Genomic DNA, 285,398 nt, shown 5'->3' with positions numbered 1-285,398 from the left:
AGTGCTGTATGAATTTTTAGTACAGAAGTGATTTTTAGATTCTACATTCTCCAATTCATTTTGCAGAGTTGATAATCTGTTGTCAAACTAATCTAATGCAATAATGCATTATTATGCATAATGCATGTGAAATGAAAAATCATGGTTCTCAGATGCTACCGAATTTTGTTTGAGGTCCATGAATGGAATGGACCATGATAAAATGTTTCGACCGTGGACCCCCCTAGAAGTCCCACTCATGCATCTAGTGCGTCTATTTGCTGCGACAATGGGCAGATGATAGTGGAGAAAGCTCAATTTGAAATTTTAATTAATTAATTGGAACAACCCGGTTTCATGCCGTTTTTCTTCAGAGAAAAATAAATGATTTAGTTCAAAATAAGAAGTCTTCGGACTTGTTTGTTTCACATTTTAGTTTAGTTTTAATTTTAATTTTTTAATTATTATTCTATTTTTCTTTTTAATTATTATTCTATTTCTTTAATTATTACTTTCGTTTATCTCTCTATCTCTTTTCACTCATTACCCATCTCTCCAATCATTACCCTATTTATCTCTTCACCATTACCAAAACTAAAATACCCAAAAATGCAAAACAAACAAAGCCTTTCTTTCGCAAAATTCACTTTTTGATATTCCTATCATTGTCAGATCAAGTTTATTTTTTGCATGGATACAGTATTACATGGAGTCTACAAGATGAACTGTTTAGATCAACAATAAATACATGGTAGGAGCAAAAAAAGGCGGTGGTAGAAGAGTAGAGTTTTCCACCGGTGGTGGAAAGAATTTAATCTCTTTACATGTTATCTCTGATTTAGTTCTGCGCCACCCTGAGGCGACTTAGTGCCTAAGTTTCTAACAACCATTGTTTGCCGAATGTTTTTGTCTGTGTGGATAGAGTTTTGAGGTTCGCGTTTAGGATTTAAACATAAGTTCATCTCTTCGTATTTATTGGATATCGTTAGTGTTTCGGATTTGGTTGTAGCCCCTTTTCTCTGTTATTGGATGAAATTTGTGAGTGCCGGATGGCTTTACTAAATGCAATTTGTGCTGATGTTCAAGAAAATAAATCAAACAGCATTTATTCGTCAGCTCAGGAAAACAACAGCATTTATTCGTAAAGTTTAACGTGGAAGGCAATAGACATGATGTAATAGCTCCAACAGATTGGTTGGGAGTTGGGACCACCAAATATTAAGAAGGCTGGGTGAGGCTAGAGAGTTTTTTTTTTTCAGATTTTGAATTATGGATTACTATAAAATTAATACAGTATAATTTTGTTTTTGATGATAATAAGAATTTGTTGGATGATTGTGCTGGAATACATTTTTCAAAAGAGTCTGTATGAATTTATATTGAGAAATCCAAAAAATTCTTGCAGAAGTGATTTTTAGATTCTACATTCTCGAATTCATTTAGCTGAGTTTGATAATCTGTTGTCAAACTAATCTAATGCAATAATACATAGTGTGAAATGGAAAATCATGGTTCCCAAGTACTCCAAAATTTTGTTTACCGTCCATAATATTCTCTCCGTCCCGATTTATTTGTCCCTTTGTTTGTCTCCTTAATAAATTAAAAATTCAGAATTGGACAAACAAATCGAAACGGAGAGAGTAAAATGTTTCGACCGTGAACCCCCTAGAAGTCCACTCATGCATGATGCATCTAGTGCGTCTATTTGCTGCGACAATGTGCAGATGATAGTGGAGAAAGTTCAATTTGAAATTATAATTGGAACCACGTGGTTTCATGACGTTTTTTTTAGAAAAATAAAGGAGAAATAAATGATTTAGTTCAAAATTGGAAGGCTTCAGTTTTCTTTTGCAAATAAAGATAATAAAATTATGACTAATCTACTTTCTTTAATTCTTATAAAATCGAATTTTAGGGTCCGTTTGATTAGCAAGAAAAATATAATGGAAAGTGAAGTGAAGTGAAAGAAAAGAAAAAGAAAATACAATTTTTTTCTCACATCCGTTTGATTAGGATGAAAATTTTGCAAGAAAATAATAGAGAAAATAAAATATCATTGTTTGAAAAGGAAGAAAGTTGTCCAAATTAAAACAAAAGAAGGTGGAGGGAAGAGGGTAAAGAGGGAAGTTAGATTAATTATTGTTGATTTTCCAAGAAAATAAAATTTCTTTGCACATTTTATGAGAAAAAAAAGAGGCAAACTCTCAAGCTTTAGAGGATTGTATGTGAAAGTTCACTTTCTACCATTTTCTAGAATATTTTTTTTAAGGAAACACAAAAAAAGTATTTTTTTTCTATTTCTTGCATTTCCTATCATTATCTTGCTAATCAAACAAACTCATAGATAAGTTCTTTAAAAAGAATTATCCACTTTGTTCTATTCTTATAAGATACTTCATCCGTCCCTTATTTAATGTCCAGTATTCCATTTTAGACTGTCCCTTAATAAGTGTCCATTTTGTAAAGTTAGGAGGATAAAAGTTGGTACATTGTCTATTTTGTCCCTAAAAGTATATTTCATTTTGAAAAGTTAGTGGGTAAAAGTATAATGATGATGGGTAAGTAGAAAAAATAGAGGAAAAAATTGATGTGAAAAGTGTAATAATGATGTCTTTTTAATAAGTTGAAGTTACGAAATAAGACACTTGAAAAGAGATGAAGGGAGTACAAAAAATCTTAATATCGTCTCCGCAAAATCTCATGAGATGAAATTGGGACATGGAACGGAGATATTATCACTCTAGTGACTATATTCTTTTTTTTTCTTTTTACGACATTGGTTTATTATAACACGCCACATACCTACAACCATTAGTATATCAGGTGCCACATAATTGAAACTAGCATCAAACAATTGAGTGCACCGCATCATATGATACAAAAATAAAAAATAAAAGAGAGGGCAAACTATTGTCATTTAACCTTTTACCATCAGATGTCTGCAAACTGATCCGGACAACAGATATTCAATTATAAAAAAAAAAACTTTAAAAGAGAATGGTTAAACGGCAACAGTAAACTGATCATAGATTTACATCACTACATCTAGCTAAGCGTAAAGCCACAAACCCAAGGTCTAAAAGCAAAAGAGAGAACAATAATAACGTATGAAAAGGAGAGAAAGGGAATGGATGCATTTGCTTTTTGCTCTTATTCTCGGCAGGGAAAAGAAAGAGTGGAAGGCTAGGATGGGATTGTGATCAGAGAGAGAGAGAGCGTTCAAGTTCCAACTTCTGAAATGCTCTGCAAGGCTGGCTTCCATTGCCCACCACCACCACCAACTTGATGATGCCTCCCAATACCAATGCCAATACCTCTGCCACTGCCACTGCTGCTGCTTCCCAGTCGGTAAACCTGGCTCTCCATCTGAACAAGAAAAAGGGTACAAAGAATTTAGTCATGCGGGGAAGAAGACAATGAACACAAAGACAAAGATCCGTGAAATATCTTTTAGTCACTAGTCTGTTGTACGAGGGGATATCAGGACCCAATAAAGGGGGTTCCAGTTTGTTAAAAAAAAAAACTTTTAGAAAAGAAAGGTAATTTCAAACTCAAAAATCACGTGTTTACACAAATAATTTTCCTACCAATATGGATCTTATTTGATAGATTTCATTGAGATTTTTTAAACGGTGCAAAAAAAAATTTGAAGTATTATTTTTCATTCCGTTATATTTGAGTTTGAAATTACATTCTTTTTGAAAAAAAAGATTTATAAAGAAAGCTGAACGGGGCCTAAGTCGCAGACTCACAAGGGTCTGCGAGTACGAGCGTGAAAGCGACTTTAAAATACATCATAAAGTACTAAAATCCGCGAAAGCGAAGATTAAGAGCACAATCGCAATGTGAGAATTGAGAGCGAGAGCACATGACTTTTTGGATGACTAAGATTAGGACTACCCTATAAGAACGAAGATGATTTTGCAATTGTGTATTTCCTCTAACCTCCTCTCACCAACATTAAATTGTGTATGGACTGAAATTATGTTAAAGGTTCAATGTAGAGGCTATAGTGAGGGATATTCATACATGGGCAAAGGACAGGAATTGGTCCTTCGTGTGGTGCAAAAGAGAGTATAACAAGGCGGCACACTGGATGGCTTCTTGTAGTTAGGATAGGAAGTTTTCATCATTTACGGGTTGTATTTCGCCTGACGTAATAGAAAAAAAAAAAACATCTGGGTAGCTTCAAGCAAGCAAATACATTTCCAAACAAATATAGGAGAAATTTAATTGTGTCTAGAAACAAAACAGTAGCACAATTAAATTGTGTTTGATGAGTTGTACGTAGCATTCTGTTCAAAAAGAGAGAGGATGAGTTGTAGCATCACACAGATGGTGGGACACTCCGTTTGCGTTCAAGGGCCCACAAAAGCTCGTGAGAGTGGTTACACAATTGACCAGTGGTAGACACCGACAATTAGAAATTAGACACAACGAATTACATGCATTAGGAATCGTTTGATGCACGCAAGTCATATAATACATTCAAGGGATCCAAGCACATGTCGCTCATATAGTACGGCTACAGAAGCATTTGACGTCTTAACGTACACATAGCATTGTCGTTGCGTGAGCCACAATCATGAATATTTTGATTTGATATAAAAGTACCGCATTAGTGAGCTACAATCATGACTAGTTTGATTGGAGATAAAAGTACTGCATTATTGATTTCTTCTATATTAAATCTTCGCGACCGGACGATTATTAGTGAGTTGAGCGATTGTTCTTGCCGGACGATTATTAGTGAGTTGAGCGATTGTTCTTGCCGGATCGAATCGAAGACACACACACATATATTTGTATGTATGTAGCTTTAAATCATAAACAAAAATTGAGATTTGATTCCGAGCGAAGATATATGGATTTATTTTCAATTCACAGATCACGCAGATCTTTCCCTGTTGCTTTTATATTCAAATCTTCACCTTTTCGGATCATAAAAGAGGTTTTTTTTTTTTTCCGAAAGGAAGATACCCCCTTCCACTCAGCTGAAGAATAATGGCAGACGCGAAAGTTCAATTGAAAAAGAAACTGATTGGGACTCAAATTGCAGGAAATTCGAATCGAAAATGGACTGGGGCATCTAGTTTTGTCTTGTTTTAGTTGGGCTCTTCCCGAGCTCATTTACGTGATCGAAACCGTTTGATCTTTTAATTTATCTTGATAGAAATGAATCTCATAGACAGAGAAATTTTATTCGAGATAATGTTCCTTAATCGTACTAAAGGATTGACGCGATGGATTATTTTGGCAAAGTTTAAAATGCATGTGATACTTGTGAATTGTGATCATTAAGATGATCCGAAAAAGATTCGTTAGTAGACAAACTGGACGGTCCAATACTAGAGAGGATTCGTCTCCAAATTGTGTTTTTTTTTTTTTTAAATGCAAAGAAGGATTTCATTCATCACGAGGATAAAAAAAATTTGAAATCAGCACAAGAAGAAAACTGATTTACCTTGACGGGAGTGCAGTTCTCCGATTGACTCGACCCGCCGGGAAGTTTCTTCTTATTATCCAGAGCAACGCCTCCTTTTTCCAATAGCTTCCCAAGCTTCACGCACTTCTTTGCAGCGAACTCCTTCAACACATCTGCAGCAGCACATTACACATACACAAATCAATCAGAACCCATGGCTATCCTTGGCGTTAAGATAGTACGTAGAACATTTTAAGATTGCAGAAATCAAATGCAATTTATATAATTTCAGGAATTTTTACTTTTAGGAGAACCTTTTTTTGTCTTCTTTTTATTAGTAAAATACAGGATGTCCCAGACCAGCTTGCGCGCACCTCAGACTAATCTCTAACGTCCCTCCCATAGCCATTTCATACGCTTATGCAGTGTGTCACGTATTTTTTTTTTTTTTTAGCTTCGCATGAACCTTATATTTTTAGTTCATGCGTTACATTTTTTCATAGGATTCGTTAAATATTATTCTGATTAATTACCAACAAAAAAAGTGCCACACACGAAACAAACAATTTTTACTACTTGCGAAATAAGTATGTCGTTTCCAACGACATATTAGGTAAAGAGTGTTGCTATATGTACCGATTTGGGGGAGGGATTTCGTACCGACGGCCGCCGGTGGGCCTTCTCTGGCCACCGGACGGCCGATCCAAGCCGTCCAAAAATTTTAAAAAACAAAACCGAGGGGCCTTACGCGGGAATCAACGGCATCCGAGGTGTGTAGGGTGCTTGATCCGAGCATCCATTTTTCGTGTATATACATGTATATACATATACACACGAAAAGGGGTACTCGGATCAAGCACCTACACACTTCGGATGCCATTGATTCTCGCGTAGGGGCCCCTCGGTTTTTTTTTTATAGAATTTTTGGACGGATCGGATCGGCCGTCCGGTGGCCGTCGGTACGAAATCCCTCCCCCAAATCGGTACCTCTATCATTTCTCTTAGGTAAATCATCAGAAAAAATTGGCCAAACTTATACGGAGTATTATAGACTTCTCCCTACTTTTATTTTTTTGGTAAAAATCATTGGTAAGAAAATAAAAATTTTCTACAAGCTATCAAATCTGAAATCATGCTCCCAACCCAAGAGCCCTTTTAGTTGGCCCTATACTTGGGCCTAGTTTCGAAAAAAAATTATTTTTTTGTCCTAATGCAAAAGAAATTCGCTTTTATTAATTAGCATCAAATTTTTGTTTTTGTTTTTTTGAAAAACTAGGCTTTATTTTCTTAGAAACAATTAGCAAGAGAACGAATAAGCGAATTTGTTGTAAAATGATACTCCATCCGTCCCATTTTGTTTGTCTCATTTTTTACTTTGGAGCGTCCCAAATTGTTTGTCTGGTTTGACAAATCAAATGAAAAATCCTATGAGATTCATACTTTACCCTTCTTTTAATTGAATTGATGTGACAAGTTCAATTTTACTTGAAGGGCATTTTTTGAAAAGTTTAAGTTCAAAAAGTATAATAATTATACTTCTTTAATAAGTTAGATTTGCCGGAAAAAAAAGTTAGATCTTTTAAAATAAACAAATAAATCGGGACAGAGGGTAAAAAAAATCTATAAACACAAATTTTGAAACAATATTGGGCAAAATTTGTATCTGAAGCCATTTGATACATTTAGACTCATATACATTAGACGGCTTCAGACGCAATTTTTGTCCGGAATTGTACTTTAAAATTGTGTTCGAGAAAATTTTAAATGCTAACGGTTATTGTAGCGCATCTCTCAGGGACCTACACAAACTGGAACCCACACAGAGGGGCGTTGCAAATAAGTTGCATTGAAAAAAATTCCCTACGAACAGAGCTTGCATCCATAACCATAAGTCTCCATGACCATTAGATAATTACCTTCAAAGCTAATTAGCCTGTAAACCTGTCCGATCACCAACGTATCATCAGGCCGAAGAAGCTTCAGCTGCTTCACCATCGTCCCATTCCCCGCCGCCGCTGCCGCCGTCATCGTCGCCGAAGCGACAGGAACCACGAGCGCCACGTAATGGCCGGGGTTCGACGCCATCACCTCGTGCGCGCTCACCGACCAGTAAATCCTCTCCACCTTGTTCCCCCCGTGTTGGATCACCACCGTCGCCGCCTCCGCCGCCTGACAGTTCCCCATCGATGATGCGGATCCGATTCAAAACCAACGCCTCTGTTTTTTTTATTTTTTGGGGTGATGAATTCGAAGAAGTTTTTTCTGGTGACAGAGAGAAAACGTTTTCTCGTGGATTGAGAGCTAGAGGTGTTGTTGTTTGTGGTACCGTGCTCCCGAGGGGAAGTGATTGGGTCCCTGTAATTAGGGGAGGTACGCGTCAGGAACTAAAGTGTGACGATTTTTTACGATCATCGACGTACGGCGGGAATCCAGAGATGTGACCTGTATATCGGTCACCGAAGATCGAGAAACCTACAGTATATATATTCTCTCTCTCTGTATTACTGTATACTCCTATATTCTCTCTCTCTCTCTCTCTCTCTCTCTCTAGTGTATATCTATATGTACTTGGGAGGTTGCAGAGCAATGAAGGAGGAGGGGAGAAAATGTATGGGAGAGATGTGGGGTGTGGTGTGATTATATCAGGGTGGTTGTAGTGCAGAAGGAATTAATGGGGGTATGATGTGTGTTATATAATTCTCCTTCTCAAAATCTTTGATCTTTTTCAATATTTGCGTTGTTTTTTTATTCTTATATCTTTCAATTTATAATTTTTTTTATTTTAAAAATTTTGTAATATGAATCTAATCAATAACTAATCAAATAAGATCTATATTGCATAATTTTAAAAATTCATATTGAAAATATAAGAATTCAACAAAAACGACACAAATATCAAAAAAGTCTAAAAATTTTGAGACAAAAAAAGTATAACTATAACCCTAAGGGATTTGCCTAGTAGTCAACTGGGACTCAGGCATTTGCTATTTTTGAAGATTTTAGGTTCGAAATCTCTTTAGTGCTATCAATTCTTTTGGAATCATTACAGAATTGTTCTAGGTTTAATGGGAATTCTCGCAACTAAATGATGGAATTACCTTTCAGAATTAATAATTAATTGACGTGCACGTAAACTGATCGAAAAGCTGAGTTCTAGTTAAAAACAAGAAGAAAACGTGTGTCATAAATAAAGTGGACGCATTTACTGTTACAGCGGAGACGTGAAGTATTGGATCTGCCTGAGAGAGGCAGGTAGTGGTTTGTGACTTTGCGTTTGGAGAGAGAGAGAGTGTGTGATGAAGAGAGAGAGAGAGATGGTAAGCGGGGGTTGTGGTTGGTGTGGGGCCTATGTTTTGATTAGTGTTGAATTCAACTCCAACTGATAGTAGGTCGTCTGGATAAAAAAAAATTAAAAAAATAGTAGGTCGTCAATCTGTGGTCAAAATGCAGTTGGGTGCACAAACACTCGTCAATCTTTACACGATGACATCAATCGCCTAGGAGGAGACCCGCGGAGTAAAAAAACAGTAAAGATTGCGGTACAGCAAAATGTTGTACAGCAGCGTGTACAAATGGGTTTTGCGTCTGTCTCAGATCTCACAAAGATGATCGGAGCTGTTCATTTTGTTCAAAACATATTGTTTACGGTCTTTGTAAAAAATCATCCAACTTTGCTTCAAAATTTAGGTGATTTTTTGAAGCAAAATTGGATGATTCGTAAATGCCTTTACCGATATCGGATTGAGATGATTTTTTATAAGGACCATAAACAATATGTTTTGAACAAAATGAGCGGCTTCGATTATCTTTGCGGGATTCGAGACGGACGCAAAATCCATCTATATACGCTGCTGTACAACATTTTGCTGTACCATTAGCGCTACTGTAAAATCAAAGCATCAGTTTTTTTATACTCAAACCAGCTATCGAAGTCAGTTTTTGCGCTCATTGATTAATTTTTTTGTTCTCAATTAAAATCGAAACAAAATTTTTTATGAATTAATCTCAAAAGGGTTGAATTCAATTTATAGCAACTGTTTCAAACCTGAAATTCTTAAAAAAAAAAAAAAAAATTACGAAATCCCAAGTCTTAACTACGAGACCAGTGGGAGTTAAAATCAAAGCAATTGGGGGATGGTAGTGTGTGCAGCATTGTACAGCGCATCTGCGAGCTGTCGGATCGTGCATCTAAAGGCTCAGATTTCATCTCGACAATGAACGGCTCTCAATCGTTGGTTGCTAAGATGACATCTGAGCCGTCGGATATACGATCCGACGGCTTGGAGGTGCGTAGCATGGCACACAGCACCAATCCGAAGTCCAAAGCAAAGCATAGTTTCGCATGAAGTGACCTTATAAAAATTGATAGCAAAGCTCCAGGCCTCCCAATAATCAAAGGGAAGCGATTTTCGCACTCCCCAAATTGTTAACCGCATTCCTAAGGGGAGTGCGAAAATCAACTCCATATTAGTTCTTAATCCTAAGGATGAAGATCCTCTGTTGCAAAGATCTTTAATATATGACCACTCAGAGCATTTCCAATCCAACATCCTCCAAATATTCATTCTAAAAGACCAAAATATTATTTAATAATCAAAAAGCAAACTTAGAGGATTTTACTATTCATAACAACTCCAACATAAATACTCTATTTCTTCCTCTATGCGTTAAAAAACTCACTCTAAATCTCAAATTTCATCATTTTCCCTCCAAAATTCAAGTTATCATATTTTTATAAATAAATACTCAAAATTGGTCGTATTTTATATATAATGTAAATATCTTTTAATTAGTATCAATTTTACAAAAGATAAATGTACCAAAACCAATTTGATGATTAAAATGAGATATGAAAAGGATGAATAGTAAAATGGAGGAGATCCTTCATAAATTTTTGGTACTCCAAATATGGAGGATGAAAATCAATCCTCCAAAATGGAGGTAAGTATAGAGGATGGGTTTGAATGCATAATTCCTCCAAAATGGAGGAATGGAGAAAAATTTGGAGTTATGGAATATGAGTTGGAGATGTTCCCACTCATATTGAAATCCTTTTATAGTTCTATTGATCAATGAAAGCCACTTAATTTTGTACGTTCGGATGTGGATATCTTCTTTCATACAACAAATTAAAGAAGCTCGAACATCGATCTATACATACTTCAACGAACGAGAATTTTTTTTTTATCTTAAAAGCATTGGTTGGTATTTTTTAAATTATTCATAACATTAATATGCTTCGATCAAGCCTTCATCGGTATTTGAAAATCCTGAATTTTTGCATAAATAATTTAAACTTTGTGTTAATCGTTCAGATCATCAAATAAAACTTTGATAATTTTTAATTTCAGTCACACGAGAGATTACAAGAGAGAATTCTTTTTTTTTTTTAATAAACAAATGTTTGGGCCTGCTCACGTGCACTTCATCTAATTTAGGTGGTCTTAAAGTTAATGACTAGAGAAACTTTCACCAACTCCAATATTTGAAATCTTTGGCTTTCATTAGATTTGAACTCGCCTCTTTTTGAATTTGATTGCAAATCCCTCATTGCCTACATTAATGAAACTGAAGCTCGGTGTCCCTTGGAAGTAGAAGCAATGGTCAAAGACATCAAAGAATGGGCAAAAGCAAGGAATTGGTCTTTCAATTGGTGCAGAAGGGTTCAAAACAGAGCAGCTCATTGGATTGCATCAAAATGTCGTAGTAAAGATTTGTTACTCTTTTCGGGTTGTATTTCGCCCGGTCTAAATTCTATTCTATGTAATGACTTATCTTGAGCTATGGAATATATTGACATCTTCAAAAAAAAAAAACCTTGCGTCTTTTTGGGACAAGCCTTTTAATTGCTATTTCATATTTACTTGGCCCAACCCTTGAGTTCACAAGAGAGCGTTGTTTGGTCCCGCCATCTTATATTATTGATCATAACCCCTTATCCTTAGACCCCCATTTCCGCTAAAAATTTTGCACTACAACTTATTGACTTTGGTAGTTACTTTGGTAGTGCTGGTCCGGGCGGTGATGTCTCCAGTGTTTTGTGCGGCGGTGGTTAGGAAGTGTAGTTAGGCTTGTGTGTTGGATTTGCCAGGCAGGTCCTTTTTGGGCCCGTTTCTTTTTATTTGGGCTTATATGTATATTTGGATTTTGGGCTGTGCTTGCTTGTTTATTTTTAGGGCTCTCGTGTTAGACCTCAGGCATTTGTGCTTCTACTCATTTGGTTTATTATCCAACTTTCAGTTGGATTCCCTCTCCCCGTTTCTAATTAAAAAATTTGCCGATAAAAAAAAAAAAAAACTGTTGCTGAGAAGTGCTTTATGCATGCCAGTAGTTGGGTAATCCACCATGCATGCTATTGCTAGCTAGTGTGGTTTATCTCCTAGTAGTAATTAATTTTAAAAGGTATATATGTACATGTGTTGCTCTTTCATGGTGTTACATAACATGTGTTTTTGGCGAACCAAGTTTAGTGGATTGGTGACCCAACATTTACAGAATATTTTCTAGGCCGGCTCCAATACAAGATTAATCTAATTATTAGTGGGCTAATTAATAGTACTTTGAAAATTCATGCGGTGAATGGAATCAAGGCGTCATCTGTCCTCATCCATGTGCATGAAAAAGAAGATTTATTAGAAGAAGAAAATGGGATTCACATTCTCGATATATCTCTTTCATGTTGACACATAAATGGAGTGAGTTAATTGGTGTTTGGATGACAATTAAAGACCTGGAAATTTATCCAAATTGTTTCTAAGTTCAATTCTCCACCAATGAAAGACGGCTCGAGAGGACTTGGCCGGGTCCCTGTAGTGCAAGGGTGCAGTACTACAGGAGTGTAATGACGCGTGATTCGAGTTGTCTGTCTTGATAATTAAATTAATGGTTAATTCAGATGTATCCAAAACAATGAAAAAAAAATCCTTCCCAACTAAATTAGAATTTTTTTTTTCTACTGTCATAAAGCTTTCTCACATGATGTGTTTAAAAGTCCATAAACCTAACTTTAAGGATAGGATCCTCTCTACTCACCAGAGGTTCTGCTGGGCTTTTGTGAGCTTTATCCCAGTTCGTTTTTATAATCAGAATCACTCATACTTTAAAACTTGTTGAAACATTAACTATACAGACAATCTTTTTATATCGAATACCGATTGATATGTTTGAGGAACACATATTAATCTGTTTGAGGTCCAAAAAAGTGAGTGGTTCCTTCATTAAAATGGGTAAGAAAGAGTCCAAAAAAAGTCCCAATTGGACAATCTAGTCTCTTCTTAAGGAGAAATTATTCGTTGCCCCAAGGGCAATGACAGGTGTTGCCGTTGCCTCCCACCTTTGTTTTTTTTTTTATCCGCAGGTGTCTCCCACTTAAATATTTATTGACATGCGTTTTCTTTTTTCCTGTCCCACTAGACACAGTCTTTTCTCTAAAATTAAGTGTTTCAAATTTCAATCCGTTTAAATGGGTGAGAAGATTTTATTTTTTTATCATTTAATTATAAAGGGTCATAATTAAATTTTGACTATAGGGTTCTCCTTGATTAACCCTAAGAAAGTCGTAGAATCAAATATCTCTTAGGACTAACCAACGAGAGCCCTAGAGTCAAAATTTAATTATGACCCTTTATAATTAAATGATCAGATAAATAAAATCTTCTCACCCATTCAAACGGATTGAAATTTGGAACACTTAATTTTTCAACCTTCAGTTTATATATATTAAAAAATATGGTTAAAAAATTAAGTGCTTCAAATTTCAATCCGTTTGAATGGGTGAGAAGATTTTATTTATCTGATCATTTAATTATAAAGGGTCATAATTAAATTTTGACTATAGGGCTCTTGTTGATTAACCCTAAGAAAGTCGTAGAATCAAATATCTCTTAGGACTAACCAACGAGAGCTATAGAGTCAAAATTTAATTATGACCCTTTATAATTAAATGATCAGATAAATAAAATCTTCTCACCCATTCAAACGGATTGAAATTTGAAGCACTTATTTTTTTAACCATATTTTTTAATATATAAACTGAATGTTGAAAAATTAAGTGTTCCAAATTTCAATCCGTTTGAATGGGTGAGAAGATTTTATTTATCTGATCATTTAATTCTAAAGGGTCATAATTAAATTTTGACTCTAGGGCTCTCGTTAGTTAGTCCTAAAAGATATTTGATTCTACGACTTTCTTAGGGTTAATCAATGAGAGCCCTATAGTCAAAATTTAATTATGACCCTTTAGAATTAAATGATAAAAAAATAAAATCTTCTCACCTATTTAAACGGATTGAAATTTGAAACACTTAATTTTAGAGAAAAGGCCGTGTCTAGTGGGACAGGGGAGAAGAAAACGCGTGTGAGTAGATATTTAAGTGGGAGACACCTGCGGATAAAAAAAAAAAAAACAAAGGTGGGAGGCAACACCTGTCATTGCCCTTGGGGCATCGAATAATTTCTCCTTCTTAAGGATTGCAGAGAAGCTGGATCACAACAACAAAAAGGAAAAAAAGAAAAAAGAGAGGATCTGGATCATAGTGCTACAATTATTAGTGGTCAACTTTTTAATAACCAATAATGTTTATACCAAAAACGTGATTTTTTTGGCCATCTACGAATATGGTCAAACGTGGTTTTTGGCCCTATCTATAAGAATTTGGTGAAATGTGATTTTCGGGCCATCTAAGAATTTGGTCAATAGTGATTTTCCACCAAACTCGTGCTCTTCCTTATCGTGTAGAGCAATTTTCTTCCCCAATGTGGAAATAATTAAAGTGCGATTGCTTTCCAAAGTTGAATTATACTTTCGTTTTGTGCCTAACTGACGAGTCTTTGTATACTTCTATTTTTCTTTTCTTTTCTCAATCCGTAGTTCTATTTTTCTTAAATGGGAAAATTCGTTTTCTTTCTTTGGTTCAGTGAAAATTAACCTAATTGGAGTCTGGACCGCTCGATCTTTTCCCATGTTTTGCATGGCTCTTATAATAATATACTCCAGTATTTTTTTTTTATGACCGAATGTCTGAGCTTTGTCAAACTATATAGCTCTGCTCTCCCTCCAGAGATATAGCCCACCCCCTCCATTTTAAAAAAAAAAAAAAATGAAGTAACCGCTTTAATATTTTTCGAGCTATGAAACAACTGGGTAGTAAAATTGGTTTTAACGAGGTTTAATTACAATCCTTTTAAACAAAATAAGGACAACAACAACAATTACTTAAAGCTATGAGCTAAAGTAAAATAAAAGAGTAAATAATGGACTTGCACGCACCTCATTTATTTCTAAAGTCTTAAAGTTAAACGACGAACTATCTCATGACCCTTGGGACGGCTGTTACAATATTTTTGAGTTCAAACTTTGAAACCGTATTTTCTCGCTCCTATTTGGCGCCAATTGGCAACCACGGGAATTTTGACAAGAGAAGGACTCAATGCTCAGAGATAAAAAAGTTATTGAGATTTTCAAGGGGCTAAACACAAGAGTATTGTTTTGCAGGGGCTAAAATGCTAAAGATATACATCTAATAATGCCAAAACTGTTTTTGTTAGTGCCAAAATTCTAATGCACAAAAGGCTTGTATCATGTGCAATGTATAAGACTTTTATGCATTGAAGTTTTGATACCAATAATAATAGTTTTGGCATTACCACCACCCCTAAATAATACTTCATCCGTCCCATTTTCGTTGTACGTGTCAATCTTTAAACGCTTATATCTCACAGTCTATAATGTTTTTTATAATTTCAAAAACTTTGTATTATAGACCTAATCGAGTACTATCAAACAAGATCTATATTGCATATTTTTAGAGATTCATATTAGAAGATATAAACAATGCTAGGCTCCACCCCTTTATGAGTGTAAGTATTTATGTGTGATTGTAAAATTATTGTTATTTTATTTGGCAGTACTTCGAAAAGGAAAAAGGAATACCCAATCAGCTATTTGAATTTGTGGCATGGGGTCTGTTACTCCCTAGTGGTTTGATGACCAGGAGAACATAAGTCCAACTTTCTTAATTGGGCGGCGTATCGAGACATTTGTGCCTGAGAGTGTTCCACTAACCCTTTATTTAATAAAAGTTTTTTTTCTTCAATTTTTAAACTTAAATATAATAAAAATGAAAAATAATTTTTTGATTTTTTTTACCGTATAAAAGATTTCAATGAAATCTATCAAATAAGATCTATATTGGTAGAAAAATTATTTGCGTAAATACATAATTTTTGGATTTGAAATCTACCTTCCTTTTCAAAAACTAACTTTTTGAAAAAATGGAACACTCTCTGATAAACTTAACTCATCAACTTTATTTTTTTTTGGTAAGGTCACATCAACTTCTTGCCACTACGCGCTACGTGGATCTGAATTTAAGTTATGAATCAACCCCGTCTCGAGGCGCGCTTACAAATTTCCCTCTTGCGGCCTCCCCCCGTTGCCAAGGTCTCAGCTAGGCCCCTTTCGTCTGGTTCTCTACCAGATAAAGACTCATTCAGTCACGTCGAAGAAGAGTACATCCCTCCCTACTTTTCTGTAGACTAATGAGAGTAACATATATAGTAGTAGAAAAGTTTGCTGTAGTGCTTGCAGTGGATAAGAACGTACATGCTGCTTATTTCTCAACACCACACAAAGTCTGTCAAAACCCCCAACCCTAAAGGAGAATCGGTTTCATGCGTTTAATCAGAAAATTCAGAAGTAATAATGCTACGGCAGGTTTGTTAGTCGATAAATTTTGTAAGGGTACGATCGAATAATACTACAATCGAAGGAGATATGTAAAATGATAAATCATTATATAGACGAGATCAATTATATATAATTAGTTAAGTAGCGGAAAATCAAATATGGATAAGGGGACTATTTATGACAGGTGGCAATGGCCAAATTTTTAATCCAAATTGTAATATCCAGACGTGAAAATGCAACCAAACGCCAAATAAGAGTGTAACAGTTGCCATATCGGTGCCCATATTATATTGCCATATCGGCTGTCAATAAAAAATATTATTCTTTTTAGTTTTAACCCTAAAAAAAATGGATGTAAAAGAGGCACGTCATTTTCTCGGAAACATTTGAATTTTTATGAATTGGCTGTGTAACTAGTATTATAGTTTTTTTTTGGAAGACAGCTGACATTTTAGATTGAGTATGAACTATTCAGATCCTGTTTTATTTGTGTACATAATGAAGAATAACTCTCAGGTGCTATCAAATTTTTTAAAGCCAGTTTATAGCTTTGCTTTAGCTTCAATTGAGATTCTCACAAGTGGACAGTTTATTTTTTCCATAGAAACAAGGAGTTTTGTTAGAGCAAGTTTACCAGTCAAGGTAAAAAAGCTTTTTATCTATTTTAGCTTGTCAAAATAAGAGAAGTGCTTTGCACCAGAGTAGCAAAACACAAAGGTAAAACAGCTCTCGGTGGTTTGGCTCGGTATTAATTCCTTAGAACTATCCATGAGTTATCCCATTAAACAATAATTGTTTCTCTCTCTTCCTCTCTCTCCCTCTCCCCAATGGAACTCTAGTACTGGATGAATAGTAAAGTTTTATAGTATTTTATAAGGATGGAGATGGTAATAGAGATTATTGGTGTAGAGTTGAGAGAAATTTGAGTAGGTAAAATGAAAAAAATGGACTGTTGAGTAGCTAAAATACACAATTATTGGTGTACATGCTCTTAGGAAGGTATTGACAGGCCTGGGGCCTAATTAACATCCATATGGGCGAGATCGGATAGTCATTGGGGACAGTTCCCCCTCCCGCAAGTAGACAGTAGGATTGGATTCCAGGATTAGTCGATCTACGCTTAAGTTGACCTGGACAGAGTTATATGTAATGTAGAAGAATTACTAGTTTCTGTAGTGTACTTGCCTCCACACACACTACTCCCTTTGGTTTTCTTGATCAATCTATAAACCAAGACCCTAACCTTCATTTTCCCCAACCCTATGGTCTGAGGGAACCCACTACCTGAGTACCTCCTACAGTAAATGATCCTCCAGTTGACAAACATCCCTGGGTTTTCTATCATCCCAAGTACAACTGTACAAACAAACTCCATAAAATGGGTTTGCAGAAGAGAAAATCTAATTCACAAAAGAGCCTTGAATAAGATTTATATGATCCGAATTAAAAATAATCTATTAATGGTAATAGATGGGTTTGCATAAGAGAAAATCTTATTCACGGAGAAGTCATGAATAAGGTATACAGTGCTCAATCTTGACCGTTCAAACGTGTTTTGGACGATCCGGATTAAAAACAATCTATTAACGGTAACAGAACATTAACCGTTAATAGATTGTTTTTAATCTGGATCGTCCAAAACACTTTTGGACTGCCGAGATTGCGCGGAGCCGTGAATAAGTTTCTCTCTTAGTAAAATCCTTCTCCACATGTCAGCAATAACTCAAATATTGGAACCGCCCCTAAACCCAGGTAACACGGCTACCATTATTGTCCCAATCAATAATGCGAAAAAATATCAAAGAAGTACCTTCACAATGTGAAACAGGAATGATGGCATTGCGACTTCCAAATTTGACACAAACAAGGGAACAACAAGCTAGGCAAGACTTTCTTGACAAGGTTGTTTCCCACTTCAATTCTTGAAGTAATAATCGATTCAGCGTGTTAGAATTTTCATGGATGTGGAAAGTACAATCACAGGAAGTACTACATCATGGAAGACTATAAGTCCAGTAACTGCCCTGCTGAAGTTAAAAAACCAAAAACAAACACTTGGGGAAAACCCAATTGTCCCCATCGAATTTGGATGTTCTCCGGCGGAAGCTTCATGCCGAGTCTCCATAATCATCCCACCCATGTCTAGCCACACAGCCTCAGAAAACAAATTTAGGGGACCCAATGTGTTCCTTACCATCAGAATGGAAACAGTAACAGCAATAATTCTGTGGTCACATGAACAACAAAACCTATGAATAGTTCCTCCGAGAATCCATACAAGATGATAATTGGTATCTGATAGGTTCCAGCATCCACAATGTCGGTATCCCCTGATCACATTGCTCTTAACTTGTATTGCGGTGAGTCTGCTAGCGAGGTGGTCTCCTCGGATATAAGAATAAATTGCCACTGCATTCTGCGAGCAGCTCTCGATTTCCCAATCAATGAAGAGAACTACATTGCCCACATGTTTGATTCCGAAAATGACCAAATGCAGGGACATGAGTTTCTCCGGGGATTACTAGACTCTGATGAGGTTGTCACCGCAAGGTGCAATGCCATCAACTGGATGCTGAAGGTATATTTTTATACTTACTGTCTGAGTTAGATACAATTGGTATGGATTCTCTGTTCCCAAAAAAAATCCTTATCCCCTTGTCACAATGCACTCCCAAATGTATATTTGAAAGGGGCTAGCTGAGAGTATATTTGATGGGGGCAAACCAATATGAGTTTCTACATGTTTCATAATATGGTTCCGTTTTCAGGTGCACGCGTACCATAATTTGAGACAAGAAACGGCATACCTCTCCGTAAACTATCTGGACTGCTTCATATGCTCACGTACTCTGCCGGTAATTCCAAACTCAGCCTCATTTAGTAATGCAAAAGATTAGGCTCAAGTATACGAACCTTATACAGATAGGGGGATATAAAGCGAAACAATGCAGGCGACTTGTAAGAGCATCCGCATACAATGTAATAATCAAAATCAAAAGATTATTAAAGTTAATAATATTTGCTCAAAAAAGTGCTCATAATAATCAAACTTAGCAACCTCTTAGAGCATCCGCAATGGTAATAATCAAAATCAATAACCAAAATGTGTTACGCTAACATTTGATTATCCATTTAGTTCATAATCAAACTTAACATCTACCTCCATATTGGTTATTTTTGCATCTCTAACAAAAAAAAACTCCACAATACATAATGAACATTTGTCCAATCGCAAACAAGTTCCAATCACGCATCCGACCACACTAAATTATTCGTCTCGATGAGACATTCTAATGTGGGGTGTTTTTTAGTTATTGAGTTTTGAGTTTGATTATTGAATTTTGGTTATTGGTAAAAGTTGTTAAGTTTGGTTATAGAATCGGTGGAATTTGGTTATTTGCTAAAAAACTTGTAATTTTGCTTATTACAATGTGAGGTGTTTTATGAACATTGTTATTAAATTTGCTTATCCACACCCATTTACTTATTACAATGGGAATGCTCTTAGCAAAACATGGAAAGTGCGTACATATATCTCAGGCCTAGGTGAGTTTTTATAGTGATTATCCTCTCTTTTTTTAATAAGAAAAAAGGGTGGATAGGGCGACCAGCGTAGCAACCCCTTTGGGCATGACCATAGGAGCTCCCTACCCGCTGTGGAATATCCGGTTCGAGCCATAGCTACTGTCTAAGAGGATAGACTGTCACCACAGCACCATCTAAGTATAAGTGGACATAAATGTTTACCCTCACACCCCCTTGCCACTGGCAAGACTCAAAACCGAATCTCACCTAGGGATGAAGGACACTCTACCCACTAGGGTATAGTGATTATCCTCACTTCTAACTTTTCACCCACCGACGTGGGACTAAAACATCTAGCACTTCTACTCTTTCCCTTCTTCAGAGGGCTGCAAAATTGCAAATGGCCATGACACATGGCAACTACATTGTACAACATTGAACAATGTTATAAAATTACATTTTGAAAACTACAACGTGAAAAATAAATTAGAATGATGAATAGTTATGCGCATATTTAATAGTTATGTGTATTTTTATGTACACATATGGCGTGACGGTTCAATTCCGGTTTAACCGCGGTTGAACCGGTGATCCATCCGCCCGATCCCTTCTCCGGTTCGTTTACCGATCCGGTTTTCAAAACATTTACTACCACTTGAATGGATTAACAAACAAGGTTTCCTCGCAGGAGGGAAAACGATGGCAGTGGCAGCTGCTATCTGTGGCCTGCTTGTCTCTGGCAGCCAAATTAATGGAGGAAACAAGGGTCCCTCTAGCAGACTTACAAGTATTGGAACAACCGGAATTCATGTTCAAGCCTAAAACAGTTCAGAGAATGGAGCTCTTGGTCATGGCTAATCTAACGTGGCGGTTGCGCATCGTCACCCCATTTGATTTTGTGGATTATTTCATTCGAAAGGTTCAGCGTCCTGATGCACATGTCGATCAACTCTGCTGCGTTTCTGCAGCGGTCTCGGATCTTATTCTCAGAACATGTCAAGGTAAAAAAATCTTCAACTAGTGTTATTTAACCTAACAATTGGCTTGAAACTCTATGCTAGGGTGGACCCATACTACCGACCACTCATTGCTTTGCACGGACTCAAGCCAATTGTTTCCATGCAGATTATATTGTTTGTTTCGCCCTTCAAATTCTGCTTACTATACCATTGCATCTTGTTTGTCTATATGGTAGTGATTGATTTCCAGGATCATAGACCATCGGCAATTGCAGCAGCAGCTGTGCTATGCGCAATTGGTCGGAATTCCAGTGATCCGAATATTGTCATAGTCCATGAGAGAGTGAGCGAAGTAAGTCTCTATCGGTAGCTTGTTCTATAATGTTGGACCTGTTGAAGAATTAATTAAAGAAAAACAGAAAGGAAGGAAAAATATGTTTGAAAAAATTAATGACGGAAATCGTACTTTTGGATTTGTATGCACAGGACGCGGTGAAAAGATGCCACCTTCTTTTTGAAGAGATTCTGACGATCAAATGCGACAAAATTTATGATACACAGAAGTATTTGCTCCGGACTCCAAGCCAAACAGAGACCGAGCTTCCAACCAAGCAGTGAAATATTGTTTTCTCTCATAACCAACAAAGATGCGGAAAAAGCCAAGCGCCAAAAATGTGCAATATTTTCCTTCTGTTTGTTGTGATGGAAGAAGCACTCAAGGCTAATGAGAATTAAAATATGCAAGTGTTTTCATCTCCCTTTGTTGTGATATATATGCAAATAAAAATAAAAATACCAAAAACATGTAAGAACTGACGTTTGCAAATCACCTAAATTCTTCTATTACATCTCTACATATGCATCATCTTCGTTGGTACGTTTTTAAAAAAATCTTTCTGCATTTTGGCTTGATTTTGTTGTGGGATTTTGAGAGATTTATGGTTGGAATTGGGTTGAATATGGTATTTTGAATCATATGTATCCACAAGTATAATTACTTAATTTCGTATACAAATGTATATATAGTATGTATAAATCTATAGTGAAAGAATTTAGTTATCTAAAATAAAAAGAAGCTCTCTCCTTAACTCTCTCTCTCTCTCTCTCTCTCTCTCTCTCTCTCTCTCTCTCTCTCTCTCTCTCTCTCTCTCTCTCTCTCTCTCTCTCTCTCTCTCGAAATTTTATCATTTTATCATTTTCTCATCTTTTTATTCATTCTTCAAGATGCTTTACTGAATGGGAAAACGATGAGTGGCGTGATTCTGGAGTCAGATGTGTGAATTGTGTAATTTGAGAGTTGTGAATTGTGCAGATCGAGTGAGAATTCTGGATTTTGGGTTGTGAATTTTGTAAATATGTGTGAATTGTGTATGTGAATTCTGCAAATATGTGTGAATTGTCTTTTTTTCAAAGATGTGAATTCTGAGCATGTGAAAGTGCAAAGAGGTGTGAATTATGAGGGTGTAAATTCTGCAAATGGGTGTGAATCCTGCAGAGGGAAGTGAATTCGAGGGAGTGTGAATTCTTGCATAGGGGTGTGAATTCTGCAAAAGGATGTGAATTCTTGAGATATGAAAAGTGATAGGTGCAAAATAATAAAAGCATCTTTAAAAAGAGTATGAATAGGATAGCACTTTAAAAAAAGATTTGCATGAAACTTATATAAAATTTGGAACCAGCCAGAAATTTCCGGTGGCCGATGTTTTTTTCGTGTCCCCATGCAGTCCTATTCAATTCACTAGAATTAGAGCAATTCAAAGCACTTCAACACCAATCACAGAAAATTCCTGATAATGTACAATCTCAATGATCATAAAATAGAATCTATTAGGAATCATTATAATTTGTTACATTTTCAGAAGAGAAAAAACAGAGAGAAAAGAAACGAGAAAATGGAAATATTACCAAAAGTCAGATGTCGAAACTATCGACCACATACGGGCCACCGAGGTAGTTACAATCCTACATTGGCCTTCTGGTTGTCGTCTCCAGTCTCGGTTTCCTTTAGCGGTATGGCCAAGGATTGGAGCGATTCCTGAAGCATAAAATAATTTCTTCTAGTATTGGGCCGTTACATTTAGAGATGGCAACTGTACGGTTCGTTGCCCAATTTCAGCTTAAAAATGGGCCAGGTGTGCATTTTTCTTCACCAAATAGACGTAAATGAGTGCTGCTATAGGGACCGACGGGTACGGCACCGAAATCATACCGACGGCCGCGCTCGGCCGTCTCCGGCCACCGGAGGGCTGATCCAAGCTGTCCAAAAATTAAAAAAAAAAAAACCGAGTGGGCTTACGCGGGAATCAACGGCATCCGACATACGTAGGTGCTCAATCCAAACACCCCATTTTTTCATATATACACGAAAAATAGGGTGTTTGGATTAAGAACCCTACACACATCGGATGCCGTTGATTCCCACATTAGCCCCCTCGTTTTTTTTTTTTTTAGAATTTTTGGACGGCTCGGATCGACCGTTCGGTGGCCAAAGACGGCCTGGTGCGGCCGTCAATATGATTTCGGTCCCGGACTCGTCGGTCCCTATAGGCTTTTTGGACGTAAATAGGACTCAGGTGCCCAATTTCATAACGGCGGTTAACTTCAGGTTTTTCTAAAAAAAAATCAAATAGTTCAGGTGTTTATGAGATAGAGTTTTTTTCGTTTATATCCCTTCAACTATTCACCATCTTTCTACTTAGTCCTCCAAATATCAAAAACGTTTACTTAGTCTTCCAACTATTCAATTGCAATCTATGTTGTTCTCCTTGCTAACGTCTGTTAACTTTCTAACGGAAAAACTAAGTCCACCAGCAATCCAAGTGCAGAAATGTCTTTCCCCTCACTCCTATCCATTTTGGGTTATATACACACACACACATACATACATACACTCCATCCTCCCTCTTCAAACAAAAAAATAGAGAGCACCACGACCACCACGAGTGAGGTCTCTCCATCCCTTCTTCGATTCCTCACAATGCCTACTACTTATTTGATCCCTCCGTAATCCCATGTTATGTGTCCCATTTCCAAAAACAAACCAAAAAACCCAAAAAAAAAAATATATATATGATAGCATCTCCTCTGTGTCATCATCTTCTCCTCCAATTCCTCTCCATTATCATCCTCCCCCCACTCTACTCCCATGCCTATTCAGACCTTGAAACCCTCTTGAAGCTCAAGTCTTCAATGATCGGACCAAACGGGTCCGGACTCACCGACTAGGTCCACTCGCCCCAATCTTCTCCTCCCTCCCACTGGCCACTACTCCTTCTTCGACATCACATGCGACGCCAACTCACGAGCCATCTCCCTCAACGTCTTCGTCACCCTTCTACACAGCATCATCCCACTCGACATCGGTTGCCTGGACAAGCTCATGAACTTCACCCTCACCGCCAACAATCTCACTGACTTTCTCCCCTCTGTACTGTTGAATCTGACACGATTAGGTTCCTCAACTTGTCCAACAACTGGAATTGTGAGCTTACAGTTTGGGGTATGCTCTTCTCCTTGCTTCAATCGTTCGTCCATTGCAGCCAACTCCTCCCCTTAAGACTTCATCGATCAAGATTCTGGGTTTGCGTGCTGTTTACATCCTAAAATATGCCACCCAATAAGAAAATTACATGTGGCACCAAATAGTGTAAGGTCCAATCAAAACACATAGTAATTAAGCCTGAGACACAGAAGATCAAGGGTTTAATGATAACGTTATTTTAGTATTATACAACATCGTTTAGATTGGAAACGACCACGTTTGGTTAGCAAATAATAGATTTTAAGATGATAATTAAGCATAACCGTTGATTAATTCTTAAAACCATCGAATGGTGTCATTAAGGACCGTTTCATAAGAGAAATCAATTATGTTTGTATCGAATCAGCTGAATAAACCATATTGAAGCACTAATCCATGTTGCATGAAAATAGTGATTCCCCGTGCCTACGGCACCATGCACCCTGGTTGGAATTGAAATTATCTTTTGAATCTTGATAGTGGCTCAAAACATTATTTCAATTTTTAGGTAGTTACAAATTGCTAGAAATTAACCTATTTTTCTTGAATGGCAAAGATTTTTTTTTTTTGATATAAAAATAGGATTATCCCGCGATAATCATTTGCAACTCAGCACAGATTTGATAAAATAAAAAAGGAACATTACAAAGCAAAAAAGGAAAAGAGTTTTCAGATCACAACCTTACATAAGATGTGCATAAACCAAAATCAGTATTGATCCAAGCTACCAGGGTATTGTCCATAAGCCATAGCAAGCAAACATTTTGGTATTGAATCATGTAAACATCAGGTGTCCCTAGAGATGGTACAACGGGAAGGGAAAAAAATAAAATGGAGGTACAAAATGAAGGTGAAGTAGAAACCGAGTCTTCCATCAGAGTTCCTTATACAATCCTTGAGTAAAGAGTGTGTGGAAGGATCCAAATTCAGTTCCTGCAAAGTTTTTCGAGTTAATAGTTTGAAAAGTGAGAATCAAGAATATCAAATATTAGATAGAAATATGAGGAAACATGAACTAACTACGATAAATTGGATATTAGTCCACAAAATTTAACCCGCTTCGAACCTAACCGCCTACCTAATGTACGCGTGTTTAGCCCGCTTATGGAGGAGAGTATGGCTACACGTGTGTTGAAGGTATAAATAAAGGGACAACAATTCAGGATGATCATGACAAAAGAACACAATAAACTGAATTTATGGGATCGAATAGCAAAATTTTTTTTCCTCCTCGTCTAACTTTAGTCTTCAAGATATTTAAATGTGTGCATGAATAAATTTAAACTTGCACCTGGATAAATAAAAGCTGTACCATTTACTATAGCAAAACCTCGGGATACACAATGTTTGTCGTGGTACGGGATGTATCATTGGAGAGGACACTTGTACGATCACCAGATGTGCATCTAGATAACGCTACATATAGTTGTCCATGACTAAAAACTGGAGTACGCAAATCAATTCCAACAAAATTGACAGACTGTCCTTGAGATTTATTAATAGTCATTGCATATGCCAATCTGATTGGAAATTGACGCATTGTCATCTCAAAAGGCATTTCAGAAGAAGAAGGTGTCAAGGATATCCTTGGAATAAAGACCAAATCGCCAAATTTATCTCCAGTTAAAATTTGAGCTTCGATTATGCGATTTGCACATTTGACAATCATTAATCGAGTGCCATTACGTAACCCAGCCTTTGGAGCGATGTTTCTCAATAACATTATTGGGCAACCAACTTTCAAGTCCAATTTAAAAGGAGGCAAACCGGAAGGATTCAATGAGTTCAAGTACTCATTAGGATACCGATTTGTGATAGTACGATCATGTGCATCATCAAAGGACATTTTGTTTGCTGCAAAATAAGTGGTAGTATCCCCTAGAAAAACATTCAATGCTGCAAGATTGATGTCACTAACATCATTATTTCAGGTAGAAAGAATTGTGCGTTCATTAAGGAAGGTCGGTGTTACGGTACCCACTACGGCCAGCTGCGGATACACAGTAAATAATAACTCACTAACAGATCTGCACTTTTGTATTATTGACGGAAGCTCTACTATTTCTTCTGGATTGGTTTCAATCTAAAAGTATAATATAGATAGTCAAGACGATGAAGCAATAACGAAATGAAAAGTACTTTTGATTTTCTTAAAAAAATAAAAGGAGTACATTTTTCAAGAATTTTGCAAAATTTGAATTCGCAAGGTCCATGTTAATTAAGCGCATGTTCAAATTCAATGTCAAAATGTGCATACAATTCTATAGTACAGAACGTCTCAACGATGCTCCCACAATTTGCTCGCGAACTCCTTTTGGTATGACAGGTAGAATTTGTCGAAAGTCTCCCCCGAGAACAACAGTGATACCCCCAAATGGCTTATTATTATCGCAAATGTCTTGGAGTGTGTGATCAACTGTTTCGACACAATATCTATGTTGCATAGGGACTTCATCCCATATAATCAACGTTGTTTTTCTAAACAATCCTGCTAAACGAACAAAATGAGTCTTCCAATACATCCAATGGAATGGAAAATGTTGAATGTGCAGTGCGACCTCCTACCAATAATAATGAAGCGATACCAGATGAAGCAACGCTGACTACGACGTGTCCAAAGCTACGACATTTCGTGGCAACAGTATTGTACAAAAAGGTCTTTCCAATTCCAGCACCCCCATTTAGAAAGAAAGTCGTTCCTTTATTCTCAAACACCGAGGTGGGGATTGCAGTGTAAGCGGCATGTTGTTCTTCATTAAGACTTTCAAAATTGATATTCGCATCTGAACGCTGGGCATCAGAAATGAGTTGTTGATGCTCCAATATCAATCTGTTGCCCACTACTATACTCCAAGTCATAATAGGCAATGGCATGGGAGGAAAGTCTTTTAAATTTTTACCCGATTCCTGAAGTAATTCATCCAAGAGATATAAACCATAATCTTCAATTTGTGTTGTAGTTCGATTTGGAATGGAAAATAATGCTTGGATTTTAAACGCTAGATCATCACAAATATGCATTGCAAATTTTTCCCATAATGCAGCCGGTTGCGATGGAGAACGTTGGGTGAGAATAACACAAAACAACCTACGCAACTGGTATCCAGTTTTCATAATTGCAGCTTCTTCAAGACATTGCACCCATTCTTCGTTATCTTCCAGGAGTCCTCTTGTAATACATGCTGATTTGAATGTGTCATGCAAAATATTATTGACTGTGCATAAACATTCATATGATTCTGGTCCTCTAACAACACTCAGTAGTAGGGCTGTCCAAAAAACCCACCCGATCGACCACCCGACCTGACCCGACCCGAAAATTCAACCTTGGACGGTTTAAACTGAGACAGTCGGTCAGGTTCGGGTTGGCTTAGTTAGACCCGACAGTTTTTCGGTCGGGTTTCGGGTTGCATATATTAAGTTTTGGGTCACCCGACCCGACCGAATTTAACAAAGTATAAAAGAAAAAAAATCCTCTTTCATTTTAGGGTTCTCACTTCTCACTCAGTCTCCTCTCCTCTCACTCTCCGCCGATTTCCACCCCACCCCACCCCACTCACACCCAGCCCCACCACGGACGGCCCCCACCCCACTCTCTCAGTCTCTCTGACCGGCGACCAAATCTCCGGCCAGTCCTCTCCGCTCGAACCTCTCCTGCTCTCCAGTCTCCACATCCGCTCTCCTCTCGATCTCGCAGCGACACAGCCGATCGAGTCGATCGACAACGGTCAACGGCTAACTCTGCCACTACCGTGGTACGTCTCTCTCTGTCTCTCTCTCTCTCTCTTTTGCTCACGTCAGTCTCCGATCTCCGATTCTCCATAGTTTTGATGATTTCATTATGATTTAATTTTTTAACTTTTAGTTTTGAATTTCTAGATCTCCAGATTCTGTGGACCACTCTCTCGTTCTCGTTCGTAGCCGATTGCAGCCGATCGTCACCTAAATCTAGTACTTCTCTCTCTCTCTCAGTCTCTCTGTCTCTGGAAGTGAGTCCGGCGGCGGCGGCGGTGGACTGGTGGTTGATGTTTACAGTGAAAGGCTTTACAAAAATATTTTGATCTGATGTGATTTTGATCTGATGAATTGATACTTGATAAAGTATTTGATTGGGATGGATAGGGCTTGAATAGTTGAATCGATCAAACCGAAAAACCCCCTTGTTTAATTTTTTTTCCCCCTTTTCGGCTATAAGATCAGTCATCAATGAGCTGGTTTTTTCTGACTGGTGTAGATAAATTTTTGATTGATAAAAACGTAAAGCAAAAAAAAAAAAACAGTTTTTGATTCTATTTTGATTTTCGACTAGTGTAGCACTTAATTTTTCCCCCTTTTTGGCTGTAGATTAGTGAGTTTTTGGCTGATTTTTTCCGAGTGGTGTAGGCTGTGTAGCTAGCTAATTTTTCGACTGATAAAGGCATAAAGCAAAAAAAAAAAAAAAACAGTCTGTGCTTCTATTTTCAACTGGTGTAGGCTGTAGGCCTGTAGCACTAAAACTAATTTTATGATTCTATTTCATTTTCGACTGGTAAAGCAAAAGAAAACAGTAAAGCTAATTTTTTCTCTTATTTCGACTGGTTAGCACTATATCTATATGCATTGGCAGCATTGCAGTTTATTGATCTTGATTACACTTGTTTGTAGGTGATGGATTCAAGCAATTTTGATTTCACGCTTGGTAGGGAACTTGAGGATGATGTTGTAGATGTTGAAGAAGTTGAAGAAGTTGAACTTGGAGGTAATTCTAATCCTCCTGTGTCTACGAATGCCGATGTTATTGATGTTCAAGATGATACAGTAGTTGAAGTTGGACAAAATACTGACAATAGACTCAAAAGAAAGGTTCCACCATGAGTGCCTAAACCTAAAAAAGAGCCTGGAAAAAGATATAGATCTCCTTATTGGGATCACTTCAATGATATTAAAGAGGAGGGGGTAACCAAATGGGCTGAGTGTAAGTATTGTAATAAACGATACGCGACTGAAAGTAAAAAACACAGCGTTAGTAATTTGAAAGCTCACATCCCCGCTTGCCCACTATATCCTAATAGAGACCAACATGGACAACAAAACCTTTCATTTCGACCCACAGACGGGGGCAGTGTTGACGTTGTGCCGCATGTCTTTTCTTTTGACGATTGTAAGAGAGCTCTTGCCGAAATGGTCATCATTGATGTACTACCTTTTAGGTTCGTTGAGGGGATTGGGTTTAGAAAATTTTGTAAGGTCATGCAACCTAAGTTCTCATCGGTTTCTCACCAAACGATAACTAGAGAGGTTGGTGCAATTCATAAAAATGAGAGGGGAAAACTGAAAAAATTCTTGAAGGGTCGTAGGATTTGCCTCACGATTGATACATGGACATCAATTCAAAATCTTAACTACATGTGTCTCACTGCACACTTCATTGATGATGATTGGAAGTTACAAAAGAGAATCTTAAACTTTTGTCAAATTGAAGATCATAAGGGAGTTACCTTAGGCAAGAAAATTGAGTCATTGTTGCTGGAATGGAATGTTGATGGTATTTTTACTTTGACGGTAGATAATGCAAGTTCAAACGCCACGGCTATTGAGTACTTGAAACGGAAAACAATGGATTGGAAAAGGATTGTCTTGGAGCATGAGTATATACATATGCGATGTTGTGCACATATTTTGAATCTTATTGTTGTTGAGGGGTTGAAAGATACTAGTAAGTCTATTCTCTGTGTTCGTGATGTTGTGAGGTATGTAAGATCTTCTCCACAAAGAATGGAGACATTTAATAAGTGTGTGGAGAAGGAGAAAATTAAGTCGAAACAAACTGTGTGTCTTGATGTGTGTACTCGGTGGAATTCCACTTACTTAATGTTAGAAGTAGCCATCAAGTTTGAGAAGGCATTCCAAAGAATGGGGGAGGAAGATAGTAGTTTCATAAAATTTTTTGGCATAAAGGAAGGCGATGAGGATTTCTCATTGAAGTTGGAGGGCCAAGGTGGGAGCCATATGATTAGTGTCCCAACTCCAAGATAACCAACTATCCCAAACAAGCTTGATTGGAAGAAGTGTGGGTTGTTTGTTACATTCTTAAAACCTTTTTATGATGCAACCAAGAAATTTTCGGCTTCTCTATTTGTCACATTCAATATGTTCTTTAATGAGTTGTATGAGGTTCAAGTGAAGATAGATGAATTAATCGCCAACCGAGATCCTTAAATGTCTTCAATGGCAATTGAAATGAAAAGAAAATTTGAGAGGTATTGGGGGGATCAAGAGAAATTCAATCCCCTACTTTATGTGGCAGTGGCAATGGATCCCCGGTTTAAGTTAAGGTTGGTGAAGTTTTGCTATACAAAATCCAAAGGGAAGGCGGAGGGTGAGAAAATGGAGAAAAAAGTGAAGGATGTTTTGAACCGATTGTATGATTCTTATGCAAAAGAGGGTGAAGTTAGACAACATGTGTCTAGTGCAAGTCCAATGCCGAGAGTGGAGAATGAGGATTGTGATTCTCGCTTGAATTTAGCTATGGAATTTGACACTTACTTGGAGGAGGAGTATTCTAGTGATTGTTCCACGGAGGTAGACAAGTACTTGGGGGATTTGTGTGAACGTAGGGACAATTCGGATTTTGATATCTTGGTGTGGTGGAAGAACAATTCCAACAAGTATCCAATCTTGTCTAAAATAGCGTGTGATGTATTAGCTATGCCCGTGTCTACCGTTGCTTCTGAGTCGGCTTTTAGTACGGGTGGTCGTGTACTTGATCCATTTCGGAGTTCACTCTCACCGTCAATGGTCGAGACTCTTGTATGCACCCAAAATTGGCTTTTAAGCACGGTTCCAATCTCTCTTCAACAGGCTATGGATAAAGTTGAAGATCTTGAACGAGGTAATTTTATTTAATTGATCTGGACCATTTGGTCTACAATTTAATTGATTTGGTCTATTCAGTCAACATTTTCTAGTATTGTATTGAATTAAGTTTTTTTTTTTTTTCAGAACTCTTACAAACTGATGATGCTTCTTAGGGATTGATGGGGCTTTGGACCTTAGTAAAACATAACAACAGATGTTATTTGATGATCTTTGAAGTTTTAACTTATCAAAAAAAATAAAAAATCTATTAAGTTTTTAATTGTCTTCTAATTTTTCTTTCTATGTAACAGGTTTGAACTTTGAACGGACATGAGAAATATGGGGTTGGGACTTGGGAGCAGCAACACTATGGAGTATTGGCTAATTTAAATTATTATGGACTTCTTTTAATCATTTTAGACTTGTTTAGTTGTTTTGGTGGTCGTTTGAACTTGTAATATGGTGGTGGAAAACTGAAAATATTTTGACTTGTTGATTGGTTGTGTTTTTGTATGGTTGCTGAAAAAACAGGAGAGTGGAGACTACTAGACTAGAGAGTTGGCTGGTCTCTGTAATTTTTTTTTTGGTGTGTTTTTGCTGTGTGGTGGAGATGGAAACTAGAAACTGAAAATGTGCTGAGAAAACAGGGGAGGAGACTTGAGAGTGCTGAGAGCTGGCTGCTCTAGTGCTCTCTGGAAACTGGAAAACATTTCCAGCTAAAATGTTGGCTTTATTTTTTGTTTTGTGGTTGTGCTTTTGTGCTTTTATGTTTGGAATTTGGATTGAGAAATGTGGAAACTCGAAAACAGGGCTTGGACCCTTGGATTGAGCTATGGGGCATGGCCCAAAATATTTATATTAATTTTTGGGCCATTTGGCCTACTGAAATGGTGGAAAACTAGCCCAAAATAACCAAAGAATTTTATAAAAAACTGGCCCAGAAAAATAAAACTGGCCCAAATAATGGCCCAACAAAACTGGCCCAATCCGATTATCCGACCGAACCCGACCAACTCAATCCGACAACAGTTCGGTCGGAACACTGTCCACGGTCGGGTTCGGGTGGCAAGTACTCAATCCGACATTATTCGGGTTGGGTCCAACCCGACCCGAATCTGAAAAAAATCCAACCGTGGCCAGCCCTACTCAGTAGGAGACGTAAATAAAATATTTCACCAGCATTAGGGCTAATAAAGTACATTCTTCCAATTGCAAAACCCCTTTCTATTGGTTTCTACCTCTTTTCTGATTTTATCCAAACAAAATGTTGTGGAAATTCTTGATAGGTGAATACACGAGCATCTACATTTGCTTGACAATATGCAAAAAAACAAGTTAATGTTGTAATATCTTGCTCAGCCTTGGCAACAATGTCTTGCATTGATTCTTCAGTGTTAATAGGCAATTATATTTTTCAGGTAAATGAAGTGCCAAACGTACCACTGTTAGAATCTCTTCATGCATAGAATGACCGAATAGCCGCCAAGCTGCTTCTACTGGACCAATATACCTTGCATCGAGATATTCCTTAATCTCATATAGTAGTCCCAACACCATTGTTGCACGATCATTACCTTTGTAGATGTACTTATGGATATATTTGACACATCTCATTCCCGCGCAGACTTCCACATTGATATGGCAATTGAATAGTCTAGAAAGGTAAGCGTTGTACGGAACAACATCCCTGTTATTAACCGATTGACCACTAACAATATACACCTGACCATCATTACGACGTTGATAGATTGGATATCCATCTTGGTCCAGTCTAGTTGTTTTCGAAAAGGCTTTGGGATATTTCTTTGTGCATTTTCCATTTTCCATACATGCTGCTTGAGGATTTCGAGCACCACATGGTCCATGTACCATGCAATCGTTAACAATATTAAAAAAAAAATCATAGTTAGGACATAGAAAAGACCAACAAAAAAAATAAAAAGATGTTCTTATTTGTTTGTTCATACCTTAACAGTATCAAAAAGTGAAAGGTCTTCTATAGGATCTGGCAATTCAGCACATACTACTTTGTCGACCTGAGTACTTGTATGTATTTTGTTTGAACCTAGAAGAAATAAAAGTAAATGCATATGTGGTAGCCCCCGTTTTTGGTACTCAATTGTATAGACATATCCAACAATTTTGCTAAACACTTGCTTCTTTTTTATCTCACTCATCAAACATTTTTGCTTCAACTCAAAAACACGTGCAACCAAATTTGGACAATCAACAGCTTTCTGATGTGGTAGCAAAGCCTCAGAAATTTCAGGGCAATTGGGATTGGCAGTCATTGTTAGGAAAATGTCTGGATGTTGATTGTGCCGTGTGATAGCCATTGAATCTTGAAATATTTGGAACATATATCTGGGACATCAAGGGAACGAAGATGGCAAAATAATTCGTTTACCAACTTGACCAGGCCCTAACCCATTAGGACCAATATCTGCGAGATCCTGGTAAAGTTCGGATCGAATTTTCCCTTGGTTCAGCCTATGAAGTTCAGTCGATTTTGCTCAGTTGCTGCCCAAGCATCTACGATAAACTCCTGGAATAGTTTCTCAGCTCGTAAAATGGTTGAGTACTCTGAGTCTCGTTGAAACAAACAAAAGCTATAAAATTCCATTTGAGTCAGTCTTTTATTTGTGTATTGTTTGGTTCGTACATCCCAATGTCTCATCTCAGGTTTCTATCCAATCTCACCACGGGGAAACAATAGAACATAATGCAATGGTAAATAAGCCGGGTGGCATTCATTAACTCGCATTAGCCTATTATTTCCTCTCAAATGCAACACAATATCTCTCATTCCACTTTTCTCGGTTCCATTGCCAGGTAGAATTATTGCAATCTCATCTGCTGTTGGGAGATTATACCTCCGACGATTGGTTGATGAACTGTAATGAAGATAAGCAAGTAAATTTTGTCCCACTGATTCAGATTGATTCAAAATCTCAAAAGCTCGAAGAAATTTAACAGGAAACAGATTAAATGCCAACAAACTATCTTGAATTGTCTCGAGGACATCTCTTCTCCAGTGTAGATTTCTGTGATTGCGAGCATTTAGAGCAGACTCAGGGTCGTATATGTACAGCTGAGAATAAATTGCTTCATTCCCTGGCTGTGGCAGCAATAATCCTGTTTGATGACGTAATTCACCATGGATAATGAACGATAAAGGCCCTCTTCCGTTAAGCACTCTTGTATCTAATTTAGCACCAAAGACTTGTAAAAGCATTAGTTGCATTATACTCTCGACTATGATGACAAAATGATTTTGATCGCACATCATTGCCATCGTATAACTCTTGTAGCGCCAACGGTGGTGCAATAAGGGATGGTAGCTTAATCTTTCCTTGCAGGCAGCAAATTCCAAAAAGTGGATGTATTAAAGATGAATTGGTCAATCTTTCACCCATCCAATGCAAGGCTTTACAATGAAGACATGATACATCCATCCTCCCGAGATAATGACGATTGAGATATCTATTAGTTTGAGGATCAACCCCTACGTTTGTAGATTCATCCTCCTCTAACTCATCATCAATAGATTGATTTCCAGGAGGTAGCCTACATATACATGCTAATACATATGTGAAGTAAAAAAAAAGGTATAGAAATTGAAACATATCAAAGACAAATGAAAAAATAGATTGATTTCTAGGAGGTAGCCTACATATACATGTTAACACAAACATGAAGTAAAAACAGACAAAAAAAGGTATAGAAATAGAAACATATCAAAGACAAATGTTGAAAAAAATTTACCGATGAATTGGAGCTAAAGATGTGTCCGGCATAGGTAGAAGTTCTTCGTCAATATTCCGTGGAGGAGTTGCCACGGCTAGAAACTCTTCTTCGAGATTCCGAGGAGGCATTGAAGGATGACACATTTCAGAATCAGATTCTTCGATAATGCTCGGCATAGCTACAGATTCTTCGATATTCAATACCTCATGTTGGTGTGGCTAGGCTTCATGATGACATAGCATACTATCCACAGTTATTGCAGAATAGTCCCTCAAATTTGGTGTTTTAGGAAGCACCACAACTGATGATGACTGAAAGGCATGTGAAAGCATTGCTCGCTTTGGTGCTGGAATTTCTATAGATGTAGAAGTCAATTGATTGATATTTGTTGCCATCATGCCACGTTCTAAGCATGCACGTCGACGACGACTTGGTGTTAAGGACGAAAAGAATGTGGGCCGCCTCGGTTGAATGCATTCTCCTGCTCTCTCTCGTTCATGTCGTAAGCATTGGGCCTTTGATATTACATTATCATTAGGTGCCTACGTGGTGGATGAATTAACTTTAGAATCTTGATATAGAAAAGACAATAAAAATTATTGGTCCCAAAAAAAAGAGAGAGAACTTGAAGGAATGTGTACAAAATCATACCACTTTAGGTGCAACATTTTCTTTACCTCCACAAATTGCTATTGCCTTTGCTTTTTCCTTAAGAAAAGAATAAGATTAACAGTATTTCAGAATATATGTACTAACAAACATCCTGATGTAATTATAGACATACCCCATGCATACAAATCTGATTCAATTCTTGCTCATCACGGATCACTACGCCAACATTCTTTTCTCAAAGAAACCTAACCTATACAATAGAAAATGAAGAACAGTAATCAATAGAAAATGAAAAATGAAGAACAGTGATCAATAGAAAATAAAAAATGAAGAGTTAAAGTTTATCTTACAGTTTTTTCCAAATCACCATCCAGCAGAGATTTCTTTCCCTTGGATACACAGATGGCCTTCCCTTTCCCTTTAGAAAGTTCCATTGCTCCTGGAACACAAAGCGACAGTTAGGATCAAAGAGTTTTCACTGGAACACAAAGCCTAAAAACTTGGAAAAAAATAAACTCATAGAGATGAGAATATCGAGATGCTTCAAGGGTTGAAGGATGCTAGCTCTAACTTAGCTGTGATCATCATAATGTTTGCCGATTGCAAAAAAAAACCCTCTATGAATCCCACACTGCCAAGGTCCCCTAAAACTAAAAAGTCCACCGAAGTGCCCTAAAACTAATCAGTCACCCCTACAAATTAATTTTAGACCATATTGGAGTGTTATTGGAGAAAGAGCGATCTTCGGCGAGGAAAGAAAGAGTGATTGGTCAAAAGCAGAAAGATCAAAAAAGCTAAAAAAGCGTACCACTCCCACAGCAAGCTTCCAATCTTGATGATGATGAAAGTATTAAAGGGCGATTAAACTCTTGCCCCTATCCCATACAATTACCTGGAAAGAGAAAAAAATGAATTAGCATCAACAACGATTGTAAAATGAAAGGTTAAACCCCCGAAGCCACTATTTCCTAGCAAAAGATGAGAGAGAAAAAAAATTTAGAGCCCCATAAAAGATGAGGAAAAAACCCAATTTTCTACCGTGATCGAGTGTTTGTCCGTGAGAATAAAAAATGAGAGAATGAAAAATGAAATTGATTGCCAACATTGGGAAAGATGGTTATGGAAAAGTCGGGTACAAAAAGGTCACCAAAAGGCTATAATGATGGGTAACTTCAGCTTTGCAATTTGGATAGATCATTTCCTCTGACTGGGGCTCCTCATTTTGTTGGTTTTTTCTGCCTATTATGGGTTTTTTCATGCAATCAATGGTCCACGTTGATGCACTTATCATGGAACCCAATTGTAGCTACTTCAAAGAGTTAGGTTTAGCATTCGGATTTTGAAAAGTGACATACATATTGGGGCATTACAAAATGGAAAAGAGGAGCAACCCAATGGTTTCCCAAGAGCCCAAAAAAGCCCCTTGGGTGGAGGAGCAGAAAAACGACTCCAATCTCTAATTATTCAACTAAACCCAGTCACATGCTTTTTCACAAACAGGTTGTAGGCATTTTCACAAACACGTAGCACAATCAAAGCACACAAAACCCAGTCACATGCAACACTAATTATTCAACAAACACGTTGTAGGAAACGTAGCACAATCAAAGCACACAAAACCCAGTCACATGCAATTTCACAAACACATTGTAGGCATTCTCTTGAACATGCATTTAATTTAGGAATTCTCCTAAACAAAGAGGGAAACGTTTGTGGGGTTGGTCAAGAGGGGTTTTTCGTGGACAAACATACCTTCTCAAAAGCAGAGAGGGAAGAGGGCCAAGAGGGGTTTTTCGTGGGGTTGCTGTGTCCGGGCGCGTTCCATTGCTAGGCGAGGCAGGGGGCCAGCGGGGGTGCATCCGTGAGTCGGAGTCGGAGCTGCTTGGGTTTGAAACGTTCGTTTGTGGAAAAGACGAAGTATGGCAGTTGTGTAATAAAATTGTGGGCTCTTTAATGAGATGAGGAGAATGCCTCTCAGCCCTTGGATCAAATCAATCCTAGCCATTCCAACAACTTGTCTCCACACTCTTCTATTTTATAATATGGATAGATATATATATATATATATATATATATATATATATAGTTAGGTTCCGGTGAGGGATCTCTCATTTTATTAAAATACGGGACTCCCCTTCCTGATTGAATTTCGATAATCCGAGCCGCTCAAAGTGATCAGAACGTGATTTTAAGGGTCCTCGCGAGAAATCAACAAAAAAAATGACCGAGAAGGGCTTCATCCAAGCAATTTTTTTGAACCGATCAGCAAAAAAAATGACCGAGAAGGGCTTCATCCGAGCAGTTTTCATTGAACGGTTCAAAAAAAACTGTTCGGATGACGCCATTCCCGGTCATTTTTTTTGCTGATTTCTCACATGAACCCTTAAAATTATGTTCTGCACACATTGAATGGTTCGAATTTTCAAAATTTGATCGGAAAATAAAAGTTCCTCATTTTAACAAGATGAGGGATCCCTCACTTGAAAATTCCTCTATATATATATATATATATATATATATTAAATAAATAAATAAACCTCCTATGAGATACTCCTGCGTATTGAGGTGAAGTTCAGGTGCAAATTTGAAAATTTTCCAAATATCTACGTCATCGCTTCCTATTTTTCATGAAGTCGTTGTCCTAGAGTCTTAACCGTGCCAAATCCTCAACCTAAAACGAACAATCACCCTCTTCGTGTGGTCTCCGAACCTACCTCTCTCTCTCTCTCTCTCTCTCTCTCTCTCTCCTTCTTGCCACTTCTTTGTATTCCATCATCATTCGAAACCCTCCTCCAAAGCAATCATTCGAAATCCTCTCCCTTCTCTCTCATACTCATCCACCTGAGTGTATTCTTCAGCTCTTGTCAATTATACAAAAGAATCTCCTTGTGGGTCTTCTCCGCCGGCGCACTTCTTCCATTACTGGTATATATATTTGTATATGTGGGTGTATGCGTATGCAGTTATTGATGACAATTCTTTGACTACCTATTCAGTGATTATTATTTTCTACCATGGCAAGCCAATTGATGTCTTTATAAGCGAATTTACGTTAATATCCTTAATTTCCGCTTGAACTTGGTGTGAACAGAAGATGGGTAAGAATCCAAAAGCTTGTGAGGATTCTAGGGTTTGTTCCGAACCGAATGACGATGGGCTCGATCGTTCTTTGAAAAAAGATGGGAAGGGGAAGAGATTGTGGAAGAAGGTGAAATACCAGCTGGTGGAGTACCACTCGTTGCCTGCGTATTTGAAGGACAATGAGTACATTATCGGGCATTATCGATCCGAATGGCCGTTAAAGCAGATTTTGCTAAGCATTTTCACCATTCATAACGAGACCCTCAATGTCTGGACGTAAGATTTTCGCCAAACTCCCCCTTTTTTATTGTCAGATTGTTGTGGGTTTTTTTCCATAATGCTCCAATGGGAATAGAATACTTTGATGCTCATTATCTTTTTTTCATCTTTTCGATGTAATAAATTTAGGCCCCATTTGATTGATCTGACTATTAGTGGCGGATATATGCTCGTATGGATCCCACCGGAAAAAGGGTGGGGGAATTTTCCCTAACACGCCATAAGGTATTGCGTATCCCAATGTTTTGTGGTATTAGTTGTCAAATGGATAGTATAACTTTAGTCCCTCCACCAAGTGTTGCGTTCAACCGCTTGAAACTTGGTTTCATGGTACATGTGATCTAATCTCATGTCTAATCCAGCCAATCAAACAAGTTCTTGACGTCAGTCCCTCCACAACTTGTTGCGTTCAACTGCTGGAACGCAGTTTCATGGTTCATGTAGTCTAATCTCATGTCTAATCCAGCCAATTAGACATTAGTTTCTTCTATTCTCTAGTTAGTGAATTATGGGGACATATAGTGACCGCTTTATTAAACTTTTATACCGGATGAAGGGAAGGGTGCAAAAATCAAAAGACAGTTATGAAGGGAAGGTGGAATCAAATGTAGTTTGGCAAGGACAAAAAGAGTTGGCTGTAATAATTGGTAATAATTACAATAGAAAAAAGGTGGCTGTAATTATTATAACTATGACTTGGATTTGTGTTGCTAACCCACTTAGCCAACTAGGAACAAAAGAATGATAGTTGAGATATTACTGACAACTTTATTTACCAGATTAAAAGGTGGTTTTTTTTTTCCCCTCTCAATGAGGGTTGGTGCCATTAATAGTTGTGTTGGTTATGTGAAGATATCGAGGGCCTTATGTAACAAGAGAATGGAGGTATAGTTCTTTAAGGTGTAAGTGCGTAATAAGAGCAAACCTTGCGGCTAACTTGCCGACTTAAAGAGTATTTGCTGTAGTGCCAGGATCCATATAAATTGTCTTGACTTGTTGGTATGCCACCTATGAGGCATGCCCTGACTGGTCTGTTTCACCTGCACCTAAGCAATTGACCTTGAGCTTTTCTCCATCATGTCATAGCAGGACACCTTCGTGGCATTAAATTATTATGGTTTATTTTATTGCTAACTTGCCTGATTTATATTAAACCTCACTCCTATCATCCTGTAAAAAAAATTTAAGCTTGGCTATTGCATAGATTTTGAGGTAGGGTTCTTCAAATGTTACATAAAGGAACTTGCCATAGAAGAGAAGCTGAAAAAGATACATTTTAGAGGAGATAAAATCCAATAAAGCATTAAAAAAGAGAAAGGAAAGCCGTTCAAAAAGAAATGAGAGAGGAAAATTAAGAAATACGAGCTAATGAGACAAATTATCATCAACATAAGAACCCTGTGTGCATGCCTCTCTTTGGCCAAGTCTTCCTCCATGGAATCAGTTAGGGGATGCATCATCCAACCAAAGCTTTCATCTTGTGCTCAACATTCAAGATCTCCCTACATTACTAATTGCATCTCCATGGGCTGTCCTCTCTCCTCTTAGATATGACTAGAAGCTTGGAACAATTCTTCAATCTTGGCGTTTCAAGAGACGTATTTAGTTACCCTCCTGAGGCAAAAAGCGAAGTGAAACCAATTTAGGTTGAGAGAAGTTACTTAACTGAGTCTTCGAGAACCGTCTTTTACTTTGCATGGTGAATCAGTAGATAAACCCTTGGTCTGGTCTGAAGTGAAGAGAAGAAAACTGATGGTAACACTTTTATCGACTCTTCCTAGAGGGGTAGTCAAAGTCCTTGGAAAATGATAGTAGCATTCTATAAACAACTTTAATTTTACCCAAAGTTTTATCAGCATCATTTTTCGAGGATGATAGGGGGTTTACGCCTTATGCCTTGGTTTTGGTCCCAATGAATGTCTTATCCTCTTTGCCTACCACCTACTGAACTAAAGAAAAATGATACCGTGCAACGTTTCTTTTTGTTGTCCAGTTTGAAGAATGCATGGGAATTAAGCCGAATGATGGGAGTAATAATGCCACATAACACTGCACATTGTTACTTTTCCATTTTTTGCAAATGCTCACTCTCTATGTTGTCAGCTTTACAAGCTTGCCTTAACCAAAAAAGAGTAATAAAGTAAAGGTCCTCTAAAATGACTGTGGATTCTGTGCTGATAATAGACTTTTGAGCTATTACAGCCTTACAGGGGTTGGTTATTTTCCTGCACAATTTGATCAACCCTTTCGTAGGTTGCACTATTTTGGGCTATGATGATGGAGAATAGTAATACAATGTCGAAACTTAATTTTTTTGTTCTTTTGTTGTGAGTTTAACTTCATAACTTTCTTTTTCGGGTGAACTCAACTGCATAACTTTGTTTATGGGGAACACAGTGACTCTTGGGACAAAGGAGGTTCTTATTTGTTTTCAGATCTTTTCAATTAAGCGTAGCTGAGATGGGCATGAGAAAATTATGTTCATCTGCAAAATTTGCATGGGTGTTGTGACTTGTGAGCACACAAACATGTTCTGCTAGTTATATGCCCTGTTAGTTTTGTTTGTTGAGGTTGTGCCCTTGGGCTTTTTGTTTCCTTGGATTTATAATTACCATTTACCACCATTGAGACTCTCAAAACAAGGTTTGTTGTCTTGCTAGTTGCTACTGTTGGTTCTGTGTCACTACTGTATTGGTAAATGCCTGCAATATGTTGTTCCGTGAAATGGCTATGGTTAGGATATATGTAACTCGCCATTTAACTTTGTAAGCTCAAGTCTACATTAACATGCCTTGAAGTTTAATTTCATTTTGCTACAGGCATTTGATTGGCTTCTTCCTTTTTCTTGCCTTGACAATATACACTGCGATGAAGGTTCCAAAGGTTGTGGATTTCCACGGTCTGCAACATATCCCTGATGTGCTGAAGAGAGCTGATCTCCACAAACTGCATGCAGAACTTTTGGCTTGCCTGCCTTCTTTACCCAACATGCCTGATTTGCACAGACTTCGTGAGGAGCTAACAAAGTCGTTGCCTTCGATGGGTTTGCTGCCATCACCATCGACTTGGCATGTCGTAGATCTCCTCACAAAGTGTTTGCCTGGGAGGCTATTTCATGTGAACCACACAGATGTTGGTGTTCTGGTAAGGTCCTCATTGGTTTTGTGGTTGCTAATAAAATCTCCTCCCGTCTAATAGTTATGTGCAAATGCTGCAAATCTGTAGCCCTTCTTCATAGGTTGGCTTGAGATCTTGGAACATTTTCCCCTTCTGAATCATACTTTGGGCATTATCCTATACGTTCCATGTCAATACAAGTGGTTAATTGTTTCCAGGTTAGGCCAAATAGTTGCATGCATATCATGATACCTTTGGTATCGTATTGTCAGGCTATCAGCACATGCTATTGGAATATTTGTCACTGTTTTTTCCTTCAGCAAATTTTTAACACCTGTTTACGAGTCTGTTGCAATTTAGTTGAACTTCCTCCCTCTTTAGCTTCATCTTTGAGCTCTGTTTTTTTTGTTCGATCTTCTACCATCCAAGGAACCAAGTAGACAGTCGAACTCTTCAAAATTGTAATGTGGGGAAAAACCTTTTTTAATGGTGTCCACAGCGAAACATTAATCATTTTTTGCGATTTGGGAACTGTAGTCTTGAGCCTTTAATCTTAGTTTACCTAGTTATGAGGGAGGACTCCAACCTTTCAAAGGCCATTTGCTTGAGATTTCTCATACAATAGTGATTCACCACCTATACTTTGTGCCAGATACGTGGATCTTGATATTGGAGGCTGAGAAATTTGTCCAAACTGAACCAAAGTTATTGTAACATCTTTTGGTTAAATCTGTGGCACTTTTATTTTAGTCTGTGGGGAATATGATTTTGTGACAACTTCTCCATGTCACTTTGAGCTTCTAGTTTAAGACACCTTATCTATGAGTGGCAAATCTTTCTGTGTTTGTGACATCCTTGTTTGAGTGAGGGCCTGCACAAAGGCATTCCGAGCTTCTAAAGTTGTGTACTTGAATAGTTTATCCGCTAGACATAGTAAGTAAGAAATGTGAATAAATTTCTATCAAATGTGGTATCGTTCTATAATTAGTTCTAAAATTTGAGTCTGAATATCAAACATGGTTTAAATTTTGGTAATCAATACATTATGCTTAGACTACAGCTGTTCTCATCACTACTACTACTTAGTGCTTAATGCCATTGTCATGTTAATACAATCTTCTTTGCTTCGATGTGGTTTCAAGAGGAACTTCACAGTTCTTGTAGATGAAACGAATTTGAGGAGAAAATTTATGTGAAATAGCAGTTGATAGCACTGTCACTTTCTACTCCAACTATCTGCTAATTGGATCCCCAGAATATAGATGATAGGGATGACGACAAAATTTGATGATATGTAATGCCTTGAAGACGACAATTTTTTGTTTCCCTGAAACGTTTAAAGTTCTTAATTCTTTTATTTGCTCAAAATGCAGTGGACTGCGAAAGAAGACCTGGCAAATGCGATTGCACCCCTGATGTTCCGTCCAATCACGCGGTGGCCATTCTTTGCCTTCTTGGGTGGGGCCATGTTCTGCTTGCTCGCCAGCAGCACGTGCCACCTACTCGCGTGCCATTCCCCGCGGCTTTCATACATCATGCTTCGGCTCGACTACGCTGGAATCTCAGCTCTCATCTCAACCTCCTTCTACCCTCCCGTCTACTACTCCTTCATGTGCTACCCCTTCTTCTGCAACCTCTACCTCGGATTCATCACCCTTTTGGGAATCGCCACGATGTTGGCTTCTCTCCTTCCGGTCTTCCAGAAACCAGAATACCGTCACATTCGTGCGTCCCTATTTTTCGGGATGGGCGTGTCCGGGATAGCTCCAATCCTGCACAAGCTTATCTTGTTCCGGAACCGCCCAGAGGCAATTTATACTACTGGGTACGAAGTTTTGATGGGATTATTCTACGGAATAGGGGCTTTGATTTATACCATGAGGATTCCAGAGCGGTGGATGCCCGGTAAGTTTGACATTGCGGGCCAAAGTCACCATATTTTTCACGTGTTGGTGGTGGCAGGGGCGTTCACGCATTACCGTGCGGGGTTACTTTACCTCCGGTGGCGCGATATGGAGGGGTGTTGACAAGGTTTCTTGGAGAATCCGATGCACTGGTGGGTTCGATGTTTGTTGCGTTGGTTGTGGTGTATTAGTAGGTCATAAGTTGTGCATAGTAATACAGTGGGCGAGGAGCTTGATATTTATGGTCTAAGCTTCTTAATCAATGAAGGATCAGTATCATACACATATAGGCCTTACATAGTTTCATACGTTGAGACGCCTTCTTTTTCTATCTTCCACCATTGATAAGATGATAAATTTTCCATGTTCCTGTATGATATGCAAGTTGGGAGTATTGGACAGGCACATAGTCTATGAACACAACATGCACAACATTTTGTACGACATGCTAAGGTGGAAGCGTCTCCTTAGTAGTTGAAAAATAACGAATTATTATGTTACCAATGAGACGCTGCCATATAAACAAGTTGTGCCGAATATTGTGCATGTTGTGTGCCTGGGCCGGCTCGTTGGATTGGTATATGTGATTCCTTTTCCTGTAGTTAGCTGATGTTTGCAATTTTTTTTTTTTGGGTTTCCCTGTTCTGGTAGTTTAGCCTCAGAGGCATGTGTAGCTAAAGGACCCTGGGGTTCAAATGGCACTAGAGAGCCTGGGAGAGAAGAGAAAAGGGTGATTTGATACCATTGTCGTGTTAAATCTGAGCCGTCCGTGCGGAAATGGACGGTCAGATTGGCAACACTACACGCTGTAGAGTACGGTGGGTGCCCTACAGCATCTCCAAATCCAATTGTCATGGCTTAAGATTCAGGTATTACACAACAGCCACAAGAAGGCAACGGTCTTCAACCGAAAGAAAGACAGCAACTGTCTGCACTCGGCTCTACCAGTGCACATGGAAGTACAGAAGGAGAATGTACGTGATCTATTGAGGGAAAATTTGTAATTTATCTCGTCCTTTCTTATTTTTTCGTACTTTTTTAGAGAATCTTAGAGGAATCCATCTTCACTTTTAGAGATTTGGTCTCCAAATTTATTTTTGTGTATCCAAATATAAAGACTATACTTTTATTTTGGAGACTAAATTTCTAAAAATGATAGCGGATTCTTCCTACTTATCCCAAAAAGTACGAAAAAATGAAGAAAAGTGAAGATAAATTAAAGGAATTAATATCTGCTTGAATCTGTGCCAGTAGATGGCATGTCCCTTTAGATGGAGAAATTTTTCAGTGCCCGAGCGGGCATGGGTCACATGGTGCCGAGCACGCATCTCGGCCGTCCAAACATGTTTTGGATGGTCCAGATCTATTTGGGCTTGAGGGGGGTGTTCTGGTAATTTTATACTTAAAAATTATCCAAACAGATCTGGACCGTCCAAAAAACGTTTGGACGGCCGAGATGGTGCTCGGCACCACGTGGCCGGTGCCCACCCGGCACTGAAAAACTTCTCCTTTAGACGAGCCGCAGCAAACTTTGACCATTTTCTTTGAAGTGGTCCAACACTCGAAAGCTTTTCTAAGCTGTATTTTATTAATAATGGGGTGTTTGAGAGTCAATTACAGTATTATTTAAATTTTGATTGCCTAATTATAGATCTTCAAATATTGAATTATAATTAGAATCAATAAAAATGTTTGGATAGTAATTTAAAAAATTGTAGATTTTACAGAAGGTTAGCGGGTGAATTTATGTTGAGAATCTAAAAGTTATCCGAAAAGTAATTTTTAGATGGATTCTGCACTATTCAGTTCATCTTTAAAACGGAGTACTGTAGTACATTTTGCCACAAGTCATTTTAGATTCAAGGGGTGGCGAACCCCCCCCCTGAACTAGCCACAAATATTTCGGGATTTATTCGCGTAAAAAACTAAGCAACATCAAAATTCAACTCTAATTCCTCCATTATACTAGTTGGCTCACCTAATGCGCTCATCGTTTTTCTTTATCGGCACAAAATAAGAATCTGAAAATAGGTTTTTCTAGTTCACAAGATGCTAATTCTGCCAAACTTGAATAAAAGAGAGCGTGCGTTTATGTATGTTTCAAAATTGATATAACTTCACAAATCATGAACAAATAAATTGAAAACTTGTGAAAAACAATCTTGGCTGATCTCATTATGAAAATGTAAATCTTTGACTATCTCATTATAATTTTGTGGTGTTGTCATTTCCATGTAGGGATGGAGCGAGGTTTTATCTTGGTGGGAGTGAAAATTATACTTTACTAAAAAAATTAAAAAGATGAACCACAATATGCATATTTGTTGACTTTAGAAAAAATTAAAATAATATAATAATAGCTATTATAAGTGATGTTTGTCATATGCATGTATGGTACCAAAAAAGAGTAATTTCAATTTAATTTATTTACAAAAGTGAGGCATCTTGAATTGTGACGTTTTTCATGTCGTTAAAAACATCGATAATATAATAGGCATCAAAACTTCTAACAATGTCTTTTTCAATATATGTGTCCTCCTCGACTTTGAAGAAGGTTTCTTCGCAAATCTCGATGCCGCTCACACCATAGTGGATAGGTTGCTTTTATTCTCTCTGTCTGCTTATAGTTTTTCTTTACCTTTTGTTTTTTCCCACAAAGTTTGCTTAAAACCCCAATTTGAAGTTTAATTTTTTTTTAATTTTAGACCTCATGTTTCATAATATTTCACTTGAACCATTTAATTTGGTTTCGAACTATTTATTTGCCCTCCTTTCTTGAAAAAAAAAAAACTAGACCATTGAACAATTTCCTTATAACAAAAAATAGTTAAAATATTTGAGTACTGCTATTGGTACCGATGGTACCGTATAGAAAATGCACTGATGGCCACCGGACGGCCGATCCGAGCCGTCCAAAAATTTTAAAAAATAAAACCGAGTGGGCCTTCGTGAGAATCAATGGCATCCAAGGTGTGTAGGGTACTTGATCCGAGCACCCTTTTTTAATTTGTCCTTCAAACCCCTCCTCATCCAAGGTGTGTAGGAAAAAATGGAGGGGGGGAAAAAAAATCTTCAATGGTTGATTAGATATTCCATTCTTGCGTGGAAAAGGAAAAGACTGGGTCTGAAAACGGAAAAACTGCTCTCGTTGAGAGTTGAACTCAAGACCTCCCGCTTACTAAACGGGTGCTCTAACCAACTGAGCTACGAGAGCATCTTGTATGATACGTCTCGTATTATGTATTAATTATAAAAATTGAATAAACAAAAGTAGTAAGTTGCAGCGGTCTTTTTCAATAGTACAGAGAGAAATCCATCAAACCGGGCCACCAGTGTCAGGCCGTCACGTGGACCGACCCCTTTGCTTCTTGAACCGTCACTGCGGTTTCTTCCTCTCTGTCTTTCTTTCTAGTAAAACAAGACACGTTTGGTCTACCATTATGGTTCGTTTGGATGCGGGAAAAGAATTTTGGGTATTAGTTAATACGGGAGATAAGATAGTAAGGGGGTATTAGTTAAAAGTAATTCTACCTCCACACACATATACACACCCACACACATACATTGTGTAGGTGTGTATATGAGTGTGGTCCTAGAATAATTGATTAGTTAATAAGGAATGAACCACATTGATGTGATGTTTATAAAGAGAAGATTAAATAGTAGGTTGTTTGGATGAGGTATTAGAAAATGAAGATTAAATAATATTTTGTTTGGATAGAGGATTAATAGGGGGGTATAAGGAATGTTGGATGATATAAAAAACTATCAAATGACCATTTTACCCTTGTGCAGTCCCTAAATTAATTATGTATTACGTTTTATATGTAATTGCAAATTTAATTATTCTTTCACAAGTATTCTACTAACAAATTAAAGAATTTAGTATTATTATTTAACAAATTTTATTTATAAAATTCAATTTTTAAAAAATAATTAAAGTGTTCCAAATTTCAATTCGTTTGAACGGGTGGAAATATTTTTGTTTTCCGATCATTTTATCTTAAATGGCCATAATTAAATTTTGACTCTATGGCTCTCGTTGATTAGTCCTAAAAGATATTTGATTCTACGACTTTTCTAGGGCTAATCAACGAGAGCTCTAGAGTCAAAATTTAATTATGATCATTTAAGATAAAATGATCAGAAAACTAAAATCTTTCTACCGGTTCAAACGGATTGAAATTTGAAATACTTAATTTTTTAACCATATTTTTTAATATATAAACTGTCTAAAGAGATTGAAAAATTAAGTGTTCTAAATTTCAATCCGTTTGAACGGATGGAGAGATTTTAGTTTTCTGATCATTTTATTCTAAATGACCATAATTAAATTTTAACTCTATGGCTCTCGTTGATTAGGCTTAAGTGATATTAGATTCTATGACTTTCTCAGGGCTAATCAACGAGAGTCCTCGAGTCAAAATTTAATTATGAATATTTATGATAAAATGATCAGAAAACTAAAATCTTTGCACCAGTTCAAACGAATTAAAATTTGGAACACTTAATTTTTTAATTATATTTTTTAAAAATTTGGAACACTTCATCTTTTCTCTCTCCGATTTTCTATTCTTCTTCTTCCTTTTGTTTTCCTGCTAAATCAAAAAACCCAGCAAAGGGGTTGGGGAAGGGGATAAGAAGGGGTGAAATTGTCTAATTTCAAGGGGGATCGAGGGTATAACTTAATAACACCTCAAACCACATCCATAACTAATACCCCGCAAGCCCCCTTGGCAGGTATTGCAAAAAGTGGCGACTAAGGCTCCGTTCCAGAAACCTTCTTAAAAAATAAGCAGCTTATTTTACATTTTCAAACTAAAAAATAATGTAAATAAAAAATAATTTTTTAATTTTTTTTGCATCGTATTAAAAATTTTGATGAGATCTATTAAACAAGATCCATATTCGTAAAAAAATTATTTGCGTAAACATATTATTTTTGAGCTTGAAATTGCCTTCTTAAAAAATAAGTACTTATTTTACGTTCCGGAACGGGGCCTAAATAATACCGGCAGCCATTTGGCTTCCCAAACAAGGGCTTAGCCCTAGGCCCACGTCCTTATAAGGGGCATAACTAATGCCCCTTGCTAATACTCTATCCAAACGATCCCTTACAATCATCGGACCTGGAGATGCTGCCAAACGGGTGCAGAGGCTAAGTAGAGTGGTCGATCGGGGTGTTTATCTCGGCACAGATTGTTCAGATCAAATCTGAGCGCATACAAATTGCGTACAAATTTGAACCGTTTATTACTTGGTTTGAGCCGTCAACTACAGAGATGAGCGGCCGATTCTGTACTGCTCTACCGGGTGATGCTTGGCAGCAATTAAAATCACGAGTGTTCTGATTTTAAAATCACAATTCACACGTAATATTGGGTCTATTTTATTTTTTTTCATTTTTGTTTTCCAGTGGGCTGATTTGTTTTTATTGTGCCAGAGTAGTCTAACTTTCTAATAACTCCCGCTAATTATAAAATATGAAGAATATTTTTTTTATTTAAATACTTGTACATGTTTTTTGCTTTTTCGATCTGACTTGTACATGTACGTGGTACTAGCAAAATTGTGCTTGGGGTAAAGACCGATAATGGATAGAGAATGGGGAAACCATTTTCCCAGCCTCCAAACAAAAAAAAACACAGCAGACAAGTGTCAGGTGCATGCCATGTGCAAAATCCCAACAGAAAGTCTATCCCACCGCTCTGTTTCACTGCTCTCCTATCGTTCTTAATTTAACCGTTCAAAAATGTTTTGGACAGTCTAGATTTTAAAAAACTTTTCTAGGAAAAAGGAAGAGAAAGAGTTGCCTCAATAGGCGAGTTACTAGCGAATGGGGTTTTACTGAGAAGAAGCGAGGTTGTTGGGTGGAGCTTTTGAGGCGTTTTTCTCGGGGACGAAGCTAAAAGGAGGAAGAGTGGAGGCAATTGGAAATGCTCTTAGGGGAACTGAATAAATTTTCCCCATTTTACGCTCCCTTGTGTGCTAAGGTACGTAGTGTGATTGATCTATTCACGTTTAGTTGTGTGCTCCAGATAGAAATGAGACATATTGGCCTCAAAGCTTGCCTCGAATACACGTACAATTAAACACAAATAGATCGGTGACACTATGTCAACGTGCTGTGTGCATTTCATAAAAACAGTACTTTTTCCACCTTAAGACACCAGCTTCTACGCTGCGCCCTCTCCTCTAATCACTCCAACATTTATCACTCTGACCTTTCGTCACGAAAAATCGCAGTCCCAAATTCCGCAATTCCTCTACATAGGTCCCACATGAAAATAAAAATTGGTATATATTACGTGACATATTATTTACATTACATTTTAAAACACCAACATCGAAATCACGTATTTTGCCAGCTGACCCTCCTTTTGTCCGTTTAGATTTAGACCTCCTTAACTTGGGGAACTGGATTACAGAATACCTTATCCAGGCTAGCTAAGGATCAAAAACAAAAACAAAAAAAATCCAGACTAGCTTTTCAAGCGGTGGACCGGTAAAATCTAACATAGGCCCAGAAACAACAAAGGATAATGTTTTCCGAATACTGCTATTGGTACCGGCCGCGTCCGGCCGTTTCTGACCACCGGACGGCCGATCCGATCCGTCCAATAATTTTTTTAAAAAATCGAGTGGGTCTGCACGGGAATCAATGACATCCGACGTGCGTAGGTGCTCGATCCAAACACCCATTAATTCCGGCATAGACCCACTCGATTTTTTAAAAAAAAATTATTGGACGGATCGAATTGACCGTCCGATGGCCGAGAATGACCTGGTGCGACCGTCGGTGTATTTTCCCTACGGTACCCGTCGGTACCAATATCATTTCTGATGTTTTCCCAGCCCCCCAAACAGAAATCCAAAATACTACTGCTCACAAGTGTCGGTGCATGCCCAATGTGTGATATCCCAAACGTGTTTCTCACTTTTCCTGAATCTACTTCTAGCCCGCCACTTGTAAAGAAAACGAATTTATGAAACGGTGACACCATATGACACGCTAATACGCTAATGCATTATCATCGATCAATTCTTGTTCGGCCGAATGCGTTTGAAATAGGTCTCGTGGCCGACTCTCAATACTGTTGAATCAGTCTCGAGACCTACTTCGGGCACATGGATTGAGGCCATTCAATACTGATGATGTATATTCAGGATCGGTTGCATGCGGTCGAGACGGTTCGAGGCCGAGTTAGCCGACCACTCAAAAACTATCAGCTCGGTCTCAACACGAGTAATCATTCCATGCTCTTATACATTACGTGGTAGTGCTCCAACAAATTTTTTTTTTATAGCACATTTGTGTAGCAGAGAAAGATTTTTGGGCACCATATAACCGTGCCGCAAGATCATTATATTTTTCCAAACAAACACAAAACCAAATATAAATAGATGGGTGGCACCACGTCAATGCGCCGAGAAGTAGTATTTCATTAACTACTTTGTCCACCTTAAGACAACCAGCATTTAAGCTGCCCCCGCTCCTCCTCCGTCCACTCCCCTAATCACTCCAACATTTATCACTCTCACCTGTCGTCACGAAATCACTAAATCACGAAAACCCACTAAATTACAGCCCCAAATCTCGCAGTGGCAGCATATCCATCAGAGCAAGAAAAATGGACTTCTCACTCTCTGTCCACCAATGGCGTTGAATTCCTTACTACTACACGAAACCCACATATTACTACTACCGACAACCACCGCCTCCAAAACCCCCTTCAAAAATGGTCTCCCCTGACCTCTCTCGCTCTCACCTCCAACCACCACCGCTTACCATGGCAAATAAACCCACCAGAGCCAAACCGACGTCGTCCCTCCCCTTCCTCGGCGGCGCCTTGGTCGCTCTCCTCATGGTCTACGCCCTATGGTCCTTCGTATCCACAAACCCTGGCTTCTCAAATCCCTTCAACGAGCAGAAGAAAGCGAACGCGGACCCCGTTAACCTGCGCCACGACCCGCCTGACCCGACCTTCTACGACGACCCGAGGCTCAGCTACTCCATCGACCGACCGATTCGGAACTGGGATGACAAGCGTCGGGAGTGGATGAAGCACCACCAGTCGTTCTCGGCCGGGGTCAGGGCAGGGGGAGGGGAGAGGATTGTGGTGGTGACGGGGTCGCAGGCGACGCCGTGTAAGAATCCGATTGGAGATCATTTGCTGCTGAGGTTTTTCAAGAACAAGGTGGATTATTGCAGGATACATGGGTACGATGTGTTTTACAACAACGTGTTGCTGCACCCGGAGATGCACTCGTACTGGGCGAAGATACCGGCGGTAAGGGCGGCGATGGTGGCGCACCCCGAGGCCGAGTGGATCTGGTGGGTCGATTCGGACGCGGCGTTCACTGACATGGATTTCAAGCTCCCTTTAGAAAGGTAGTAGTAATAGTAGTACGGAAGTTTGTACTACGAGAATTAATTGAATTGAGTGCTGTTGGATCTGCTGCTCTCGTTTCGTTTTCCTAATTGTTACTACAGTAGTATATTAGGAATCTAGGATGTGTTTGGTTTAGTGGAAGTCTTACTAGGCTAATAACAGGCTAGTAAGACTACAGGAACGTGATTAGGTGCAAAATTGCAAATTATTTGCCAAAGTAATCCACGAGCCTGTTTGTTTAGCTAGATTAATGGGGAAAGGGATATATAATTGCCAAGATTTTTATTTTTTTTATGATTTTAGCTGTCTGGGCCAGCTTACGTGCACTTTGACTTATCTTGGTACCAATCTCACTGCTACTTGCGGGGCCCCAATTGAAGTAAGAGCTTAACTGGCTCCGAAGGAGTTAATTAGTTCCAAGTCTTGATCCCTAGGTCAGCCCCTTGGGGTTCTATAATTGCCAAGATGCCTGTAGCCTGACGGCATCACGATGCACTTAGGTATCGCGAGAAAAGAGGTCAGGAGTTCAACTTGTCTCCCAATCTTCTAATCTAACTATTCTAACATTACTTACTCTCGCCAATTGAAAAAAAATGTATAGTTCGACTAGAATATAATCTCACCATTTTTTATGGTGATTAGATTAATGATGTCATATATGGCTTATCCATATTTTGTGAGATTATATATCCTAAGCAGATTTAATGTCGACCAAATACATATTTTACCCAAATGCCAATATTCAGTCAACTTGTAAATAGTTTAGTGTGATGTTCATATTCGGCCGAACAAACGGCCCTAAAAATCTTATGCATGGTTGGTGCCTTTCATATGATTTCCCACACTTTTATTCTTCCCGCCGTCTACAAGTTTTTGTTCATTTTGAGTAGTCGTGTTTACTTTTGAGTAAAAAAAACGCAGTACTTTCGTGAAGAACATTTATTTCAAAATTCTTACACTGTCTAAAAGGTCTGAAAGATCTCAATTAGATTTTTTGAATGGTATCAAACAATTGCAGACAAATTCACTAACGTTAGTTTTTATACTAATGTGAACACAGTTACTTAAATGGACCAACAATTAGGTCCTGAGGGACTATTTTAATGCACTTTTCGAATCTTAACCACGCAGTGTGCTTAATAGGCAACTTCATATGTTTTTGTAGCTTGTGTATTGCTCCTTTTGAAGCCCTTACATCTTTCAACTTGGTTTTAAGCGTTGATGTAATCCTATGTGTTTACGGGCAATAAACTTACCTTTTATCTGGGAAAATTAATAAACAGGTACAAAAACCACAATCTGGTAGTCCATGGCTGGAAGAACATGATCTACGAGGAGAAGAGTTGGGTGGCCATCAACGCCGGTGTTTTCTTGATCCGGAATTGCCAGTGGTCGTTGGAATTCATGGAGGTTTGGGCAAGCATGGGCCCACAAAGCCCGAACTATGACAAATGGGGCAAAATCCAAAAAGCAACGTTCCAGGACAAGGTCTTCCCAGAATCCGACGATCAGTCGGGCCTGGTTTACCTCCTCCTTAAAGAGAAGGAGAAATGGGGGGACAAGATTTACGTAGAGGGGGAGTATTACTTTGAAGGGTATTGGTTAGAAATTGTGGGGACACTAGACAATATAACGGAGAAGTATGTGGGGATTGAGAAGGAGGTGCCGAGATTAAGGCGGCGGCATGCGGAGAAGGTGAACGAAGGGTATGCGGAGATGATGGAACCGTATCTTAAGGAGGCGGGGTATGGGCGGTGGAGCTGGCGGCGGCCGTTTATTACACATTTTACCGGGTGTCAGCCTTGTAGTGGGAAGCATAATAAGATGTACTCCGGCAAGAGTTGCTGGGATGGAATGCAGAGGGCTTTGAATTTTGCGGATAATCAGGTGCTTCGTAGTTTTGGTTTCGTGCACCCAGATTTACTGGATTCCTCCTCAGTGTCGCCTCTGCCATTTGATTTCCCGGCATGAAAGGTCGTGATAAGAGGTGCATTTTGTTTTCTTGCTACTAGTTTATAAATCTACTTTGTGCAGTTTTGCTTCAGTACAAATCAAATTTGGTTTATCTATTTGTCCTAAACTACCTTCTTTACTTTTGTTCTTTTTGTTTAGTTTAGTTTTGTTTGCTTTTGGTTTTTGCAACTGTCAAAAGTTTAGACTGTATAATTTGAGAGATGTCGTACTACAAAAGTTGATAATGACATTCAGGCCATGTTTGATTGGTCGGATTGGTAATTAAGGGATGTCCTAGTTTTAAGTGCAGATGATGTCAATAAAAGTTCAAACTTCAATGCATGTTTTTTACAGTTTTATAGTATTTTTTTCTCATCATTCTACACACGTCACACGTTTTGACTGTGGTAAGATATATGTCTTAGCTCAGAAGATCCAGCATTGATAATTAAAGACATTTGTAGAGTTTCGAATATTCCGCACTCAATTTTTGCCTTTTTCTTTTTTGCTGGTGTCATTGAGATTCTTACAACATCTTATCATGTTTTCAAGGCAACTAATTTGTAGTTTCTGCGGGGAGTGGTGTTGATAAAATGCTATAACAAATTTCTGTAGTGTATTGTTTCAGGGCTAGATGAACATAAATTATTGCGTCATTAGCTTAGTACAGGTCTCTGTAAGCCTAAGTTAAAGCGACAGTTGTCCGATATAGTTAAACTAATGGCAAGTGAACCCAACCAACAATTTGCATCATTTTTTTTATCACTGCAAACATTTTTTAATAGCAAAGAAACATAAATAGGTATAAACATAAATCACGAGACTTGAATCCAACTAGAGCTCTGATACTATAACCACGCGATTGTTCCACATGGGTTAACTCATCAAGAAGGAAACATCTCAATAATGCATACCATGCTACTGCTCAATAGTCTAGTCTTTGCTAGAGTTGACAGTCACTTCGAAGAGTCACCATTTTGGTATTGTGGTGTTTGGGTGTTTTGTGTGAAATCCTAATTAAATTACTGTTTATAGCATTTTATTCTCTGTAATTAGTTCTTTTGCTTTATCTTTTTCTCCTTTGTCGCTTTACGTGTAAAAGCAACTCAGTGAGTTTTACTCTTTTGTGGCTTAGTTGATGCATGATTGAAGGCTAATTTCCCCTCTTTTATGGGTATCATTTTTTATGCACGGCTGATGCTTCATGTTGTTGAGTGGATGCCTTTTGTGTAAGATTCGTAAGCATTGTCGATAAATGGCAATGCTGGCACTTGACTCATCTCGACTCAATCATGGTGTGCTCTTCGTCCTAAAAAGTTACTACCTTGCTTTTGTTCAAGGTGGAATCATAACTTGGTGGTCCACTGGTCCCCTTCTAGCCTAGTGGTTGGGCATCTAAACAGACGATATGATCATAATGTGTATATTTATGTCCATGACATATATCGGTACATCTAAATATATACATACACGTGCGGGTATGTATATATTTGTATATTTTGGGGGTGGGGGGTAATCAAAAAGAAAAGAAGGAAAACAGAGGTATATGTTGGGAGTGTTTTGGGCTTATCTTATGTTACCTTCATTACTTTTTAAAGTCCCCTTAAGCTACAGAGAAGTTGAAAACTAACACTTGGATGGAACCTAATAGGTGGTACCAATAAGAACAGAAGCTTCCTAACTTGTGTTTTTGGGCGACTTCATGCATAAAGTTTGTATTTGCTGTTCCTCTGCAACTTTGGGAGTTGGTTACGTCAGTTTCCGGCGTGTTCTATATGTATTCAACGACAGAGATAAGTTAGAGGAATGGACCCTCAAATGATGCTTCAGCGTTGATAATTGACTGTTACTATCTCCATCCTAGATTTTTGGAAGGGAACAAGGACATACATTTTATCCAACCTAATATCCGGTTCTAGAAAGTGAGATTTATTGGCCAGGTCTAGTTTGTGGGTGTGAATAAGTTTAACTAGCTATCTAAGTAGTCGGTCTCTTTTGTATCGTCGTAATGAGTATCTCCTGCATTTGAGCCCGATTGAATTTAGGTCTGAACGCAAACTTTCGATAGTTCAGCCTGTGATTATCGTCTTACTTTTGACTGAAGTTGGCATTATGCACAGATATTTGATGCTTCTGGTGTCGCTGTATTTGGCATTGTGCAGATATTTTATTTATTTATTTATTTATTTTGGTGTGTGTGTGTGTGTGTTGTGGGGGGGGGGGGGGGGGGGGGGGGGGGTGTGTGTGTGTGTGTTCTTACACAGATATTTTATGCTTCTGGTGTTGCTGTAAATGGATTTCCTGCGTTGGCTTAGGGTGTTCTTGTACTTCGATACCTACATATAGGTTTGTAAGAAAGCCTAGGTTTGCTGGCGCAAGCAAGGTTAGAACTAAAATAGTGAGATTTTACGCAATTTACCCAATAGTAGCGGCTATGGTGGGGTTTTAAGACCATGTCCGGTTTAGATTGTGCGAGATTTTTAAGAATAATGAGTGGAGAGAGAATTTATTAAGGACCGTACGAAGGGTTTTAAAACTCCCAAACAAACAAGCTATAAATGTCCCCACTCAGAGATGGAGACGGTATAATTTTCTAATCCCACCCCCCAATACCCATACCTGTCCCAAACCCCCTTTAACTACACAAATAACTTTAATGTTGTATATTTACGTATGTAATGTATGCAAAAAACTTCAATATTATTGATTTTGCAAATATTTTCGGAATTGATTCACTTATTTTTTTATATGCACAATCTATTTTTTGTCTTTTAGCAAAAAAAGTCCATACACTTTCAACCCTAAAAACACAAAAAAACGGAGTGGATATCAAAAAGGGGATTGTGAAATCACTTTCCGTATTTTCGTACTCTGAAAACGTATAATAGTATTTACTTGCGGTGATGTTTTGGAACTTCGGTGGACAGCGTCTCGGATCATTTGTGAGGGCCAGAGTGACGGTTTGTTGGCGGTCATCAATGAGCACTGTCCACTTGCTAGGGTTTACCGTGGCGCGTGCCGTCAGTGCTTCTCTGTTTTGTGGTTGTTGCCGGCTGAGTGGTGTTGATCGGGGTGTGGTGTGGGTGGCTGCGGCTGAAACTGAGTAGTTTTAGGTTGGGGTTAGGTTTAGGGCTTTCTTGGGTTGGGCTTGGCCCATTTTTTTTTTTTTTGGGGCTGAGCTTTTTGTATTTCTTGGGCTGTATACAATTTATGGCCCTTATGTGTTCGGGCTTGACCCATTTTTTGGAGTTCGGCCTTTGGCCCTCCGGGGTGTTTGGGTTTTGTCTCTCTTGGTCTTTTTTATCAACTGCGCATTGATTTTCCCTCCCCACTCTCCTCACTTGATGTGCCCATTATAAAGTTTTCCTAATACTAATATGTTGCCATTTCAAAAAAAAATACTATTGTAGAATAGTTAGAAAAAGATTAGGTCAAAGTGCACTTTGACCCTCGTGGTTTGGGGCTATGTGGATACACCTCCTATGATTCAAAAGTGGGTACATAACCACCCTGTAGTTTGCTGAAATATGCAGATGTACTTCATTCCGTCCATAATATCTTACCTCTTACCTTCAAATTATTTCTTATATTATAGAATACATGTAAAAATTTTCTCACTTTATGAACGTGCAAAAAGTTTTTTGTGCGTCATCTTTGTTGGATGCTACTGTTTTTTTTTTTTTTTGTTGGTTACGATGTCTTGCTTGCACTTTGATTTCATTCATTCTTCTTTTCTTTTTTTTTTTTTTGTGTGGATAAGCTACATTCTTCTTTTATTCTGTGAATCGGGTATAATTTTGTGTGGGTGATTTGTTCAGTATCGACATTGGCTTTTCGGTGGGGACAATTGAGAATCCCCGAAATTGATAGGAATGGGTGGAATATGGTCTCCCGATCCATTCCTTTTCTCTTTGCCATCTCTAGCCTTTTTTTTTAGGCTCCCCCAATTGAGAGGAACATGTCAAGATATAGTCCCCCGATCCTTATCCTTCCCTTTGCCATCTCTAGCCTTTTTGGCTAACCGTTGGATTAGGCCAAGTGAAAGGCCAATTTGTGTGATCTTCAACCAGTTGAGGGAACTTGGTTGTTGCTCTTTTTCAAAGTTACCTGAACATAGGAGTAGTTGTAAAGCAGACTTCTTTATGCCTAGACAGATTCTTCCCCACATGAGATCACTGATTGGAAACTCTGGGACGCCAAGAATAGCATAAAGTAACGATGCTACTTAGTACTAGATTACACTCGTATAGTCCCTCTCCTTGCATTTTGTTCTTTTTATACATGCGCTCCATGATTTTTATTTAAATTGTTGCTATTCACCTTTACCGTAGACCTGGAAATACAGTAGTTAAGAGAGCGGATTGGATAACTTTAGGTAGCAACGCTATGGGGAGGGGAAGACCTAAATTGACAATAGATGTTGTGTGAAAAGATATGAGTCTAATGAGTTTGAGTGAACAAGTGGTCCTTGACAGAGCTCAATGGAGAAAAAAGATTCATGTAGCTGACCTCAAATTGATTGGGACATAAGGCTCGATTTGGTTTGGTTTGGTTACTTGACAGGTCCGGTTGATAATGAATCTAGGGAATTCAGACGGAAAACCCAACTTCCTCTCCATTTCATATTTTTTAATCTTTTCTTCTTTCTAAAATAATTTTAAAATATTTTTTTATTCTTAAACAAGCATATCTTACAACATTAGACAAGCATAACAGATTCTTACCCACATGAGATCACTGATTAGAAACTCCGCGTAGGGACGCAAAGAAGAACAAAAAGTAACGATGCTACTTTACTCCATTAGATTAGACTTGTTAGTCCCTATCCTTGCATTTTCTCCTTTTTATACATACGCTCCATGATTTTTAAATTGTTGCTATTCACCTCTTAACATCATTATTTTTTTCTCCTAGTAGATCCATTTGGTAACGAATCTGGGGAATTTGGAGGGAAAACCGACTTCCTCTCCGATCATCTTTTTTATATTTCCTTCTTTCTTACACGATAAAAAAAAATGTTTCTTGTCCTTATCATCTTCTGAGCACAAAACGTAAACAAGTTTCTCCTCCTCCTTGTTGTCTCAAAATTTATACTCTCCCAAGTGTATCGTCATCTGATTAAAATTCAACTTGATTATTTATTATAGTCTGTCCTTGATTTGAAACACATTACATGAGAGGATTGGTTCTGGATTCCTTTGTGAATAATAAAAAGCCGACATATGAGATGCTTAATTGAACTCTGTTTGGTTTGATTAAAGTAATGCTGACTTTAGTCGAGGGAAAAAAAATGCTATGCTCGTGGAACATATTCGGATTTCGCAAGAAGACAAAGTTCGAAGGGGGTGTGAATCGCACGACGTCTTGATCGCCGTACCACCTGGGGGTAAGCCATGAATCCCGCATGCCAATTGGATCCAGTGCAATTTTTTTTCCCCGTTCCCAGATGAACATGTGAAACCCAGTTGCAAATGTCCCTCCAGCTTAGAAAGAAGCGAAAATAACCAAAACAAATACTAGTAGATAAAAAACTTGAGACAAAAAAAAAAAAAAAGAAAGATAAAAAACTTGGTGATAAAAAAATGATTTAAAAAATAATTCTTTTGTCAAAGGATAGGATGTTAATGAGTTAATTTATTACACAAGACCGACCGCTACTCTATCATTTCGAATCTATAATCTCACCCTCAAAACTCAAATCCGACCGCTACTTCATCGGCTCGAATATGTAAGCTCGCCCTCGAGACTCAAACCAAGGGCAAAGACCATTAGCGAAAGCCCAAGGTCTTGAATCTCATGATAAAAAAACTTAAAAGCAACGAATTCCAAAAAATCACATGTGTCCATTAGCACAATCTACGGAGTTCTAGTCAACCCCACTTACCTTGCACATTCCTCCAAGCCTTTTTGTTTTGTTTACTCACACATCATTATCCCACTGGGAATTGTTTTTCCTTCTCTTCCTCTTTTCGGAAAATTTATTCGGTAGTCTTGGAGTACCGTTACGTATTGTCCAGATTCTCTTATCCACTGCACCACCTTGTGTTGGGAGAGAATGAGATGATGATATTTGAAGACTTTGAAGTGTATCTAAATACACTATCGTTAGAACGTAATATGCCCCTACTTGGTAGAGTTTGTTGTTGGGTTCAGACAAACCCGTTTCCAGAATGCAACAAAACCTTTGAGTGAAGAATTGCAACTAACAAAATTGAAAAACTTTCAAGAAATCTTTTTATCTACCGTAAACTATATGTGAGAGAGAGATGAATCAGTGTAGTAAAAATGTTGGGTACATGAGCTTTATATAGATACATAAGTGCCCTTTTGAAAGGCACATCCCTTGAAAAAACTCACATCACTAGGAAGAGAGAGATCACACCCTTTCATTTAAGCAACACCCCCTCTGTTTGAAAAAACACACCCGAGACTTATTAGTTCTCTTCACACCCATTCACTTGTAAGACATCTATACGTTCAATTAAAATCAGACCGTTGTTCTAAATTCAACAATATCAGACCGTTGATTTCTTAATGAACCGAAACCACGCGGTGGGTGCGAAGTGCATAATCAAACATGAGACAAAATGTCTCAACACATTGCTCCCAGGTCCAGTGAGTGTATAGATTCATGAAAATGTGTGATTGATAAAGATGTAAAAACATTACGTAACGTGCCCTGAGACCACACGATGATTTTTCCCTCTTTTTCATGGGAATTGATTTTGTCATTCATTTTTTGTTAATGTCATTTTCATTCTCTCACAAAATAAATTATATAATCAAGACTAGGGGTGTAAACGAGCTGAGCCGAACTGAGCTCGGTTCGAGCTTTAACGAACCGAGCTTTTAACGAGCCAAACTTAGTCATTTACTAAACGAGTCTCTTTAATCCAGTCGAATCTCCTTTAACGAGCCGTGTTTTTTTCGAACGAGCCGGCTAGTTCATTAAACGAGCCGAAAACTTGAGCTCGAACTCGACTCGTTTATTAAATGAGCCTAGCCTTAACAAGTCAAACCGAGCCGAGCTCGCAGACTGCTCGCTTTATTTACAATCCTGAATTCAAGACACGACGGGAAATGGTATTAACAAAAATGAGAGCGCCAAAATCACCCCTTTTTCATTCCTAGCAGTAGTATGATAGTATCTATCTGAGGGAGATTTTTGTGTTTTACAGTTGTACATCTGATAAAAAGTATCAACTGATACCGCAATCACAGCACTAGCCCCTCTCTCTCTCTCTCCCCCCTACTGATTCTTATTCCTGTTCTGTCTCTCTCTCTCTCTCTCTCTCTGTTCTGCCATCAATCACTTAGTCCAAGAATATCTTATTCCTAAGATAATTTGTCTTGGCCTGTCTGTTTTCAATGACTTTGTACAATTGAGCCCCAGAATCCTCCGTGATTCATTTCAGAACTAGGGTATAGGCAGAGTAGTTGCAAGAGTTGCGAAAATGGTGAAAACCGCAGGCCGGAGCAAACCCATTTTCATAGGCGGAGCAGGGGTGGCCCTGCTGATGCTCTGGACTTTTTCGCCTTTCCCTAGCTTACCAACCACCTTAAGCGTAAGGAGGATGGCCATATCACCGGAACAAGACGGGGCGGCGGCCATGCCGGACTGCGCCGGCGTGGACGATCACGGCGTTAACATGGGCCACGACCCGGCCGACCACACGTTCTACGACGACCCGGACCTGACTTACACGGTGGGGAGTCCGGTCAAGAACTGGGACGAGAAGAGAAAGGAGTGGCTGAAGCACCACCCGTCGTTCGCCGCGGGGGCAGAGAACCGGCTCTTCATGCTCACCGCGTCGCAGCCTTGGCCGTGCAAGAACCCCATCGGCGATCACCTGAACTTGAGGCTGTTCAAGAACAAGGTGGATTACTGTCGGATCCACGGCTACGATATCTTCTACAACAACGCGTTGCTTCACCCGAAAATGAAGAGCTATTGGGCAAAAATACCCGTAGTCCGGGCTACGATGGTTGCCCACCCGGAGGCTGAGTGGATCTTTTGGATTGACTCGGATGCAATGATTACTGATATGGATTTTAAGCCGCCGTTTGAGAAGTATAAAGACCATAATCTCGTGGTGGACGGGTGGCCCAACTTGATCTATGAGAAGAAGAGTTGGGTCGGGTTGAACGCCGGGGTGTTTTTCCTGCGAAACTGTCAATGGTCGATGGAGTTTTTGGAGGCGTGGGCCGAGATGGGCCCACAGACTCCGAACTACGAGAACTGGGCTAAGATCCAGATGGAAACGCTGAGCGACAAGACGTACCCGGTATCAGACGATCAATCGGGTCTGATTTATTTGCTGTTGAAAGAGAAAGAGAAGTGGGGGGATAAGATTTACATAGAGAATCAGTACACGTTAAGCGGGTATTGGGGGGGAATCGTCGACTCGTTCGATAAGATCATCGACAACTACGCGAGGATAGAGAAAAAGGTGGTGGAGCTGCGGAGGCGACACGCCGAAAAGGTGAGCGAGCACTACGCGGAGGTGATGGCGGAGGCGTTCCGCAAGGAGGGAGGAGGCGATCGGGCACGGATGCGGCCGTTCATAACGCACTTTACGGGGTGTCAGCCGTGCAGTGGGGAACACCCGGGGTACTCGGACGACGCATGCTGGATCGGGATGGAAAAGGCTTTGAATTTTGCCGATAATCAGGTGCTTCGCAACTACGGTTTCGTGCGGCCGAACCTGCAGAATTCCTCCTCCCTCTGCCCTCTCCCTTTTGGTTTTTCGTCTTACAAAAAGGAGAAATAGAAAAGTGCCCTGTTGTTGTGATCATTCATTTTAAGTATGATGATATGATGATCAGAAAAAATGTTCTTTTGACTGTTTAGTTTGAAATTCTGTCTCTGGTTTCTCGAATTTTCATAAACTAGCATGATTCATTTGAAGGTTTACTGCATTCCTAGATGCTTTCTTTACTTTCTTTGGCCTAACTTTTTTACTACTTTGAATTGTTTCTGCTGCTCCAAATTTTTGCTTCAACTTTTATCTTTAATGAGAGAAATCTAAAAAGTAGTATAACAATAATGACTGAGAAATTGAGAAAGTAGTTCACTAAAAACAAGAATAATTCAATTTGAACCAATTTTCTAAATTATTTTGTCTTGTCTAATTTTGTTGCGAGTTGATTCGTACTTGTACAGTTTCTAATTTTTCTCAAAGAGACGAATTCTATAAGTTCAAGAATTCCAAAAAAAAAAAAAGAAAAGTACACAAACAACGGAAATAATAATTAAATAAGCAAATTATGTACCCATTCCGTTCGAATTTAATAATTTTTTTTGAAATTCGTATTATTTTTCAATCAATCAATTTATAATATTTTATATAATTTTAAAAATATTATCTTATTGAAGTAATTAAAATTTATCAAACAAGATCTATATTGGATTAAAATTTATTACCAATTTAAATATATAATGTATTTTTTATTTAGTTAGAATTGAATGGTTGACTATTAAATTCGGACGGAGAGAGTAAGTTTCACGTAGGTAAATTACACTGTACCTTCCTTATTCTCCTGTACCACGTTGCGCTCCTCTATCCAGTCTTATGCTAAGCATCCCCGCCGGGCAGGCACCGAGTAGCATTCGGCCGTTTATTTCGGATTGAATCTGAGCGCATACAAATCTGAATTATCCATTACTCGGTCAAAATTCGAGTCGTCAATTGTCGAGATGAACGGTCAGATCAATCGATTGGCACCCACTTGACAGAGGGATGCTGCGACTCATTGCTAGTTCTGTATGTATTTTTATTTGGTTAATTAACGACCGCTCATTCATTGCGAGTTCCGCTGATGTATGTATTTTTATTTGGTTAATTAACGACCGCCCATTCATTGCAAGTTCTGCAGATGTATGTATTTTTATTTGGTTAATTAACGACCGTTAACGGAGGGTATAAGGTGCCATCACTGGTATTTCAGTTAGTAGAGGGGGTGTCTATATAATCATACTTAATTTATTTTAAATGGTCCAAAAGCTAAAGCTAATACTCTCACCCCACTTTCGATAAAGGAATTTTTTTGAACGCTCTTATTGAGCCGGATGTCTACATTTGTGGGGGCAAAAGCCGACCACGGAAAGCCCTTGAAATTTTCTAGGATAAGTTACCGACATTAGGATATTATCTACTCCCGTTTCTCATATAAAATATCTGAGATTATCAGGGGTTAGGACGAATTTGTGAAGGAAAAATATGTACCTATAAAAAAGGGAAAGAGAGGTTCCTAAAATTTGAATCATGTACTACTGGAGTATTAGATAGCAAAATTAAGCTTTTCGCTTGGATAACTATCTCATTTGCTGTCGAAGCACTAAATTATATATACATAATTGCTTTTGTTTATCTAAGGCCCTAATTTTGAGGAAAATTTGGAAGTTTAAGCATGCAGCTTTGTCCGCCTTAGCTCTGGGCGGCCCTGCTCATATAGGTTACGTCATGAGTTCAAAAATGTTACCTAATGGGGTGTTTCAGGTAGTGAAAAATTTATAAATTTTTATTTGTGATTGAAAAATTGTTAAGTATTTCGCGTAGTGAATAAATTGTTGAAAAATGTTAAATTGTTTCCGGTAGTAAATAAATTGTTGATAGGTTTGTGAGTAGAGTTACTGAAGCAAAAAAAAATTTTGTTGACAACTTTTTTGTTAGTGAAAACAAGATGATAAAATACTAAAAAAAATTTACTAGTATAAGCGAAATGATAAAATGCATTAGATTTTTAGTGTCTTTTTTCGTTAATGGAAACACTCCCGGTCATTCAATTTGTTCATTGTGTCAAGTCAAGTGTATGTGCATCATGGACGCAAAACATAACAATTATCGGATATAAAAGAGTCACATGATTTTAGACTACATGCTTGTCTTGAAATTTTATTCTGAAAAGTCAATACTGCTTTAAATGTTATTGGGCGAAAGTACTTGGGTTCTTTATTAGTGGCCGATCAGTTTGATTTTTCTTAAATGCGACCAAAAAAACTCTGACTGGTAGAAAAAATTCACTTCTTTGGACCCCACCAAATGAGACCACCCAATTAAAAAGAAAGGCGCATGTATAGCCGAGTCCCGAGTCTCGTCGCTGGTAGAGTACTCTACTACGAGTCTCGTCATTTTATTCTTTTGATCACATAGCTACAAACATTTTCAAAAGATACCCCTATGTAGCTATTAGGCTCCGTTCCGCAATTCAAAATAAATATTTTTTTTAAAAAAAATAATTTCAAATTCAAAAATAATCTGTTTACGCAAATAATTTTTCTATTAATATGGATCTTGTTTGATAGATCTCATCAGAATATTTTATACGGTGCAAAAAAAAATTATTTTTCATTTACATTATTTTTGAGTTTGAAAATGTGAAATAAACTGCTTATTTTTAAGAAAATTTCGGGAATGGGGCCTTAGTACTATTTTGTTTGTTAGACTTGTTTTTGTAAAAATTGACGACAAATGTGTTTGTGGTACCAATGCTGCTATGCTTGGAACTTGTAGAAAGTGAGCCAAGCAAAAGAGAAAATAATTACAGTAAAAAGAAAATGCGAGAAAAGAAAGGAGGGAATTTTATTATTCATAGAATACAATTTTGCCATTTTTTCTTCTCTTCTCTCTCAAACAAAACAAAAGAAAGGAATTTTTTTTAAAACTTCGAACCAATGTTTTGAAAACCGGGCCGGTAAGCGAACTGGAAAAGGGACCAGGTGGATAGATCACCTGTCCAACCGCGGTCAAACCGGAGTTAAACTGTGACATCATAATTTTATAAAACTAAGTAAAATAAAAATGTATAAACGCACAAGGTAATATCAAAAGTATTTGAAATGTACATGTCCCTCACTATTTTGAAATGAAAGATGAGGAATAAGGCCCCGTTTCAGAACATTTTCTTAAAAAATAAGTATTTATTTTACATTTTTAAATTCAAAAATAATGTCAATGACAAATATTTTTTTAATTTTTTTTGCACCGTATTAAAGATCTCAATGAGATCTATCAAACAAGATCTATATTGATAAATTTTTTTTGTATAAACACATAATTTTTAAATTTAAATTATCTTTTTTTTTTTTAAATATTTATTTCCCTTTAGAGAGGGAAATGGCCTAAGTTCAATCAACAGCTCTGCTATGAGCATGGACACTCCGCGGAATAATTCGTAGGGACAAACACGTTTGGTCCCATTTGGATTCCGAAAAAATCTAAAAAAATATCCATAAATTTTTGAATATTATTTTATGAGGCCCTATAAAAAATCAGCTCCAGTAGATATCGGTAAGTATTACTTTTGGATATCTATTGGAGCTGATTTTTTACAAAATCCCATAAAATAATATTAAAAAATTTATGAATATTTTTTTAGATTTTTTCGGGATCCAAATGGAACCAAACGCGTTTGTCCCTTCGGATTGTCTCTGCTCATAGTTTTTTTGTTCAAGAAAGTTGCATTGAACAATGACAAGAGGTAGTCCAAACGTGTATTAAAGTTTAGCAAAGCCTAGAGGAAGGAAAGTCTGTACAGTGGACAGCTGGCTCGCATGGGTCAGAGCTGGCAGAAAAGAGCTAGCGAACAAGTCAGTTCAAAGTTTGAAATACTGGCTTCGGATCACCTGCCCGACTTCTTCTGTCCCAGTCCCCTGTCCCATCTCTTTCCATCCGTCACGTATTCACTCCTTGCTCCCCTTTTACAGTGTTACTTCCCTATTTCCTAAGGCTTCGTTCCGAAACACCTTTTTAAAAAATAAATATTTATTTTATATTTTTAAACTCAAAAATAATGTAAATGAAAAATAATTTTTCAATTTTTTTTACACCGTATTAAAGATCTCAATGAGATCTATCAAACAAGATCCATATTGATACGAAAATAATTTGCGTAAACACATTATTTTTGAGCTTGAAATTGTCTTCTTAAAAAATAAGAACTTATTTTCCTTTCCGGAACGGGCCTAACTCCTTTCCTATTTCCTTTTACGGTGTGATTTTTTTGAAGCACTGAGATTACATGGAAATTTTTTCCTACAGAATGACTTCGGTGTCTCTGGTCATTTTGGAGACACCGTAACTTTTGGCAAAACAAAATCATTATGAGCATAACCAAAATTTATTACAAGCATAACAGAACTATAACAAGGCGTGTTTGTTATGTCTTGGTTGGATTTGGTTACACCTTGATTGATTTTTTGGATATTCCTTAGTTATGTTTTGTTTGGGTTCTGTTATGCTTGTAATGGATTTTAGTTATACTCATAATGATGAAGTTATGCCAAAAATTACGGTGTCCTCAAAATGACCAGCGACACCATGGTATCATCTTTTTCTCTATGGTTCTCTTAGGATTCTTATTGAAAGTTTTAGAGTTAAAAATTAATTATGAACATTTAGAATAAATTGATTAGAAAAATAAAATCTTCGTACCAGTTAAAACGGATTGAAAATTAGAACACTTAATTTTTTTAAACTCTTATATAGTATTAAAAAATATGATTAAAAAATTAAATGTTCCAATTTTAAGTACGTTTGGACCAGTGCGAAGATTTTTTATTTTTGGTAATTTTATTCGGAAGGATTATAATTAATTTTTTACTTTAAAATTTTTAATAAGAGCCGTAAGAGAATCATAGGATGAAGAGCAAATATTTAATTATTAAAGTTTTAGAGACAAATACTAATAAGGACAAAACTCAAACACAAAAAGCTAAAAAAAAGCTTAGTGGAATTACTCCACCTAAAAAATTTGAATAAGTGTATTATAATCGGTAAATGTGTCTTATATAAGTAGATGTGATAAGGATTTTAAAATTTAATTTCTTTGAATAGTACCGACAAGTGATGACTTAAAAATATTTAGATGGGTATTAAAAAATTACTTAACTTCTATTATCTCTCACAACAAATGAACAAAGAATCTCCTAGATTTGCATCAACCGTGTGACCAAAAGATATATATTTAAAAAAAATTTGTATTCCTTTAGTTTTAAACTATGAATGGCATCACATACATACATACAAGGTTTTTTTAATAAATAATAATACATAAAAAAAAAAATATTTCATCTAAGATTTGGAAGATTACTCTTTATGTATTTTATTCAATAAATTTTTTCGACCGCAACGTCAATTTCAAAATTGGACTGTGTTGGCTCCTGGGCGTTCAATTACAGTATAAGTTACCTTTGAGTTTTTGCTAAGTCATAATATGTTTAGTTGGGCATTCGGTTAATGACTAAAAAGCAAATGTTCTTATCAAATGTTCTTAACTTGTTCTTGACGAGTATTAATTTCAAAACACGTTCTTATCAAATGTTTTTAACTTGTACAGTTGGAGGTGTTTTGGGCCTTTTCAACATTAACAAATGTTCTTAACTTATCTTTAACGGATATTAATTATCAAAACACGTCATAAACCATCATTTTCCCTTTACACATTTAGTGTTTGTCTAAAAGAACCTGAGAGAGAGAGAGAGGGGGGGTGGGGGGTGGGGGGGTGTGTTTGGGGATTAGGTATCACAAGTACAACTAACAAATTTAAGCGCAAGAGATAGACTGAATAGAACAACTTGGTTGAAGGCCGGGGATAAAAACACAACTTTTTTCCATGCCCAAACTATTCAAAGGCGTAATCAGAATCGGTTGCTTGGTCTTGAGGATGCTTCTGGGGCTTGGAGAGATGGGAGTAATGCAATAGCTGAGGTTGCGATTGACTATTTTCAGAACATTTTTACTTCGGAAGGGGTGAATAATGTGGAATCAGTTCTGGGGTGTGTGGACCAGCGAGTTTCGGCGAAGATGAACAGGTTTCTGATCCAACCTATTTCTTATAATGAAGTGAAGAGTGCAATGTTTGATATGCCTTCTGGTAAGGCTCTGGGACCGGATGGCATGGGTGCGGGGTTTTTTCAAAAATAATGGCAAGTTGTTGGACCGACCATTGTGGATGCTGTTCGTAGCTTTTGCCATTCGGGTCATCTTCTTCGTAGTATAAATCATACACACATTGTTATGATCCCCAAAGTTCAGTGTCCTATGAATATGGGGCAATTGCGTCCTAATTCGGTGTACAAGGTGTTGGCTAAAGTCTTGGTTAATAGGCTTCAGCGTTTCTTGCCGGAGATTATTAGTAACAGTCAGAGTGCTTTTGTAGGTGGGCGGATGATTTCAGATAACATTTTTCTTGTTCAAGAAGCGCTACACTACATGAAGAACCAAAGATATGGGGGTAACCGATCTATTGCAATGAAATTGGACATGAGCAAGGCTTATGATAGAGTTGAGTGGGGCTTTGTGGAAGCCATTATGCATAAGATGGGGTTCTCTGAAGTTTGGATTGGTTGGATTATGGGGTGTATATCGTCACTGAGCTACTCTCTTTTGCTTAATGGGCAGACTTTTGGTTTTGTACAACCGCAAAGGGGACTTCGTCAAGGGGATCCTTTATCTCCGTATTTGTTCCTGTTATGTGCTGAAGGATTGTTAGAGATGCTTCGGAAGGCGGAACTCAGGAAAATGATTCATGGGATCAGAATTTGTCGTGGGAGTCCTCCGATCAGCCATCTTCTTTTTGCTGATGATACAATTGTGTTTTGTAAAGCGAACCAAAGGGAAGTGCAGACCATTGATTCCATTTTGACAGATTATAAGAAAGCGTCGGGGCAGCTTATTAACTATAAAAAATCCTCGCTCTTTTTTAGCAAGAATACAAGACAAGAGATGAGGGTGGAGCTCATTAATGTCATATCTATTCCAGTGGCAGACCTTGGCAAGTATTTAGGTCTTTCGGCTGAAATTGGTAAGTCAAAGACTGAGCTTTTCGGCTATATCAAGGATAGAGTATTGCAAAAATTGGCGGGTTGGAAGGAGAGGTTGATTACGCTAGCTGGGAAGGAGGTATTATTGATGTCTGTAGCCCTTGTTCTTTCTACTTATGCTATGTCTTGTTTCAAGTTGCCGGAAGGATTGTGTCATTAGATTGAAGCAGCAATGGGTAGATTTTGGTGGGGTCAGATTGGAAATGAACGAAAAATTCATTGGATGAAATGGAGTCGATTGTGCAAAGAGAAATTCAAAGGTGGACTTGGGTTTCGAAGTCTTACTGCATACAATTTGGCTCTCCTTGCGAAGCAAGGGTGGCGGATCATGAGGGCTCCCCATTGCCTCATGGCTAGGGTACTTAAAAGTAAATATTTTAAGAATTGCAGTTTTTTGGAAGCTGGTTTGGGGTCTAATCCATCATATGTCTGGAGGAGTATTTGGGAAGGGAGGATAGTTCTAGCAGCGGGGATGCGTTGGGTGATTGGAAATGATACATCGGTTCGGGTGGATGATGATCCTTGGATTCCTAAAGCAGCAGATTTCATGGCTAGGAGGGTGGTAGTAGTTGATGATAGTATAGAGACAGTGGATCAACTCATTGATCCGGTGTCAAGAACTTGGAAGGTGAGTGAAGTTCAGAGGCTGTTTGATAGTGAGCAGGCGCAATGCATCTTGAGCATTCCAGTATCATACTGATGTAGGACAAAAATGGAAAGTTTTTGTATTTTATTTTCTTTGTTTTAGAATAAGATTTTGGTTAGGAATATTTCCGTTTAGGTTAGAATTATTAACTTTCCGTATTCGGTTTAATTTTGATTTTTGCCTTTATTAGAATTCTTGGTCTACAAGAATTAAGATTTTATTTTAATTAATTAGGAAATATGTTTTATTTAATGCCGCTTGTTTTGGCATGATTTATTATTTCTTTTACAGTAGGATTTCTAGGGTTAGGGTCTTATAAAAAGGGCTGTAACCTATTCAATTATGAAACTTTTATAACTTTTATCAATAATATTACAGAGATTCTCTCTCTTTTTCTTGTGCGCAAGATTTGCTCGTTGCGACGAGTTGTTTATCTCGTTTGGACTAGTACGCTAACTAGTCTCTCGTGAATTCCGCTGCATCAAGTGGTATCAGAGCCCTTTTTATAAGACCCTAACCCTAGAAATCCTACTGTAAAAGAAATAATAAATCATGCCAAAACAAGCGGCATTAAATAAAACATATTTCCTAATTAATTAAAATAAAATCTTAATTCTTGTAGACCAAGAATTCTAATAAAGGCAAAAATCAAAATTAAACCGAATACGGAAAGTTAATAATTCTAACCTAAACGGAAATATTCCTAACCAAAATCTTATTCTAAAACAAAGAAAATAAAATACAAAAACTCTCCATTTTTGTCCTACATCACATGCACAAATGCTCTCGACTCTTTGGTATGGCATTTCTCCTCTTCGGGAACTTATAATGTCCGCTCGGGTTACATGACGGCATTGGAGCTTAGTGACCAAGGCTCGACGGCAAGTGGAGATGGCGAAAATTCTACTTCTACTGCCTTTTCAGAGAATCGATGGCGACATCTGTGGAAACTCAAAATTCCGAAGAAGATTTTGCACTTTATTTGGAAGTGTCTTCATGAGATTTTGCCGACTAAAGCAAATCTTTTTCGGAAAAAAGTTGTTGAGGAGTCAAGTTGCCCAGTTTGTGGGGTGGAAGTGGAAACAATTCTGCACCTTTTCTGCACATGCTCTTTAGCGCAACAGGTCTGGTCTTTGTTCCCTTTCAATACGGGCTTGGTTGGTGCTAGTTATAATTCATTTGTTGATTTGTGGGATGCTTTTGAGGCTCATTGGCAGAATGTTTCGAATAAGTACTGGCGTTGTTCTCTTATAGCAGTTGGGATGTGGTATATTTGGAAAAATCGGAATGGTGCTGTGTTTGAACAAAAAAATTTGCTGCCTTAAGTTGTTAGTTCTAGGGCAGCAGGTTGCTTGGATGAATACTTAGCAGCAAACCGATCAGGGGGAGAAATTCGGGGTAATAGGGAGAAGGATTCTAGCGTTGCTTGGCAGCGGCCGAGTACTGGTTTTGTTAAAATTAATGTGGATGGAGGATGGGCAAAGTTTTCTGGGAAAGGTGCATACAGTGTGGTTATCAGAGATGCGAATGGAATGTTCATGGTTGCTGCATCTGGATGCTTGTCTTGGTGTAGAAGCCCAGAACTCGCAGAGGCCATGGCGGTTCGTCGTGGAGTCCAAGTGGGGCTTCAACTAGGACTAAATACAGTCATGGTGGAAAGTGATTTTAAGGCCTTCATTGACATGATAAATGGGCATACAGTAGTCAGCCAAAGCATGAATTCTATCATCCATGATGTTAAGGTTTTGAACAATGATTTTCAAAGTTGTATGTTTTTGTTTGCTCGCCGATCTTCTAATTCGGTTATGCATACTTTGGCTAGTAAAGGTTTAGGTGGGTTGGATTGTAGTCTTTGGACTGAATCCCCTTCTATTTGGCTTCTTGATTCCTTGTCTAGGGATGGAGATTCCTCATGATGTATTTGGTTTGCGGTTTATAATATCATCTGTTATCGTCTTGACAAAAAAAAAAGATAGACTGAAATAGTAGGATATTGCAATAGAATTGAGCAGACTCAAAAATAGTAATCAACCCAGTACTGAACATACGGAGAAAGCTCGAAATAGAATAGATGGTGCAGAGAACTAATAAACAGATTTGTTGACAATAGTACTCCCTCTGTCCCTTTATTAGTGTCCTTTTATTAGAGTCCAGTATTTTATTTCAGATTGTTCTTTAATAAGTGTCCATTTTGTAAAAGTTAATGGAAAAAAATAAGTACTTTTTTCATATACTAAAAATTATGTTAATCTTTAAGGAAGTGGGGAATGGCTTTTCAATTACTGTTTATTATTTATACTGACCTAGTGGCGGAAAACATCTGTTCTTGTTATGTTTGGTCGTGGTTCTTGAGATTTTCGGGTTGTTACATTGGCGCTAGTCACACATAACCGAAATAATATTTCTACCCAAAAATCACTCACTAAAACAGGCTTCAAAATTTTGGAACAAGTGTGTAAAATCTCTTTTACAATGAAGTTAAAAGATAATAGTAACACTCGAACTAGTATAAGATCGATATTCAAGATGAAAATATATAGTTGATTGATAGATTGCAAGTAATAGCTGACTGAATTTTTCTTCAAGAGATGTGTGTTGTTGTCTTCCTTCTTGTGTTGTATTTATTCTTCAAGAGCCAATATGAATGTTGGAATTTTTTTCAGCCGTTGGAATCATTTGGCTCCACAATCTTGACTTTTTTGCTCCTCTCCATCTTCATCTTGATTTGTTCTTCAGCCAAGCTTCTTTTTCCTTAAAGCATCCGCAATGGTAATAATCAAAATTAATAATCAAAATGTGTCAGGTTAGCATTTGATTATCTATTTAGTCCATAATCAAACTTAATAACATCTATCTTCACATTAGTTATTTTTGCATTCCTAACCAAAAAACCCCCTACAATACACAATGCACATTTTTTTAATCGCAAACGAGTTCCAATCACGCATCTTGTAACAACCTTGATTTTTGGAAAATAAATTTTTTTGTTAAATATTGAATTTTTTTAATTACTTGGAAATTTCTTTTAAAATTCCCTTTTAATTTCTAATAATCCGTCATAATTAGATTTTGGACTTATAAAATTATATATTTTCGTCCCGGACAATTTAGTTCTTTTCTAAAGACAAGTATGCTTGTAGAAGCACTTGTATATTTTTCTAACAAGTTAAATAAAATCTTTAAGTTATATTTCTTGGTTAGAAATCCTACTTGGCAAGTAAAATTTGTTTCCAACCATTTAGTTAGTGAAACCTAACTACCATTTCCACTTAGTTACATTCTCTTAATTCCTAGATGAACCTTTCCACTCACCCTTGAACCTAATGAACCTTTTTATACCTTAGTTGAATCTTTTCAACCCTAGACTAAGAAATTATTTCACTTTCATGACTAGTCATTTTAAGACTTTATTACTCATCAGTACTTTTTTTAAGAATATCTTTTCTTATCATTACCTCTTTACCCATTGAATAATAATTTATAGGGTAATTTTTATCTTTTGAGTAATAGAAATAAGACTTCTTATTGTCTAGAAAATAGTACTACCATAGACTTGTCTAATCAAGACTAAGACCAAGTTTGTTCTTCCAAGCAACCATGATTATGTATTGTCACATCAAGAAGGCCATGATTCATCATCATATCTTTTCTTCTATAAGTAATAGCCTTGAACCTATTATTGACCTATAAATAGCCTTTCCTAGATTTTTCTTTCTAGGAAAGCCTTAACCATTGGACAATAGATTACACTTGAAAGCCTACCTTTAATCATTACCCATCTCTCCTAGGCCTAATACTAATAGGACCAATTAGCACCTAATTATGTATAGTTGCATATATATATATATATATATATATATATATATATAGGGGGAGAGAGAGAGAGAGAGAGAGAGAGAGAGAGAGAGAGAGAGATAGAGAGAGAGAGAGAGAGAGAGAGAGAGTTGCATATATACTTTCTAGGGGAAGTATTGACCATTGGGTATTGTCTAGCACTTGAAAGTCTTGACTATCATCATTACTCTCCCTTAGACTCAAAAAACTACTTTGACCTACACATGATTAGTCTTACATACATATATATAACTATATATACATATATACATACATAGTAAAAGAGAGAGAGAGAGAGAGAGAGAGAGAGAGAGAGAGAGAGAGAGAGAGAGAGAGAGAGAAGTGTGTGTGTGTGCATGTGCCTATTTTCTCCTAGAAAGCTATGCTTTCTTACACCATCTTTAGCCCATTCTTACACACAACCTAGCACTACTTGACAACCCATTTCTAGTCTACTTTAAGCATAAAATTCTAGCCTTAATCATCCTAGATTTACTTCCAACCTAGCATTTAATAAACCTAGAAATTGACTTACAAGCTAAGCCTAGGATTGACTAAACATGGAAGGCTATTCCTTAGCCTAATCAACCATATCTTTAGACTTGTAAGACTTGCTTAGCTAGGGTATAATTACCTAGGATTTTACCTAAAAAGCCTTAAGGTCCTACTTGACTTTATAGCCTTATGCCTAAAATTGGAAAAGACAAGTCATGGCATGCTTGAAAGGCTTGATTGGACAACACAATGGAGCAAATCCATGAGAGAAATGGAGAGAGAGAGGGCCGACCAATAGAGGGGAGAGAGAGAGCCAAGGTTTTTGCTATAAATAGGACCCCCCCTCGTGCCATTCAACTCACACCTTGAAACCTTGAAACTTCTCTCTCTAGAATTCTTGAGTCTGTCCTTTGTTCTTGAGATGTTCTTGAGTTCTTCTTGAAGTTCTTCAAGAAACTCATCTAAGACCGCCACCAAACCACCACTCGACCATCCCTCGATCCAAAAAAGTTTAGTAGTTTAGTCAAGAATTGGTTTCGAGAGAAAGCCCTTATCTTTCGAAACTATCAAAAGCTTACCATATGAAGTCACTTTGTCCGATAGTCGACTTACTTCTTTTTAGCCGCCCTACCGCCAAGAAGAACGGTAGATTTTCCCTTACTCATTAATCCTAAATATAAAAAATTTGTATGATCATGTAGAGTCCTGTACACGCTATCTTTAAGTATAAAAGTAAAATTATACATTGCTTGTATTGTTTAAAATGCATGACAACTAGTAAAGTGTTTTACTAAAGGTTCGAAGAAATATATGAATATGTTGAATAACTCGACTTCAATTTTTGGAAAAACATATGTTGTTTTGAACTTTTCAAAAATGGGGAAAGAACGGATTTTGAAATATAAGAAACGATCGTTTGCTTGGTAGTATTCGTATTTTGATCTTAGGATGGTTATGAGCATGCATACGTGATTATTAGGATTACTTGCCTTGATGTGTGATGAAGCATATTGGTTTTCCACTCCAGAGGTGTCCGTCTATGTGATACTATGCTTTAAGTTGTGTAGATATACTTCGTGAACTTAGGGATAATATGAGCATGAAAAAGTACCATAGAGTTGAATGATCTTGCTAGTTTAGTTTCAAGATTACAATGAATGATTTATGTTATAGTGTACTTGTGTGAAAAGTCCTGCCGCAGAATCTTTGCATGAAAACGAGATACAGAAATCAAGAAGGTAGAAACATGACACTTAGGGTGTTGCTAATGAAAGGTGTGTTTTAAAAAATAAAATATTTTGAAAACCGCAATGTGGCCGGACGTGGTAGCCCATTGTGTGGTGTGTGACTTGGTTATCCACGGAGAGGAGTCAATGCTAATTTTTGTGTGCCAATGGAAATCCGGGACAGCGGAACCATTGTGAGGATACTCAAAAAATTGGAATGGCGGAACTGAGGTTGTGTGTGTAAAACGATTTTCGAAAACCCAATGGGAACCTGGGACGGCGGAACCATTGTGGGGATATATTGGAACCCGGAATGGCGGAACCGAGGTTGAATTGTAGTTTGGTTATCTATGGAGAGAAGCCAATGCAATTGTTTTTGTGTGCCAATGGTAACCCGGAACGGTGGAACCATTGTGAGGATACTCGGGAGCCCGGGACAGCGGAACCGAGGTTGAGTGTGTTAAAAATGTTATTTTGGTTAAAGTTAAAATGTGACACGGTCTACAATGAGTCGAGTAGGAGAAACATAGATATTACCGACACCAACGTTAGATTAGGAAATGTGGATGTGTCATTGTCATTGTTATATTGAATATGCATGAGTTGTGTGAAAATCATGAGTTTGTGTACTATATCTATGACCTGCTATGTGTAAGTTATAGGTTAGTGGGTATGGATTATTCTATTGAACTCCTGTGGCTCATGGTGTTACCTTTGGTGACCCTGACATATTATAATAGGGCAACGCTGGTATAATGTGTCAGACTTTGTAGATGATCAGGATGAGCTGTACGCCTTGGAGGCTTTCGGAGCCGAAAAGCTGGCAAGAATGGAGGAGCAGGTGGAGCTGTAGTTAGGAACCTTAGTTTCCTTTCCCTTGTGTAATAAAAGTACTCTCATGGGAGTTATGATGTAATAATGAGCCAGATTCTATTTTGATGTTTCCAATAAAATTGTCTATTTAACGTACCCAAAATTAGGGGCATTACACATCTGACCACACCAAATTATTCGTCACAATTAGACGATTCCAATGTGAGGTATTTTTTAGTTATTGAGTTTGGTTATTGGTAAAAGTTATTAAATTTGGTTATGTAATGGGTGGAATTTGGTTATTTGTTAAAAGACTTGTAACTTTGCTTATTACAATATGAAATATTTTTTTAGCATTGTTATTAAATTTATTTATTCACACTCATTTGCTTATTACAATGGGGATGCTTTAGGGGACTTTTCTTGCCGTTCGAAATTGAGAGAATAGAATTCCCAAATCAAGAGCTGGTACTCCATATTTCCAGAATCTCCACTTGAGAGATCTTTGACTAATGGAGATAATGGTCATCTTTTTCCCACACAGAAGGTCATTTTTCATGGAAGAAAACATATTTTGTTATAAAATCTAGACAAATATAAAAGAAACTTGCATAAAATTAAAACAAATATTGAACACAACATGTATATAAACTATTTCTTCTAGAACTATTGAATCAATCTTCCACGCTGATCAGATATATTCTCATTACGTATCTATTAGTTTCTTTTCTTTCCTTTCTCTTATTTTCTTTCTTTCTTTTTTTATTGGCAAAATTGAAATTTATTAAAAAGAGAGAAAGGGGAAGGGGATCCAATAAAAAGTTGGACAAAACACCACAAGGGCAGAGCTTAGAACACCCAAAGGTCTACAAGGGTCCAAAAAGATAAGCAATAAAGCCCAACCCTAAACCCAAATAAGAAATAATAACAGCTCAAAACACCCAAATCCGGTCCAAACCATGGACAGGCCCTCCCAAACCAAACCCTAATTAACTGAAATGCCCCACCGCTGCACAAACCATCGGAGCCCAACCTCACGGTTAAGCCGATCGGCCACTCCTAGATGTAGAGACCGGCAGTGGAAACCAGCCTACGGAAATGAACACCAAAGCAACAAGGGTAGAGAGGAACCCACCACCCCCACCACCACATCAAGCCCCAGCACAGATCCTAGGAACAACGATCTCAACCAGCAACAGTAGACCCAAAAGTGACGGGTAGCTTTTGCGTATTACTCTCTTCATTGAGAAGTGGACCTGGCCCCTAGCAATAGGGGTATCCATCATCGACTTGGGTCTTATAGCTTCGCACGCCGTTATTTAAATAAGGATCGTGTGCACAGCTCCGGTTAGTAAGGGCAATTTTGTGTCTGTGACGTTGGATTTTATTAAGTCCTATTATTTTTGGCACAATTTATGTATATTTGTCTCTTATTTCGTAGTTCTTTATAAAAAGAAAAGAAAGAAAAAAAAAAGATATTTGAAAAAAATTAGCATCATGGTCTTGTATAGCTACATGTTCCTTGCCACCGGCAAGGGATGGGGAGAAAAGTATGATACGTTGATTGCGTAAAGATTTGGTGGAGTTATTTTCTTTTTATTTTTGTTTTGGGAGCCCGGATACCACGAACCGGGCGGTACTAATGTCTTGTGCAGGGTGTGGTGATTTGCCTGACAGCACGGTAACAGAAAATTCCTCGAACATTGGCCAAGGTCATAGTGGTTGGCTGCCACCCGTAGGTCCATTTCTTCTCCCTTTTGTTTTTCTTTTGCTGTGTCTCCATACTTTGGGGACATAGCATGCTTTTAGTTGGGGGGAGAGGTGTACTTTGTACACGTTCTCATGGCTTTGCTAGGGGTACATTTTTAATTTTTAAATTGTTGGGGATACATGTATTATGCTTGATTGTATGATTACGCGAGTATGTTAGAATTAGCCCAATTTTTGTGCCTGTTTAACTTAGATTCATGCATATATTTGGCGCTTTCGTGAACATGTTTGTGCTGTCATTAACATTGAGTAGGTGTCCCCATGTGGTTAATTTTCCATCCTGAGAAACATTCTCATATTCTTTGTTTTTCCTTTCTCGCATTTGCGTAAAATAGTAGGCGTTTATTTCATAATTGAATAGCTTAATATTTTGCATGCATTTATGAGAGTTGGTAACTTGCAGAGGGGATGAAACAAGACATTCTTGTATGATTAGACCACATATGTGTCCCTTTGACCAATTTAGAACCAGTCCGAGTCAATTCCTGAGTCTAACCTAGGAAACAGGTGAGTGGGTTGGATTCAAGTTGGGGGGGTCTAGCTTTGCATCATGGGTGTTTTGTTTGGAGCATCGTTATCATTGGAAGTGTAATTGAAGAACTTTTGTTGGGTGTTATGTGAGTGAAACCTTTAACCACCAAAAACCTTTCACCCAAAAAAAAAAAAAAAAACATCGTCGGCCAAAATTGAACAGTTTGAACAGTATTGATATAGCCTCCAGCTGTATTGATACCGAAGCCCTCTCGGTTTAAAAAAAAAAATCAAAAAAAAAGGTAAAAAGGCAAAGGGCCGGCGGAAATCCCTATTTCCTCTCCTCTCCTTTTCATCTTCATCTCCCATTCTCTCTCTCTACAACTCCATAACCAAAACCTCCACCGTTGTTAACCAAAAATCCACTTTTCTCCACCAAAATTCATAAAAACTTCCCTTTTTTCCCATCTCTACTACATACTCTTCTCTAAACTCCACCAAAAATCCAAATCTCTTCCTACCCAAACCCTAACTTTTAACCTTTTACTAAACCCATCATCACATGGCACCCAAAAAGAGACTAACGGAGGCAGAGAAAGGAAAGGGAGTGGGTTCTTTCGGTCATGCAGACCACCCGGATTCGGTGCAAGAACCCGCTCCGGTGGAGAGCCTGGCTCGTCTGCGGAGGAGGAACCGGGACCAAATCGCCAAGGATGAGCAGGTGGCGTGGGAGGCCTCATGCAAAGGCCGGGGAATCAAGGCGGAGAGGTACATTGTCAGGGATAGCTTCCCATCGAATGACATTGTCATCTAGGTGATTGTCAGACAAGGTTTGTCCTTCTAGTTCGAACCCAATCCTGGATGTAATATTGAGTTAGTAGAGGAATTTTATAAGCATATGTCGTTGCCTGAGGCCGGGACTGACTTGCATCCCAAGGCCTATATTACCTCTAGGATTGGAAAGGTGCATGTGCAAGTAACCCCTGATATCATTGCGGCCAGTTTGTCGTATGTTCGACCCATGGGGGAGACGAACTACCCGGTGCCTAATTTAGATTTTCTGCAAGATGTGGTGTTTGATGTGCTGTATGAGGAAAGAAAAAACGGTATGGTTCCCCATCGGCCTGGCAAGTTTAGACTGTCGTTTCGATTTGTTAATCAGTTAGTTTGCTATAACCTGGACCCTCGGCCAGCAGAGAATAAGCCTTCGGAGACTACGGGGAACATGTTGGTGGCATTCATGGAGGAGGATACGGTGTGTGACTAGGCCCAATATATCTTTATAAAAATCATAGAGTTCAGAGATGCGACAACCAACACTCGGATGCCATTCCCGTGTCTGATTTCCTCTATCTGTAGGGCCACTGAGGGGCTAGCGGCGAAATATTTTAAGAATGATGAGGCTAAGTTGGGTGATGTTGATAGCTCTATTCTTCGAAAGAGTGTGGCCCATTCTAGAGGTTGGCGGGGGGCATTGTTGACTGAGCCCCCGGCGAATGCCAGCGTTAGCACTTGGTTGAAGAAATTTTTTGGTCTTGAGGTGGCTATGGTTAAAGGCCAGCAGAAGTTAAAGAGAGAGGTGCGTCAAGTTGAGAGGACTCAGTGACAGTTGGTGCATCAGAATAAATGGTTGCACGGGCATGTTGTGGGACAGTCTTCGGAACCATATCAGGAGCTTGAGCTTCCGGAGCTGGAGGTTAGTGACGATTTCGCTGGGATATCCATGATGCATAAGGCTAGGTGGTTGTGTCATTTTATGTATTTATTTCATGTTTTTCAGTGTCGGTGGACTGTTTTTGATTTTCTAATATTTGGGTCTGTAATAATTTTTTTTTTTTTTTGATAATCGGTCTATAATAATTTAGTATGGATGTTTAATTTTCTTGTTGGACTTGGTTTGTTTGGCACCAATGGGTGCATGCTGGTAGCTAAAGGTAAGGTGGCGGCCCATCTGGGTAGTATATCTTGCACTACTGACTTCAAAGGAAAAGCTATGGAAAGAAAAGCGAACGTCTAAAAGCTGCAACAATAAAATCCAAACCCTAAAAACGAAGTACGGAGGGGTATTTATAATGAAAAACTTTTATCCGGAATTAAAGAAAAACGACGAAACAAAATTTTCTCGTTAAGACCCTCGGTATTGGTACTGAACATGAGAGTATCGATACCCATCTCTCTGTTCGCCTTCTGGATCACTCTTGAACCACTTTGTATCTGTTACCCAGACAGCAACCTAGGGGGGGGGGGGGGTGAATACGGTTGCTAATTAAAAAAATTACCAGTTAAAATCTACAAGGCAAATAACTAATTAGCAAATATATATAAAGAGAGTTAAGAAGTGCAAAACCAGTTTATAGTGGTTCGGTCTGAATTTGTCCATGGTCCAGCCTACTCCACTTCTCTCCAAGACAATCGCTTGAAGGTTCCACTAATAAAAATGGAATTACACCAGTAAGCCTTGCGGGTGCTTACAATTACCGACGCTCCTAGCTTTCCGGAGAAGCTAGACAACCGCAAGGATTTAAAGTACAAAATCCTTAAACAAAAAAACCACCCCTTCCAAAAACAAAAACCCCTGTGTTTGGAATTACAGAACCAGTGTTTGATTTCTCAAACACTTGATCGCTCAAAAGATAATAGAATTTGTAGCTCACAATTACAACAATCCTCAAAGAGTAGATATAACAATTTTGCTCACAAATCTCTCAAAGTAATTAAAAAAAAAATGAAGTGTATGAGAAGATTGCTCTAAGTATTTTCTCTGATGAAGCTTTTTTTGTTGTTTTTTTCTGGTGCAGAAGCCTTTCTTTTATAAGGAAGAAAATATGAACGTTGTGTTCTTTCCGTTGAGTCGAAATCTTTTTTTCTACAACAATTGATCTTCATTAAATGCACCTTATGAACGTTGAGCCGAAATCTTCGGAAAATTTTGATCTGCAACGATCTTGAGGCTTAAATGCACAACTCCAAAGTCAACAATGGTGAACTGAACCAAAACTGCCGAAATCTTCGGAAAATTTTGATCTGCAACGATCTTGAGGCTTAAATGCACAACTCCAAAGTCAACAATGGTGAACTGAACCAAAACTGCAGAAACTACTGGTTGTCCACTTGTCTCTACTTTGCAAAAGAGAGTTTCTAAGTCTTCTAACTTTTTCTTTTATTTGACAAAATAGGATGCCTATAAATAGCCAAAACCAGTAAGGACCAAAGTCATTAAATAGGTGGGCCAAGATTTAATAAAGGGTTCCTTTATTTGTCATGCTAAAGACAAGTATGAGCCAGGGGACTTTCCTTTCCTAGAAAAGATTTGTACACAAATTGATCATGTATATTGGTTTGTTCAAGTCAATAGAGATTTTAATAACTGCAATTTTAACATTGCTTTTTAAGAAATCAATTATGCCAAAAATATAATCAAAATCAATTATTTTTAACAATCTCCCCCTTTTTGATGATGACACAAAATACAATTTTTAAAAGCAATGTTAAGTAAAAAAAAAACAAATGCTCCCCCTACATATATGCTCCCCTTAATATATGCACCAAAGCAGTTATCTATGATCAACGAGTAATAGCAATAATCAACAGATCATAGCCAGCAATTTTTAATCAACAGATTTAATCAACAGATCATAGCAAGCAATTTTTTAAATTAGCCCACAACAGTTAAAAATATTAAAAATAGCAAGATAGATCAAATAAAACTTCTCTTTTTCTCCCCCTGTGACATCATCAAAAAAAAAAAAGCTCAAAAGAGAAAAACAATATGGCCATGGTTCCAGCACCATGCCTCTCTTGCCCTGTAGCACTCTATCTTCTTTCATCGAAAGCTTGGCGTCTTTGATTTTCGTATGCTCGAATAATGGCTGCTACAGCGGCAGCTACAATGCCAATCCAATACCACAGAGTATCCACATTTACATTCCACCCGAACCATGGTGGTATTCTCATTGTAAGTAACGCACACAGCAGAATGAAAATAAAGAGTTGCATCCAAATGGTTTGGATAAACAACCTGAACTCTGCTCGTTCGGCATCTCTTTCGTAAAACTCAAACGGTAACCCTTGCGGTAAGTTTGCCATTGCTCGATTTGGAAGGATAGAGATTTGGAGAGATTTAGGCCGAGAGAGAAGGAGAGATAGATAGATGAAGAGATAGAGATTGTGTTGTTGAATTTATAGAGTATGAGAGAAGTGTTGAGAAAGAAAAAAAATTTGAAATTTGAAATTTGAAATTGAGGATAGGGGTTGCCGCGCCGAATAAGACAAAAATAGGGGAAGAAAATTGTGTTCGGGTGTTTATTGTTGTGTCCCCTTAATGTCGCATAGAATTGAGTGTCATATGTTCGGAGTGATTTATTAAACATTATGATGGTAAGTACTCCAAAAAAAATGATTAGACAAGTAATACTAAAAAATCTCAAAAAAAATATTTAGAATGGATTAGACATCCCGAGTTCTCTTCTGATAAAACAAAATTGTTCTTCAATAAGGGGTTTTGTAAAAATATCCGCCAATTGCTTGTCGGTACTGACAAAGTCAAGAACGATGTCCCCTTTTTGAACATGATCACGTATAAAATGATGTCTAATTTCAATATGTTTTGTTCGAGAATGTTGAATGGGATTTTTTGTTAAATTGATTGCACTTGTATTATCACATTTAATTGGAATATGATCATAATGTAGATTAAAATCCTCCATTTGCTGTTTGATCCATAATAATTGAACACAACAACTACCAGCAGCTATATACTCAGCTTCGGCAGTCGATAAAGCAACTGAATTTTGCTTTTTACTAAACCAAGATACTAATGAGTTTCCAAGAAATTGACATGTACCACTAGTGCTCTTACGATCAGTTTTACTACCGGCATAATCAGCATCAGAAAAACCAATTAAGTCGAAAGAAGTATTTCTAGGAAAAAATAACCCCAAATTAGGAGTTCCTGCAAGATATCTAAAAATACGTTTTACAGCTACTAAATGTGACTCTTTTGGGTTAGATTGAAAACGAGCACATAAGCAAACACTAAATATGATGTCAGGTCTACTAGCAGTAAGATAAAGAAGTGAACCGATCATACCTCGATACATTTTAGTGTCTACTGATTTACCATTTTCATCTTTGTCGAGTTTAGTGGTTGGGCTCATTGGAGTCTTCATGATTTTGGAATCTTCCATGTTGAATCTTTTGAGAAGTTCTTTCGTATACTTTGCTTGATTTATAAAGATTCCATCTTTTGATTGCTTGATTTGGAGTCCAAGAAAAAAATTGAGTTCTCCCATCATACTCATTTCAAACTCCCCTTGCATACACTTAGCGAACTCTTTGCATAATTTTTCATTAGTAGCACCGAAAATAATATCATCAACATAAATTTGAATAATAAGCATATCATGATTTTCGGTTTTTATGAAAAGAGTCGTATCTAATTTTCCTCTAGAAAAACCATTTTCTAGTAAGAAAGAACTAAGTCTATCATACCATGCACGTGGAGCTTGTTTTAGACCATACAAAGCTTTTGAAAGCTTATAAACATGATCAGGATATGAATGATTTTCAAAACCAGGTGGTTGTTTAACATAAACTTCTTCATTAATAAAGCCATTTAAAAATGCACTTTTCACATCCATTTGAAAAAGTTTAAAATCTTTGAAACATGCAAATGCAAGTAGCATCCGAATAGCTTCTAGTCTAGCAACAGGTGCAAATGTCTCGTCAAAATCAATGCCTTCTTCTTGATTATAGCCTTGTGCAACTAATCTAGCTTTATTTCTAATAATGTTTCCTGATTCATCCAATTTATTTCTAAAAACCCATTTAGTGCCAATGATGGTGTGATCGTGAGGTCTAGGTACTAAATTCCAAACTTTATTTCTCTCAAATTGACTCAGTTCTTCTTGCATAGCTAAAATCCAGTTTTCATCATTTTCAGCTTCAAAAAAAATTTTAGGCTCAATTTGAGAGACAAAAGCTAAATTACCACAAATATTTTTAAGGGATGAGCGAGTAGATATACCTTTTGAAACATCTCCAAGAATCAAATCTTTTGGATGATTTTGCACAAATCTCCATTCTTTAGGTAGATCTTGATTGCTGATAGGATCTTGTGATTGATCAAGAGCCACATCATCCTTTGCTTTAGTGCTCTCTTGTTGTCTTTCACTATTTTCTTTGCTAATAGTTAAGTCTTGCACTTCTTTTATGATATCTATCTCATCATCATCAATAATAATCTTGGCAGTAGATGGATTAGATTCATCAAAAGAAACATGAACAGATTCTTCTACAAGTAAAGTGCGTTTGTTGTACACTCTATATGCTTTACTTGAAGTTGAATAACCAATAAAAATTCCTTCATCAGATTTTGAATCAAATTTTTCCAAATGATCTTTTCTATTGTTTAAGACAAAACATTTACAACCAAAAGCATGAAAGTAACCAATATTGGGTTTTCTATCGTTCCATAGCTCATATGGTGTCTTTTTGAGGATAGGTCTAATCAAGACTCGATTTAGAACATAACAAGCAGTGTTAACGGCTTATGCCCAAAAGTATTTAGGTAGAGAGTTTTCACACAGCATTGTTCTAGCCATTTCTTCAAGAGTTCTATTTTTCCTCTCAACTACCCCATTCTGTTGAGGTGTGCGAGGTGCAGAAAAGTTGTGATCTATACCATGATCATCACAATATTTTTCAAATAAAGAATTTTCAAGTTCTCTACCATGATCGGTTCGAATATTTGAAATAACAAATCCTTTTTCATTTTGAACTTTTCTACATAGTTTTGTAAAAGAAGGAAAAGCCTCATCCTTAGTAGTTAGGAACATAACCCATGTAAATCTAGAGAAATCATCCACAACAACAAGACAATAGTATTTGCCGCCAAGACTTGCTGTTCTAGTAGGGCCAAATAAATCCATGTGTAATAATTGTAATGGCCTTGCAGTTGAAATAACATTTTTAGATTTGAAAGAAACTTTTGTTTGTTTACCTTGTTGGCATGCATCACACAATCTATCTTTTTCAAATTTGATTTTTGGAAGACCAACAACTAATTCTTTTCTAGAAAGTTTTGAAATTGCATCCATGTGTGCATGTCCAAGGCGTCTATGCCATAACCAACTATTATCACTCATTGCAGAAAAACATTTTACACCTTGTTTGCTCAAATCATTTAAGTTGACAATATCAACATTTTCAAGTCTTTGGCCAACAAATAATGTTTTGTGTTCTTTGATACTCTCAATGATGCAACTAGATTTTTCAAAAATAACTTTGTTACCCTTATCGCATAATTGGCTAATGCTAATAAGATTGTGTTTAAGACCATCAACAAATAAGACATCTTCTATAACAGGAGAAGGAGATATACCGATATTACCTATACCGATGATTTTTCCTTTGCTATTGTCACCAAAAGTTACGAATCCTCCATCTTTTGGAGTTAGAGAATTGAAAGCCTTTTCATCTCCTGTCATATGCCTTGAGCATCCACTATCAAGGTACCATTTACCCTTAGTTGATATGGATTTGAGACATACCTACAATAACATATCAAAACTTGATTTTTGGTACCCATATCATCTTGGGTCCATGTTGGTTAGCTTGAATAGGGTATGTTTGGTTCTTTTGAACCCAAGTCTTGTTAACATGAACAGATGAAAGTCTCTTCATAGAGCATGAAGGTGAAATATGTCCTACTATACCACAATAATGACAAGTAATTTTAGGACGAATAGGTGAAGTGCTTTTATTAAAAAGATTTTTGTAAAGATTTTTATGTTCGTCAGGATTATAACCAATTCCAGCTTTATGAAAAGAACATCTTTGTTTTCCAAGAAGTAAGTCTAAGGCTTCTTTACCCATCGTTAATTTTTCAAGAGATTTAGTTAAATCATCAATTTGTTTATGCAAAAAATCAACATTTGAAGCTTTTCTCAAATTCTCATTTTCTTCTTCCAGAGCATTTCTCTCTGTAATTAAATCTTTAATTTTTTTATCAAGAAGATCAGTGTTAGAACTATTTTTCAAAATTTCATTTTCTTCTTCTAAAGCATTTTTCTCGTCAATCAAATTATTCATTTCATTTGAAAGTTCTTTGGCGAGTTTCTTAAAAGCTTTATTCTTTGATTTTACTTTTTCAAAATCAACTTGCAAACTTCTAAAAGCTTTTTGTAATTCATCAAATGAAAGAGATGAGGAGTCATGATATACCTTATTTTCTTCTAGTGCCATTAAACAGAGGTTTGCCACTTCAGCTTCCTCGTCACTTTCTGAGCTGCTGTCCTCACTGTTGTCCCAAGCTGCTACCATTGCTTTCTTTTTGTCCTTTTTGCTGAACCTTTTGAACTGAGGACAATCAACTTTCATATGCCCTGGTTTTCTGCATTTGTAACAGATCATCTCATCACGTTTGCCATCATCTTCTTTGTTCTCATTCTTTTTGAGAAATTTCCTTCCTTTCCATCCATTCTTTTTCTTGAGAAATTTCTTGAAATTCTTTGTGATTAAGGCCATCTCTTCATCATCATCGCTTTCATTACTTGCTTCCTCGGTGTTCTTTGATTTACTGGTAGTACTTTTTAGAGCGATATCTTTCCTCTTTGTATCGACTTCCTCATTTAGCTTGCGATGTATCTCTTCTGTCATGAGAGTGCCCATAAGTTCATCCATAGTACATTTGGAGAAGTCCATGGTTTGCAAGATGATTGATGCCTTAGTATCCCAAGACTTTGTCATGGACCTGAGAATCTTTCTTGCCATTTCTGAGTTAGTATAAGATTTACCAAGAGATTTTAAACCATTAACGATATCAGTAAATCTAGTGAACATATCAGAAATAGATTCTTCAGGTTTCATTTTGAATAGTTCATAATTGTGTACTAGAATATCTATTTTTGATTCCTTTACTTGACTATTTCCTTCATGAGTAGCTATCAATTTATCCCAAATTTCTTTAGCAGTTTCACAGATAGAGATTCTATTATATTCAGCAGAATCTAGAGCACAATATAAAATATTCATAGCCTTGGAGTTTGATTCTATATTACGCATATCTGCATCATTCCATTCAGCCTCAGGCTTGACCACAGAGGTCTCTTCTACAGTTTTCATGGGGATGTTGGGTCCGATCGAGATAATTTTCCATAAACTATAATCTATGGACTGGATATAAATTCTCATCCTATTTTTCCAGTAGGCAAAGTTTGTTCCATTGAACAAAGGTGGTCTGTTGGTTGATAGACCCTCGATGTGTGAGGATGTGGTTGCCATAATCACTCTTAGACTGTAAAGTCTTTAGACAAGAGTCCAAGCTCTGATACCAATTGTTACCCAGACAGCAACCTAGAGGGGGGGGGGTGAATACGGTTGCTAATTAAAAAAATTACCAGTTAAAATCTACAAGGCAAATAACTAATTAGCAAATATATATAGAGAGAGTTAAGAAGTGCAAAACCAGTTTATAGTGGTTCGGTCTGAATTTGTCCATGGTCCAGCCTACTCCACTTCTCTCCAAGACAATCACTTGAAGGTTCCACTAATAAAAATGGAATTACACCAGTAAGCCTTGCGGGTGCTTACAATTACCGACGCTCCTAGCTTTCCGGAGAAGCTAGACAACCGCAAGGATTTAAAGTACAAAATCCTTAAACAAAAAAACCACCCCTTCCAACCAAAAACAAAAACCCCTGTTTTTGGAATTACAGAACCAGTGTTTGATTTCTCAAACACTTGATCGCTCAAAAGATAATAGAATTTGTAGCTCACAATTACAACAATCCTCAAAGAGTAGATATAACAATTTTGCTCACAAATCTCTCAAAGTAATTAAAAAAAAATGAAGTGTATGAGAAGATTGCTCTAAGTATTTTCTCTGATGAAGCTTTTTTTGTTGTTTTTTTCTGGTGCAGAAGCCTTTCTTTTATAAGGAAGAAAATATGAACGTTGTGTTCTTTCCGTTGAGTCTAAATCTTTTTTTCTACAACAATTGATCTTCATTAAATGCACCTTATGAACGTTGAGCCGAAATCTTCGGAAAATTTTGATCTGCAACGATCTTGAGGCTTAAATGCACAACTCCAAAGTCAACAATGGTGAACTGAACCAAAACTGCCGAAATCTTCGGAAAATTTTGATCTGCAACGATCTTGAGGCTTAAATGCACAACTCCAAAGTCAACAATGGTGAACTGAACCAAAACTGCAGAAACTACTGGTTGTCCACTTGTCTCTACTTTGCAAAAGAGAGTTTCTAAGTCTTCTAACTTTTTCTTTTATTTGACAAAATAGGATGCCTATAAATAGCCAAAACCAGTAAGGACCAAAGTCATTAAATAAGTGGGCCAAGATTTAATAAAGGGTTCCTTTATTTGTCATGCTAAAGACAAGTACGAGCCAGGGGACTTTCCTTTCCTAGAAAATATTTGTACACAAATTGATCATGTATATTGGTTTGTTCAAGTCAATAGAGATTTTAATAACTGCAATTTTAACAATGCTTTTTAAGAAATCAATTATGCCAAAAATATAATCAAAATCAATTATTTCTAACAGTATCGATACATGCATCAGCAGTATCGATACCGCTTGTCTTAGTGGTCAACTCAAGAGCTTTGCATGGAATTTGGCCACCCCATGTTTCAATGACGTCACCCGACGACATACGCCTTCGCTTTGACTCCCTGGCGACGTTCAAGCCGACCTCAGGGCAACGCATTCCAACCTTTGTACTAAATCCGCCTTATTGCCTACAAAAATAACCAAAAACACAAAACACGGAAAAGCACGGCATCAAGTAGTAAATGGAATAAAATGCACCTCTAAAGCGCTAATTCACCCTACTTAGGCGCTCATATCCATGATATCATGCGCCTATCACCCAACCTCACCATTAAGCCGACCAACCTCTCCTAGATGTAGAGATCGGCAGTGGAGACAAGCCTACGGAAATGAACACCAAAGCAACCAAGGTAGAGAGGAACCCACCACCACCACATCAAGCCCCAGCACAGATCCCAGGAATAACGATCTCAACCAGCAACAATAGACCCATAAGCGACGAGCTGCTGACCCCTCACTCGACTGAGCACTTGGAATGGCCATCGACCGTACTTCGGCACATAAAGCGACCTGAGCAGAACAGCCATGGGAGCCACATCCACCTCATCACCACCGAAAACAGCAATCGCCGATCAACACCGCAACTTTATCGATTGTTTTTTGAAATAAGAGAAACCTGCAAAACAAAAGTTAAAGAAAACAGAGAACATCCCCCAACACCGCCACACCACCACCCACCACCAAAACCACAACCACCACTAGATCGCCGCCACTGCCACCTGTGCACCTTCGAAAGCACATCGAACCACCCAACACCGCTAGGCTCCCGGAGGGACCAAGGACCCTTCGACCGGAGGCGGAAAGAACCGCCACACCCTCCCACACCAGGGAGGGCGGAGGAAACGAGGCAGAGAGAAAACAAAGGGACAATGGGACAACGATCTGAGGGAGGAGGGAAAGGTAGAGAGCGAAGAGGGAAGTGAGGAAGAGGGAAGCCCGGGGAGGAGGGAAGGAAGAGCACCTCTCCCCCCCAGGAGGCAGCATTTCTCCGTGCTCAATTGCCTGCGTAATTTCTTACAATCCAAATGATTCTTATATAGACAAAATAATGTGTTTAATATAAACACTATGCTAACACTATGCGAACCACAGTGGCGGACCTAAGATTTACCTCATGTGGGGGCACATTATACTAACAATCTTAGAGCCTGCTTGGATGGAGCCAAAAAGGGTGGGGAAAAATAAGAAGGGGTATATGGGAGGGCCCCATCCCTTTTCCCCCCGTTTGGTATCCAAATTAATTCCCTGATAACTTTTTACCCGCTCCACGTTTTCCCCTCTTCTCCGGTTTATCAGGTATTATATTTGGGCTCCTCCTGGGGTCCCTAAAAATAATCAGGTTGTGGAGGGTGTTTTGTGGACGAAAATACCCCTCGTTATCCCCTTTCTCCATTCACCATTTAACCAACTTTTACTCTCCATTCTACCCAAAATCATACTTTCCATTCAAAAATATCCTAAGACTCTTTATTTGGAGTACTTAATTTTTTAATTATATTTTTTAATATATAGACGGCGTAAAGAGGTTAAAAAATAAGTGTTCCAAATTTTAATCCGTTTAAACCGGTGCGAAGATCTTAGTTTTCTGATCATTTTATCCTAAATGATCATAATTAAATTTTGACTCTAGGACATTCGTTAATTAACCCTAAGAGATATTTGATTCAACAACTTTCTTAGGGCTAATCAACGAGAGCCCTAGAGTTAAAATTTAACTATGACCACTTAGGATAAAATGATCAGAAAATTAAGATTTTCGCACCGGTTCAAACAGATTGAAATTTGGAACACTTAATTTTTTAATCTTTTTAGACAGTTTATATATTAAAAAATATGGTTAAAAAATTAAGTATTTCAAATTTCAATCCGTTTGAACCGGTGGAAAGATTTTAGTTTTCTAATCATTTTATCCTAAATGGTCATAATTAAATTTTGACTCTATGACTCTCATTGATTAGCTCTAAGAGATATTTGATTCTATGACTTTCTTAGGGTTAATCAACGAGAGCCTTAGAGTCAAAATTTAATTGTGATTATTTAGGATAAAATGATCAGAAAACTAAAATCTTTCCACCGGTTCAAACGGATTGAAATTTGGAACACTTAATTTTTTTTTTAAAACCAAATTTTATAAAAAAATGTTTAATAATAATATGAAATTCGTTAATTTGTTAATAGAAATAAATATTACGACTTAAATTGTGAAAGAATAATTAAATTTGCAATTACATATAAAACGTAATACATAATTAATTTAGGAACTGCACAAAGGCAAAAATGTCATTTGACAGCTTAATCCCTCTTCTCTAGTATCTCATCCAAACAACCTACTATTTAATCCCCCCTCCATAAACATCACATCAATGTGGGTCATCCCTTGTTAACTAATACCCCATACTATCTTATCCCCTCTTATTAACTAATACCCCCAATTTTTCCCCCGCATCCAAACGGGCCCTTAAGCGAAAATCGAAATTAAGCTCAAATGCACAAACTATGGAAAATTGAATTGCAAATTTCATTCATTGGGTAAAAACAAAGTAAAGAAATGAAGGCCTAATTTTTCTAAACAATCAAGACATATATTACGAACCTTAAAGAATAAAAAGTTCTAAATTATGTAGCCCCAAATTAAAAGTCTTTTCAATAAAATGTTACTTTTGGCGTATAGTCCCAAATTTAATTGATTTTTGGTGAGAAAAACGGTGAGGTGATGGGCAATGACCATTGAGACGAGCAACTGGCAACGACAAAGTAAATCATGCGTCGTGCGAGTTCTCCCCGTCGAGTTTTCTGTGTGGGTTTCTTGTTTTCCCACTCATTTTTTTTCGAAAAAAACTCATTTTTGCATAAAAATAAACTATAAATTAAAAAAAAGGATGGGGTGGGGTGGGGGCACGTGAACCTATGTGCCCCTTACTCGGTCCGCCCCTGGCCAACCACATCTTGTCTTCAAAGTCTTCCAACTTGATTATCCATAAGTTATTCATAACATTCCCCCTAAGATGATATGCCTTATTCAAAACCTTGTAAAAAAAAATTCAGTGGAAAAAATCTTGACGACGGAAAAAGAGTATAGTGTTTTTTCGTCCTTGGAATGACTTTAGATTGCCTCATTGAGCCCTATTTTAACGGAAGAAGGCAGGGAGTTGTTATCTCCATTCGACACTGGTCAATATTCACTCCTTCGTTAATTACAGTAGGCACGAGACAAATACTTCAATATACGTAGCTTATCAAAGTAGATCTGACAATCCTAGCTCACTTTTTTTTTCCAATCGAAAATGGTATTATTAATTACTGCATAACAGAAACATCAAAGGAAGCTTTCCTCTGAACCCAACTTGAAAAGTCCCGTTGCCAAGTTAAAGGGGCCTCTAAAGATCTACGTAGCTTATCAAAGTAGATCTGACAATCTTAGCTCACTTCTCTCTCTACAATTGTGCTCATTCTTTTCTCCAATATTCCCCCCATAATCAAAAAAGGATAACCAAAAGTTGACACATCAGCTTTTGATTATTCACTTAAGAGGTTGTTAAGCTTAACAATGTTGAGCTTCACAATAATCACTTCTAGTCTATAACCAAAATAATGGTCCACTACAATTTCACTCTCACTCCCTCTCTCCCTCTGTTTTCTGTCATTCACTTCTCTCCATTTACGTTTTTTTTTTGACAAAAATATATCGATTCTCTCTCTTAATTTTGGAAAAAAATCGGTAACTTTCTTCCCTTCTATTATGCATTTTTTTTGGGAAAAAAAAATAGAAACGGGAAAGAAGAGTGAAATACCCTAATCCGGCGATGATGGGTTGAATTATAGATGATCGAAAAATATGAGCTTCACTTTTTGAGGGAAAGAAAGAGAAATAGTTTATGGGTGAAGTGAAGAAGGTATAGAGTAGGCGAAAAAGTGTAGAAACAAATATCAATTGAAACACGCGTGTATACAAATTTTGGAACTAGTTAACTTATGTGGTGTGGAGTCTACAAATTTTAATTACTGAAAAAAGTTGCTAGTTTTGGTTATCCAAAACTCAAAATTTGATTATTTCTAAGGATGTTGCTAAGTTTGATTATACTATTGTGAGTCATCTTTTGTACTAACATTGTTAACTTTAAAAATAATTGGCTTTTGATTATACCACTATGGATGGCCTAATAGAAACATCAAAGGAAGCTTCCCTCTGAACCAAACTCGAAAAGTACCGTTGCCAAGTTAAAGGGCCCTCTAAAGATCTACGTAACTTATCAAAGTAGATCTGACAATCTTAGCTCACTTCTCTCTCTACAATTGTGCTCATTCTTTTCTCTCTACATGAGCTTTTGATTATTCACTTAAGAGGTTGCTAAACTTAACAATGTTGAGCTTCACAATAATCACTTTTAGTCCATAACCAAAATAAGGGTCCACTACAATTTCACTCACTCACTCTCTCCCTCTGTTTCTTGTCATTCGCTTCTCTCCATTTACGTTTTTTTTTTTTACAAAAATATATCGATTCCCTCTCTTAATTTTGGGAAAAAATCAGTGACTTTCTTCCTTTCTATTATAAATTTTTTTTGGGGAAAAAAATAGAAACGAAAAAGAAGAGTGAAATACCTTAATCCGACGATGATGGGTTGAATTATAGATGATCGAGAAATATGAGCTTCACTTTTTGAGAGAAAGAAAGAGAAATAGTTTGTAGGTGAAGTGAAGAAGATATAAAGTAGGCGAAGAAGAGAAGAAAAAAATATCAATTGAAACACGCGTGTATACAAATTTTGGAACTAGTTAACTTATGTGGAGTGGAGTTCACAAATTTTAATTATTGAAAAAAATTGCTAATTTTGATTATCCAAAATCCAAAATTTGATTATTTTTAAAAATGTTGCTAAGTTTGATTATACCATTGTAAGCCATCTTTTGCACTAATATTTTAATTTTAAAAATAATTGACTTTTAATTATACTACTATAGATAACTTAACAGAAACATCAAAAGAAGCTTCCCTCTTAATCCAACTCAAAAGTGCATTTGCCAAGTTAAAGGGCCTCTAAATATGTACGTAGCTTATCAAACGGGATCTGACAATCCTAGCTCACTTCTCTCTCTACAATTGTGCTACACCTTTTCTGACAATCCTAGCTCACTTCTCTCTCTACAATTGTGCTACACCTTTTCTCAAATATTTCCCCCACCCCCCAACAATTTTCCTTCTCTCACCCCCCCCCCCCCGTCCCGTTTCTTCTTTCTCTGTTTTGCCTTCTCCTTTTCTCTTTGAGAATGAATTCTGTTCGACGCCAGCAGGCAATGGGGTTTTTTGCCGCCCTCAATGTGGGCCCCCACCGCACATTTTTTTTGGTAATTCGAACCGTGCATCTTGCAGGGCATACAAAATAATGTATCAACGCAAAAAATTAGCATGTTTGGACATCGATAAGTGTGTCAAATGTTGAGTTTTAGACAGAAATATGGATAGCATGAATCTGTCGACTGTTTTCTAAGTTAAACTGTCCACGGTCGTCCATTTTTTCGTCTTAAACTCAACTTTTGACATACTTATTGATGTTTGGACAAGCTGATTTTTCGCTTGAATACATTATTTTACGGATCCTATATAATAAAAGGTTCTAATTACCCAAAAATGAATCACGAAAGAGGCCCACGGGATGGCCGAAAACCCCCTCTTCCTCCTCCGACTCCAAAAAGAATGTTTTCTCTTTCTCTTTTATAAAACCCCAGAATTGTGCTTCATGCTCATCCAAGGTGCTGCCATGTGTCCCATGTCCACGTACACTTTTCCCGTTGGTGGCTTTTGGCAGTTACTTCTAGTCGTGGAGTCACGGGCCGTTCGGTTAAATAAGCAAAGTGGTTTATTTTTTTGTTTTTATTCAAATTTTTTTCGCATTTGTTAGTTTTTTGCCAATTTTTTGAAAATTATTGTTTCTTCATGACAAGAAGAATCTAAAAAGTAAAAAATTACGATCGAAATCAAATTTTTTTTGAATAAAGACCAAAAAATTGGCTTATCGGCATATTTTTGTCTTTATTCAAAAAAATTAGATTTCGAGCTTAATTTTTTACTTTTTAGATCCCTTTCGTTATGATGAAGAAATAATCCCCAAAAAATTGACGAAAAACTAACAAATGCGAATTTTTTTGAGTAAAAACAAAAAAATAAGCCACATGGGTTTACCACCTTAAACCATGGAGAAAATAGGATAATGGGGCCATTAATTAAATAACGGTTCAGCTAATAAGTGCTCTCAGGCAATACTTTAGGTGTAATAAATATATCTAAATTCATGAGTTGTGTTCATGGGTATTCACAAAGCATTACTTTCCGATCAACGCTTGACGGCAAATGCCGTGGGATTCAACCGTACAACAAAAATAAAAATTACAATTGTATAAAAACCATTTAAAACTCGGATGAGATAACAAAAAAAAAACAAATTGACCAAAATTCTAATTTCTAATATTTCACACAAAATATAGGATTCAATCCTATGTAGCTCGAAATGGTTTTCTTCTTCTTTTGTGAACCAGTGACGATGTTTTCCTTCTCGGACACATAGTAAAATTGTGTCCGATACCCTTGCACAATCTACAAGTCTTTCCGAATAACTCAAAATAAAAGAAAAAGAAGATGAACATAAGAAAAAATTTATACCTTTGTATTGGCCTTCGAAAAAAGAATGCAACGAGCTTGATTTGTAACAACATGGATATGTATGTTTTTTTTCCCGTTTGAAACAGCTGGTCAGAGGAACAATGCTCCACCAATTAAGGCATTTGTTTCTCTTATGGAAATGAAACTAAGAAACTGGCGACAAGTTTCCATATGAAGAGTCATTTGGTCAACTAATTAGATTTCCCTCCAAAACTGGCGCCAAGTTTTCTCATCTTAAAGATTGAAGAATAGGAAGCGTTATGGTCATTTTTGTCATTCAAAATTTTGTTTGACCTTTTTTGATGGAGTGATTTATACAGAAAGTCTGAGAATCCCAACCGGGGATTCCCGACTGAATTCCCGACGCCGCACCGAGCCCACTTCATCAAAAATACTTAAAAGTGACCAACAAATGGAGGAATTTCCGTGCACCTCCTTGGGTCTCGACTAAAAATTACCCACACACGGCGGCCCATAATTTAGTGCCACATTTGGGTACAAACAAAAACACACGAAGTTGAACTTTCAAGTCTGATTAATTATGAAAACACCTCTAAATGTGTGGTGTGTGAGTTCCCATGTGAACACGGATATGTTCGTGTAAGTGTTAATGGACTATCGAGGGGTTATCTCAGTTGGTTAAGGTCAGGAGTATGTTCCCCCAAGTCTCCGGTTCGAGTCCTAAGGGCCACCCCATAGGCTTACGCTGGTGGGGGCCGTAAAGATTTAATCCTGTGATGCGCATAAATTGGTCTGAAAACACTCTACGTTATAAAAAAAAAGAAAAGTGATTGGGTTTGCAGAAGAATTATAGTAAAAAGAATTGCAGTGCCAAAGGCCTTGATTCGTTTTCATACTTTACTTTGTTTTAACTTTATTTTTCAATCATTATCTTATATCTTTTTTTTTTCAATCATTACCATATATCTCCAATTATTAATATCATTTATTTCTATCTCTCTTCTCATTATTCTTCTCTCAAATTATTATCTTATTTCTCTTTTTATCCACCGTCAAAACTGAAATACCAAAAATTACCAAAGCAACAAGGCCAAAGTCATTTCTCACGCTGCAGTCTTGTGTTCTTTTGAGAAAAAAAGTTCCCCATAATCACAGGCTCAAAAGTAGAGTTTACTCCAATAGCAGGGGGGTCTCCCACTCAGTCTCACTCTCCCCATTACCCCATCGGCACCCATGGCCAAAACCACCACCATCCCCACCAAACCATTTCTATTTCTCAGAGACAAGTCTCCCTTCATTGCAGCCGCAGTTGCTTCTCTTCTAATCCTTTCTGCCTTATGGTCTTTCATTAACCCAGCACCCTCCAGTCCCACCGCCACAAGCGGTTGCGCTAACACCACCACCACCGAGTCGCGGGATACAACATTCTACGATGACCCTTCACTCAGCTACTCCATTGGGTCCCCGTTAAAAAACTGGGACGAGAAGAGACAACAGTGGCTCCATCACCACCCCTCCTTCGCCGCCGCTGCAACGGGAGTACTCATGAACCGCGTCGTCGTCGTGACGGGCTCGCAGCCGCCGCCGTGCGAGAACCCGGTCGGGGACCTCCTCCTGCTGCGGCTGTTCAAGAACAAGGTCGACTACTGCAGAATCCAGGGCCACGACATCTTCTACAACAACGCTTTCCTCCACCGGGAGATGAAGTCGGTGTGGGCGAAGCTGCCGCCGGTGAAGGCGGCGATGGTGGCCCACCCGGAGGCCGAGTGGGTATTGTGGCTCGACTCCGACGCCGTCGTGACGGACATGGAGTTCAAGTTACCCTTTGAAAAGTACGGAAATCACAACTTCGTCGTCAACGGATGGGAAGACATGATTTACGAGAAGAGAAGCTGGTTGGGTCTGAACACAGGAATCTTCTTGATCAGAAACTGTCAATGGTCGATTGATTTCATCGAAACTTGGGCGTCGCTGGGCCCCGCGAATCCGAATCACGATGAACTGAAGGAAATCATAAGGGGTACTCTGACGGATAAAGAATTCCCCGGTGACGAGCAATCGGCTTTGGTTTACTTGATGTTGAAAGAGAAGGAGAAATGGGGGGAAAAGGTTTATATAGAGAATGGGTACAGTTTTTCTGGGTACTGGGTGGGAATAGTTGATGGGTTTGAGAGAATTGAGGAGAGGTATAGGGCGGTGGAGGCGGCGGCTAGTGGGTTGAGGAGGCGGCGGGGGGAGGCGGTGAGCGGGTGGTATGGGGAGATGAGGGAGGTTTATTTGAAGGGAACTCGGGACGGGAATGGTGGGTGGAGGCGGCCGTTTATTACGCATTTTACGGGGTGTCAGCCGTGTAGCGGGCACCACGACCCGAGTTACGGGTCCGAGAGTTGCTGGAACGGGATGGAGAGGGCGTTGAATTTCGCGGATAATCAGGTGCTTCGGAACTACGGTTTTGTGCACAATGGTTTAGGGAATTCTTCGTTTGTGTCTCCTTTACAATTTGATTCTCCGGCATGATTGATTCGATTATCCTAGGACGAAAAATGCAAGATGGGTTTGGATTGTTGTCAATTTGGAAATCCGACTGGACTGTTCACTCGGAGTCCGATCTCTTTTGTCCCGAAAATTTATGTCTTTGTGCCGAAATGTTTTCTAATCGTTGAATTGTGTGAATATTTTTTTTATATTTTAAATTCAAGAGCTTATTAAACCTCGACATGGAAGCACGGGGTTTTTCGACACTGATTGTTATTTAGTTTCCCGAGCATATGGGTCTTGCAAAAAGTTCAGTTGAGTGCACAATTGATACTGCATGATGCGACCACATTTGTCATATTTGATGACAAATTTGATCATAAGGAAGATTTGTCTCTTAGTATTTTCAAAAAGGAAGACAATCGTGTACCTTTTAAAAATTGCTACATTCTTTCCATCTATCATACCTTACAAGTTAGTACAATACAAGCGGTAGCTTAGAAACACAAAGCATATTTGTTGTCCATATTTTGTGGCTTACTTTTGCCTTTTTTTTTTTTTGAGTGTTTTCATTATTCTTTTCATATTTTTTCCCTTTTAGGGATGACAACGGTTTGGGACCAGAACTCCGCATGTTTCGATGTAAAATATTTTTGAATGAAAATATTTCACGTAAAATAATTTTGCGTAAAATGTTTATTTTTATGCGTATTTTCCACTGTTTGGTTGCAGTTGAAAATGTGCATTTTTTTTATTTTGACTAATCACAAGTGTAGAGATAGAAGTGTGTATTTGTAGAGACGAGAGATCGAGACATAGAATTTAGAGAGAGAGAGAGAGAGTTTCCTCCTGTTGGTGAGCTATTGGGGGAACTTCAAAACTTCAGGCCGTGACAAAGGTTTTGGGGAAATGACTTTGATTTCGGACGTAAGTTATTTTACGTCAGATGATGGAAAATGTTTTTACACCGGAAAATGTTTTCATCGGTTTTTGTCCAACCAAACACCAGAAAATAGGTAACATGTTTTTGAGAAAAATATTTTACATTGAAACAAATGGAGCATAGAATTCATAACCCGAACAGAAACTTAACCAAAACAGAAACCGTTGGGTTTCTTTTAATCTAGTGAATTTTTTTTTATTTATAAATTTAATCTAGCGATGAAAAAAGAAGTTTTCCAATAAGGAAGTTCTCAAAGAAATCAAAAACTTTACGCGGAAAGGGAGATAAAAGTAATAATGCCTGAAACCCTTTTTAAATTTTGATCGGTTACGGCTGACAACCTTCTTACCATTTATACAGCAATATCATATATGTCATCGATTCATCTAATGCAAAAGCACGAGTTTTTTTTTTTTTTTTTGGTTCGATGGTCAGAAGTATTCGGATTAGCTTACGCGTACCTCTATTAATTTTCATGTCCAGATAAAGGTAGACCATCTACATCGGGACTAAGAAATTCATAAGAAATTACTTTCTTGCGGCCTGAATGTGTGTGTGTGTGTCTATATATATATATATATATATATATTATTTTATATTTACACATGATCATATTCAGTATGGTTTGAAAAGACAACTTCAAGCAAACCATAGTTCCCCTGCAAATCGATAATTGGAACTGAATTCCTCTAGCAGCCCTTCAAATTCTTGAAACTCAAACTTTTCGACAAGTACGATACTCCTATTATTGTAAGAAAAAAAATAATACAATTCCATGCAGAAATATATTTGCATGTAAAGCATGCACCATTGCAAAATGAACCTCTTATGCTACGTTGATTTTCAGTGTCAGGCCCAGCCCTTGGGCAAGGCCCAAAGGGCCATTGCCTAGGGCCCTAAAAATAGCCTCCCAAAGGGCCCTCCTCAATTGTAATATTTGGTGTTGGGCTAGGTAGGGATCTTCAAAGTCTAGATTCACTAGTCCAATTTGCACTAAGGGTTTTTGTCCTTCGGCACCTAAATTCTATTTTTATTTTTTTGTCAATAGAAGAGATTATTTACATCATGTATAAAGTATGAAGTATAAATCCGAAACACTGCATCAATTGTGAAAGTCCACAAAATAACCATGTCCAACAACTTATTAGTTAAGGAAGAAACAAAGAAAAAGAGAGGATAAACTACTCTAAGAGAACACCCACAAGCGGATGGAGAAATTCAAACTCTTGACTTTTTAGTGATATGTAAGAGTCCTGACCAATAGAGTTAGTTCCAGTTGATTCGCTCCTATATTCATTAAGCCCAATTTATACCCAAAGCCAAGGCCGAAAGTGCTTCACATTATACCTCAAACAAGCATTTAACAAGGAGCTAGCAACTCTTCCCTAAATTACAAAACCCATACGAAAATCCACAAAAGAGAAAAATTTAGATCTAACTGTTATTTGTAATGTTCTTCTCATTTGGAGTGGTCCTATACATACATGAAATTCATTTCACGTGAGGGAGGTTACAAATAACCGTTGTGTCCAAAAATTTTTAATACATCGAACAAGAACGACAAGCAACAATTGAAAAGAAGAGTGCGTTTTGAACGCTTAATTCTCGCCCTTCATTACGAAGAGTGCATTTGAGTATCTCAAACTATAGTTTGTAAGTTTGCTATTTCTCATTTCTCAAGTCAATTTATGTACTTGTTATCTATAAATCATTAGATACAGTTATTGTATTTCTGTGTCTTTTTATAACGACTAGAGGCCGGGCACACACAATGCGTGTGCAAGTCAGATTTTCACAACGTTTTTGTAAAAATGCTTCCCTCTTATTGTTTGATTAAATTTTCACAAATGTTGTGAAAATCCGACTTGCACACGCATCGCATGTGCCTTGGCCTTTAGTCTATTCTAATAGAGGCCGGGGCACACGCGATGCGTGTGCAAGTCAGTTTTTGCATGTTTTGACAAAATTGGATCAAACAAACAATAAGCAGAAAGCTATTGTACATATTGCATACACATCGCGTGTGCCCCGACCTCTAGTTTTATGCATGACAATCAAGTATGACATCATTTTTCTCTATTTGTCCAGCCATGGCTTTGTCTTCCACAACCAATTTTCAGTTCACACAAAAACTAATCTTATACCTTGTTCCTTTTCGTTTTGTTAATAGCTTCTCTTTATTTCTTGACATAAGAGATTGGTATGGTGGTCAAAGTTCGAGATAACACATACGGGCTTCCTTTAATTTTAATTGGCTTACAAAACATTGGACAGTGGGGTTGATCCCTAAAAATTAATCGAGATGAGAATAAGTTGACATAGATTATAAAATATAAAAAAAAGTTTCAACAATCAAAGTTGTATAAAAAGAAGCAATCAACAGGTTTTTTTTGATATATCAAAAATTAATCAAAAGACTTTAGAAAAATAAAACTCACTTGTTAAGATGCAATGTCCGATGACCGATTGAACTATAGACTATAGGGTACTTTGTTGTTAATACACCGTCACCTTGTTTACATGAAACACATACAAAGCACATAAACGATAGCAGAGTATAACATTTTCTTTTGCATTTTATTCCATAAAAACAGAGAGTCAGAGAGAATATCGAGTATGCCTCTCTTATTGAGGAATTGAGTTGGTGTGGTTGTAGCGGGGAAACGATTTTCGCGTCGATAAAAAGTGATGATGTAAAGGAGGAAGATGAGGGAAAGGGGGGAGTAGAACTTGCTAATTTTCGCGTGCTCCGTGTACGTCACTGCGTCACGGATCACGTTCTCCAAGAAGATCTTGATGCGCTTCACTCCTCCTCTGCGAGCCAGCCTCCTGATGATTGGCTTCGTGATCCCCTGGATGTTGTCTCGGAGGACCTTATGGTGCCGTTTCGCGCCTCCCTTTCCCAGCCCCTTGCCTCCCTTTCCGCGTCTTGACATTTCCGATGTTTAAAAGCTTTACTCGGTTACTGCGACAAATAGCAGAATCAAGTCATCAATAAACTGAAACAGCATCATAAAATAAAGAAGAATACAGTGGTTTAAGAAACTAATTACTACCAATTTAATCGCTACTATTGCAAACCCTAACTAATAAACCAAATCGAATTTACCCAAGCTACTGATTATTGATTAAGTAGATTAAACTGAAATCAAATACGTAACACGAGAGAGAGAGAGCGCTTAGGATTTGAAGGTTCGATTGAATTGGACGTGTACTTGAGGGGGGTGGGGTTTGCTTTCAGAGCACTACTATGGAAAGAAAGGGGGTAATTGCCAACAATGAACGTGGGTTTTATTTTAAATTGTTTTTTTTTTATCCTCAAAGACGCCTCACGGGCTTGCATTAATATCAAACTCCAAAGCAGATACAAGATTTAAAGGGGGGTTACCAATCCAATTTAGAGGAGGAGAATTACATAAAGCAAGAGCAGCTAAGACATGGGGGGCTTTGTTAGCTGCCCTTGTGACCCAGTTAAAAGAAAAACTACCCTTTTCAGCGAGATTACGAATATCCAACACCACGGCCCTAGAGTCCCATGGCGGGACCAATTCAGAGACGCTAAAGAGGATGGCCTGCTTATTGTCCGACTCGATCTCCACTCCTGACAGCCCCAAGTTGAGGGCCAGAATGCAAGCGTCTCTGATCGCCAGGAGTTCTCCACAGAGGCTGGAGCACGACTTCACTGTTCTACCAAAACCATCAAGAACTATTCCCCCGCAATTCCTCAGAACTCTTGCTATTCTACCTTCTCCCTTGCTCCTTGGCAAAGCCGCATCACAATTAATCTTGAAAGAACCAGAGTTCGGAGCCCTCCAGTGGTGTGAACCATCCTGGGTAGTTGGGTTATCCATGTGGACTTGGGAAATCTCAGAACAGGATGAATTCTCCAAACTACTGAATCTAATATTTGCCAACGTTTCCAAAGGGTTAACTGACTTACCCTTGAAAATTATCTCATTCCTTGCCTTCCAAATGTTCCACCCAATCATGGCTGCACGACCTAAGAGATTCGTTGCCTTCTTATTGCTTAATTTATCCACAATCTCTGCTGTCCATTTCAGAGTAGAGGCATGACCTCCTAATTCACCCAACGGCTTTATACTACTACCAAACCAGACAGCTCTTGTCCATGGGCAGGCGAAAAGAAGATGTTCCACTGATTCCACCTTTGTATAACACATTGGGCAGCACTTGGTAGGGGAGCATTTGCGTTTGAAAAGATTCTCCTTTGTTGCCAAACTGTTTCTGCAAGCTCGCCACCAAAAGCACTTTATTTTGTTCGGAATTTTCATTTTCCATAAACACTTCCATACTTCTTTGTTAGGCTTGAAAGAGGATTCCGGAGTATCGGATGATTTGCTCAAGATCTGACTGTGGGCTATATGGTAACCTGACTTAACAGAGTAAATTCCATTGGAGTTAAAGTGCCATACAAGTTGGTCCACCCTATCTCTCACAGGAAGAGGAATGTTGAGAATTGCTTCCAGCTCCTTTTGGCTAACCTCCCCTGCCAGCTTCTGCTTATCCCAGGTCCTCCTTCTCGGGTCAATAGCGTCCGACACCTTCTCAATGGTACTTCCGGGAGATTTAGTTGTAGAAATCTTGAAGCCTGGGAGAGTGGGAATCCAAGCATCCCCCCAAAAATCCGTGTTCCTTCCATTTTGAATCTGCCACCTTAAACCTTTTAGCAAAAGTTGTCTACCATGAAGAAGACTAAGCCAGACCCAAGACGCTCTACTACCCCTTGCAGCATGCAGAAAAGAAGAATTAGGAAAGTAAATCCCTTTTAGAATTCTAGCCCAGTATGCGTGAGGGTTCATCACCAATCTCCATCCTTGTCTTGCCAACATGGCCTCATTGAAGGCTCTATAGTTACGAAACCCCATTCCTCCATGCTCCTTTCCTTCTGACAACTTATCCTAAGCCACCCAATTTATCCCCTTATCATCTGGATTTCCCCTCCACCAAAAATTCCAAGTCAGAGAGTTTAATTTGTCACAAAGGCTTAAAGGGAGTAGGAAGCACGCCATAGCATACGAAGGAATCCCCTGAACCACAGATTTGATTAGAGTTTCTTTTCCCCCTAAAGAAATAAGTTGAGTTTTCCAACCCTGCATTTTCCTCATAGTTTTCTCCACCAAAAAAGTCTAAGCTTCGGCTTTAGATCTTCCCCAGAAGGAAGGGAGCCCCAAGTATTTGGAGTCCCCTTTAATAGGGCTAACGTTAAGAAAGTCACAGAAAAGTTGTTTATCTATATCACAAAGGTTAGCAGAGAAGCAAACACCAGATTTTTCAAAATTAATCAATTGCCCAGAAGCATGGCCATACTTCTCTAATATCTCTTTAATCAAAGCACATTCACGTAACTCAGCTTTAAAGAACAGAATAGCATCATCTGCAAAGAAAATATGGGATAAAATAGGGCAGCTCCTATTAATTTCATACCTACTAAGCGACCAGAGTCAATCTCCTGCTTAATAAGTTTAGACAGAGCATCTTTCACGAGAACAAAAAGATATGGGGATAGCGGATCTCCCTGCCTCAAACCTCTGCCTGGGGTAACCCTGGTTCTAGCTTCTCCATTAACTTGGACCTCAAAATCCACAGATGAGACACTCTCCATTGTCCATTTCACCCATCTCTCATCAAAACCCATTTTCCTCAATAAAGCTTCCAAAAAGTCCCATTCCACCCTATCGTAAGCTTTGTTGAAATCTAGCTTCAGAGCCATGAAACCTTCCTTCCCTTGTTTTTTACGGCGAAGGAAATGGAAAGCTTCGTGGGCAACAATGATGCTATCCTGGATCATTCTATCTGGGACAAAGGCTGACTGATTGGGAGAGACCAGAGCTTTCAAGACCACCTTGAGTCTGTTCGCCATCACCTTTGTAATTATCTTGAGGAAAAAATTATACAGACTTATAGGCCGATATTGGGAGAGAGTTTCTGGAAATTGGGTTTTTGGAATAAAGACCAGATTAGTGGCATTAACATCTCGAATCAGACCACCATCATTGAAAAAGCTCTTCACAGCCATGCAAACATCCATCCCCACTAGGTTCCAATACCGTTGATAAAACATGCCAGGAAAGCCATCCGGACCAGGAGATTTGAGAGACCCAAGCTGAAAAGTAGCCTATTTTATCTCCTCATCAGAGAAAGGGCGAATAAGAGATATATTCATGCTTTGCGTAACAGAAGTCTCTACTTGCCCCAAAACCGAATCAAAGTTTCTAGGTCCAGTAGCTTGGAACAGAGAAGAGAAATAATCATGTAACTGCTCATTAATCTCACAATTCGAAGAAACCCAACTACCACCCTTCACTCTGATCTTAGACAGCTGGTTTCTTTGGCATCTGAATCACTGTTGCATGGAAGAAAGCCGTATTCCTGTCACCATAAGAAATCCAGTTAAGTCTTGATCGTTGATGGAGGTACATCTCTTCTCTTACCATAGCCAACTCCAGATCCTCCTTTAAGGCTTTCTCCTCTTTGCAGATAAGCTCCGAATAGGGTTGTTGTTGGACCCAACCGAGACTATTCCTCAGGCTTTGAATTCTTTCCTTGTTGTTTCCAAATGTTCTCCTGCTCCACCTCTTCAAGGAGGCTCTACACCTGTTGAGCTTCTGAACTATAGAGGCACAATCAGAGTTGAAATTATTAGGACCCCACGCCTCAAAAATAACCCCTTCACATTCATCACTAGTACACCACATCGACTCAAACTTGAACTTGTAAGGGACGCGCTTAAGAGGAATGCAACAGTTAATGATAAGAGAACAATGATCAGACCCTGGTAACAAATCATGAAAAACTTGGGCATGAGGGTACAAAATCCTCTAGTCTATGTTTGCTACAGCTCTATCCAATCTTTCTCTAATATTTGCACCTCCTCCCTGGTTGTTGGTCCATGTATAGAGCGATCCTTTGAATTCCAAATCCATTAGTTCGCAATCCGATAGCAATTGTTGAAATTCTTCAATTCTAGAGCGCCTACAAACTCCTCCCCCTTGTTTCTCTAGAATAGACCCTACTTCGTTGAAATCCCCTACACACAGCCAGGGAAAGTTGCTTTCCCTATGAATAGAACGCAAGTAATCCCAGAGCTCCCTTCTTCGTTGCATTACCGGGGGTGCATAGATAAAAGAGCAAAACCACCTGTTACGATGATTGGGCCAGTTGACTATGCATCTCATGATATTCTTCGACTTGAACTTGACCTTGTGTAGACACCCCATTCTGGTCTGTCCAGATAACGCTATTTTACGGTATTTTATTTCCCCGATGATGAAATGGATCAAGAACACCCGAAAATGTTAGTATGTTTGAGCTTTGAGCATTCCAAAACCCTTTCAGATCCTTTCAAATTCTCTAAACCAGAACCAAAAGGCCTCAACAAAACCCAACTTGCATACGCCGGTAATCAATTGGCGTGCGCCGGTCCTCTGCCACGTGTCAGTCATCGGTCAACTTTGACCGTTGACCAAGCCCAAACTGGAGTACGCCAGTCAAACTTCCGGTCAAACTTGTGTTTTTAAGCATGCAGAAGCCATGGGTAGGGGTCTACAGCACTTGAGAACCTTCCAATCCACTGAAAAAGTATTCTCCGCCGGGGGACATTTTCTTACACCCATCCCATCACCTTTCTCCTTTCATCCAATAAGAAGGAAGGCTTAAGGGCTAAGGCTCCAGTCCCTTTGATTGGCCTTAGCCCCTCTCTCTCCCTCTCCTCCTATATAAACCCCCTCTCTTCATCCTTGCAAGGGGGTTACAAAAAAAAAGAGTTCCTAAGTCTCTTTCTCTATCTCTCTCCTTTGGTTTCTTGTTTTCTCTTCTTCCACCACTTGAAAGAGTAAGCAAGCAGCCCCTTTCATACATCATCCAAGCCCAAACATTCATCATCCATCCTTCAAACCTCAAGCTCAAGCTCAAAACACACCATCAAACTTAAAAGCAAAAGGTATACACCTTTGAACTGTTTTCTTGTTCCGATTGCTGAGGGGAGCTGACAGGGTCAAGGCTGGTAATCAATACCAGTCCTGGCCCTAACGCTGTCAAGGTTTCACAAACAAAAAAAATCGTTTCTGACTAGAATCGGTGTGCGCCGGTCATAAGCCCGCGTACGCCGATCCGTGGCAGAACGTACAGTTTTAAATTTGATCTGTTTGGAGTCTGTCTGGAACTGGCGTACTCCAGTTCCAAGCCCTCCAGAACTGGCGTACTCCAGTTGTGAAATGGGGTCCAGATCTTTGTTTTATGTTTTATTTCCTGCCTATTCATCACCTTATTGCATGCTAAAAACTAGTCTACTACTTTTTGGTATTTAGAACTGTTTAGTTGTAATATTCAATATTTGTCCATATCTGTTTTAGAAAGCCTCTGGGATGCTTTCTGGTCAAGTTCCAGAACCCAGATGATGCAAAGCCAAGCATTGGGTAAGGGGTATAACTGGCGTACGGTCTCATGCGACGGGCGTACGGTAGTTATGCCAAGATCCAGTGGCTGGCCCTTGTATCTTAGCTTAGTCTTGTCCTCTTTTGCGTTCCCACACTGTTTATGGGGTGTTCCGTTTATTTTCATGGCTTAAAGCCATCTCATCTGTCTGTAAAATATATACATCCTGTTTGTTTGAACTGCATGGTTTGTCCTGGGTGTGCGCTGGTCCCTTTCCAGAGCCCAGAGGGTTGCAAACAAAGACTGTGAAACTAGAAAAGTGGAGTACGCCAGTCTCCCTGTGGCGTGCGCAAGTCAAATCAACATGCAGTGGCTCGGCCAGTGCATGCTGGTAGAACTTGCTCATGCCCCTGCGGGGCAGCGTACTGCAGTTTGTCCAGTTTGCTCAGTGCTTGTTCTCAATCTATATTTAGCATTGCAATCAAGCCATCCATAAACATTTCGTCACATAATTGCAACTTGTTACAGTGCTTTAATCCCCATTATCTGTTCCCCCGCCCTAACTGGCTAAAAAGTGATCAAATGAGAGAAAAATGCAAACGTTTTATAAAATGCCCGAGTAGAGACCGATCTCCGGATTGGGCGAGAGAGGTGCCATAAAACCCTTCCCCTCTCGTAACCTGGCTCCCGAACCTCAGATATCGAAGGTGACGACGGTCCAGTCTACAAGCCTTTTCAAAAATCAAACAAACGTGGCAAACGTTTTCGAGTTCGGTTCCTTGGGTACTTCACCACTAAAACCCGAGTGGCGACTCTGAATCGAGGCGTTTCGCCGCGCTTTCTCCGAAAAAGGGGCCGCGCCCAATCTTTTAAAATGGACCCAATCGAGCATTTTTGGGGCGCGTGCCCACACCTTGATATCCACCTCGTCTTTCCACCATAAAGCCAGACCTCCAGATAGGCCAACAGGATCCACGTAACAACACATCGAGAAGTGGAGTCTTCTCCTTATTCCTTCTAGGGTTTCTCTCTTATTTTTTGTCTCCATGAGAAAAACCACTAGGGGGCAATGGGTTGTGCACAACCCTCGTAAGATCTGGAACGTCAGCGGTCGCCCCAACACTTGGACATTCCAGCTGATAATCACCATTGGACCTGTGGCTGATTAGGGCCAGCCACTAAAGCCCGAGAAACAGATCCCAATTGAGATTCTTCATTTGAGATAGCCTCCTCCAACTCGACATCCTGATTCGCTTTAACACTAGGAATCTCAGCTTCATGAGCCACATTTACCTCCAACAACTGAAGATCAGATGGGCGAGATCGAGGTACTCCCTTCTTCCGAGGACTGCGACGAAGGCCAACATCACCTTTGACAGGTCTGCCTTTGGATAGCTCGAACGAAACCGAAGTAGCAGGATAAAAGGTGGGGGGAGAATGAATAATAGGGGATGGTGGAAAGGTGATGAGAGCAGAATCACCATCCCTAATGGCCAGATTGGATTTCTTCAGAGGCAGATTATCCTCTGAATCTTCCTCATATTTACGCTTGATACTAAGAAAGCGATTAAAAATATTAGAGAGACTAACCTCAGCCTGGCCCATAAGAGGGTTTTTGGGGGGCTTTAGGGAGGAGGACTTATCACTCTCCAAATCCACTAAGGTCCGATGAGAACTGGATGGGCTATCTGGCTCTTCCACAAAATAATCCAACTGGCCCGAGGTTAGAGATCCAATTGGGCTTTGAGAACTCAGCCCACTTGCAGGCTTAGGTGAAGGGGTTACTTGAATTGCAGCCAGGGTGGCCAAAGCGTGATGTGAGCCTACGTCAGTTGACAAAGGTCCAACATCCTTTGTTTTATTGCCAACGAAGCCTACATCAGGAGATGACACCTGTAATCCAACGGGCTCCGCAGAGGCCTTCTCCACCACCCCGGTCCGATTTTGGTCCGAACCAATCAGATTGTTTTTGTCACTATCAGAAAACGCCAAGGTGCCAGAGGTACTGTAGAGACCCATAATTATTTTCTCAAATTTTAAATGTTTAATATGTATTTGGATTATCGAAATATGGATAATGCAGAAGATATGAGTTGGGTCAATGTGAGATGACTTGTAAGTTGTGGGAGTTGATGATGTAGTTATATACTTGAAGGGTGTGTGTGTGAATTGGCCTATATAAGGATCAAAATATCAGGGAAGATTATTTTCTTCCCCCGTACGCCTCTCTCTCTCCCGTTCTCTCCTCTCTCTCGGCTCTCACCTCTCTCACCTTCTCTCTTCGATTTCATCGACCGCGAGTGAGACTTTTGAAAAATATCAAGTACTAAAGTTGTTCTTTGCGACGAGAGCTTTCTATCCATCCAAGAAAATTCACGATAGGAGCACTTCGAAGTTTCCTCCATGTTCGGGCTTGCTTCTAACCTTCGAGGTAGGGATCTCCTGCCTTCTTTACATGTTTAAGTGTTGGTTAGATGTATAAGAATCAAGTTTGATCATCTATTTGAGTCTTGAATAAACCTATCGTATGCTGAAAATTTCGTGGGTTCTGGTAATCTGTCTTTTTGGAGCCTTTCTGCTAGGAATTAATTTTTGGTGCCTTCATAACTGTTAAAGTACGTTTTAATACGAAGATTTCGGTACCAAGATCATGCAAAACCGATAATCACATAATTAGTTATGAATTTTTGAATATCGGCTGTTTTCTGTATACGCGAATCTGTGCGTGGCTGTCTTCTTTTAATTTTCTGGGCGTGACGAACATTTTGGGTAGCTTTGGGTCTTTTACAGGAGCTGCATATTTAAGTTAAGAAGAGATTGGAATTGGAATCAAGTAATTTGGTTAAGTATACAATTTTTGGTGAAATCTAAAGTAGGGTTGGTTGATAGGTGCGAAAATGATTACGAAACTGTTTTTCTTTTGATTTTTGGGTTAATCTCCTCTTGTTTCTGAACCTGGGATTTTTACTGAGTGTAGGGCTTGTCGTAGTGCAACTTTTGGCTTTGGTTTCACTATTTTTGGGTTTAAGATGAGTGAGTTATGATTTTTCAATCAATTTTACTTATTTTCGTGTAGAATCTGACAGCACCGGCAGACTTTGGTAAAATGGCCATAACTTTTAGCTCGGGACTCGAAATGATGCACCATTTGTTTTGTTAGAAACTAGACATATAAAGCTTTCCAACGATGCATCCCATGCATCATGGGTATGTCCGAGCGATAACAGATTTGCACACAAAACTGACCCAAATTCTGCTTTGCACCAGTTTCACTGCTACGCTGAGCTATAATCGCTAGGCCATAGTAAGGTTATCCGAACTCCGTTTTTGATGCATGACCTATGGATCGAAGAAAAAGAAGTATACTTTTCAATGGTTCAAGTGTCGTCCTTAAATTAACGTTGTTTAATTGGATATAGTCTAATGTAAAGGATTAACTTTGCCAATTTGACATGTGGGGATACAATGGATTGATTTAGATGATTAGGTGTTGGATTAAAGAGAACTTGTGGTGTGTAAGAGATATGCATTGTTGGTGTATTGATGTTGATGTTGTTTGATACTTAGAGAAATATACACTTTTAGGGTATTGTATTGAGCATAAATAGAATCATTGAGTATTGTCTAAACATGTTTCCATTTGATTGAATGTTTTAGGAAGTTCGAGTCGTCACGTGGATCGAGGTGAGTGATTTAATACTTAAACACATGGTTTTGAACTTGTTTTCCTTATCAAGCTTATTTGAACATGTTTTATAAAGTATGTACTCCATGGATAACAATGAAAGGTGGACTTATTTGTGAAATATTTGCGAATCTATTTAATGGCATTCCCAACGTCCGGTCTTGCTAGGGGACGGCTTAATGGCTAGCAAGGGTGTTTGAGGTTGGTATGTGTTTTGGGATAATGCGTAGACGTCTGGCTTATCCACTACCGGGGACGCCTGGTAGCTTTGAATTTTGAATAGCGGAATGTGCATTATATTTGGCTTATAGTTTTGAGTTCTTTGTTTTGAAATATTATCAAATTATTTTGCATTGTCCATGGAAGGCATGTGAGTTAAGTATTAATCATTCACACGAGCTTTGGCTTAAGTATTTTCTTTTCCACCTTTCAGGAAGCGACGCGTAGTGTGGCAGAGTGTTTACTTTAGTTTGTAAATTTGTAGGTAAGCACAGCTCTGAGAGGTTTATCCTTTTGGTTTGTAAACCTATGTAAGACTTTGGTTTGTTATCAATAAAAGTTAACTTTTGCTTCCGCTGTTATGTTTAGCCCCTTTTGATCATCGCTTGCTTAGATGATATTTGATTTGTGATTTGGCCTTAGTGAGAAATCACTGGCATTTGTCATGATTAAGACCTCGAGGGGCGGGTCAGGGTTGTGACAAAGTTTTTGGTATCAGAGCATGGTCCGACCGAAAGTGTGGAGGTTCACATCGCTAGGGACACATCCTTGGGATTTATAGAACCTCAATAGAGTTTGAAATGGAAACATAGTCTCGATGTAAAGTATTTAGGATGGTTCCAAAGGTTATTCGAAGGGATTGTTTATTTTGACCGGAGCACTATTTATGACTACACTTACACTTACCCTCAGAGCTATAGGATGAACTCCTGTAACTGAAAATTGAATGCTTTGTGATTATGTGTATCTTTAGCGACTATGTGCTGTGTTGTGTTTTACTAGTAAATGGTGAAACTAAAGGTATTGAGATATTAAGTTATATACCTTGATGTATATGTGGTATATTTCTTTTTAGTTTTGAATGTCGAAAAAGAAATGTGTTTTGTGTATCATTGATTGGCATATGCGAGTTAAGGTGGATAAATCAATTCCTAAAGATGTACATGGGGTTAATTTAGAGCAAATAGGTATACCTTACCTATGTAGTTATCTGATTGGTATAAAATGTTTTTGTCTTTGTACATCTTTGTATATGTTCTTGCTTTTAACTAGTCGTAACCATACTACTTGACCTTTTAAATTGCCTGAATTTCACATGTGTTCTATTTTAGGAACATTGGGTATGGAAATAGGAGAGCAGAATGTGATGGTCGATTTTATTGTGCTATTTAAGAGGATAAGCTTAAATTTACAATGCATTGATATGTGTGCGTGCTAAGTGATGTGTTGGTTGTTAAAGGTGAATGTATATGGCGAAAGGTGAAATGCGTTCTTAAGACTTTGGGAATCTATCTCCGGATATTCAATTTGAAGTGCGACTGGCCACCGCAGCTTTATGATTGGATATCTAGAATAGAAGCCCTTAAACAAGATTAAAAAAAAAAAAGAAGAGAAGATTCGTACCCTACGAAGGAACTGAATATTGATAGTTCACGTGTCATTATAGTTAAAGATTTATACTTGCTTGTTGATCTTATATTTTGAAATATGGGACTATTTTGGTGTGAAGATTTCAATAGCAAAAAGAAGAAAACATATCACTTTGGACCTTGTTGCTATATAGGATACGAATAAGCAAAATGCTACTCGATTTCTTTTAATATGAAGTAAACGATTTAACTATGATGACTTCTCTCTAAAAATTAGCTTATTAATTTGTTTGAGCATAATTATGAAGAGTATGCATGTCCTCTTATCATTGCTTGATGGGTCTACTGTGAATATTGTTTTTATGTTCTATAAAAATTGGTGAAATTATAAATGGATAGGTAGGAAAAGATGATGTTAATGACTTTTAGAGACTTGACTTGTTATCATAATATGTTATAGATTGTCATATTTGGAGTTGCTAGAATTGAACTGTTTGTTTTGCTCTTTGTGTAGCTCTAGATGTTGATGTTCTATTAGAATAGGAGTAGAATGTTTCGGAAACAATTAGTGTCGTTGGGACTTATCTATTTCTGTGTAACTAGAATCGGTAGTTAGGTTAGGAGGACATGGGAATCTAAAATGTCTCCAAGAGTATTTGAACCATACAAGATTCGCTTTATATATAGAGATACAAAAAGTTGGACAATAAGCTTTGACAGACTAAATCACAGTTTGCTGCTAAAGTTATAATTGGGTGGATTAATAGGAACTGAAAAGGTGAAGTGGGAGCATAAGTGGAAGGGAACACATTAGACTTACACGCTGACATAATATGATGCAACATTGTTTGTTAGTTTTGACCAAAAAAAAAAAAGAACTGTCTCATCCATGTTTAGAGTTAATATGTAATGACGGTTACGCATAATATGACTTGTATATATTGTTTTGAGATCAAATCGTATGGTTGTCGAAAAACTAGATTGGAAATCCTTAACAAATTTGAGATACTTCTTACTTTCTAATAATCTTGAGCTATGAAGAAGAAAAAGAACCTTTTTGCTTCCTGTTGTTGAATTACTTATCTGATGTGAATACATGAAGCAATCCGGTAAAATAACGCCGTCAATTATTATGACGTACCAAGGGGAAAAAAAAAAAAAATGAAATTTTGTTGTAAGTTCAAACTGTATCTTCTGTTATGAAATCCTATTGGGATATGATGAACATTATTAATCTAATTCATTTTTGGTAAAGAAGATCACAGCTGAACTGTATTTTGCATCATGCCGTGGGAATTGGATTAACTTCCTAAAGGTTCGACTCCTAATATTGTAGAGTGTAATTCTGCATGTGTTTGGAATCTTTGGAATAAATGCATAAAATTATGGTATTGAATTGTGGACTGGTATAACCTTTCAATTATTAAACTGTTGGGTAACACACCTTATAGATCTAAGTCCTAATAGATGGGATATTGCTTCCGTTTATAACTTTCTGTTTTGCACATTGTATACTCCATTGAGCGACTTTTCCATAGTACCTTCACTAGTAGAAAGGTTACCTGAACTTCATTTTTGTTGTGTGACCTATCAAAAAAAAAAAAAAAAAAGGAAAAGAAGGAAGAAAATAAATTTACTTCCCAATGGTTTAAGTGTATCACTGAATATATGTTATTCCCTCACGTATGATCAGAACTGTATCTTATGGTCATGAATTAAAATCTCAAATTTTGGAAATTTTTGCATCTAATCACTTCGAGTCATTTTTGGAGTATTGAGGCATATTATCCTTTAATCTTATTGCATTGGTTGCATTTGGTTCTCTATTAGAGATAGAGAATAAGAATTGGGAACAAATTTTAGACATGTTAATACAGTATATTTGCAATTCTCCACCTCCGATTGAGAAGGGGGCTTTCCGCTTGTGTTCTTATTGGTTTTGTAAAGGTTGGGGTATATCTTTGAAGTGGAATTCGTAGCATACAGACTCGTTTGGACGCATAACTCATCTGGTGTAGCTTCTTATGTATGTTTATTTTAAAAGCTGACTGTAATCTACTTAGTTGACTTGTCTTGTATTAGTAGAGAAAACCTTAACAAGAATGATAATTTTCATTTAGACAGAAGGTGTTAACCTTTCTGGAGTGGAGTATTGCAGATTTACAAGATAGGGATCCATAGTTTGGAGGACATGTTTTGTGTTTCCATTTTAGATTTCAAAGGAAATTGGTGGACACTTGCTTTAGTGTCGAGTTTTATACCTTTTATAATTTTCAGCTAGTATCGGAATAGCGTCTCTTTGGAATGATAAGAAGTATTAAAGATGTTAGTTCCCAGTTAGCTTTGTCACTAGAACTGTCCTATATACACGATGTTTTACACGTAGATGTTCCAAGATATTTTCTCCAAGATTTGTTACATGATTACTATAAGAATCCTTCAATTAGATTCCAAGAAAAATATGAATTCCCGAGAGCGATCCGCTGAGATCATTAAGCGAGGAGAAAGAGGTTGTGACAAGCATGCATGTTTAAGTGACTTCACTTTGTCTTCTATGAATATGTGAGAGTGAAGTAAAATGGTCAAACACATTTGAAATTAAAATGCCTTCTATTACTTTCATGAGATTAAGTTGATACGTATAGCCTTGATGTTAAGTGATGTTAGAGTGTGATTTGATGATATCGTTTGATTAACTAGAACTCTAGTATGAATTGGTGGTTGATTTTAGTCTCATGACGATTCTGCGCGGAAGAAAATGTTGAAATGAAAAGTTGTGCCTTGAAAGGAAAGAGTGGATATATGGGGATGTGATGAGGTTATTCTAATGTGAGAATTTGAAATTGCAAAAGAAATGAAACGAGAAAAGATGAAATAGAAAGAAGTATTTGGACTTATCGTCGTCGTGATTGATATAAGTTTCTTGAATCTGGGTTCCGTGGTGTAGACTCGTTGTGTTATCTTGCCTGGTGTGTTGTTACATATCTAAATTGTTGCATGAATTAGTTAATTTGGTTTATCAAATTTCGAGGACGAAATTTTTTTAAGGAGGGTAGATTGTAGAGACCCATAATTATTTTCTCAAATTTTAAATGTTTAATATGTATTTGGATTATCGAAATATGGATAATGCAGAAGATATGAGTTGGGTCAATGTGAGATGACTTGTAAGTTGTGGGAGTTGATGATGTAGTTATATACTTGAAGGGTGTGTGTGTGAATTGGCCTATATAAGGATCAAAATATCAGGGAAGATTATTTTCTTCCCCCGTACGCCTCTCTCTCTCCCGTTCTCTCCTCTCTCTCGGCTCTCACCTCTCTCACCTTCTCTCTTCGATTTCATCGACCGCGAGTGAGACTTTTGAAAAATATCAAGTACTAAAGTTGTTCTTTGCGACGAGAGCTTTCTATCCATCCAAGAAAATTCACGATAGGAGCACTTCGAAGTTTCCTCCATGTTCGGGCTTGCTTCTAACCTTCGAGGTAGGGATCTCCTGCCTTCTTTACATGTTTAAGTGTTGGTTAGATGTATAAGAATCAAGTTTGATCATCTATTTGAGTCTTGAATAAACCTATCGTATGCTGAAAATTTCGTGGGTTCTGGTAATCTGTCTTTTTGGAGCCTTTCTGCTAGGAATTAATTTTTGGTGCCTTCATAACTGTTAAAGTACGTTTTAATACGAAGATTTCGGTACCAAGATCATGCAAAACCGATAATCACATAATTAGTTATGAATTTTTGAATATCGGCTGTTTTCTGTATACGCGAATCTGTGCGTGGCTGTCTTCTTTTAATTTTCTGGGCGTGACGAACATTTTGGGTAGCTTTGGGTCTTTTACAGGAGCTGCATATTTAAGTTAAGAAGAGATTGGCATTGGAATCAAGTAATTTGGTTAAGTATACAATTTTTGGTGAATTTCTAAAGTAGGGTTGGTTGATAGGTGCGAAAATGATTACGAAACTGTTTTTCTTTTGATTTTTGGGTTAATCTCCTCTTGTTTCTGAACCTGGGATTTTTACTGAGTGTAGGGCTTGTCGTAGTGCAACTTTTGGCTTTGGTTTCACTATTTTTGGGTTTAAGATGAGTGAGTTATGATTTTTCAATCAATTTTACTTATTTTCGTGTAGAATCTGACAGCACCGGCAGACTTTGGTAAAATGGCCATAACTTTTAGCTCGGGACTCGAAATGATGCACCATTTGTTTTGTTAGAAACTAGACATATAAAGCTTTCCAACGATGCATCCCATGCATCATGGGTATGTCCGAGCGATAACAGATTTGCACACAAAACTGACCCAAATTCTGCTTTGCACCAGTTTCACTGCTACGCTGAGCTATAATCGCTAGGCCATAGTAAGGTTATCCGAACTCCGTTTTTGATGCATGACCTATGGATCGAAGAAAAAGAAGTATACTTTTCAATGGTTCAAGTGTCGTCCTTAAATTAACGTTGTTTAATTGGATATAGTCTAATGTAAAGGATTAACTTTGCCAATTTGACATGTGGGGATACAATGGATTGATTTAGATGATTAGGTGTTGGATTAAAGAGAACTTGTGGTGTGTAAGAGATATGCATTGTTGGTGTATTGATGTTGATGTTGTTTGATACTTAGAGAAATATACACTTTTAGGGTATTGTATTGAGCATAAATAGAATCATTGAGTATTGTCTAAACATGTTTCCATTTGATTGAATGTTTTAGGAAGTTCGAGTCGTCACGTGGATCGAGGTGAGTGATTTAATACTTAAACACATGGTTTTGAACTTGTTTTCCTTATCAAGCTTATTTGAACATGTTTTATAAAGTATGTACTCCATGGATAACAATGAAAGGTGGACTTATTTGTGAAATATTTGCGAATCTATTTAATGGCATTCCCAACGTCCGGTCTTGCTAGGGGACGGCTTAATGGCTAGCAAGGGTGTTTGAGGTTGGTATGTGTTTTGGGATAATGCGTAGACGTCTGGCTTATCCACTACCGGGGACGCCTGGTAGCTTTGAATTTTGAATAGCGGAATGTGCATTATATTTGGCTTATAGTTTTGAGTTCTTTGTTTTGAAATATTATCAAATTATTTTGCATTGTCCATGGAAGGCATGTGAGTTAAGTATTAATCATTCACACGAGCTTTGGCTTAAGTATTTTCTTTTCCACCTTTCAGGAAGCGACGCGTAGTGTGGCAGAGTGTTTACTTTAGTTTGTAAATTTGTAGGTAAGCACAGCTCTGAGAGGTTTATCCTTTTGGTTTGTAAACCTATGTAAGACTTTGGTTTGTTATCAATAAAAGTTAACTTTTGCTTCCGCTGTTATGTTTAGCCCCTTTTGATCATCGCTTGCTTAGATAATATTTGATTTGTGATTTGGCCTTAGTGAGAAATCACTGGCATTTGTCATGATTAAGACCTCGAGGGGCGGGTCAGGGTTGTGACAGGTACTCACATGGGCTTGGGAGGCCGCCGCACTGCCGTCGTCGCCGCCTCTACTGCTCCTATTTCTGGAATCAGGGTAGAAAAACTTGGTTGGTTCTTTGATCCCAAAATTAATGGTGTCAAGCCAAGAGATCTTCGCCCGTAGGTCCCCATCATACACTGTCTTTTCCTTTGATTCATCCTTTTCTTTGCATTCGTTGAAATTATGGCCAACTCTTCCACAACTATAGCAAAAATTCGAAAGACGTTCATACCTGAATTTCACCCATAGGTTCTCTTCGCCTGGTCTTCTGAGGAAGAAGCCCCTCTTCAAGGGCTTAGTTATATCCACCCAAACCCTGACTCGGATAAACTTCATCAACTTCCTCTCCTTTTCTGGATCTGCAACAGCGATAACCTCCCCCAAAGCTTCTGCTATCTTTAGCCCACTTTTAGCATTCAAAAAACAAAAAGGAAGGCCTTGGATTTGGACCCAAAAAGGGCTGAAATCAAAATCCAGCTCCTCCAAAGTTCTATTGGCTTCCCATTTCCGAAGGATCAAGAGACACCCCATAACCGACCATGGGCCAAGGCTCATAATTTTGCAAACCGCGTCCTCCGATTTGAAACCAAAAGCAAAAATATTCCCTCCCCAAGCTGTGACTACTATTTCCTCAGAAAACCTGCTCTAGGCTTTGGATACCACATTTGATACTCCTTTTTTGTTGAGAACTTTAGGAGAGAGTATTTTACCTACCAAGGTGAACTTTGCTTTGACAGCGTTATCCTCGAAGCTTGGGTAAAGGGTAATGAAATCCACTGACTCCATGAGAAGGAGAAGAAAAAGGACCAGAGAGAGAAGCGGAGGGCAAGACAAAGGGGAAAAGAGAACGACGAGAGGAAAAAAATAGAAGAAAACAGAGATGAGCGAGAAAAGCTGACTCGGGATAAGATGAGAGAAACGATATGTGCGGGATCAAGAAAGAGACAGGGGGATGATGGGTGATTATGGAGAAAGAAATCGGAATGTGGTGCGAGCAGACAAGATTGACTGAGAAAGAGATTTTAGAAAGGCTAGGGTTCTAGGAAAGGGAATGGATAAGCTGAAAACATGGATAAACCAAAGGAATTTCCAGTCTCAGGGGAAATCCCTATTTTAGAGAGAGAAGCTCTCATTTTAGAGAGAGAATACTGCTGCTTTATTTTAAATTGTTTGTAACTGTTTTTGAGAGTTTTTTTTTGCGTTAAAATGTCCAATATATCCTCAAAACTAACTATTTTATTTTGTATGTTTTTTCTCTATAGAGGCTATTTTAGAAAAGGAAAATACATGACAGAGGAGACACCAAACTGGTGCTCCCCCTTTATATATTAGAATAGATAAGAACTTTTTAGAGTTTTTCCTTTCATATATGGTAAGTATATGTTATTTCTTTACACACACACACACATACACACACACTCTCTGAGGGGCCTCATTTTAAGGATTTGCCTGACCCTGTTTTGCGTGAATGATTTACACATAAAGTTTATAGACTGAACATTTTGAATCGTCAAAGTAGAACCGAGGGGTTCTCACTTTAGCATCACATGAAATATCACTATTTAGACCCAGGCCCGACCTAAATAAGGGCAAGGCCTGAGAGGCCTCGATCTGGGGCCCCAAACTTTGGCCCAAAAAGAGGGCTCCTCGTCAGAGTATCCACAATGTTATAATCAAAAGTAAAAGGTTTTTAAAGTTAACAATGTTGGTGTAAAATATGACTCACAATACTATAATCAAACATAACAACCTCCTTAAAAATAACCAAATTATGGGCTTTGGATAACCAAAACTAGCAACTTTTTGACAATAACCAAATTTAATAGACCCTACATATTCTCAATCAAATACACCAATCATTATACAAAAATTTTCTATCTCTCTTCCCTTTTCCCCTCTCTCTTTCTTTTCAAACAATATTTTGGGGAAAAAAAAAAATTTACTAAAAAATTGTTTTTTTTTTGAAAAGAGTTTTTTAAAAATTATTTTTGTCCAAAAAAAAAGTTTCAAAAACTATTTTCTATTTCTACTAAATAGTTCTTATTAGTTTCAAAACTATTTTCAAAAAAAGTTTTTAGTTTTTTGTAGTTTGAAAAGATGATGTGACAAGTTTGGTTATCCAATTTTGATTATGCCATTGTAAACATCTACATTGCTAATCTTAACAATCTCTTAAATGAATAATCATAAACTGATGTGGCAACTTTTGTATATCAATTTTTGATTATAGCATTGTGGTTACCCTTAGAAGTAGTTATATATACTTTTTGTTCGCAATATAAAGTGTATAAGTCTCTGTGGTTCAGTGATAACATTGAGTATCAATCCACATGTTGATGATTGGGTTTGATTACCGCCGTAACAATTCTTTTAAGTTTTTGTCAAAAAAAAAAAAACAAATAGCTTCGTAGGAAATCTGTTATTGCTGGGTTTCAAACTTGTGTCAAAGAGAACACAAGGAAACACCCAAACCAGTGAACCAACGTATGTTTTGCATGAAATGTGTCCTAAAACTTTTATATATAGAAATTATCTATATTTATTGTTTAATTATGAAAAAATTTAAGGCCCCACTTGATGATTCGGCCTAGGACCCCATATACTTTGAGCCATCCCTGTTTAGACTCTTCTTTTTCCTCTGTTGTAAATGGATTTCCCAAGCTGGCCGCCTAGGGTTTTTTGGTTATCTTCAACACCTACATAGGGTTGTTAGAACGATAATATTGTACACAGGAAGCTGGAGAAACGATAATAGGTGTGTAGGATCGGTCCAATTTCTGAGTGGACAAATACCTCTTAGGAATAAATGTGCCGGATAGGTTAGAATAGTCTATGGAAAGGAATGAGATGAATGATCTAGAAGAGTGAAGAAGAAGAGCAGGGGTGAACAGAGAGGGTAGGCAGTGGAGACCCAAACCCAGAGATCCCCAAGAAGAAAGACAATAGAGCCCCTGAAAGAGGATAAGACCTCCTTTAAAATTAGTGCTCACAACGTTTCATATTTATAGACCACACGAGCTAATGCTCGGGCACTAAGTAGCGCGCTGATAAAATGACACGTGTCCCTTCTGTCCCCCCTGACCGCCGAGGTGTCGCTACCCTTGCGATGATTGTGAGTATGATGGTATGCATATCCTCTTATTCGCGGAGATCCTCTTCTTCTTTTACAGCCACCAAGCCACTAGATCCCCTTCATTCCCGTAGGGCAAGGTCATGACCTATTCGGTCGCGCCAATACCGCTGCCAAGCCTCAAGGGGCCCCTCGGATCCCGCCTAAAGGCTGGAGCAGACATAAGAGTCTGGGCAAGTTCTTTGTTCATCCTGGTTACCGCGTTATCGACTCCATTAGATTGGGACTGCGCCAAACATCCACCTGAATAAGTGCAACTCTCTCCTTAAGGGAGGAATCTCAGCTCGTGACCCTTATATGGACGCTGCAAAGCTATGGGTAGCGCGTGGCTCCCACGCGCGGGGTCACGTGTCGCGCGACTGAGGCGCCACGTGGCGTGCTAAGGTTCGTTAGTGATAAGTGCCAAAATATATATATTTTGGCCCTCCAATTTACATTTATTAGATTTTTATATTTGTTAACTGATTTTTATTATGTGTTTTTATATTTATAGGTTGCTCGAGCCCGTTGTCCGAGATTTTGGATAAAAAGAAGATTTTAAAGAAGTTTGGGGTTAAAATGCAAAATGATTCAAAATTGAAAAGTTGATTTATTATTTCATGAAATCTAAAGGGCTTTTGTGTGATTAAGGTGTTCAAGCAATATATAAGCAATTTAACCTACTGACTTTTGGGGGTCTGGCTGTTGCTGTGGAAACTTTTGACGGAAAAGAAAAGGAAAAATAGGGCTGCTCAATGCGCACAAGCGACAGCGGCATTGGTTTGGAATATTGTTTATTTTTCTTATGAGTTTTGTTCCTTTCAAGTTATTTCAAGTTTTGTTCAATTATTTGCATCCCGGTAATTCTTTTTAATTTTAGTTCTTTATAAAAGTTGTTCGTTGGTTCTTGTTTAATTCAGATATTTTATTTATTTATTTATCTCGCGTATTAAAAAGTATGATTAATTTTAGGTTTCTTCTATTTTTTTATGCAATGATTAGTGAGTAGTCTTCGGGATAGGGTCGCGGGGTGAATAGCACACTGTGACCGGATTGGATGTGTTCTGCTCCTATTTCGAAATAAAGAATGTTAAAAAAATAATTTTAGATTGGTAAAATACTTTCCGTAGACGGACCGGGGCATTGTCGGAGCCCATGTGAACGGGAGAATGGGGGTCCAAAACTCATTCTCCGCTGTGCATGGGTAAACGGCGACCATAAGGGTTCACATCTTACGGGGTATCTTTTTCAGTCTAAAATCAAACTTTTTAAAGAACACCGATTGGAGCAAATGAGTCCGGGCCAGTTGCGAGTGCTATGAACCCTACGACCGTACCTCTTTTTTAATTATTTGAAAAGTACAATTAATTTCTAGGTTTTAGTTAATCTCCGCATAAAATGACAAGGGGTGGCTACCTAAGAGCCTGTTAAACTAGTTAAACCCGAGTTTTTAGTCAGCACACATCGTTGTCTCTGTGGATTCGACTCCAGTCATACAGGATATTATGCTGCGTCGATCTTTACCCTACGTTTGGGGCAACCCATTATTTTAGGTCTAGGAATTGGTCGAACATTTTTGGCGCCATTGCCGGGGACAGTAATGTGTGTTAAGAATTTGGGTAGTTAATTTTTATTTGTTTTCTTTTTAGTTCTTTTTCTTTAATTTTTTTTTATTGTTGAAAAGGAAAAAAAAAATGGCCGATTTTGCAATGTGATATGGAGGTTATGCAAACCACGTTAATTGTTCAGTGTCACTTCCTATATTTTATGATTTGGCCTCAGAAAATCATTTTACGCATGTTCATGACCTTGAGAAAGCTTTTGCTAGCGATTAAGTGACTCTTTTACATGTATTCCCAGCATCTTTGCATGATGGTGCTCTAGATTGGTTAAATTTTTTGAGTCCAAGATTGACATGGAATGAGATTGTAATACAGTTTTTCAAAACTTTCAATCCCTCATATGAGACTCATATGCTTTTATAAGAACTATCACATTTCTCTCAACAAGATGATGAGTCTTTGTCACAGTGTTGGGAGCGATTTAAATTTTCCGTATTCTCTTGGTCGAGTTTTAATTGTGAGCTTGGCAGTTTTCTAGTTATCTTTTGCTGTAGTTTAAATCCTAAGCCATGCCAGATGGATTTTAGGTCCACTAATGAATTTCTGGATAAAAACCCTGAAGATGCTTGGGATTACCTAGATGAATTAACCCAAGAACTCCAATTTTGTGAGTTGACTGAAAGTTCCGAGGATACCAGTTCTGATGGGAGGGAAAAAGAGGAAATAGAGCCGCCTTATTTTAATCAATTAGCTGATTCTCAAATTGAAAATTTTCATGTGATTAATTCTTGTGTATTGGAAGATGAAACAACAGAGTCATAACTAACGAATAGTTAGTTCACCTGAAGTGCAACAGGCTTCTCAAGAGCATTCTAGTACACTTGAGATGGATTTACATGACGCGACTCCTGAGGAGTTGTTGCCAATAATTGTGCAAAGTCCACTTGTTCTGAATAACCAAATACTCTCGGCCTTAGATAGTGTCACCCCTCCTACTGAATCTCCACTTTCGCAAGAGTTTTTAAATGTGGAGCTGATTGATTTTCTTTGTTTTGATGAATTTAATTTAGTTTATCATCCATATCTTGTGGATTTTGTCGACAATTTGAAAATTGATCTCGTTTGGGCTATACACTTGTTGGAATTTAAATGTCTAAAATGAATTCGGCAAATGTGCTACTCGAAGTATCTTATCTTGTGGTATGGTCGGGTTCAATTCTTGATAAAAGGTGTAGAATGGAGCGCGATATTCATTGTCTTAGCTCTCACTGGCATGATAAATGTTCGGTACCCACGTTTGGCTGCTCGTACATAAATATTTTTTTTTTGGTCTGGTATAGCCACCTGTTTCTCGGTTGAGAAATGGGGAGAAAAGTAGTATCCGTGTCTTTCGCGTGAAGAAAGTGGATGTTTATTTTTGTTTGTTTTTGTATTTCTTTTATTTCTTACCTTGTTTATTTCTTTTAGTTATTTTTCTTGCTGTCTTGGAGGCTAATATTTTGCAGGTTGTTCGATCCAAGTTGGAGGGTCTCCCTCTCAACGTCATTTACTCTGCTTAGTCCCTCCTTTTCGAGGTGATATCTCTCATCTCTTATACGTTTATGTTCTATCGTTATTTTTCATGTTTTCAATGCGGACATTGAATAGTTCAAATTGGGGGGAGGGATCACTTTGTTCTTTATTTTGTTATTAAAAAAAATATTTGTTGGATCCTTTCTACTTGAGACTTGGAGATTGCGATGTTTACTTGTTGGTTGCTTGTGCTAAGAATCTGTGGGCATTCCTTAAATATTTATGTGCATGATAGTTCTTTTTGCTAGCTTAGCGATAGGAATTTATCTTGGCATTCACTCTTAGCATCTTTGCACTGCATGTTTCTTGCACCTTGACTGCTTGTGAGTTGTGACTTGAGTGCTTTCAATGGCTAGATTAGTGGAGACTTATACCCATGTGAGCTTTAGTGCCTTACCTTTCTTTGGAGTGGTGTCACATACATTCTTCGTTTGTCATAAAAAAAAGGCTTAATCGTTGTTGATCTCATTATCTTTTGTCATCAAGTGTGGAGACTTAATACATGCTTGTTATTTTATTTTTTGGGATTGGACCGTTACTTGGTTGTATTGCCCCTAGGAGATGATAATAGGCCATCTTTGCTAATTGAGCCGGTTCGTTTTTTTTCTTAAACACTAATCCCTTGCAATCCACATTGTGCCTTTTGCATGAGCCTTTTTTTTTTCTTGTTAAGCTTCACAAACCATATATTGTGTCTTGAGAATGACAAGTTAATCATGTGAGGGTTAATTTTTGAAGAGAATAGTGAAAGTGTATTTGTGAAATGTGCTTGAAATGTGGTGTGTTCTTTCCAATAGCAACAACAACAAAAAAGAAAGAAAGAAAGGAACTTAGATCAAAAAGGGGGAAGACACCCATACATTTGTTTGAAGAAAGAAACGTGTGAACTTCATTGGGGAATTGTGTGAATGGTGAAAAATTTGAGAGATATGGTGGAGTTGAAAAGAATGATAAGAGGGTGCACATTGGCATACTTGTCCTATGTTATTTTAGCCTATTCTCGGACACTTGCTTATGATTTATTTTAACCTTTGAAGTACTTTTCCTTACCCAATGATATAACCGAATAAGAGTCCTATTTGATCTTAGGGGTAATGTGTTGTGGATCAATGGATACATAGTCTTTAATGCTTGACATTCCTTCATGAGACCATGTGTCTACCTTAAAAAGCTTTCCCTTCGTGTCTAAAGTGTGTGGGGTACTTTGATTCTTTATTGTATAACTTCCGCCCGCACACATTGAGAGTTTATTAAATGCACCTTGTTTCGAGCGTTTTCTTTTGTTGAGTGCATGACAGGGTAAGAATTGAAGTCGAGACTCGGTTCGGAGAGAGTATTTGGTTGTGGTTCACTTGTGGTTAAGGTCCTTACTCACACACGCTAAGCTTGAGTGCCATGATTTATTTCTATGTTTTGATAGCCTCTAGAACTATTTTTTGCATATGTTATATTCTAGGCATTGGCGTATCAATGAGTCGCATTGTAGGTTTTTGAGTTTCAATTAAAAGGATTCGCGGTGTTTTGTGGGTGATCACTGCTGAAAACCCTCATGAGACTTCACACGTCCTACCGGGGCCACCTGAGGGTTTAAAAGAACTATCGATTTTAATTAGTTTTCTTTAGTTGCTTTTTGTTTTCTTTGCTCAAGGACTATTAAAGTGTAAGTTGGGGGGCGTGATAAGTGCCAAAATATACATATTTTAGCCCTCCAATCTACATTTATTAGTCTTTTATATTTGTTAACTGATTTTTATTATGTGTCACACCCTCGATTTTAAACATAATGATAAAGGATTTTCATAAATAAAACCTCACAATTATCCGTACGATATCCCAAAAGGATTTAACAAGTCCATTTCCATAAATTACACTTCAATGTTCAAATGTTTACAAAAGGTACATTATCGGCTCAATGGCCCCAAATTCAACAAAAGTATCAAATGGAGTTACAAATACATCTTCCAAAAAGTGATTTACAAAGATGGCTATGTAACTTCTTCAATATTAGCTTTCAAAAGAGTGTCCACGCTCAAGCACTCCAAGCATGCAACTACTGCCCAAGGTTTGTACCTGAAATATAATGTAAGGTTTGAGCTACACTAGCCCAGTAGAAAGTTCTAATCTAACAATATATGCAGATGAAATGCAAGAACGGTTATGGGATGAAAGATGGCAACCAAAACCAATGGAAAGGACAACAACAGTAATCCGATTCCAACCTTTCATTTTCAAAACCAATCATGTGTCTTACAAAACAAACTTTGAAAACACCATATGTCAAATGTGTCTCGTACATGTGTCATGAGCCGAAGCTCTTACTGGGCCAATTAAAGGACCCCAATGTCCTCTGCCAGGCTCTTTACCCATTTGGGATGTCCTGAAGTATCACATACGAGCATATAGCTCATACCGGGCCAATTAAAGGACCCCGATGTCCTCTGCTAGACACTTTACCCATTGGGATGTCCTGAAGTGTTCTTGCCGTGTCCATAATGTTTCAAAAATCATCTTTCCGTCACGTTTATACCATTCAATCCAACTTGGATTCATAAAGCAATTTCGTGAAATCATGTCCAAACGAAGATTAGAGTCATGGGAACGTACAATGAGTTCTTCGAATACAAGTAATCAAGTTAATGGATCATTCGGGAAGTATTTGGGTAGGTTGGAAGTGACTAAAAACCAAAACGGTGAAAAATGAAGCAAAACAGTGAAAATTGGAGATAAGCAACAAGTATCGATACCTAACACAAAGCTATCGATACCATTTGGTTAAAAATGATTCCAGACGCAAGGGTATCGATAACAATGGCTAGGGTTGTTACTCGAAACCAAAAAATCGATCGAAACCGGAAAAATCGGACCGGACCGAATTTTTTAAACCGGTTGAATAATTTCGATCCGGTTCCTGTTTATAACATTTTGTAAACCGGAAAAATAATTTTGATCCGATTTATGTGTTTTAAAAACCGGTTGAAACCGGATCGGTTATATATATGTATAATATATACATATATATATATATATGTATATATATACACACATATATATATGTGCACATATATATATATATATATATATATATATATATTTATTTTGAATTATGGGTTTTTGGTTGATATTTTGTGGTGTATATTGGTCTCATAAAGATATTTATTATATAAAAACTATTTTTATGGGTTTTTTTTTATTTATTGGGCTCAAAATTGATCATTTTTTGTTGGGCCCAGAAAAAAGTGTTGAATTATAGATTTTTGGTTGATATTTTATAGGTTGAATTGTGAATTTTTTGATGTGTTGGGCCAAAAATATGGCTCATGAATGAAAACTGGATAAACCAGACTGAAATCGGTTGAGCCGGTCGAAATCGGACCAGTTTATCTCAACCGGTTCCGCTTTCTAAAAATCTCAAACCGGATAACCGATTTCGACCGAAAAATACACCCAAACCGGTTGAAACCGGACCGGTATCACCCCTAACAATGGCAAATGGTATCGATAACAAGTGATTTTCTAGGTTTTGGAACACAAATGTATCGATAACAAAGGCTAAGGTATCGATAACAAAAGTTGTTTGAGCAGATTTTCTGCAGATTTTCATGGGTTTCTCAACAACAACCACATCAACAACAATAACCACGATCAATGGCACAAATCAAGCAATAGAAACAAGTCATAAACATATATTACAAGTTAGAACTCCCTACCTTAAGATTGAAGAACGAATTTGAATGATTTTCCAAGCCCTAACTCTAAACTTTGAAAATGGAAGGATTACGCCTCCACCGAGCTCAAACCGACGATATACGGACTGAAATACGCGAAGGGGTGAAGGATTTGAGGTTGCTTTATGGGGGTTTTGGGTGGAGTTTGAGTGGGAGTGTGAGTGAGAGAGAGTGAGCCGAGAGGGAGGAGAGGGGCGAGAGAGATGGAGAGAAGGGAAATAAATTTCTTGCCTCTCACCCCCCACACAGATATATATACACATCACACATTCACCCCTCCAATATAACACTTTAACACATTTGCCCCAAATCTCAATATTCCAAACCAATTTCCTTTTTTTATTATTCTTATATAAAATATTTAAATCAATTTTATAAATTTACGGGTCTTTACATTATGTGTTTTTATATTTTTAGGTTGCTCGAGCCCGTTGTCCGAGATTTTGGATAAAAAGAAGATTTTAAAGAAGTTTGGAGTTAAAATGCAAAATGATTCAAAATTGAAAGATTGATTTATTATTTCATGAAATCTAAAGGGCTTTTGTGTGATTAAGGTGTTCAAAGCTTATATAAGCAATTTAACCTACTGACTTTTGGGGTCTCGCTGCTGCCGTGGAAACTTTTGACGGAAAAGAAAAGGAAAAACAGGGCTGCTCAATGCACACAAGCGGTAGCGGCATTGGTTCGGAATATTGTTTATTTTTCTTATGAGTTTTGTTCCTTTCAAGTTATTTCAAGTTTTGTTCAATTATTTGCATCCCAGTAATTCTTTTTAATTTTAGTTCTTTATAAAAGTTGTTCGTTAGTTCTTGTTTAATTCAGATATTTTATTTATTTTTTATCTCGTGTATTAAAAAGCATGATTAATTTTAGGTTTTTTCTATTTTTTTATGCAATGATTAGTGAGTAGTCTTCGGGGTAGGGTAGTGGGGTGAATAGCACACTGTGATCGGATTGGATGCGTTCTGCTCCTATTTCGAAATAAAGAATGTTAAAAAAATAATTTTAAATTGGTAAAATACTTCCCATAGACGAACCGGGGCATTGTCGGAGCCCATGTGAACGGGGAATGGGGGTCCAAAACTCATTCTCCGCTACGCATGGGTAAATGGTGACCATAAGGGTTCGCATATTAAGGGGTATCTTTTTCAGTCTAAAATTAAACTTTTTAAAGAACACCGATTGGAGCAAATGAGTCCGGGCTAGTTGCGAGTGCTATGAACTCTACGACCGTACCTTTCTTTTAATTATTTGAAAAGTACAATTAATTTCTAGGTTTTAGTTAATCTCCGCATAAAATGACAAGGGGTGGCTACCTAAGAGCCTGTTACACTAGTTAAACCCGAGTTTTTAGTCAGCACACATCGCTGTCTCTGTGGATTTGACTCCGGTCTTACCGGATATTATGCTGCGTTGATCTTTACCCTACGCTTGAGGCAACCCATTATTTTAGGTCTAGGAATCGGTCAAGCAGTTAGTCAAATCGTCAATCCCGCGAGGACGAGTACGGGTGTCGCATGCCCATTGGCTAGTCAAACGGTCAACGGTCGCGCCTATTGGCCTTTTCTACAAGGTGCACATCTTAGAATTTATATTCAACCTTTGCTACTTTTCTTCTTTTGAATGGCAAAATATATATATTTTCATTTATCACGAGGAATTAAAAAATGAAACTGATACAATAGAAAAAGATAAGCATCGATACTAGTATCTAACCTTGCTACTAGTATTGTGCTTTTTGTATACTGGCAATGAGAGTAGAAATAGTATATACCCATATTTGTTATTGGGCTGCGGCGCCTTTAAAGATTAGGTCAATAGCTAGCAATCACCAAATGCAATGAGGACAATACCCGAATGCCCCTTGCGGTCACACGATTATGCAAGCCCTGCATTTGGGTGTGGTTGCGAGAGGGAGCCTTGGGGGTATCGTCTATTCCTCGAGAAACGGGTCATGACAAGTCAAAGGTCAATCTCAACCACTCTGCCAACCGTAACCACCGCCGCTCCTTCTTGTAGCTCCATTTAATTCGATCTAGCTCCTTTCTAAACTCCTATCAATCTCAAACCAAAACCCACCATAAGACCTCTCAAATCCATATCTCAATCATTCTTGATCTTCGAATTCGATGTCAGAAGATGTTGGATTATTTCTGTTCCAAGAAAAATGTTACAAGCCGTAGGTGGAGAGCGTAAAGGATGGGAGTATAGTGTATGGAAACATCAGGTTTCGGTAATTAGGATGTCATGAGCCATAGATTCCTCCGCGTGCCAAGTTTTGTTGCTGGACAAAAAGGGTGGAGGGGGCGGCAATCATGTGTAGCAGCGATGTCGTAGGCGTGATCATGAAGACTTCGGGTTTTCGGCATATCCCGTCAAAGACCAAAAGCCATAGCTTCTACATCCCTACTACTAAAGGCCAATGGAACATAGTTGAGCGTTGCAGGAGGACAGAGTTTGAGAGTACATAGATCACATGACATCTGTTGGAAAAAAAAGCTTTTAAAAACTTAGTCAAAATAATTTATTATGCTAATTACCTTTACTAATTAAATTGTTTTTTTTTTCTTGGCAAACGAAATTTTATTAATCTCGAAGGGATACATCGAGGAAAAAATGAGAGATAAAAAGAACATCACACTGAAAATAAAAGAGATGGAACGTACAATAAAAGAAACGAAGCTTCATCCAACAAAAAGTCGGATGAGGAACTCCTCATAAGAGAACTATAATCTTAGCTTACGAATCCCATCAAGGTAGCCTTTAAAATCCTCCACCGTATATAGCTTGAGGTCATGCTTGGTCTTCATCCATATAGCCACCCTGCTTTTGATAAGATCCGCCACTTCCCAAACTTGCATCGATGCGTTATTGAAGATGTAGTCATTCCTCACAAGCCAGATGGACCTTATAGTTGCAAAAAAACATGATTCCCATATGTTTTTTTTCCAAATTTCGAAGCCTGTTTACAAACCATCAACTAGCAAGAGCCTCCATCGATGAGGGGCAGACTCATTTAACATGCCACCACTCCATAATTAAAGACCACACAACCCATGAAAATTGACAATGTAGAAACAAATGTTTAGGTGTTTCCAGATGGTGAGCACAAAGGGGGCAGTCTAGCAAATGAGTTTCTGTGATGATGTTTCGGGAATGTAAGACAGACCTGGTTGCTACTCTCTCCTGAATAGCCATCCATGCAAATATTTCCACCTTTGGAGGACTCAAGTTCTTCCACAAAGACCCCAGCACTGAGTTCCTTGACTGAGAATGCAGCTCCGCTTACCCATACGCTGATCTCACCGTGAAACATCTATCCGCTGCCCATTTCCACTGTAATGAATCAGGTTTAGAAGGGTCTAAAGCCACATTTTGAAGCCTCAATATTAAGCTCTCTAGTCGTTGATTTTCCAAATCACGCAGCCTTCAGTTAAATGTCAGATTCCACCTTCTGTTTTCCAGATTTTCCCCCACTGAACTTACTAACGCATCCTTTGAGTAGATAGAGAGAACAGTCGGGGATATTTATCTTTGAGAGCTATATTCCCTAGCCAAATATGATTCCAGAACGAGGTTTCATGACCTGAGTTGACCTGCACACTAAAACCCTCTTGAATAATACTTCCAAGGCCCGATTTGAGGTTCCCAACAGAGCATATGTCCTTCCAAAAGATGGAAGTTGAGGCTAGCCGATGAACATAGGGCAACCAACAACCCTGATCAAAGTAATATTTCCCTCTAATGACCTTTACCCAGAGGGAATCTTTATCATTGTTAAACTTCCACCACCATTTTGCAAGGAGTGCCAAGTTTTGTTTACATCAACTTTTTTACCCCTAAGCCCCCATCTTGTTTGCTTTTAGTAATTTGCTCCCATTTTATTAGGTGCAGCTTCTTCCTATCCACTTTATCTCCCCAAAAGAAACGTCTCTGCAACTTCTCAAGAGTTTTAGCTACCGCACCTGGCATCTTGAACAATGACATAAAATACATGGGCAAACTACTCATATTGGAATTGATAAGGGTGAGGCGACCTCCGGTGGACATTGAGCTACCACCCCACACATTAAGCCTCTTTTGGGTTCGATCAATGACAGGCTGGCATGATTTTATCCTCCTCGGATTTGCACCCAAAGGAAGGCCCAGATATTTAATAGGTAAGGATTCCACTCTGCACCCCATAATCTAAGCAAGATTGAACACATCCTGTTGCTGAACTTTAACACCATAAAGAGAGCTTTTAGAGAAATTTATCTTTAGTCCTGACATTAGCTGGAAGCACCTTAAAATCCTTTTGATATTGCTTATTTCCTCCATATTATTGTTACAAAAAATTATTGTATCATCCACAAACTGTAGGTGAGAGATAATTACCCCTTTCCTCCCAAGCTTTACTCCTTTGATAATGTCTCTCTCCCTAGCTCTTTCCAGCAAAATGTTCAGAGCCTCAGCCACTATGTTGAAGAGAAAAGGGGAAAGGGGGTCTCCTTGTCTAACTCCCTACTGAGTTTGGAATTCTTTTGACGTAGAGCCATTAATCAAGACTAACATAGAAACCGAGGAGCAACATTCTCTAATCCAGTCGCACCATTTCCCACCACAGCCCACCAACAAGTCAAACAGAAAGCCCCAATTGACACAGTTGTAAGCCCTTTCAAAGTCTAGTTTGAGGATGAGACCTCCTTGAGCACTTTGTTTCCAACAATGAATGATATGGGGAGATTGTGGCTGCACTGAAGGATTGCAATAGTCTCAAAGCTCCAAGCCCTGACGATTTCAACTTTTCTTTTGTTAAGAAAGGCTAGGATTTCATGAAGGATTTGGTACTACAATTTTTTGCTGAATTCCATGAGAACGGAAAGCTCACCAAAGGTATAAACTCAACTTTCATTGCCTTGATTCCTAAGGTGGACTATCCTACATCATTTAAAGATTTCAGACCTATCATTATATGGAGAATAAACATTTGTAACTCCCTATCATTATATAATGCATTTAGTTCCTATTATATGCAATGATTAAATTGCATTTGTGGTTGGTTTAGTATAAAAGGTAGTTGGTGTACAAGATGGTGGTGTGGTTTTGAAGATATATTTTGATCAAAGATAAACATGGTACACCATACACATATTCTAAAAATATCTTGCATATACTAGTATTTTGAGCATACGGGCGGTTCTTGGTTTGCGGAGAAAGCTTTAGCTGCAAACAAAGCTTCCCATGATCGTTTTATCTTGGGAGTGGAATGTCACACAACTCGATGCAAGAGGGGACATATCATCTCTTAAGACAGTGCTTTACGCGTGACTCGATATAAGTTTTCTATATTCTCCTACATCTCTATCTAAAATATTACTCCCTCCGTCCCATAATATTTGTCCGGTCCGCAAAACGGGACTATAAAATAATGTATTTCTTTCAAGAAAAAATTAAAATTTTTTTCATAAGTTAAAAGAACTCATTAAGATCTAGTAAATTGTTGAATTTTTTTCTAACTTTTCTTACAAAAATTGTATTATTTTTACGTCTCTGTTTTGCGGATCGGACAAATATTATGGGACGGAGGGAGTATTTCAATTTTTGTGGTTGTCTCCATTCATTTATGTTTACAGAAATTCTCTATCGTTTATTTCCAACAATCTCGACCATTGAAACCACTCATAAGAAAACCATGAACTACCTCAAGCGCTCCCCAACGTGCCAGTTGGATCTAGGGAATTACAAGTCTTGTTGATTACGTACTACATAAGAATCTGAAATAACGGGAAAACATAGATAAAGTATATTTGTTGATTAAAAAAAAATAAAAAACAAGACAAAGAACTTAAAAGCTGCTGATTCCCAAAAGTTCTTCACGTTACCCATTGCAAAATCTACGTACATTGTAGTCAACTCCTCTACCCATTCGCCGGATCAAAATCCTGTCTGGAGTGCCAAATAAAAAGGCTAATTAAGGCCTCGTTCCGAAACGTAAAAAAAGTACTTATTTTTTAATAAGGCAATTTCAAGTTAAAAAATAATAGGTTTATTGAAATTTAAAAATGTGTAATATGGATCTTGTTTGAAAGATCTCAATGAGATCTTTAATACGGTGTAAAAAAAATCGAAAAATTATTTTTCATTTTCATTATTTTTAAGTTTAAAAATGTGAAATAAGTACTTATTTTTTAAGAAGATGTTCTGAAACGGACTCTAAGTGTATTTTGTTTTCATTTAAATTTTTTTCGCATTAATAAGTTTTGTGTTAATTTTTTAATTATAAATTATTGATTTATCTCGACGAAAGATATATAAAACGTAAAAATATATGAACACCTTATTAAAAGAAAATGCTATTATTTCAAATGAACGCCAAACTTGAGAGGAATTCAACACTAACGGCAGCTAATGAAACTTTGATTCTCTGTCTCTCCGTACACTCTGTCCCTCCAGCCGGACTTTTTTTTAATAAGTAAATAATTATATTAATAAATGCATTAAGGAAATGCCCTCCATATATATTGTCTTCTCCACTGGGGAGATGGATCCCCATCCCTAGAGACGATCCTAATCCCCATTCTCCAAGCCTTTGACCCTTTTGTTTATTGATCACTTCACTACCCATTTGGAATTGTTTTTTCCGTCTCCTCTTTTCTTTCACCTGAGGAAAGTTTTTCCTGCTTTTATAGTTGTAAATTTCCCTATTATATAGGAGAAATTTTAAAATGACATCTGAACTTTCACCCAAATGTCACAAAAACATTTGAACTTAAGTTTATTTCAATTAAACATCTGAACTTACAAAATTCCCAAATCTTGGCCCTTGCTGTTATAATTCATCCAATTTGTTCACAAAAGTGATGACGTTGCATATTTCTCCCGTTAAGTGCCCCAATTGCACATAATAGGAAGTCTAAAATATACATACAATCAAAACCCCTCTCCCCTCTTTCCCTTCTTTCTCTCTCTCTCATCTCTCTTGCAAATCCAGAACAAAAACCCATAAACTCGTAAACCCATAACCAAATCGATCACCCATAAACCAAATCGATCAAAATTGAAAGAAAATTGGCAACAACGCCCGTCTCAGCATCCATTGATGGCCCCGTCCTCAGTCATTAACAAGCGCCTCCGCCTCCCCCTTTCCGCCGCTCCCATCGATGAACCTCGCAGGTGAGTTTGAGTTTGCAGGCAAGTTTTCCGCTCCGCCACTCCTCTGTTTACCGGTGGGAAGGTTGGAAATTTTCAAATAAAGCAGATACTAGTCTTAGGAGGATTTGGCTTGCTATTCTAGTTGCTGTCATTTGGTGATGGTGATTACACGTGAGTGACGCGAAGTTTGGGCTCGGGTTTTGGATTTTTTCCCTTTCCCATGAGATATGATTAAAGGATTTATTCATTTCTCATTTACACATATCCTATGGGAACAAAAAGAGATTAAAATGAGAAAACCTAACAAATATGAGAGAGAGAGAGAGAGAGAGAGAGAGAGAGAGAGAGAGAGAGAGAGAGGGGTGGGAGAAGGGAAAGAGAGGGGAGGAGTTTTGATTATGTGTATCTTTTAGACTTCCTATCCTGTGCAATTGGGGCACTCAACGGGAGAAATATGCCACATCATCACTTTTGTGAACAAATTGGATGGAGTATAATGGCAAGGGCCTAGATTTGGGGATTTTATAAGTCTAAGTGTTTAATTGAAAAAAATTTAAGTTTATGTGTTTCTATGATATTTGAGTGAAAGTTCAGGTGCCATTTTGAAAATTTTCCTATTATATACTCCCTCCGTCCCAAAAAGATTTTTCATCACTTATATCTTTCAATCTATAATATTTTTCATAAGTTTAAAAACTTTATATAATAGAATTAATCGAGAACTATCAAACAAGATTCATATTGCATATTTTTTAAGATCCATATTGAAAGATATAAGGAGTTGAAATTGACACGGATATCAAAAATTGACATCCAATTTGGGACGGAGGGAGTATATATTCTCAGGCAAATCTAACAAACAGTCAACTGATAGCCTTCATCTCTTTCCCCTACCAACTCTCTAGAATTACTCATTCAGAAAATGGGTATGGGTAGAGTGACTGAAACAGTTACGAAAATGGAGAAATTCATAGGCCCGAGCAAACCCATTTTCATAGGGGTAGCAGGGGTGGCTCTGTTAATGCTGCTTTTGAGTTTCTCACCTTCCACTAGTTTTCCCAACATGTTTGACATGTCAAAGATGACGATGTCGCCGGAAAAAGACGGCGAAGCTACGAAAGATTGCACCACCGTGAGTGATCAAGGCCTTGACCTGGGCCACGACCCGGCCGACCCAACGTTCTACGACGACCCTTCATTCAGCTACTCCATTGGGACCCCGTTAACAAACTGGGACGAGAAGAGACAAAAGTGGCTCTATCACCACCCCTCCTTGGCCGCCGCCGCGGGAGGAGGAGTACTCAACCGTGTCGTCGTCGTGACGGGCTCGCAGCCCCCGCCGTGCGAGAACCCGGTCGGGGACGCCCTCCTGCTGCGGCTGTTCAAGAACAAGGTCGACTACTGCAGAATCCAGGGCCACGACATCTTCTACAACAACGCGTTCCTCCACCGGGAGATGACGTCGGTGTGGGCGAAGCTGCCGCCGGTGAGGGCGGCGATGGTGGCCCACCCGGAGGCCGAGTGGGTCTTGTGGCTCGACTCCGACGCCGTCGTGACGGACATGGAGTTCAAGTTACCCTTCGAAAAGTACGGAAATCACAACTTTGTCATTAGCGGATGGGAAAACTTGATTTACGAGAAGAGAAGCTGGTTGGGTCTGAACACAGGAATCTTCTTGATCAGAAACTGTCAATGGTCGATTGATTTCATCGAAACTTGGGCGTCGCTGGGCCCCGCGAATCCGAATCACGATGAACTGAAGGAAATCATAAGGGGGACTCTGACGGATAAAGAATTCCCGGGTGACGAGCAATCGGCTTTGGTTTACTTGATGTTGAAAGAGAAGAAGAAATGGGGGGAAAAGGTTTATATAGAGAATGGGTACAGTTTTAATGGGTACTGGGTGGTAATAGTTGATGGGTACGAGAAGATTGAGGAGATGTATAGGGCGGTGGAAGCGGCGGCGAGTGGGTTGAGGCGGCGGCGGGGGGAGGCGGTGAGCGGGTGGTATGGGGAGATGAGGGAGGTTTATTTGAATGGAACTCGGGACGGTGGGATTGGTGGGTGGAGGCGGCCGTTTACTACGCATTTTACGGGGTGTCAGCCGTGTAGCGGGCAGCACAACCCGATTTACGGGGGTGAGAGTTGCTGGAATGGGATGGAGAGGGCGTTGAATTTCGCGGATAATCAGGTGCTTCGGAACTACGGTTTTGTGCACGATGGTTTGGGGAATTCTTCGTTTGTGTCTCCTTTGCAATTTGATTCTCCGTCATGATTGAGTCCCGTTTTGCTTTCTTAATAAATCTTATTTTTTAAAAAGAAGGTAATTTTAAACTCAAATATAACGAAAATTAAAAATGAAATTTCTTATTTTTTTGCATCGTTTAATACATGATTCATATTGATAGGAAAATTATTTGCGTAAACACATGATTTTTAAACTTCAAATTATCTTCATTTTCTAAAAGTTCATTTTTTAAGAAACCAGAACGGGGCCTAATTATTCATGGACGAAAAATGCAAGATGGGTTTGGATTGATGTCAATTTGGGTATTCGACCCGACTGTTCAATTGTGGTCCAATCTATTGTGTCTCGAAAATTTTTGTGCCTTTGTGCCAACTTGTTTTCCAGCCTTTGAATTGTGTAAATTTTGTTTAGATCCCGTTCCGCTTTTTTCCAAAATCTTCTTTTTTCAAAAAGAAGGTAATTTTAAACTCAAATATAACGAAAATGAAAAATAAATTTTCAAATTTTTTTGCACTGTTTAAAATATCTCAATGAGATCTATCAAACAAAATCCATATTGATAGAAAAATTATTTGCGTAAATACATAATTTTTGACTTTGAAATTACCTTGTTTTTCTTAAACTTCATTTTTAAAAAAAGTGGAACGGTCTTTAATGTTGTAGGATAAAATGCTTACCATCTTTACCAAAACCCGCAGGCAGTGGTAAATGTGTAACTTTATATCCTTTTACCAAAGCATAACAGGCTTCAAGCGCCACGGTTCGACTCTCGTGGACATGATACTGGTTCGCGACCAACAAATATTTTAAATCCAACGATTCAAAAATCCTCGCAACAGAGGCAAAAGAATTTTCGACATTGTTGTTTAGATTCCGAGCATATGGGTCTCGCAAAAAGTACAGTTGAGTGCACGATTGTTAGTACTACATGAGGCGACCACATTTGTCATATTTAGGCTTCATTGTTTTGGACTTAACTTAAATTTGAATTTTTTTATTTAAATTTTCTTTGTTTTCGTTAGTTTTGCATCAAATTTTTTTAGGTTATTGATTCATTTCGACAAGAGGAATCGAAAAAATAAAATTTTGACATTTTTACCTAAGTATTTTAAGAAATAACCACTTTTTTGGATTACGTGATTATGCAAGCCATGCATTTGGGTGTGGCTGCGAGAGGGAGCCTTGGGGGCATTGTCTATTCCTTGAGAAACGGGAGAAACGGGTCAGAACAAGCGAAAGGCCAATATAAACCCAACTGCCAACTGTAGCCACTGCCGCTCCTTCTTGTAGCTCCATTTAATTGGATCGATCTACCTCCTTTCTAAACTCCTATCAATCTCAAATCCAAACCCACCATAAGACCTCTCAAATTCATATCTCAATCATTCTTGAATTTGATGCTAGAAGATGTTGAATTATATCTGTTCAAAGAAAAATGTTACAGGCAGTAGTTGGAGAGCGTAAAGGATGGGAGTATAGTGTATGTTAGAAGATGTTTCAGTAATTAGATGTCATGAGCCATAGACTCCTCGGTGTGACAAGTTATGTTGCAGGACAAAAAGGGTAGATTAGGAGTTGGTGATCATGTGTAGTAGCAATCTCGTAGGCGTGATCGTAAAGACTTTGGGTTTTCGGCATATCCCGTCGAGACCAAAAGCCGTAGCCTCTACATCCCCACTAAAGACCAGAGGAACATAATTGAACGTCGCAGGAGGACAAAATTCGAGAGTACATGGAGACCTCTTGACCATCGAAACCACTCACGAGTAAGCCATGAATCACTCAGCAACTACCTCAGTGCTCCCCCACGTGCCAACAGGATCTAGGGCAATTTTTCCCGTTTCCCGATAAACATGGGAAACCATTTACAGGTCTTGTTGATTAAAAAAGAAGCTAAAATAACGAAAACAAATAGATAAAGTACTTCTTGATAAAATAAAAATAAAAACAAGATAAAGAACTTCAAAGCTTCTAATTCCCAAAAGTCCTTCACGTTACCATTTAATTTGCACAATCTACGTGCATTTTAGTCAACTCCTCTGTCCGTTCGCCGCGCGAATTAAAATCTTGTCTGGAGTGCCTAATAAAAAAACTGAATTAATTTTTTTGTTTTTATTTAAAAAATTTCCCCGTTAGTAAGTTTTACATTAATTTTTTTAATTATAAATTATTGGTTCATTTAAAGAGTTCTATTTGTCTTCTTCACCGGGTAGATGGATCCCCATTTGTTTATTGACCACATCACTACCCTTCGAAATAATTCCCTCTTATATTAAGTTTTTCCTGCTTTTATAGTTGTAAATAATTCCCTCTTATATTCTCAGGCAAATCTGATGAACAGTCAACTGATAGCCTTCATCTCTTTCCCCTATTCCTATTCCTATTAAGGTATCAATTACAACTCTCTAGAATTACTCATTCAGAAAATGGGTATGGGCAGAGTGACTGAAACAGTTGCGAAAATGGAGAAATTCATAGGCCCGAGCAAACCCATTTTCATAGGCGTAGCAGGGGCGGCTCTGTTAATGCTGCTTTTGAGTTTCTCAGCTTCCACTAGTTTTCCCAACATGTTTGACGTGTCAAAGATGACGATATCGCCGGAAAAAGACGGCGCAGCTATGAAAGATTGCACAACCGTGAGTGATCAAGGCCTTAGCCTGGGCCACGACCCGGCAGACCAAACGTTCTACGATGACCCGACGCTGAGTTATGAGATAGGGAATCCAGGCAAGAACTGGGATGAGAAGAGAAGAGAATGGCTGAAGCATCATCCGTCGTTTGCCACGGGAGTAGAGGACAGGGTTTTCGTGTTGACCGGATCGCAGCCGTCGCCGTGCAAGAATCCAATCGGAGATCATTTGAACTTGAGGCTTTTCAAGAACAAGGTGGATTACTGCCGGATCCACGGCTACGACATCTTTTACAACAACGCGTTTATACACCCGAAAATGGTCAATTGGTGGATCAAAATAGCCGTGCTTCGGCCAATGATGTTGGCCCACCCGGAGGCTGAGTGGATCTTTTGGGTTGACTCGGATGCAGTAATTACTGATATGGATTTTAAGCTGCCATTGGAGAAGTATAAGAATCATAACTTCGTGGTGCCCGGAGGGTCCGACTTGGTCTATGACAAGAAGAGTTGGGGCGGGCTTAACGCTGGGGTGTTTTATATTCGAAACTGTCAATGGTCGATGGAGTTTATGGAAGCGTGGGCCGAGATGGGCCCCCAAACTCCAAACTACGAAAAGTGGGGTCAGATCCAAATGGAAGCGCTTAGTGACAAAAAACACCAGGATTCTGATGATCAGTCCGCTCTGGTTTATTTGCTATTGACAGAGAAGGAGAAATGGGGGATTAAGGTTTACATAGAGAATATGTACGACTTAAGTGGGTATTGGGGCTACCTTGTCGATTCATTCGATAATATTACTGAAAACTACGCGAGGATAGAGAAAGGGGTGACAGAGTTGAGAAGACGACATGCGGAGAAGGTGAGCGAGCATTATGCAGCCTTGATGAGGGTCGCGGTTATCAACCAAGGCAGCGTTGGAGGTGGACGAAAGCGGCCGTTTATCACGCATTTTACGGCGTGTAGGCATTGTAGTGGGTTGCACTGGGGGTACACTGCTGAGCAATGCTATGGTGGGATGGAAAAGGCTTTGAATTTCGCTGATAATCAAGTGCTTCGCAACTACGGTTTTGTGCGCCCGGACCTAATGAATACCTCCGTTCTCAGCCCTCTGCCCTTTGGTTTCTCGTCTTACAACAAAGAGAAATAGAAAGTGCGTCACACGAATCTTGTTGATGTAGAACACGTAAAGGCCAATTCCATGATCAGCTGGATCGAGCTAAGCCTTGGAAGCCCAAACAGTGTTTACTTTTAGATTATGCAATTTGACAAAATTCGGACGAGCTCGGAATAGGCTCAAACTTGGTGGGCTGATGTATTTTTGCGTTCCGGTCGAGGCTCACCACCCTAAGTTTGTGAGCCTTGGTGTATTTCGGCCTAATTCCTTCGTTTAGGCCTTCAATTACGTTATTTTGCTGTTTTAAGAAAAATTTGTTTCGTTAATAACTCATAGTCCATAATTCCTTTTAAGTTGATTCATTTTGGGAAAGTTTTGTTTTTCTTTCCCTTTTTCAATTTTAGGAAAAAACCCAAATTCTGGAACTTTTTATTTTCCAAGTTTATTTTTAGGGTTTCGGCCTATATAAGGGATTGTAAGCTAGAGTTTATGGAGTTTTTTTACCAATAATATTGCAGAGTTTCTCTATTTCTTCCTTGTGCGCAAGGTTTGCGTTGCAACGAGTTGTTTATCTAGTTTGAACTAATACGCTAACTAATCTCTCGTGAATTCCGCTGCATCACTTGTTTTGCTCATGTTAAATTAAACATGATTAGAAAATACTCTTTTGATATTGTTTTAGTTGGAATTCTGTTTCTTTGATTTCTCGAATTTCTAAAACACATACGATTCATTTGAAAGATTACTTTATTTCTACATGCTTAACTTCCTTTAATTTGGCAAATAGAAATACTTTGAAGTATTTCTATTTTCCCAAATGTTTGCTAGTTTGATAGTCAATTTTTGTGTTAAATATTTATCTTAACGAGCATAATAAAATGTAAAATAATTATGACCAAAAGTTAGAAAACTTTTACTGAACACATAGATAATCCAAAATGACTAGTTCATGTGAATTATTTTGTCTTCTTGGAATTTGTAGTGAGTTTCGTTGGCATTTTTTAAGTTCCCTGTGTACTACGAGTTCAAAAAATGAAAACTTTGACAAAAAATAAAGCTACACTAACTAGGAAAAGATGTCACTAATTTAAATAACTTGTATTATTGTGCGTTCAAACTCCACCATGTTAAACTGCACTGTCCCCCACCTTATTCTCCTACACCACATTGTTGTGCCCAACACGAAATTGAGAATATAATAGACCGATAAGCGATAAACAAGAACACAAGATTTACGTGGTTCCGCTCAAGTACAAAGCAAGAATGGACTCCACGGGGAGAAGAGCGAGAGAGAATTCACTATAAACGGGGAGAGAAAATAAAAGCCGACCATACCCGTAACTCTCATTGAAGCACCAAACATATATTTAGGACAAATCTCTGATGGAAACCAAGAGAGAGACACAAACCCTCAGTGGAACCCTAAGAGATGAACAAAACTTTAATATCTAAGACCTTGATCAAAAGAACATAATCCTAGCAGCCCATACATAGAGGACCAAAAAATCGGACAAAACCCTAAATTGCGTATAACTCTCTTCGTTTGTCCAGACGAGACCTCCTCTGGTCGGGATCAGACTTGCTGGGACAAAACTGGATGGACCAGCTTCGTTCGTCCGAACAGATGTGGCTCCTCCCGTCCGAACGTTGTTGGCTGCAACCAACAAATTCAAGGCAAATCACGACACTCATGTTAAGCATGCATGATTAGAAACTTCTCTTTTGAATTTTTAGCTAGTTGGAATGATCAGTCTCTTTGGTTTCTTGAAGTTCCAGAACCCGCGTGATTCATCTCAAGGATTGCATGCAATATTTCTACATGCTTTACTTAATTGCTTTGACCTAACTTTTTTAATTTGAATTTTGACTATATATTTTCTCAAATGTATGCTAGTTTGATACTAGTAAATTTGTCGATTTAAACATTCATCCTTAATGAGCAGAAACTAAAAAGTGAAACAATTATGCCCAGAAGTTAGAAAAATATTTACTAATTAAACACACAAATAAACAAAAATGAACAGATTTTTTCAATCATTTTGTTTTCTTTGAATTTGTTGTCATAAGTTTTGGGAGCCCAGTGATTGAGCATATTCTCCACAAGTCAAACCAAGCCATCAGAGCTTAAAGTTGCAACAAAGTGTCTAGATAACCAGCCAACGGTTAGTCCAGTAGGTACATTTTTTGTGTGTATTGGCTACCTTTTAGTTCAACAATGAGGAGAAGTGCTTAGACAATCAATCCAGTACTAGTCTATTATATATGCACATCCACTCCAAAGCAAAAACTGTGGTAAAGTGTCTAGATAACTAGGCAATGGCTAACCCATGAGCCATACTCTTCGGTGCGCCAAGTTTTGTTGATGGAGAAAAAAGGTGGAGGAGGGGACGATCATGTGTAGCAATGATCTCATAGGCGTGATCGCAAAGAATTTGGATTTTCGGCATATCCCGTCGAGACCAAAAGCCATAGTCTCTACATCCCTAATGAATGCCAGAGGAACATAGTTGAGCGTATAGCAAGAAGGCAAAGTTCGAGAGTGCATGGATCACATGATCCTCTTGACCATCGAAACCACTGAGGAGTAAACCATGAATCACTAGCAACTACCTCAGCGCTCCCCAACGTGCCGATTGGATCTAGGGCAATTTTTCACGTTACCCGATCAACATGGGAAACCATTTACAGGTCTTGTTGATTAAAAAATAAGCTAAAATAACGAAAACAAATAGATACAGTACTTGTTGATAAATAAGAAAAAAAGATAAACAACTTAACAGCTACTGAATCCCAGAAGTCCTTCACGTTACCATTTGCACAATCTACGTGCATTCTAGTCAACTCCACTACCCGTTTGCCGGATCAAAATCCTGTCTAGAGCGTCTAATAAAAAAATTGAATTACTACCTCCGTCCTAAAATATTTGGGCTTTTTTGATATCGACGTCGTTCTTTAAAATCTAATATCTTCTGATATGAATATCTAAAATTATGGAATATAAAGCTTGTTTGATAGTTCTCGATTAAATCTATAATACAAAGTTTTTAAAATTATGAAAAATATCATAAATCGTGAGGGGAATGACTTCGGTGTCCCCGGTCATTTTTTGGAACACCGTAACTTTTTGCATAGCAAAACTATTATGAGTATAACCAAAACCCATTACAAGCCTAACAGAACCATAGCAATGCATAACCAAAACTATAGCAAGACATAACTTATTTGTTATGCGTTGGTTGGGTTTAGTTACGCCTTGGTTGGTTTTTTGGATATTCCTTGGTTATGCCTTGTTTGGGTTCTGTTATGCTTGTAATTAATTTTAGTTATGCTCCTAATGGTAAAGTTATGCCAAAAATTACAGTATCCTCAAAATAACCGGAGACACCATAGCATCAATGGTGAGATATAAGAGTTTAGAGAACGGGAGTAATTTTTTGTTTTAATTTGAATTTTTTTCGCATTTGAAAGTTTTGTGTTAATTTTTTTTATAAAATTATTGATTTATCTCGACGAAAAAAATCTAAAAAGTAAAAATATATGAACGGAGGGAGTAATTCTATTGTCTCTTCTTAACTCGGGAGATAGGATCCCCATCCCTAGAGACGATCCTGATCCGCATTCTTAAGCCTTTGGCCCTTTTGTTTATTGATCATATTTCTACCCATTTGGAATTTGTTTTTTCCGTCTCCTCTTTTCTTTCCTCATATCTATCTGAGGAAAGTTTTTCCTGCTTTTACAGTTGCAAATAATTCCCTCTTATATTCTCACTTCTCAGGCAAATCTGATAAACAGTCCACTGATAGCCTTCATCTCTTTCCCCTACCGATTCAGAAAATCGGTATGGGCAGAGTAACAAAAACAGTTGCGAAAATCATAGGCCCGAGCAAACCCATTTTCATATGCGTAGCAGGGGTGGCTCTGGTAATGCTGCTTTTGAGTTTCTCACCTTCCACTAGTTTTCCCAACATGTTTGACGTGTCAAAGATGACGATATCGCAGGAAAAAGATGGCGCAGCTACGAAAGATTGCACAACCGTACTGAGTGATCAAGGCCTCAACCTGGGCCACGACCCAGTCGACCAGACGTTCTACGACGACCCGACGCTGAGTTATGAGATAGGGAATCCAGGCAAGAACTGGGATGAGAAGAGAAGAGAGTGGCTGAAGTATCATCCGTCGTTTGCCACGGGAGTAGAGGACCGGGTTTTCGTGTTGACCGGATCGCAGCCGTCGCCGTGCAAGAATCCAATCGGAGATCATTTGAACTTGAGGCTTTTCAAGAACAAGGTGGATTACTGCCGGATCCACGGCTACGACATCTTCTACAACAACGCGTTTATGCACCCGAAAATGGTCAATTGGTGGATCAAAATACCCGTGCTTCGGCCAACAATGTTGGCCCACCCAGAGGCTGAGTGGATCTTTTGGGTTGACTCAGATGCTGTATTTACTGATATGGATTTTAAGCTGCCATTGGATAAGTATAAGGATTATAACTTCGTGGTGCACGGGTGGTCCTACTTGGTCTATGAGAAGAAGAGTTGGGGCGGGGTTAACGCTGGGGTGTTTTTGATCCGCAATTGTCAATGGTCGATGGAGTTTATGGAGGCGTGGGCCGAGATGGGCCCACAGACTCCAAACTATGAAAATTGGGGTCAAATTCAGATATCAGCGCTTAGTGACAAAAAACACCCAGATTCTGATGACCAGTCAGCTTTGGTTTATTTGCTATTGAAAAGGAAGGAGACGTGGGGTAATAAGATTTACATAGAGAGTGAGTATGAATTAAATGGGTATTGGGGCAGCTTCGTTGACTCGTTCGATAATATTAGTGACAGCTATGCGAGGATAGAGAAAGGGGTGGCGGAGTTGCAGAGACGACATGCGGAGAAGGTGAGTGAGCACTATGCGGCCGTGATGAGGGAGGCGGTTATCAGCCTGGGCGGCGATGGTGGGGGAGCAAAGCGGCCGTTCATCACGCATTTTACGGCATGTAGGCCGTGTAGTGGGATGCACTGGGGGTACACTGCTGAGCAATGCTACGGTGGGATGGAAAAGGTTCTGAATTTCGCTGATAATCAGGTGCTTCGCAACTACGGTTTCGTGCGCCCGGACCTAATGAACACCTCCTCCCTCAGCCCTCTGCCCTTTGGTTCCTCGTCTTACATCAAAGAGAAATAGAAAGTGCGTCAAACGTATCTTGTTTCGCTCATGTTGTGCATGGTTAGAAAATACTCTTTCGATTGTTCCATTCGGAATTATGTTTTTTTGGTTTCTCAAATTTCTAGAACCCGCTCGGTACGTTTATCTGAAGGATTACACTATTTCTACATGCTTGACTTCCTTTGGCCTATCTTTTTTACCTTGAAGTATTTCTATTTTTCCAAAAGTTTGCTAGTTTTGATAATCAATTTTCGGGTTAAACATTTATCTTAATTAACGAGCATAAACTAAAGAGTAGAATAATTATAACCACAGTTCTTGCTTTATGCAATGCTGACAGGGTGGGTTCATCCAAATATTAATCTTGAGAATCCGGATGAAGGCTGCAATCTTGGAATATCAATCAAAAGTTAAAGCTAATACTCACATCACTATCGATATTGGAATTCTTTGTACACTTCTTGAGCCGGAGATGTCTTCATTTTTGGGGGCAAAAGCCAAGCACGGAACAAACCCCTGAAATTATCAAGTGATAAAGAACATACGTTATGTATTTTATTTGACACAACCAGTCTCTGTTGTGCTTTTCGTATAGGTTTCATCGTGATCTTAAAAATGTGATCTGAACCTTTCAGTTTGTTCGACCCGTTGAGGGTATCATGCCAGTAAAATACAACACTGATCGTATATCGATAGTCACATAATGTAGACATGTTTGTCTTGACATTTACAAGATTGTATTAGTCATGACTTTTTTTCCGGATAAACTTATTTCATCTATAATATAAATCAGAGTGGTTTCTTATAAAATGTCTAGGTATACTAACTGTCACGTCCTCGATTTTAAACATAAATGTATAAATTAGTTCAATAAAGGATCCTCGTATAAACTAGATAATACCCAAAATGCATTTGCCACCTGTTAAATTACAAACAAGTCCCCAAGTTGAACAGAAATACATCCTTGGTACCGTAGCCCAAATTAATTTCGATACAAGTGCAACATGTTTAGAATATTACAACTTATAGTCAAAAGATAATACAAGAGTTAGATTAGTTAGGCCATCCACAGTGGTATAATCAAAAAATGATAACCAAAAGTTGACACATCAGCTTTTGATTATTCACTTAAGGGGTTGCTAAGCTTAAAGCTTTACTATGGTCACTTCTAGTCCATAATCAAAATATGGTCCACTACAATTTCATTCTCTCTCCTCCCTTGTTTTTCGTCATTCACTTCCCTCCATTTACGTTTTTTATGAGTTAAAATATATCGATTTCCTCTCTTAATTTTGAAAAAGAAATCGGTGACTTCCTTCCCTCCTATTATGATTTTTTCCTCTCTTTTTTTTTTTTTTTTTGGGGGGGGGGGGGGGGGGGGGGGGGGGGGGGGAGAAACAAGAAAGAATAGTAAAACACCTTAATCCGGCGACGATGGATTGAATTGTAGATGATCGAGAGATATGAGTTTCACTTTTGGAGGAAAAGAAAGAGAAATAGTTTGTTGGCGAAGTGAAAAATATATAGAGTAGTGAAAAAGCTTGGCTACATAAAATTTTTATTCTTCAATTTTATTTTTTTAACCAAAAAAAAAAAAAAGAGTGGGCGAAGAAGGAAAGAAGAAAATACTAGTTGAAACACGTGTGTATACAAATTTTAGAACTAGTTAACTTATGTGGTGTAGGATCCACAAATTTTGATTATTGAAAAAGGTTGTTAGTTTTGGTTATTCAAAGCCCAAAATTTGATTATTTCTAAAGATGTTGCTAAGTTTGATTATACCATTGTGAGTAATCTTTTGTACCAACATTGTTAACTTTAAAAACAATTGGCATTTGATTATACCACTGTGGATGGCCTTACAAGCCATCTTTAATCAAAAGCAATCCCATTTCAAAGAAGAGAGAGTAACTAAGTCATGTTAGCTTCCAAAAGTCTTCGTTTCTAGAAACACAATGTCGTACAACCTATTGCCCTGCGTTCGAACCTGAAAAGAAGGATTTTGCTAAGCTACACTAACCCAGTAGGAAATTCTTTACAAAATCTATATGCAATGAGATGATGAGTATGAACACAGCAAATTAAATTAGATATTAAATCCCAAACGGATGCACGTCAACTCCCACTATGAGTGTCATAACATTCTCGTACACACACACGCATATACACCTTTTCCAACGAACCTCCACCCCTTGCGACATTGTGTATCTATCCCTCGCGACACAATATACCCCACCCCTTGCGACATTGTGTATCCACCCCTCGCAACACAACATACTCCACAATCACTTCACATCGACAACCACCCAATCATCGCAATCAACACTAATACCATAAACACCTTCTACACACGACCAAACATTATCAAATACACCGCGCATAGCTCATAAGTCACGATACTACTTTCAAAGGATTTACACTCTTCAAGCCATAAAACATTCCATTCGACCATATATAGCAAATAAACATCTAAATCATACTTAGTCACCGCAAAACATGTAGAGGAAGAGAGAAATCCCTACCTAGATGGGTTTCGAGCAAAACCCGAGGTCTATCAAGAGCAAAAAGCTCGAATCCTCCAAAGACAAGCTTTACCCGAACTTGGATACAAGATCTAGAGCAAATAAAGCCCAAAAACATGAATAACAAGCAAAGATCAACAAATAATCAAGAGAAGAGAGAGAAAAACGTGATAGAGCCAAGAGAAGTGAGAACAAGAACACAAAACTCACCATTGGTTCACCAAATGCAAGAATCTTGAGATTTTGAGGAAAAAAACCTTGGATCTTGGAGATTTGAGGTTGAAATCAAGGGTTTTGGGTGAGATCGGAGTTGGGTAGGTGAAAGGGGGTGTTTTTAGGTGCTTTTCGTGGGTTTGGGAGTGAGAAATGACAAAATGGGGGTATTTATAGAAGTCCAAAAAGCGTGCTGAAAATTGCAGAAAAACGCAGTGGGTACCGGTACTGGGCGGCAGCCAGTACCGGTACTGGAGCCTTCAAAATGATAATTTGATCAAGGTCTGGACAACGGGTACCGGTACTGGGCGACAGCCAGTACCGGTACTGGCTAGGCAGAAAAGTAAAAATTTTCAGCAGACTCCGGAACGAACCCAACTTGATACCAACACTTCCAAACAACATTACAACATCAAAACTTACATTTTATTATTCTCCGAGAGTCCGATACACAACCAAACTCGTATATCCGTACACCCCCACAAACATACGTACGACTTTAATAATAAAACTATTCTTTTTCACACCAAATGATTTGTAAAATTATAACAATTTTATGGATCTCTACACTAACAAAATAACATCCTTGACCGTCAAATCAAATTTTCATATTATGTAGTAGCCGTTAGATCATTTCTATTTTACAAGATTCGAAGAATATTCTCCAAACGTATATAGCCCACTCTCTCTTTCTTTTTAAGTCAATGTATCCATATTTAAACTTTATCTTTTATGATCAAACAAAAAAACATTCCAAAATTTATGGTAACTGATACTATAAGTAGGTTACATGCATTGATAGGGAGGCGGGGGGGCTGCTGTGCCCGAATTTTGAGCCAACTTCGGTCTCGTTCCGATGATCGTAAGCTTTCACTTCGTAGAGCTTGTTGAGTAGAACAACTATGCAAAAAATTAGCGTAATTGGATGTCATTAAGTGCCTGATTGGAACCTTTTTATCTTGAAAAGAATAGATTCGAAACACTAGATCAAATCCACTGTAACCTATGGACTGAGAGTTATATGGGTTCCGATCAGGCACTTACGATATCCAATTAAGCTGATTTTTTGCATAGTTGTTCTACTCGATGAGCTCTACGAAATGAATGCTTTCGATCATCGGAGCGAGACCGAAGTAGGCCCAGAATTCGAGCACAGCAGCGCACTGCTGCCCCAAGGGGACAACAGCCCCCTCGCCTCCCATTGATAGCCACATGTGTATTATGTTTCTATGTGCCTTTAGGTATGGGGATCCGCGAGTTCATGATACCGCTAATTGCTGATCAGTTTAATTATTATTTTTAACTGGATAAACTCAACGAAACAAAGAAAATCACTCTTTTCACTACAAGAAATTCAAGATCTCAACGATTTTTTTCGCAACGGTTGAAAAAACCGTCGCTATAGATAGTGTATAGTAACGGTTTACAAAACGTTACTAGAAACATGACTATAGCAACGGTTTTCATGTGACCGTTAGTAGATTACAACACTATAGCAACGGTTTTCATTAACCGTTAGTAAAAACTGACCTATAGCAACGGTTTTCAATAACCGTTACTATATGCTAGATTATAGCAACGGTTTTAAATAACCGTTACTATAAACTGGACTATAGCAACGGTTTTCATTAACCATTAGTAGAATTTTACACCGCCAAAATCAATTTTCTTTCATACGATCGGTTTTCCAAACCCGAACTAACGATCGAGACCGTTGATTTTTTTTTTTCATGTTGATTAAAACGTTCTCGTAGAAATTTGGCTCGATCAGATTTAGAAAATTTCTTTATCGATACACAATTTCATTAATAAAATGAGTTTTTCTATCCGATAAGTGTGTAGCGATACTCGATTAACTTCATTCTTGAACATACTTTAGCCCCTTGACCGTGATACAATCATGATGATCGAGACCGTTGCTTTTGTTAGGGCTATTTTTTCTAAATTTTTGTTGTGGTATTTTTTCCGGTATTGTTTATTTAACGTATTTTTTAGCATTTTGTGGTAATTTTTGAAACTAATCTCATTTTGGGATTAATCATTCATCTTAATAAGAATAAAAAAAGTATAAAATTGTGGACCGAAGTTGAAAAAAATATCATATAAGATGACACTGAAGACAACAAATGTTAGTTGTTTGATACTCCCTCCGTCCATTTTTTTGTGTCCAGTATTTCATTTTGAGTTGTCCCTTAATAAGTGTCCATTTTGTAAAGTTAGGGGGGTACGTAAAAGTTGGTGTATTGTCTATTTTGTCTCTAAAAGTAGATTTTATTTTGAAAAGTTAGTGAGTAAAAGTGTAATGATGATGGGTAAGTAGGAAAAGTGGAGGAAAAAGTTGATGTGAAAGGTATAATGATGATGTCTTTTTAATAAGTTGGAGTTACGAAGCAGGACACTTAAAAAGGGACGGAGGGAGTATTTTTTTGCCCATATTGATTTTTTATGCTTTTAATTGCATTTTTATTTTATTTTTTAGACTCATCTCATAGAAATGACTTACCAATCAAATTTTTTTTTGTGAATCTAACAAAAATTTAGAAAAGGCAAAATTAATATTGAAAAAAAAATAGGAAAACAGAGAGGTTTTTTTTTATTTTTTTATGTACATGGTGCAAGTCAATTTAATTGAAGATGAGTGAATAATGGAACTATTTTTCTCACACAAGATATCATTTTTTGTAAATGAATATTACAAAATAAAACACCTCTCAAAATTATTATCCTACTTTGCATCAATCTAAATAATTATAATTTCTGTTAAAAAAAACAATTATAATTAAATATAGTATCATATATGATTACATGCATACAATCTTGTGCATTTATACCAATTTTAAAAGGTAATTATTGAACCTAGTGAAAAAAATGATATTAGTAAGTGTTTGTATAGTATAAACCGGATTTTTATAAAAAAGATTAAAAAACTCCGGTTAGTATAGTATAAATATTAAAAGGTGTATTATCTTACACAAGTTATGGGCTAGCCCAGTTAGTTCGCGCGCATGCGCGCGCATGCGAGGTTGGCGGTTCGATTCTCAGGAGGAGCAAGATTATTTCGCCTGCCACACGGGTGCCCCATCAGCGCCACGCGGGCGCCACATTAGCGCCATGCGGCTGCCACGTCACACAGTGGTTGGCTTTTAAAAAAAATAAAAATTGCCTTTAGCAATGGTTATATGAACCGTTAGTAAAAAAAAAAAAAAATGAAAATTGCCTTTAGCAACGGTTATATGAACCGTTAGTAAAAAAACATCTGTACCAACGCTTGTCAAAACCGTGGCTATACTTCTACAGCAACGGATATATTGTAACGGTTTGGCCAACGGTTCTCGAACCGTTGGTATGGGTCTCTACCAACGGTTTTTTGGGTTTTTTGGCGACGCTTTCGACCGTTGTTATAGAACGATTTTCTTGTAGTGTTTGGACTCCAAACGAGACCCACCACGAGAATGGGATCAGGAGGGGTCTAGTGGCGGGTGGGATCAGGGGGGGTTTAGTGGCGGTGGCCACCTCGACAAAAATTTTAGAAAACGTAATTATTATATATGGAAAAAAAATTTATCCCCAACTTATATAGTCTCGCCACTGCTAGATTTTTTTTCCTTATTTTTTTATTATATACTAATCATAAATCTTCTATTTTTTTTTCAAGAAATGAGACCCAAGAAAGTATTCTAAAACTAAATTCAATGAGCTAAAGTGAAATAATATAAATAATGGTGTGTAATTAAGAAAAAAAAACTCCATATTAATTCTAACCCTAAAATAACTTAAGCTAAAAAATTAAGAAAATTTAATTATAATGTTACTCCCCAAATTTATAACGCCACTCCCAAAAGGGAGTGCGGTTATCAATTTGAAAAATCCATACAAGGATCTGGGAAGTGACATTACAATTTAGGGAGTGGCATTATCTTTGCTCTGAACTATCAATGAAGGAAGCATGGTAATGTGCACATAAATTGAATTGGGTCTCTAGGCATGCCCTCTCTGATGCCATTTGGCTTTGATTTGGGGGCATGGTTCTGCAGCAAAACACGTATAGGAAGGCTACTGTTTAAATGGTATTCTGATATCAGTCACTTTGTAAAATATTGCCAAAAGTAAGGTCTATCTCAAATCCTCCCCTGCTCATACCCCCAATAATTGGGGGGACTACATGAGTTCTGCTACTGTTGTTGTTGTTGGAGTGGCATTATCGATACCCAAAATTAAAATTAGGCTTTTTTCATACTCCATGTGCAAATGAAAAGTATCATTTCCTATAATTTTTATTATGTTATTTTAATTTTTTCTGGAGCCAATGACTATTAATATTGTAATGCATCTTTTTATTTTTTTTAGTATATATTTCCCCACTGCTAGGTTAAAAATCCTGGTTCCGTCCTTGGCAAAAGGGTATAGCAAAGCCCGCGTCTCCTTGCCGGCCAGTATATAACTACGGATCTTATTTTAATGATTCACTCGTTCTTTTTTAGTTTGTATAAATTATCTTTTAATAAATATGAAAATTGTAGTTATATTGGTCTTCAATTTTTCTTGAAATAAAGTTGGGAAGTCATGTAAATATGATTATTGAATGGTTGAAATATTTTCATCAAATTTTTTTATAATGATGTTTACAAAATAAATAAATCAAAACATGAGCAAAAATTCAAACGCCACGATAAAGTCGAGGTGGACTTAGCAATAAAAATATGGGGTACTCAAATATTGGTCCTCGCCCTTATAGCAAGTTATATAATTTTTTTTTTTGTCATTCGTTAATTTTAATCTATTCTATTCGAGGAGACTTGGGGAGAGAGATGGGTGCTTACGAGAATCGAATTCTGCACATGTGCATGAAAGTATAAGAGATGCATCAACTGCACTACACTTCACTTGCGCAAGTTATGTTTTCTTTCGGTCATTTTGAACAATTATATTTTCATCCCATGATATAAATAAATTCAATTTTACCATTATTTATACTACCATAATCTATACTATATATGCCAAAGAAATTTGGGATGATCTAAAAAAAAAAAAGAAAAAGAAAAAGAAAAAGAAATTTGGGATGGAAAAATAGCTTAGGAGGCCCCCAACAAAAAAAGTGTATACATGCATTTGTCCATTAAGGCCCGGTTTGGCCTAATAAAAAAGCCGGATTATGTTTTTGTCTTTGTTCTAATTATTTTTTTACCTTTTAATTTTGCGTCATTTTTTTTGAATTATTTTATTTCAAAAAGAATAATTTAAAAAGTAAAAGGTTTGTAAACTAATTAAAGATAAAGATAAACGTTAGTGTTTCAAGTAAGGAAGATTCTATAACTACAAACTTTTAAACAAATACTTTACACAAACGGAACTCACTCTCTCTCTCTCTCTCCCTCTCCGGTCATGCTCAAAGAATTCACATCAAATGGAGATGGATCCTCATCCCCATTCTCCAAGCCTTTTGTTTATTCACATAATTATCCCATTTGGAATTGTTTTTTTTCCCCCTCTCCTCCTCTTTTCTTTCCTCGAGGAATTTTTTTTTTTTTTTTTCTGTTTGACTGTTGTAAATTTTCCTATATTATATTGTCTAGCACATAAATAGTCGACTGATAGCCTTCATCTTCCCCTACTGATTCCTATTCTTCTTAAGGTATCAATTAATAACTCCCTAGAATTACTCATTCAGAAATTCTAAATGGGCAGAGTAACTGAAACAGTTGCGAAAATGGAGAAACTCATAGGTCCGAGCAAACCCATTTTCATAGCCGTTGCAGGGGTGGCTCTGTTTATGCTGCTTTGGAGTTTTTCACCTTCCACTAGTTTTCCCAGCATGTTTGACGTGGCTAAGATGACGGTATCGCCCGGAAAAGACGGTGCAGCTACGAAAGATTGCGCCACCGTGAGTGATCAAGGCCTTGACCTAGGCCAAGACCCGGCCGACAAAACGTTCTACGACGACCCGACGCTGAGTTATGAGATAGGGAACCCGGGCAAGAACTGGGACGAGAAGAGAAGAGAGTGGTTGAAGCATCATCCGTCGTTTGCCATCGGAGCTGAGGACCGCGTTTTTGTGCTGACTGGATCGCAGCCAGGGCCGTGTAAGAATCTGATCGGAGATCATTTGAACTTGAGGCTGTTCAAGAACAAGGTGGATTACTGTCGGATCCACGGCTACGATATCTTCTACAACAACGCGTTTATGCATCCGAAAATGGTCAACTGGTGGAACAAAATACCCGTGCTTCGGCCAATGATGTTGGCCCACCCGGAGGCTGAGTGGATCTTTTGGATTGATTCCGATGCAGTAATTACTGACATGGATTTTAAGCTGCCGTTGGAGAAGTATAAGGATCATAACTTCGTAGTGCATGGGTGGTCCTACTTTGTCTATGAGAAGAAGAGTTGGGCCGGGGTTAATGCCGGGGTGTTTTTGATCCGAAATTGTCAATGGTCAATGGAGTTTATGGAGGCGTGGGCCGAGATGGGCCCCCAAACTCCAAACTACGAAAAGTGGGGTCAGATCCAGATGGAAGCATTTAGTGACAAAAACCACCCAGATTCCGATGATCAGTCGGCTCTGAATTACTTGCTGTTAACAGAGAAGGAGAAGTGGGGGATTAAGGTTTTCATAGAGAATACATACGATTTAAGTGGGTATTGGGGCTACATTGTCGATTCATTTGATAATATTACGGACAACTACGCGAGGATAGAGAAAGGAGTGAAAGAGTTGGGGAGACGACATGCGGAGAAGGTGAGCGAGCATTATGCAGCCATGATGAGGGAGGCGGTTGTCAACCAGGGCGGCGAAGGTGGTGGACGAAAGCGGCCATTTATCACGCATTTTACGGCGTGTAGGCATTGTAGTGGGTTGCACTGGGGGTACACAGCTGAGCAATGCTACGGTGGGATGGGAAAGGCTTTGAATTTCGCTGACAATCAGGTGCTTCGCAACTACGGTTTCGTTCGCCCGGACCTAATCAATACCTCCTCCCTCCAACCGCTGCCCTTTGGTTTTTCGTCTTATAACAAGGAGAAATAGAAAGTCCCTCAGAACGTATCTTGTTGTGCTCTTGTAAAGAACGATCACAAAATTCTCTTTTGATCGTTTTAGTTGGAATTCTCTCTTTGGTTTCTCTCAAGGATTACTCTATTTGTACATGATTTACTTCCTTTGGCCTAACTTTTTTACTTTCACTTATTTGTATTTTCTCAAATGCTCATACGATGATTCCATCCCGAGATATACGAATGAACTAAAACTATCAAAATCTAGACACAAACAAATGCATTAACATGCTCTATGACACATTGTATACTACAACATTAGGGCAACAAGAAGCTGGGGTTAGGGCCTGTCAAAGATCCGGCAGTGGAGGATCCCTAAGGCCCTGTTCAAATGACAAGAGAGGATGGAAAATGGTGGGGAAACCATAAGATTATTGCACGTAGTTTTGTATGGACCAAACAACAAATTAAAGATTTCAATTAGTTATTTAATTTACTATCAAGAAATTTAGCACGGAAGTGCTTAATTTTTTGATCCAAAAATTGCACATCTATCATAAAGAACCACCAAGACGAAGGGAGTGCAAGTATCTGACAGAGGAATTCTTCTTGCATTTGCATTTTCCATTACATGACAAATTCACTTTGTCATATGACTCATATGCGGATATACCTACAGCTGACTAATTTTATATTGATCTTAATTGTGCACAGCACGGAGTATAATTTCATTGTATCACACACTTACACACACATAAGGTTCTCATAGGAAGCTCATTCTATATAGATACACACACATACACACAAATCTTCTTATAAGGGTGCCCTTATAAGGACGCTCCCTTTTTCCGATCAAATTTTAATGATCCGAGCTGCTCAATGTGTTCAGAACATGATTTTAAGGGTACTTTCTAAAAAATCGACAAAAAAAAAGGCCGGGAAAGGCTCGATCGGATCAATTTTTGATAAAAATGCTATTAAAATCAAGTTCTGAACACATTGAGCGGCTCGGATCATCAAAATTCGATCGGAAAAAAAGAGAAAAAGTTACATCCGCATTTTAAATAAAATGCGAACGCCCTTATAAGAAGGGGGGTGTGTGTGTATACACACACATACATAATGGGCTTCCTCTAAGGTCGCCCTTAGAGAACTAAAATGCGAACATCAATCTCAGCCGTTGGATCGTATTTTCAATGAGATCCAAATTTTAAAGAAACATATTCGGGGAAAAGTACCATTGAAAACACGATTCAACAGCTGACAACAGAAATCCGTAAATAACTAATATAAGGACGCCCTTATTAGAAGCGTGATGTTAACAAAAAAAAGGAGTGGCAAAATCTTTTTTTTTATCGGGAACTATGAGGTGTTTTTTTAGATGTCTAATTAGTTGTCTCCGGAACCGTCCCAATATATATATATATATATATATATATATATATATATATATATATATATAGAGTTCTTTTCAGGTCCGGACGCCTTACGGTCCGGACCGTCCGGACCTCATATTTTCCGATTGAATTCGATGATCCGAGCCGCTCAAAGTGATCAGAACGTGATTTTAAAAGTATCCGCGAGCAATCAGCAAAAAAAAAATGATCGAGAAGGGCTTGATCCGAACAGTTTTTTATTAAACGGTTCAGTAAAAAGCTGCTCGGATCAAGCCCTTCCCGATCATTTTTTTGCTGATTTCTCAAGAGTATCCTTAAAATCACGTTCTGAACACATTGAGCGGCTCGGATCATCACAAATCGATTGGGAAAGGGAAAATCCGGACCATAAGAAAATCCGGGCGAGTGGACTTGAAAATTACTTATATATATATATATATATATATATATATATATATATATATATATATAGAGAGAGAGAGAGAGAGAGAGAGAGAGAGAGAGAGAGAGCTATAATGTTGTTCGTTTAACTTATAGTTCAAAAAGTCTTCAACTTATAATGTTTTTCATGAGTTTAAAAAGTATGTATAATAAAACTAATCGATAACTATCAAACAAGATTCATATTGCATATTTTCTGATATTCATATTTAAAGATATAAAGAATTAAAATTGATACAGATATCAAAAATTAACATCCAATTTGGGACGGAGAGAGTGTGTGCATGTATATATTTGAGGTTGAGATTGGGTTGTGCGCAATCCTACTTTAGTTGTTTTCCTTTTCTATTACTGTGATGTAATGTAAGGGTTGATGATTATCGTCTGAGTAACATTCACTAACGGTACTTCGTCATCTTGGCATAAACCACCAGGCGTTGAAGAAGCAGGTGAAGAGCTGTTCTTCCAGACCGAGGACACCGTTGCTGCAGAGGAGTCTCATGGCCTGGAACCTTTACAGGCTTTGTTTCATTTCTTTTAGAGGCGATTTTTCGTAGCTCCGTATTTTCTTCCTTAGCCCGTTAAAAATTTTCAATTATACTCGACAGTTAGTTACCGAAATTGAGATACATTTTCAGCATACAATTACCGAAATATAATATTTTTTTCAACAGATATTTACCGAAAATGTATGTTCGGCAGTTGTTTATCGAATGTTGAACATATTTTCGACATGTCGTTACCGAAATATAATCTTGTTTTCAACATCTATTTACCGAAATGTTATGTATGATTTTCAATAACTATTTACCGAAATATAGTGGACTAAGGGAGAAAATACAGGGCTGAGAATAGTCGCCCCCTTCTTTTAATGTAATTTGAAAGCCGTAAGTGTTTCTATCTTATATATATGGGTTATTGCAAGAACACTCATTCAACTATCACGTTTTGTCAACATGACCACTTCATGTTTAAAACTCATCAACCTTACCCCATCAACTTTCATTTTCCATCAACTCCACCCTTTCCATCCAAATCTGTTAAGAAAAGTTAAGATTTTGGACAGAAAAAAGCTAACTTGGATGGAAAAATAAATTTAACCCTAAAATATCCCTCAAACCGTAAAACACCCCTCCTCTCTACTACTCTCTCTACACGAAAGACCACCACCACCGGCAAAGGGGATTCGGCAACGAAAGGGTTTTGGTGGGTGATGGCTAGGCGTGGTTGGTGAGGCGTTTGCAGCGGCGGCGATTTAAGATATGGGGTTCTGAGGTCTAATTGAGGGATGTAGCGGTGACGGCGGCTTAAGGGGTTGCCGTGGGAAGGTTTTGATTTGGGGTTGTTCATCTGAGTTTGGGTGTGGATGGTGGAGATGGCAGTGGGGCTTAAGAGACTATAGCAGAGAGGGTGGGGTTTTTATGGGGCTGTACCAACAGCGACGATTTAGGAGGGTTGCCGCGGTGGTGGCGGTGGTTTAGGAAGGTTTTGATCTGGGTTTTTTTTTTCTAGGTTTAGAGGTTGGGTGTGGTTGTTTAGATCTGGCGGGGGGGTTTGAGTAGCAGCGAGGGTGGGGTTTTGAAGGGCTGTAGCAAAGCAGCGCTGGATTAGGGGCTTTAGTTTTTAGTGCTAGTTTCAAGGGCCGTGGTGGAGCTCGGCTAGGGGTGACAATTGAGGCAGCGGTGGTGGTGGTGTAGGTGATGCTGTACTAGATGTTTTGGGTGGTTGGCAGCAATTTGACTAGCATAGGTGCTTGCGGAGGCTTGGGGCTAGGGTTTGCGGTGGTGATGCAGAGGGTAACAGCATTGGCAATGGCGGAGTAGCGGCGGAGTAGAGGTGGTGCGGCAACGGCGGAGCAGGGGAGTAGTGGAGTAGAGGTTGTAAGGTTAGGTATGGTTGAAAAAGTGATTTGTGATCAAATTTGTTCTTAAAATGGTTAATTATGGTGGTTTGACGGTGCCAGAGATGGGGTTTGTGGTGGAGGTGAAGTGAGTTCCGATATGAGTTCGTAAATATCTAAAATCATTTTTTAATGTAACAAGGGGTAACTTAGTCTTTTCATTCGTTTCCATCCAAATTTTTAAAGAAAGTGAGCAAAGGGGGTGGAGTTGATGGAAAATGAAAGTTAAGGGGGGTGAGGTTGATGAGTTTTAAACGTGAGAGGATCATGTTGATAAAACGTGATAGTTGAAAGGGTGTCCTTGCAAATAACCCTATATATATATATATATATATATATATATATATATGAAGTTATTTATCTCCTTTATCAAGTTATGTACATCTAGACATGGATGACTAATAGTACCAGTTAACTCTCTGTTTAGTATCGATATGAAATGGGTTTTCTTCAAAGGTTACGCAACTTCTCCTTCATCATAACCGCACACCGACAAACAAATTAACCTTATTTTACTGAATAATTGTTGTTCACGCGTCACCAACCCATATTACTATATGTTCAACTCAAGTCACGAATCACTTTTTATATGGCTATTTGATTGCAAATAATTGTTGTTGGCAACTCTCCCTCGAAAATGGGAGATTCCAACCAACCCAATTGAAGTTCTAACTTCATAAAACTGAAGTTATAGGTAGTTAGACACTATATTAGTGAGTTTCAAAAAAAGAAAGAAAAGAAAGACACTGTATTAAGTAGTATTCTCCAAGACAATTAAGGACACTTTGATAGAACTGAGACAGATCGTCCATTTGCATTTTTTTTTCTTTTCTGTTAAATCAGAGAGGATCCTGGCTGATCCACTTCGTATTCTGACTTCTGAGGAGTATTGATAAATAATCAACTGATAGCCTCCATCTCTTTTCCCTACTGAGATTCTCATTCCTCTTGTGGTATCAATTACTAAATCTAGAATTACTCATCCAGAAAATGGGTGTGGGCAGAGTGACTGAAACAGTTGCGAAAAATGGAGAAATTCATAGGCCCGAGCAAACCCATTGAAGCCTGAAGCCCTTACTGTTAGAGGATTTGTTCCATTTCCTTAAATGTACGTAATTTAAATTTCCACGAATGTAATCATAATTTTAAAACTGATCTAAGTATTTCAATTTCATATGTAATCGGATTTGCTTATGCTAATTAAGTTAATTTCACTATTAAGTAATTAATCAAACTATCATGATCAGAAAATGTTTATAAATGCGGATCAAAAAAAAGAAAATGTTTATAAACGTTCTTGAAAATCGGCATTATAGTTGATCGAGGAAGAACAACTTGCATGTTATCATTCTAGAAGACAAATAAGTTTGATAAAATTTTAACAAATGTATTTTTCTAGATCAAATCTTACTTTACCTAGCCTATATATGGACTCTCGAATCCACTGCAAAAATTAATGAAGAACACCTAGCTAGAACAACCAAGGAATGTAAAGAGAACTCCAGATTTATTTGTTGAGTGAAAATAGTCCTGAATTCTATAATCAAGTTAGAAATATACTCCTTCTGATCCAATTTAAATGCTCCATTTGAGAGATTGTGTAACTTTGACCTAAAATATAAGTACTTCTTGAATTAATTTTTCATTTTTGTTTTTTTTACACCGTTCAAACGATCTCAGTGAGTACGTACTTTTCAACGGTACAAAAAAGTTCGGAAAATATTAGGAAAAATACGATTCATTTGAGCCTTTGAGGTCAAAGTTACATGGTTTCTTATAAGGATCATTTAAATTGGAACGGATGGAGTACATAATTACGGAAGCTTAATTCATACTACTACTATTTATATCTCACTTAAACTTAATCATGTTATTTACAGCTAGCGAGCTAGACAAGACATGGTTGACTAATACCAACGTGCTATGCTGTACATCGTAGATGTGACGTAAGGTATGCTTCGAATAATTAATTACACGATCCACACATTAAGGGAAAAAAGCACAATTATATATATATTTAGGAATAATAAGTCATCACTAACCCATGTTATTATATGCATGACGACCTCGATCACCGACCATGCCTTGATTCAAATAATATTTTCTTTACTACCAAGTCCGTTATCATAATAAGGTTTTTTTTTTTTTTTAATCAATATGAAACGGAAAATGATTTTCACACTTTCTTTTTTTATGCTTGAACCACTCCCCTTTTTTGATGGAGCACGGCTTCTTTTGTTTTATAGTGAAAAAATTATGCATAGAAGTTTTAAAACAAGACAAACAAAGAAAAGAAAAAGGTTGTGCATATATCACAAAGAAGAGTGTGTAAAAATCATTGGCTAAGGAAATTTGAATACAATCAATTATAATATATGAAGTTGATGCAACGAAATTCACGAGAGATTAGTTAGCGTACTAATTCAAATGAGATAGGTACTCGAATCTACGAGTTGTTCTTGAGTCCACAAGAAGATAGAGAAACTCTAAAATATTATTGATGTAAGAACTTGAATAATTGTATAACTTACACCCTTATTTATCCTAGTAGGATTCTTAGAATAAGGTTATTACTCAGAGTGGAAACCAAGCAAAACAATACTTGGAAACCAAGGTTAATAAAATTAAAAGACTGAAAGAAATATGCCTAAACAAGTGGCATTTAAAGAAGAATTTCTAAAACAAATAATTCCTAAAAATAAAGTTTTCATATAATTGAAATCTCCTAAATTCTTGTCCTACATCAAAAGCGAGAGCCTTTTTTGGTGGGATAAAAAGATGAAGCTGGCTCACATTTTTAACTTCCCTAATTGGACATATAATTTGTTTTTTGGCCAAACGGTATGAAGTACAAAATATAAACCACGGGACACTACATCCCATTCACGAGATAAATAACCTCAACAAATCCAAAGGAAAGAATGCGTATGTACTCATACGCAGGTGGAAAGACTCAAACTCCTGAGCTCCTAGTGAAATACAAGAGACCTAGCCAACTGAGCTAGTCTCAATTAGTTCTAATTGGACATATAAGAAAGGACAAAAATTTACATTCTGTTTTGCATATGTCCTCAGTAACTATAAGGACAAAAATGTAAACGCATGATTCAAGTAACTACTCCCTAATTGTTCTACAAATTTACTTTTGGTTCTCCAAAAATAGAGATTCCACCTCCGGAGACCAAAATTTTAAATTCTTCTAAGATTTTCTCATAAAATACATAATATTGAAGAAAAAAAGAGATAAATTACAAAATTTTCTTTCAATATGTCATATCCATTTTAGAGCTTTAGGGACGAGTCAGAGATGCTTTTTTAAGGCTTAAAAAAAGGGCAGTTTTCTAGGTAGAAGCACACACATTGGGTTTGCACCCATCGCTTGTCGACTATGTAAAGAAAACCACGTTGCTGATAAAAAAAAAAAAAGAAGAGAACCACGTTAGAAATAGAAAATTTTGGTAGCATTGAGACAGATCGGCCATTTGGATTTTTTTTTAATTTTTTTTTCAGAGATTATCCTGATTCCCATTTCATTCTGAGGAAGATTTATTCTGTTTTACTTTTACAGTTGTGAATTTCCCTATTAGTACCCCCGTCCCACTTTAATTATCACTTTTGGGGGTTCGTGTCACTTTTCAATTGATTATATATTGTAATTTATAATGTTTTACGTAATTTTGAAAACATTGTACTCCCTCCGTCTTATAATATTTGTCCGGTCCGCAAAACAAGGACTATAAAATAATGTATTTCTTTCAAGAAAAAATTCAAATTTTTTTCATAAGTTAAAAGAACTCGTCAAGATCTAGTAAATTATTAAATTTTTTTTCAACTTTTCTTACAAAAATTGTATTATTTTTACGTCTCTGTTTTGCGGACCGGACAAATATTATGGGACGGAGGGAATATTATAGAACAAATCGAGATCTATCAAACAAGATCATATTGGATATAAAATTTATTACCAATTTAAAAATATAACTAATTTTTTTATCGAATTAAAATAAAACTAAGACAAGTAAATTGGGACGGAGGAAATATATTGGAAGGCATATCATATGGATGAATAGTCAACCGATAGCCTCCGTCTCTTTCCCCTCTACTGATTCCCTTCCTCCTAAGGTCTCAATTACTTTCTCTCTGGAATTACTCATTCATGAGGCAATTCTTGGCCTCTCTGTTTTGAATGACTTATAAATTATAATTGAGTCCAAGAATCCTCTCTGATTTTAATTTCAGGAGGAATTGGGTATGGGTAGAGCAATTGTAACAGTTGCGAAAATGGAGAAACTCATAGGTTCGAGCAAACCCATTTTCATAGGCGTAGCAGGGGTGGCTCTGTTTATGCTGCTTTGGAGTTTTTCACCTTTCACTAGTTATCCCAACATGTTTGACGTAGCTAAGAGGACGGTATCGCCGGGAAAAGACACTGCAGCTACGAAAGATTGCGCCATCGTGAGTGATCAAGGCCTTAACCTGGGCCACGACCCGGCCGACCAAACGTTCTACGACGACCCGGCCCTGAGTTATGAGATAGGGAATCCAGTCACGAACTGGGACGACAAGAGAAGGGAGTGGCTGAAGCATCATCGGTCATTTGCCGCCGGAGCAGAGGACCGGGTTTTTGTGGTGACCGGATCGCAGCCGTCGCCATGTAAGGATCCGATTGGAGATCATTTGAACTTGAGGTTTTTCAAGAACAAGGTGGATTACTGTCGGATCCATGGCTACGATATCTTCTACAGCAACGCATTTTTGCACCCAAAAATGGTCAGCTGGTGGGTAAAAATGCCCGTGCTTCGGGCAACTATGTTGGCCCATCCGGAGGCTGAGTGGATCTTTTGGGTTGACTCGGATGCAGTATTTACTGATATGGATTTTAAGCTGCCGTTGGAGAAGTATAAGGACCATAATCTCGTGGTGCCCGGATTTCCCGATAAGGTCTACAAGGAGAAGAGTTGGGGCGGGGTTAACGCCGGTGTGTTTTTCATCCGAAACTGTCAATGGTCGATGGAGTTTTTGGAGGTATGGGCCGGGATGGGCCCACAAACTCCAAACTATGAAAAGTGGGGTCAGATCTTGACATCGACAATGACTGACAAGACAGACCCAGAATCTGACGATCAGTCAGCTTTGGTTTATTTGCTATTGAAAGAGAAGGAGAAATTTGGGAATAAGATTTATTTAGAGTATCATTACGACTTAAGTGGGTATTGGGTTGAAATCGTCAAATCATTGGATACTATTAGCGACAACTACGCAAGCATAGAGAAAGGGGTGACGGAGTTGCGGAGACGACATGCGGAGAAGGTGAGCGAGCACTATGCAGGGGTGATGAGAGAGGCGTTTGCCAACAAAAGTGGCGGTGGAAGAAAACGGCCGTTTATCACGCATTTTACAGCCTGTAGGCCATGTAGTGGGCAGTGGGGCTACTCAGAGGGTCAATGCTCGAACGGGATGGAAAAGGCTTTGAATTTTGCTGATAATCAGGTGCTTCGCAACTACGGTTTCGTACGTCCAGACCTCCTGAATGCCTCCTCCGTTTACCCTCTGCCCTTTGGTGTTTCTTCTTACAATAAGGAGAAATAGAAAGTGCCTCCCACGTATCCTATTTTGCTCATCCATGCTAAGCATTATTAGAAAATACTCCTTTGATTGTTTGATTTTTGAATTTTATCTCTTTTCTCATCCATGTTAAACATGATCAGAAAACACTCGGTGATAAGCATGATCAGAATTAAAATACTCCTCAAAAGAAGATATCCGTAATATTCTTGACATTATGCCGATCAAAAAATAAATAAAAATTCTTGACATTAGGTGCCAAGAGGAAGATATGGAGATGTCTGGAGATGCAAAAGTTTAGTTGATGAAGATAGGGGTAGAATTATACGGATATATTCTTTTGTGTGCAGCTGTGTAGAGATGACGCTGTTGATCGAATGATCACCCACTCTATCAATAATATCAATTGGAACACCGGGGGGGGGGGGGGCGCTCATAGTTTGTGCCTCAGATTGCACTGATACCCCTGCCCTGACAGTGGCAACAACCAGTATCGCTTCTATCTCGTTTTCTATAGTCCAGTTTAGGAAAGAAAAACACTCGATGTCGAGCATGTTTACTTCATCAATGAAGAGGACAGCAAGCACAATCTTTTGCCTTTCCTTCCTTCCTCCACTTTGCGACCTTTGCGTCAATTTGCTCCCTCACTTCGGCTCATACCTCTCCAGTATTAACGGTGAAAGAGGGCCAGAAAGCCCTACATTCTGAGATTCGACAGAGAGAGAAAAAAAAAAAAAAAAAAAAGGAAAAGAAAAGAAAGGTAATGCTCAGCCTTATTTCATGAGAACTCAACCAATTAGCATCCAACCAAAAGATAGTCCAAGATTATTTGAGAACTCAACCAATTAGCATTGGCCTTTCGTTAAGAATTCAAACGCTCGAGAGTTCAATATTTCACAATATTTAACCATTCCTTGATTATTTCACAAGAATCGATCCCAAATTTGATATACTGGTTATCCCATTTATTACTGTATGAGTGGCCATCTATCCTTTCACGATGCAGAAAATGGTGCAATACCATATTACTCCATAGAAAATAAGAACTCCTTACAGTCGAAACAGAGGAGACATTGATCGAATTGGTTAACACCTGACTTCCACAAACACAGCCCTCCATTAATTAAACATGGACTATTTTGTACAAGACCCAAAACACACGACAGTTACTTTGTTCTGCATCCTTAGCTACTTAACCCCGTACACAAGTGGACAATCTATAGTCCCGTTGGCCGCACCTTTATTTAACGGTGGCCAACAGGACCCTATGCTGATGTTCTTGGAACCCAAAATATGTCACTGCATGATTAGCATCGGTGAATGGTTGGCGGATAAGAGTGGATATGCACTATATGATCAAGTTAATGACTTATAGGGGCATCCAGGAAATAAAGTCTTGCTCGGGGGTTTTGTTTAGTCTTCTTGTGTTGGTTGCAGATGAATCCGTTTCAGTATATAACTTAAGCTTTTTTATTTTGGGCCCCTTGATGGTCAAGCAATTGAAGGGAGTTGAATCACGTGATGGCCTTAGTTTGGTGGTTAACGGGGGAGTAATGGTTGAGATTCATGGAAGTTGCATAAATTAAAGATTAGAAAAAATAAAAAAATCAATGATGCATGTTGTGCGCAATCCTACTTCAATTATTTGCCTTGTTTATCACTTGAGTCTGTGAAATAATATAAGAGTTAGCGGGTTAGAGATTATCTTTGAGTGTCATTCACTCACAGTCCTATGTTACCCTGACATTTCACGTACGTGAGGTGTTGAAGAAGCAGTAGAAGAGCCATACTTCCGTATCGAGGACACCGTTGTTGAAGAGGAGTCCGTTGAGCCTGAAGCCCTTACTGTTAGAGGCTTCGTTTCATTTCCTTAAATATGTAATTCAAATTTCCTCTAATGTAATTATAATTTTAAAACTGATCTAAGTATTTCAATTTCATATGTAATCGGCTTTTCTTCCGCTAATTAAGTTAATTTCAATATTAGTTAATTAAATTATTTTGAGAAAATGTTTATTAACGTTCTTAAAAACTGGGGCGTTATCATTGAGAAAGATCGAACAACTAGATATCATTCTGGTAGACAAATAAGTTTGACAAAATTTTAACAAATGTATTTTTCTAGATCTAATCTTACTTGACCAAGGAATGTAAAGAGAACTCCAGAATTATTTGTTGAGTGAATAACACTTTCGTATGCCCTTACGCTTACATCTCCATTTATAATTGAAAATAGTCCTAATTCTTTAATCAAGTAATATCACTACAAGGAAAATGGTCCCGGCATTTTAATTAATGCCGAAAAAGCCAATATTAATTATTACCGGCGTTTGTTTAAAAAAATGTCTGCAAAAGTCGAGTTTCCCGCCAAACTATTACCGGCATTTGTTCAAAAAAAAAAGGCCGGGAAAAATCTCTGTATAATATAAATATTTTTCATTGTGCAAGGCAACCTAATATGGTGCCTAGCCCAATTAGTAGCCTCAAGCGTGTGCGAGGCAAAGGTCACGAGTTCGAATCCTGAGGTAAGTCATTTCTTCAAAAAATTTGTGCGCCACAAGGGTGCCACATGGTCGCCTCACAAGCGCCATGTGGCACCCATGTGGCATTTTGTCTTATATGGCAAATGAGTCCAACTATTCCCGTCATTTATAGAGACTTTTCCCGGCATTTGTATCTTTACCGACACACTTCTAGACGGCATTTGTAATAAATACAAGTAATACTCTTTACCGGCATTTTTTGAACTTTTAATAGCATTTATGAAATGCCGGAAAAAGTGAAATTTCTTTTAGTGAATTAAGAAATAAACATGATTACCGAAAACAAAACTTGAACTCTTCTAGTGGCCAAGTAATTAAACCCAAGGGGTTGACCAAGTGGTCTTGGCTTGGGACTCTGATAAACACCTAATAATGTAGACTCTTGGTGCTTAAATCCTCTAGTATGTTGTGTTTTGTACATATATGATGTAGTTTTTATGCGATATTGCACGTAAGGTGTGTTTTTAGTATTTTCAGGTAAACCGTGTGAATAAGGCACGTTTGAACGCCAAGGAATGCTCCGGGTGCAACCAAGTGCCCAAGGCCACGTGCCACCCCGTTGTGGTGCCCGAAAAGTTATGAAAAAAAGGTTTGGAGGTTGCTTGGGTCGCCCAAGGGTCAAGGGAATTGAAGGAGATGTGAGGACTTTACCAAAACTAATCATTTTCTGACCAGCTGAAGGTAGAATTGTCATATCTTTTGATGTACAAATTATTTTGAATCCAAATCACTTGGGTTAAAAAGTACTCAACAAGCTTTCTAATGGTCTAAAGAACACCCAAATCCGAATTCGGAAGTGTCTGGAGCGAGCCTGTGAAGTTCAGCCAAGTAAAAGTTGTCTTAACAGATTGGTATCGATACCAGTGCAAAATGGTATCGATAGCAATCACCTTAAATCACCCCGAAGCTGAACCCGATACCCTCTTGTATAGGTATTGATACTAATGTCTTCTTGATAGTTTTTTTAACAGTTTTCAACTTTCCATTAGTAGTATACTTTTGGGATATTTTGTATAGAGAGAGGATGTTCTCGTATAAGATCATCTACAATGGTATAATCAAAAGCTAATTGTTGTTAAAATTAACAATATTGGTGTAAAAAAATGACTCATAATGGTATAATCAAACTTAGCAACATTCTTAGAAATAATCAAATTTTGCATTTTGGATAATCAAAACTAGCAACTTTTTTCAATAATTAAAATTTGTGAACCCCATACTGCATAAGTTAACTGGTTCCAAAATTTATATATACGCGTATTTCAACTAGTATTTTCTTCTTCTCTTCTTCACCTTCACATCAACCACAAACTGTTTCTCTTTCTTTCCCTCTAAAAGTGAAACTCATATTTCTCGATCATCTACAATTTAACCCATTGTTGCCGAATTAAGGTATTTCACTCTTCTTTCTCGTTTCTATTTTAGGTTGTGTTCTTATGAACTCATCTTAAACTTAACTTAAATATAAAAATTATCTTTATTTGATTTTTTCGCATTTGTTAGTTTTGCCTCAAACTTTTATGGGTTATTGATTCGTCTCGACGAGAGGAATTGGAATTTTTTTTTTATTTTACTTTTACCCAAGTATTTTGAGAAATAAAATGGTTATTCCTTTTTTGTTCCTCCCCCTATGGTTGAATAAATGAAGAACCTTGCCATAAAAAAAAAAAAAAAAAAGGAAGAACCTTGCATTCTATTCCTTTTTTGTTCCTCCCCATGGTTGAGTAAATGAAGAATCTTGCCAAAAAAAGGAAGAACCTTGCATTCTTTTTCAAATTCAAGAACACATTTAATTTTTTTTTAAAGATTAAGAGAGTGGTGGATTTGTGATATAAGCTACAAGAATAGGAAGAAAAAAAAAGTTGCGGTGTTGTTTTGATAGATAACACTAGGAAGAACACCATATGTCGATATATTTTTGCCGAAAAAAAAATTGTAATAGAGGGAAGTGGATGGCGGGAAACAGAGGGGGAGAGAGAGATTGTGTGTAATTGTAATGGATCCCTTATTTTGGTTATGGACTAGAAGTGATCATTGTGAACCTCAACATTGTTAAGCTTAGCAACCTCTTAAATGAATAATCAAAAGCTGGGTGTCAACTTTTGGTTATCCATTTTTTATTATACCACTGTGGATGGCCTAAATACTCCTCTACTCCTCTCTCTCTCTCTCTCTCTCTCTCTCTCACTTTATAAAGATTTACTTTATGCTCTAGATTAGTTTTCTCTCCAATTTTTCTTCATTGTTGTTCTTAGTTTCAAGCTTTAATACTTATAAGTTTAATTCCTAGTTTGATATTTTCTTATTTATTAATGTTGTAGCTACGCTTTGGATCTTTCTTAATACCAAGTTTATTTTCGTTTCTACAATTAAATCTCATGTCTCAATTTTCTATTATATTTGGTTCTTTAAGTATGGTTGAGTAGTTGATTGTCTAAGTCTTGGGCTAATCTATCCCAATGATTTAGGTTGTTGTTTGTTCTCGAACCTTCGGGCTTAAAATAATGGTTTATGGATTAGAACTAATCTTGCAATTTTTTTGTCTAAACTAGGATTGTTAACTTCTTTGATACTATGTAGACAAGCGGTCTTGACACACGGCATGCTTGGAATTCTGTCATCCTACATGTTCGATTAATTAGTTCAAACAAGGTAGTTCAATTCCGGTAAATCATATCATTTGATTAAACGTAGTCTTTAAAGCTAAATCCTCTGAACGGGAGCACGCGGTTGCGACTCTCACTTGAGTTATATTCGAGAATCGATAATGGCCTAAGTCACGGGATGGGTGATCTCTAGACGTACCTCTTTTAGTTCATTAAACTCATTTCTAGTCTTTTCAAGAGAAATGTCCACCGTTTGAAGGAAAATCGACAATTGGCCATCTAAACGCCGAAAACCTCACATATAAAGCCTACAATCCGAACAAGCTATTACTGATTCCCTGTGGTACGATCTCAGTCTTACCGAGTTATTCTGCAATCGACTAGAAGCCCTACTTTTCGGGCTAAACATCCAAGAGTATTCAATCTTCTGTCGTAAGCAGACTCAGGTGTTGGGTCCATCCTGAGGTTTTATGTTCAATTCTTTTTGCCAACAACTCTTGGGGCTATTTTACCCCTATGCATTGTTAACGAATCCCACATTGCTTTAGAGTGGAATGAGTGATCACTTAATAACATTTGAGACTTCTCCACTCATTGTCAATTCGTTTTGAAATAGATATAAAATTTTCATATGGTATTAGAATAGGACTCATTCCACCCCACATTTTAAAAAAAATTACAATCCACACCCCGCGATAACAGACCAGGAGAAATGTTGCACGATGATAGGACCAAAAAAGTAGCCACACGTGACAGACCTCAAACGTGGTTGCACGTGAGTGAGGATGTTAAGGAATCTCACATTGCTTGGGAGTGGAATGAGTGATCACTTAATAAGATTTGGAATCTCTCCATTCATTTGTGTTGAACCACTCTTTCATGATGTCACTTTATTTAGATCTTCAATAGGTTCTTTGCAGTATCTCTTACCTTAACCTACAACACCTTCGGTAGTCAGTTCGCCAAGGCCGTCGAAGGTAGTGTTCCGACGGCTTGCGATTTAGCCGAGCCGCCCCTGGGAGGAAGACGCCGACGTAACCTACAACACCTTCAGTAGGCGGCGAATCTTTCTTAAGGAGACTGTGGTATTACACAAGACTTAGTTTGATTTCAGAGATTTCTGTTTGTATTTCGTTTATCCTGTTCACATTTATGTAATCTTTCAATCATGTATTGTATTGTATTGTTATCATTGAAATTGTTCTCTAAAATTATACGTTATTGCCGAAATTTTTTCCAACATATATAGTTGTGTTTCTTCTGTATCAGAGATTCAAAATATACGAAAATAATGAAGACAGAAATTTCTCTCTCTCTCTCTCTCTCTCTCTCTCTCTCTCTCTCTCTCTCTCTCTCTCTCTCTCTCTCTCTCCTTGAAGTTTGTCATGCGTAAGCGTGTCAAACAACTGTGGAAGGGGCTGTATAGATTAGTCCGAGATGCGCGCAAGCTGCCCGGGACATCCTATATTACCAAAAAAAAAAAATTATAATACTATTTAATTCCTTTATCATGTTATGTACAGCTAGACTAGACTTGGTTGACTAGTACAAACTTGCTATTGTGACATAAGGTATTCTTCAAATAATTAATCACACGATCCACACACTAAGTGAAAAAAGTACTATTATATTATATTATATTATATTATATTCAGGAATAATCATCCCTAACCCATGTTATTATATGAATGACGACCTCGATCATCGACCATGTGTTACAAGTCAATTGGATTCGAATAATATTTTTCTTTACTAGCAAAGGGTTGTTTATCAAAATGAAATTTGACCGTAAAATCTATTTGTTCTAATATACTCCCTCCGTCCTGATTTGTTTGTCCATTTTTGAAAAATCAACTTTTTAAGGGAACATAATGATTGCTCTTTAAGAGTTTTGATTTTCCAAGAATACCCCTCAATTTCCTAGCATTAAATGGGAGTGGACATTCTCCAATGCAGTATTTTTTGAAAGAGAAAGGGCATTAAGGAAATTTTAACAAGTCAAACACATATTGGACAAATATTTTGGGACACTTAAAAGTCAAAAAGTGGACAAACAAATTGGGACGGAGGGAGTATAAACGAAGAGTCCTTTTGGTGTTGACAAAAAAAATGAAGCTGGGTCACAATTTTTCATTTTCCTAGTTGGACGTAGAGATGACAAAAATATGAATTCTGTTTTACGTATGCCCTCGATAACTGTAAGGACAAAAATGTACACACGTGATTCATGTAACCACCGACTCCATTGCAGTTTCCGAATTGTTAGGGGAAAAACAATGCTGTTTCTAAGCAGAAGCACGCACATCCATTGTGCACCCATCGCTTGTCAACTACATAAAGAGAACCACTTTATGAGCAGAAAAAGAAAATTTGGTAGAATTGGGACAGATCGGCCATTGTGAATAGTTTTTTGGTTTTATTCAGAGAGGATCCTGATCCCCATTATAGTCTGGGGAAGATGATACTATTTTACAAATTTCCCTATTATATTCCCATGCATATTGATAAATAGTCAACTGATAGCCTCCATCTCTTTCCCCTGCTGATTCCCATTCCTCTTAAGGTCTTACTCTCTTGAATTACTCATTCATAAGGCAATTCTCGGCCTCTCTGTTTTTAATGATTTGCAATTGAGTAACAGAATCCTCTCTGATTTTAATTTCAGAAATTGGGTATGGGAAGAGCAATTGCAACAGTAGCATCTGATCATAAAAAACATGCGACAGTTGCGAAAATGGAGAAACTCATAGGTCCGAGCAAACCCATTTTCATAGGCGTAGCAGGGGTGGCTCTGTTAGTGCTGCTTTTGAGTTTCTCACCTTCCACTAGTTTTCCCAACATGTTTGACGTATCTAAGATGACGGTATCGCCAGGAAAAGACGGTGGAGCTACGAAAGACTGCGCCACCGTGAGTGATCAAGGCCTTAACCTGGGCCACGACCCAGCCGACAAAACGTTCTACGATGACCCGGCCCTGAGTTATACGATAGGGAATCCAGTCACGAACTGGGACGAGAAGAGAAGAGAGTGGCTGAAGCATCATCCGTCATTCGCCATCGGAGCAGAGGACCGGGTTTTTGTGGTGACTGGATCGCAGCCGTCACCGTGTAAGGATCCGATTGGAGATCATTTGAACTTGAGGTTTTTCAAGAACAAGGTGGATTACTGTCGGATCCATGGCTACGATATCTTCTACAGCAACGCATTTTTGCACCCGAAAATGGGCAGCTGGTGGGTAAAAATGCCCGTGCTTCGGGCAACTATGTTGGCGCACCCGGAGGCTGAGTGGATCTTTTGGGTTGATTCGGATGCAGTATTTACAAATATGGATTTTAAGCTGCCGTTAGAGAAGTATAAGGACCATAACCTCGTGGTTCCCGGGTATTACGATAAGGTCTATGAGAAGAAGAGCTGGGGCGGGGTTAATGCCGGTGTGTTTTTCATCCGAAACTGTCAATGGTCAATGGAGTTTTTGGAAGTGTGGGCAGGGATGGGCCCACAAACTCCAAACTACGAAAAGTGGGGTCAGACCCTAACATCGACGATGAGTGATAAGACAGATCCGGAATCTGACGATCAATCGGCTCTGGTTTATTTGCTATTGAAAGAGAAGGAGACATTTGGGAATAAGATTTACATAGAGAATCAATACGACTTAAGTGGGTATTGGGTTGACATCGTCAACTCATTTGATACAATTAGCGACGACTATGCGAGGATAGAGAAAGGTGTGACGGAGTTGCGGAGACGACATGCGGAGAAGGTGAGTGAACACTATGCGGCAGTGATGAGGGAGGCATTTGTCAACAAAAGTGGCTATGCCGGTGGAGGACAACGGGAGTTTATCACGCATTTTACGGCATGTAGGCCGTGTAGTGGGCAGTGGGGCTACTCAGAGGAGCAATGCTTGAACGGGATGGAAAAGGCTTTGAATTTTGCCGATAATCAGGTGCTTCGCAACTACGGTTTCGTACGTCCAGACCTCCTGAATGCCTCTTCCATTTACCCTCTGCCCTTTGGTGTTTCTTCTTACAATAAGGAGAAATAGAAAGTGCCTCCCACGTATCATGTTTTGCTCATCCATGTTAACCATGATTAGAAAATACGCCTTAATTTGATTGTTTTATTTTGAATTTTATCTCTTTGGTTCTCGAATTTTCAGAACCCCATGATTCATCTAAATTAAAACATTATTCCATTTTTACATGCTTTACTTCCTTTGGCTTTGACCATATGTTGGATTCGAATAATATTTTTCTTTACTAGCAAAGGAAAAATTCCGTTATCATAATAGTTGTTTATCAAAATGAAATTTGAGTGCAATCTATCTGTTCTAATAGGAAAAATCTAGGTTACACACCCTCATGTATGAGATTTGTGGCCCTTTAATATGAGAAATTTGTGGCTCCTCTTATTAATTTTTGTAAAGTATGAAAGTGTATATGGTACACACTCTTTGACCAAGTGGGTGGTTGGTATTGTGCCACATAGGCAAAAAATGACCCATTGAACTGGGCATCTTGGGTCTCATATAAGGAGCCACAAAATCTCTTATAAGGGCCCTTGATCTTTCATATAGAGGCTAGGTTTTTTTTTAGAATTTATTGGATACCAAACATTGTAATAAAAGAAGGCCATAAAACACAAACGACCCGTAAAATCTCATAAAGAACACCATAAAACTCATATGACAGCTTTGGACCATAGTGGAAATGCAGTGGAAGTGACATATCTCATATATATTGCCACAAGTTCTCATAAAGGAAGCCACAAATTGTATTTGGGTTGTTTGGATGTAGTAGTTTCACAATCCCTCATATATAATACTCTCTCCGTCCATTTTTAAGTGTCTTACTTCGTAATTTTAATTTATGAAAAAGATATCATCATTATACATTTCACATCAATCTTTACCTCAACTTTCTTTCTTTACCCTCTATGAAAACATCATAATTACATTTTTACTCACTAACTTTTCAAAATGGAATCAACTTTTAGAGGCAAAATGGAAAATTCACCAACTTTTACCACTAACTTTACAAAATGGACACTTATTAAGGAACAGCCCAAAATAAAATACTGGATTCTAAAAAAGGGACGGAGGAAGTACCACAAAATGTCATTTACCAAGCCACAAAAACTCATATAGATGTTTTTTCTTAAAATATGTGCAATCTATTTTGACTCTAGTATTTGGCTTGTAGTGAACCACAAATGTTTTATATATAAAGCCACAAAAACTCATAAATAAGGTTATATAAACTCATATAGGCTTTTTTTCCACAAAAATAGGTGTAATCTATCTTGGACTCTAGTGGACCACAAACTACTTGTATATAAGGCCACAAAAACTCATAAATCATGCCATGCAACATATTTCATAAAATTTGCACTGTATGACAAAGAGCAATCCGTTTTATAGAAAGAGCAATATAATGTAATCTAAGGAGCAGATCTGTATAATTGAAGAAGCAAAGTTGTGGGTTTTTTTAATATGAAAATTTTGAATATGATATTATAGTTTATTAACTTAATTTAATAAACACATTATAGTAATTGCATTTTTTTTTCCGGAAGTAATTGCATTAAGAAATATAATTTATTTAATTATAATTTTGTAACTTAATTGGACCTCGTCAACCATATGATCGGAACACATACGGTATTTCTAGAGACATTAAAGTCCTATAGCATAAAACTTTGGTTTAGAATCAAGTTCAATGTAAATATTTTAAAGGTAGCAACTGACTCATTCTTTTGAATGCTCGATCGATCTAAACCGTTAAGATTTAACGTCTTGTTAATTTTTTCATTCTTGCCCAAGTTAGGTGACAATCGAATATCGGCTACAACATGAGCAATCTGTTTAATGAATTATGCCATATAATATTTCATAAAACTTGTATTGTATTACAAGGAGCAATCTGTTTCATAGAGAGTGCAATATAGTAATGTAAGGAGCAACTCTGTTTTATTGAAGTAGCAACCTTATTTTTATTTATATATTACAAATATGGTTAAAAATTAAGTGTTCCTGTAACGCCCATAATTTTAGGAACGTTAAATAAACATTTTTATTGAAAACTTAAAAAGAGTCTGGCTCATTATTACATCATAACTCCCACAAGAGTACTTTTATTACACGAGGGAAGGATAACCAAGGTTCCTAACTATAGCTCCGCCTGCTCCTCCATTCTTACCAGCTCTTTGGCTCCGAAAGTCTCTAAGGTGTATAGCTCACCCTAATCATCTACAAATTCTGACACATTATACCAGCATCGCCCCAAGTATAATATGTCAGGGTCACCAAAGGTAACACCATGAACTATAGGAGCTCAATAGAATAATCCATATCCACTAACCCTTAACTTACAAACAATACATCATAAAATTAACGATTTCCGCATAGTACATGCATATTTGACAAAACAGCTAACAATGACACATCCACATTCACTATCCATACTAACGTTGGTGTCCATGATTTTTTGAGTTTCTCCTACGCGACATTTCATAGACCGTGTTACTGGTTTCACCTTTCATTTACCAAATTAACATTTCCAAAATCGTTTTTAACACAACCAACCTCGGTTCCGCCATTTCGGTCTCCCGAGTATTCTCACAATGGTTCCGCCGTCCCGGGTTCCCATTTGCACACAAAACTTTGCACTGTCTCCTCTCTGCGGATAACCAAGCTACACACCCAACTTCGGTTCCGCCGTTCCGGTCTTCCGACTATCCTCACAATGGTTCCCATTGGCACGCATACACACACACACAATGGGCTACCACGTTCGGCCACATTGTGGTTTTTAAACCATTTCTCTTTTTCAAATCACTTCTTTGCATTAACTACACCCTAGGTGTCATGTTCCTACTTTCTCAATTTATGTGTCTCGTTTTCATTCAAAGACTCCGCGATAGGACCCTTGTACACTATAATATAAATTATTCATTGTAATCTTGAAACTAAACTAGCAAGATCATCCAACTCTATGTTACTTTATTATGCTCATATTTACGGAATCACATTCAAACAATTGCCACATCCTTAAAGCATAGTGTCACATAGACGGACACCTTTGGAGTAGGAACCACTTATGCCTTATCACATATCAAAACAAGAAATCCTAGTAAACATGTATACATACTCATAACCATCCTAAGATCAAAATACGAATACTTTCGATCAAGTTTATATTTCGAAAATCCGTTCTTTCCTCCTTTTAGGGAAGTTCAAAACAATATATGTTTTTCCGAAAAATAAAGTCGATATATTCAACATACTCCCCTTCCTTTTCAAAACTTTAATAAACACTTTTCAAGTTCTCATGCATTTTCACAAACAAACAATATGCATATTTCTATATTTAGAGATAATAAGTACGGGAGAATTAACGTATACTAAGCTTTATACTTAGAGGAAGTGGTTAGAGGTATTCTACATGATCATACAAATTTTCTATATTTAGGATTAATGAGTAAGGAAAAATCTACTTATACTTAGAGTTAGAGAGTAAGGACATTCTACCGTTCTTCTTGGCGGTAGAGCGGCTACGGAAAAGTAAGTTGACTATCGGACGGAATGACTTCCTACGGTAAGCTTCCGATAGTTTCAAAAGAGAAAAGGTTTCTCTCGAAACTAGTTCTTGACTAACTACTAAACTTTTTAGATTGAAAAGGTGGTCGAGTGGCGGTCTTGGATGAGTTTCTTGAATAACTCAAGAACAAGGAAGAACAAAGCAAGAACACAAGGATTTCTAGAGAGAGAAGTTGAAGGGTTGAAGGTGTGAGTTGAATGGCATGAGGGGGGGTCGTATTTATAGCAAAAATCTTGGCACTCTCTCCCCTCTATTGGCCGGCCCTCTCTCTCTCTCTCACTCTCTCTCTCTCTCTCTCTCTCTCTCTCTCTCTCTCTCTCTCTCTCTCTCTCTCTCTCTCACACACACACATGGATTTGCTCCATTGTGTTGTCCAATCAAGCATTTCAAGCATGCCATGACTTGTCTTTTCCAATTTTAGGCATAAGGCTATAAAATCAAGTAGGATCTTAAGGCTTTTTAGGAAAAATCCTAGCCTTCCATGTTTAGTCAATCCTAGGCTTATCTTGTAAATCAATTTCTAGGTTGATTAAAGGCTAGGTTGGAACTAAATCTAGGATGATTAAGGCTAGGATTTTATGCTTAAAGTAGACTAGAAATGGGTTGTCAAGTTGTAATTAGGCTTAAGGCTAAAAGGGTAGCTTGTGTAAGTGTACCAAGACACATGCACACACCACACATTCTCTCTCTCTCTCTCTCTCTCTCTCTCTCTCTCTCTCTCTCATGTGGATGTATGTGTGTGTGTATAAACATATATATATATACATATGTATATATATATATACATATGTATATATATATGTATATGTATATGTATAAGTATACTTGAGTGCCAAGTGGGCTAGCTTACTATGTCTAGAAAAGGGTAATGATGAAAGTCAAGGCTTTCAATGACAAGGTATTGTTCAATAGTCAAAACATTTTCTAGAAAGTATATATATCCATATACATATATATATACCTATACGTAGCTAAGCATACTTAGACTTAAGTAGGCTTGCTAAGTCTATGGAAAGGGTAATGATTAAAGGTAAGGCTTTCAAGTGCAATCTATTGACCAATGGGTAAGCCATTTTCTAGAAAGTGTACCTATGCATATATAAGCATGCTTATAATAGGCTATTATGTATATATGTATATATATATACCTAGGGTAAGATCTAGGAAAGTAACTTTGGAGGGTAATTAGGTTTAAGGTTATAATTCTTAGGTTTACATGCATGACAAAGTCTAGGTCATGATGAAAGGCTCTAATGATTTGTCTCGTCAAATCTATGTACTCATTGGATTATGGCAAGTCTATTACTTAAAGGATAAAAATTACCCTACGAACTATTATTCAATGGTTAAAGAGGTAATGATGAGAAAATATATACTTGGAAGAAGTAATGATGAGAAATAAAGTTTTGAAATGACTAGTCATGAAAGTATAATGATTTCCAAGTCTAAGGTTGAAAAAGTTCAACTATGATGTAGAAAGGTTCATAAGGTTCAAGGATGATTTGGAAGGAATATCTCTTTGAAAGTGACATTCCAATGAAGAGAAAGAACAATGCACTTTATAGGAAAGTGATTTGATTAAGAAAGCATAATAATGGGTTTAATTGTCATGAGTAGGGAAAATGACAAGTCAATGGAAAGTGAAATGATTAAAGGGTTTGCTTTGGCTTTGAAAATGACTTGTCAATGCAAAAGAATAAATAGGGCTTCAAAGTAGCCTTTCTAGGAAGTCCTAGAGTTTAAAGAGGTTTGGAAGGTTAAAAAAAATGATTAGAGAGGTTTAACTAGGCTTAGAATTCAATTGGTTTGGCTAACTAATTAGTTGGAATCAAATTATCCTAGGAAAGGTAGGATTCCTAGCCAAGAAATTCAAATATTTAACGAAATTTTTCTTTACCAAAAATCAGGGTCGTTACAGTTTCAATTTTTAATCTGTTTAAATCGGTACAAAGATCTTATTTTCTGATCATTTTATTGTAAATGGTCATAATTAAATTTTATCTCTAGAGCTCGCAAAATGAAGTTTCTGCTCCATAGTGTTTCCAACCAAGAGCAGTAGTTAACTATGAGAACTCTAGAGACAAAATTTAATTATGACTCTTTAGGATAAAATAATAATAAAAATATAATCTTCGCATTAGTGCAAATGAATTGAAAATTAGAGCAGTTAATTTTGAAATAAAAAATTTTAATCTATAAACATTTTAATTTTTTTTTTTTGGAAATTGAATGCCGCACAATAAAAAATTTCAAATTCTTATTAGAACACAATAATAAATACGTACTTGGATATGTGCATGCTCCACAATATTTACAACATATAATTAATTAGAACACACTAATAATAATACTTACTTGGATATATCACCGGGTCCCAAGAAAAAAATAAACTATTAAAAATGTTAAAAAATCGAAATGAATAAGAAAACTCTTTAAAAAACAATTTTTTTTATTTTTTAAATTAATTATTTTATCATTACAAGGAGCAATTCGTCTCATAGGAAGTGCAATATATTGTAACTAGGGTTTGCCTACGCCTGAAGGCACAACGCAACGTGAGATCTAATTAGTGTCAATTGTGTAATTAATATTGTTTAAGAGAGAGAGGGAAAGCCGTAAGATTTATGGAGCAAATCAATGGTTAAGATTTATAAAGAGATAAGATTCAAAAACTGTTCTCCTTTATTATGTAGATGTAAGGAGCAACTCTGCTTTATTGAATGAGCAAAAATAGGTGTCATTGTGATGTGAGATTTTATTTTTATTGAACTATTCCAATTAAAAATACTTACTATTGAATCTGAAAGCTGTAAGGGCCTTCAAAAATGAATGTGCGTCTCAATGGGCTTTCAAAACTCGAAAGACCCAAAAATTTATGAGAATGATTAAAATATGAAGAACAACAAAATGAACGTTATTGATCGTCGTGATTGTGATGCAATCATGTGGTTACCGTACATTATACTATAGCAGAAGACCTTGGTCTAGAATCAAGTAAGCTCAATGTATAGATTTTAAAGGTAGTTGCCAACTCATTTTTCCGAATACTCGATCTGAATCATTAGGATTTAACGTCTTATCAATTCTATCATTCTCGCCCAAATCAATGATAATCGAATGTCGGTAAAAACATTGCGAAATACATTCGGTGCTTCCAGAGGCATTAAAATCCTATAATGCACCACTTGAGGGCCGCCTACGCTATTTTTTTAAAATCGAAAACCATGTATCTTTTACGTGAGAGGGATTTAGATTATTCCTACCAAGAATGAAGTAAATCTCTTATTGTTACAAACTTGATCGGACGTAAGTTATCATTCTTATAATGAATTTCGGTACCGATGAAAAAGCTTCATAAATCCGATGGAGCCCAAAATTTACGAGCAATATTAAATCAACATTAACAACCAAATCAACAGCCTCGATTATTAAAATACACGATTCACCAAGGTCTGTTATATTTTACCGTTGAAGATAATTGCAAAAAATTATATAACACTTTCTATATAACACAAGAGGCAGTGTAGTATCAAATTGTACGTTATTTTTTGGGAAATATATCTTTTGCTCTCTCAATCGAATAACATTGCACCTTGTATGACATGATATTGCACTTTTTATGAAACAAATTGCACCCAATGAGGAAAAAATAATTCAAAAACTATCTGCGTTGGATTATTTTTGTTTTTACTTGAAAATTGATTTTTGAATTTAATTTCAAAATTTGATATTCACACACTTTTTTTTTGTTGTTATCCACACTCCTTTTTTTTTTTTATAGCATTGAAAGAGTTTGTATTTATTTATTTTTTTGTTAAAAGAAGAAAAAGAGAGTGGATAGTAAAAAAGAAAGGGAAATGATTTTGCCATTTTCTTTTTTGTTAACGTCACTCCCCTGCAAGCAGCCAAAAGAAAATGTGAATATCAATTCTCACAAAGGGAAATAAAGAGGAACACACTTGTCAGAGCATCCGCATATTTTGGACCAAATTACACCTTAAACAGGAAACCCACTTGTTAGAGCATCCACATCACTCTTTCTATGCATTTAAGGGTTTTGGGTTTCATTTGCCAGAAATCACGAGAACCTATGTTTTTCCTCGATTCGGTTATTGAGAGGTAAAAAATTTAATCCTTTTAAGAAAAAAAGTTTTTGATCGGAATATGTATTTTTTTTTTGTTTAAAAAATATGATTAAAAAATTAAATGCTACAAATTTCAGTCTCGTTGAACTGGTGCAAAAATCTTATTTTTTGATCATTTTATTATAAATGGTCGTAATGAATTTTTGGCTCTAAGTCCTTTCAACGAGCACCCTAAAACTCTTTATTTAGTTTCAGGGCTCTCTTAGGGTGCCCATTGAGAGGCCTTAAAGCCAAAAATCCATTATGACCATTTAAGATAAAATGATCAGAAAAATAAGATTTTTACACCGGTTCAAATAGATTGAAAATTGAAATACTAAATTTTTAACTTTATTTTTTTAATATATAAACGGTGTAAACAAAAATAAGTGTTTTAATTTTCAATCCATTTGAATCATGGCGAAGATTTTATTTTTCTTATCATTTCATCATAAATTCATTATGACCATTTATGATAAAATGATAAAAAAAAAGATCTTTGCACCGATTCAACCGGATTAAAAATCGAAGCACTTAAATAATATTAAATAAATAAAAGAGAAAAAATATATAAAGATTATTAAATAAATAAAGGAGAAATAAGAGAAAATGGCGGGGTATTTTCGGAAGGGGGGGTGTCAGGAGGGGGGAAAAGCAATTTGCCTCTGAGGGAGGCAGGGAGAGAGAGAGAGAGAAAGGGTTTGTTTGATAACCTAAATTCAGCATTTATAATTGAATCAATTAAGTAATAAGTGATTCAGTAAATTTGATAATGACATTATACATTGTTTAACAAATTAAGTGCTACTTAAAATATAGGCTAAAAAGTTGAAAAAAATTAAGGAGCTTTGAGCTACTTAATTCTTGCTGAATTCTTGTGTACTTGTATTTAATCACCATACCACCACCACAATCACTCCTACCACCACTCATACAGCCACTCTACCACCACCGCCACTCCACCACCACACCACTACCACTACCACCACTCGTCTACCACCACCACTTCACTACCACCACCACCACCACTTCACCACCACTCCTCCACCACCACCACCACAACCACTCCCCTATCACTCCATCACCACCACCACCATTACGACACTGCCACCACCACTACCACACCGTCGCTGCCGCCACCACCACAATGCCACCATTGCACAACTATCACTCCACTAACACCACTCACTGTCACCATTATACCATCACTCCATCGCCACCACCACCATTACACCACCACCACTCACTGCCAGCGTTACATCATCATCACTCCACTACCACCATTACACCACTGTCGCCAACACTCCAACACCACCACCACCGCTGCCACCACTCTATCACCACCAACACACCACCACCACAATCACCATTCCACCATTATTATAAGTACATTGTGACCATTAGTAAATTAAGAGAGAATCGGAACTAAAATTAATTTATCATTTTTTTAATTCAGTACTTAATATGTTTACCAAACAGCTTTTCAGCTTAAAAAATTTAACTTTCAGTACTTAATTTTTCAGCATTCAATTTCAGGTTTCAGTTTTATCAAACAGGCCCGCTGCCAGTCATAAGGAATAAATGGCAGTTAAGTATTGAAGGGTTAGGATGAGTTTGGGTTCAATCCAATGGTGATGAAGCTGCCAGCTGGGTGCATAAAATACACCCATAAAAAGGGTTGCGCACAGTAGATGCTAATATATGAGTAGTAAATGAAGAGTCCTTTTGGTGTAAAAGAAAAAATTTTTTGAAGCTGCCTCACATTTTTTCATTTTCCGAGTTGGACGTAGAGATGACAAATTTGACTTTTGTTTTACATATGCACTCGATAACTATAAGGACAAAAATGTAAACACAGAATTCATGTAACCACCAACTCCATTGCATTTTTCTAATTGTTAGGGCAAAAACAATGATGTTTCCAAGCAGAAGCACGCACATTGGATGTGCACCTATCGCTTGTCAAATACATAAAGGCCACCACTTTATAAGCAGAAATAGAAAATTTGGTACATTTGAGACAGATCGGCCATTTTGAATTGTTTTTCGGCTTATTCAGAGAGGATTCTGATCCCCATTATAGTCTGGGGAAGATGATTACTATTTTACAGTTGTAAATTTCCCTATTATATTCTCAGGCATATTGATAAATAATCAACTGATAGCCTCCTTTCCCCTACTGATTCCTATTCCGCTAGAGGTACCAAATATCAATTGCTTACTCTCTAGAATTACTCTTTCATAAGGCAATTCTTGGCTTCACTCTGTTTTGAATGATTTATAATTGAGTCCCAGAATCCTCTCTCATATTAATTCCAGAAATTGGGCATGGGCAGAGCGATTGCAACAGTTGCATCTGATCATTAAAAACATGCAACAGTTGCGAAAATGGAGAAATTCATGGGTCCGAGCAAACCCATTTTCATAGGTGTAGCAGGGGTGGCTCTGTTAATGCTGCTTTTGAGTTTCTCACCTTCCACTAGTTTTCCCAACATGTTTGACGTATCTAAGATGACAGTGTCGCCGGGAAAAGACGGTGCAGCTACGAAAGACTGCGCCATCGTGAGTGATCAAGGCCTTAACCTGGGCCACGACCCGGCTGACCAAACGTTCTATGACGACCCAGCTCTGAGTTATTCGATAGGGAATCCGGTCAAGAACTGGGACGAGAAGAGAAGAGAGTGGCTGAAGCATCATCCGTCATTTGCCACCGGAGCAGAAAACCGGATTTTTGTGGTGACCGGATCGCAGCCGTCGCCGTGTAAGAATCCGATTGGAGATCATTTGAACTTGAGGCTTTTCAAGAACAAGGTGGATTACTGTCGGATCCATGGCTACGATATCTTCTACAACAACGCATTTTTGCACCCGAAAATGGTCAGCTGGTGGACAAAAATGCCCGTGCTTCGGGCAATGATGTTGGCCCACCCGGAGGCTGAGTGGATCTTTTGGGTTGACTCGGATGCTGTATTTACTGATATGGATTTTAAGCTGCCGTTGGAGAAGTACAAGGACCATAACCTCGTGGTGCCCGGGTTTCCCGATAAGGTCTATGAGAAGAAGAGTTGGGGCGGGGTTAACGCCGGTGTGTTTTTCATCCGAAACTGTCAATGGTCGATGGAGTTTTTGAAGGTGTGGGCCGGGATGGGCCCACAGACTCCAAACTACGAAAAATGGGGTCAGATCTTGACATCGACAATGAGTGACAAGACAGACCCAGAATCTGACGATCAGTCGGCTCTGGTTTATTTGCTATTGAAAGAGAAGGAGACGCTTGGGAATAAGATTTACATAGAGTATCAGTACGACTTAAGTGGGTATTGGGTTGACATCGTCAATTCATTGGATACTATTAGAGACAACTATGCGAGCATAGAGAAAGGGGTGACGGAGTTGCGGAGACGACACGCGGAGAAGGTGAGCGAGCACTATGCGGCGGTGATGATGGAGGCGTTTGTCAACAAAAGTGGCAGTGGACGAAAACTGCCGTTTATCACGCATTTTACGGCATGTAGGCCGTGTAGTGGGCAGTGGGGATACTCAGAGGGTCAATGCTCGAACGGGATGGAAAAGGCTTTGAATTTTGCCGATAATCAGGTGCTACGCAACTACGGTTTCGTACGTCCGGACCTCCTGAATGCGTCATCCCTTAACCCTCTGCCCTTTGGTGATTCTTCTTACAAATAAGGAGAAATAGAAAGTGCCTCCCAAGTATCCTGTTTTGCTCATCCATTTTAAGCATGCCCAGAAAACACTCCTTGATTGTTTTATTTTGAATTTTAGCTCTTTGGTTCTCGAATTTTCAGAACCCCCATGATTCATCTAAATGATTACTCCTTTTCTACATGCTTTACTTCCTTCGGCCTAACGCTTTTATTTTGAATTATTTCTATTTTTCCAAAGGTTTGCTAGTAAATTCTCATGATTAAATAGTTATCTTAAGGAGCAGAAACTTAAAAGTAAAATAATTTTGAGCAAAATTTTGAAAACAATTTACTGAACACAATAATCCAAAATGACCAGGAAATACTTTTTTGACTATTTTTTGTTTTCCACTATGAGTTCAAAAGATTAAGAACTTCGACCCAAAAAACAAAACAAAAAACAAAAAATTATGTAAGTTCAAACTCCACCCAGATGAATTGCACTGTCCCCCTCCTTATTCTCCTATATCGCATTACGCTCCACTACCAAAAATGTTTCTGATGTATAGCAAGTTTACTTATGCTTATCTCTACCATATTGTTTGATGAACTAACAACTGCGAACGGAGAGTCTAAAGTGTCGCATCAACTTAACGGCGATGGCGATCACCGGTGTTTCAGTTACCAGAGTGGGTTTGGGTGTAATTTGTCCATCTTTAATTTGGGTTTCATCTTTAAATCCAATATAGTAATACTATTCAAAAGAGATAAACTTATTTATGGAGCCACTGCAAAAAGGCTCTTTACGGAGTTGAGCGATTTTAGCCGTCTGTTTCGACAATCAACGGTTAAGATATGTTTTTAATCTTTGACCGGTAAGAAATATTTCTTACCGATAAAAGATTAACTTTAATCCGGATTGTCCAAAAGTAACTTTAATCCAGATCGTCCAAAACACTTTTGGACAATCGAGATTATGCGCCTATTTACAACACTCCATAAATAAGTTTTCCTCTAGTCAAAAAGCTAGAGCTAATACTCCTATCACTTTCAATAGTGCAATTCTTTGAAAACTCCTGAAATTATCAAGCCATAAATCAATAACCTACATTATGTATTTCATTCGACACCAAGTGCTTTCCATATAGCTTCCATCTTGAGCTAAAAAATGAGATCTAAACCATTCAAATTGTTTGACCCGTCGAGTGTTTCATCCAAGTAAAACATTACGCTGATCAGATATTGATCGTCGCATGGTTTAGACAGTTTGTCTTGCATGCTTTAGACACGTTTGTCTTGAAGTTTATTATCAAAATCATATTAGTTTTAACCGATAAACGTTCAATTTAATACCAATGGCTGATCAATGAGATTTTTCTTCTAACGAGCCAAACTCGTAATTTAATGTATTTCAATTCTGTACGAAATCGACTTCGCTTTCGCTAATCAAGTTAATTTGACTTTTCATTCACTAAAATCATTTTGAGAAAATGTTTACTTAACATTCTCTGGCGTTAAAGTTGAGGAAGAACAACTAGGTATCATTCTAGTAGACAAATGAGTTTGACAAAAAAATTTAACACATGTATTTTTCTAAATCTCGTCTTACTAATTATCTAACGACTCTTGAATATACACGAAAAATGAAGAACACCTAGAACAACCAAGAAAGGAATAGAAAGAGAACTCTAAATTTAACTAAGAAATAAAAATGATTACCGAAAACAAAAGTTCAACTCTTGTAGACTAAAAAAACTAACACATCATGTTATGTAGACATGGTTGACTAATACCTACCAGCTATCTAGCATCCATTATGAAATGGTTTTTCTTCAATGATTTCTCAACTTCTCTTTCATAGCCCGCACACCGACAAACAAATGAACTCGTTAATTCTTGTTCGCACCTCACCCTAGAAAAATCCTCGTTAATTAACATCGTTGTTGGCACCTCACCCTTGAAATTGAGATTCCAACCGAAAAATTGAAGTTTTAACTTCACAAAACTCAAGTTAAAGGTAGTTAGACAAATACCATGTTATAAAATTACTCATCCATTAGAAAATTCATGACCTCTCTGTTTCCAATGGCTTATTATAATTGAGTCCAAGAACCCTCTTTGATTTTCATTTCAGAAATTGGGTATGGGCAGGGTGGATAAAACAGTTGCGCAAATGGAGAAAATCATAGGTCCGAGCAAACCCATTTTCATAGGCATAGCAGGGGTGGCTCTGCTAATGCTGCTTTGGAGTTTTTCACCTTTCACTAGTTATCCCAACATGTTTGACGTGGCTAAGATGACGGTATCGCCAGAAAAAGACGGCGCAGCTACGAATGATTGCGCCACGGTGAGTTATCAAGGCCTTAACCTGGACTACGACCCGGCTGACCAAACGTTCTACGACGACCCAACCCTGAGCTATGAGATAGGGAACTCAGGTAATAACTGGGACGACAAGAGAAGAGAGTGGCTGAAGCATCATCCGTCATTTGCAGCCGGGGCAGAGGACCGGATTCTTGTGTTGACAGGATCGCAGCCGGGGCCGTGTAAGAATCCGATTGGAGATCATTTGAACTTGAGACTGTTCAAGAACAAGGTGGATTACTGTCGGATCCACGGCTACGATATCTTCTACAACAACGCATTTTTGCACCCGAAAATGGTTAGCTGGTGGACAAAAATGCCCATGCTTCGGGCAGCGATGTTGGCCCACCCAGAGGTTGAGTGGATCTTTTGGGTTGACTCGGATGCAGTATTTACTGATATGGATTTTAAGCCGCCATTGGAGAAGTACAAGGACCATAACCTCATTGTGCATGGGTATTATAACAAGGTCTATGAGGACAAGAATTGGGGCGGGGTTAACGCCGGGGTTTTCCTTATTCGAAACTGTCAATGGTCAATGGAGTTTTTGGAGGTGTGGGCCGGGATGGGCCCACAGACTCCAAACTACGAAACGTGGGGTCAAATCCTGACATCGACGTTGAGTTTCAAGACAGACCCAGAATCTGATGATCAGTCGGCTCTGGTTTATTTGCTATTGAAAGAGAAGGAGACGTTGGGGAAGAAGATTTACATAGAGAATCAGTACGACTTAAGTGGGTATTGGTTTGAGATCATCAAGTCATTTGATACTATTAGTGACAACTACGCGAGGATAGAGAAAGGGGTGACGGAGTTGCAGAGACGACATGCAGAGAAGGTGAGCGAGCACTATGCGTCGGTGATGAGGGAGGCGTTCGGCGATGGAGGTGGAGGAAAGCGGCCGTTTATCACACATTTTACGGCGTGTAGCCCATGTAGTGGGGTGCACTGGGGGTACACAGATGAGCAATGCTGGGGTGGGATAGAAAAGGCTTTGAATTTCGCTGATAATCAGGTGCTTCGCAACTACGGCTTCGTGCGCCCGGACCTACAGAATACCTCCTCCCTCTACCCTCTGCCCTTTGCTTTCTCATCTTACAAGAAGGAGAAATAGAAAATTCCTCCCACATATCTTGTTGCGCTCATTCATGTCAAGCATGATCAGGAAATACTCTTTTGACTTTTTTATTTGGAATTCTTTCTCTTTGGTTTCTTGAATTTCCAGAACCTGCATGATTCATCTTAAGGAGTACGCTATTTTTACATGCTTTACTTCCTTTGGGCTAAATTTTTTACTTTGAATTATTTTTGTTGTCCCAAAATGTTTGATAGTAAATTTTTAAGATTGCACATTTATCTTAAAGATCAGAAACTAAAAGTTAGAAAAACGTTTATTGAAGACAAAAATAATCCATAATGGATTTTTTGAATTATTTTGTCACCACTTTCGATAGTGAAATTCTTTCATCACTCCTTTTTGAGCCGAATGTCATTTTTTAAAAAGCTTTGTGGCAGAAGTGTGAAAACTTTGATTTTTTCGCCTTCATTTCGTACATGATGAATCGACAACATACCTGAATTGACCTAGTGGGTTCATGTATTGCCTCGATTTTGGGATCCTGCTAGGGGTGCTGTCCGGGCCAAAACGATGCCATTTTGTGCTTGGGAAAGGTCCCCTGGCTTCCTGCATGATGATAGAAAAAGATAATTTCCAGTAAGGAGATTGTCGTGGCTAAGGACACCGTTTCACTTACCAAAGCTCGTTCTCAAACAATAAAAACTAGTAGATATTATGAATTTAAAGTAACAATATCTAGAAGAAAGCGATAAAATTCAATTGGAAAGGAAATAATTAAGAAATAAGAAGTTTGTAGTAAAATCTCACAAATATATGAATAACAACCTGGCATGCATCATTCTAATGCAAAACTCAAAACCTTTCAAAAAGAAATAAGACGTTTGTAAGTGAAATCACAAATACATGTAGAAATATATTTGCATGTAAAGCAACATTGCAGAATGAAATAAAAATCCTCTCAGGCAACCCTGATTTTGCGCATGAATGATGTGTACTGTGCACACACGAAGTCTATAGAATGAACGTTTCTATTGCCAACATAAACCCTAGTGGGTCTCATTTAGCATCACATGAAAGATCAAGTGAGAAATCTTTAGCATCATTTATCTGCAAAATGGGTCTGCAGCAAGATGCTAGTAAAAGATTACACCAAGTGTGTCCGAAAACTACCAGAGTACTCTACTCATCATAACTTCAGGAAAATACATTGAGGCAATGCAAATAAGATTATCCTCTCCAAAGAAGTAGTTGCAGCACAAAATTAACAAGTGCATGATCACAAACACGTTGGCTGTATTTGGATAAAGAATTAAGGATTTGGGGACGGATTTGTGGCGGGAAATAAGGTGTAACAATGTATATCAAGCTACTTAATAGTACCATGGGAGTGGAGACCCAGTTTTGTTTGCTTATAACGAGCTTATTTGGATTATAATTGAAGTCGTGTGTTTCAATCGCTGAACTCGTGTTTGTTAAAGCTTTCGAGTTTACAGACGCTTATTTGGGAAATCAAATTCCAAAGCACCAAAATTGATGTCGTCCATAATCAGCTCTTAACCAGCTTTGAAAGCTGTGGGGCAGAAAATATAGAACACAAAAGCTATATAGCAAGCAGTAAAAACTTGCTTTGGTTCTGCTTTATAGGATTCAAGCTTAATTCATTTTTTTGTATTCAAAAATAGATTGAGGAAAATGAAATACTTTATCACACCAAATGAAAATGAAAACGGAACTACAATACAGATGTTCCCATATCGCATCTCAGAAGCGCGAAATAAGAGCATTTTTTTTACAGAAGGAGCGTGATCCAACTGCCTACGAGTGAAAATCAAAGGCCATAAAACGTGGAATACAATTAAATTTCTTGATGTGAAAATTCAATTATTACAAGTCAAAACACAATAGATCCTTTTGTAAGTTCAACCGTTCTATTCATTCCTTTCTGTGTTTGGGTTCACTACTTTATGACGCAATTTTGAACCCTCTCGTCCCCTGCCCTCCCCTCCTCTGTGTGTGTGGTGTGTATGTGAAGAGCCTTCACTGAAGACCATGGAAAGGGGATATCCGGATATGGAAATCTAGTGAACATTGGAAACTGTTTGGAGAATAGAATCAACAGATGCAATAGCTAGAGGGAAATAATGAAAGATGAATACTCTCTTGTTAACGAAGGGTTCAAAACAATTAACAGTAAATTAAAAGACCATATGAGAGGGTATGCTGGTTACCATATAAAATAATCACCAGGCACAATAGTTTTCCAAATGAATCAACTTTGAAACATTTGGCACGAATTCCTTCCGAGCAGAACAACGCAACTGGCTATGAAATCATTGGTTGTCCACAACATATTTTGAGGACCAATAATGAATCAAACCAAAGGGGATATAGGATGAAAACCGCGAAATGCAAAGAGTAGAATGGGAAGGAAGACTCAACCGAGAAAAAAAGCATATGAAGATGGGAAGTTCGGGATTGAAATGAAGCAAATGAAGAAATGTTAAATATTAGTACTTAGAGAACGAAATGCCTGAGAAAGATTCTCACTCAAGTCACTTGTTGTCCGAGGAAGGGACATGATGGTTCCTGGAGAATATATTTTGTTCTAGTGAGTCCATGAGTCCAATTTTTCCATTTGCTCCTAGGGATGTGTTGTTTTGGCTTAATTGCAAGAACACCCCATGAACTATCATTTTTTGGCAACTTCACCCCCCCAACTATCAAATTCGAGCAATTTCACCCCCTCCCCCATTTTCCGTCCAATTCTGTTAGGGATTTGGATGGAAAATTATAAAATTGGATGGAAAAGTAATTTAATATACCAAAATGCCCTTTATACACCCATTATAGACCCCCTCTCTCTCTCTCTCTCTCTCTCTCTCTCTCTCTCTCTCTCTCTCTCTCTCTATATATATATATATATATATATATAGAGGAATTTTCGAGTGACGGATCCCTCATTTTGTTAAAATGAGGGACTTTCATTTTCCGATCAAATTTTGAAAATCCGAACCGTTCAATGTGTGCAGAACGTAATTTTAAGGGTTCCCGCGAGAAATCAGCAAAACAAATGACCGGGAAGGGCGTCATCCGAGCAGTTTTTTTTTTTAAACCGTTCAATGAAAACTGCTCGGATGAAGCCCTTCCCAGTCATTTTTTTTTGCTGATTTCTCACGGGGACCCTTAAAATCACGTTCTGATCACTTTGAGCGGCTCGGATCATCGAAATTCAATCGGGAAGGGGAGTCCCGCATTTTAATAAAATGAGGGATCCCTCACCGGAACCTAACTCATATATATATATGAGTCCCCTTCTTATAAGGACTACCTTATTTTAATAAAATGCAGGCCTCCCTTTTCCGATCAAATTTCGATGATTCGTGCCGCTCAATGTGTTCAGAACGTGATTTTAAGGGTACCCGCGAGAAATCAGCAAAAAAAAAGACCGAAAAGGGCTTCATCCGAGCAGTTTTTGTTTATTTTTTATCTAACGGTTCAAATAACAACTGCTCAAATCAAGCCATTCCCGGTCATTTTTTTTGCCGATTTCTCACGGGTATTTTTAAAATCACGTTCTGAACACATTGAGCTGCTCGGATCATCGAAATCGGGAAAGGCGAGAAATGGGAGGTCCGCATATAAGGTCCTCATTTTAAGGTCCTTACCTGAAGATTTCTGTATATATATATATCCTCCCTCTACACCAGGTACTCGCTCTCTCTCTCTCTACACCTCTCCTCGATTGGAGATGGGGAGATCGGTTCTAAGGTTTCGGTCTCGGTCTTGGTCAACCTCGACCCATGACGAAGAGAGCGAGAGAGAGACAGAGATGAAAAGGTGGTGGAAGTGATCAATCGTTTTTTCTTTCAAGTATAAACCATGTGTTTTTTTAAAGCTTAGGGGTACGTTGGTCTTTTTATTTCAGTCCGTCCATTTTTTAAACGGAAAATGGGGGAGGTGATGAAGTTGCTCAAATGTGATAGTTGGGGGGTGAAGTTGCTCGAATTTAAACTTAAAAGGGATGAAGTTGCCAAAAAATGATAGTTTAGGGGGTGTTCTTGCACTTAAGCCTGTTGTTTTTGAGGGCTCCAAAGGATGTGTTGTTTTCACAAAACCAATGCCTTGTTTGGATGGCTACTTGAAAAATATTTTCTAACTCAAAAAACACTTACTCCTATTTTCAATAACTACTCTCATTTATTTCTCCAATCATTATTCTTTATCTCTCTCCACTCATTATCTCTATCTCTAATTATTATCTTCATTTCTCTCTCCACTCATTACCCAAAAACCAAACTCAAAATTTTTTGAAAACCCATCCAAGTAAGGCACAAATCATTTCAGTAAGTGTATTTTGCTAAGTTTGCTAGTAAACCCTTAGGATTCAACATTTACCTAAATCATCTTCAAAAAAAAACATTTACCTAAATGAGCAGAAACTTAAGAGTAAAGTAATTTTGTCCAAAATTTTGAAAAGCATTTACTGAACACAAAATAATCGACCCTGTTCGGTTTGGATTTCGAGGGAGGTTTTTGAGAATAATGAGTGAGGAGAGAGAGATAGAGAATATTTATTAGAAACCGTGAAGGTTTTGAGACCCCAAAATAAACAAGGGCGGTTTTTTGAATTTCCAGAACCCGCACGATTCATCTGAAAGATTATTCTATTTCTACATCCTTTACTTCCTACAACCGAACTCTTTTAATAATTGGAGTTATTTCTATTTTCCCAAACGTTTGCTAGTTAGATAGGAAAAACAAATTTTGGATTAAACATTTATTATAATGAGGAGAAACTAACGAGTAAGATAATTTTGACCAACAGTTTGAAAAACGTTTACTGAACACAAATAATCCAAAATGACCAGATTATTTTTTATTTTTTCTGTCTTCTTTGAATTTGATTCAAGTTTTGTTGGCATTTTCAAGGGTCGTGTCCACAATGAGTTCAAAAAATTAAGAACTTGGACCAAAAAAAAAACTATACTAACAAGCAAAAATAAGTTACTCCCTCCGTCCCTTTATTATAGTCCAGTATTCTATTTTGGGCTGTCCCTTAACAAGTGTCCATTTGGTAAAGTTAGTGGGTAAAAGTTGATACATTGTCTATTTTCCCCCTAAAAGTAGATTCTATTTTGAAAAGTTAGTGAGTAAAAAGTGCAATGATGATAGGTAAGTAGGGAAAGTAGAGGAAAAAATTGATGTGAAAGGTATAATGATGATACATTTTTAATAAGTTGGAGTTACGAAGTAGAACATTTAAAAAGGGACGGAGGAAGTACTAAATATCTTCACCTCCAATATAGCAATACTAGTCAAAAGCTAAAGTTAATAATCCTCTCACTTTACATAGTGCAATTATTTGAAAACTCCTTTAGAGCAGGATGTGTACATGGGAGCAAAAGCCAACCACATAAAAGACTCCTGAAATTATCAAGTGACAAATTAATTAACAACCTACATTATGTATTTCATTCGACACCAAGTGCTTTCCATATAGTTTCCATCTTGAGCTAAAAAATGTGATCTAAACCTTTCAGATTGTTTGAACCGTCGAGTGTTCATCCGTGTAAAAGATTACGCTGTTCGGATATTGATAGTCGCATGCTTTAGACATGTTTGTCTTCAAGTTTATTCTCAAAATCATATTAGTTTTAACAGATAAACGTGTTTCGTTCCATTTAATACTAATGGCTAATCAAAAATGTTCTAGAAGTCGCTAGGCGCTTGTCGGGCGGTTGGCCACCTTCTAGCAATTAATCGGTGCATATTAATTAGTAATCGGCGATTAGTCATTAGTCGGATCTAATCAGATAGGCCTTGCTGATCAATGTGATGTTTCTTCTAACAGGTCAAACTCGCCGAGCCAGAGAAAGTCAGTCTTTTTCATCTCCTTTAATGCCTCCCACCTATCGTGTTTTGCTCATCCATGTTAATCATGATCAGAAAATACTCCTTTGATTGTTTTATTTTGAATTTTATCTCTTTGGTTTCGAATTTTCAAAACCCCCATGATTCATCTAAAAGATTACTCTATTTCTAAATGCTTTACTTCCTATGGCCTAACTCTTTCATTTTGAATTATTTCTATTTTTCCAAAGATTTGCTAGTAAATTCTTAGGATTAAACATTTATCTTAATGAGCAGAAACTTAAGAGTAAAATAATTTTGACCAAAATTTTGAAAAACGTTTATTGAACACAAAATGATCCAAAATGACCAGGTCTTTTGAATTTTCAAAATCCGCATGATTCATTTGAAAGATTATTCTATTTCCACAAGCTTACTTCCTACAACCCTAACTCTTTTCATTGGAATTATTTCTATTTTCCCCAATATTTTCTAGTTAGATAGTTAATTTTTTTGGATTAAACATTTATCATAAAGAGAAGAAACTAAAATGTAAAATAATTTTGACAAATAGTTTGAAAAACGTTTACTGAATGCAAAATAATCCAAAATGACCAGATTTTTGAGTTCTGTTGTCATTTTCAAGGTTCGTGTCCACTACGAGTTCAAAAAATTAAGAACGTTGACCAAAAAAAAAAATTTTACACTAACAAAAAAAAATAAGTTACTAAATATCTTCACCTCGAATATGGGAATACTAGTCAAAAGCTAAAGCCAATAATCCCCTCACTTTCAATAGTGCAATTCTTTGAAAACTCCTTTAGAGCCGGACGTGTACATGGGAGCACAAGCCAGCCACATAAAAAAAGACTCCTCAAATTATCAAGCGATAAATTAATAACTTACATTATGTATTTCATTCGACACCAAGTGCTTTTCATCATCTTGAGCTAAAAAATGTGATTGAAACCTTTCAGATTGTTTGTCCCGTCTTCTTGTTGTGTTCATCCACGTAAAATATTATGCTGATCGGCTATTGATAGTCACATGCTTTACATGTTTGTCTTCAAGTTTATTCTCAAAATCATATTAGTTTTAACAGATAAACGTTTAATTTAATACTAATGACTGATCAGTGAAAATTTTCTTCTAACGGACCAAACTCGACGAGCCAGAGAAAGTCAATCTTTTTCGTTTCCTTTAATGTAATTTAATGTATTTCAATTTTATACGTAATTGACTTCGCTTTCGCTAATTAAGTTAATTTGACTTTTCATTCACTAAATCATTTTGGAAAAATGTTACTTAACATTCTCTGGTGTTACAGTTGAGGAAGAACAACTAGATAATCAATCTAGTAGACAAATGAGTTTGACACATGTATTTTTCTAATGACTCTTGAATGCACACGAAAAATGAAGAAAACCTAGAACAACCAACGAATATAAAGAGAACTCTAAATTCAACTAAGAAATAAAAATGATTACCGAAAACAAAATTTTATCTCTTGTAGAACTAACACTATTTATCAACCGGCTATTTTGTATCCATTATGAAATGGTTTTTTTTTCAATGATTACGTGACTTATCCTTCATACCCCACACACCAACGAACAAATGAACTCGTTAATTGTTGTTGGCACCTCACCCTAGAAATTGAGATTCCAACCGATAAATTGAAGTTATGACTTCACAAAACTCAAGTTAAAGGTAGTTAAACAAATACCATGTTACTCCCTCCATCCCTTTAATAGAGTCCAATATTGCATTTCAGACTATCCCTTCATAAATGTCCCATTTTTTAAAGTCAGTGGAAAAAAATAGGTATTTTTTTCCATTTTATCCCTAAAAGTAAATTCATTTTTGAAAAGTTAGCAGGTAAAAGTGTAATAATAACGTCTCTATATAGGGTAGTTATGCAAAGTGAAGGTAAAAATTGATGTAAAAGGTGTAATGAGGATGTATCTGTAATAAGTTAGGGTTACAAAGCTGAAAATTTAAAAATGAACAGAGGGAGTATATTATCAGGCATAGCTGACGAATAGTCAAGTCAACTGATGGCTTCGATCTCTTTCCCCTACTGATACCTATACCTCTTTAAATATCAATTACTTACTCTCTAGAATCACTCATCCATTACAATTCTTGGCCTCTCTGTTTCCAATGGCTTATTATATAATTGAGTCCAAGAATCCTCTCTGATTTTCATTTCAGAAATTGGTATGGGCAGGGTGGCTATAATAGTAGCAAAAATGGAGAAAATCATAGGTCCGAGCAAACCCATTTTCATAGGCATAGCAGGGGTGGCTCTGCTAATGCTGCTTTGGAGTTTTTCACCTTTCACTAGCTATCCCAACATGTATGACGTAGCTAAGATGACAGTATCGCCCAAAAAAGACCGTGCAGCTACGAATGATTGCACCACAGTGAGTTATCAAGGCCTTAAACTGGACCATGACCCAGCCAACCAAACGTTCTATGACGACCCGACCCTGAGTTATGAGATAGGGAACTCAGGTAATGACTGGGACACCAAGAGAAGAGAGTGGCTGGAGCATCATCCATCATTTGCCACCGGAGCAGAGGACCGGGTTCTTTTGTTGACAGGATCGCAGCCGGAGCCGTGTAAGAATCTGATTGGGGATCATTTGCTCTTGAGGCTTTTCAAGAACAAGGTGGATTACTGTCGGATCCACGGCTATGATATCTTCTACAACAACGCGTTTTTGCACCCAAAAATGGTTAGCTGGTGGACAAAAATGCCCATGCTTCGGGCAGCGATGTTGGCCCACCCAGAGGTTGAGTGGATCTTTTGGGTTGACTCGGATGCAGTATTTACTGATATGGATTTTAAGCCGCCACTGGAGAAGTATAAGGACCATAACCTCGTGGTGCACGGGTTTTATAGCAAGGTCTATGAGGAGAAGAGTTGGGGTGGGGTTAACGCCGGTGTGTTTTTCATCCGAAACTGTCAATGGTCGATGGAGTTTTTGGAGGTGTGGGCTGAGATGGGCCCACAGACTCCAAACTACGAAAAGTGGGGTCAGATCCTGACATCGACAATGAGTGACAAGACAGACCCAGAATCTGACGATCAGTCGGCTCTGGTTTATTTGCTATTGAAAGAGAAGGAAACGTTGGGGAAGAAGATTTACATAGAGAGTCAATACGACTTAAGTGGGTATTGGTTTGACATCATCAACTCGTTTGATACTATTAGTGACAACTACGCGGGGATAGAGAAAGGGGTGACGGAGTTGCAAAGACGACATGCAGAGAAGGTGAGCGAGCACTATGCGACGGTGATGAAGGAGGCGTTCGGCGATGGTGGTGGGGGAAAGAGGCCATTTATCACGCATTTTACAGCGTGTAGGCCATGTAGTGGTCTGCACTGGGGGTACACAGATGAGCAATGCTGGGGTGGGATGGAAAAGGCTTTGAATTTCGCTGATAATCAGGTGCTACGCAATTACGGCTTCGTGCGCCCGGACCTACTAAATACGTCCTACCTCTACCCTCTGCCCTTTGCTTTTTCGTCTAACAAGAAGGAGAAATAGAAAACTCCTCCCACGTAACTTGTTGCGCTCATCCATATCAACCATGATCAGGAAATACTCTTTTGACTATTATATTTGGAATTCTGTCTCTTTGGTTTCTCGAATTTCCAGAACTCACACATGATCCATCTTAATTAGTACTCTAGTTTTACATGCTTTACTTCCTTTGGGCTATACTTTGAATTATTTTTACTGTCCCAAAATGTTTGATAGTAAACTTTTGGGATTAGACATTTATCTTAACAGAAACTAAAAGGTAATTGAATTTTGTCTAAAAGTTAGAAAAACGTTCATTGAATACAAAAATAAACGTTGATTTTTGAAAAAGCTCATCTTTTAGCAGAAGTATGAAAAGTTTGATTTTTTCGCCTTCATTTCATACAACATGATTCGACCACATACCTGTATTGAATTGACCTAGTGGTTCATGTATTAGCTTCATTTTCAAACCCTGCTGGCCGTGGGGGTCAGCAAGGTTGCTGTCCAGGTCAGAACGAGGCTGTTTTGTGCTTGGGAAAGGTCCCCTGACTTCCTGCATGATGATGCCAAAAAGATAATTTCCAGTAAGTAGACTTACCAAAACTCTTACTCTTAACACTAAAAACTGGATATTAAGAATTTAAAGTAACAATATATAAAAGAAATCGATAAAATTCAAGCGGAAAGGAAATAAGCAATAAGACGTTTGTAAGTAGAATCACAAATACATGTATAGCAATATGGCATGCATCATTCTAATGCAAAACTCAAAACCTTTTAAAATGACATAAGACATTTGTAAGTAAAATCACAAATACATGTAGAAATATATTTGCATGTAAAGCAACATAGCAAAATGAAATAAAAATCTTCTCGTGCAAACCTGATTTTTTCGCATGAATGATGTACACATCATGTCTATGGAATGAACATGAAAAATTGCCAACATAAACCCTAGCGGGTCTCATTTAGCGTCACAGTAAAGATCACATTTGAAATCTTCAGCATCATTTATCTGCAAAATGGGTCTGCAGCAAAATACTACTAGTAAAAGATTACACCTAGCGTGTCCGAAAACTACCAGAGTACTCTACTCATCATAACTTCAGGAAAATACATTGAGGGAATAAAAATAAGATTATCCTCTCCAAAGAAGTAGTTGCTGCACAAAATTAACAAGTGCATGATCACAAACACGTTGGCTGTATTCGGATAAAGGACCAAGGATTTGGGGACAGATTTGTGGTGGGAAATAAGATGTATTTGAAAAAGATTAAATCCGGACCCTCAGATACATAAACTTTCCCCTTTGCTTTTCATTTTCCTGTAGCAAATCCTTAATTCAAACATAGCTGTGTCCATGTCCGAATAAGGCTCAAGAGACCATCGCATTGGCTTCATCTTCGTCCGCCTCTCCAGTTGGGGCTTCATTGAACATGTATTGGCTCTGATATTCCATCAAGTACTGTGTCGATCTCTTCACGTCCCAAAATAGTTCATATACCCTACTGATGTCCTCCATTTCTACAACCTTTCCCTTCCTCTTCTGGCAAGCCAATGCGGCAGACGTAATTAGGTGGATGGCATATCTCAATGAGGTATCTACCCCTATCTTTGTCAACAAAACTTTTGCATCTCCAGACATGTCCACATCTTCCTCTTGGCACCTAATGTCGAGAATTTTACGGATTTCTTCTTCTGTGTACGGCTGTGTAGAGATTATGAGGAGGCGGTCAAGGAAATCGATTGGAATCCCATGGGGAGACTTGTAGTTTGTGCCTCGGATTGTAGTGATACCCCTGTTGGTGGCAACAACCAGTATCGGTGCCATTTCATTTTCTAAAGCCCGGTTTAGGAAAGAAAAACACTCGATGTCGAGCATGTGGACTTCATCAATGAAGAGGACACCTGGGACAATCTCTGCCTTTCCTTCCTCCCTCCACTCTGCAACCTTTGTGTCAATTTGCTCCCTCACTTCAGCTCGGATCTCTCCAGTATCACCAGTGAAGAGGGCCAGAAATCCCTGCGTTCTGAAATTCAAAGGAGATAGAAAGAAAGCTAAGAATCGGGAACAAAAATGAAGGTGATGCTCAGCCTTATTTCATGAGAACTCAACCAATTAGTATCAAACCAAAAGTTACTCCAGGATTATTTGAGAACTCAACCAATTAGCATGGGCCTTACTTCTTAAGAATTCAAACTCTCGAGAGTTCAATTCATAATAGTTAAACTCCTAGAAAATGACAAAACCTTCAACAAAAAACCACACAAGACTCACACTCTTTCAAGCCCACGATAAATATTCCATGATTACTTCCCAAGAAACCTAAATTTCATAATCTAGTTATCCCATTTACTGTATGAGTGGCCATCTATCCTTTCAGGATGCAGAAAATGGTTGAATACCATCAAGTGATATATTAACTCCTTAGAAGAAAAAGACAGAAAAAAACTCTTCAATTTGTAGACTAAACAAAAGAGAAGAACTCCTTACAGTCTAAACAGAGGAGACAGTGAATGGGTAAATTAAACATCCACTGTTTTGTCAAGACCCAACACACACGATAGTTACTTTGTTCTGCATCCTTAGCTACTTAAGCCCATACACAATTGAACCTTCCTCCCAAGACAAACCGGAGAGAGGGAAGAGAACAAAATCTTTACTTACGAGAAAAGAAAAAGGGAAAGAAACAATGGAGCTTGGCATATGTTCTGCGACCTATTCATGGCAGAAAAATACCGTATATGTGCAAACTCTTATGTTGTTCTTGTGTCTACACTGCAACTATATATGTAAAATTCTAAAAGTTGGCTGGCAAAGGAGTGTGACATGGAAAAAATTAATTTCTGCAGAAAAACGAAAATCATGCATTGAAAGTTCATGGAAACACTGTTACACGGCTAGATTTCACACTTATTAAATGCCTTTTCCATTTCCTAAGCGTATGCAAACAATGTAAGTATTACACCTAATTACGTATAAAACTCCACTATCATGTATCCTTCTTTCTTCTTCTTTGTTTCGTTTTTTGGGTGTGTCGTAGCCCTTGGCTTAAGAAGCCAATAGCTTTGACTGTATATGATTAAAAACCTAAAAGAACAATCAAATAAAGACACAGACACCTATCATGTATCCCAACCCGCATGTAGAGTGCCCAAAATTGGTCCTTTAGAAGCTTTTAATGTTCTTTCTTTATCTTTGTTTTGTTTTTTGGGTGTATCATAGCCCTTGGCTTAAGAAGCCAATCACTTTGACTGTATATGATTAAAAACCTAAAAGAACAATCAAATGAAGTTAGATACATGGTTAAGAACACATTGCAATGGCTAACAATGGAATTCTCACCCATTAAGTAAGTGAAATTCTACAGAATCTTAATATTTTCTTGTTCTCTACGGATGCAGTGTACTCAGATACTATCATTGTAGTTAGAAATTAGATTCTATAATCACACTCTAATGTTAAGTAAATATGAACCAATCTCAATTTCCTAGAAACTGTGTACACGACCTAGACACCAGAATACTTTTGCATGAATCAGTTATGTAACCGGGAATATATCAGCCTCTCATAGGAGTACCGATATCTGTTACAGATACAACACCCTTTATAACTATCCATACTTCAGCTCCTCGGCATTTTTCCGCCTTTCTTTTTTATGCGCCCAGATAAGCTACGAAGTGCCAAATCTGTAATAACACATTAACCATTTAATTTTAAGCAAATACACATACAAGAGATCTGCAAACAGGAATAAGCACTTCAAAGTATTTCCAAAGCACCAACAATCAGACATACTGCTCTAATATAATGCTAACCTATGTAGCACGACACCGACACTCCAACACGCGAATTTTTAAAAAAAAATGGAGGACACGGCACGTTAGGGGACACATTTTAAAAAACATATATGTAAACTATCACATGAAGAAAAAGTAAAACAATTAAGGTTCTAATAATAAATAAGCACCACCACATATACGTTACATTATAACCATCATCATATCATTCATAAAAGTATTTCGACTAAAAGCATTTGATCATTTGTGGGCTTTTTTAACCAATAAACCATCATCCGTCACCCAAAAAATATGACTTCCCTAAGTTTTAATTAGATCCTAATGTTTTTTTTATCAACCCCGACTTGTTTTCCAAGTGTCCAAGAGTGTCCGGAGCATTTTAAAGTGTCCCCGGAGTGTCCAAATGGAAAACATTGATAAAAAAACTAGGACACTTGGAAATGAGTGTCGGACACGTGTCCGGTGAGTGTCGGTCCGACACCGGTACGTGACCTTTGACGAAGTGTCCCTGCTACATAGACGCTAACATCCTTCGTGCAACTTACATAAAAGATCATATCATCCACATATCTTGCAAAAACATACATAAGCCTGTTATCAAAGGCTTGCACAAAGGACTGGCATCAATGTTAAAATAGAACCATTTATGATTCCTTACGTTTTCTCTCTTTTTGTTAATCCTTGGGTAGGCAGTGTTCTAAAACAAGGAATTAATCACGATTAGTCGCTAATTAATCGCTGGCAGGGCCTATCCGATTAGGTCCAACTAACAATTGATCGCCGATTACTAATTAATATGCATTGATTAATCGCCGATTAATCTCTCGAACGTGGCCAACCGCCTGACTAGCGTCTAGCGACTTTTAGAACATTGTGGGTAGGTAATCATTCTAGCATCAAACACAAGTATGTAAAAACCAAACACAAGTATGTAAAAACCCTTCTATAGAATGTAACTACCATTTTCCCCTTCCCCTATATCTCAAGCTAAATGAGATTTCTGCTGATACAATGATACCAATCTGCAGCAAGACTCATTAGGAAACAACGACCACAGGTCACCGGTAGTAATAATTGTGTGGGTTCTGGGCAAGAAAAAACTAATCAAGAAAGGCCTCTCAATCTTCTGGTGCAAAAGAGATATTTTGACCGCATACAATCATGCGAGAATTTCAATACGTCAAAAAAATAAGTGTTAGTTGCAGAAACACCTGGAAGCAGGGGGTGAAGATGTAAAACTATGTAAACCACACACATACTTGGATGTAATTGTCAATCTACAGCAATAGCAATATAACACATCAGCCCACAAACAAAACGGCTATAAGAGTGTGTAATCAAAATTCAGCAAACTTACTAGGGTCTAGGCTATGGCACACAAGGTTAACTGGATGTCCATTAAAAAGAAAACCATACTGTGCTATTCATGTTGATGGAAGTGTGGCAATGGCTTGATCTTGAGAGAGAGAGAAAAAAAAAAGTGTGACAGCAACTTATGGTATGTTCTTTGAATGTAGTAGGCCATAGGCAAATACTTTCCACCCTCAAAAGCAGCATCATGAGAAGAAGCAGCAAAAGCAAAAAATAAATTCCAATTTTGAATCTTAAAAAAACCTTACTTTATAAGTAAAAGATGCAGATTAGTTTAACATGTTGATAGTTCTCTAAAGGTTAGAACTCTGATACCAAATTTCAAAGACAGCAGGATCATCAACAATGACTATAGTAAAACCCGACAAACAACCCAGTTGACATCTAACAAACTCCAGCTCATTAATACCAACAAGCCACAGACACGACAATACCTGCTGTTGATCACATCAATCTCATGAAGCGTAACGCAATGCACAACCTCCTTCCGCTTCTGCAATTCCCCATCTGGACACTGCACGAACTTGGTCTGCGGCCCCATCGCATCGTAATCCCTAGACCTCGAAAACGACCTCCCAAGCTTCGTAATCTTCCCCGAAGCCTTATCAATCGCAATCACATCCCCACTCTGCACCTTATCCTTTCCCAATGCCTCAATCATCTTTGCCCCCAAATCATACACCGTCTCCATCTCTGTCGTCTTTAGCGTCAACTTCCCCGTCTTCGACGCCGCTCCCGATGTCGCCGGCCTATCAATCTGAATCTCCACCACCTCTCCTTCAATCACCTCCGTCTCTTCCTTGATTCGAACTCCGATTGCTTTTCGAAATGCCTGCATTCAAGGACAGATGCACAATTTTAACACTGGTGGGCGAGCATTATTTCTTCTTTTGGCAACAAATAAAGGATAGCTATTAATTTCTGCCAATACATATTGCAAAGAAATTCTAAGAAAAATAAATTAAAAATTTTCAATCAACCTACTTCATTATAAAGCTGTAGTCCTATACAATTGTAGATACATACAATCTTCCACATCCATATCCATTCTAATAGAAAAAAATATTAAACCAAGAGTTAAATTTGTAGATGCATGCAATCTTAAGAAAAAAAATCTAGGGAAAAAACCCGAAATGGTCCCTGTAGTTAAGTGTTTGTGTCAACTCGGTCCCTATAGTTTTAATTGGCTCAATTTACACTCTGTACTTCCCCTTTTGTTCCAACTTGATCCTATTACTAACTGCCGTTAGCCTTTTTAACGCAAAACACAAATGGGCCCCTTTTCTGGGGTTAAAACAGTAATTCTCCCATTCCCTCTGTGGGACTACTCAAACTTCAACATTCCTTATTAGGAATCAGTGCATGGGCCAAGTGTAGGAAAATGAATGGAATAACAGGGCACTATTTTTTGTAACCACTTGGGCTGTTAAGTTAGGTTTAATGTAACTTAGTTGAGTGGTTTGTTATGTCTATGTATTAGGTTATGACTTGCTAAATTTGGAACTGAGTTTATGTAATATTCTGACTTTTGGACATGGTTTCTTTATCATGTTGCGACTTTTGGATCTATATCATGTTGTGACTTTTGTACATGGTTCTATATGCATTTTAAGGTTGCATTCTTTTGAACTTAAATCTGGAAATTTTGTCTATATTTGAATTTTTTTTGTATTTGTTAGTTTTGCGCCAAAATTTTATGGGTTGTTGATTCGTCTCGACGAGAGGAATCGGAAAAGTAATTTTTTTTACTTTTTACCCAAGTATTTTGAGAAATAACCACTTTTTAGTGTCAAAATGTCTTTTTTTTTTCTTTCTAAAAAGTGATTATTTTTCAAAATACTTGGGTAAAAGTAAAATAAAATTTACTTTTCCGATTCCTCTCGTCGAGACAAATCAATAACCCACAAAAGTTTGACGCAAAATTAACAAATGCGAAAAAAATTCAAATAAGGACAAAATTTTCAGATTTAAGTTAAGTTCAAAGTACTATGCAGAAAAATAAGGCATCTTAGTATTTATACCAGTGGTTATGCTGCGTCATGGCTAATCATGAAAATGCTGAATTGGAGGGCAATTTTTTTTTTTTTTTTTAGAAAACTATAACCAAATTTTGCTCATTACCAAAATCCAAACTTAATACCAATGATTAACATTAGGAATGGAATAATGAGCTGTAATTTGGTTCAAAGGTATATTAAGGCAAGAGGGGAATAGGAGAATTCTTGTTTTAACCCCAGAAAAGGGACCCATTCGCGTTTGGCATTAAAAAGGCTAACTGCAGTTAGTAATTGGACCAAGTTTGAACAAAATGGAAAGTACATAGTGTAAATCGAGCCAATTAAAACTGCAGGGACCAAGTTGACACAAACACTTAACTACAGTGACCATTTCGGTTTTTTTCCCAAAAATCTACTACCATCAAACATGAATAATGTGTTCGGTCAAATTAAACATGTAACTTTTTATTTCCTGTCCCTGCAAACATCACATGTAGGCTCAACGTGAAATATGGTACAAAAGAATATCTTACCAAAACACAATTCGAGGTTTTATCATTTTATCATTTTTTGGTAATTTAAGAAGAAAAAATAAAGACTTCAAGATTTGTATACATTGCAAATGGTGCACATAACTTTTGTTTCCTTTAATATGGCTCACTTTCTCCTACCAAGTACCAACTGAGTCAATCCTCATAGCCTTCTTCTTGAGTGTTCTAAAACTCGCTAGGTGCTAGTAGGGGCAGGAGAGGCCGACCAACTAGCTCCCTAGGCAGCTAACAAGTTAGAGCCTAGGCCGATTTTTATTTAGGTGCTGACCTATGATGCACCGACACGGACACAAACACCGAAACCGACACCGGGACACGGGAATTCTAAAAAAATGGAGACACGGACACAGCGGGGGACACGCCATGTGTATATTTATTTATTTATTTATATATATATATATAAATAAATAATTATAGTTTAACACCCAGAAATTTTAAAAAAATTTATAATTTGGCCCCAAATTTTTTATAAAAAAATTACAGTTTGACCCCCAATTTTTCAATAATTACAATTTGGCCCCCAAAATTTTAAAAAAATTGCAATTTGGCCCCTACCGTGTCCCCATCAGTGTCCCCGCCGTGTCCCTAGCGGGACAAGCGGTGTCCCGTTGTGTCCCCAGCCGTGTCCCCCTCAAAATTTAATATTAAAACATGGGACACACCACGTGGCGTGTCCCATACGTATCTCCGAGGTGTCCCGCCGTGTCCCCGTGTCCTGACACTGCAATTCTTCGACGTCTAGAGGTGTCGGTGCTTCATAGGTGCCGACTAATCAGCCACCTAGACCGATTTTTAGAACAGAGCTTCTTAATGATGGGTAAAAGAGATTATTTCCACAAAAACTAACTTTTATCAATCAAACACAGAATTACGTAACACAAACTCACTCCTCATAGCTCACACATTCACTCTCTCACTGTCCTCTCTCTCTCTCTCTCTCTCTCTCTCTCTCTCTCTCTCACTTGCACAGCACATGTGGGGGTGGGGGAAACTCCCCCCCCACATTAGGGGTTCCCACGTTCTCACACTCCTCTGCTTCCTCACTTTTCTCTTTATCTCTTTAACCTACACCTTTCCTATCAGGCAAATACGTATACAAAAGCAAATATAAGCACAACCACACAACTCCAACTACACCAATTACTGCCACCGAATTATAGCTCAAACACCCCCATGATTTAACTCAACTCACTCAATTCCACCGTTCGAATTATTTGGCTAGGCCCTCACTCTTAAATCTCATCCACTCACTTGTCTCACAACTCTTGACACAAATACCCCACTTCATATAATTAGGCAAGGAGACCCCCTATCTCCTTACCTTTTCTTACTGGTTATTGAAGGCTTCACTGCCCGTTACAGTTCAGGATCAGACAGAGTGGTAGTTTTGTTTTCCATCCTAAGTGCAGGGCCCTTAATATCACACGTCTTATTTTTGCAGACAACCTTTTTGTTCTTTGTGGCGCTGAGGAGGGATCTTTTCAGCTTCTTGCAAATGCTCTCTCTGATTTTTACCATTCTCAGGGTTGCAACCTAATCTGCAAAAGAGTTCAATTTTCTTTGCTGGGGTTCATGTTGTTGTTAGAGAGGCTTTACAAAGGATCTTACCCATTCCAGAAGGGTCACTTCCAGTGAAATATTTGGGGGTCCCTCCCATCTCTACTAGGCTCAAAGCCCAAGATTGTGCTCAGTTGAAGGAAAAGATCATCAGAAGGATTCAGTCATGGGCTAATCATACTATTTCCTATGGTGGCAGGTTACAGCTAATTAAGTGTGTTCTATTCAACATTCAAATCTATTGGTCTTCCATTTTTATATTACCTCAAAGAGTGCTTAATGATATTGAGAGGCTACTTAGAGCGTTTCTTTGGTCTGGTCCGGAGCTGAAACATTGTGGTGCTAAGGTGGCCTGGCATGCAATTTGTGCCCCTAAGAATGAAGGAGGTTTGGGTCTTAGATTGCTTAAAACTTGGAACAAGGCCTCGATGATTAGACATTTGTGGGCTGTTTGCCTAAAAGCTGATAATCTTTGGATCAAATGGGTACATACCTTTATCTTAAAAAGGCAAAGTATTTGGCAATCCAAAATTCCTAACAAGGATTCTTGGACTATCAGGAAACTCTTCAAACTTAAATATATAATTGGGAATGGCTTGTCTACTATCTTGTGAGTTGATAATTGGCATCCTCTTGGGCCTCTCTGCCAGAGGTTTGGAGATTCTATGGGGTTTGATATTGGGAGATCCATGTCTGCTAAAGCTGCTTCAATCATTCACAATGGAAAATGGAAATGGCCAAGGCCAAGAAGTTCTATTACCAGGGAAATTGTGGCTAATACTGACCCAAATTTGGTTCCTAATGAAGCTGTTCCTGATTCTATAAGATGGATTTTGGGAAATTCTGGGGATATACTACAAATTCTGCTTCGCAGGAACTTAGGTCTTTCCTGCTGTTCCATGGACAAAATGTAACGGTTTATGCATCATGTTCCCAGGTGGGCTTTCATAAAGTGGCTTGCATTCTTGGGAAGGTTGTCAACCAAGGATCAGTTGCATAGCTGGGGTTTGGTTGTGGACAAAAGGTGTTTGCTATGCCAGAGTGAAGATGAGAATCATGAACATTTATTCTTTGATTGTGCCTACTTTAAATCAGTTTGGAATATGCTTTTGCTGCAGAATAATGATGACCATCCCTGTCGGGTTTGACTAGTGAGATTGATTGGATAATGGTGTATCGATCAGGTGATTCTTTCTCTAGGCGAGTGTTTAAGTTGTCTATGGCTTCTGCCATCTATGCTGTGTGGAGGGAAAGGAATAGAAGACAATTTCAAGGTCTAAGTTCTCCTGCCTCCTCTTTGGGTGCTTAGATTATAGGAGATGTCAGCACTTGCTTAAGCTCGTGGCGAGGGTTGAAGGCTAATGACTCTAACAGATTGCTTGCCAAGAGGTGGAGTATTAGTTCCCGGATTTTTACCTCTGTATAGTCTGGTTTTGATTGTTTTGTTATGTTGGATGTCTTGTTATTTCCTAGTTGGCTAGGGATGTGGTAGCCCTGTTCTGGTGTATGGGTTTTCCCCAAAGTTTCTAGTTTGGTTGCTTTATAAAGTGGTTAACTTACCCAAAAAAATAATAATAATTCCAACACCTACTAACAGTATATACAACTTTTCATTCACACATTTCATCAAACACATAATAGGCAAAATAGTTATTAATTTGTAAGTAAATTTGCAAGAGTACAAACAAGATGATAGTAGTAGAGATGGTAACAACTCATCATCGGCCTCTCGGTCCGTCCTTGCACATACCTGCATGAGGGCCTCCGTTTTGGACATCTCGAGGGAGAAGAGCTCGCTACCGGCGAGCATGGCGAAGGGGGTTTCGAGGCCGAGTGACTTGGCCATGCCCATGGCGATGGCGGTCTTGCCGGTGCCGGGTTGGCCAGCGAGGAGGACGGCGCGGCCGGCGATCTTGCCCTCCTTGACCATCTGGACGATGACGCCGGCGGCCTTCCGGGCGGAGGTCTGGCCCACCATGCCCTCGGATACGGAGCGGGGCTCGAGGGTGGAGTCGAGGCCCAGGCCGCGAATGTGGGAGTGTGCGCCTATACGTTCGATTCGAGTCAGGTCTCGGGTTTCGGACAGTTTTAGCTCCGCCATGGCTGGTGAAGAGAGAGAGAGAGAGAGAGAGAGAGAGAGAGAGAGGTTTGGCGTTTGGGATGGAAGTGAAGTAGGGTTTAGGGTTTTGTTTGGAAGTCGTATTGGAAGGATGATGAAACCCCGTAAGATTAAACTACAGTTAAACCCTCCAATTTGGCCTCATTCTTACTTTACACTGTGTTGCAGGAGGAAGTGAGAGAAAAGAAAGAAAAAGAAAATGCTAGAAAAATGGGAGAAAAATTTTACTGTGCAAAGAACTTGAATTTGTTAGTATTTTCTTCTCTATTTCTCTAGAAACCAAAAATTGGAGGATAAAATTTTTAATGTTTCTTTTCTTCTCAATAAGTGCCAAACAAGCCCTTTCCAGTAAGGAAAGGTTATCTTTGTTGAGGCCTGTTGTAACTCTTTATTGGCCTTTGGTCTAATAGAACAATCAAACCACAAGAAATAGGAATCTATTAGGAAGCTCAACAAATCCAAAACCACACCCAAAATAGACACTCAAATGCCCAAACACTCACATTTGGGGATTTTGATGTGTGTTTTGGGTGTGGTTCTAGACTTTTTGTTAGAAAGTTATGGGACACTAAGACTCTGTTCGCTTTGGGTCTAGAACTACAACCGCCCCTAGACACGAGACATGTCCCTTATGTCCCTTATAAAATATTACTATATAGTTAGACACACCACTTGTCATGTCCCACAAGCATCCCAGTGTGTGTCTGACTCTCTCTACCTCTCTGATGTGTTTGACACGGATCCAATTTTCTGCGTAAGTGTGTCAGTGCCTCATAAATCACATTTAATTTTGAGAATCTGTTGAAGTTCTTCAATCTGTTTTTCATGTTCTTGTAGCCCACTTGTTGATATTTTCTCTCTCTCAGAACAATACTTAGAGGTACACATAAGTTGCGAATACTTAACTCGTTTCATATCCCGTTTCATATCCTTGGCAACGAAATAAGGAGGTAAAACTGGCATTGGCTCTTATTAGGATTTAGGGTTAAGGTTAATGTGAAACGCTTGAAAGGATGGAGCCAACTTCCCAGTCCACTTCTCCTCCGTTAGAGTTGATGGATAATGGAGTTTGGCTTCATCCCGGATGCCGCCATAGAGCACAATCCAAATGGCCCATGCTTCAGCAGCCAAGGCAGAACCCATTTTGATTTTACCACAGTTGACGCGTATGATAGGCCCATTTTAGAATTTTGGACAATAAGCGCAAAGGCTGCTCACTTATCAGACGAGAAAAGGCTCTATCGCAGTTAATTTTCCATTTATCTCAAGGAGGATGCTGCCAAGAATGCACATTACGATCCTCTGAGACTTCGTAATCAAACTTTTTGTAAAACACATGGTAGATTGAAATAAAGCATTCAATGTATTACACAGTTTCCAAATTTAGGAATTACATACCAAAAGAAAACAACAAACAGCGAAATACAATCTCATTGTCTAAATCAAGCTAAGTGTCCTTTCCCATAATAAACCAGCATGCTACATTGAAGAAATTGAATTCAATCATAAAACGTGCAAGAGCAGAGCTCTTTTTCATTCTGAATTAACCGACCTGATTTCTCAATTTCCCAAAAAGGGGACAAAAATATGTGAACGGAACCTTACATTACATTTTGGTGCATAGAATTCAGCCTATTCAATAAAACACACGGGGGGGGGGGGGGGAAAAAAAAAAAGCACCGTACAAAATTTAATGACCACTGATTTGTCACCCCCGCAACAAATAATAACTGAATGTAACATCAGATACATATTTCCGCCGCCTAATATTCCCATTGAGATTCATCCATCAACCGGTCTAGATGAAGTTTAATGCTTTTTCATCCACAATAATGTTAGAAACCGGGAGGCTCACACTGCTTCAATGACAGAAAAGTCTGATCACTGAATCAGCACCTGCAGTGAACAACCACGGCTGCCTGGGGTGGAATTTACAGTCCATTACTCCTGCAACACAAACCAAATGAGAAAACACACCTTATATCAGGGACATCTCATTAGATTCAGAGATTTAGGCTCTATTTGGAACCTAGGGAAAATGGGGGAAAAGAAAGGAAAATAACCAATTTGCCTTGATGGTTGTTTGGTTCCTATTTTAAGGAAAAGGAAAATAAAATAGTTAGGAAAGGAAAGCTCTGGAAAGGGGAACGGCTGAGGAAAATGGGAGAGAAGTAAATTGAAATGGAGTGGACTGGGCCTACTATAAAATGTTAAAAATGGACTAGAGACTTTATTAACTTAGGAGGTGGACTAGAGACTCTTCAAGTTCCATATAGTGGACCTAAGAGTAATTTTTTATTAAAAAATAATAATTTCTTTCTATTTTCCTCCAAACAGGAGAAATTCATTCTCCTCATAGTTTCCTTTCATTTTCTTTCTACGACGAAACAAGAGAAAAGAATCCACTTTCTTCACATTTCCCCTCACTTTTCTCTCTTTTCCTTTCCTTTCTACAAGTTCCAAACAGAGCCTCAGGCCCTTAGTAACTTACAAGGGCAATGCTAGAAGAAGTAGCAGTAGTAAATCCAGTTTAGTCCCCATTAACGGAGTTTGAGGGAAGTTGGGTACAAAAAACATTCGGCATTGTTTGCATAAAGTGGCTGCCCTCCCGTTCAAACTTACAAGTTACAACCTCAAGGTTGATGACCCAAGCTATAGACACTCGAACCGTGCCCCCTCTTACCATATCTACCAGGTGAATCCCCTACGTATTCCAGTAGTAATATTCTCCCCAACTAAATAATGGGTTGTATGTTTTGTGAGCACAGGTGGCTAGCAAAGTCTCTTGGTAATAATACAAGGGACCTGGGATTGAATCTCTTCATTTCTCTGCTCACGGTCAATCCTTTTAAGTAAAAAAATTATCATCCAGTTTAAATCACTGCTTCATTGTATTCCACACATAACTAGAAGGAAGACAAAATAAAGACAGTCGAAGCACTCACCTCTTCCATTTGCACTTGTATGCCCTCGGAGTATTTCCAATGGAACAATAAGGGGGTTCTGATTCAAATCCGAATAAACCATGCCATGGAAAACATACGCTGTACAATCATCGGAGCATGAAGCAAATAGAGGGTATGAACGATGGAAGGCCACACTGGTAATGTCCTTCGGGTGACATCTGAAATTTAAAATAGCCGGATCAGAGCAATTATATAGATTTAATACAATATTGGGTGAAAAGATAAATAAGACAATAATAAGGTACAAGAAAATAGTTTGCCTACTAGGCTTCTATTTAAGCACAATCTAGAGCTCTACCCCATCTAATGCACCAAAATTTTATATGGATCTGCATACATATATGACGCACTGGATGTATTTATGTGCTGTATGCAAGGCACACAAGCGCACTATGTCATAATCCTCTTCTTGCTATTATTGTATTGAAACAGTGCGAATAACTTCTCCACGACATCAATTGTTAGCACGCACAATTGTTCTCTAGGTTGAGGCTTTAAGCAAATTGCACAACTTTTTTTGAAACCTGTCATAGATTTTGCACATTTTTATGGAAGTGCATAGCTGTTGTATCTGAAACTGAACAATTCTCATCCCGATTGAGAAGTCATAGTAAACCTTTACACAACATATTTATTGTATGCCAATGTTACATTTGATGAGGGGGATGGAAGAAAAGTAAGAAACATACTTCAGAACTCGATAAGGTTGAGATGAGAGGTCCATGTCAAACCAAGCCATTTTTCCATCTTTGCTCCCAACAATAACATTATCACCTGCCCAACAGGATAAAAAGAAACAAAAGAACTTTAACAGCTGATTACATTAAGAACGAAAGCAATGGCACAATTATCCATCAACAAAACTAAAGGAAACAAGGAATTGTAAATGAGGAAATCACAATTATACACATACCACCAGGATGAATTGCAATGGAGGAGACTTCGCGGAACCCAGTCTCAAGCTTCTTAACAAGCTTTTGCTTCAACAGATCATAAACACGAACATTTTTCTTTGTGGAAACAAAAAACACAGAACGGGTTGGATGGAAGGTTGATGACACTGGAAGCCCATGCAACTTGAAGGGAATTCTTTGCGTAACTTTCTTCGAGAGCTGGTGTATCAAGATAGCTCTTGATTCGCGTAACAAGTTAGTTAAGAAACACCAAATGAAGTATTAGGCATGTCTAACAGTCAAATCATGACCATCGCATTCCTAACAGAAAAAATAAGTTACTCCCTCTGTATCAGAATGAATCCACCTTTTAGTCAAATTCAAACCAAAAGTTATTTATTTCCAACACTTCCCTTTGTCCTCACTTTTAAAAGTATTCATAACCATTTGAAGAGACAGTTTTGGAAAACTAAATGCTTTAACTTCTCTGAGTGTACATGCAGTTTGGGACATCCCAAACTTAGAAGATGGATAAATAAATTGCAAATGGAGAGTGTACAATTTCCAATTGATCCAGCTCAATGTGAAGAGCTCAGCAAGCCAGTGGAACAAGTTATTGCAAAATCAACAGAATTCCATAGTTACATACTCCATGACACCATAAAGACAACTCAGCAACAAGTTCATGTTCTTGCCAAGTTTCCGTAATTAGGCACTTTCTCTTAATCAAGAAAAATGACACAGGTGCCCTCTAGTACGTAACACCAGCGGGATTCAGAATAAAGAGAAGTAAACACGATTAATTGGGAAAAACCTGAAAAAGGGCAGCTTGTTTGTTCGAAGAAGAAGATAAATCATGACTTAGAGACAAAAGCAAGTGGGGATGACGAAGAAAACAAGGCAAAAGCGAAGAAAATAAGGCCAAAGCACGTCAGATACCGATACAACCACTTTTGCTTCATCTTGAAAGGGCAATTAATGCCTGTCAGCTATCTAATGCACTAAAAAAATTCCAATAATTTGTTGAACCATAAATTTTGACTATCACAAGAAATTATTAATGTGGTGGGAAATTTGTACTTCGAAACAAAAGGGGTACTTAAAAACTTGGCTACCAATTTATAGCCAAAAAAAACGCATTTAAAATAATATGGACACCATGCACACCGTTCAGCTCTATATATTGTTACCACTTGAGATAACAAAATGCATATCATTGTAGATACAATGATGATGAGAATTTGGAACGTGGGAATTAACTGGCCAAATGCTATGGTGTTTTAAAGCCACCCATTCAAATAGTTGGTTACTTCCACCTATTTGTTAAATACACTTCAACTAAAGCTATACCAAGTCAAAGCTATTTTTGTTGATTTTCCAAACATCCCCCACGTAGAGAAAATGGGGAGCAGTTTTTTGAAACTGTCAAAATACCCATCGTGGGTAAGCGGGAAGCCAATCATGATCTGTTGCTATGTTTATATATAGACACATGCAACGTTCAAGCAGGGGGAGAACCAAAAAGGGGAAACAAAAAGAAAACAGAGAGAGAGTGAGTTATTTCAGAAGAAAGCACTCAATTGTGAAGAAGGCAGAAGCAAACTGAAAAAAGGAAAGCACAAAGCAAAAGAGTTTCTGTACAAGTTCCAAGCGTGGGTTCCGAGCCCCTACTCTTCTTTCTCTTTATCTCTCTCCATTTCTTTCAAAATAAGATTCCCATTTCTTCTTCCATTGCCGTAGGGGACGGCATAAAGTTTAAAATTCCATTGCTGTGAAGCAGCGCTAAATTGAAATTCCATTGCCGTGAAGCGGCAAAAAGTTAAAACTCCATTGCCATGAAGCGGTGTAAGGTTAAAATCTCATTGCTGTCGGGGACGGCGCGAGTTAAAATCCCATTGCCGTCGGGGACGACGCCAGTTAAAATCCTATTGCCGTCGGGGACGGTGCCAGTTAAAATCCTATTGCCGTCGGGGACAGCACAAGGTTCAAATTCCATTGCCATGAGGCGGTGCAAAGTTAAAATTCTATTGCCGTGGGGTGGCGCAAAGTAAAAAAATAATAAAAGCTGCCGGATGGTTCGAATGAAAATGTTCAAGTCCACGACAAAGGCCGGCTTGAACATATCAAAATCAGCCCCACGGGCATAGTTATTTTGCCTCCAATGGCTAAATCCTATATTTCATGCGGTCTTGAAAATTAAACTACTAACCGTTTCAAAACTTTCAGCCACAAAATGGCTTTGAATCTGTGAAAAGTCTTAAATTTGGAGAAAAAATTCCCAATTCCGGATTTCCCATTTTCTGGGAACGGTAAAAATGAAAGAACCAGTTTGTGCCAGATTGCTCCAAAAACTACAATTAACTTCCTAAACTAAAATTATGACTTGACGTGGGTTAAACCCACTGAGATTTGTTTAGTTTACACTGTTAAACCGTATCTGTTGAAGGAAAGATTAATTGGACATGGCCTTTGTTTGCCATTCCAGTAACTCAAATCTTCACACGGCATACAAACTTTTGAAAATCCCACCATCACTTTGATGAAAAAGAAAGTTCAAAGCTCATGACATATAAAGTCAGCTTGGACAATCTGATGTCAAAAAAATATAATATGAACTACGTTGACTTGATTCCGTGTCATACTCGGATACATAGGCAATTCATTCAAATGGGCACAGTCACAAACTTGGTGAACTTCAAATCTTCACCAACAAAAATCAAATTCCTAAACTAGGAACTAGTTTACTTGATTCTGGTTAAAACTCAGATACGTAGGCAACTCATTCAAACGCGTGCAGTCAAAAACTTCAAAATGATTTAGGTTTGGCATATGATTGGTAAAGGAGTGGTGCCAACCTTGTTGGGATGTGCCCTTCTTGCAATGATGCCGCAATTCCTAAGTTTATAATATAATTGAACCATGAAGGTTCACCAAACTACTAAAGTAGCTGCAGAGGCTCACTGAAAATAAAAACACTAAACATGAACTACATTTGGCTTGATCCCAAACCATGGGTTCGTAGGCAACCTAGATTTTTATCCTGGTTCAGCCCCTAAAATAAATAAAACTCAATCCCCCCTTCTCTTTCTCACGAAAAAGTGATCGACGATAAAGAATAGTTGGAATCAGAGGGTTTTCTTTTTTATTAAAGATGTAATTAAGAGATATGCTATATCTTGAATGGGTCCGAACAACTTAATAAAAATTCATGTGATTTCTTTTCATGCAAGTGAGATTACGTTTAGCAAAAAGTAATCAAATTTTTGCCTAACATAATTGCCAAAAGGATATCAGTAGGCATAACTGTAGAGAAGTAGTCTCCTTTGCGATGCCATTCCACTGAAGACACAGTCTGCCCACAAAACAATAAGGATATCACCCAAGTCCAACTACTCAAAACAAATCTAACATAAGAGAAAGAAGAACGACGACATCAAAGTACCTTAAAGTGCTTTAACCTAACTCCCTCATGTCTAGCATCTTGAGCCCAGCCCACGATAGATGCCGTATTACCTACAAAATACAAATACATGCAGAGGTTAAAAAACAGTTACCGTATATCAACAGTCCAAAGTAACACTTAGTTGCTAATTCACACTGACTAGAGTCATCAGGTTCTGGGTGTGTCTCAACATGAAGAAGTTCTTTGACCCTTTTCTGATCTTCTTCTTTACCAAACCCAGTGTTTAAAATAAAAACATCTTGTCCCCTGCAAAATCAGTTAAAATTCAAGTGCCGATCAACATAAGGTGGGAATTTTATATATATATATAAATCTTTAGGTAAGGACCTTATATGCGGACCTCCCCATTTCTCACCTTTCCAGATCGGATTTCGATGATCCGAGCCGCTCAATGTGTTCAGAACGTGACTTTAAGGGTATCCGTGAGAAATTGGCAAAAAAAATGACCAGGAATGGCTTGATTTGAGCAGTTTTTATTTGAACCGTTCGATAAAAAACAAACAAAAACTGCTCGGATGAAACCCTTTCCGGTCCTTTTTTTTTGCTGATTCCTCGTGGGTACCCTTAAAATCACGTTATGAACACATTGAGCAGCTCGGATCATCGAAATTCGATCGGAAAAGGGAGGTCCGCATTTTATTAAAATAAGGAGGTCCGCATTTTAAGGGGATTCTCTCTCTCTCTCTCTCTCTCTCTCTCTCAGAGAGAGTTATATATATAGAGAGAGAGTCTCCTTCTCCTAAGGACCACCTTAACTTAATAAAATGAGGACCTCCCTTTTCCGATAGAATTTCAATGATCCAAGCCACTCAATGTGTTCAGAAGGTGATTCTAAGGGTATCCATGAAAAATCAGCAAAAAAAAAAAATGACCGGAAAGGCTTCAACCGAGCAGTTTTTGTTTGTTTTTTATCGAACGGTTCAAATAAAAACTGCTCGAATGAAGCCCTTTCCGGTCTTTTTTTTTGCTAATTCCTCGCGGATACTCTTAAAATCACGTTTTGAACACATTGAGCGGCTCGGAACATCAAAATTCGAACGAAAAATGGGAGAAATGGAGAGGTCCTTATTTTATATATATATATATATATATATATATATATATATATATATATATATATATCAGGGCGGTTCCGGGGACCCCTAAAAAAACCCCCCCAAAGTTTCCTATCAAATTTTGATGGTCTGAGCCGCTTAATGTAATCAGAACGTGATTTTAAGGGTACCCGCGAGAAATCAGAAAAAAAAAATGACCGGAAAGGGCTTCATTTGAACAGTTTTTTATTCAACTTTATTTTATTGAACTTTATTGAACAGTTCAATAAAAAACTGCCCAAATCAAGCCCTTCCCGATTATTTTTTTTGCCAATTTCTCACGGGCACCCTTAAAATCACATTCTGAACACATTGAGCGGCTCGGATCATCAAAATTTGATAGAGAACTATGAGATTACGATTTGAGGGGTTTTTTTAGAGGGGTTTTTAGGGATTCCCGGAACCGCCCTGTATATATATATATATATATATATATATATATATAGAGAGAGAGAGAGAGAGAGAGAGAGAGAGAGAGAGAGAGAGAGAGTACTGTAAGGCCCCGTTTGTGTGTCTGGACTGATGCTTTAGATAGGACTATAAGCCAAGAGTATCACATATTCCGTGTTTAGTTGATTTACAGCTAGGATAAAATATCTGTTGGAGATTACATCCCACAGAACAAGGGATTTACAATACCTTGGGGGTTATGGTATCATCAATCCCTTCATTACCAACCTGATGGAACTGCACATCTTATGGGACTATATATCCTCTAGCAATTCGTCCAGTCACACAAACATGCCTCAAGTGTCTATAGCCTTACGCAGAAACTGCCAAGATAGGAAGGTCAGATGAGGGATTCCATGCCACATGCTGGACAGCTTCTCCAAGTTCCCAGATTCTAAGACATCTTCCAGTTTCAACCTCCCATACACGCACAGTTCCATCATTTGAACCTTCATCGAACATCATAGATAGTAAACCCACATTCAGAAAATTGCCTGTAAATTTCATGGAACTAAAAATGCAGGGAAATTACCAGAAGCAATCCACTCGCCCGAAGCTTCAGTCGAAATTGACAGAACTGCACCCTTGTGACCTCTATACTCAAGATAACATGTTGTTGGATAAGGCTTAAGGTTTTTGCGACTTGGTAACTTGGGCTTTAAAGACTCAGGATCAATATTAATCTGGAAAAAGCCATGGGAATTTCTTTGTAACATTGATGATTGACCAAATAAAAATAGACTTGCGACTAGAAACAAAAAGTAAGAACCATATTTCAAACATATCCCAACTATTTTCCTTTAACTTACACGCTTTTTCCGTGCTCTAGGGCACAAATATAAATCCAAACAACGCTCAAAAGATTCACTGACAGCTTTCTCATATGCTGGGACACTTCTCAAAGACGTAAACCTAGAAAAACACAACCAGAAATGGACATTGTTCAACTATTAACTAAACGAAGCGAACAAAGAAACACTAAACAATGAGGATGACATTTATAATACCTTTTGGGAATAAATTTAGGTCGGTCCTCTTCAAACATAAGCTGATAAGAATTAATCTCTTCTTGGGTTGGAATATATTCCAAAGAAGGATTATAGGATTCGTCATGCCCTAAAAGCAACATAAATAGATATTAAAAGCTTAGTATCGGTAATAATTGATACAGGAAAAGTCATTACTCTGTATCCAGGTTCATTGTCAAACCATTAGACAATACCTGGCAACTTAGGCTTTGGTGCGGGAATATAAGCTAATCCATGAGCAGCCTTTTCTTTTGAGCTTGAATCATCTCCCCACAAGTGATAGACCCTTGGTTCTTCTTTTGGTTTGTCAAATTTTATTAATCCCTTCCGAATTGCCCTCACATACTGGACAACCTATAGATTAACAAGAAACCACAAAAATTGAAGATTGCAATCATATAGAATCAATTATGAGAGGAAGTACTAAGTAAATTCTTTCGCAGATGCATTTCATGATCCACACAAGTTGAGCCACAAGAATGCATCTTTGACAATTTCCACTAATCTATTACTGGAAAAAGACTTGTAGGCTTTGAAGACAATATGCAAAAGGATAAAGTACGCCAGTTTAGACCCCATTAATGAGGGTATGAGAATGGTAGAGCGGGTTCAGCTGCACACACCTAATCTTCGGTAAAATATGCACAGAAGTGACGGCCCGCATGTTTGAACCCACAACCTCAAGGTTAATAGGTTGAATTTTAGGTACTTGAAAATGTAAAAGACTACTCAGTGTCATAGAAAAGCCGCAAAACATAACGAAATCACTAAAACTTACAAAATCAGTGCGTCCTCATATAGATCTAATTCAAATTGTCCAAGAAAGACCTTGAAAGGTCGCTAATGAAGACCAAAAAGATTTTTAATCATCGGAACTGCAATAGATCTCAGGAATACACACATTGACAGAGATACATTCAACAATAAAATGCCAATGAAGAAAAGAGACTTCATGAAGAATCTATTACTGTAAAAAAGAACACCAAAATAGTCTCTCCGCCCTGTTATCTTTGCATAATCACAACATAGTGTCCCAAAGAATTCACCTTTTTAGTCTCCCACTTGGAAGGAATAAACCTCCTCTTAGGTTCTGGGGCACTTGAAAGTGGATGCTTTGAATCTTCCCAGGCAAACCAATCAACATAAGGCTGCATTCACAGCAAGGTTAACTTCAAAAAATCTTCCGAGAAGTAAATGAGGTACACATAATAGAAAAGACCTGGCAGTTTCATATTCCCAATTCAAACAAATTATGAGAACCAAAAAAGGTGACCACAGGATGAATGAGAAATTACAAACCGCGTATGGATCAAAGTTAGCATGTGGTGCCTGTCCTTTCAGCAATTTACGTATAAGTTTAGTCTCATGTGGTGTCAACTCCACTTCCTCGTCATTATACTCATCATAGATTTTGCGCCTGAGACAAATAAACATAAATTAAAAAGATGACTCTAAAAGCCCCATGTTCAGCAGTTGGACAATGTTAAAGTCCAAATGGAGGATCCATTCTATCGCATACAGTTTATAGAATCTTGAACATCTCCTTTCAAGTTACTTCTCAAATTTATGCTACTTTGCATACTAACAAACCCCATGACCAAATCTGTAGTTTTTTATAACATGAAAAGAAACTCGAGAATTTCTCGTACAGACAAATATTACACTACAGCACTTAACACTTCATTGCATGGTCATCATTTGAGAACTCACCAATTTTTGGAGTCATCAGCACTGGCGAGAAATGAATCAAGCTTATCTTGTCTCTCCTTTTTCTTGATCTTCTTCCCAGTGATGTCATACCCAATATGTTCCTCATCCTTGTACCATACCAGGGGAACTTCCCCTACCGTATTAAGAGGAGCAACCTGTTTTGGGATAAACAGATTGATATGTATTAAACCCAGGGGAAGAAAACAGTATTACCCGGCCAAAGTTACCAAGAAAGTGAAATGCCCACATGGAGAAGAGAAATTCAAAATGAATCTCTTTGTCATTCACCTAAGAACAATGACAACATGATACGGCTGCATTGCTTACACTTTCAAAAGGAATAATCTCGGGTGGGAATATTTTGTTCTATGGGCTAAATGCATGTGGTTCACCAATAATGTCCCACGTTGGGCTTTTACAAAATGGCTTGCTTTACTGGTAAGGCTGTCAACAAAAGATAAGACTCCATAGTTGGGGGGCCTTGGTTATGGACAGAAGATGCTTGCTTTGCCAGGTTGAAGATGAATCTCATGATCACTTATTTTATGCACACGAGTATTCTAAGATAGTCTAGAATTGGTTACTACATACGAACAATGCTGATCAATCTTGTACTGTTTTAGCTAGTGAAACTGGAATTGATTATGGCTCATAGGTCCAGTGATTCCTGTCCTATCATCAGAGTTTATAAGCTTTCTATGGTTGCTGCAATTTGTTGGATATGGAGGGAAAGAAATAATAGACAGTTTGAAGGCCCAAGTGTGACTGCCCCTGGTTTGGGAGATCTGATCATGGAGGAAATTCGAGCATGCTTAAGCTCATGGAAGAGTTTGAAGCCCGGCGATGCTAACAGGCTTATAGTCAGGACTAGGGAGTCTTAGTTCTAGAAAATTTTGTCCTCTATAATATTGGTTGTTGCTTCTTGTTGCTTTGCTTTCCTAGGTAGCTTAGCTTTGTTTCGTTGTTTGGGATTCTCATTGTGATCCTGGTTTGGTTGCTTTAATAAATGGTTAATTTACCACAAAAACATCTCGGCTGGGAACATGATTTGCGTTATCTATTCTAATAAGACTAATATAGAAAGGGAGAAGCGCTTTTTGTGTGAACAAAATTGTAAAGCCTTGTCACAAAATCGATTTTCGTAATTGGTATGCGCAAAGTAGTAATAGATTAAAACCTCCTTAACCACTACTCCACTATCCACGACCATCACAAAAATGTAAGACACATAGTATCCGCCATCCATCCAGTTCATTCAAAAGCAGAATAAAACTCGCGGTATAAGGAAGCACAACTGCCCTTTTGATTGGATCTCTAAAATTGAACACACACACATACTCCTTTATCCAAAGACGAAATCGAAATACCTCATCCTCTGACGAATCACTCTCTTCGACTCCATGACGGTCTTCATCGCTCTCGTTTTGATCCTCTTCTTGGTGAAAATTACCATTTTCAGTAACACCCTGATCTTGCGGAGCATGTTCGACACCACCAGTTGAGACATCATCACCGCCGCTTGTATTAGCTATCTCCTGCTATAATTCCAATGAAAGTATAGAATACTTTACGGATAAGAACCATACACTAAAGACATCGAGAAACTAAAAACCGTGCACATGTGAGAACATGGGAGAGGAGGAAAACGAAAAGAAAGATTTAAACAGGTGGAATTACCATATACCTCATTTTCTGAGAATTCACTCTCTTCTGCCCCTGACCCTGCTTCTGACAGTTTTAGCTCCACCATGGTTGCTGATGGAGGAGAGAGAGAGAGAGAGGTTTGGAAACGATGTGAAGAAGAGGGTTTTAGGGTTTTGTCTTTTTTTTTTTTTTTTTTAATCTGCAGTTAGGGTTTTGTCGATCGAAGGGTTTGTTTTTTTTGGGTCACTTCTGCTCTGCGACAAAGATACCGACCGTACCACTCTTATAGTATCCACGATGTTATATTCGAAAAAATAAAAAGTTACTCTCATGGTCGGATTTAATTTTTTCTAATTCTATTCTAATCAGTTAAAAAATGAATTATATTTTTAAATTTGTAATAAATTTCATAACGGATATAGATCGTGTTTGATAGATTTTGATTAGTTTTATAATATAATATTTTCAAAATCATATAAAACATTATAAATTAAAATATATAATTAATTGAAAAATAATACGAACTCCAAAAAAAAACTATTAAATTCGAACGGATGGAGTAATAATGTTGGTGTAAAATATAGTTCACAATGGTATAATCAAACTTAACAACCTCCTTATAAATAATCAAATTTTGGATTTTAAATAACTAAAACTAGCAATCTGTTGACAATAACCAAATTTAATAGACCCTACATATTCTCAATCAAATTCCCTAATCAGTATACAAAAATGTTCTATCTCTCTTCCATTTTCCTCTCTCTCTCTCTCTCTCTCTCTCTCTCTCTCTCTCTCTCTGTAACGCCCTAATTTTGGGTACGTTAAATAGACATTTTATTGAAAATCTAAATGGAGTCTGGATCATTATTACAGCATAACTCTCATAAGAGTACATTTATTACACAAAGGGAGGAAACTATGGTTCCTATCTATAGTTCCGCATACTCTTCCATCCTAGCCAGCTCCTCGGCTCCAAAAGCCTCCAAGGTGTACAGCTCACCCTGATCATCTACAAAGTCTGACACATTATACCAGTGTCGCCACCAGTATAACATGTCAGGGTCACAAAGGTAACACCATAAGCTACAGGAGCTCCATAGAATAATTTATACCCACTAACCATTAACTTACAATCAATAGATCATAAAATTAACGATCCACATAGTATAAGCATATCTAACAAAATGTTAACAATGACACATCCACATTCACTATTCAAACGAACGTTGGTGTCTATGATTTTCTGAGTTTCTCCTACGCGACTCATCGTAGATCGTGTTTCGTTTTCATTTACCAAATCAACATTTTCATAATCATTTTTAACACACCCAACCTCGGTTCCGCTGTTTCGGTCTCCCGAATATCCTCACAATGGTTCCGCCGCTCCAGGTTTCCATTGGCACACAAAACTTTGCATTGGCTTCTCTCCGCGGATAACCAAGCTACACACTCAACCTCGGTTCTGCCGTTCCGATCTCCCGAGTATCTTCATAATGGTTCTGTCATCCCGGGTTCCCATTGGCACACACACATACACCACACAATGGGCAAATCCGGCCATAGTACAGTTTCAAAACCACACATTGTCTTTAACACACCCTAGGTATCATGTTTCTACTTTCTCAATTTCTGTGTCTCGTTTTCAAGTAAAGACTCCGCGGTAGGACTTTTTACGTAAGTAAACATAAATCATTCATTGTAATCTTGAAACTAAACTAGCAAGATCATCCAACTCTATATTATTAATCATGCTTAAATCATTACTTAAAGCATAACGCCTCATGTATGGACGCTTTTGGAGTGAAGACCACTTATGCTTAATCGTACATATCAAGACAATTAATCCTAGTAATCACGTATGCATGCTCATAACTATCATAAAGATCAAAATACGAATACTTTCAATCAAGCCATAAATTCTTATCTTTCAAAATCTGTTCTTTCCTACTTTGTGGGAAGTTCAAAATAACATATTTTTATTGGAGTAAAAGTCGGTTATTCCACATGTTCATACCTCTATCAGCAAAAATAAATTTATTAACTAACATGCATTTCAAACGTACAAATAATATACAACTTTTATTTATACTTAGAGAAGTGAGTAAGGATAATCTACATATAACTTAGAGTTAGAGTATAAGGATAATCTATATATAACTAAACTTTATACTTAGAGCAAGCGGTTATAAGTATTTTATTGTTCTTCTTGGCAGTAGGGCGGCTACGAAAAAGTAAGTCGACTATCAGACAGAGTGACTTCCTACAGTAAGCTTCTAGTAGCTTCGAAAGAGAAAGGTTTCTCTCGAAACTAGTTCTTGCTAAACTACTAAAATTTTTGGATCGAAAGGGTGGTCGAATGGTGGTTTAGTGGCGGCCTAGGATAAGTTTCTTGGAGAACTCAAGAAGAAACTCAAAAAGACCAAGAACAAGAAAGAATAAAGTAAGAACACAAGGATTTCTTGAGAGAAGTTGGAGGGTTTGAAGGTGTGAGTTGAATGGCATGAGAGGGTCCTATTTATAGCAAAAATTTGGCTCCCTCTCCCTCTCTTTGGCCGGCCCCCGCCCCCCCCCCCCCCTCATTTCTTTCATTTTTTTGTTCTATTGTGTTGTCACATCTCACCTTTCAAGCATGCCATGACTTATCTTTTCCATTTTATGCCATAACTTAGGTTATTATGAAGGGTTTTTGGGTCTTGTCTTGTTCTACGATGGTTTGCTTGTAAGAAAGAAGAAGATGATTAGATATGGTTATGATTAAGGAAGCCAAAAATAAGTACTCCTATAAGGCTTGAGTGCAGGGTTGGCTAAGAGATAGCTTGTTAGGGTGAGCAAAACACACTCACACCTCTCCCTCTCTCTCTCTCTCTCTCTCTCTCTCTCTCGATCGAGTACTAGGTGTGTATATATATCTATGCCTATGTATATATATAAGTACACTAAAGTACTAAGTAGTCCGATTAGGTCTATGGAAGAGGAGATGATGAGGGGTAAGGCTTCCAATGACAAAAACATTGTCCCTTGGGTAGTATTTTCCTAGAAAGTGCATATATGGTCATATAGACATGTTTATAATAGGCTATGAGGTATATATATATATATATATATATATATGCATACACATGTACTTAGAGAATCTAAGAAAGTAACTTTGGTGGGCAATTTAGGTTTAGGGCTATAAATCTTAGGTTGGCATACATGGCAAAGATAAGTTTGCTTCTTTCAAAAAGCAAAATGATTGAAGGGTTCTAATGATTTCTCTTGTCAAATTTATATACACATTGGCAAGTCTAGTTTCTATTATTCAAGGGATAAAAATTTCCCTAGCAACTATTATCCAATAGGTAGAGGAACAATGATGATGAGTAAGGTTGAAATGAATAGTCATGAGGTATAATGATTACCTCCCTAGATCTAAAAGGTTCAATTAGGGTTGGGAGGGATTCACAAAGCTCAAAGATGGTCAAAAAGGTTCATCTAGGGTTAGGAGATTGTAACTAGGAGAAGTGGTAGTTCGGTTCCTCCAACTAATCGGTTAGAAATTAATTCTACTTGCCATGTATGATTTCTAGCCAAGAAATATAATTTAAAGATTTTATTTTATTCACTATGAAAATATACAAGTGCTTCTATAAGCATACTTGCTTTTAGAAAATGACTAAATTGTCCGGGACGAAAAGATATAAGTTTATAAATCTCAAATCTAATCATGACGAATTATTAGAGATTAAAAAAGAATTTTAAAAGCAAATTCCAGGTAGTTAAAATAAAATTTAAATATTTAACGAAATTTTTATTTACCAAAAATCAAGGTCGTTACACTCTCTTTCTTTTCGAACAATATTTTCAAAAAAGAAATATTTTACTAAAAAGATGTTTTTTTTTAGAAAACAATTTTTTTTTTCAAAAAAAAAAAAGTTTCAAAAACTAAATTCTATTTCTAGTAAATAGTTTTTATTAATTTCAAAACTATTTTCTACTATTCACAGTTTTTTGTAGTTTGAAAAGATGATGTGACAAATTTTGGTTATTCAATTTTGATTATGCCATTGTAGACATCTACATTGCTAACCTTAGCAATCTCATAAATGAATAATCAAAAGCTAATGTGGCAACTTTTAGTTATCAATTTTTGATTATAGTATTGTGGATACCCTTAGAGCATCTCCAATCTTTACCAATTTTATTACCCATATCCAAAATTTGAGTAAAAAGTTTAAAAATCCATCTTCAAATTTATACTCATTTGCCTACTCATTTTGAGTTCTATCCATTTTCTTACCCAAATTTGGGAAAACTCAAATCCATATTCATTCTTTTCAAAGCCTATTTTCACTCTCATTAATTATACGTTTTGTCACAACCTGCGCTAGCTGACCTGCTTAACTCTTAACCTAATCACATGGCACAACCTGCACTAGCTGATCTGCTTAACTCTTAACCTAATCACATGGCTCAAAAGATTAACCTCAAGTTATACATCACAATCGTTTAAATTCCACATCCATTTTCATTACTAAACTTAGTCGCATGTGGGACCTGCCCAAGCATAACAAGCATCTCAAACTCCTCACTTGTTAGGCCCACCCAAGCATGTCTCCTCGCGGGACCCGCCCTACACCTTAAGTTATACAGTAACTGCTCGCAATTATTTAAATTCCACATCCACTTTCATTACCTAGTCGATGTGGGACTCTTACTAACGTCTCACACGTTTGTCACTCATTAATTATAAATGTGTCATTCAAGAATAGATTTGGGTACAAATATGGGTTTAGTATTGGAGATGCCTTATCCAAATTAAGCTTTTGACTCAAATTTCTACTCGAATTTGGGTGAAGAAAAGGGTAAGAATTGGAGATGCTCTTAAACCCTCAAACTTACCAAAATCATAGTTGATCCAACGAGGTGTGCACCAATGGTGTACATATTGGCACGCCGGGATCACTTCCAAGTTTTGCATAAATGATCTGAACCGTTCATCAATTTTAAAATAAGGGAGCCAAAAATTCTATATTTACATTTTTTGAGTTTAATGTCATGCACCTTTTGCAATTAAATATAAGGACAAGAATACTGCATGATTACTAAAATAACATTTCTGCAAAACTAGTGATAGTTTACTAATAACTGAAAATTAGTGAAAGTGTCTAAAACTCTATGGTACCCTATGAAAGTGCCTAAAACACTAAAACCTTATAATAAGAAAGTGTACCATAAAACTCTATGAAAGTGCCTAAGCCCGAGAGTACCCTACAACCATAGGATACCCTACCCTATGGTAGTTTGGTTCATAAAAACATATTTTGGCTTTATGACTCAACAACCCAAAAAGTTGAAGGACCTTAAATGAGAACTATTTTACCGTTCTTATGACTAATTTTCTTTTTAAGTCACCACATAAAAATTCAGCTCAATCAAATAACTATAATGGCTTGATTCGATATGCCAATTTTTTATTTAGAAATACAAGATCCTAGATATTGAATGTCTTCTGAATGAAAATTTGGGATGTTGGATCAAACACTTTCAGTTATTCGATTGTTCGATTGAGCTAATTTTTTTCAACGATAGCCAAGAATATATTTCAAGACTAATGAACAGTTCAAATCATTTATGCGAAAACCGAAAATGGGTCCCGCATGCCATGCCAAATCGGTGCACATCTAGTCGGTTTTCGTAGAAAGATTCTTTAAATTTACCGTTGTGTTGGTTCTTTTAATTTTTTTCCCAACTTATCGCTGTTATTCAACTGAATCGACTTGATTGTTGAACTAATATTGAAATTTATGATTAAAAAAAAAGGAAAATGGTTTTCATGCTCCAAAAAAAGTCTAACGCGCTCCACCTTTTGTCTTCATATATTAGACAAACTTTTTAAATTACCCTCTCAATCTAAAACTTTTCTCCGGAAAAGTTTCTTAAAGTATGTAAAAAGGTGGAGCGTTTGAGGTGTTTTGTGGAGCGTGAAAACCTATAAAGAACTCTTCCAAGAAAAAGAAAGAACTTTTCCACAGAAAAGTTTTAGATTGAGAGGGTAATTCAGAAAGTTTGCCTAATGAAGATAAAAGATGAAGCGTCTGAGGCTTTTTTTGGAGTGCGAAAATCAGCTTCCTAAAAAAAATGCTAATGACGGCTCCGTTTGTTTCGATATAAAATGTTTTACAATGTAAAATATTTTTCATATAAAATATTTTTTCAGAAAACAAACTTTAAACTTTTATTTTCCGGTGTTTGGTTGGCACTTGAAAATATTTTCAGAAATCAACAAAATAATGTAAAGAGAGAAAGAGGGGGGGCTTAAACAGTAGAGAAATGAGAATTGCAGTAGAAAACATCAGGTTCATTTCGGAAAATAGCTTACGGCAGATTTAAGGGTAAGTCATTTTCATCCAATTGATGGAAAATGTTTTACATGTAAAATGTTTTTCTAATTTTTTACACAATCAAACACCAAAAAATAGGTAAAACATTTTACCGAAAAATATTTTACGTCCGAAGTTTTCAATCTTCCAAAATGGATTGGAAGCTAGGCGTCCTGTACTCCTTGTGTCAGGTAAGGGATAAAACCTCACCAGCCTCATCCTTTTCTTTTAGTTTAGAGAGAAGTAAAATAGAATTTGAGGGAAAAAAGAAGTTTTCAAATTTTTACACTTTGCATACGTAGATCTACTGTTCCTAACACTCAGGCCCCGTTTTTTCTAACAAAAATCACTAAAAATTTAACGTATTTTTTATCATTTTGTTTTCACAAAAAAAAAAATTTCAGCATTTTACTATCTCATTTTTATTAACAAAAAAGTTGTCAACAAACACTGTTTTTCCTACAATAACTCTACTCACAAACCATCAACAACTTGTTTACTACCGGAAACACCTAACAACTTCTCGATCACAAATAAAAATCTACAAATTTTTCACTACCGGCCCCTACTAGTAATTCACAGTTTCCCGATTGCTTAATTTCTTTCTCTTATTTTAAAGTTGGGCCAGTGAGAATTAAAAATAGTTTAGCGATAACAAGCATGATTTATTTTAATTTCCTTCTCTCTCTCTCTAACCTTAGCCATCGCACCTCTTTGTTTCTCCCTTCCCCTCCCTCCCCCTAGGGTTTCCACCCTAGAGTGGGGGGAGGATCTCCCCTATGGAGTTTTTTTTCTCTTTTCATCACTCTCCATCCTCATCCTCCGCTCACGCCTCCCAATGCCTTGGCCTCCCCGGTTACTCTACCGCCGGACCTCCTCCATCATATTCGTCTTTCGTCGGTGACTCGTCTATGATGGTGCGGTTCAAATGTGCAGCTGTAGGTGTGGAGCTTTTGTGCATGATTGGGTAGCCGGAGTTAGAGATCTATGTTGGTGGATGATGAAGGTAAGGGTTTTTTTTTTTCATTTTCTTGTTGGTTTGTGATCCTTTGCTTTTTCTTCTTCTTTTTGTGGAAGTTTTTTCTCTGATTTCTTGCTGTGAGTTTTTCTCTTGATTGTGTTTCTTCCAGTTGGATTACTTTGGATTGTTTCTTCTTAGTATTTCTATAGGAAAAGATTTAATTGGTTTGGGGTATCGTCCGTAGGATGAATCCCCGCCGTCTTGGTTACTTGGTCTTTAGTCTAAGGACAAGTTTTCATGTTGATGTAATCTTTGGTTGGAGTTATAATATCATCTATTATTAGTTGGCAAAAAAAAAAAACAAAACTTCTGTAATGTTTTCCAATTCTCGAAAAACCCGGTCGACCCCAAAAGCCATTTCAAATTGCTTGCTTAATTTGTGCTCCGAGCGTGCCCTCATGCGACTTACCCATTTTTTGTTTTCGAAATTGGAATTTTTTTTGGTCAATCGATAGGATGATATTCGTTGATAACAAATGAATAACAACGGAAGGGCAACCATCCCAAAAGAGGGAATATAGCAACGAAATTGGAATGTTTGCTATAGCTTTTTTTTTTCCCCCTTTGATTTACTAGCAATAAGGTATGTCCAGGTCAAGTTGCTCACCTTGGCACGAGAGTCTATCAAAGGCATGTCATTTATGCTACAATTTGGAAAATCACAACGTTGTCTAACTCGAAGAACTATGCTCTTTGTTTTTTTGGTACATAGAAAAATGAAAGACAAACTAAAATCTCTCGAAAGCCACTCCCCTCAGATCCACCTCAAGGAGGGGAATGAGATCATCAGGAGGGATGATATGAGAATCCATCTTGTGCTCTTGGTTAATGCCCATGTTCGCAAGTCTGTCCGCAATCTTGTTGCCTTCTTTCAATATGTGCCTTAGCGTGCAACCCATAGCCTCTAGGAGGGCTTTGCACTCTTTTATCAGAATGATTTAAGGGGAATGCTCGGGTGGATCTTCCGTGGTCAGCGCAATAGCAGAAGTCGAATCTGATTCCACCTCCATCAGCTCCATTCCTTGGTTCTGAATCAGCTCAAGGCCTTTGAAGATACCCCATAGCTCCGCTTCTAGGCTTGTACAGTCTTCAAGTCTCCCAAAGAAGCCCAAGATCCAATGGCCTCTTTCCTCTCTAAAAACGCCTCCATAACCAGCATCTCCCGAGTTTCCATGGCTGCTAACATCAGTGTTAAGCTTCAACTTTCAACTTTCCTGTCCTTGGAAACAGCCAAGACCCAAGTCTTACAGACTTGCAAACAAGGGCGTTGATCTAAAGAGTTGAACTTGCGAACATGGGTGTTGACTAAAGAGTTGAACTAAAGAGTAAAGACACCTCCAGAACTATGCTCTTTGTGACAGTTGAACTAAAGAGTTATCTTGTAAGACGTTTACCCCTATCCTTTCTACCACTAGAGCTAACCCGCTAACTGTTTTGATTAAATGTTAGCTCAAGGATGACAGGGCAAAAGGGGGCAGAGGTTAGAGTTAGGACTCCCAACCTCTTGACCCTATGGTGTATTATGAGAGATCAAACACAGGAACTGCTCCTTTGCCTTTAAAAAATCAATCTTTCGGTTTAAACAAAAAAAAAAAAAAGAGAGATGCGCAGAGAAATCCTCTTTCTGGTTAGAAAAGTTCTTTTCTTTAGTATTATTAAAAAACCTAAGAAGGATTCTTGTTTGGTACAATATAAACCTAACTTGAAAGTAATACAATGTTTGAGATGCTCTGAGATCACTTCAAATGAACCAAAAAGGCAGTATATATTGAAGAGAGAACAATGACACATTGATAAAGATACTGGCTATAAGGAGAGAAGGGGCATGATTCTCTTTAGGAAAAGGAACAATCAGTTGCTGCCCTATTAGACTCCCAATGCTTACAATCAAGAGCTCTATGTATCATGCTCCTGTGTGAAAAGGTCAGAAGATGCATAGAGTTATACCTAGTGGTAGACTTTACTTCGCCACTGATACATGTATCTTCCCTGCGTGACTTGCACATTTTTCATACCAAGAGATGATCAAATTGATCTTGAACTGAAATGAGAGACTCCCCCTTGTATCTTAGAATCAGTCTATCCACTTAATTCCATTGACTTGTCCAAGGAAACCGTTGCATTATCCAGTAGCATTGCCAATGCATGGAGCTGCTTGAACCTGGGTGGCTCAGTGTGCATCTGTTTATGCTTTTGGGTTCTATCTCTGTGAAGAGTACTCAGTTTTCTTGGCCATTAGTTTCATTGACTACATCTGAGGCTCTGACAGTATTTCGCCTCTAATTATAAACACCGAACTAAACAAATCAAGCACGACTTCCAGGTAGATATTTCGTGAGAATAAAGTGCGTACATTTTTCCACCTGTAAGATGTAAACAATACGTAAGCAATGCGTAAATTGGAATTAAAACCAATCTTTATGAGGTTTAGAGTCCTTGTTTAAATTCCCTCTTAGCTCAGTTTGATTGGGCCATGGGTGCATGAATAAGCACATGGTTTGGTAATAAACTGAGCACATGATATCTCAGTTCCCTTGTTAGTGTCTCATATTCGTCATGTTTCCTCTCTCACAAGAAGATAGCCAGAGGTTGCCAAGGAACCCTTAGGTTTTCGGGGCATTGGATTCTCACCAATGTTTACATTACTCAAGCCGACATTCTCGCTTCCTCTTCGTCCACCACTGCTCGCACGGATGCTTCCCTCTAAGGCGGAATGCTCCCCTACCGATGTATTTTTACATCCCACAGCTTTGGCAGATCGCTTAGCCCCGTTCATCTTTGGCGCAAGAGCGCTCGATCAGTGAGCTATTACGCACTCTTTCAAGGGTGGCTGCTTTTAGGCACACCTCCTAGCTGTCTCTGCACCCCTACCTCCTTTATCACTAAGCGGTCATTTAGGGGCCTTAGCTGGTGAACCGAGCTGTTTCTCTCTCGACGATGAAAGTTATCCCCCATCTTCTCACTGGCCGACCTTGACCCCTTGGTATTTTGAGGTCATATCTAGCATTCACAGTTTGCCTCAATTTGGTATCGCTCTCACGGCCTGCACCGAAATAGTGCTTTACCCCTAGATGTCTAATCAAATAAAATATTTGATACTCTTCTATATCGATAGGAATATCTCCGTTGATCTAGGCCTAAATATAGAGTTCCTTTTAAAAAGATAAATTGATAATCTCCCAATTGAAATATCATCGGTCCGTACTTCTTTTATACGGAGTTTCTTTCATATCTATAATTTTAGTTTTTCTTAGAGTATAATCAGGGACAAACTCTTCTAGTAAATCATAGATAGGTACCAAAAATACTCCGTCTAGGATATCAACAAATAAAAAAAAATCATAATGAAAATAAAGTTTTAGATTCTTATTTGTTTCGAATGGTGATCCATAAATATATGGGTCCCTCTTATTTTCATAATAAATAGATCGATAAGATAAAAGATTATATCTATAGTCATTTTTCGCTATCTCCTCTCTCACAAGGAGATAGCCAGAGGTTATATGGGACCGTGAATATCACTTCCCTAAACAGGACAACACTTCTATTTGAAGAGTTTCTCCACTCGTAGGCTTTTACTAAATAGTAAATAATATAAACACAATCTTTGTAGAATTATAAGATGCGTTTTCTCTCTTTACTGAAACTACTTGCGATGAAAACACCTCAAGACAGCGGCCTGAACATGATAACATTTCACACAATTTTCAAAGGGAAAAAATAATCTTCAAAACTCTTGAACCAACTTACGTATCATATCTCCGTATTTTTCTTGTTTTTTGGTCACAGTGGTACCAATGCTTCTCACGCCATCAATATATCTCCACTGATTAGGGGAAAAGAAGAAATACAAGTTTATAAATCTACAGAAGCCACTTAGAGAGCTCCAACACTAATTCAACAAACTAGAACCTATCTGCAGGAATCTGCATGACTGCGAACCTCACCTACCACAATGATGCCCCTACGATTCTCAGGTCAATCTATCATTGTTACTGCAAGGGCCACAATCTTGATGGAAATTTTCTGAAGTAGACAATGCGGACCTCTCTCTGGCCTGCTTTTTAGCCATCCTTCTATGCTTCCTCTTGTTCTGGTTCGTGCAACCAGCTCGCTCTCCTAAGCAACAATTTTACAAAAAACAATGGGAGCCTTCAGCAAATAGAACAATCATACGAATCCGAAATGGTGGGAGTGTGGGACTCAATTAACGACATAACTAGTTTAGACATTACCTCCTTAATGTTAGAAAGCTCTTTCCCTTTCAGGCAATGTTTCAGAAAAAACTAAAGAACACTAAGTTTAGCCCTCATTATGAAGAATATGGGAGGGTAAATTTGGTAAGACCTCACATTTGGTAATTTTTATGCAACCTAGTTGCCCTCATAACCTCAAGGTTGTATTGAACCAGTGGTACCCCACGTTTCAGGCAATGTTACTACCAAGCATGTGCGGTTGTCCAATAAGTTACAACCAATGATAGTTAGAATTCTTCTACTCAAACAGAAATGGCATACTCCACATGCATATGTTCTTGGTAAACTGTATTCATTTCTGTCATTCATACAACGATTTAGCTTGTTACCAATATCACAGAGGAAAATATTTTCCAAACCGAGTGACATGTTCCATGTAAAATGGCTTGGCAGTGGCACTTCAACATACATAAAAAGGCATCATTGATCTGTTAAATTAACCTTTTAAGCATAATCCATTGCCTAATTTAGCATATGATTTTACCAAACCATAAAACTGTATTCCATGTATCCAAATCAAGATATGAACTTCAAGGCCTGACATGGAAACAGTACCAGGCATGGCGCTTCCAATGTCTGATTTCTCAGTGGCATTTCGAACAACACCTTGAGACTCATTGCTAAGATCCCCAGAACCATCATCATCGCCAGGTAAAAGAGGCCCAATTAATTTCCTGCGATGTGAAGCCGCTTCTCTAACCTTCTTCTTCCGAATCCGCTTCCTCTGCGCCCTAGTCAGCTTCTGAGGCCCACATTCACCTCCGTCATCGCTTGACGAGGAGCAGCCACTCTTCCCAAATTCATCTGCACCCCCGAAAAAATATCAAAATTAATCCAAACCCTAATTTCTCAAGGATATGTCCCATGTCCTAGCCACTAAGATAGCCCCGGTAGTTTTAATAGGGCAGATAAACGAACCAATCCACTCGAGTCTGAACTCGTATTCGTTCGTTAGGAGCCTGTGCGAGATGGGTCATGTTCTGGAGCTCATTAAGTTTTTAAATCAAGCTTGAACAACTAGCTGCTCGGCTCGCTCGGCTCGTTCTAAGGAGCGGTTTATCTACAATTGAATTCACTAGAAAAGGTACCTGAAATGAGATCTGTATCCAAGCAATTCTGCAAAATGTTGATGGGTTGTTCCTCATCTCTATCCTGCGTTTTTTCTTCATACCATGAGAACTTACAAGAAAACGAAATCAGAGAGAGAGAGAGAGAGGGAGAGAGAAAGAGTACTTGGAGATGAGGGGAGGGTGGGGGAGGATAGAGAAGGTTGAGGAGGGACTGGTGAAACTTTCGACGTTTCTCTTCCTTCTGCATATTGTTGCGAGAAAGACTAATCCCATCGTCTGTTCAAATTATCGCTTTGTTTTTGGAGGCTTTTCGTTTGCATCTGCAGCAAGCCAGCCGGGTCACATTAATTGAGAATTGATTTTGACGCTTTCTTCTCGATTGTTCGCATTCTTTTCTTCTTTTATCAGTTAAAAATAGTTTAGTAGATTCAACAAATGTTAGGGACAAAGAAAATTTACTTCGAAAGTATCTCGAAAATAGCAATCAACGGTTGAAATTCACTTTGATGTGTGTGACCCAATCATCAAAGTGATTCTCAACCATTGATTACTGTTTTCGGGGTACTTTCGGGGTAAATTTTCTTTGTACGTAGCATTCCCCTTGTAGATTATGTGCAAAATGTATTACGAATTCGTAAAATGTTTGAGAGATATGTTCAGGATAGAATTTGCAATGAGAATAGTGTTTGAAAAATAAGTACAAAATGCATTATGTACGTCTTTTATATTGACTAAAATGGTGAGAAGTCAAAAAACTAATTTTCCCCAACTTCTTGCATTTTTTTCTCTAAACTCAAAAAAATGAAAATGCATTTTAGGAGGGGGGAACAAAGTCACCAAACACCTAAATGCTGAAAATTTGAGAAAACCAAAATGGAAAACTCGGGAAATGATTTTCACGCTTCCCTTTCTACAGTTCGCATTCCTTTCTTCTTTTTATTTTTGTAAATTTACCACATTACTCTTCCATGTGTGAAAAAGAGAGCTAGTGGAAGGTATGAAACAATAAAAAGAGGATAGTTTTTGCTCTCCCGTTTTACTCTTGTTCTAATTCTTTTTTTTTTCTTTTTTCTTTTTTTTAGGAGAATTTTCTATGCTCTCATTTTTACTAATAGATTTACATGTAGAGTGTAGACCCTGTGTAAATCAAGTGGAAAGTACTCAATTGTTTGACAACGGGAGGCTTGTGCTTTGCAAGAAGAGTTCTTGTTTTAGATGTTTAGGTGGGCTTTAAGTGATGGGCTAATAGCATATCCAGCCCTTACCCAAACCCTCACTCAAATTCAAAATTTGAGTAAAAACTCCTAAAAATCAGTTTTCCAAACCCATACCGAATTGAGTTTTCCACCAAAATAAAGGATACTCAAACCCAATACCAAATTTTCAACTGCAACTTTGTGGTGGTATTCGTCACCAGAAGGAGTATTTTTAGTGCATGCCCATGCCTGAAGGCACGGGTCGAACGATCGACACACGCAAATAAGCACTAAACTCACGTACAATATATCATTCACTACCCAACGAATTCAATTATGCAAAAAATAATAATCCATACATATTCGAGAGACCTTAGTTATGTGTAAACAAACTGCTTGTGCCCAAAGGCACATAACAACATAATTTTATCACCACAAAGATAAACCAATTACTCGTGCCAACAACACTACCTACAAATTTAGAGTATTTACTATTTAAGATAGGAATGTATTACAATCAGATTGGATTTCTACATGAATTCATATTGTGCATTCAGTCACTTTCACTTCCATTTTGATTGAAGCCAACCACCAAAGCAATACAACACACAAAACATGACCATAAGAGGAAATATCCAAAACAAAAACATCAAAGACAGGAAGATCTTGCATTCCTCGATCAGATTGCTATGAAGCTAGTTTTCTTTGATGAGATTCACCTCTTTCAACCCCCTATTTTTACTTAAGTCGATTCTTGTCCCCAAATGTATCCAAGTCTTAGGCTAACCCCCCGAAGTTCAGCCTCCATGCTCGCGCAGTCTTGCAACTGTCATCCCTATGTACTCCACCAAAGCAAGCAATTAATTTCGAAGTAGTCAATTTCATGTTAAACCGCATTATGTAAGAAAATTGTCAGTCACTCAATGGCAAGTATATCGACCAAAGACACCAAGTTTGAGAACATAACAGGCTAATGGCTTAACTGAAAGTTATTCCTATACAACAACAACAACAACATAACATAACTCATCTAGTCCCCAATCATTGGGGGTATGGGCGGGGGATGATTGGAGACAGATCTAACCTTTGGCAATATATGCACAAAGTGGCTACTCTCAGAATACCACTAAAACAGTGGTTCCCCTAAACCTCCAAGAACCGAGGAGCTACAAAGACGTTTTGTTATTCCTATACAAACCTTAAAGAAGTAAATAAACCTATGACCATCATTTCCATGAAACTTGTAACGCCCCGATTTCACAAGGGATTTCGGAAGCATTAACCCTAAAATACACTGAATTTTACAAACTATTAGGCCCCTATTTATCCTTATACAAAAATTACAATTTCAAAATAATACAAAAAATCTATGTACATTTATTTAACAAAGCAACTCCAGATCGACTCTAGTTTTGACACGAATTCCAAGCAACATTGGCCCAGACTCCGTTCCAAGGGGTCCCACCTGTATCAACTGCTCCACTGTGGAATCCTGCACACTCTGGCAAATTGAACGCCGAAGCAAACGATTTGCCAGGATACAAACGTATCCTGAGTGATAATTCACCAAGTAGAAATTCTAAAACCCAATACCACAATATGCAGATCAACGATATAATAATTCATAATACACCGAAGGTACAAAATAATAACACATCATCTTTTTCTTTACTATCCATCATCTTACATGTAATCTAAGGATTCTCTCCGCGAGATCCTTTCCTCCCACATCCACTAACTACAATCGTCTCATGGGTCCACCCTTCCTCTTGCTTGTCCTGCACCAGGGTCCTAGGTGAGCGCATCTAAGTTATGTACCGAGTATGTTCTCACTTAAGACCATAACAGGAGGATTGAGTCATCCCATGACGTATCGTACATTAGGGTCGGACATCCACTACCCCACGCTAACTATAACCGTCTCATGGGACCCATTCTCTTTCTCCAAGAGAAACTTCCCATGACGTATCATACATTAACGTCTCACTAATTATAACCGTCTCATGGGACCCATTCTCTTCCTCGAAGAGTAACTTCCCATGACGTATCATACGTTAGCGTCACAACACTGGGCCCCTCAGGTAACCCATTTCAACACAGGGCCCCATAGGTTACCCTTGCCATCACCATGGCCCAAATCACAATCCACACAATCACACTTCCAACACTTTATCAATTTCCATTTACTTAACATCGTCTACATGAGTCACTACTCGTAACCACCCAGGGAACATATTTGTCCAATCTAAAGCCACAACAAAATATCACACGGTTCAACATTTCAACTAAAAGTACTAACAACACATAACCATGCGATAAAATTAATCCTGTCATAGAATTAATCATGCGAGTAACAAAATAATATTCAGTCAAACAATTAATTACTTCACTTAAAATTAAGAATATTTCTCTTGTTTAGAAATTTTATAAAACATTTCTACTATTTAAACATTTTCTTTAACTGTCATATTATTCATAGATTTTACAAACTAATTTTTTTTTTATTGAAAAATACTTATTGCTAAATTTAGTATTTACTAACTATATTAATATGAGATTTTCATAACAACAAAATTATGCGAGGCTATTCTAGTCAATATTTATTAGAGTTAAAGATTAACTAATATATAATCTAAAATATTTCTTGTTTACAATCTAAATAAATTTTTTTACTAGTAAAATATTCTTGTGTATATTTCATAAACATTTATTTACCCCAATAATTTATTAAACACGTAAACGTCCACTCAAATACAAATCAACAATGCATCATCAATAATAATTTCACAATCAAACACTTGTTAAACGATCATAAATTTTCACAGGGTATAATACTAATCATTCTAGCACAACCGGACTGAATTTTAATATAAACAGGACTAAAAATAAATTAACAATTTAACAGCAGATCATCATCTTCAATAAACTTTAAATCTAAGTAACTCCATTAAAATGCAGATAAAGGTTTCGGGTTTCCGAAAAACTACCTCAAACGCGATTCTAAGGTCGGATAAGTGTTGTACGGTGTCCGTAGATCGCCGTGGTAGTTCTGAAATCTCGAGGCAGCGTCCGGCGGCACTCCGACAGGGCTCGCAGCGGCGGTGTGCCCACAAAACTCACGGTGTGCACACACCTACGGTCACAACTCTCTCTCTCTCTCTCTATTGTAGACTCAACAATAGAATTGGAAGTAAAATAATATACTGGTGTTCAATTTTTAGATTCATGTGGGTATGTATAATGAGAGAGAATAAGGTGGTGAGAAGGTGAGATGATAAGTGTAGAAGTGGTGGAATGAGGAAGGAGAGTGATACTGATAATGATAAAAAGATAGGGGACAAGTGCCACATTTGGGGGGTTTTAAATTCTAATGTATGTGGACGCATGTATGTACATGGTGAGAATGTATCTGGACGCTTTTATGTATAGGATGAGAGAGAGAAGTGGAGAGTTAGTTTGAATAGAGTTCTACTTAGGGTTTAGATAGGAAAGATAAAAGATGAATATGAATCACTGATTTCTTGTATATCTAAAGTTTAAATACATATCTTATTCAATAGTGCAAATAATATCAATTGTACACATAATAATATATTTTAATTATTCAATCTAATTAATTATTGAATTAGAAATTTAACAGTATAAATTTGTATTAAATAAAATTGGGTCAAAAATCCGGGTCGTTACAAAACTATATCCAGACACATCTCCATCAATATCTCAGTCCCTGGACAATACAACCAATATACAAATCGTTCATAAAGACGACGAAAAATTGAAACTCAAATTTAGTGTGCAAACAAAACCTCAATCAGAGAAGCGACATCCGATGAAACATACTCCGAAGTCCAAATTATTAATTTTTCAGGAAAGTGTCCAGAATGTTATGCTGGCCTCATTTCATCTACGAAAAGGTGTCATTTTCAGTTTTCACTAAACGCAGAAATAATCGTAACAATCAGCGTAATGTTATCGACACGATATTGTGGACATTTTTCTGTCACAAAAAAAGAATGTTGGGTCTGAAGGAAGTTTTAGAAACGAACCATCCATGGTTTGTATAAGTGAAGATCATGAAGCACAAACTTCTTTACCTCTTTTTTATCAGTGACCACAAATAGATATGGACGTACGCAGATTCATTCCTGCAAACTATAGTCGCATAGGGTCAGAAATGAACCGTAAGATAAACAAACCCGTATTATGCCAAAAAATAATTTCAAAGATATTACCTCAAGTAATTTCACATCACAGCTCAGTCATAGCTTCATTCCTGGAAACAAAAAATAAAAAAGGAAAAAAAAATATAACAAAAAGAAACCTCTGAGACACAAAAAAAAAAACAATGAAAAACACATTAAATTAAACCCAATCACCTCGTTAGGATTTGAAAGTAAGTAACTGATGCACCCACATAAACCCACTTCGGATTTTTCACAAATACACCGACAACAAATATAAATCTCACAATTGAATAAAGGGTCAAAGGAAAAAAGGCCAAGAAACTAAAAGCAAGGGGAAGAATTTTTGTACCTTTGAAGGAAGAACAACCAAGGGCACAGTCACTTTTTGCGAATCCTCCTTCTATGTTATTTAAAAAAAATAGTTTCAAAATATTTTCTCTTATAGGCCTGAAAAGAACAGTATAGTCCAGGAAAAATCTACTCCATAATAGCTTATACTCCATATTTTTTTAACCATTCGGCACCGTATTATTCTAGCCGTTCGGCACAGTATTCAAAAAGTCATGAACGGAAATCGCCACAAAGAAAAAGAACGGTATAGGCTAGAAAAGGGAGAAAAAATTGTGTCTGTTCAAGGCACGGTATTGTAAAGAAAAGAACGGTATAGTACAGGAAAAATCTACTCCATAATAATATACATCATCCATATTTTTCTAACCGTTCGACACAATTTTTTTCGATTTACTTAATCAAACTATCACAAACCCAAATGCCCATTTTTGGGAGATCTATTGACCATTTCAACTTTCTGTAAAACACATTCAGAAAGCCATGAACAGAAATTGAGACAAAAAAAAAAAAAAAAGAACGGTATAGGCTATGAAAGGGAGAAAAAAAATTTCCGTTCAAAGCAGGGTATTGTAAATAAAAATAAACTCACCTCAAACTTTAGTTTCAGAGCAGAGGTAGGAAACGTAATGTGAAGAACGTAGAATTTGAGAGGTAGAGAACATAGGATTTTTTGCTACTTCAAAAAAAAAATAGCTATCGAATAACGTGTCCTGAAGAGAGAGAGAGAGAGAGAGAGGGGCAGATTATGGCATTAGGGGAGAGAGAGAGAGAGTGTGTGTGTGTGTGTGTGTGGGGGGGGGGGGGGGGGGGGGGGGGTGGCGCTGATTATGGCATTAGGTTTATAGATTACCATAAATAGTTCTAAATTTTCCATGACTACTATGATTGATTAGGATAACTCCTAATAAGATTCAAATTCCCGGAATATTAGTCACAAATTACCATGATTGATTAGGATAATTCCTAATAGGATTCAAATTTCGGTAATATTAGATTCCAATTCAAATGAGCTCCTTTTTGGTGGAAGACCGCTTTGTTTTATAATTTAGATTTTTATTTCAAATTTTGGCTGATTATAGCATTAGGATTAGTCACTAATTTTCGGAAAATTATTAGTCAATAAAAAAGAAAGAGTGAGATTAGGATTAGGATTAGTCAATAAAAGAAAGACATGATTGATTTAATTTCCGGAATATAGCATTAGGATTATGATTATACAATTTTGGCTGATTAAACAATCATGCCTTTCCTAAAAATTGGCTGATTATATAATTAGCATTAGGATTATACAATCATGCCTTTCCGGAATATCATTAGTTATAGATTACCATAATTAGTCACTAATTATATATTAGGAAATATTCATTCGATCCGACGGGTACAAAGTTAATAGAAAGTATGATCGAACGGTTGTAGAGAGTGCTTTATTTGTATGAATGGACATTTTATATTCATTCAATCCGAAGGCTACAAAGTTAATAGGAAGTATGATCCGACGGCTGGAAGGGTGCTCATGTTTGTATGAGTGAACAAAAGACCGCTCTATTTTATAATATAGACTAGTGTTTACCCGTGCCTATGGCACTATCCACCCCAGCCCAGCCCGTGCCTACGGCACTACTCACCCCAATTGAAATTGAAATTACCATTTGAATCTTGATAGTGGTTCAAAACATTATTTTAATTTTTAGGTAGCTATAAAATTTTTAGAAAAAGATAAAGGAAAATAGAGAATACGATAACCAAAACCAAAAAAGTACTACGTATTAGAGAAAGAGCGAGAGAGTATGTTACCGAGGACAGTGGATTCCGGATTCCAGGTGACTCACCGGCAAGGGTGATGACTGTTTGTGGCTAGACAATCAGAGGAGAGGCTTTGATGAGAGAGAGATGGGGCAGTGACTACTGGGTTTTTTTTTTTTCATCAACAAACAAAAGCTGATTGGTATGGAAAAAAAACAAATTGATGGCGTTTTTGTAATATATTTGTAAGAGTGTGTGTGCTTTCTTAATAGAGTTGGAAAACATACATGAGCCCTTGGATCAAATAAATCCTAGCCATTCCAAGAACTTGTCCCCACACCATTCTGTTTTATAATAGAGATGTTCTAATTCTTTTTTTTTTTTTCTTTTTTCTTTTTTTTAGGAGAATTCTCTATGCTCTCATTTTTACTAATAGATTTACATGTAGAGTGTAGACCCTGTGTAAATCAAGTGGAAAGTACTCAATTGTTTGACAACGGGAGGCTTGTGCTTTGCAAGAAGAGTTCTTGTTTTAGATGTTTAGGTGGGCTTTAAGTGATGGGCTAATAGCATATCCAGCCCTTACCCAAACCCTCACTCAAATTCAAAATTTGAGTAAAAACTCTTGAAAATCAGTTTTCCAAACCCATACCGAATTGAGTTTTCCACCAAAATAAAGGATACTCAAACCCAATACCAAATTTTCAACTGCCACTTTGTGGTGGTATTCATCACCAGAAGGAGTACTTTGTCATCATTAACTCCCGCGAGTATAGCGAATCTTGTGGTGGTGTGGTGATCGGAGAGAGAGAGAGAGAGAGAGAGAGAGAGAGAGAGCTAGCTAGCTAGCTGTAGCAGGAGGTCAAGAGAGGAAGAGACCTGAGTTGTTGTAATTTCAGCGTCAGTTTGCAGTTCCGGGGGCAGTAAGCAGCAAAGGACGGTGGTTAGGGTTTAAGATCTGAGAAAAGGGCTGAAGATGCTCATATTAAATGGAGTTTTAGTCGTATTAAAAATCTGAGTAAAAAATTGAATAAAGATTGGAGATACTCTAACAAATGAGGTAGAGTTTGGATAATTGGATGCCATAACCTATTTTCCTTTTAGTTAGCCTATTTGTGTTGTTTGTGATTCGTTTAGGCTTTTGGTCATCAAAATTTTGACTTTTCGAGAAATTGGAAAGTAAAAAAATGTGGAATGATTAGAAAAACTAAGCGAAAAAATGTCCGTTTTGACTTTTTTTCTTGCATTGTTCTCATCAAGGCGAATAAAAAAAGTAATAAAAAAAATCTATAATCAAACACTAGCAAAAGTTTAGAAAATAAACATAGCCAAAATAGATACTAATTAATGTTAATTACAGTACCTGATACCATACCCTTGCAATTTGTTCAGAATTAAGGGGGTGCAAAATTCCAAATTATATTCAGGTTGGAAAACTCAAAAGATAATTACGGTAACATACAATGATGAATTTAAAAGAGATTTGGATCCTCTAATTTTATCACAAAGAGTTCTTTTAGAATCTAGTTTACCAATTAAATTAATTAATTTCAAGTTTTGAAAAGATGAATAAACAGGTTTATAGATAAAAAGCGCAAAAAATATTCCGAAGTAGGCTATACTGACTGAAAAAATAGTTAATTTAGACTGGTCGGGACAATCCAAATCTGGATCATCATGAATGATTCAGATTTGGACTGCCCTTGAACTGTCCCGTCCCATATTGTACCTAGAACTTGGACCGTAGAGCATTCGAACCCATTTCAAAAAGGAAATTGTGATTTCTTGTGGGGGACATGTTAGCTGTGGTTGTAGTGCACGCTAAAAGAACCCTTATATGAAAAGTGACGAGATGTGCACAAATTGGTACGCGGGGCCCACTTTCAGGTCCCGCATAAAATGATCTGAATCGTTTATTAGTTTTAGATATATTTTCATGTATTGCCTTAAAAAATCATCTCAACCGAGAATAACTGAAAGTGCTTGATCCAACATGCCAATTTTTCATTCAAAAGTCATTCAGTATTCGAGATCCTATATTCTAAATAAAAAATTGGTACATCAAATCAAGCCATTGTAGTTATTCGATTGAGCTGAATTTTGGCGGGACGACTCGAAAAAATATTTTTAAAAATTTGTGATTGATAGTAAAACATCGATTCTCATTGAGGTGGCAGACGAATGCTTGGCTTGATGTCACTTAGCTACTCCTGAAAGGCTCATGTACCTAGCCTGGATGAACGGTTCAGATCATTTGTGCAAAACTAGGAAGTAAGCTCACATGCCAATATGTGCACCATCGGTGCACATCTCGTCAGTTATCATAGGATTTTTGGCAAAAAATAAGAACCAAAATAAAGCTAAGGTAAATTTTGAGGGTTTAAAGTGTGATTAAGTAATGATAAAAAATAATAATCTAAAGAATATTATAAATGGCCCAGCAATGCTACACACACAGCAAAAGTGCACAGATTTTGTGCACAGATTTTTTGTGGGGCCCATTACGGGTCCCACACAAATAATCTGAGCCGTTCATTAAATGTAAAACATTTTTTCAAGGGCCCTCGCGAAAAATCAGCTCAATCCGATACTCATAAGTAGGGGTGGTAAATTGAACCCAGACCCATTAACAAACCCAGACCCATCAACTAGAAAATAGACCCAACCCAACCCATTTATTAGTTGGGTAAGAATGGGTTCAAACCCAGCTGACCCATTATTACTTGGGTCATAATTGGGCATCAATTGGGTCAACTTAAATGACCCAATGGGCAATGAAAGTAACCCACCAAATTTCATCTCTTAATTGATTTCTTTTCCAAACCCAAACCCATCAATTAGTATCTCTTTCCACCCCCCCCCCCGGTCTCTCCCTCCCTCCCTCCCTCCCTTCTCCCCTCCCCCCCCTCCCCCCCCCCCCCCCCCCCCCCCCCCGCCTCCTCCCTCTCTCTCTTGGTCTCTCTCTCAGTCTCTCTCTCTCACGCCTCACTCTCTCCTGCCTCTCTCTCTCTCGGTCTCTCTCTCTCTCTCTCTCTCTCTCTCTCTCTCTCTCTCTCTCTCCTGCCCCCCCCCCCCCCCCCCAAAAAAAAAAAAAACCCAAACCCCCAGGAGCCCCTCTCTCTCCCCTCTGCCCCCTCCGCCCCCAAACCCCCAGTATCATGGCCTTTTCTCTCTTTTATTTAATTATTTTGTTCTAAATTACACGCGTTCAAAAATATTTTGAATGGTTCGAATTAAAAATCAATTGTGACCGGTAACAATTATTTTGACCAGTCAAAATTGAAAACACATCTCATCCATTAATTGCGCGAATGGACCCGTGAAATTGTGCTCCGCCGTGAATAAATTTCTCTCATGGTAGTCCCGCAAAGGGTTTGGATTAAAAAATTGACTTAATTTTTTGTCATTTTTCAAATTTTTTTTGCATTTTTTTTGTTTTGTGTCATATTTTTGTGACTTATTAATTTGTTTTGATGAGAGGGATCGGAAAAGTAAAAAAATTTGATCGAAACTTATAATTTTTTGAATAAAAACAAAAAAAAATCAATAAGACAAAAAAAATTACTTATTCTCGTCTTTTTGAAAAAATTTATGAGTTTCGATCATAATTTTTTTTTACTTTTCTAATTTTTCGATCAGAATTTTTAGTATATATGTAATTGGGTTAATGGACGGGTCGAGTTTGCTTTAAAATAAATGGGTCGGGTTGGGTATGGGTAATTAGACTCATAGTTAATGGGTCTAAATGGGTCAATGACCCATTAAAGACCCAACCCACTAACAACTTACCCAATTTGACCCAAACCCGCCCGTTTGCCACCCCTACTCATAGGTGCTCGATTCAATCATTTAACTTTTCATTCGAATTTCAGGATAATGAAAAGTTAGATGATTGAATCGAGCACTTATAGGTGTTGGATTAAGCTGATTTTTTGCGGAGCCCTTGAAAAAATGTTTTACATTTAATGAACGGCTTGAATTATTTGTGTGGGACTCGTATCAGTGCACTTTTACTATGTGTGTAACATTTCTGTAAATGGCCTGTATTTGAAAAACTAAGATTTAAGAGGAAAAATATTAGTAGAAGAATGCTATATAAGACTTGATGACAACTAAGTTGCACCTGTTTAAGGAGTGACAAACATGTGTAGTATTATTTTATGCGTAACGACCCACTTGACTTCCCCTTTCGTTCTACACAAAAAGAAAGAAATGGTTGACAAAAATTTAAAGCAAAAAGTCCTGGTAGAAATCTAAAAATCAAATACTAAGTGTATCTTTTATATTAATTTTGCGTATGATTTCAACTGTAATATTGAGACTTCACTCTATGTTACTAACTAATTATTTTTATGAAGTTTCATTAATACCGAAAAATTATCTAATTGCGTACAGTACTTCTCGTGAATCATAGGAGCGCAACGCTCGTTACAATGGATAAAGCATTGACTATGATCATCATAGACAAACCATGTGAATAACCATGGAATCAATTGATCTAGTGAACTTTCAATTTCTCCAAACACCAAAACACTTTGGAGATGTAAGCGTTTTTTTTTCCCCTTTTCTGGTGATAATGCATCATGCATGTTCCAGGTATTTGACTAAATTAATCAAACTGCCCCAAACCCATTTGCCTCGACTTCAAATTCATTACCTTTCGGGGAAAAAAGTAATAAATTTTTTTATATATATTCTCAAGCAATCTCTGTCACTTTGTTGATATGTTTGTTTTAATCTTCTGTTTGGAGTTTTTTTTTTCTAAGTGATGCAAGCTTTTTTATAAGCCGAGAAGCAAGCTTTTATATATATTATCGACTTATGTAAAAGCTTGTATCACTCACTGAGAAAAAAACTCAAAAATAACATAAGATTGAAACAAACATATCAACAAAGTGACAGAGATTGATTGAGAACAGAGAGCAACTTGTGATTATGTATTCATACATTTCTTTTTGATAATCAGGCATGGGGGTAATTTACACACACCTAAACTATTTCCGGTATCCTAATTAGGCAATTTTTTTTAGCCGACATTGAAACTTTTACTGGTCTTGGAATCAAACATGCTGATAAGAGGTGCTTTGTGATAAATATGATTGATTCTCATTGATAAATTGGTGGAACACAGCCACACATATATAGGAAAAGAATACAACCAACTAGGAAACAATAACTATGGAAACAGAATAATAATCCTAGAATTATGGGAAGAGATTGCTCCTATAATTATTCTGACGGATCTCAATTGATTCGGTCCGCTAATACTCCCCCTCAAGATGGAGCATGGAGGGACGTAATGCCCAGCTTGGATGTCAGGAGACGAAAGTGGTCAACACCCAAAGCTTTGGTAAAAACATCTGCTAGTTGGTTCGCTGAGGCAATGTGATGGAGCTGAAGCAGGCCTTGTTGTACTCGTTCACGGACAAGGTGGCAGTCGATCTCAATGTGCTTGAAGCGCTCATGGAAAACTGGGTTTTGGGCAATGTGTAAGGCTGCCTGGTTGTCACAATATAGCTTGATTGGCGATGAAAGAGGGACTGCTAAATCACAGAGTAAAGTTTTGAGCCATAGTAATTCGCAAGTGGTGGAAGCCATGGCCCGATATTTAGCCATGGCCCGATATTTAGCTTCGGCGGAAGAGCGGGAGACAACACTTTGCTTTTTTGTGCGCCAGGAGACGGGGCTACCTCCAAGGTGATGAAATAACCCGTAGTGGAGCGCCGAGTCATAGGACAACTGGCCCAATCCGAGTCAGTGTAGCCAGTGAGTTGGAGGTCCGAACGGGTAGGAAATAGTAAGCCATGAGAGACGGAGCCCTTGAGGTAGCGAAGAATACGAGTAGCAGCTTCCAAATGCGGGACCCGAGGGACATGCATGAATTGACTGAGGAGATTAACAGCGAAAGTGATATCTGGGCGAGAGATGGTGAGATATATCAGTCGTCCAATAAGCCTGCGATAAGAACTTGGATCAGAAATTGGTTCACCACTATCAGCCGTGAGTTTAAGATGTTGCTCCATCGGGGAAGAGGCTGGACGACATCCTGTTTGGCCAGCATCAGCGAGGATGTCAAGAATATATTTGCGCTAATTAATGAAAATACCCGCGGTGGAGCGAGCCACTTCAATGCCCAAAAAATACTTGAGCTTGCCAAGATCCTTTAACTGAAATTTACTCGACAAGAATCCCTGTAAGTGGCGAATAGATGCTAAATCGTTGCCTGTAACAAGTAAATCATCAACATAAACGAGAACAATAAGAATTGTAGAACCAGTTTGCCGAGTAAAAAGGGAGTGGTTAGCTTGGGATTGTCGAAATCCGTCAGAGAGAAGAACAGCAGACAGCTTAGAGTACCAATTGCGAGAGGCCTGTTTGAGGCCATATAGGGATTTCTGTAAGTGACAAACACGCGTCTCCCCCTTTCGGCCATATCCCGGAGGAAGAGACATGTAAACTTCTTCATCGAGGTCACCATGTAAAAAAGCATTGTTAACATCTAATTGGTGCAAGTGCCAGTTGCGAGTAGCTGCAACAGCGAGTACACAACGAACAGTGACCAACTTTGCAACGGGAGCAAAAGTGTCATGGTAATCCAACCCCTCAACTTGAGTATAGCCTTTGGCGACCAAACGTGCTTTGTATCGTTCTACGGATCCATCTGCTTTTAGTTTAGTTTTAAAAACCCATTTACAACCGATTGGTTTTTTGCCAGGAGGAAGAGAACGAAGGACCCATGTTTTGTTGTTTTCTAGTGCCTTCAGTTCGTGAGAAATAGCATCACGCCATTGGGTGTGGTGGATGGCTTGACTATAGGAAGTAGGATCATGTGAATGAGATAAGGCCGAAAGAAAAGCAAAGTGGGAGGGGGAAAGATTGGAATAAGAAATGAACTGAGTGAGCGGATAGACCGTACCTGAAGACTGGAGCAGAGCATCGGGGGAGGCAACAGTGGCAGATGGAAGGGTAGGGCAAAGGTAGTCCCGGAGGTAGCCTGGAGGCCGATGGGCTCGTGAAGGCCGAGAGGGGGCGGCTGGGGGTGTCGGTTCCAGATTGGGAGATGGCTCGGGTGGTGGGGTAGGAGGAGGTGGAGCTGGCGGTTGGGTGGGTGGGGGAGGGGGATCGGGGTTTGATGTAGGAGAGGGGTTGTCAGTTGGATTGAGATGGGGTGGGTCAAGATAGTGAAGGGGTTCGATCGGGTATAAGTCAGTGTGACTGGGGGATGGGTTAGCAGGGGGTGGAATATAATGAGGGCTTTGGGTATGAAAGGGAAAAATATTCTCAAAAAAAGTGATGTCCCGAGAGATAAAAAAAGTGTTTGTGTCGAGGTTAAAAAGGCGGTATCCACTGTAGCGGGGAGGATATCCCAAAAACACACAAGGGACGCCGCGGGGTTGAAATTTGTCGCGGTCGACACGGGATGTCTGGGCATAACAAAGACATCCAAAAACACGCAAGAATTTATAATTGGGGGTGCGACGAAAAAGACATTCATACGGGGAGGCATTTTTCAATGTTTGTGAGGGAGTGCGATTAATGAGATAAACTGCTGTTAAAATGCACTCACCCCAAAATTTGATGGGAAGGTGGGCTTGGAAGCGTAAGCAACGGGCCACATTTAAGATGTGACGATGTTTACGTTCAGCAACCCCATTTTGTTGAGGGGTATCAACACATGTTAACTCTTGTAAAATGCCATGGTCATGAAATAATTTTTGAACAGGACGGGATAAAAATTCAGAACCATTATCTGAACGAAAAAAATTTAACTTTTGTGTTGAATTGTGTTTGGACCATGTTGATAAAAAATTGAATCTTGGAAAGGGCATCCGATTTGTAACGCAATAAATACACCCAAGTAGTACGCGTGCAATCATCAACTATAGTTAGAAAATAACGAGCCCCACAAGTAGAAGGAGTATGATAGCCACCCCAAATGTCAACAAAAATACGAGAAAAAGGGACGACACTTTTATTGAAATTTAATTGAAAAGGTAGTCTAGTATGTTTGCCACGCAAACAAGCATCACAAGGGGAATTTTTATTAGGGGAACGACAATGTAAAAAGGAAGGTAAGCTAGCAGAGGCTGGATGGCCTAATCTTTGGTGCCATAGGGTAGGGTCATCGGTTGGGGATGTGAGGGCAGCAGAGGAAGAAGTGCGGAGGTAGTATAAGCCATTGCGTGCCTCACCCGCTCCAATCACAGTCTTCGATTTGAGGTCCTGAAAGAGACAGAATTTAGGAAAGAAAAAAACAACACACTTAAGATCATGGCATAACTTTTGTACAGATAACAAATTAAAACGAAAACTAGGAACATGCGAGACATCAAAGAGGGTGATAGACGGGGTGACTATTATTTTTCCGATATGAGAGATGGCATGAGTGGATCCAGAAGCAGAACGAACTGGCAAAATATTATTAGTAGCTGTATAAGAAGTAAAAAGTGATAAGTGAGGCGTCACGTGAGAGGACGCACCGCTATCAATAATCCAATCATTTGAAAATAAATGGGTGTTACCAGTGAAAAAAGCAGATGGATTATCGTAAAAGCCATAGGCTTGGGACGCCTCGGCGGGGCTCAAGCGTGGAGTGAAATCCATGTCCGATGTTTGCGCTGCATAATTGGACTGGGCAGAGGATTGGTTGGGGAGGCGATTGAAGAACCATTCTGGATACCCAATAAGTTTAAAACAGCCCGACTTATAATGACCTGCACGGTTGCAATGAGTGCAGTGAGCGTTCGGGTCTTTGTTGGGTCGGGATGAAGTATCGGGCTGAGCATGGTGCAGTTGGCGTGGTGGATTGGCAGGCGAAGGGAATTGTTGTGGTTGCCGTCGGGATGGAGACTGCTGTGGTGGCGGAAAAAAACGTGGCCCTGGTGGATTTCGGTGTTGTCCACTATTGATTTTGGGTTGATTGTGTTGAGTTTGGAACCTGTGACTCACCATGGCCGAGTCTTCTTGAATGGGCTGAGTGGTGATGATAGGTTGTGGATTTTTGGTGTGTTCTTCCGCGATTAACAAGCCATGAACCTTTCCAAGGCCGGGAAGCGGATCCATGGCGAGAATCTGAGTACGAAGAACATGATACGGTTCGTTGACTCCCATCAAAAGCTGGTATACACGCTTATTCGACACCCTTTTTTGCCAAGCTGTGGCGGTACCACATGTGCATTCCGGAAGTGGATCAATCCCATCGAGTTGATTCCAAAGCGTTTTGAAGGCAATATAATAATTGGTAATATCAAGATTACCTTGTTGAAGATGAGTGGTCTCTCTTTGAATTTTAAAAACGGTAGCATTATTCCCTTAAGTGAATCTGGATTCAAGATCACGCCATAGTTCATACAGCGTGCGGCAACTGGTTAGGCTTGGAGTAATTGTGTTGCTGATGCTGTTCAACAACCATGAGAGAACCATCGTGGAAACTCGTTTCCACAGGGGTTGAATATCGGGATCTATGGGGCAAGGTAAGGTGTTATCAATGAAACCCAGTTTATTTTTGGCACAAAGGGCCATCGTGATAGAACGGCTCCAGGACCCATAGTTGGTATGGGTTAGAGCAATATCAACAAGGGGGGTACGGGGGTGGTCGGCTGAATGAAGAAAATAAGGGGAAGAGAGATCAGAAATAAGTTTCTGAACCTTTTCTTGAGCCTCAACCATGTCTGTAAAGATGGATTGAAGGTTGAAACTACTGTACTCTTCCAGTGTGTCGTCTTATGCGAAAGAGAAAGAGCAAGAACATGAACCCTGCTTTGATACCATGATAAGAGGTGCTTTGTGATAAATATGATTGATTCTCATTGATAAATTGGTGGAACACAGCCACACATATTTAGGAAAAGAATACAACCAACTAGGAAACAATAACTATGGAAACAGAATAATAATCCTAGAATTATGGGAAGAGATTGCTCCTATAATTATTCTGACGGATCTCAATTGATTCGGTCCGCTAATACATGCAAACTTGGAGAGTACTGAGTCCCTCACATTGGCCGTGCAAGAACCAAAAAAAATAAAGTCCCTCACAATGGAGGAGGTTCCCCTCGTGGTTCCTTCACATCCAATCCGGTCCATATTGCTCTTTCTAGGATTTCGAGTGAACCCACACAGATGCATGATATATATAAACCGTTCATGTTGTGGGATTCACTGAAAATATAAATCAATCAAACAAAAAAAAAAAGATTAGTCGGATATCAGTAAGGACGTAAGTAGATCAAATTTGTACATTCAAGAAAAAATGAACAAAGAAATATGATTTGAAACTAGAACCATCCCGTTTTTCTTCGACTAGCTCATGTATCTATTGACGCCCAATCCATTTAAATTTTGCCGTGAATGATGTTATCAACAACGGTTCGAATCATCTTCATAGACCCACTCCAAAGGACAAACCGGACAAGATTGGATGCAAGTAATCAATCCGCCATCTTTGAAACACTACAATTTCTGCTTCTTCCGTACTCAACATGCCTTGTCTCTACCGTTACTTCTTGCCCAAACTCACACGGCCTGTCTTCCTCAATCCTCCCAATGCCGACGCTCCTCGTCCACCGCAAGCTTCTCCTGGAGGCTGCCGGCAATTTCACATGCCGCGGCCTCTGGAGAATCTCTGATTGGACCCTGTTGCTCAGATTCCGAGCTGAAGCAGCCCTCACGAGCTCCGTTAGATCTTCATTTTGGGTGGAATTTTTTGCGGAGCCGAAATTCAAGGTACCGGGCGGATTGTAGAATGGGACGTCGACGCAGTAGCCCCTTGCGCTGCCCTGCTCGCCACGCGCCGCCCAATCCAACATGGTCTGGACGTAGAAGTCCCTGGCCTTGGTTAGGACTCTAATGGGTGCTTTGAAATATCTTGCGTATTTGGTTTCTTTCCCATCCTTTTTGGCCATCTTAATTTTGCTCTGTTTTACACCCTTTATGAGTGTCAAATGGCTTGGAGAGAGAGAGAGAGAGAGAGAGAGAGAGAGAGAGAGAGAGAGAGAGAGAGAGAGAGAGAGAGAGGATGGATTAGCTTGATGAATGCAATGACTATTAATAGGAGATTAGTTTAGCGGGAGAGTTGTTATGCATAATGGATGAGTTCTATCATTAGTTTAGGGTAATAACTAACAGTTATTAAACATAATTAATATTTTCTTAAACAATGTATACAGATACGGAAATGGCAACGAACATGACAATTGTTTATTTTCCTCTTCTTTCAATTATTCATACCTACACTGTAAACACTAATTATATTAGCTTAAGGCTCCCATCAAATATGTTCACGACCGATGGTATATTTCACCAAACACCTTCGAAAGCGCTTCGCTTTCTCTTCAAGGAGGTAACGCTCCTCTATCTGTTGTCTCGATCGCTTATCCGCTATAAAATTTATAAGAGCCGTTTGAAGGTACGTACTGATCATGTATCCCGACCCCCTGTTTCACGTGTGCCCCGACATGTCCCATGAAAAAATAAACTAAAATTTAAGAGACGTAGCCCGTGGTTGCCCAATATTCATGTCTTCTGTTCGTCGGACAAGGGTGCAACGACTTCCTAGTTGTGCAGGGGCTTCATAGCCCTAGTGCATTTGAATAACTCTTTCGATATCTGTGTGTAGGATCTATCATATCTCAAAACTAATGAAACCTATTGTTACATTTGATGGAGAATTGTAACATATATATAACTACAGCATAACTTATACGTAATTCATAAACAGCGACGATTGAAGCCGGACAGTTTACCGGATGTAGCCATGTTACTAACCGTGGATGGATCTTATGTACCGTTTGTCAAGTTTCTTAACAAAACATGATGCACTAAAATATTAAATCATTAATGTCATGCTCTGGTCCAAGTGTTTTCAACCAAACACTGCCCTGTTTCTACGCACAGGAACCAATATAGAAACAAGACTTCATTAATAAACTTGATCAAAAGTACGAAGTGTCGAAATTGAGCCAAATACAACCTCCCAATAACCAGTAACATCAAAACTGCTGACATCGGCTACAATTTGTGCCTTGGCAGACATCTTTGCCAATGGAGTTGTAGTCGCTGCTACCAGGTTGCTGTTTTACTAGCATTGCTCTATCTACTGCATTCTGAGATCTTGTTTTCTTCATATTTTCAGCTTTCAATTTTCTTTGTCAAATTCAGTACGAGACTCGCATTATTAATATTTAGTCCTTGTAAAAAAGATAACGCAAGGAGAGAAGCGCATTACTATTTGAGAGAGAGAGAGAGAGGCTGCCTCCGGGGTGTTCCCTGCGGGCTAGTTCCCGTCTGGAGAGAGAGAGAGGGGCTGCCTCCGGGGTTTTCCTTGCGGGGCTAGTTTCCATCCAGAGAGAGTGATGACATCTAAGTTAACTATTATCACATCGGACAAATTAAAATTATTTAAGTTGTTTACAAAGCGTGAACGTAACAACCTACTATTGCCCAGACTTGGTGGTGTGAGTCCGTAACCCGAGCCACAGACTCTTCCACACCGTTGGGGGCACAGATGGGCCGAATCTATTGCATGAAGCTAAGGCCCGACTCAAACAATAAAAGGTCATGCAGGCCCAAGCAGGTTCTCGGTTGGCCTCCTATGAAAAGCCTTGTCATTGGGCCATGTTTGATAAGGGAGTTAGGGGTTGTGATAGGATTGTTAATCTTGTGATCCCTTTAATTCTTTGTTTGATTGCACAATAGTGATTGGGATTAGTAATACCATGGGATTATCAATCCTTCCAATTCATGGGATTATCAATACCACCTCTCAAATATTAGGTATTACTAATCATATCCCAAGCTATGTGATGCAAAATGACCTCCTTGCCCATGCTATTTTCTGTTAATACCAGTAGTACCCTTTTATTACTCACCCACCTGTACGCAAAAGGACTCCTCGTACTTAAAACACCCAGATCCAGTCATGTATGTATGATAAATAAAAAAAGGATGTTCCTAGCCTTCCATAACCTGAGGTCCAGAGTCCATTGGCTTTTTCCTTCTGTAATGCAACATACAGTATTTGTCAAATACTTTTATCCAAATAAAAAAAATTACTTTTACCCAAATATTTTTCAAAATATCTAAGAAAAAAATCCAAAAGCAGGTTTTTTGGGCTTTTATCTTGGATATTTTCAAAAATATTTGGGCAAAAGTCATAATTTTTTACTTTTTCCATTTGATGAGACGAATCAATAATCCTCACAAGTTAGGCGCAAAATTAACAAAAGCAAAAAAATTATGCATGAATAATCAAGAGGGAGATGAGAAGATGGAACTCATGCATGCATTTGTAGCCTTAAAGCATCTCATGGCCTCTATAAATTATGCAGGTGCCTTATTTGTCGTAAAATTCGAAAAAAATCAACTAAATGAACCGATCAATGATACATGGATGGTTGTCCAAATAAGAATTTGGAAATTGATTGGATGAAAAAATAGGCAAATTGTTCGAAAATGATTGAAAAATGCAATCTGTTAGTGGGACTTCCTTGCAATTTAATAGACCAGATTTTTCACCCATGGGTATGATTGAAAAATGTAATTTGTTATCCTATCCCTTCGTATTCCAATCAAACAAGGAATTGAGATTGGTAATCATAATCCCATGATTTAATCCTTACACAACCAAACACCCACCTGAGATTACCTTTGGAATTACTAATCCCATTTTCTTATCAATTCCACCTCCTTACTAATCCTATTTAATTCAACACACTTAGGGGGTGTTCGGACAAATAAGCCAAAGTGGCTTATTTTTTGTTCTTATTCAAAATTTTTTCGTATCACTTGGCTTATTGTCATTTTTTTGGGGATTATTGCATCCTCACGACAAGAGGAATCTAAAAAGTAAAAATTTTTGACCGAAATCCATTTTTTTTTGAATAAAGACGAAAAAATTGGCTTATTGATTTTTTTTCATCTTTATTCAAAAAAAATTGGATTTCAGTCAAAAAATTTTACTTTTTAGATTCTTCTTGTCGTGAAGATGCAATAATCTCCAAAAAAATGACAATAAGCCAAGTGATACGAAAAAAATTTGAATAAGGACAAAAAATAAGCCATTTTGGATTATTTGTCCAAACACCCCCTTAGCTAACATGGCTTGAGAGTTGTAGCCCATTATGCTAGGGAACCCACGTGACCTCGTGCATAAATTCCAATAATTGAGTCCTTGAGAGGCCTGCCTCGCGAATTCATTCGGGCCCGATGGCCGGTCGGTGTCTGGCCCAATTTTTTCGCCCGCTGGCCCTTTCTTGTCTTTTTTTTTTTTGGGTGTTATTTGCTTCCCTAATTAAATTTATTCTTTTTTTTTTATAAGTGCACAAAACTTTATTAGGCTCAAACCAAGAAACAAAGTACAAGGAATAAAATCCCCTCACAAGAAACATCTATACAATCAACCATATAAGGCAGCTCTAAACAAAAAGACAAAGGAATATATAGTAAAACTATACAGACTCCATAATCATAATTTTAACTTTTTCGATTTCTCTTTTCGAGTCAAATCAATAATCCAAAAAAGTTAGGCGCAAAATAAACAAACGCGAAATTTTTTTGAATAAGAACAAAATGCCCCAAAAAAAAAAACTTAGTGAAAGCTTTGGGATATGGTGGAGTGTGGTGTGGAGTCTGTGGATAGTGGCAGACATGGGTATTGTGGTATGGGAGCCAGGACACCCCTTGTCTTGCTATCTTCTAACTAATACATTTGCCAAGTTGAATGTGGCTCTAATCAATCTTTTAGTCTTCTCCCTTCAACAAAATCCTAGTTCCTCCCTTGGGTGTGGATCAAACTGATGCATTAGTTCAATGTTAAGGTAAATAATAATAAATTTAACGAAATTTACCTCATGAACAAAGTTAATTTTTTCCAAAGAACCCAACTACCCAAGGCAGGGATTAAACTTTTAAAAGTTTTCTGGGGGAACTTATATTGTCGGTTAATGATGGAAGTTATTTGCAAGTAGTACTGTTATGAGGTACAACGGTTCTAGCCAAAATGTTCTTGACAATTTGCGAGCTAAATTAATGGTCTTAATAGAGCATCCTTATCAGGAGGCAAGCCAAAATGCCTTTTAGGCTAATTCAGCGAGTCAAACTGCCAAAGGCACAAAATGGCCTCAAAATCAGCCTCAATACTCTTACTCGCTAGTCTGCAAAATTTTACAATTGCTTGAGTTCCTTGTCGAGGTTGACGAGACACTATTCACCCGCTACTGAATATTTTAATATATTTCCCAAAGCCAGGTTGTCTCCCGGCATCCCAAGTGCCAGTTGGTCTACGTCGTAAATTGCTAATCCCCCCCCCCCTCCCCTCTGTTTTCCTTCCGAGTGATGTTAGTACCACACCCAAACACACACCCATCACTCACATGAGTGGTGGGTCCCACACACTCTACAGTTTAGGGGTGTGCAAAAAAACCGAGATCCGACGAACCCGACCCGACCCGAAGGGTTTCGGGCGGGGCCGAACATGTGGTTCAGTCGGGTACGGGTACAATTTTTCAAAAAAATCAATTTTCGGTTTGGGGCTCGGGGTGCTGTTTTTTCTTACCCGACTCGACCAACCCGACCAAAAAACAAAGAAATTCATATACTTTACTTCGGTTTTGGTCGGACCCGACCATAACCCGACCCGACCAAAAAAAATCGGTTACACGGACGGGTATCCCCCCTCCTTCGATTCGGGTTCGGGTTCCAAAAAAGTGATACCCGACTGGTCGGGTCAGGTTCGGGGCCGAACCCGACCCGTCCGACCCGTGCCCACCCCTACTCTACACAACACACTCTAGTATGTGTATGGGGCCCACCACTTATGTGAGTATGGGTGTATATTTGGGTGTGAGTTTGGGTGTGTCACTAGAATTATTGTTTCCCGAACTACCCTCCCTCCCTCACTCTCTCTCTCTCTCTCTCTCTCCCTTTTCTTTCTTTCTTTCCTTACAGTTTCCTTTTTTTTTTTTCCCCCTTTTCTTTTCGGTTTGGTTTTTTTTTTTTTCATTTTATTTCCTTTTCTTTCTTTCCGGTTTGAATTTTTTTTCTCTTTAATAATAGGTTCAAGTCTAATTCTAGGCTTTGTAAAGTAATTAAGAGAAAAAAAGTGTTTCAATTGATCATATTTATACGACTGTTTTATTTTTCTTTTTTTGTCCTTTATAGATTAAAAAATATAGTTACGAAAATAAGTATTTCAATTTTCAATTCGTTTGAACCAGTGCAAAGATGTTATTTTTCTGATCATTTCATCCTAAATGGTTGTAATAAATTTTTGGCTTCAAGGCCTTTCAATGGACACCCTAATAGAATCTTGAAACTAAATAATGAATCTTAGGGTGTTTGTTGAAAGGCCTTAAACCAAAAAATTTATTATGACCATTTAAAATAAAATAATAAAAAAAACGATCTTTGCTCTGATTTAACTGAATTGAAAATTAAAACACTTAATTCTTGAATTATATTTTTAAATATACAAGGGTGTATTTATAGAAATTAAATAAATAAGATATAAGTAATTAAATAAAAAAATAAATTAAAAATTAGGGGGGACCCGATGGCTCTGCTGTTCCCATTGGCACAGTAGCTCCTACGAAGCCCCTGAAACGTTTCCGTTTTAGTTTAAAAAAAAATAGAAACCAGCCATTTGCAATCCTATGGAGTAGAAACGTGATTTGAAGCAACATACTACTGAATCAGTTAAGAGGATCTATGTTAAATAATGGTTAACAAATTTATTAAATTGTACTATAGCTAAAAAAAAGTAATCCTAAATATAACATTTGTATTCTGGATTAGTACGTCGTTTGCAAAATATATTTCGTAATTAGTTTCCGAACACTAATTGTAATCTTAATGAATTTTTTGCTTCACGGCCTTTCAACGAGCACCCTAAGACTCATTTTTAGTTTCAGGACTCTCTTAGGATTAGGGTGTTCATTGAAAGGCCTTGGAGCCAAAAATTTATTACGACCATTTAGAATGAAATGATTAGAAAAATAACATTTTTGCACTGGTTCAAACGGATTGAAAATTGAAACACTTATTTTCGTAAGTATATTTTTTAATCTATAAAGGACAAAAAAATAAAAATAAAACAGTCGTATGAATATGATCAATTGAAACACTTTTTTTTTCTCAATTACTTTACAAAGCCTAGAATTAGACTTGAACCTATTATTAAAGAAAAAAAAAATTCAAACTAGAAAGAAAGAAAAAGAAAGAAAATGAAAAAAAAAATCAAACCGTAGAGAAAAGGAAAAAAAAGAAAGAAAGAAGGAAACTGTAAAGAAAGAAAAAAAGAAAAGGAAGAGAGAGAGAGGGAGAGAGAGGGAGAGAGAGGCGGGAGTAATTTCGGGAAAGAGCAGGTGGGGCCGGGTGGTGTGTGTGTCAGGGGGAAAAGCAGCTCTCTTGGTCTACTATTGCATTGAATTCGGGAGATTGACTATTCAAACCAAAACGAAAATGACTAAAAAATTAGTATATTTTAATGAGAATATAACTTGTATACTGAGGCCGATGTAGGCAGTGTTATATGTTATATATACTATCTCTTAACAGATTAATTGAAATTAATACACATTTGTTGAACCTATTCTGTTTTCTCAAATTTTCATTTAAAAAATCCAATATAGGGCGGACAACCTTGAAAATGGTATATTCCTGTGTTTCCTGCTAAGGAAGCTAATTGGTTGTTTGTATTAACCTAAGGATGAAGAGTGTGAAAGCTGACTTTTGTTAGGAGTAAAATTTACATAGAGCGGCATCACCTCCAGAGCATCTGGTGACATATACAGTTACACACATGCTTTCAATATTTTGAAAATCAAATCTTGGTGGGCTTTTTTACCTTAAAATAATAAACATTTGTTAAAATGACGTTGTAATTAATAATCGACAGGCCAATTCATGCGAACTATGCGCCTTACATATGGGGTTCTTCTAGGCCGCTTCAATTTTGTCTTCCTTTACCTGCGTAAGCCCACTCCATGTCAAATTCTACCTACATAAGTTCCGTTTTAAGTGAAGTACCCAAAATACCCCGCCTTTATTACTCCCAAAAGAGACGCACAGAAATATCCTTGCCCTCCGACGACGTTCCCGTCTCGACCCCCCCTCCCCCCACGAGTGCCTGGCCTGCATCTTCCAGTCCCTCTCCTTCGGCGACTGGAAACGGTGCTCCCTCGTCTGCCACCGGTGACTCCGGGTCAACGGACGGAGCGGCCACCGCCTCTCCCTCCATGCCCGCTCCGACTTGCTCTTCGCGGTTCCTTGCCTCGTTACCTGGTTCGACGCGGTGACGAAACTCGCTCCGAAATGCGATTGGAAGTCGACAGCGATGACGGTCTTGTGCTTATCTTGCTTCATTACTAGAACCTCACTCGTTTGAAGCTCCTCGCTCGCCGTGAGCTGACCGACGTTGGTCTGGCGGTGTTTGCTCGGATTTGTAAGGGGCTGAAGAAGCTGTCGTGTGGATCGTGCATGTTTGGGGTCAAAGGTTTTGTTTTGAGTTGATTCTGATTATTTATTTATTTTTTTTCCAGTCATTAAAAATTAGTATTAGTTTGTAAAGGACCAAAGGTTTAGTTCATTTTTGTTAGAATTAAGAGCAACTCCAATGGAGAAATAAAATACATCCTGATGAATAGTTATTTTAGATGAAAAAAGTGGTTAAAAATTAGTTGGATGTAAAATAGAACTCATTCTTCTCCAATGGTGAGATGTAAAATAGGGATGGATAATTAACTAACTTTCCCTTAGCCTTATTTTTCCCCAACTTTTTCAACCCTAATTCAATTACTACTTCCGTTAAAAAATAATTATGGCATCTGATAATCAAGGACTTTTAAAAAAAAAATTTAATTCCGCAAAAAATTTTCCTCTCGCACTACGACCTCCCTCTCCCATAATTGATACATGCTAATTTAGTTTTTTGAAGAGTGTTTGTGAAAAAGAGAGGAATTTTTTGTAGTGTAAAATCTTGTTAAAATCACACATTTATAGGTAGGGGAAAAAATAAGACCGTTGCTTTAATTTGATCCGTTATTTCAACTTTACTCTCTCTCTGAAACCAACCGATCGACCTCCCCCCCCCCTCCCTCTCTCTCTCTCTCTCTCTACGAACCAGAAACCCCCTCCCCCCGTCTCTACGAACTAGAACTCTTTCCTCTGGTTTGATCTTGAATCCCCTATGGTTCAAGCAACCCATGGTTCAAAATCGAAACCGATCCGAATCTTAAAAGTCTGGATTGGTTGGGTTTAATGAATTTTATGGATTTGTTTGATTCTCAAAATTCATAATCTGTAGGTATTGGTTTGGTTCTTGGTTTACTACAAAATTAAATTAATTTGGACCATGCTCACCCCTACGACGTTGTGTCGTGTAAACCCCTATATATGTTTATGCATATCCAATCAATAATTGATCTGTTTAGATGCCATTTTTAGCTAAACTTGGCTTAAAAACGAAAGGGCCCCACTTTAATTCTGGTTAACTATTAGAGCATCTCCAATGCACCCTCCATTCCTCTATTTCTTCATTTAAGAGGATCATTTTTGAAGGAAATACCATTCCAACCCATCCTCTATTTTCTTCTCCATTTGAGAGGATCAAGTTTGGCACTCCAAATAAGGAGGATGGAGAAAAAAATGGAGGATGTCCTCCATTTCACTATTCACCCTCACCAAATCCCATTTTGTTCATCAAATTAGTTTTGATACACTAATCCTTTATAAAATTGGTACCAATCAAAAGATATGTACAATATCTTCAAAATAAGACCCATATTGAGTATTTTTTTAATGAAGTTAGAAAAATGAAAATTTGAGTTTTGGAGGGAAAGTGGAGAAGTTTGAGATTTGGGATGAGTTTTTAAAGAAATAAAAGTAGAAATAGAGTATTGGGTTGGAGTTAGATTTCCTCCAAAATCACTTTTGCAATAAAATATTTTATTTTGATACTCTCAAATGAAGAAATGAAGGCAAAAATGGAGTATTGGATTGGAGATGCTCTTAGGGTCAAAAATGGTAGGGAAACAAGAAAACGACAAAAGCAGAAGAAGAGCAAGAAAAGAAGCAGCTTCACAAACAGAGAGAAAGAAAAATGAAAAAGCAGAAGAAGAGCAAGAAAATGAACCATTTTCTTTTCTTACACAATTATGTTGCATGCTAGGTTGATTTAGTGGATGAACCATTTTATATATATGCAGGGAAAATTAGCCATAAGTACAACAAAATAGTTTTCATTTAGGGAAGGAAGTCATCAAAATAATTTTTACTGGGTCCTTCAACTTTTTGAGTTATTGAGCCATAAGGGCAAAATGTATTTCACGGAAAAACTACCCTAGGGTAGGGTAGGGACATAGGGTACTCTAGGGTAGGGTACCCTAGGGTTTAGGCATTTTCATAAGATTTTAGGGTGCACTTTCCTATTATAGAGTTTTAGTACTTTAGACGCTTTCATAAGGTACCCTGGAGTTTAGGTACTTTCATAGGATACCCTAAGGTTTTACGCACTTTTACTAACTTTCAATTATTAGTGAACTTTCACTAATTTTGCAAAAAGTGTATTTTAGTAATTATGCAACACATTTATCCTTATGTTTGATTGCAAAATATGCTTGTCTTTAAGCTCAAAAAATATAAATATGAGAGATTTTTGGCTAATTTCCCTTTATGCATTTGTGTTTGTTGTTAGAACGGAAGCAGCAAGCATCACCAGTAACCTGTTCTTGCTCTTGTTCTGATTTTTCTTTTCGTTGTTTTCTTTCTCTTTTAACCCTAGTAGTTATCAAAGTAGTAATAGCTAGTGACCTCTAATAATTTTGTTAACCAGAATTAAAGTGGGGGCCATTCATTTTTAACCTAGGTTTAGAATGGTATCTAAAAACAAATTTCTTAATGTTTTTAATTAATTAAATCGATGACGTGTAAAATGTTGATTGGATAATATTCGTAAACATAGGGATTAATTACGCTGCACGGGTATAGAATAGTAGAATCTGGAAGTATAATTCGCACAACTCCTAAATCCTAATGGTAGCCACCTCCTCATAATTAATTAATTAGGGTCCCATTTAACTACTCCACTAAACATCTTTATCTTTTGAAGAAGAAGAGAAGAAAAAAATACTCCGAAAAACATCACAAATGCCATGCACTAACTAGCCGGTTACAATCAATGCACAACCTTCTCTCTCTCTCTCTCTCTCTCTCTCTATATATATATATATATATATATATATATATATATATATTTTTTTTTTTGTTAAAGCCACTTTACAAAGTCATATCCCAACCAAAAAAAAAGTCGTCACGGAACGGTGCTTCACGCGGAGAGAGAAAGAGAAGCTAGCACTCAAAAACGCCCAACCAACACCTCACATGGCTCCCCAATCCCCATCATTATCAGAAAATCTCTCTCTCTCTCTCTCTCTCCTTTAGGCTAAAAGTTCGCCAGTTGCTCTAAATTAACTTCTCCTTCGCTTCTAAAATTAATTATTATATTAGTAACTACTCCATGGAGTGCACCCGAAGGCCCACATTCTGGGCTGACTATTATAGCTCTGCGTCAATTAAGCCAGGGTTAACATGTGTAATGATGTTACTGATTACCCTAATTGTGTCACTGTCTACTCATTAAGCCCACATAGTACTACTATTATATGCTCATAGTAAAAAGTTTCGTTCCAGAAACTTTTTTAAAAAATAAGCAGTTTATTTTATATTTTTAAATTTAAAAATAATATAAATAAAAAATAATTTTTTAATTTTTTTGCACCGTATTAAAAATCTTATGAGATCTATTAAACAAGATTCATATTAGTAGGAAAATTATTTACGTAAATACATTATTTTTGAACTTAAAATTACTTTCTTAAAAAATAAGTACTTATTTTACGTTCCGAAACGGGGCCTTAAGCAGTATGTTATTATTGAAGTAATAATTATGTAACGCGTCAATCATGTGGGGTCCCAGTGACTTCAAAATCCTGCAGCACAAATTCATGACATGCGTCCCTTTAGGTGTCCAATTTGGTCCCACTCAAAATTGTACTCGCAAATGCGAATAAAAGATTTTCGCTAAACGTTAATTTAAATTCAGCACTTAAATTTGAATAAATTAAATAATGAGTGATTAATTAATTAGTAAGTTTGATAATCATATTTTACATAGCTCGAAGGATTAAGGCTCCGTTTCCACTAACAAAAAAAAGCACAAAAAATTTAACATATTTTACCATCTCATTTTTACTAACAAAAAACACTAAAAACGTAACAGATTTTACCAACTGGTTTTCAGTAACAATTTTTTTTTTTAACTTAATAATTTTTTCATTCACATACCCAGCAAACACTTTTTCACTACCGGAAATTAACAATTTGACATTTCTCAACAACTTATTTATTACCGAAAATACCTAAAACTTTTCGACCCCAAATAAAAATCTACCAAATGTTCACTACCGGAAACACCCCCTAAGTGCCTTCTAAATGTAGGCTTAAAAGTTGAACAAAATTATTATCATTGGCCACTCCACCGCTACAATCACTATCACCACCACCATCACTCTCACCGCCGTCGCTAATACGTACCATTACTGCCACAAACACTCTGTCAATTCTTGGCAAAATTAGAAAGGATCGATTTTTTTTTCCCCATATGGCGGTTCCTTGCTGTAACTTCAATACTTGTATTCTCTTACTACTACTTATAGTGACCAAAAAAAAGATAAAGGAGGAAACCAACTCATTTCTTTTCCGTGAAATGCGCCAAATAGAACTCATTACCAACCTGGCAACCTCCCTGCAAATATTGCTTAAAAAAAATACTCACTTTTTCAGACCCAGACATTTGAGGCATATATACCCAGTGAAGCTTTCTGCTTGTTTACAAGGCTCATCTATGTCCACTTCATTTCAGATGGTGAAATTGCTAGAAAGAGATAGTTAGCCAGCCCGAGCATTTGTTTTACTCATTCTTTCCATTTTTGTAGTTTAGGCAGAGTAAGTCAACCTTAATTGGTAAGTTCCCATTTCTTATCTGTCCATTCTGTTTCTGTTTCGTTATGAGGATTATGTACTGCCTGGATTTTGTATGTGTGAAGGTTTTAAATAGTGGTGGCGACCCTGAAACGGTAACATACTAGTTGCCGGAGTATGGAATTATACGTAGCTGAAATGGGGTTTAGCGGCCATAAATTTTGTAAAAAATTTATTTTGGTACCAAAGTAGTTAATTCATAGCTGTCAAGTATTGGTCATAGTGGACGTGAAAGGGACATGAAATAAGACACAAACCAACACGTATTAGATATCAACCTATACCTGTGCGAAATGTTGGTACCGAAAAGCCAAAAACTGATACTTAGCGGCCAATATGCTACGTGGTGACTGCTATGTAATGTTAAAATGTAACTATGTCTCTGAGAAGACAGAGATAATGGCAAAAAGCTTATTATTTCTTGAATGATGGTAATAATTTTATGTGCATGTTTTTAGTTCTTCAGGTTTATATTTCTGTTTTCGAAGAAACACTAGACAAGACAAAAATGTTTATGGGTTTTAAAACTCCTTAATTATGTATATTGGTCTCATTTGATTTGTAGACACAAGAGCTTTGTGGTTTATATTTGGTTCCGACAATGGGAAGAAAAGTGTTGCTCCGTTCAATTTGTGTTACTACATTATTGGCTCTCCTGAGTGTTTCTCTGGTGAAAGCAGAGGATCCTTACAGATACTTCACATGGACTGTCACTTACGGAACAGCTTCTCCTATGGGTGTCCCTCAACAGGTAATTAATTTTTGAAATTGCTTTTCGGTTCTCAATTATTTTTTGTAATTGTGTCACTCTCGTGCGGTTTTTCGTATTTTTTATGTTCTAGTGTTTGATTTTTGAAGGTCATACTTATAAATGGCCAATTTCCTGGTTCTAGACTTGATGTTGTCACCAATGACAACATAATCATCAATGTCATCAATAAGCTGGACGACCCTTTCCTCTTGACATGGTAAGACTCTCTCTCTCTCTCTCTCCACAGAATAATCTTTTGATTCTTGAGTAGCTTAAATTTCTGTATGGTGGTGATATGACTTGATTTGTTGAAGGTATAAGTAATAAAGCTGCTCCTCTCTCTAACAGCATAAGCTTTTAGATGAATTGGTGGTTAACAATCTAATATAATTAGTAACTAGTTTTGATTCCATGGCCGCATTTGAACTTGGAATTACCTACCAGTAATTGCCAATAGGGGCAGCTTACGTCAACTAATCCGTTGTCTAACCTCATATATTGAGTTTTTTCTGCAAATATTTAGGCTAGTTAACCGAATTACCTGAGGTTTTGCTTCGGAACGCGTAGTTGCTTACCAACTTGGAATCCTACAAGTTGCATTCCCAGCTGTTTGATGTAACTTTGAGTTCATTCCAATGTGTTACGCGACAAGAGGTAAACAGTAACGTTGATTTGGAATGCAATGCAAGATCTTAGATATATCGATAGTCTCTGTTAGTCGATTACGGTGGGTCCTGATCCTCCTGAATTCTTTATGAACAAGGCATTGACCGTAATTCTTGTGGCAAAGTTCAGCCTTCCAATACCATTAAGTTGTCCATGTAGCTTCCTTCAAATGCAAAATATCTTGATTCGTAGATTTTGAGGGAAAAAAAGGACTGTATTGTCACTAATGTGTAAGCAATATTTTTTTTCTCTCAAGTACTTAATTAATAAGTTTACTGTACCATTTGGTGAATTTCTGCTGATTTATACAGCATTCGCTGCAAAACATGGAATAACGAGGCGAATTCTTTACTTGCAGGAATGGAATTAAGCAGAGGAAGAATTCATGGCAAGATGGTGTGTTAGGGACTAATTGCCCAATTCCTCCCAACTCGAATTTCACTTACAAGTTTCAAACCAAAGATCAGATTGGAACATACACATACTTTCCCTCTACTCTAATGCACAAAGCCGCCGGAGCGTTTGGAGGGCTAAATGTCTATGCAAGATCTGTTATCGCTGTACCATACCCTACGCCTGCTGAGGACTTCACCTTACTTATTGGTGATTGGTTCAAGACCAGCCACAAGGTGAGTAATACGATTCATAACGATTATGTACCTATGTATGTACGTGCTTTTGTACTTCTGTGATCAACTATCAATGTAGACCCGTAAGGTGTGTGAATTGTTGTGCAAAAATTTCATCTTTCTTGGTCGACAAAAATAAACGACTTGTGCATATCTGAAGCTCTTGAAAAATGGCATTGCCAGGGTGCATTTGCTTAAATTCCTAGGACTAGTGTTAATCATGATCATCTTATCAATTGCGGTTTCACAAACCAAGTCTACATTTTTCTGTTGTTGTTTCTTTTCCATTTGTTTTATTTCGTCATTTAAAACTGCAATTTAATTACTTAAAGAGATGGTTCTTTTTCTTGCAATTGGAATTTTTGCTCTCTTTGATGGTAAACATTTTTTTCATTCGTCAATTTCATCGATAAAGCGATGCTAAGCTGGATCCAAACTCGTGATGAAGTTTCTTATTTTTTCCCCAATGGCATAAAGGTTCTTAGACGTTCATTTGGACTCGCGATTAAAGCTGGTGAAATTATTATGCGAATGGTCTCTCCATATTGCTAATGTGCTGTAATTAATTTGAAAGGCTACCCGAAAAACAGTCCATTGATGGAATGCACATTTCTGTCATGCTCTATAGTTTTCCATCATCTACACGATCGTTTTAAGATAACATGGCCTTCCGTCTTCAGGCATTGCAGCAATATTTGGATTCAGGGAAAGCTCTTCCTTTTCCTGATGGCGTCCTCATAAACTCACAGACTCAACCTACCTTCACCGGTGATCTAGGTCATTCTCTTACGCCTTTTTACCTTTTGAAGGACAACTGTAAATCCTGTCAGTAATGGGTTTGTTCACAATGTTTCCTTTCTTCTGCATTTTCAGGGAAAACCTACATGTTCAGGATTTCAAATATCGGCTTGTCAACATCCTTCAACTTTCGGATTCAAGGCCATATGATGAAGCTAGTTGAGGTTGAAGGATCTCATGTGGTTCAGAACACGTATGAGTCTTTAGACGTGCACGTTGGCCAATCGTTGTCTGTCCTAGTTACCTTGGATCAAGCTGCAAAGGATTACTACCTTGTTGCATCTACACGCTTTACCAAGACTGTTCTCACAGCTACGGCAGTGTTACACTACAGTAACTCTCATACCCTTGTTTCTGGACCTGTGCCGACCGGCCCAACATACCAAAAACACTGGTCCATGAAACAAGCAAGAACCCTCAGGTATACAAAACAAGAAAAACTGTAGTCACGAGCACAAACTTTTACATGGAAATCACTTGAGCTTTTCTTAGGTTGCGTTCGACAGTAGCATATTTTTTTTGAGTACCAAAAATAAATAAATAAAAGTTTTTGTGAGATAGCTGCTTTTATTGCATTAGTTAACTAAGGGAGGTCTTTGCATGCATGCCATGTATGTGGAGCTATATGAGTCTCCATTAGAGGAGTTAGATGCTTCCGAGATCACTAGATCAGAGAGTTATACAATATATTGCTGATAGTATTATGAGATCAGCAAATGTAGCCTTTGAGTCACTGACTCACTGGATAGCACAATTTGTTAAGGACTATATTCAAAAAAACTTATCTGATTTCTTCCTTCTTTGTGTTACTTGAAGGTGGAACTTGACAGCAAACGCAGCCAGGCCCAACCCTCAAGGATCATTCCATTATGGAAAAATCACTACAACAAGGACATTCGTATTCGCCAACTCAGCACCTCTAATAAACGGGAAGCAACGATATGCCATTAACAGGGTCTCCTACATCAATTCCGATACTCCTCTAAAGCTTGCTGATTACTTTAACATCCCCGGAGTCTTTAATATGGCTTCTATCCAAAGCCTTCCGTCTGAAGGCCCTGCGTTCCTCTCCACATCTGTTGTGCCTGTCTCGCTTCATGATTTCATTGAAGTAGTTTTCCAAAACAACGAAAAATCCCTGCAATCTTGGCATCTTGGTGGCTATGATTTTTGGGTTGTTGGGTAAGTTATGAATCTTTTTGCTTTTAAGGCTGTAAACAAACCAAAGCCTACTCAACTTGCTTGCGACCCTATTTAATTATCCTTTATGCCTTTAGTGAACTATTTTGTTGATGATAATTTTGCCTTTGGAAAAAACAGTTACGGATTCGGACAGTGGACAAATGCCAGTAGAAAGGCATACAATCTAGACGACGCACTTACAAGACACACTGTGCAGGTAACCCTAATAACGGTTGAAATGATGCAATTTTACCGCAATACTGTGCCTTAGCAGAACTCTGTACTTATCTTCCGAATTTACCACTCATATCGCTCTGTACTTATCTTCCGAATTTACCACTCATATCGCTTTGTAATATCCGCCTGATTTTTCCTCTCATTCTTGCATTTTTCTGCAGGTGTATCCTAACTCCTGGACAGCTATATTAGTGTCCTTGGACAACCAAGGCATGTGGAATGTGAGGTCTGCAATATGGAACCGGCACTATCTCGGGCAGCAATTCTATCTGAGAGTATACGACCCAATCCGGAGCCTTGCTAATGAATACGACATTCCTCGAAATGCTCTTCTCTGTGGCAAAGCCGTCGGACAGCACCCTTGATATGGTATATTTTTCATCATTTCTGTTCTTTATTCATGAGAGTTTGACTACAATGGAAGACTGGATAAGCGCGGTTGGGAAGAGGGGACTGGGAGGAAGCATTTTCAATGTTTGGGCTTCTTTCTTTTTGTCTTTTTACTGATTGATTATCTAATTAGGTCTATTTACTGTCACTTGTGTTGTGAAAAGTTTGTGGCCTGTGGGTTGCAGGATTTTGTCTGAGAATTCCTTAGACATCTATAGCTGAAGTGTAAACTGGTTATAATAATTGTGTACCATATATTATAAAACTGCCGTGTCTAACTGCTTTTTTTTTTTGTTGACAAACGAGGAATATTGTACCTTTACTTGCAGAAATGCTCAATTTCACTAACGCTGTTGAGGACAACCTCTGAATAGCTTTCTTGTTTTCTTGGTGAAAAATGGGTTTCTCAAAACATGGCCTTTGATTTTCACTCGTAGGCTTAATCCTTGCAACTTGTTGGATCGCGTTCCTTCCAAAAAAAAAAAGAAGCTTTTTGTTCGCGCTTCTCAAATACAATATGGGAAGATCTGCGCCCAGAACTACGATTTGTTGACTTAGTTCAAGACTGAAAGAGGGCAAACTCTCATGACCTTGACCTCCCTCGGGTGATAGGTATCATTTTACCGAGTGTAACTTTGTTTACCCCCAATTTTGGTGAAGGAAACTCGACCACTTTTGGTTTAAAACGCATTAATATAAGTTAGCATAAACAGTATAAATATAATTTAATAAATTATTTTTATCCAAGTATATTACTTGATAATAAAAAGATTATCAAACATTTATTTAAACAATCAAGCAACAACAAAAAGGGATGCCATTAAATATTTAATAGAAAATTTACTTTTTTACTAAATGAGTAAAAAGTAAAACAAGGTTTAAAATTTGATTTTAGGAATCTATGTACTGATATAATGCCTTAGGAAAATCAGAGAACCAAAATTTATCCTTAGAACAAAATTATTACTTTTAAATATTAGAATTCACTAAATAGAACATAAGCCCCTTAAGTTCAACTATAGTACCAAATACCCTAAGGCTTGCGAAATAACTAATTAAACCCTCAAGTTTAATAAAATTTATAATGAGCTTACTTGTTCGATAAAATTTATAAGAATCCCAAAGGCACCGGCCCAATACAAACCCTTTATGTGCTTAATTACTCGCATATATCAATTGTGATATGTATTTGTTATCTCCTTGAAATGTATCATGGTATGAGTTAAGTTGTTATTGAATGTATCCTTTTGTACTTGTTAGAATGAACTTAGGTTCATGGTGTAACGCCCCCAAATTTTGGGTACGTTAATAAGGCATTTATTACATAATAAAGAGAGTCTGGCTCATTATTACATCATAAATACATCATAAGTAAAGGGTACATTTATTCAACAAGGAAGGAAACTAGGGTTCCTAATACTATATATTCTGTCTGCTTTTCCATCCTAGCGAGCTCCTCGGCTCCAAAAGCCTCCAACGTATACAGTTCCCCATGTTCATCTATGAGGTCTGACACATTATACCGGCGTCACCACCAATATAATATGTCAGGGTCACCAAAAGGTAACACCGTGAGCTACAACGCTCGATAGGAAAATCCTTACCCCAACCTTATTCTTATAAACAGTAAATAACAATGTATAACAATCATACATCCACATTCGATATTCATCTACCGTTGGTGTTCGTGATTTTCTGAGTTTCTCCTACGCGACTCATCGTAGACCGTGTCACCATTTTCCACTTTTCTTTTTCCAAATCAACGTTTCCAAAATTTGTGTTTAACACACCCAACCTCGGTTCCGCCGCTCCGGGTTCCCCAGTATCCGCACCATGGTTCCGCCACTCCGGGTTCCCATTGACACACAATTGCATTAGCACCTCTCCGCGGTAACCAAGCCACACACCCTACCTCGGTTCCACCGCTCCGGGTTCCCGGGTATCCGCACAATGGTTTCGCCGCACCGGGTTCCCATTGGCACACAATTGCATTGGCTCCTCTCCGCGGATAACCAAGCCACACACTCAACATCGATTCCGCCGTTCCGGGTTCCCGAGTATTCTCACAATGGTTCCGCCGCACCGGGTTCCCATTGGCACACAATTGCATTGGCTCCGTACCGCGGATAACCAAGCCATACCTCACCATGGTTCCGCTGCTCCGGGTTCCCATGGGAACGCACACAACCTCACAATGGTTCCGCTATTCCGGGATCCCATTGGAACACACACAAAACCCACACCACACGATGAGCTACCAAGTCCGGCCACATTGTGGTTTTCGCAATCCACACGATGGGCTACTAAGTCCGGCCACACCGCGGTTTTCAAAACACATCTCATCATTATCCACACCCTAGGTGTTATGTTTCTACTTTCTCGGTTCTCGTGTCTCGTTTATATGCAAAGACTCCGCGGTAGAGCAAAAGTAAGCATGGAACATTCTAACAAGATCATCCAACTCAATACTACTTATCATGCTCAATCACCACTTAAAGCATAACGCCACATGTACGGACGCCTTTGGAGTGAAATCATTTATGCTTACTCAAAGCACAACGCCACATGTACGGACGCCCTTAGAGTGAAATCACTTATGCTTTATCACACCACAAGTAATACAAGCAACTCATATATGCATACTCATAACCATCTTAAATATTAAAAATACAAATACTTCGAGATAAGTAAGTAAGGATGCACTACATATAATTAGGAGTAGTAGATAGGGAGAATCTACCGTTCTTCTTGGTGGTAGTGACGACTACGAAAGGCAAGTCGGCTATCGGACGGAGTAACCTCCTACGGAATGCTCCCGGTAGCTTCGAAAGAGAAGGGTCTCTCTCGAAACCTAATCTTGACTAAATTACTTAAGCTTTTTGGATCGGAGGGTGGTCGGGTGGCAGTTTAGTGGCGGTCTTGGATGAGTTTTTTGAAGAACACAAGAAGAACTCAAGAACATGAATAACAAAGCAAGAACAAAGAAAATTCTAGAGAGAGAAGTTGGAGAATGGAAAGGTGTGAGTTGAAATGCTTGGAATGTGGTCCTATTTATAGGAAAATTCTTGGCTCTCTCTCCTCTCTTCAAGGCCGGCCCCCCCTCTCTCTCTCCATACCTCAAATTTTGACACTTGTCAAGCAATCTTTGAAAGATCAAGGCTTAACCCTAGGCTTGCATGACTAGATTGTACAGAGGATTGGATTTGGAAGATTTTGGAAGATTTGATGGAGAGAAATGATAAATTGTACAAGATTTGGTGCTTAAACAATAATAGAAGTACAATGGGGAGATAGATTTTGGCTATGAAGAATATACACCCAAAGATTTGAAAAGATGAAGAAAGATCATGGAAGGTACAACCAAATCTCCTTCTTTTCTTCTTCCTCTCTCTCCCTCCCCCTCTCTCTCTCTCGGCTTCCCTCTCTCTCTCTCTCTCTCTCTCTCTCTCTCCTTGTCTGTCTGTCTATCTCTCTCTCTCTCTCAAGTACATTACATATAGATACACACATATAATAACATAAAAGTACAAAAGTATAAGATTTTCAAATCCAAATACCCTATTAAAGAATTACAATTAGGCACATGCCTCAATAAACTAATAGATATAGTACTTTTAGGAAATCTAGGGCCTATATATAATATTGTATATGTACACATGCCTATATATACATAGGTACAAAAAATCAATTAAATATGAGGCCTAAGATTTTCCCATAAAAAAATAATAATATAGGTACTCAAAATCTAGGGTTTAGATACACATGTACAAATGTCCAATATTTAAATATAGTTGTGGTACCAAGTACCCCAATTAAATAAAAGGCTAGGATTCTCTCCATTAAAATAACAATAAAGTACTAGTATTAAATTAATCAACAAAGTACTAGAAAATCTAAGGTTTAGATATACCTCAATATTTTAATGTATAAAATCACATGAAAAATCCATACTTGATTATTTAAACAAAACCTTGTACCTTGTTGGAAGATTAAAGCTATTACCCAATGGGTAATAGTTTTCCTAATGGTTAATAACCAAAGGATAATAGAAGGGTGGAAGAATCCCCAATAAACAATGCATATATGTACTTTGCACATGTGTTTAAAACATATATAATACTATATCTTTGTACTTATCAAAATATTTTAATGAGAGGCCTATTGTTCAATGGACAAAGATTACCCTAACTTCTATTGACCAATAGGTAAAGGCAAAAGGTTCAAAATATTCAAAAGGTTCATCTAGTAACTAGATGAGTTTGGTTGCTCGGTTCCTCCAAGTAGTCGGTTGGAATTTAATTCGATTGGCCCCGAAGGACTAGAATCTAATTACGACGGACTACTGAAAGTAAAAATAAGTAATTCAAATAAAATTCAAATATTTAACGAAATTTTTATCTTCCAAAAATCAGGGCTGTTACACATGGAGTGGTATGCGAGTAGAAATCACCTAGACGTGGGTAAGTAACGGATAAATTGAAAAGTTGTTCAGTTCCAGATTGGAATGCCTATAGGCGGATTATGGGTTACCTATGGGTCCAGCTTGATTTGGGCTGCAACGGTTGCCTAATAGGCCTGATGTTAAAAAAAGGTTACCCAATGGGTTCAATACTGAGATGAGTTATCCGTGGGGCCCGGTGTTGATTTTGGGGTGAACCCTAGTCATTCATGGCATAGTAAGCTCTAAGATTGCTAACTTTCCCTTTGTTATGATGGTAAGTGGAAAGTGGACTGACAAGTGGTATCAGAGCAAAGGTCGCGAGTTTGACTTCCCTAGATGGCATGCTGGTTACGGGCAGGGGGTGGGGGGTATTGTTGGTCACGGGCCAGCATCTTGCCCACGCAGGTCGAAGTGTGATGCTTGGGGCATGCTACGTTTCATATGAGGAAATAAAGTTACGCCTTTACCACTACCTGTGGGTTTCGGTAAGATGGTAAGTACCTGATCCATGCTCAATAAATAACTTAGTTGTACTCACGTAGGGCTCTGGTGCAAGACAAACAAGATGAGTAACCCCATGAGACAAGTCATAACTAGAGGTTGGGGAGAAAAAGATCTTGTGGAGAAGATGTTTTAGGTTACCCTGAAAGTTAATTGGTTGTAAAAAAAGAAGGAAAAATTTCACCTAGGCACCTGACATTTCACACAAATCACACATAAACACCTGACCTTTCTTAAATTTCATATAAACACCTGAGCTTTCTAAAAACTCATCAATTCAGCACTTGACCTTTCTTAAATTTCATATAAACACCTGAGCTTTCTAAAAACGCATCAATTCAACACTTGTCGTCACCCCTCTATCTAAAACTAAATGGAATGGCAGAGGTGCTCCAAGCAAAAAAAGTTAAGTGCTCCAATTTTTAATTTGTTTGAACCAGTGTGAAGATCTTATTTTTCTAATCATTTTATCCTAAAGAACCATACTTAATTTTTTACTCTACAGTTCTTGTTAGTCAGTCCTAAGAAAGTCGTAAAATCAAATATTTCTTAGGGCTAACTAACGATAGCCTAAGAAAGTAGTAAAATCAAATTATAGTAATACTCTCCTTCCTGGGTGGATGGATCCATATCCAACTGAAGATCCATCCACCCAGGAAGGAGAGTTCGTAGAGCTATGTGTGAACTATTAGTAAAGGCTCTGTTTAACTTTAAGTATTACTATAATTTAATTCCAAAAGTTTTATCACATTCGTCAAAACTCGACTTTATTCGTCAATGTGTAAGAGCTAATTATGTTAACTTTAATATAATGTTTAAAGACTTTCGCTGCTACTCTGTTTAAAAAATTATTTTCCGTTAAATTCTTTTAAAGCTATTAAATTATTTGAAAAAGATTTAATTAATATTTTCGAAAATCGGGGCTTTACAAGTCTTCCTTGGGTGGATCCTTATTTTTGTGAACATGAATACAAATATGAATTATCATTCTAGTCACACATCAATACTAGATAGTGAGAACTTCGACCATTCGAATTCTTAGATTCAAGCAATTATAACGAGGTCAGCAAACGAGAAAATATGGAACTCATGTGTGAGAGGGTATAAGTATCCTACAAATGATTGTAGATGAGGAAACAACTTAAACTACTCCGATCACCATCTCCGATGCCACTTGTCGGCGACAAACTCTAGCTGCTTTCCAGCCACTTTTTCGGCGTTGACCAATTTCCCGACTATATTTCAGACGCCGACGACCAGTCGCCAACCAGTAGTGTTGGAGTAGATAGAAATAAGTATATTTTTGTCAAGGTGGACTAAATTCTTTTGAAAATAATTTAGTGGACCTAATAAGTTTTAAAATAAAATAATGGACAAGAGAGTAAATCTCCCTGATTTTTTTTTAGTTGGATTGGCCCGGAAAGATTATGAAAATAGTTCAACCATAGTGTTATCGTCGGTCCCGGATAGTGAGCCACCCATTCAGCATTTGCCTTGTCGTACGTGATTATGGAAACACCGACAACTTCTTCGTTTTTATCCGCCACCGACAACTTCCGTGGTTAAGTTTTTTTCCCAGAAGCGGCGGACCATGAGTTTCACATGTACTTTACTGAGAAATTTTTCGGTGCCGGGTGGGCACGGGACACGTGATGCTCGTGCCAATCTCGACCGTCCAATGAAGTGTTGAACGGCTCAGTTCTGTTCGGTAATTTTAAAGGGTGAAATGACTAAAATACCCCTTGGCAGCCGAACAAATCTGAGCCGTCCAACACTTCATTGGACGGCCGAGATTGGGCAAGGGCACCACGTGTCCCGTGCTCACCCGGCACTGAAAAATTTCTCTTCGTTACTTCTCCACAGTTGTGTACATGGTCAACAAATCCAGTGTCCAAAACGCGTACGTGGTGCCCTTGCCCAAAACGCATTTTTCTCAAAACGCGTAAATTCATTCTTATAAATGATGTTGATTACAATGTTGATTACAACAATTATTACAATATGAAAATATGTGTCAAGAGAGGGGAAAGCACTTTGTTCTAGTTCACGGGGCTTGCCACGGAGCATGGTGCTGGTACAAGCTCAAACCGCTGCTCCAGGCGGCTGGCCACCGCGTCACTGCCTTGGACCTCGGTGGTTGTGGGGTCCACCCGAGCAGGCTCGATGAGATCGTCTCTTTATCTGACTATTTGCAGCCCTTAATGGATTTTATGGCCTCTCTGGTTGGTGATGATGATAAGGATCGGGTGGTTTTAGTTGGCCATAGCTTTGGTGGCCTTGGTGTTTCTCTAGCAATGGAAAGGTTCCCTGAGAAGATCTCAGTTGCAGTTTTCATCACAGCTTATATGCCCAACTACAAACACCCTCCAGCAACTCTCATACAAGAAGTAATATTCCAAATTCTTGGTTAACCCGAAAATTATTAAATTTCCCCATGCTATATGAACAGGATAATATTGTGCCATCTTCAAAAAATCAAAATATATGTGCATATGAACAGGATAATTAACCAAAAAACTCGTCAGTCTATTCATAATAGTCAGTTTCTTAAATCGAAATCAAAATATCATAAGTTTGAGAATTAATTCCTTCGTATACTTCCACCATCAATGAGTATTTCTTGATACCATAACGAGTAGTATTAATCACTTCTTTCCTCGATCTATCGTTATGACTTTCCTGATATCCATGAATCACGTGTCTCATAATTTATGCAAATAGTTTCGTTTTTTGTTACAAGTGTAGCGCGCTACACATGTCAAACCCAATAGAAATATTACTTCTGAAATTTTCTTTATGACATTAGATTTGTATGCAAGTACAAGAAATGATATTGGCTCTAATAAGCCAGCAACACATGAATTGCCTTAGGCTGAACCCAAGTAGCATTGGTTTTTTTTTAGCAGTGAATTTAAATTTCATGCAGCCCTTTTCTTTTCTCTTCCATTTGGACTAGTGATAATTGATTACTGTTTTTTTTTTTTTTTTAGAACTAATTATTGCTGGCTTTTGTTTTGGTTAAAGTTCCTTAAGAGAACATCAATGCAGTCAGTCATGGATTGCCAATTTGCATTCGATCAAGGCCCTGCAAATCCCCCAACTTCAGTTATTTTCGGTCCAGAGTACACTGGAACAATTGTCTATCAACACTGTCAACCGAAGGTGAGTACGTAGATGGTTGATAGGGAAAAAATTATAATGTCAAAACTAAATTTGTTAGTACGAAATTTTAGTGCAGTACTTATTTCTTTTTTTGAACAGCGAAAGAAATTTTATTAATCTTTGAAAATGATTACAAAGACTAAGGGCAGCAAGGAGAAAGGTGACGAGTGCCTATCAAAAACCCAAAACTTGATTGGCAAGATGCCAACTAAGAATAAAACCCAAAGGGCCAGAGCCTATCACCTAGATAAAACAATAAAGATCAATAGGAACACAACCCAAACACCTGAAAGGCCTGAAAGCTCAAATGAAAGGACAAACCCAAACATAAAGCCCAAAGTCACCCAAAAATCGTGCAGTACCGATCTTGTACCATACACATGATACAAGTTATTTATGCACTGAAATTTTGACATTAACCGAAACAGTTTTGGTATTATCAGCTCTCGGTTGATACGATTACTTTATAAAATTTTCTTTATATTAAACCAAACGCTCCTTCCATAAGGGACAATTAAAGGATAAATTCCAAAAGACTCTCACCTTGTTCTCAGAAATATAATGCGCAATAGATGTAGGAAATTAATTAATTTTTGTAAAGTTTTCTTAACTTGAATTTAAGGGTCATCATTGGGCCGGGCCGGGCCGGCCCAGCCCTCCAAGTCGCTGCCCAAGCCCGCCCATGGGCCGGGCCAACCGGGCTTTTTCTTTTTGGCGGGCCGGGCTACCTACCATAAATTGAAGCCCAAGCCCGGCCCACGGGCTAGCCCAATTGGCGGGCCGGCGGGCCAACGGGCAGGCTTAAATTTCCTTGGGTAAAATTAAATCAAGGGAAAAAAAAAGGATTTTGTGGGATTTTGGGCTAATAGGCGGGTCCATTGGCGGGCTTTTGGGCGGGTACCACGGGGCGGGCCTACGGGCGGGCTGAGTAAAAATTCATAGGCCCGAGCCCGCCCATTACAAACTACGGGCCGGGCTAGCCCGCCCGTTTTATGGGCTCGGGCCGGGTAAAAGCCCGGCGGGCCGGGCGGGCTTCGGGCGGGTCGCGGGCCTTCGGGCTAAATGATGACCCTTACTTGAATTAGTCTAGAAGACTAGTAGAGTTCCAATCCAAGAGAACTACACATATAGACGAGACAAGGCTTCTCTCTTGTTCAGTACTCACGACGTCATCCTCAACCCCAACTTCCGTCACGATTTTATTTGGATAATTCGACCTGTTTAGTTTGTTTTTCCATGTTTAGATGCTAGCTCGATGGTAACAGCTTGATCCAATGACCATGATCACATACAAGATGTCATCAATATGCACACAAGGGCTTATAAAATGAACAAATCGTATTACCAAAATGAATATGTTGGAAGATCTGCGTACCCAAAATGAATATGTTGGGAGATCCGCATACTTGAACAACAATTGTTGTAGTCCGGATAAAAAAAAAAAACAAGTTGATACTCAAGCTTTATCCCATAAACACTATAACTAAAGCTGTTATTGTTTTGTGAAATCTTAATCTTGCACCATGAAATATTTCTCAAACTTGATCTTTTAAAATTTGATACTCAACCGAAGAAGAATTCCGGTTCAACCACAGTGTGTCTCTCTATCTTGTTAGGCTTCATAATTTTCTATTGTTAACAATCTAGCATATATTAGGAGCTATTGGACAGTTATTACTCTCTCTATCCCTTTTCAAGTGTCCACTTCGATTATTTTTAGTGGATTATATCTCTCGACGTATATTATGTTTTTAAAACTATTTTCTTATACTCCTATATAGAAATAATTGAGAGACATAAATAATTGAAAATAGCACTCAAAAATAGTAGTGAAACTAAGAGACCGTAAGTCCGTATGTATTTTTGAAAAAGTTGGAGGCAGCAAAGACTTCAAAAATAATACATGCACATGGCATATAACGTTAAATCTCATTGCCATAAAAAATTTCTATTAACTCTGGATTTCAGTTCGTGATTCATAATTTCAAAAACATTCTACGGAAAAAGAAAAAAAAAATTTACTACAGCATCTAGGCATAGTATGTTCTGTAGTTAATTTTTGGGTTGCTTGATGCAGGACGTGGAATTAGCCAAGATGTTATTAAAACCCAATGGGCTATTTGTACAAGATTTGGTCCAGGAGTCCATATTAACCGAAGCCAGATATGGGTCGGTACGTCGGGTTTATGTAGTGTGCGAGGAAGATGGAGTGATGGGAGAAGAATTTCAGCGCTGGTTGATTGAGAATAGCCCACCTAAAGCGGTCAAGTCGATGGCAAAAGCTGGGCACATGGTCATGCTTTCTAAACCCAAAGAGCTTGCGTTGTGTTTGAAGAATATTGTTGACCAGTATCATTGAGCAGATTGTTCGTTGGATATTATCTGTTACCTAGATCGTAACTTTACGCAATTTCAATTTATCAAAACAAAAACAATTTTGTTTCTATAAGCAGGTAGCTGCGGGATTTGTCGTGAGGTAAATTGTCGCACAAGATGGAGGTTATTGAAATTTGTGGCTTCAATAATTTAATGGAGGTTTATGTCATACCCTAATTGTTGACGTTGGGCACAAAGAAGATAACTCTTCCTTGATTGCCATGCATGCCTAATTAAATCAATTCTGATTGTCCCCTAGCCAGAGCCGGCTTATAGCCAAGGCGAGGGAAGCGGGCGCTTCCGGCCCCCGAAAAAAATTAAAAACGGGGGCCCCCAAATTTTTAAGATTCATATATATATATATATATATATATATATATATATATGGTCCAAAAAAAATTACGCTAGCCTCCTTTACACAAAATAGGCCAAATTGAAATTTAAGAGCCACAAAATATGCCCAAATTGTGGACTATATATACCGGTTACAGTTGCATCAGGGGAAAGAAGCTTTTCAAAGTTGAAATTGATCAAAAATTATCTTCGGTCAACCATGTCTCAAGAAAGATTAAATGGATTGGCTATGTTGTCTACCGAGAAGGAATTGAAGAAGAAGCTTGACTATGGAGACTTATCAGTGCGTTTGCAGCAAAAAGTGCGAGAAAAATAATTTTCAAATGATGGATTTTGAGGTATGGTAAATCTTTTGTATTAGTTTTTTTTTTATGACTCTTTGTAGACCACTTTTATATGAAAAATATAGAGTGGCCTCATTCAAGAGGTTCGCTTCCGGCTTCCAAAACTTATGAGCCGGCCCTGCCCCTAGCCTTCCCCTATAAATACATGTATATCATGCAAATGAAGAGCAGAGAGCAAAGAAAGGCTCCTCCACTGGTGGGGAGGTGAATGAACCGAGAGCTCCTCCTCCTGAAAGGCTCTGAGTTGCGTGTGCTAGGAAAGAGTGAGAGTGATACATTGAGTGAATGATACTCCCATGTAAAATCTTGTGTGTCTCGTATGGTGAAAACTCTTCGTCCTCCTGTGAATGTACCCGATTTTGGAAAACTAAGTAAATTCCATGCGTTTTGCGTGCGATTGTGTCTGCCCTTGAGTTTATAGGGATATTAGGGGCACTAGAGTGACTACATACACTACATTTTGAGGCACTTAGGATAAGCGAATCATTCCCTACCGATTTATCCTCCGCTCGACTGTGCCTAGCGGTTTTCATGTTAGTTCTGCGAGCCCGACATTGGGATCAACGGGATAGCCAGTTTAGGTTATAAGCTTAAGGAACAAATCATGCATGACATAGTAATAAAGTAGAAAGCTTGAGTTCCATCAAATTCGAACTTTGACATATAGAGTTGAATTAGTAAAATTTTGTTTACTGATTAAACAAAAATATCTTTTAATTTAGGTAAAAGGAAGAAAACATAAGTGGTCAAAGGAGACAAGAAATTACGGCAAAGTTTTAGTACTTGATAAGGAAAGACTACTACGTGTAAACAAAGGCAATATTCTTTCTACAAAGAGAGCCAGAAAAATTGTGATAATTTCCGGCTTTATTAAAGCACGAAATTGAAAGCACAGTCTTCTCATGACAAATTCAACGGGATAGCATAAAGAGGCTTTTCCTTTTGTAGTGTTATTCCAAACTTCTCCTCCATGTCCAAATCCTTGGGTGCAATTTCCCCTCCAAGCTTCCAATCAAACGAGTTTATAAGCGAACCCAACATCACCGGCACAGTCCGGATCGCCAACGGCAACCCCGGACAAATTCTTCGTCCTGCACCGAACGGAATCAGCTCAAAATCCCGGCCTCGGAAGTCGATTTCAGAGTCCAAGAACCTCTCAGGCATGAACGATGTCGGGTTAGACCACGTGCTTGGGTCCCGGCCGATGGCCCAAACGTTTACCAGAACTTGGGTCCCCTTAGGCACGTTGTAGCCGCAAATTTGAACATCGGTTTCAACTTTACGAGGGATTAGAAATGGGACTGGTGGGTGTATCCTTAAGGTTTCTTTCACAATCGACCGTATGTAAGGGAGACGTGCGATGTCTGACTCCTCGACTAGTTTTCCTTTGCCAATTGTTTGTTCAAGCTCAGCCTTTGCTTTCTTCAAGGTCTCTGGATTGTGTAGTACCTCGGCCATTGCCCATTCCAATGTGCTTGAAGTTGTATCTGTCCCCGCCACAAATAGGTCCTGTAAATTACAAAATAGAAAGTGAAGTACCATTAAAGAGTGCCAAAATCACTGTCCTTTTTTTGTGCTTTTGTTCCTTTTATGTTTAGGACGTTCAGAATGTGTTTTAAATTTCTTATTCCTAATATAATATAGAAATACTACCCTTACTCTGACGCATTGAATAGTGACTAATTATTCAATAATCCCGGAAAACTACATGCCAAACTACTCAAGAACCATACATTTATATGTGTCCATATATTCAAAAATTGATGTAGAACACGTGGAGGCCCAATTCCATGATCAACTGGACTGAACCAAGCCTTAGGAGCCCAAACGGTGTTTAATTTCAGATTATCCAATTTGGCAAAATTCGAACTAGCTCGGAATAGGCCCAAATTTGGTGGGCTGACTTATTTTCGCGCTCCAGTCAAAACTCATAACCCTAAGTTGATGATCGATGATGCTTTTCGGTCTAATTCCTTCATTTAAGCCTTCAATTGAGTTATTTTGGCGTTTTAGGAAAGATTTGTTTCGTTAATAACTCTTAGACTGTAATTCCTTTTAAGTTGATTATTTTTGGGAAAGTTTTGTTTTTTTTTCCCGTTTTCAGTTTTAGGAAAAGCCCAAAATTCTAGGACTTTTTATTTTCCAAGTTTATTTTTAGGGTTTATAGGGTTTCGGCCTATATA

The 285,398-nt window shown here is 38.0% G+C and overlaps 29 protein-coding genes, 2 long non-coding RNA genes and 2 other non-coding genes across 42 annotated transcripts in view; 20 read left to right on the top strand and 13 right to left on the bottom strand.

The window, feature by feature from the left end:
• Positions 1-2,865: 2,865 nt before the first annotated feature.
• On the bottom strand, positions 2,866-8,064 carry LOC131303514 (uncharacterized). The gene is made up of 3 exons (XM_058330404.1): positions 7,321-8,064; positions 5,444-5,577; positions 2,866-3,345 (listed from the first exon to the last, which is right to left on the bottom strand). Exons 1-3 carry the CDS (start codon positions 7,586-7,588, stop codon positions 3,199-3,201), a joined length of 549 nt encoding a protein of 182 aa, XP_058186387.1. The 5' UTR covers positions 7,589-8,064; the 3' UTR covers positions 2,866-3,198.
• Positions 8,065-18,237: 10,173 nt separating this feature from the next.
• Positions 18,238-21,440, top strand: LOC131303513 (cyclin-D4-1-like). Its single transcript, XM_058330402.1, has 5 exons — positions 18,238-18,669; positions 18,860-18,946; positions 20,305-20,617; positions 20,812-20,927; positions 21,062-21,440. The coding sequence occupies exons 1-5, from the start codon at positions 18,409-18,411 to the stop codon at positions 21,191-21,193; spliced, it is 909 nt and encodes a 302-aa protein (XP_058186385.1). The 5' UTR covers positions 18,238-18,408; the 3' UTR covers positions 21,194-21,440.
• Positions 21,441-27,133: 5,693 nt separating this feature from the next.
• On the top strand, positions 27,134-30,143 carry LOC131302895 (uncharacterized). The gene is made up of 4 exons (XM_058329688.1): positions 27,134-27,162; positions 27,604-27,850; positions 28,740-28,833; positions 29,641-30,143. The coding sequence occupies exons 1-4, from the start codon at positions 27,134-27,136 to the stop codon at positions 30,108-30,110; spliced, it is 840 nt and encodes a 279-aa protein (XP_058185671.1). The 3' UTR covers positions 30,111-30,143.
• Positions 30,144-32,267: 2,124 nt separating this feature from the next.
• LOC131302894 (uncharacterized) lies at positions 32,268-33,223 on the bottom strand. The gene is made up of 3 exons (XM_058329686.1): positions 33,115-33,223; positions 32,900-32,997; positions 32,268-32,654 (listed from the first exon to the last, which is right to left on the bottom strand). The coding sequence occupies exons 1-3, from the start codon at positions 33,221-33,223 to the stop codon at positions 32,268-32,270; spliced, it is 594 nt and encodes a 197-aa protein (XP_058185669.1).
• Positions 33,224-34,689: 1,466 nt separating this feature from the next.
• On the bottom strand, positions 34,690-36,032 carry LOC131303512 (uncharacterized). The gene is made up of 4 exons (XM_058330401.1): positions 35,642-36,032; positions 35,464-35,541; positions 35,331-35,387; positions 34,690-35,221 (listed from the first exon to the last, which is right to left on the bottom strand). The coding sequence occupies exons 2-4, from the start codon at positions 35,470-35,472 to the stop codon at positions 34,898-34,900; spliced, it is 390 nt and encodes a 129-aa protein (XP_058186384.1). The 5' UTR covers positions 35,473-35,541; positions 35,642-36,032; the 3' UTR covers positions 34,690-34,897.
• A 1,853-nt stretch (positions 36,033-37,885) lies between these two features.
• LOC131303510 (heptahelical transmembrane protein 4-like) lies at positions 37,886-44,036 on the top strand. Of its 2 annotated transcripts, none has more exons than XM_058330399.1 (4): positions 37,886-38,216; positions 38,383-38,648; positions 41,471-41,795; positions 43,142-44,036. In XM_058330399.1, exons 2-4 carry the CDS (start codon positions 38,386-38,388, stop codon positions 43,793-43,795), a joined length of 1,242 nt encoding a protein of 413 aa, XP_058186382.1. In that variant the 5' UTR covers positions 37,886-38,216; positions 38,383-38,385; the 3' UTR covers positions 43,796-44,036. The 2 variants fall into 2 exon arrangements, with proteins under 2 accessions (XP_058186382.1, XP_058186383.1); XM_058330400.1 differs by having other exon boundaries at positions 37,989-38,216; positions 38,386-38,648.
• A 2,776-nt stretch (positions 44,037-46,812) lies between these two features.
• On the bottom strand, positions 46,813-46,886 carry TRNAT-AGU (transfer RNA threonine (anticodon AGU)). Its single transcript has one exon. It is a non-coding gene; the product is annotated as a tRNA-Thr (tRNA).
• Positions 46,887-51,070: 4,184 nt separating this feature from the next.
• Positions 51,071-54,360, top strand: LOC131303509 (putative glycosyltransferase 7). 2 transcript variants are annotated; one of them, XR_009192074.1, is made up of 3 exons: positions 51,071-52,064; positions 53,349-54,181; positions 54,218-54,360. XR_009192074.1 is itself a non-coding variant. In XM_058330398.1 (2 exons), exons 1-2 carry the CDS (start codon positions 51,412-51,414, stop codon positions 54,034-54,036), a joined length of 1,341 nt encoding a protein of 446 aa, XP_058186381.1. In that variant the 5' UTR covers positions 51,071-51,411; the 3' UTR covers positions 54,037-54,360. The 2 variants fall into 2 exon arrangements, 1 of the variants encoding a protein (XP_058186381.1); XM_058330398.1 differs by having other exon boundaries at positions 53,349-54,360.
• A 6,843-nt stretch (positions 54,361-61,203) lies between these two features.
• LOC131303508 (putative glycosyltransferase 7) lies at positions 61,204-62,937 on the top strand. Its single transcript, XM_058330397.1, has one exon. It carries the CDS (start codon positions 61,473-61,475, stop codon positions 62,787-62,789), a length of 1,317 nt encoding a protein of 438 aa, XP_058186380.1. The 5' UTR covers positions 61,204-61,472; the 3' UTR covers positions 62,790-62,937.
• An 8,395-nt stretch (positions 62,938-71,332) lies between these two features.
• LOC131302893 (uncharacterized) lies at positions 71,333-72,403 on the top strand. Its single transcript, XM_058329685.1, has 2 exons — positions 71,333-71,754; positions 71,821-72,403. Exons 1-2 carry the CDS (start codon positions 71,333-71,335, stop codon positions 72,401-72,403), a joined length of 1,005 nt encoding a protein of 334 aa, XP_058185668.1.
• A 25,035-nt stretch (positions 72,404-97,438) lies between these two features.
• Positions 97,439-99,007, top strand: LOC131303507 (galactomannan galactosyltransferase 1-like). Its single transcript, XM_058330396.1, has one exon. It carries the CDS (start codon positions 97,577-97,579, stop codon positions 98,858-98,860), a length of 1,284 nt encoding a protein of 427 aa, XP_058186379.1. The 5' UTR covers positions 97,439-97,576; the 3' UTR covers positions 98,861-99,007.
• Positions 99,008-106,594: 7,587 nt separating this feature from the next.
• Positions 106,595-110,151, bottom strand: LOC131303505 (uncharacterized). The gene is made up of 3 exons (XM_058330395.1): positions 109,393-110,151; positions 109,069-109,291; positions 106,595-106,981 (listed from the first exon to the last, which is right to left on the bottom strand). Exons 1-3 carry the CDS (start codon positions 109,758-109,760, stop codon positions 106,601-106,603), a joined length of 972 nt encoding a protein of 323 aa, XP_058186378.1. The 5' UTR covers positions 109,761-110,151; the 3' UTR covers positions 106,595-106,600.
• A 19-nt stretch (positions 110,152-110,170) lies between these two features.
• On the top strand, positions 110,171-118,740 carry LOC131303506 (uncharacterized). 6 transcript variants are annotated; one of them, XR_009192071.1, is made up of 4 exons: positions 110,171-110,586; positions 111,813-111,839; positions 112,274-118,027; positions 118,082-118,740. It is a non-coding gene; the product is annotated as an uncharacterized LOC131303506 (long non-coding RNA). The 6 variants fall into 6 exon arrangements; XR_009192073.1 differs by lacking the exon at positions 110,171-110,586 and adding an exon at positions 111,036-111,700 and having other exon boundaries at positions 111,755-111,839; XR_009192070.1 differs by lacking the exon at positions 110,171-110,586 and adding an exon at positions 111,036-111,700 and having other exon boundaries at positions 111,755-116,912; positions 118,140-118,166; positions 118,601-118,740.
• Positions 118,741-118,751: 11 nt separating this feature from the next.
• LOC131302892 (uncharacterized protein At4g02000-like) lies at positions 118,752-119,719 on the bottom strand. The gene is made up of 2 exons (XM_058329683.1): positions 118,843-119,719; positions 118,752-118,775 (listed from the first exon to the last, which is right to left on the bottom strand). The coding sequence occupies exons 1-2, from the start codon at positions 119,443-119,445 to the stop codon at positions 118,752-118,754; spliced, it is 627 nt and encodes a 208-aa protein (XP_058185666.1). The 5' UTR covers positions 119,446-119,719.
• Positions 119,720-136,836: 17,117 nt separating this feature from the next.
• Positions 136,837-138,267, top strand: LOC131303504 (putative glycosyltransferase 7). The gene has a single exon (XM_058330393.1). It carries the CDS (start codon positions 136,915-136,917, stop codon positions 138,265-138,267), a length of 1,353 nt encoding a protein of 450 aa, XP_058186376.1. The 5' UTR covers positions 136,837-136,914.
• Positions 138,268-140,564: 2,297 nt separating this feature from the next.
• Positions 140,565-142,089, top strand: LOC131303503 (galactomannan galactosyltransferase 1-like). Its single transcript, XM_058330392.1, has one exon. The coding sequence runs from the start codon at positions 140,667-140,669 to the stop codon at positions 142,017-142,019; it is 1,353 nt and encodes a 450-aa protein (XP_058186375.1). The 5' UTR covers positions 140,565-140,666; the 3' UTR covers positions 142,020-142,089.
• Positions 142,090-145,643: 3,554 nt separating this feature from the next.
• On the top strand, positions 145,644-147,318 carry LOC131303502 (galactomannan galactosyltransferase 1-like). The gene has a single exon (XM_058330391.1). The coding sequence runs from the start codon at positions 145,827-145,829 to the stop codon at positions 147,165-147,167; it is 1,341 nt and encodes a 446-aa protein (XP_058186374.1). The 5' UTR covers positions 145,644-145,826; the 3' UTR covers positions 147,168-147,318.
• Positions 147,319-153,817: 6,499 nt separating this feature from the next.
• Positions 153,818-153,925, top strand: LOC131305811 (small nucleolar RNA snoR100). Its single transcript, XR_009193368.1, has one exon. It is a non-coding gene; the product is annotated as a small nucleolar RNA snoR100 (small nucleolar RNA).
• Positions 153,926-155,277: 1,352 nt separating this feature from the next.
• Positions 155,278-157,008, top strand: LOC131303500 (galactomannan galactosyltransferase 1-like). The gene has a single exon (XM_058330390.1). It carries the CDS (start codon positions 155,562-155,564, stop codon positions 156,906-156,908), a length of 1,347 nt encoding a protein of 448 aa, XP_058186373.1. The 5' UTR covers positions 155,278-155,561; the 3' UTR covers positions 156,909-157,008.
• Positions 157,009-164,742: 7,734 nt separating this feature from the next.
• LOC131303499 (putative glycosyltransferase 7) lies at positions 164,743-166,251 on the top strand. The gene has a single exon (XM_058330389.1). It carries the CDS (start codon positions 164,864-164,866, stop codon positions 166,199-166,201), a length of 1,338 nt encoding a protein of 445 aa, XP_058186372.1. The 5' UTR covers positions 164,743-164,863; the 3' UTR covers positions 166,202-166,251.
• A 7,511-nt stretch (positions 166,252-173,762) lies between these two features.
• LOC131303498 (galactomannan galactosyltransferase 1-like) lies at positions 173,763-175,603 on the top strand. The gene has a single exon (XM_058330388.1). It carries the CDS (start codon positions 174,001-174,003, stop codon positions 175,372-175,374), a length of 1,374 nt encoding a protein of 457 aa, XP_058186371.1. The 5' UTR covers positions 173,763-174,000; the 3' UTR covers positions 175,375-175,603.
• A 9,583-nt stretch (positions 175,604-185,186) lies between these two features.
• Positions 185,187-186,912, top strand: LOC131303497 (putative glycosyltransferase 7). Its single transcript, XM_058330387.1, has one exon. The coding sequence runs from the start codon at positions 185,440-185,442 to the stop codon at positions 186,736-186,738; it is 1,299 nt and encodes a 432-aa protein (XP_058186370.1). The 5' UTR covers positions 185,187-185,439; the 3' UTR covers positions 186,739-186,912.
• Positions 186,913-188,741: 1,829 nt separating this feature from the next.
• LOC131303492 (putative glycosyltransferase 7) lies at positions 188,742-190,328 on the top strand. The gene has a single exon (XM_058330382.1). The coding sequence runs from the start codon at positions 188,839-188,841 to the stop codon at positions 190,171-190,173; it is 1,335 nt and encodes a 444-aa protein (XP_058186365.1). The 5' UTR covers positions 188,742-188,838; the 3' UTR covers positions 190,174-190,328.
• A 7,706-nt stretch (positions 190,329-198,034) lies between these two features.
• LOC131303491 (putative glycosyltransferase 7) lies at positions 198,035-200,079 on the top strand. The gene has a single exon (XM_058330381.1). It carries the CDS (start codon positions 198,210-198,212, stop codon positions 199,542-199,544), a length of 1,335 nt encoding a protein of 444 aa, XP_058186364.1. The 5' UTR covers positions 198,035-198,209; the 3' UTR covers positions 199,545-200,079.
• Positions 200,080-200,514: 435 nt separating this feature from the next.
• LOC131303490 (uncharacterized) lies at positions 200,515-211,037 on the bottom strand. Its single transcript, XM_058330380.1, has 3 exons — positions 210,551-211,037; positions 205,130-205,527; positions 200,515-201,553 (listed from the first exon to the last, which is right to left on the bottom strand). The coding sequence occupies exons 1-3, from the start codon at positions 210,899-210,901 to the stop codon at positions 200,899-200,901; spliced, it is 1,404 nt and encodes a 467-aa protein (XP_058186363.1). The 5' UTR covers positions 210,902-211,037; the 3' UTR covers positions 200,515-200,898.
• A 1,339-nt stretch (positions 211,038-212,376) lies between these two features.
• Positions 212,377-224,374, bottom strand: LOC131303495 (ribosome biogenesis protein BOP1 homolog). Its single transcript, XM_058330386.1, has 18 exons — positions 224,208-224,374; positions 223,891-224,061; positions 222,524-222,678; positions 222,113-222,230; positions 221,860-221,961; positions 221,008-221,167; positions 220,793-220,901; positions 220,595-220,697; positions 220,318-220,468; positions 220,102-220,234; positions 218,381-218,487; positions 218,221-218,291; positions 218,051-218,130; positions 215,290-215,297; positions 214,799-215,014; positions 214,575-214,659; positions 213,865-214,043; positions 212,377-212,866 (listed from the first exon to the last, which is right to left on the bottom strand). The coding sequence occupies exons 1-18, from the start codon at positions 224,271-224,273 to the stop codon at positions 212,781-212,783; spliced, it is 2,100 nt and encodes a 699-aa protein (XP_058186369.1). The 5' UTR covers positions 224,274-224,374; the 3' UTR covers positions 212,377-212,780.
• Positions 219,745-220,084, bottom strand: LOC131303496 (uncharacterized). The gene is made up of 2 exons (XR_009192067.1): positions 219,975-220,084; positions 219,745-219,872 (listed from the first exon to the last, which is right to left on the bottom strand). It is a non-coding gene; the product is annotated as an uncharacterized LOC131303496 (long non-coding RNA).
• A 9,784-nt stretch (positions 224,375-234,158) lies between the features above and the next one.
• LOC131303493 (uncharacterized) lies at positions 234,159-237,246 on the bottom strand. Its single transcript, XM_058330383.1, has 4 exons — positions 237,040-237,246; positions 236,895-236,958; positions 236,362-236,610; positions 234,159-235,669 (listed from the first exon to the last, which is right to left on the bottom strand). Exons 1-4 carry the CDS (start codon positions 237,121-237,123, stop codon positions 235,524-235,526), a joined length of 543 nt encoding a protein of 180 aa, XP_058186366.1. The 5' UTR covers positions 237,124-237,246; the 3' UTR covers positions 234,159-235,523.
• Positions 237,247-252,176: 14,930 nt separating this feature from the next.
• On the bottom strand, positions 252,177-253,413 carry LOC131302890 (uncharacterized). The gene is made up of 2 exons (XM_058329682.1): positions 252,873-253,413; positions 252,177-252,573 (listed from the first exon to the last, which is right to left on the bottom strand). The coding sequence occupies exons 1-2, from the start codon at positions 253,411-253,413 to the stop codon at positions 252,539-252,541; spliced, it is 576 nt and encodes a 191-aa protein (XP_058185665.1). The 3' UTR covers positions 252,177-252,538.
• Positions 253,414-254,133: 720 nt separating this feature from the next.
• LOC131303494 (uncharacterized) lies at positions 254,134-255,360 on the bottom strand. The gene has a single exon (XM_058330385.1). The coding sequence runs from the start codon at positions 255,252-255,254 to the stop codon at positions 254,781-254,783; it is 474 nt and encodes a 157-aa protein (XP_058186368.1). The 5' UTR covers positions 255,255-255,360; the 3' UTR covers positions 254,134-254,780.
• Positions 255,361-267,154: 11,794 nt separating this feature from the next.
• On the top strand, positions 267,155-272,302 carry LOC131303489 (L-ascorbate oxidase homolog). 2 transcript variants are annotated; one of them, XM_058330379.1, is made up of 9 exons: positions 267,155-267,366; positions 268,065-268,135; positions 268,243-268,352; positions 269,160-269,430; positions 270,111-270,207; positions 270,304-270,649; positions 271,045-271,410; positions 271,549-271,627; positions 271,809-272,302. In XM_058330379.1, the coding sequence occupies exons 2-9, from the start codon at positions 268,118-268,120 to the stop codon at positions 272,010-272,012; spliced, it is 1,491 nt and encodes a 496-aa protein (XP_058186362.1). In that variant the 5' UTR covers positions 267,155-267,366; positions 268,065-268,117; the 3' UTR covers positions 272,013-272,302. The 2 variants fall into 2 exon arrangements, with proteins under 2 accessions (XP_058186362.1, XP_058186361.1); XM_058330378.1 differs by having other exon boundaries at positions 267,157-267,366; positions 267,950-268,135.
• Positions 272,303-278,877: 6,575 nt separating this feature from the next.
• LOC131303488 (methylesterase 10-like) lies at positions 278,878-282,686 on the top strand. Of its 2 annotated transcripts, XM_058330375.1 has the most exons (3): positions 278,878-279,366; positions 280,004-280,141; positions 282,219-282,686. In XM_058330375.1, exons 1-3 carry the CDS (start codon positions 278,989-278,991, stop codon positions 282,498-282,500), a joined length of 798 nt encoding a protein of 265 aa, XP_058186358.1. In that variant the 5' UTR covers positions 278,878-278,988; the 3' UTR covers positions 282,501-282,686. The 2 variants fall into 2 exon arrangements, with proteins under 2 accessions (XP_058186358.1, XP_058186360.1); XM_058330377.1 differs by lacking the exon at positions 280,004-280,141 and having other exon boundaries at positions 278,966-279,366.
• A 1,292-nt stretch (positions 282,687-283,978) lies between these two features.
• LOC131303487 (geraniol 8-hydroxylase-like) overlaps positions 283,979-285,398 on the bottom strand; it is a 4,665-nt gene continuing 3,245 nt past the window's right edge. Inside the window, exon 3 of the mRNA XM_058330374.1 lies at positions 283,979-284,724. Within this exon, the coding sequence (XP_058186357.1) occupies positions 284,116-284,724 (609 nt within the window). The 3' untranslated portion in view covers positions 283,979-284,115. The remainder of the gene's footprint in view (positions 284,725-285,398) is intronic.

Source organism: Rhododendron vialii, chromosome 10a, assembly GCF_030253575.1.
Source record: "Rhododendron vialii isolate Sample 1 chromosome 10a, ASM3025357v1".
NCBI lineage: Eukaryota > Viridiplantae > Streptophyta > Magnoliopsida > Ericales > Ericaceae > Rhododendron > Rhododendron vialii.
This window is presented reverse-complemented; position numbering and strand designations above follow the sequence as displayed.

Bases quoted from the DNA above. Each gene is read 5' to 3' on its own strand.
- LOC131303514 (XM_058330404.1), bottom strand. From the start codon at position 7,588: ATGGGGAACTGTCAGGCGGCGGAGGCGGCGACGGTGGTGATCCAACAC. The intron at 5,578-7,320 runs GTAATTATCTAA...GTGCTGCTGCAG, and splicing joins CAGGCTAATTAGCTTTGAAG to ATGTGTTGAAGGAGTTCGCT. The intron at 3,346-5,443 runs GTAAATCAGTTT...TTTCTTGTTCAG, and splicing joins AGAACTGCACTCCCGTCAAG to ATGGAGAGCCAGGTTTACCG.
- LOC131303513 (XM_058330402.1), top strand. From the start codon at position 18,409: ATGTCGGTATCCCCTGATCACATTGCTCTTAACTTGTATTGCGGTGAG. The intron at 18,670-18,859 runs GTATATTTTTAT...TTCCGTTTTCAG, and splicing joins CCATCAACTGGATGCTGAAG to GTGCACGCGTACCATAATTT. The intron at 18,947-20,304 runs GTAATTCCAAAC...GTTTCCTCGCAG, and splicing joins TATGCTCACGTACTCTGCCG to GAGGGAAAACGATGGCAGTG.
- LOC131302895 (XM_058329688.1), top strand. From the start codon at position 27,134: ATGCAGCCGGTTGCGATGGAGAACGTTGG. The intron at 27,851-28,739 runs GTACGTCTCTCT...ACTTGTTTGTAG, and splicing joins CTAACTCTGCCACTACCGTG to GTGATGGATTCAAGCAATTT. The intron at 28,834-29,640 runs GTAATTCTAATC...CTTTGACGGTAG, and splicing joins TGAAGAAGTTGAACTTGGAG to ATAATGCAAGTTCAAACGCC.
- LOC131302894 (XM_058329686.1), bottom strand. From the start codon at position 33,223: ATGACTGCCAATCCCAATTGCCCTGAAATTTCTGAGGCTTTGCTACCA. The intron at 32,998-33,114 runs GTTTGATGAGTG...TATTTCTTCTAG, and splicing joins TTTTGAGTTGAAGCAAAAAT to GTTCAAACAAAATACATACA. The intron at 32,655-32,899 runs GTATGAACAAAC...AATGATGGTCAG, and splicing joins CACTTTTTGATACTGTTAAG to GTGTATATTGTTAGTGGTCA.
- LOC131303512 (XM_058330401.1), bottom strand. The intron at 35,222-35,330 runs GTATGATTTTGT...TCCACCACGTAG, and splicing joins AAAATGTTGCACCTAAAGTG to GCACCTAATGATAATGTAAT.
- LOC131303510 (XM_058330399.1), top strand. From the start codon at position 38,386: ATGGGTAAGAATCCAAAAGCTTGTGAGGATTCTAGGGTTTGTTCCGAA. The intron at 38,649-41,470 runs GTAAGATTTTCG...ATTTTGCTACAG, and splicing joins GAGACCCTCAATGTCTGGAC to GCATTTGATTGGCTTCTTCC. The intron at 41,796-43,141 runs GTAAGGTCCTCA...CTCAAAATGCAG, and splicing joins ACACAGATGTTGGTGTTCTG to TGGACTGCGAAAGAAGACCT.
- LOC131303509 (XM_058330398.1), top strand. From the start codon at position 51,412: ATGGTCTCCCCTGACCTCTCTCGCTCTCACCTCCAACCACCACCGCTT. The intron at 52,065-53,348 runs GTAGTAGTAATA...ATTAATAAACAG, and splicing joins TTCAAGCTCCCTTTAGAAAG to GTACAAAAACCACAATCTGG.
- LOC131303508 (XM_058330397.1), top strand. From the start codon at position 61,473: ATGGTGAAAACCGCAGGCCGGAGCAAACCCATTTTCATAGGCGGAGCA.
- LOC131302893 (XM_058329685.1), top strand. From the start codon at position 71,333: ATGACGGCATTGGAGCTTAGTGACCAAGGCTCGACGGCAAGTGGAGAT. The intron at 71,755-71,820 runs GTATATTTGGAA...TTAAGTTGTTAG, and splicing joins CTTATAGCAGTTGGGATGTG to TTCTAGGGCAGCAGGTTGCT.
- LOC131303507 (XM_058330396.1), top strand. From the start codon at position 97,577: ATGGCCAAAACCACCACCATCCCCACCAAACCATTTCTATTTCTCAGA.
- LOC131303505 (XM_058330395.1), bottom strand. From the start codon at position 109,760: ATGGGCCAGGCTGAGGTTAGTCTCTCTAATATTTTTAATCGCTTTCTT. The intron at 109,292-109,392 runs GTTGGAGGAGGC...GGTGATTATCAG, and splicing joins AAAGCGAATCAGGATGTCGA to CTGGAATGTCCAAGTGTTGG. The intron at 106,982-109,068 runs GTGTGGGCACGC...TGTCTACACAAG, and splicing joins AAGACGAGGTGGATATCAAG to GTCAAGTTCAAGTCGAAGAA.
- LOC131302892 (XM_058329683.1), bottom strand. From the start codon at position 119,445: ATGAGCCTTGGCCCATGGTCGGTTATGGGGTGTCTCTTGATCCTTCGG. The intron at 118,776-118,842 runs GTCTTAATCATG...ATATTATCTAAG, and splicing joins ACCCTGACCCGCCCCTCGAG to CAAGCGATGATCAAAAGGGG.
- LOC131303504 (XM_058330393.1), top strand. From the start codon at position 136,915: ATGGGTATGGGTAGAGTGACTGAAACAGTTACGAAAATGGAGAAATTC.
- LOC131303503 (XM_058330392.1), top strand. From the start codon at position 140,667: ATGGGTATGGGCAGAGTGACTGAAACAGTTGCGAAAATGGAGAAATTC.
- LOC131303502 (XM_058330391.1), top strand. From the start codon at position 145,827: ATGGGCAGAGTAACAAAAACAGTTGCGAAAATCATAGGCCCGAGCAAA.
- LOC131303500 (XM_058330390.1), top strand. From the start codon at position 155,562: ATGGGCAGAGTAACTGAAACAGTTGCGAAAATGGAGAAACTCATAGGT.
- LOC131303499 (XM_058330389.1), top strand. From the start codon at position 164,864: ATGGGTAGAGCAATTGTAACAGTTGCGAAAATGGAGAAACTCATAGGT.
- LOC131303498 (XM_058330388.1), top strand. From the start codon at position 174,001: ATGGGAAGAGCAATTGCAACAGTAGCATCTGATCATAAAAAACATGCG.
- LOC131303497 (XM_058330387.1), top strand. From the start codon at position 185,440: ATGGAGAAATTCATGGGTCCGAGCAAACCCATTTTCATAGGTGTAGCA.
- LOC131303492 (XM_058330382.1), top strand. From the start codon at position 188,839: ATGGGCAGGGTGGATAAAACAGTTGCGCAAATGGAGAAAATCATAGGT.
- LOC131303491 (XM_058330381.1), top strand. From the start codon at position 198,210: ATGGGCAGGGTGGCTATAATAGTAGCAAAAATGGAGAAAATCATAGGT.
- LOC131303490 (XM_058330380.1), bottom strand. From the start codon at position 210,901: ATGGCGGAGCTAAAACTGTCCGAAACCCGAGACCTGACTCGAATCGAA. The intron at 205,528-210,550 runs GTATGTGCAAGG...CCTTGAATGCAG, and splicing joins AAACGGAGGCCCTCATGCAG to GCATTTCGAAAAGCAATCGG. The intron at 201,554-205,129 runs GTATTGTCGTGT...TTTGAATTTCAG, and splicing joins ATTGATGTGATCAACAGCAG to AACGCAGGGATTTCTGGCCC.
- LOC131303495 (XM_058330386.1), bottom strand. From the start codon at position 224,273: ATGGTGGAGCTAAAACTGTCAGAAGCAGGGTCAGGGGCAGAAGAGAGT. The intron at 224,062-224,207 runs GTATATGGTAAT...TTGGAATTATAG, and splicing joins GTGAATTCTCAGAAAATGAG to CAGGAGATAGCTAATACAAG. The intron at 222,679-223,890 runs GTATTTCGATTT...ATCCCAAAACAG, and splicing joins GTGATTCGTCAGAGGATGAG to GTTGCTCCTCTTAATACGGT.
- LOC131303493 (XM_058330383.1), bottom strand. From the start codon at position 237,123: ATGCAGAAGGAAGAGAAACGTCGAAAGTTTCACCAGTCCCTCCTCAAC. The intron at 236,959-237,039 runs GTACTCTTTCTC...GAAAAAACGCAG, and splicing joins CACCCTCCCCTCATCTCCAA to GATAGAGATGAGGAACAACC. The intron at 235,670-236,361 runs GTACTGTTTCCA...ATTGTTGCTTAG, and splicing joins CATTGGAAGCGCCATGCCTG to GAGAGCGAGCTGGTTGCACG.
- LOC131302890 (XM_058329682.1), bottom strand. From the start codon at position 253,413: ATGGATCCGCTTCCCGGCCTTGGAAAGGTTCATGGCTTGTTAATCGCG. The intron at 252,574-252,872 runs GTAACACCCATT...TGTCTCTTTCAG, and splicing joins TCCATCTGCTTTTTTCACTG to GACCTCAAATCGAAGACTGT.
- LOC131303494 (XM_058330385.1), bottom strand. From the start codon at position 255,254: ATGGCCAAAAAGGATGGGAAAGAAACCAAATACGCAAGATATTTCAAA.
- LOC131303489 (XM_058330378.1), top strand. From the start codon at position 267,986: ATGGGAAGAAAAGTGTTGCTCCGTTCAATTTGTGTTACTACATTATTG. The intron at 269,431-270,110 runs GTGAGTAATACG...TTCCGTCTTCAG, and splicing joins GGTTCAAGACCAGCCACAAG to GCATTGCAGCAATATTTGGA. The intron at 271,411-271,548 runs GTAAGTTATGAA...TGGAAAAAACAG, and splicing joins TATGATTTTTGGGTTGTTGG to TTACGGATTCGGACAGTGGA.
- LOC131303488 (XM_058330375.1), top strand. From the start codon at position 278,989: ATGTGTCAAGAGAGGGGAAAGCACTTTGTTCTAGTTCACGGGGCTTGC. The intron at 279,367-280,003 runs GTAATATTCCAA...TTTTGGTTAAAG, and splicing joins CAGCAACTCTCATACAAGAA to TTCCTTAAGAGAACATCAAT. The intron at 280,142-282,218 runs GTGAGTACGTAG...TGCTTGATGCAG, and splicing joins ATCAACACTGTCAACCGAAG to GACGTGGAATTAGCCAAGAT.